Consider the following 236,809-nt stretch of genomic DNA (forward strand, 5'->3'; position numbering starts at 1 on the left):
AAGGGTTATCTAGTAAGGTTGGTTTATGCAGATTCATCTTGGTACCATCTCTAGTGATAATGGTGATTAAGAGTTATTCTACTCTTCCTGGTAGGGAGAGAAAGACACCCTTACAAATGAAACTTTACGTTCTGCTTTTAGGCAGAAACGGGAGGGGCAGTGATATGGTTTGGATGTGTGCCCCCTTCAAATCTCATGTTGAAGTGTGATCCCCAGTGTTGGAGGAGGGGCCTGGTGGGAGGTGTTGGGGTCATGGGGGCAGATTCCCCCATGAAGGGCTTGGTGCCGTCTCATGGTAATGAGTGAGCTCTTGTTCTGAGTTCAGGCAAGATCTGGTTGTGCAAAAGTGTGGCCCCTCCCCCGCCTTGCTTGTTCCCACCATGTGACATGCCTGCTCCCGCTTCACCTTGCACCATGAGTGGCAGCTCCCAGAGTCCTCACCAGAAGCTGAGCCCTGGCTCGTGCTATGCTTCTTGTACAGCCTGCAGAACCGTGAGCCAAACACACCTCTATTCTTTATAAATTCCCAGCTTCAGGTATTCCTGCAAACACAGTAACACGGGCAGAGAGTTCTTCCGGTGTCTGCTATTTCTTAATTGACTTTAGCTTAAAATAATTCTTGTGCCAATGTGGCATAGTTTGGGGTGGCATATTCTGATTCCCTTCAAGGAGGACAGTCTAAGAGTGAAGGGAAGAGAGAGGAAGCTGTTGTTCAGTCTCCCCCACTTTGCTGCATCAACTCCCACTACCCAAGCCTTAGACTAGCCCTTGGGCTTTCCTATCTCTGGCCTCCGAGCTGACACCTCGCATCACTGCTCTTCATCCAAGGCCCAGGCAGCCTCACCAGTACAGTCCCTGGTGCCAGGTCTCAGCCAGGCCCTGGGTCCAGTCCTGCCCTCCAACAGCTCTGACCACACCCTGGAGTCCCAGCCAGTGGCACCAAGCCAGGATACACAGTGAAGTTCCCTCAGTGTGAGCCACCAAAGCCAAGCCCCGGGGCAAGAAAAATGCAGAACCTCCAGGCCGCTTCAAGTAGGGCTTCCTGTGTCCACATTCTCTCTCATTGTCTTTGCGTGCTCCACCTTCAGAGCCTTCCTGGTTCTTCCCACACCTGTGACGTTCAGGAGAGTCTTTCTGGAGGTTTTGGAGCTGTTGTGTAAGCACTGGGATTTTATATTTACCAGGGTGATAGTGTGGGAGGAAGAAAGTCCAGATCTCTTACGTCGAAGAAGGATAACCCTGAGGTGTAATTGACACCCCACAGCTTCCCAAGGGACAAGGCTGAGACTGGAACTTCACATGAAATGCCACCCTAGCTCAGTTTTCTCCTTTTCCCTGACATGCATCCCTCATTCCCTTACTGTTTCCCCTGGAAGCGCCTCCTTCATAAGCTCTTGGACATGGATCCTCACTTGTACATGAATCCTCACTTCACTTCTTGTGCATGAATCCTCACTGTGCTGTTTGGCTTCTGTTTCTCAAGTCATCAGTCTCCACAAGGAAGTTGGAACTAGATCTTCAGGAAACTTCAAGTTCATGTTCTTATAGTCTCACGGCCAAAAAGGAAAAAAACACTCTCCTACCAGCTCCAGGTAGAAAACTGCTGGGGAGAGTTCTTCTTGGCTAACATGGATGATGTATCCGTCCCTGGAACCATCACCATGGACAGGGAAATAGGGTCCTGCAAACTCGCCAAGAACTACATGATTCAAAAGGGGCTGAGTATGGAGGCTCATGCTTGTTTGGAATCCCATCTACTCTGGAGGCTGAGGTGGGAGGATCACTTGAGGCCAGGAGTTCAACACTAGCCTGGACCACATAGTGAGGACCCATTTCTACAAAAAAATACAAAAATTAGCCAGGCATGGTGGTGTATGCCTGTAGTCCTGGCTACTTAGCCGGCTGAGGTGGGAGGATCACTTGAACCCAGGAGGTCAGGGCTGCAGTGAGCCATGATGGTGCCACTGCACTCTAGCCTGGGTGACAGAGTGAGACCCTATCTCCAACAAAAACTCAAAAAAGGCTGGGTCCGGTGGCTCACACCTATAATCCCAGCACTTTGGGAAGCTGAGGCAGGTGGATCACTTGAGGCCAGGCATTCAAGACCAGCTTGGCCAACATGGTGAAACCCTATCTCTACTAAAAATACAAAAATTAGTCGGGCGTGGTGGCAGCATGGTGGCACACACCTGTAATTGCAGCTACTGAGAGGCTGAGGCATGAGAATCACTTGAACCCAGGAGGCAGAGGTTGCAGTGAGCTGAGATCACACCACTGTACTCCAATCTGGGCAACAGAGTGAGACTCTGTCTCAAAACATGAAGAAGACATTTTTCTACTCTCTGTATATCTCTCCAAATGCACATATTAATGTCTATATTCACCTTGCTATATATATATCACTATAACTATAAATCTATGTACCTTTTTTTTTTTTTTTTTTGAGACGGAGTTTCGCTCTTGTTGCCCAGGCTGGTGTGTAATGGCACGATCTCGGCTCACTGCAACCTCAGCCTCCCAGGTTCAAGCGATTCTTCTGCCTCAGCCTCCCAAGTAGCTGGGATTACAGGCATGTGCCACCACGCCCAACTAAGTTTGTATTTTTACTAGAGATGGGTCTTCTCCATGTTGGTCAGGCTGGTCTCGAACTCCTGACCTCAGGTGATCTTCCTGCCTCGGCCTCCCAAAGTGCTGTGATTACAGGTATGAGCCACCATGCCTGGCCAAATCTATGTACCCTTACACGAATATTCATGCCCCCATCTTTCTCTGGCTTCCTGTCCCTACATGTCCATGCCCAGTTCCGCATATGTCTGTCTTTGTGTGCTCTTGATTGGCTCTGCCCTGCTTTAGGCCCCACATAGCCCAGTGATGCTGAGCTGAGGCATTCACTAATAACTAGAATCAAAGTTATCCCCACTCCCAAGCTTTACCATCATTTCTGGTGCATCTAAGGACATGGTCAGCTGACTTTTGAGTATTGAGTACCCCCCGGACAACGACTCCATTGCCATTCACGTGGAAATGGGGCATTGTTCGCTCCTAGAAAATAAGGAAAAACAAACAAACAAACAGAAGATTCTATACATCTTCTGAGAAGCCTATTTCTTTTATTCTGCCACATTTGTTTCAGAGCAACCAAAAAAAGAAAAAAAGTTAGTCAGGAGTGGTGTGGTGCTATTCCGGAGGCTGAGGTGAGAGGATCACTTGAGCCCAGTGGGTGGAGACTATAGTAAGCCTTAATCGCACCACTGTACTCCAGCCTGAGCAACAGTGAGACCTTGTCTCAAAAGGAGAATAAAGAACCAACCAACAAACAAAATCTGCCTGGTTATTTGCACAGGGTAAACAAAAATTCTTTTATGCAAATATTTGTTAGGTCTTCACCCTCTCAATAATTAAATACTGCTTTCCACTTATACATGAATTAGTGGAACCATGTAGTGAAAGGAGGCCACCTGTCACCTGTCACAGCTCTTAGCCCATCTGGATCAGGAATATGGCAGAGTAGGTAAGCTGGGCAGTGCTTTCTCACCAATAAGACTCCTGGGTGATCAAGACAACTTCCGGGTTCTCTTCCTGGCTTAGTCACTCTTCCGGTTCTCTATTTCTGCATTACAAATGGCCCCAACGCTTCATGACTGGACAGTTGAATTTTGTGTCTTATGGTTCTGCAAGTTCACTGGGCTCAGCTCAGCAGTTCTCATGTGGGATCTCTCAGGTGATTGTTGCCAGATATTGGTTAGTGCTACAGTTAGCACAGGACTCAATTGTATGCAAATACAAGATGGCTCCTTTACGTGGCTGGTGGGTGATGCTAATTGGCTGCTGAGAACTCAGCTGGGACAATCAACTGGAGAGTTTATGCATGGCCTTTCCAAGTGGCTCAGGAGTCCACTTAGCATGGGGGCTGGGGTCTGAGAAGGAGTATCTCGAGAGCAAAGTTCCAAGACAGCTAGATGAGACCTGCAAGGCTTCTTAACGCTGTGCCCTGGAAGACACAAGATGTCCCTTCCACTCTTTTTTTTTTTTTTTTTTTTGAGGCGGAGTCTCGCTCTGTCGCCCAGGCTGGAGTGCAGTGGCGCGATCTCGGCTCACTGCAAGCTCCGCCTCCCGGGTTCCCGCCATTCTCCTGCCTCAGCCTCCCGAGTAGCTGGGACTACAGGCGCCGCCACCACGCCCGGCTAATTTTTTTGTATTTTTAGTGGAGACGGGGTTTCATTGTGTTAGCCAGGATGGTCTCGATCTCCTGACCTCGTGATCCGCCCGTCTCGGCCTCCCAAAGTGCTGGGATTACAGGCTTGAGCCACCACGCCCGGCCGTCCCTTCCACTCTTAAGTCACTAAAGTCAGTCCCAATTCAAAGAAAAGGGAATTTGCTGGGCGCAGTGGCTCACACCTGTAATCTCAGCACTTTGGGAGGCCGAGGCAGGCAGATCACTTGAGGCCAGGAGTTCAAGACCAGCCTGGCCAACGTGGTGAAACCCTGTCTCTCCTAAAAATACAAACAGCCAGATGTGGTGGTGCATGCATGTAATGCCAGCCACCTGGGTGGCTGAGGCACAAGAATCGCTTGAATCCTGGAGGCGGAGTTTGCAGTGAGCCGAGATGGTGCCACTGCACTCCAGCCTGGGTTACAAAGGGAGACTGTCTCACAAAGAAAGGAAAGGAAAGGAAGGGGAGGGGAAGGGAGGGGAGGGGAGGGAAAAGGGAAAGGAAAGGAAGGAAAGGAAAAAGTGGAGAGGAAAGGAAAGGGACTTAGACTCAGGAAAGGAAAGGAAAGGTAAGGAAAGGAAAGGAAAGGAGAAAGGGAAAGGAAAGGAAGGAAAGGAAAAAGTGGAGAGGAGAGGAGAGGAAAGGAAAGGGACTTAGACTCTACCCCTTGAATTGCATTGCAGCATTCATCTATGGGGAGGGAAGGAAATGTTGGTGTCTGCCCTCTTCAGAGATAGTTTTACCTTGGTCATTTACTGAGTGACAGATCACAAACAACCATGCAATGAACAAGTACATCTTGAGCTCCTGCCTCACACAGGCCTCCAGGAAGTGTTGTGGAGCACCAAAATGCATAAAATGTGGTTTCTTGACAATTAGGAGTTTTTGAGGGTTGAAGAAGTGAGAATGGTGGAATTGAGAAGGGGTGTTTCTTTCTCAGAGTCTGGAAGCCACCTCACAGGAACAAAAGAAAGCTGACCACAAACACCTACCAGCATCCCATGGGTACATGATGGGAGGCATCAGTGGGAGGAGTCGCAAGGGAGGACTCAGTTCAAGGCTTCCAGAAAGAAGAGGAACGCAGGCGTCACCACCTGACTGAGGTTGGTGCCTCTAATTTGAGATAAGTATCTTAAGAGGGCTAAACTGAAAATGTCCTAGGAATAAGTACGTCAGCATGAAATGACTCTGATTGTAAAATGCAGCAGAGAGCTTCTCCTACTAAGAGCAGGATATGTGGAGGGAATGCTCTGTATGCCTAGAGGAGCAGGCCAAAGGAATTCCAGCTGCCCTCTACCCACTATGCAACTCCTCCTGTGAATGGTGAGAATGGTGCCGACCACTCCCCATGGCCCCACCTCTGTTCCTGAGGGTAGGAGGATTCCTGTCCCCTTCGTACCATCCTTGGTACTGAGAGCGATGCTGAAGAGACTGGGATGCTCATATTCTCACAAAGGGACTGCAGGGTGGTACAGATGGCTGGATGCCCAGTACTACATCCATTCTCCCCTTTTTCTTTAGTAATAGAACCACTGAACCTTAGCTGGATGAGTAATAAAACCACTGGATAATCTTGGCCTAACATGGTGATCTGATTTGGCTCTGTGTCCCCACCCAAATCTCACCTTGAATTGTAATCCCTGTAATTCCCATGTGTCAAGGGTGGGACCAGGTGGAGGTAATTGGATGATGGGCTGGTTTCCCCCATGCTGTTCTTGTGATAATGAGTGGCTCTCATGAGATCTGATGGTTTTATAAGCATCTGGCATTTTCCCTGCTTGCACTCACTCTCTCCTGGCATGCTGTAAAGAAAGTGCCTGCTTCTCCTTTGCCTTCCACCATGACTGTAAGTTTCCTGAGGCCTCCCTAGCAATGCAGAACTGTGAGTCAATTAAACCTCTTTTCTTTATAAATTATCCAATCTCAGATATTTCTTCATAGCAGTGTGAGAACAGACTAATACGCACAGCCATTAATAGAAAAACTACGTTTCCCGGCATGCCATCTAACTAGGTATGGTCATGTGACTAGGCTCTGGCCAATGGAACACAGGTGGAAGTTGTTGGCGAAAACGCCATAAAACGGGAACAGCTGCAATATCAGCTGCAGGATATTATTTTACCTTTCCACCTGCCTGGGACCTGGATGTGGAACTGCAGTGTGAACTTTGCAACCTTGAAGAGAACAACCTTGATAATGGATGGTGAAGCAAGAAAGAGGAGCCTGAGGCTGGGTGCAGTGGCTCACACCTGTAATCCCAGCACTTTGGGAGGTTAAGGCAGGCAGATTGCTTGAACCCAGGAGTTTGAGACCAGCCTGGATAACATAGTGAGACTCCATGTCTTGTCTCTACAAAAAATTTTAAAAAAAGCCAGGTCTGGTGGTGCATGCCTGTACTCCCAGCTACTACCAGGAGGTGGAGGTTGCAGTGAGTCATGATTGTGCCACGGCACTTCAGCCTGGGCAACAGAGTGAGACTCTGTGTCTTAAAAAAAAAAAAAAAAAAAAGGGGGGGTGGGTAGTGGGAGGCCAGGTGCGGTGGCTCGCGCCTTAATCCCAGCACTTTGGGAGGCCGAGGCCGGTGGATTATGAGGTCAAGAGTTCGAGACCAGCCTGGCCAACATAGTGAAACCCTGTCTCTACTAAAAATACAAAAATTAGCTGGGTGTGGTGGCACGCACCTGTAGTCCCAGCTACTCAGGAGGCTGAGGCAGGAGAATCGCTTGAACCCGGGAGGCAGAGGTTGCGGTGAGCCAAGACAGCACCATCGCACTCCAGCCTGGGTGACAGAGCAAGACCCTGTCTTAAAAAAAAAAAAAAAAAAAAGACAAGAGCCTAAGCACTGTTGACATTGTGGCATATTCATCTGCAGCATGGTGGGCGGTTCTAGGACACCTGACGTGTTCCCACTGCAGAAACCGCACGGGTTTCTCCAGCACCACTGAAGCTTGCTCAGCCCGTGTAGAGTAGCCTGGACATACTGGGGCTTTATTTTCCTGAGGACAACCCTCAACCAGTGAGTGCCAGGAATCCGTGGGTAACTGCCCACCTGTTTTCCCCCCTCTCACCAGATAATTCTGAAGCATCTTCTACCCAACTCTGCAGAGGGTCCCTGCAGGACTGAGCCTGGTACCCGCAGTAATATGCACTTCAGTGCACCTTTTCTTGGCTTTCCACCCTGCCCTTTCTCACTTCTCCACTACTTGGAATCCTTTCCAAACAAACTACCCATACCTGAAATCTACTTTTACATAAACCCAAGCTAAGATGGTGAAATATTGCTTCATTTTGAAGTCAGTGGGATCAATTAAAACCTTAAAGAGGGATTTAGATGTATGTGGATTGGCAGCTGAGGACCCCAGGGGTGGGGACCAGAGACTGGAAACAGATGAGTCGGGGGATGAACACCCTCATGTCTGTGAGGGATGATGAGCATTAACCCGGGTCAGGAAAGTTCTGTCTGACCCAAGGGACATTCAAGGTGTGACCTCGTGAATCACAGGTGTGAATAACCAGAAGGAAGATCCTTGGATATGTTTGGGGTTTTGACTTTTTTGTTTTTGAGACGGAGTCTCTCTCGCTCTATTGCCTAGGCTGGAATGCAGCGGCACGATCTCACTGCAACCTCTGCTCCCCGGGTTCAAGCTATTCTCCTGCCTTCAGCCTCCCGAGTAGCTGGGACTGCAGGCATACACCACCACACCCAACTAATTTGTTTTTGTATTTTTAGTACAAACGGGGTTTCACCATGTTGGCCAGGCTGGTCTCAAACTCCTGACTTCAGATGTTCCTCTCACCTCAGCCTTCCAAAGTGCTGGGATTACAGGCGTGAGCCACTGTGCCTGGCCAACATTTTTGTTTTTTAAAAAATGTTCTCTTTCCTCCACTCCCTAGTTTTGCCTTTTCTGGGATGCTCCAGAACTCTAGGAGGACAAACAAGTCCTTCATGTCCCACATTAGGGGAAGGCAGCATCCTCCAAAGAAGAGTGACTCACCCTGACCAGCTGGCAGAGAAGCCTAAGGCCAGGCCCTGGGACGTGGAGAGCCAGTCCCAGCCTGGTCCGGAAGGAGGCGTGCCAGGGTGGCAATGATGCATCACCCACGTGGTTTACTGGCCTTGACTAACCTGACCATGACTTAGCAAAGCTGTGAGGTTTCCCAGTCTGGACCAATATGGGTGTGTGGGTAGAATACAGCCAGCAAGGGGAGGCGAAGGCCTGAGCAGCATGTCAAAACCAGGAACTTGTGGCCTCTTTCCCCGTCACCACAGCCCCTCTCCACCCTTCCTCACATCTGTCCCTGCTTCCCCGGTCATCCCAGGGACGGGGGTCTCCAGTGCAGCCCACTCCTCATCATGGTATTAGTCCAGTACAGCTCCAATCTGACCTACAGTTGCGGTGTTTGGCATAGCAGGGGCATGATCCCTACTACCTACAACCAGTGAGTCACAGCCCTTTGGTCCAGTCTGTGCACTAGTCACTTCCTGTCCATCATGTGAGCTCCCACAGAACCCGGGTCCTGCCCCAGAGCCCAGGCATTAGACAGGCCTTGGCCTTAATCCGGTTGTCTCAGAGGCATCCCGTATGTGTCCAGGACACCTGGGAAGCTGGTGGTGGTGAGGAGTGAAGTGCAGTAGGGGGCCTCTGCTCTGGCCCCCTGGCCTCCTGCAAGCCAGGAAAACAGGCCCCACTCACAGCCACTTCTCCCCTGCTGGCTAGTCTCAAACAGATCACTAGAAGGACTTTGCTGCCCATAACAACAAGGGTCACTGGTGAAAACAAGTAGCTCAGGGAGGTGGATCATGGAAATCACAGAAGCAGAGATTTCTCTGTTCTCATCCCCTAAATCACCAGTGCCCCTGCTCCTGACAATTGGTCACCTCTCAGCCAACATCTGAGCCTGTGGTGTCCCTTCCTAGTGACAGAGTTCATGATACTCATGGATTATTTCAACGTGTTGGGAAGTTAGTCTTTTTTTTTTTTTTTTTCTTTTTAAAGAGATGGGATCTGGCCATGTTGCCTAGGCCCATCTCAAACTCAAGCTCCAGTGATCTTTCCCACCTCGGCCTCCCAAAGTACTGGGATCACAGGTGTGAGCCACCACACCTGGCTGAGGAAGTTAGTCTTTAGAATGAGACTAAACCTGCTTTCCTATATTTTTCATCTTTTCATGTGCTTATTGGATATTTGCATTTCATTCATGAAAAAAATGATATCTTTTCGGTTTTTGTTTTTTTAATAGAGATGAGGTCTCCATTTGTTGGCCCAGGCTGGCCTCAAAACTCCTAAGCTCAAGTGATCCTCCCACCTCAGCCTCCCAAAGTGCTGGGATTACAGGCATGAGCCACCACAACTGGCCGTTGGTATTTTTTAAATCTGTTCAAGTATCTGTACTTTGGTTTTCTTTCTTACTACAAATGCTATGTTTGTTCTCAATTCTTTTTTTTTCTTTGATCACCTTTTTCAAAAATGTCCATTTTATTATTTTTCCTTCATTGAATTAGCATTTGGTTTGATTGATAAAATTTATTATTGAGTTTTCACTTGATTTATTTTTGTTTTCATCTTTAATAATTTTTGCTTATACTTCCTTTGGACTTATTTTGCTATTACTTGTCAGCCTCCTAGGTAGAAAATTTAATTTACATAATGTCAGTCTTTTTTTTTTTTTTTTTTGAGATGGAGTTCGCTCTTGTTGCCCAGGCTGGAGTGCAATGGCGTGATCTCGGCTCACTGCAACCTCCGCCTCCCGGGTTCAAGCGATTCTCCTGCCTTAGCCTCCCAAGTAGCTGGGATTACACCTATGCCCCACCACACCCAGCTAATTTTGTATTTTTAGTAGAGACGGGGTTTCTCCATGTTGGTCAGGCTGGTCTCGAACTCTCGAACTCAGGTGATCCACCTGCCTCGGTTTCCTAAAGTGCTGGGATTACAGGCGTGAGCCACTGCGCCCGCCCTGATAATGTTTTTGTTTTTGTTGTTTTTGAGATGGAATCTTGCTCTGTTGCCCAGGCTGGAGTGTCGTGGTGCAATCTCAGCACACTGCAACCTCCACCTCCTAGGTTCAAGTGATTCTCCTGCCTCAGCTTCCCAAGTAGCTGGGACTACAGGTGTGCACAACCACACCTGGTTGATTTTTGTATTTTTAGTAGAGACAGGGTTTCACCATGTTGGCCAGGCTGGTCTCCAACCCCTGACCTTAGATGATCTACCTGCTTTCAGCCTCCCAAAATGCTGGGATTATAGATGTGCACCACCGCACCTGGCCAGTCTTTCTTGTTTCGTTATCTGTGAACCTGTGGGCATGCATTTTCCTAAGTACCACTTTGGCCACATTTTCCAGATTTTGTCATACAGCTCTCTAATCATGTTTTTTTCCTAGGTTGTAATTTGTGTTTTTATTTCCCCTTGGAACCAAGAATCATTTAGAAAGCTTTTATAAACATTTCCAAGTTAACAAATTTTGGGATAATTTTTTGGATTTTTTAATAAATTCTATTTCACTGTGGTCAGAGAATACACACGTATGTGTACACCTATATGTATATGCGGCTTGTATGACTTTTCACTTTTCTGTAACTTTAATCCACCTGTCTCAGGTCTGTTCTCTGATCCCCCTCAAAGAAAGCTTAGTTCCTTTTTCACAGGGTGTGCCATTAAATATTTCATAGCAGGCCGGGCACGATGGCTCACACCTGTAATCTCAGTACTCTGGGAGGCCGAGTTGGGTAGACCACTTGAGGTTAGGAGTTCGAAACCAGCCTGGCCAATATGGTGAAACCCCATCTCCACCAAAAAATACAAACATTAGCCAGGTGTGGTGGTGCACACCTATAATCCCAGCTACTCAGTAGGCTGAGGCAGGAGAATCACTTGAAACCGGGAGGCGGAGGTTGCAGTAAGCTGAGATCATGCCATTGTACTCCAGCCTGGGTGATAGAGTGAGACTTCGTCTCAAAAAAAAAAAAAAATTCATAGCAGCTACTTAGTGATTCCTGTTGAGGGGGGTGGAGGAGGATTATGCACTCCTTCCCTGGAGACTTTTGGTCCTCTGGGACCTTCTTAAGCACTCAGATCCACCAGCCTCCCTTCCTCCTCCCCATTTACTGTGTTGAGACAGGACAGGAAAAGTTGCTCTAAGTTAGACATTCACAGTAGGACAGCCGTGGTCAGCCTTCACTGTCCTGGGGTCCATCTCTGAAGACACTGGAGTCTTTCAGTATCCCTCCCTCATAACTTATGAAACCAATATGGTGCTCAGAATGCAGGGAGCAGAGCATCTCCTCTCTCTGTCGCTGGAGACTATACTTCTCTTTATATGCTTCAAAGCTAGTATTGTCTTTTTCATAGCTCAGTCCATAAACTAAAGTCCCAAGTCAGTGTTTCCCACATTGTGTTCCATAGAATACCAGCTCTGTAGACATCAATAGGTAATATACAGTTCCGTTTAGGGACTGCTGATTTTTTATTTATTTATTTATTTATTTTTGAGACAGGGTCTCACTCTGTTTCCCAGGCTGGAATGCAGTGGCACGATCAGGGCTCACTGCAGCCTTGAACTCCCGGGCTCAAGTGATCCTCTCACCTCAGCCTCCTGAGTAGCTGGGAGTACAAGCATGCACCACCACGCCCGGCTAATTTTTTGTATTTTTGTTTTTAGTAGAGACAGGGTTTCACCATGTTGCCTAGTCTAGTCTTGAACTCCTGGACTCAAGCAATCGGCCTGCCTTGGCCTTTCAAAGTGCTGGGATTACAGGTGTGAGTCACTGTGCTTGACCTAGGACTGCTGATTTAAACAAAGAGGAATTTACTCCTTTACCATGGGCATCCAGGTCGCTGTACTTTCTAGTGCATAAATTGACTTTTTTTTTTTTTTTTAATTGAGAGAGTCTCACTGTGTTGCCCAGGCTGGTCTTGAATTCCTGGGCTCAAGTGATTCTCCCACCTCCGCCTCCCAGTGTGCTGGGATTACAGGTGTGCACCTCCACACCCAGCCACATAAATGGCCTTTTTTTTTTCTTTTTTTTTGAGACAGAGTTTCACTCTTGTTGCCTAGGCTGGAGTGCAATGGTGTGATCTCGGCTCACTGTAACCTCCACCTCTCAGGCTCAAGCGATTCTCTCACCACAGCCTCCCAAGTAGCTGGGATTACAGGCACCCGCCATCATGCCTGGCTAATTTTTTTTTGTATTTTTATAAAGACGCGGTTTCACCATGTTGACCAGGCTGGTCTTGAACTCCTGACCTCAGGTGATCTGCCCGCCTCGGCCTCTCAAAGTGCTGGAATTACAGGTGTGAGCCACCATGCCTGGCCTATAAATGGACTTTCTAAAAAGAGGAAAAAGCATAGTGGTGCTTCCCAAACTAATCTGTGATAGAACCCTCTGTAGAACACCAGGTACATGTTCCAGAACAGATGCTATATGCTCCCTAAGGCCCTATTTTCAAGTATACTCCTGTGATGTATTTTGTTTTGGTTGACCTTTGTGTAGCCAATTGTTGGAGTCGGTCCTTTGCTTCATCCTCCCAGTGGGTTTGTATCTTGATTCCCCAATCCAGTGTTTCAGCTTTCCTCTGAGATTCTTACTATCAGTGAATCAGATCAGCCTGTGACCTATGTTCTCATACAATGCATAGATAAGCGCTTGGAAAAGGACAGGACCAAGGACAGAGCCATGTAGTGTGCCTCTGAAATAGGGAGACACACACATTCATCCCATAGAATGACTTTGATTGATTGATAAGGGCTGCCTGGGCTAGCACTTCCCAGCCTTCCCTGTGGTGAATCACGTGAGAATGCAGGATGTGACTCAGGGAATTTGGGGTGGGTCTGAGATTCTGCATTTCTCACAGACTCCCAGGTAATGCTGATGCTGCCAGTTCTGAAACTACATTTTGAGTAGCAAGGTACTAGAGCACTGCGTTGAAAAGGGATCTGAGGCTACATCTGCACTCATGTGATCAATTAGTAATGTCTGCCACAGGCAGAGAAATGAGCTGTGAATAATGTGCCATCTTTGCCCTACAAGTCTATGTTGAAAATGATGTGTTATTCAAGAAAGTGGAGGGGAAAAGTAAGGTATTTATACCATAATATGTTATACAAGCATGAAAATGAATGTCTTCATATTTTTGATAGCACAAATCCCAAGCCGTATTATGTTTCTTAAAAGGCAGATTTGGAAAATAAACTGTATACTACACTCCTATGTGTTTACAATAATCGATAATCATATACTCTGACAATGCCAAGATTTGATGAAGGTATAGAGAATGGGAACATTTTTACACTACTGGTGAGAACATGAACTGATATGGCTTTGGGAAACTCTCTGGTATTATCAGTACAACTGAAGACACATACACTCTATAACCCAGTAATCATTCTCATGTGTACCAAGACCCATGGATAGACGCACTGCATGTAATAACCCCAAGTTGAAAACTCAAATGTCCCTCAAAAGGAAGATTGATAAATTTTGGTATATTCATAATGAAATGCTACACAATAATGGATATGACAAAACTCTAGCTATGTGTGGATGAATCTGAGAAACAAAATGTTAACTGAAAAAGACAAGACACAAAAGACAATACAATGGGCCAGGCACAGTGGCTCACGCCTGTGATCCCAGCACTTTGGGAGGCTGAGGCAGGCAGATCACTTGAGCTCAGGAGTTCAAGACCAGCCTGGCTAACCAGGTGAAACCCTATCTCTACTGAAAATATAAAAATTAGCTGGGCATGGTGGTGTATTCCCATAATCCCAGCTACTCAGGAGGCTGACGCAGAAGAATTGCTTGAACCCGGGAGGTAGAGGTTGCAGTGAGCTGAGATTGTGCCACTGCACTCCAACCTGGGCGACAGAGCGAGACTCCATCTCAAAAAAAAAAAAAAAGAAAAAAGACAATACACTGTACATTGTATGATTCTAGTCCATACATTTCAAAAATAGAAAAACCTATATTATTTGGTGATGTGTACACAGGTGCTAAAACTATTCTTTTTTTAAAGGCAAGGAAACAAGGCTGGGTGCAGTGTCTCACACCTGTAATCCCAGCACTTTGGGAGGCCAAGGTGGGAGGATTGCTTGAGGCCAGAGTTCAAGACTAGCCTGAACAATATAGCAAGAAGTCATCACTACAGAAGATTTTAAAAATTAGCTGGCTGGGAGCAGTAACTCATGCCTGTAATCCCCAGCACTTTGGGAGGCCAAGGTGGGTGGATTACCTGAGGTCAGGAGTTTGAGACCAGTCTGGCCAACATGATGAAACCCCATCTTTACTAAAAATACAAAAATTAGCCAGGCATGGTAGTGGTTGCTGGTAATTCCAGCTGCTCAGGAGGCTGAGGCAGGAGAACTGCTTGAACCCGGGAGGTGGAGGTTGCAGTGAGCTAAGGTTGTGCCACTCTACTCCAGCCTGGGCGACAGAGCAAGACTCTGTCTCAAAGTCCTGGGCTCAAGTGATCTACCCACAGGCGTGGATTATAGGCATGGGCCACCTTGCCCAGCCTAAAACATGCATATATTTCTAATTCCATATAGCAAGTTGATTCTAACAGAATGTTTTCATTGATTTTTTTTTTTTTTTTTTTTTTTGAGACAGAGTTTCACTCTTGTCAACCAGGCTGGAGTGCAATAGCGTGATTGATTTTACTTGTTCCATCATTCTGGATCACAGAGATTGCCCTAAACCTTGGTCTTATCATCTCTCTCTCTGTTTTTTTAGAGGCAGTGTCTCACTATGTTGCCCAGGCTGGTCTTAAGCAATCCTCCTGCCTTGGCCCCTCAAAGTGCTGGGATTACAGGTGTGAGCCACCGTGCCCAGCCATTATTATCTCACATACTGATTGTTCCTTCAAGCTTAGAGTCATTTACAATTCGATAAACATTTCTTCCATTTTTTTCATTGATCATGCCACTGCACTCTAGCCTGGGTGACAGAGCAAGACCCTGTGTCAAAAAAAAAAGAAAACAATGTCGTAAGTCAGGCTCCCTAGAAGCAGAGCCTGAGGCAGGGATTCAGCTGCACATGATGTCTTCAGGGAGTGCTCCCGGGAGAAGGGAAGCCACATGCAGCAGAGGAAGAAGCTGAGCAAAGATGTCGTTTTCATCTAGAATCTAGCCTTAGCATAATCCCACAGAGAGCTCAGAAGTATGAACAGCATCACAGTGTTGGTCTCACTCTGGGGCAAGAGGACCAGCCTTTATGCAACAGAGTCACACAGCACTGGTTGCAGGCTGCTGGGGGTGGGTAACCTCCCAGGCAAGGCGACCCCAGTTGGCCAAAAATAACTCTCTGGAAAATGGGGCAGTTGTGAGTCATTATCAACCATCACCCCCTGCAGCTGGGGGAAAGATGCACCAGGCAGCCGTATGAGCTTAATTGTCCTCCAAAATGTCATATGTAGAAACCCTAACCTCCAGTGCCTCAGAATGTGACTCTGAGACAGGGCTTTTGAAGAGGTAATTAACTTAAAATGAGGCTGTTAGGTTGGCCCCTAATCCAATCTGACTGATATCCTCATAAGAAGAGGAATTAGGACGCACAGAGAGACACCAGGAATACATATGCACAGAAGAAAGAGCATTTGAGGACACAGAGAGACTATGGCCATTTGCAAGCCAAGGAGAGAGACTCAGAAGAAACCAATCCTGCACGTGCCTCGATCTTGGACTTCTAGCCTCCAGAGCTATGAGAAAACACATTTCTGTTGTCTAAGCCAAAGCTTGTGGTACTTTATGGTAGCTTGAGCTGACTGAGACAGCAGATAAACAGAGTCTGGATGGCACCAATGACATCCAGTACATCTTTTTTTTTTTTTTTTTTTTTTTTTTTTTTTTTGAGACGGAGTCTCACTCTATCATCCAGGCTGGAGTGCAATGGTGTGATCTTGGCTCACCACAATCCCCACCTCCCGGGTCCAAGTGATTATCCTGCCTCAGCTTCCTGAGTAGCTGAAATTACAGGTGTGAACCACCATGACCAGCTAATTTTTGTATTTTTAGCAGAGACAGGGTTTCACCATGATGGCCAGGCTGCCCCGATTTTTTTGTATTTTTAGTAGACACAAGGTTTCACCATGTTGGCCAGGCTAGTCTCAAACTCCTGACCTCAGGTGATCTGCCTGCCTTGGCCTCCCAAAGTGCTGGCATTACAGGCATGAGCCACCGCGTCCAGCCTCCACTACATCTTCATGTATGCTCTCCATCCAAATCATCTCTCCTTTCCTTCCCCACCTCCTCCCAAACACAGCTCATTTAAATCTGTCTGCCCTCTCTTCATGGGGAGCTACCGTGCCAATTACAGGAACCAGCTAATCTCCTGTATCAGCTGCCTGCCCCAGACAGGAGCCAACCAGTTTTCCCAGCCTCCTTTCAGCACTTTTGACCTCTCAATGAAAAGAGTGCCAATGGGCGAGGAATGGTCTTTTGGTTGAAATGAGCCATAAACCATCAGATAATTGCACAGGTTTCTGTATCTCCGCCTTTAATCCACCATTGAGACCCAGTTCTGACTTAGGGGCACTATGTGTCCTTGCCCAGTCTGCAAAGAGCTTAAGAATTGTTGCCATGATCCCCATGGAGGGGCAGAGTGTCACAAAGGGAAGGAGACAGAGTTGGCTAAACTTTCTGAGGTGAGATCTTTAGTTTATTAAATCATTAAGGTTAATTTTCTTTCCAATGTTGGATTTTTCTTGTTGAACACTAACTCTGTTGATCCAGTTTCCACCTAACAGTGGGAATTCTGCAGCCTTCCAGTTGGCTGAACAAGTAGTGGACACCAAGTTTGTTAAGTTTAGGGTTGGTAAGTTTGAGTAAGAACTTTGGCTTTTTATCTGGGTGAAATCGGGAGCCATTGGTGAATGTAATAGTTTGCTAGGGCTGTCATAACAAAGTACCCCAGACGGGGTGGCTTAAACAACTGAAACTAATTTTCTTGCCATTCTGGAGGCTTAAAGTCCAAGACCAAGATGTCAGCAGGGTTGGTTTCTCCTCAGCCCTCTTTCCTTGGCTTGTAGAGATGGCAGTGTTCTTCTATAACTTCACACGATCTTCCCTTTATGTGTGGCGTCCAATTTCCTTCTTTTTTTTTTTTTTTTTTTTTTTTTTGAGGTAGAGTCTCACTCTGGCTGGAGTGAAGTGGCATGATCTTGGTTTACTGCAACCTCTACCTCCTGGGTTCAAGCAATTCTCCTGCTTCAGCCTCCAGAGTAGCTGGGATTACAGGCGCCTACCACCACGCCCAGCTAGTTTTTGTATTTTTAGTAGACACGGGGGTTTCACCACGTTGCAGGCTGGTCTCGAACTCCTGACCTCAAGTGATCCACCTGCCTTGGCCTCCCAAAGTGCTGGGATTACGGGCGTGAGCCACTGTGCCTGGCCTCTTCTTTTTTTTCACTGTAGCCTCGACCTCCAGGGCTCAAGTGATTCCTCCACCTCAGCCTCCCAAATAGCTGGTGGGACTACAGGTGCGCACCACCACGCCTGGCTAATTTTGTTGTTGTTGTTGTTGTTGTTGTTGTTGTTGAAACGGAGTCTCGCTGTGTCTCCCAGGCTGGAGTGCAGTGGCGCGATCTCTGCTCACTGCAAGCTCCGCCTCCCGGGTTCACGCCATTCTCCCGCCTCAGCCTCCGAGTAGCTGGGACTATAGGCGCCCACCACCACGCCCGGCTAGTTTTTTGTATTTTTAGTAGAGACGGGGTTTCACCATGTTAGCCAGGATGGTCTCGATATCCTGACCTCGTGATCCACCCGCCTCGGCCTCCCAAAGTGCTGGGATTACAGGCTTGAGCCGCTGCGACCGGCCCTGGCTAATTTTTATATTTTTTTATAGAGTCGAGGTTTTGCTATGTTGCCCAGGCTGGTCTCAAACTGCTGGGTTCTAGCGATCTGCCCACCTTGGCCTCCCAAAGTGCTGGGATTACAGGCATGAGCCATTGCACCTGGCCTCAATTTTCCTCTTCTAATGAACGCGTAAGTCATAATGTGTTAAACCCCACCCTAATGACCTCATTTTAATGTAATTGCCTCTTTGAAGACTCTATCCCCAAATACAGTTACATTTTGAGGTACTGGGGCTTAGAACTTCAACATATGAACTGAATTGGAGGGGGACACAATTCAGCCCGTAACAGAGGGTTTTGGACAGAAGAAGGACTTTGTAATGTCTTATCTGACTTGTTTTGCTCTGTTGCCCGGGCTGGAGTGCAGTGGCATGATCACAGCTCATTGCAGCCTTGAAATCCTGGCTCAAGCAATCTTTCTGCCTCGACGTCCAAGAGCACTGGAATTACAGGTGCGAGTCACCATGCCTGGCTGTCATCTGACTTTTTTAAAGGACCACTTAGGTTGTTGGGTAAGAAGGCAAGAGTATCAGAGCAGGGCCCACCAGGAGATGACTGCAATAATCCAGAGGAGAGAAGAGGGTGTCTTGAGTAGGGAGATAGCAGTGATAATATGCAGATAATAAGGGGAATCAGATCCTAAAATATATATATAGATACATTTTTTTTTGGAGACTGATATATATATCCATTGAGGTCAGGAGTTCAAGACCAGTCTGGCCAACATGGTGAAACCATGTCTCTACTAAAAATACAAAAATTAGCCGGGCATGGTGGTGGCCACCTGTAATCTCAGCTACTTGGGAGGCTGAGGCAGGAGAATCACTTGAACCCAGGAGGCAGAGGTTGCAGTGAGCCAAGATCAGGTCACTGCACTCTGGGCTGGGGGACTGAGTGAGACTCCATCTCAAAATCCCAGCTACTTAGGAAGCTGAGGTGGAAGGATCACTTGAGCCCGGGAGGCCAAGACTGCAGGTGAACCGAGATTGCATCACTGCATTTCAGCCTGGGCGACAGGAGACTCTGTCTCAAAATAAAACACACACACACACACACAAATAAAGGCAATGCATTAATCTGGGTGGAAATGAGACGCATGTTATTTAGGAATGTGAGGTAGCCATCCAGTGGTGTTTAACAGATGTTTGTACAGCCAACTTTCCAGAAAAAATTTGCATATGTATTAATATATACATTTATTACAAATTTCTCTGATATAAGGGATATATGGTATACAATTTACAGATGATAAAATACATTTATTTCTCTTTTTTCCTTTTCCTTTTTTTTTTTTTTTTTTTTTTTTGAGACGGAGTCTGGCTCTGTCGCCCAGGCTGGAGTGCAGTGGCCGGATCTCAGCTCACTGCAAGCTCCGCCCCCCGGGTTCCCGCCATTCTCCTGACTCAGCCTCCCGAGTAGCTGGGACTACAGGGCCGCCACCACGCCCAGCTAGTTTTTTGTATTTTTTTTAGTAGAGACGGGGTTTCACCGTGTTCGCCAGGATGGTCTCGATCTCCTAACCTCGTGATCCGCCCGTCTCGGCCTCCCAAAGTGCTGGGATTACAGGCTTGAGCCACCGCGCCCGGCCTCCTTTTTTTTTTTTTTTTTTTGACATAACGTCTGTCGCCTAGGCTGAAACGCAGTGGCACAATCTCGGTTCACTGCAGTCTTTTTTTTTTTTTTTTTTTTTTGAGACGGAGTTTTACTCTTGTTGCCCAAGCTGGAGAGCAATGGTGCGATCTCGGCTCACCACAACCTCCGCCTCCCAGGTTCAAGCGATTCTCCTGCCTCAGCCTCCTAAGTAGCTGGGATTACAGGCATGCGCCACCACACCAGGCTAATTTTGTGTTTTTAGTAGAAATAGGGTTTCTCCGTGTTGATCATGGCTGGTCTCAAACTCCTGACCTCAGGTGATCCGCCCGCCTTGGCCTCCCAAAGTGCTGGGATTACAGGCGTGAGCCACCGCGCCCAGCCTGCAGTCTTGACTTCCTGGGCTCAAGTGATTCTCCCACCTCAGCCTCCTAGTAGCTGGGACTACAGGCACGCCACCACCACACCCAGCTAATTTTTTTTTTCTTTTTTTTTGGAGAGATGTGGTTTCACTGGTCTGGAACTCCTGGGCTCAAGTGATCTACCCACGGGCGTGGATTACAGGCATGAGCCACCTTGCCCAGCCTAAAACATACATATATTTCTAATTCCATATAGCAAGTTGATTCTAACAGAATGTTTTCATTGATTTTTTTTTTTTTTTTTTTTTTGAGACAGAGTTTCACTCTTGTCAACCAGGCTGGAGTGCAATAGCATAATCTTGGCTCACTGCAATCTCCGCCTCCCAGGTTCAAGCAATTCTCCTGCCTCAGCCTCCCAAATAGCTGGGATTAGCCGAGATCGCACCACTGCACTCCAGTCTGCGCAACCGGAAACACTGTCTCAAAAAAAAAAAAAAAAAAAACTAGTGAAAATGTTAATAAAAGTATGTCATATCTATAGCTGTAGCCTTTGCATTGGAATAGCATGAACAAACATTTGAGGAAATGTTCTTCCAGTGTTCATAATCTATTTTTTACAGCAAAGAAGTTCTCCTACCTCTGATTAACAAGTGAAGTTCTGAAATATATCTTTCTTGTTTTACTTTGTCTTCTTTGATAACATACATGAAAATATCAACCAACATTCATGTTAGATACCAGAGTTCAGCAAAAATCAGTGAAAGTGGCCAGGCGCAATGGCTCATGCCTGTAATCTCATCACTTTGGGAGGCCAAGGTGGGCAGATCACTTGAGGAGTTCAAGACCAGGCTAGCCAACATGGTTAAACCGCGTCTCTACTAAAAATACAAAAATTAGCCAGGAGTGTTGGTGTGCGCCTGTAATCCCAGCTACTTGGGAGGCTGAGGCAGGAGAATTGCTTGAACCCAGGAGGCAGAGGTTGCAGTGAGCCAAGATCATGCCACTGGACTCCAGACTGGGCAATAGAGCAAGACTCTGTCTCAGAAAAAAAAAAAAATAAATTAAATTAAATTAAATTAAAAAGCTGGGTGTAGTGGCTCATGTCTGTAATCCCAGCACTTTGGGAGGCCAAGGTGGGCAGATCATAAGATCAGGAATTTGAGAACAGCCTGGCCAATATGGTGAAACCCCGTCTCTACCAAAAATACAAAAATTAGCTGGGCGTGGTGGTGGGCGCCTGTAGTCCCAGCTACTTGGGAGGCTGAGGGAGGAGAATCGCTTGAACCTGGGAGGCAGAGTTTGCAGTAAGCCGAGATCGCACCACTGCACTCCAGCCTGGGCAACAAAGTGAGACTCCATCATAAATAAATAAATAAATATTTTTTAAAAAATGAGAATACAAAAATTAGCTGGGCTTAGTGGTGGGCACCTGTAATCCCAGCTCAGCAGTGAGCTGAGATCGCGCCACTGCACTCCAGCCTGGGTGACAGAGTGAGACTCCATCTCAAAAAAAAAAATAATAAAATAAATAAATATATATATATATATAAAACAAATAAATAAAAATAATAAATAATAAAAATACAAAAATAACTGGGCATGGTGGCGGGCACCTGTAATCCCAGCTCAGCAGTGAGCTGAGATCGCGCCACTGCACTCCAGCCTGGGTGACAGAGTGAGAGTCTGTCTCAAAAAAAATAAAAAGTAGGCCAGGCGCGATGGCTCAAGCCTGTAATCCCAGCACTTTGGGAGGCCGAGATGGGCGGATCACAAGGTCAGGAGATCGAGACCATCCTGGCTAACATGATGAAACCCCGTCTCTACTAAAAAATACAAAAAACTAGCTGGGCGAGGTGGCGGGCGCCTGCAGTCCCAGCTACTTGGGAGGCTGAGGCAGGAGAATGGCGTGAACCCGGGAGGTAGAGTTTGCAGTGAGCTGAGATCCGGCCACTGCACTCCAGCCTGGGCGACAGAGCGAGATTCCGTCTCAAAAATAAATAAATAAATAAATAAATATAAATTAAAATATTTCCCAAGCCCAGGGAGCTTATTCTTAGAGAAGGGGGAAGGATAATGGGGTGAGCAGGCATTCCAAAAAGTATTACAGCACCCTTGGAAGACAAGGAAAAACTCTGAGTCCTTTTAAACGCAAGCTGAATGTCACACATGGAGAGATGACTGAGATGAAAGGACGGCAGGATAAATTAGAGGAAAGTTGGATGATATCAAAAAGGATTGGAGGAAAACTAAAATTCAAGAATAGCGTTAAAATCCATTTTGGAGGATGACCTTTAAAAAAGTTTGCCTGGAATGCAATAAAAAAGAACAGAGTAATAGACAAAGAGGATCATAGCAGGCAGAGAACACAGAGCTGGGTCAGCGACACAGTGGAAATATCCCTTCTCTCTTTTCTTGACATTATTTTGGTTTTGTTGGAGGTGAGGCTGGTGTTAGAGAGGCCAAATTTTGATGATGATGAAAAAGCCAAGGGAATCAGGGGTTTAGGCTCCAACATCCTTATTCCACTGAACCACCCGCAACTGCTTATCCCTAGACATTTCATTATGTGAGCTAAATAAACACCTATTTTAAGCAACTGGTGTCTGAGGTTTCTGAAACATGAATTTCAGAAAATTCACGTTCCCTGAAACCCCTGATATGCTAGCATGCATATCATCAATGTTTCTCAGGCGAAATCAGAACAAAAAGGATTAGTCCTAATAATTGAAACTATAAGAGAATAAAATTATCCTGAGATAAAGAAATATGCAGATCAAAGAGCTTACTGTCTCCTGAATGAAATTAGAAGATCTACATTTAAACATGATTCACTGAGTTGGGCGGATCACTTGAGGTCAGGAGTCTGAGACCAGCCTGGCCACCATGGTGAAACCCCATCTCTACTAAAAATACAAAAATTAGCTGGGTGTGGTTGCACTCGCCTCTAGTGCCAGCTACTCCGGAGGCTGAGGCAGGAGAATTGCTTGAACCTGGGAGGCGGAGGTTGCTGAGATGGCATCACTACATTCCAGCTTGGGTGACAGAGCAAGACTCCGTCTCAAAAAAACAAGCAAACAAACATAAAGACCATTCAGCAAAGTATCTAAACTGTGAGGGAAAAATCATGAACTCCTGATAGGATCCATGTAGAAAAGATGGGAAAATCAAGAAAGAAATATATATAAGCCTGCCTTAATAGCAGCATGTACAAGAGTTTTATGGGGTAAAATATTGTGACTCAAGGATTTTATATCCAGTGTATATTTCATGTGTAAGGGCAAAAGAACATTCTCAGATATTCAAGGGCTAAAAAAAAAGTCTGTCATATCTAGCATGTAGTAAAATACTACACAGGACTGGCAGGCGGATCACTTGAGGTCAGGAGATCTTTACTAAAAATACAAAAATTAGCCAGGTGTGGTGGTGTGTGCCTATAATCCCAGCTACTCGGGAGGCTGAGACAGGAGAATTGCTTGAACTCAGGAGGTGGAGGTTGCAGTGAGCAGAGATTGCACCACTGCACTCCAGCCTGGGAGACAGAGTGACTCTGTCTCAAAGAAACAAACAAAAATTATGTACTTTTTTTTAAAACATGGAAATTTTTAAGGTAAAAATATGGAAAGATTCCCAAGATACATACTGTTACATGAGAAGAAGCAGAACAGTCTGTACATCATGCTACTTACTGTAAGAGTTAAAATCGGGGGGAAGCAAGAATCTGTATTAATATTAGCTTGTTTATTCATAAAGAAAGGAAGTGAAACATAAGATACTAAGAATTGTGGTTAATGGTTGTTGGAAAGATGGGAGACAAGGCTGGGAAGAAGGTTGACTAATTCTTCACATATTTTGGTGTGACTTTTGAAGCATGTAAAAGCATTACCCATTTGGGCCGGGTGCAGTGGCTCAGCCTGTAATCCCAACACTTTGGGAGGCCAAGCAAGGTGGATTACCTGAGGTCAGGAGATCAGCCTAACCAATATGGCAAAACCTCATCTCTACAAAAACTATAAAAAATGGCCGGGCGCGGTGGCTCAAGCCTGTAATCCCAGCACTTTGGGAGGCCGAGACGGGTGGATCACGAGGTCAGGAGATCGAGACCATCCTGGCTAACACGGTGAAACCCTGTCTCTACTAAAAAATACAAAAAAACTAGCCGGGCGAGGTGGTGGTCGCCTGTAGTCCCAACTACTTGGGAGGCTGAGGCAAGAGAATGGCGTAAACCCGGGAGGCGGAGCTTGCAGTGAGCCGAGATTGCGCCACTGCACTCCAGCCTGGGCGACAGAGCAAGACTCTGTCTCAAAAAAAAAAAAAAAAAAAAAAACTATAAAAAATTAGCTGGGCATGGTGGTGTGCGTCTGTAGTCCCAGCTACTCAGGAGGCTGAGGCATGAGAATTGCTTGAACCTGGGAGGCAGAGGTTGTAGGAGTGGAGTTTGCACCACTGCACACCAGCCTGGGCAACAGAGTGAGACTCTGTCTCAAAAAAACAAAAGTATTCCCCATTCAAAGATTAAACTCGAAATACTGTATATTTTTATTTTTAATTTATTTTTATTTTTGTTTTTTATTTGCATTACCCATTCAAAAATTAAACTTGAAATACTATTTTTTTTATTTATTTTTTATTTTTTAGAGACAGGATCTCACTGTGTTGCCCAGGCTGATGTGCAATGGCTTAAAATAAGTGTGAGTGTGTGTGTGTGTTTTGGAGACAGAGTCTTGCTCTGTCACTCACTCTGGTGTGCAGTGGTGTGATTCCAGCTCACTGCAACCTTGAACTCCTGAGCTTAAGGGATCCTTGCACTGCCTCAGCCTCCCATGTAGCTAGGACAAGCAGTCTTCCTGCCTCGGCCTCCCGAAGTACTGAAATTATACGGATAAGCTACCACACCCAGCAAATATATATATACACACATACACACATGCACACACTATTGGAATGCTGAGAGGTGGGAGGAACTCTTGACCCCAGAAGGTTGAGGCGACAGTGAGCCATGACTCAAAAATGTTTTAAAAATTATATTACTATAGTTGTATATTGTAGTTATATACATATAGTTATATCATTTATTTAACATCTGCCTGCAAAAAGTGGTGGCAGGCGTGGTGGCGGGCGCCTATAATCCCAGCTACTCGGGAGGCTGAGACAAGAGAATCGCTTGAACCCGTGAGGAGGAGGTTGCAGTGAGCCGAGATTGTGCCATTGCACCCCAGCCTGAGTGACTCCGTCTCAAAAAAAAAAAAAAAAAATTATCCGGGAGCGGTGGCACGTGTCTGTAGTCCCAGCTACTTGAGAGGTTGAGGCAGGAGAATCGCTTGATCGCTTGAACCTGGGAGGTGGAGGCTGCAGTCAGCTGAGATGTCACCACTGCACTCCAGCCTGGGGCACAGAGCAAGACTCCGCCTCAAAAAAAAAAAAAATATATATATATGTATATATATATGTGTGTATATATATATATATATATATATATATATATACACCAACTGGCTGAAAGAGGAAGCAAAATACGAATCTGAGAAATGGGGAAGTCAAGGTATAGAGTGGGTTGGAGCACACAGTCAAAGTCGAAAATCACAATTATTATAGAGCTGATTTCAATACTCAATGCCAACATAAAAAAATTCTTGAATGAATACTCCACATCACTTTCAGGGTGGATTTTTCTGTTTTCGCAAGAATGTCATTGGGATTTTTGATAAAGACTATGTGACATCTATAGATCACTTTGGGTAGTATTGACATCTTAACAATATGAAGTCTTTCAATCCATAAACATAGAGTTTCTTTCCATTTATTTTTGTCTTTTAAAATTGCTTTCAGCAATGTTTTGTAGTTTTCATTGCACAAGTCTTTCGATGAATATTTTATTCCTTTTTTTTTTTTTTCTTTTTGAGACAGAGTTTCGTTCTTGTCGCCCAGGCTGTAGTGCAATGACGCGATCTCAGCTTACCACAACCTCCACCTACTGGGTTGGAGTGATTCTCCTGCTTCAGCCTCCCAAGTATCTGGGATTACAGGCATGTGCCACCATGCCCGGTTAATTTTGTATTTTTAGTAGAGAAAGGGTTTCTCCATGTTGGTCAGGCTGGTCTCGAACTTCCAACCTCAGGTGATCCACCTGCCTCAGCCTCCCAAAGTGCTGGGATTACAGGTGTGAGACACCACGCCCAGCCATATTTTGTTCTTTTTATGCTGTTATAAATGGAATTATTTTCTTAATTTCATATATAGTAACACAACTGATGTTCATGTATTGCTTTTGTGTCCTGCTGCTTTGCCAAATTTGTTTAGTAGTTCCAAAGGTTTTTTTTGTGGAATCTTTAGGGTTTTCTATGTATCAGATCATATAATCTTTGAATAACAATTTTCCTTCTTTGTTTCCAATTTGGATACATTTTCTTTCTTTCTTTTTTCTTTTCTTTCTATTCCCTCCTTTTCCTTCTTTTCTTTCCTTTTCTTCCTTTTGCCTAATTGCTCTATCTAGAAATTCCAGGACTATGTGGTATAGAAGTGGTGAAAGTGGGCATTCTTATCTTGTTCCTGATCTTAGAGGAAAAAGTTTGTCTTGCATCATTGAGTATGATTTAACTATGGGGTTTTCATATATGGCTATGATATTGTGGTGGTTTTCTTCTATTTCTAGTTTGCTGCATTCTTTTTTAACCATGAAAGTGTGTTGAACTTTTTCACAAGCTTTTTCTGCATTGATTAAGATGATCATGTGGTTTTTGTTCGTCATTGTGTTACTGTTGTGCATTACACTTTCTGATTCTGCGGTTGATTTTTTTTTTTTTTTTTTTTTTGAGACGGAGTCTTGCTCTGTCACCCAGGCTGGAGTGCAGTGGCCGGATCTCAGCTCACTGCAAGCTCCGCCTCCCGGGTTTATGCCACTCTCCTGCCTCAGCCTCCCGAGTAGCTTGGACTACAGGCGCCCGCCACCTCGCCCGGCTATTTTTTTGTATTTTTTAGTAGAGACGGGGTTTCACCGTGTTAGCCGGGATCGTCTCTCGATCTCCTGACCTCGTGATCCGCCTGTCTCGGCCTCCCAAAGTGCTGGGATTACAGGCTTGAGCCACCGCGCCCGGCCTGGGGTTGATTTTAAAGCATTCATTCCTCCAAACACACTCCCAGGTTTAGGTCTCTTACCTCTGCATGTATTTAGGAAAAAGACATAATATGACCAACTTCCCAACTATTAGACCATGTTTGGGATAAACTGTATTTTGTTATGGTGCCTTATTTATTTATGAGACGGAGTCTTGCTGTGTCGCCCAGGCTGGAGTGCAGTGGCGTGATCTCGGCTCACTGCAACCTCTGCCTCCCAGGTTCAAGTGATTCTCCTGCCTCAGCCTCCTGAGTAGCTGGGATTACAGGTGTGCACCACCACATCTGGCTAATTTTTATATGTTTAGTAGAGATGGGGTTTCACCGTGTTGGCCAGGCTCGTCTCGAACTCCTGACCTCAGGTGATCTGCCCTCCTTGGCCTCCCAAAGTGCTGGGATTACAGGCATGAGCCACCAAGCCCGGCCTGGTGCCTTCTTTTAAATCCTTTTTTTTTTTTTTTGAGATGGAGTCTTGCTCTGTCGCCCAGGCTGGAATACAGTGGCGTGATCTCGGCTCACTGCAACCTCCACCTCCTGGTTTCAAGCAATTCTCTGCCTCAGCCTCCCGAGTAGCTGGGATTACAGGTGTCCACCACCACATCTGGCTAATTTTTGTATTTTTGGTAGAGAAGGGGTTTCACCATCTTGGCCAGACTTGTCTTGAACCCCTAACCTCGTGATCCACCCGCCTCGGCCTCCCAAAGTGCTGGGATTACAGGCGTGAGCCACCGCACCTGGACCTTTTAAATAATTTTATGTGGGATTGCATTGGGAGTTATACCTGATGTAAATGACGAGTTGATGGGTGCAGCACACCAACAAGGCACAAGTATACATATGTAACAAACCTGCACATTATGCACATGTACCCTACAACTTAAAGTATAATAATAATAAATAAATTTTAAAAAAAGTAAAATAAAATAAAATAAAAATAGCTATAATTATGACTATGAAAAACATAAATAAATAATAATTTTATGCTGCATACCATATTCAGCCTTTAGTATTTAGTAGTAGATGAATTCTTTTTTTTTTTTTTTTTTTTTTTTTTTTTGAGACAGAGTCTCGCTCTGTCACCCAGGCTGGAGTGCAGTGGCCGGATCTCAGCTCACTGCAAGCTCCGCCTCCCGGGTTCACGCCATTCTCCTGCCTCAGCCTCCCGAGTAGCTGGGACTACAGGCGCCCGCCACCTCGCCCGGCTAGTTTTTTGTATTTTTTAGTAGAGACGGGGTTTCACCGTGTTAACCAGGATGGTCTCGATCTCCTGACCTCGGCCTCCCAAAGTGCTGGGATTACAGGCTTGAGCCACCGCGCCCGGCCAGTAGATGAATTCTTACTTTGTTGTTGCGTGCCCTGGAGAGCATAGTTCCTTGGAGACTCCAAAGGAAGATCTTTCCAGGAAGGTCTTCTGGGAAGGGGCCTCCTCCAAGAAGGGAGTGAGGAAGGAGGTGGATTGAGTCAATGCGCTTTTCCTCTATCTGGTCAGAGTTCCTGAAGGTATCTTTTTTCTGAACTTGGGTGGGGTTTGCCACGGGGTAGGGGAAAAGAGAAATGATTCTGACAGGTACAAGAAAACGCTCCTTTGTGGGGCGCGGGGGCAGGAGCTGCTTCCAGAAGGACCCAACAAAGACTTGTAGGGAACGTTTAAATTTATCTGTGTGGGGCCGGACATGGTGGTTTATGCCTGTAATCCCGGCGCTTTGGGAGGCCAAAGTAGCTAGATCACCTGAGGTCAGGATTTTGAGAGCAGCCTGGACAACATGGTGAAACCCCGTCTCTACTAAAATTACAAAGTTAGCCCGGCGTGGTGGCACATGCCTGTAATCCCAGTTACTTGGGAGGCTCTGGCAGAAGAACCTCTTGAACCTGGGAGGGGGAGACTGCAGTGAGCCGAGATGCACCACTGTACTCCAGCCTGGACGACCAGAGCGAAACTCCGTCTCAAAATAAATAAATAAATAAATATCCGTGTGAACTAGCACTTGAGAGACTGCAGCAGCCTCAGGCAGTTTTCAGCCCTGTGCACACAATGAAATTACCTAAAGGGCTTAAAAAAAAAGATGGAAGCCTGGGTCCCACCCCAGAGGCTCTGAGGGAAGTGACCTGTAGTGCAGTTTTTTTTTTTTTTTTTTTTTTTTGAGACTGAGTCTGGCTCTGTCGCCCAGGCTGGAGTGCAGTGGCCGGATCTCAGCTCACTGCAAGCTCCGCCTCCCGGGTTCACGCCATTCTCCTGCCTCAGCCTCCCGAGTAGCTGGGACCACAGGCGCCTGCCACTTCGCCCGGCTAGTTTTTTGTATTTTTTAGTAGAGATGGGGTTTCACCGTGTTAGCCAGGATGGTCTCGATCTCCTGACCTCGTGATCCGCCCGTCTCGGCCTCCCAAAGTGCTGGGATTACAGGCTTGAGCCACCGCGCCCGGCCCTGTAGTGCAGTTTTTAACCATCCACAGGTGTTCGTAATGCAGCGCCAAGGTTGGGTAATGAAGAGCTGACGTTGATTGAGAGCTGACTCTGTGCCAAGCTCCATTCTCCAAGTTTTACTTCACAATAACCTTATGAGACAGGTCTACTGTTATCCTTCATAGAGAGCCATTGAGGCACAAAGAGGTTAAGTGCTGGCCAGGGACACCCAGTTCATAAGGGGTATTCTCTCCACTTGAACTTCAGAGCCCATGCCCCTTACCACAATGCTGTGCCAGCAAGGGTTGCATGCCAGGCCGTGCCATGATCCTGCCCCAATTACCCCTGGGGAAGAGAGATGAGCCAAAACCTAAAGGGCGGGAGCAGCTGGGCATGGTGGCTCACGCCTGTAACCCCAGCACTACGAGGGGCCGAAGCAGGAATATCACTTGAGCCCAGGAGTTCAAGACTAGCCTGGGCAACATAGCAAGACTCTATCTCTACAAAAAAAAAAAAAAAAAAAAAAGTTTTTAATTAGCCAGGTGTGGCAGAGTGTGCCTGTAGTCCTAGCTCCTCAGGAGGCTGAGATGGGAGGATCGCTTGAGCCCAGGAGGTCAAGGATGCAGTGAGCCGTGGTTGTGTCACTGCACTCCAGCCTGAACAACAGAGTGAAAACTTGTTTAAAAAAATTAGAAATAAAAGCAGGAACATCTCCATCTCTATCAAACTGGTCCAGGCACCGAGGACATTGCTGATGAGCACAAAAGGGAACACAGGAGTCTGTTTTAAGCTCCTGATGCCAATGCCTCCATGAGCAGCCCAGATGTGAACACTGTACCCTGAGTGAACTGCCTCCTAGAGATGTCTGGGTGACCCTAGATCCCTTGGCTCCTCTTCAGCCCCTCCTGATTCTCATCAATGTTTGTTGCCTCCCAATCCAAAGAGCACATGGAATTCATGACGTGTAGTTTCTTACACGGGCCTGCAGGGTAGGAGACATCAACAATGCCCCAGCAAATCGAATATGCAAGCCAGAGCCTGTGATCCTACAGAGAACTGAAGCAGTTATTTTTCCCAGTCTCCTGGGGAATGTGAGAGTCGTTCAGTGTCGTCCTCACCCCAGCTGAGGATTCCTGGGGAGCCAGAAGGAAGCTGGGAATATAAAACGCTGGTGGCCCACCCACTCCCCAGCCAATGTGAAAATAAGTCCTAAGAGAAAAAGGGAAGCCGGGTGCTGTGGCTCATGCCTGTAATCCCAGCACTTTGGGAGGCCAAGGCAGGAGGATAACTTGAGCTCAGGAGTTCGAGACCAGCCTGGGCAACACAGTGAGACCTCAACTCTACAGAAAATTAGAAAATTAGCTGGGCGTAGTGGTATGTGCCTGTAGTACCAGCTACTAGGGAGGCTGAGGTGGGAGCATCCCCTGAGCCCTGGAGATCAAGGCTGCAGTGAGCTCTGATCATGCCACCATACTCCAGCACTCCAGAGTGAGACCCTGTCTCAATAAATAAATAAATAAATAAATAAAATGGAAAGCATAGAAGGCAAGAGAAAAAGAAAATAAACAGAACAAGATTATAGCTCAAAGTCCCCCAATGTCAGATCAAGAGTTTAAAAGTGAGTAATCAGGCTGGGTGTGGTGACTCATGCCTGTAATCTCAGCACTTTGGGAGGCCAAGGCGAGTGGATCACCTGAGGTCGGGAGTTCGAGACCAGCCTCACCAACATGGAGAAACCCCGTCTCTACTAAAAATACAAAATTAGGCCGGGCACGGTGGCTCATCTGTAATCCCAGCACTTTGGGAGTCCGAGGCGGGCAGATCACGAGGTCAGGAGTTCGAGACCAGTCTGGCCAACATAGTGAAACCCCGTCTCTACTAAAAATACAAAAAAAAAATTAGCCGGGCATGGTGCCTTGTGCCTGTAATCCCAGCTACTCGGGAGGCTGAGGCAGGAGAATCACGTGAACACGGGAGGAGGCTGCAGTGAGTCGAGATAGCGCCATTGCACTCCAACCCAGGCGACGGTGTGAGACACTCAAAAAAAAAAAAATTAGCTGGGCATGATCGTGGGCACCTGTAATCCCAGCTACTCAGGAGGCTGAGGCAGGAGAATCGCTTGAACCCGTGAGGTGGAGATTGCAGTGAGCTGAGAGCGCGCCACTGCACTCCAGCCTGGGCAACAAGAGTGAAGCTCCGTCTCGAAAAAAAAAAAAAGAGTAATAAAGTGAGAAGCACAATGAACCAAGGGTTTACAAATGTTTAAAAGACTAAAACTGAAATGAAACATCTGTGATGAAAAGTTATGCATAACCAGCCTGGCCAACATGGTGAAACCCCGTCTCTACTAAAATACAAATATTAGCTAGGCCTGGTGGTGCGCGCCTGTAATCCCAGCTACTGGGGAGGCTGAGGCAGGAGATCTCTTGAACCTGGGAGGCAGAGGTTGCAGTGAGCCGAGATTGTACCACTGCACTCCAGCACCACTGCACTCCAGCACCACTGCACTCCAGCCTGGGAGAGCGAGACTCTGTCTCAAAAAAAAAAAAAAAAAAAAAAAAAAGTTACGCATTAAAAGATCATCACTGAGGAGGTTAAATAGGATAGAGAGTTTAAAAAAAAAAAATCCTGCTAGCAGCAGCTGGGGAGAGACTCTTGAAAGAGGGTTTCTAGGACACGCCAAGCTTCTAGCAAGTCCTAAAATAGGCAGGAAACCCGCAGGCACTGTCAGCATCTGCAGGCTCCAACACTGTGAACCTTCACGCAGGGTCCTCTGGGCTGGGGCCTTCACTTCCATCTCAGGAGCCCTGGGGCAGAATTTTCTGGAAGGCTGCTTCTTTAAGCGGGGCCCTGGAACCAGCTGCATCCCAACACAGAAGCTTGTGAGGCTTGTAGATTCTCCGGCCACACCCCAGGCCACTGAGTCAGCATCTGCATTTTAACAAGATCCCCAGGGGATTCATTGTACATGAAAGTTTGAGAAGTGCTGCTTTAGAAAAAATACCACATCGCCTTCCTTTATTTTTAATTTATGAAGTATTATAAATAGCCAAAGAAATAATGAGAATATTATGGCAAACACTTAGGAACCTACAACTCAGATACAGCAAAAGTTAGCATTTTGACAAACTGCCTTCAGATCTATTTTCTTTTTTTTTTTTTTTTTTTTTTTTTTTTGAGACGGAGTCTCGCTGTGTCGCCCAGGCTGGAGTGCAGTGGCCAGATCTCAGCTCACTGCAAGCTCTGCCTCCCGGGTTTTTACGCCATTCTCCTGCCTCAGCCTCCCGAGTAGCCGGGACTACAGGCGCCCGCCACCTCGCCCGGCTAGTTTTTTGTATTTTTTAGTAGAGACGGGGTTTCACCGTGTTAGCCAGGATGGTCTCGAACTCCTGACCTCGTGATCCGCCCGTCTCGGCCTCCCAAAGTGCTGGGATTACAGGCTTGAGCCACCGCGCCCGGCCCAGATCTATTTTCTTCTTCCTTTTGAGGCAGAGTCTCTCTCCGTCAACCAGGCTGGAGTGCCGTGGCGCAATCTCAGCTCACTGCAACCTCCACCTCCCAGGTTCAAGCGATTCTCATGCCTCAGCCTCCCAAGTAGCCGGGACCACAGGTGTGTGCCATCACGCCCGGTAAATCGTTTGTATTTTCAGTACAGATGGGGTTTCACCATGTTGGCCAGGCTGGTCATGAACTCCTGGCCTCGAGTGATCCGCCCATCTTGGCCTCCCAAAGTGCTGGGATTACAGGCAGGAGCCACTGGGCCTAGACTTTCTCTCCTTAATACAGCATTAGAGGTATAGTTTCTTCCTCTCATTGTCACCTTTCCTCACAGGTCTCTTTCCTTCCCTGGAGATTGCTGCTGCTATGATGTTAGTGTGTTTCTTCCCCAATTTGCACCTTTATTACAAATGCAAGAATCAATAAAGACAGTGTCACTCTGTGCATTTGATTTTACATAAATAGTCGCATACCCTATGTACCTTTCTGCAACTTTCCTCTTTAACTCAGCATTATGTCTTAAAGGTTTATGCATGTTGATAAGTTCACTCATTTTAATAGCTGCATAGTATTCCTTTGATTGTATACTGTGAGATGTATTTATTAGTTCTCTTATTGAGGGATAAATAGGCTATTTCCAGTTTTTTGCTATTGAAAAAAAAAAAAGGCCGGGCGCGGTGGCTCAAGCCTGTAATCCCAGCACTTTGGGAGGCCGAGATGGGCGGATCACGAGGTCAGGAGATCGAGACCATCCTGGCTAACACGGTGAAACCCCGTCTCTACTAAGAAATACAAAAAATAGCCGGGCGAGGTGGCAGCGCCTGTAGTCCCAGCTACTCGGGAGGCTGAGGCCGGAGAATGGCGTGAACCCGGGAGGCGGAGCTTGCAGTGAGCTGAGATCCGGCCACTGCACTCCAGCCTGGGCTATAGAGCGAGACTCCGTCTCAAAAAAAAAAAAAAAAAAAAAAAAAAAGAAAAAAAAAAAAGCTGAAATGAACATTTGCAGGTATCTTTGTGAACATGTATGAGAGCTTCCCAGCTGCAAATCTCTGGAAAAGCCTAATCTGGGTTGCCCACTATCTAGATAGTTATATTAACTAGTATTGGCAAATTGCTTTCCAAAGTGGTTGAGGCTATTTACACTCCTGCCAACCACGTATGAGCTTTTTTTTTTTTTTTAAATAGAGACAAGGTCTCCCTATGTTGTCCAAGCTGGTCTCAAATCCCTGGGCTCAAGGGATCCTCTTGTCTCAGCCTCCCAAAGAGTGCTAAGATTACAGGCCTGAGCCACCACACCCGGCCCGTCCTTTTTTTTTTTGAGAAAGGATCTCACTCTGTCACCCAGGCTGGAGCGCAATGGCATGATCATGGCTAACTGTAGCCTCAATCTCCCAGGCTCAAGCCATCCTCCCACCTCAGTAGCTAGGACCACAGTCACGTGCCACCACCAGCTAATTTTGTTTATTTTTTGTAGAGACAAGGTCTCACTATGTTGCCCAGGCTGCTCCCAAACTCGTAGACTTAAGTGATCCTCCTGCCTCAACCTCCCAAAGTACTAGGATTATAGGCATGAGCCACCACACCTTCTGAGCATTCTTCCATATCCAAATCCTCTACAATGCTTGATTTTGTTGGTGTGTTAGACACTGTAGGCTGGCTAACTCAACACCTGTCTAACTCTTTCTGCTTAGCCTACCTGTATTATACATATTCGAAAACGGAATACTCACATTCTCATCTCCCCTTCATCTGGGGTGGCCACATAATGCAGTCCTGGACACTGTATCTCTCGTGTTTTATTAAGGAAAAAAATTAGAAGCACAATTGGTAAAACATCAGTGTTTGTTCAGAATTAATCGTAGGTACACATGTGGGGGTTATATTATTTTCTGTTCTTTTCTGAATGTTTGAAATATTTTGTATAGCAAAAGTTGGCTAGAAGCCATTTAAAGCTTTTGCTTTTCTGACAAAGCACACTGATGCCTTTAGTCTTGCTCTTCTCTGATTGTGGCTTTAAAATAGGTGTGATGTCCGGGAGCACACCAGGTACCTTGACAGCATGTGGCTAAGCCATTGAACCGATGCCCACGTCACTTACCTCCAGACTTTCTTGTTTGTTTGTTTGTGTGTTTGAGATAGGGTCTCACTCTGTTGCCCAGGCTGGAGTGCAGTGGCACGATCACAGCTCACTGCAGCCAAAACCTCCCCGGGCTTAGGTGATTCTCCCACCCACCTCCTGAGTAGCTGGGACCACAGGCTCCCACTACCGTGCCCGGCTACAGACTTGTTATGTGAGAAAAAGAACTTCCTATTTGTCTGAGTCATTTAGTTAGATCTTCTACTGCTTGTAGCCTAATGCATTTCTTTTCTTTTCTTTTTTTTTTTTTTTTTTTTTTTGAGACAGGGTCTCTCTCTGCCCAGGCTGGAGTGCAGGGGTGTGATCTCGGCTCAGTACTGCGTCGATCTCCCAGGCTCAAGTAATCCTCCTGCCTCAGCTTCCTGAATACCTGGGACTATAGGTGCCCACCATCACACCCGGCTAATTTAAAAAAATTTTTATTTCCACCCAGCGCAGTGGCTCACACCTATAATCCCAGCACTTTGGGAGGCCGAGGCGGGTGAAGTGCTTGAGCTCAGGAGTTTGAGACCAGCCTGGGCAACACAGTGAAACCCTGTCTCTATTAAAATACAAAAAAATTGGCCAGGCATGGAGCGCATACCTGTAATCTCAGCTACCTCGGAGGCTGAGACAGGAGAATCGCCTGAATCCAGGAGGTGAAGGTTGCAGTGAGCTGAGATTGTGCCACTGCACTCCAGCCTGGGAGACAGAGAGGCTCTGCCTCAAAAAAAAAAAAAAAAAAAAAAAAAAAAATTTCTAGTAGAGACAAGGTTTTAATATGTTGTCCAGGCTGATCTCAAACTTCTGAGCTCAAGTAATCCTCCCCTCCCACCTTGGTCTCCCAAAGTGCTGGGATTATGGGCATGAGCCACCATGCCCAGCTGCCTAATGCATTTTTGATTAAATAGGCAGGCTTGCTAATATTTGCCGATCTGAAGAATGTAAGATGGTATCTCGGTGTGCTTTAATATACATTTCCCTAATTACTGCAGAGGTCGAGCTTCTTTTTGTCTGTTTATATGTTTTGTGTGTTTTTATTGGTCATAGAAATCATTCCTTTGTCATTTTCCTTTTGGATGGTTTGTCCTTTTTGCATTATTTGTAGGGTTTTTTTTTTAGGTGTGGTTCTGTTTTTTTGTTTTTTTTTTTTTAAGAAAGAGTCTCGCTCTGTTGCCCAGGCTGGAGTGCAGTGGCACAGTCTCAGCTCACTGCAACCTCTGCCTCCCGGGTTCAAGTGATTCTCCTGCTTCAGCTTCCCGAGTAGCTGGGATTACAGGCGCCCATCACCACGCCCGGCTAACTTTTGTATTTTTAGTAGAGACAGGGTTTCACCATATTGGCCAGGCTGGTCTGGAATTCCTGACCTCGAGTGATCTGCCTGCCTTAGCCTCCCAAAATGCTGGGATTAAAGGCCTGAGCCACCACGCCAGGCCTATTTGTAGGTTTTTAAAATATTTTGAAAAATAATAATAAAAAACAAAAAAAGAAAAGTTTTGGATATCAATTCTTTCTTAGTTATATACGTTACCAATGTCTCTTAATTTGTAGCTATTTTTCTCATATTATTTATAGTTTTCCATGAAAATGTACAAAAGGATTTACTTTTTTTTTTTTTTTTTTGGCTTTTTTTTCTTTGAGACGAAGCTTTGTTCTTGTTGCCCAGGCTGCAGTGCAATGGCGTGATCTCGGCTCACCGCAACCTCCGCCTCCCAGGTTGAAGCAATTCTCCTGCCTCAGCCTCCCAAATAGCTGGGATTACAGGCATGTGCCACCACACCCAGTTAATTTTGTATTTTTAGTAGAGATCAGGTTTCACCATGTTGGTCAGGCTGGTCTCAAACCCCTGACCTCAGGTGATCTGCCCACCTCAGCCTCCCAAAGTGCTGGGATTACAGGTATGAGCCACCTTGCCCGGCTTATTTTTTATTTTTTATTTTTCTTGAGACAGAGTCTTACTCTGTCGCCCAGGCTAGAGTGCAGTGAGGTGATCTTGGCTCACTTCCACCTCCGCCTCCTGAGTTCAAGAGATTCTCCTGCCTCAGCCTCCGAAATCGCTGGGATTGCAGGCCCAAAGCACTATGCCCAGCTATATTGCTACTTACTTTCTTTTCTCTTTTGAGACGGACTCTCACTCTGTTGTCCAGGCTGGGGTGCAGTGGCGCGATCTCAGCTCACTGCTGCAACCTCCTCCTCCAGAGTTTAAGCAGTTCTCTGCCTCAGCCTCCCAAATAGCTGGGATTACACTATATTGCTACTTTCTAATGGTAAAGTAACGGCCTTGCCTTCCTGGGATAAATACCAATTGGTAATGTTTGTTTTACGCATTGTTGTATTTGACTAGCTAATGTTTTATTCATAATTTTTACATCTGTGTAAGTGAAACTGAACTATTGGTTTCCTTTTCTTCTTACCCTTTTTTAATGTTTTTGGTTAGGTGTGAGATTTCCACTTACAGTAGCTAGTGACTAGATTCACATGGGTTATTGAATTTTGTTTCTTAGTTTGGGTAAGATGGAGGTTTTCTGTTCCTCAAAGTTATAGAGGTTGCCTGTGAGGACTCCTGGGCTTGGTGAAGTGTTTTGTGGTTATAATTTTCTATTCTTGCTAGAATTTTTTATTCAGGTTCAATTTTACTTATATGTAAGTCTGTTCCATTCCTTTGTCTCCCAGGTTCAAGCAATTCTCACACCTCAGCCTCCTGAGTATCTGGGATTACAGGCGCCCGCCTCCACATCCAGCTAATTTTTGTATTTTTAGTAGAGAAGGGTTTCACCATGTTGGACAGGCTGGTCTCGAACCCCTAACCTCGGGTGATCAACCACCTCAGCCTCCCAGTGCTGAGATTACAGGAGTGAGCCACCACAGCTGGCCTTCTATATTTCTCCTTGAACAATTTTGGTAATGATGTTTTTCCATGTAATTGTTCACTTTAATTTTTCACATGTAAAGTCTACCATACAGAGTCCAAAGCTTTAGAAGAAGTCCTTATTTCCCTTCTCTTGTAGGGACTGGCCCAACACGGACAGGTGGCAAAAAAAAAAAAAAAAAAAAAAAAAACTAAAAAAAGATGCTTTTATTTGTCTCTGATGAGTCATAACCTCAAAAAGACACGGGAAAGGAGCTGTTAATTTCCCAAATACTCCCACTTACATCCATTAAACACTATTGTTGGGCGCGGTGACTCACGCCTATAATCCCAGCACTTTGGGAGGTCGAGGTGGGTGGATCATGAGGTCAGATCAAGACCATCGTGGCCAACATGGTGAAACCCTGTCTCTACTAAAAATACAAAAATTATCTGGGTGTGGTGGCGTGCACCTGTAATCCCAGCTACTCGGGAGGCTGAGGCAGGAGAATCACTTGAACTCAGAAGTCGGAGGTTGCAGTGAGTGAGCTGAGATCGTGCCACTGCACTCTAGCCTGGCAACAGAGTGAAACTCCGTCTCAATAAAAAAAAAAAAAAAAAAATTAAATTTAAACGCTCTGTAACTTTAACTATCTTGGCTGGGTACAGTAGCTCAGCCTGTGTAATTCCAAAATTTTGGGAAGCTGAGGCAGGAGGATCACTTAAGGCCAGGAGTTTGAGACCAGCCTGGGCAACATGGAGAGAACCCCCCAACACTCCCACCATCTCTTTAAAAAGTAAAAAATAATCTGGCCGGGCGCGGTGGCTCAAGCCTGTAATCCCAGCACTTTGGGAGGCCGAGACGGGCGGATCACAAGGTCAGGAGATCGAGACCATCCTGGCTAACATGGTGAAACCCCGTCTCTACTAAAAATACAAAAAACTAGCCGGGCGAGGTGGCAGGCGCCTGTAGTCCCAGCTACTCGGGAGGCTGAGGCAAGAGAATGGTGTAAACCCGGGAGGCAGAGCTTGCAGTGAGCTGAGATCCGGCCACTGCACTCCAGCCTGGGCGACAGAGCGAGACTCCGTCTCAAAAAAAAAAAAAATAAAAAATAATAATAATAATAATAATAATCTGGAAGTGATGGTGCATGCCTGTGATCCTAGCTACTTGGGAGGCTGAGGCAGGAGGATTGCTTGAGCCCAGGAGGTCGAGGCTGCAGTGAACCATGATCTCACCACTGTGCTCCAGTCTGGGTAACAGGGAAACAAAACAAAACAAAATAAAAACCATTGAATATGGCCGGGCATGGCTCATGCCTGTAATCCCAGATCCCTGACAGGCTAAGGCAGGAGAATCACTTGAGGCCAAGAGTTCAAGACTAGCCTGGACAGTATAATGAGACCCCTGATTCTGCAAAAATACAAAAATTAGCCAAGTATGGTGGCGGATGCCATAGTCCTGACTGCTGGGGAGGCTGAGATGGGAGGACTGCTTGAACCCAAGAGTTCAAGTTTACAGTGAGCTATGATTGTGCCACTGCACTCCAGCCTGGGCAACAGAGTAATATCCTATCTCTAAATAAAATAAAAATTTTAAACCAGCTGGGCGAGGTGGCTCAGACCTGCAATCCCAGCACCTTGGGAGGCTGAGGCAGGTAGATCACCTGAGGTCAGGAGTTCCAGACCAGCCTGGAACCCCGTCTCCACCAAAAATATAAAAATTAGCTGGGTGTGGTGGCACATGCCTGTAATCCCAGCTCTTTGGGAGGCTGAGGCAGGAAAATCACTTGAGCCTGGGAGGCAGAGGTTGCAGTGAGCCAAGATAGTGCCACTGCACTCCAGCCTGGGCAACAGAATGAGACCCTGTCTCAAACAAAACAAAACAAAACAAAACCTCATTAAACAAGGACATTCTGAGCATATAGGAGATGGGGTGAACAAGGGCCCCCGTGGCCCCATGGCAGGCAGGAAAACAAGGGTGAATTCAGGTGAAGGTGAGCACCAACTTGGCAGGAAGGAGGCTTCCCTGGAACGGGCAGAGAGATAAGGTAAAAGCTTACCTGGCAGAGATTGTGACCACGAGATGCCGACCTGGAGACCAGGTGGTCAAGGAGGGAGAACTTTAGCCTGGAGTAACCTGGTCTTCAACCTTTTGCCAGTTGTATCCCGGAGTAACCTCATCTTCAGTGTTTTACCAAATGCACCATTTCGTGTCACTCCTCCGTTCCCTGTCCCCCACCTGTCACCTTGTCTAAGATAAATGCACCATTTTGGAGAGAATTGGAGGGCAGAAGAGGGGGAAGAGACACCAACTGCCTTTTCTTACTACTTATAAACCCTGTTTTGTTGTTTTTTGTGTATTTATTTTGAGACGGAGTCTTGCTCTGTCACCCAGGCAGGAGTGCAGTGGCACGATCATAGCTTACTACAGCCTCCTGCCTCAGCCTCCTGAATAGCTTTGACTACAGGCACACACCACCATGCTCAGGTAATCTTTTTCTTTTTCTTTTTCTTTTTTGAGACAGAGTCTCACTCTATCACCCAGGCTGGAGTGCAGTGGTATGATCTCATCTCATTGCAGCCTCCACCTTCCAGGCTCAAGTGATTCTCCTGCCTCAGCCTCCCGAGTAGCTGAGATTACAGGTATGCGCCACCGTGCCTGGCTAATTTTTCTATTTTTAGTGGAGATGGGGTTTCTCCAGGTTGACCAGGCTGGTCTCAAACTCCTGATCTCAGGTGATCCATGTGCCTTGGCCTCCCAACGTGTTGGGATTACAGGTGTGAACGACTGTGCTCGGCCCAATTTTTTTATTTTTTAAGAGACAGGGGTCTTGATTTGTTGCCCAAGCCGGTCTTGAACTCTTTCAGCCCCCAAAAGTGCTGGGATTGCAGGTGTGAGCCACAGAGCCTAAGCCTGTTTGAAAATACAGTTTTAACTGGCAGAGAGGTGTTTACTCTCAGGTGTGAATAAGGCAAGAAAAATCAGAAAGTGGGGGATCTGGGCTGGGCTTTGGTAGGAAATGCTGTGACTATAGCCTTAGGACAAAAATGCAAAGGGTTTGGGAAATCCAGGGTTTTGCAGCTGTGTAATCTTGAGCAAGTTACTTAACTCCGAAGGCCTTGGAATACGAGAATGAGATCTCTGATTTTTAGCTGAGTTCCACAGTTTCAAATTCCTGTGGTTTGGACACAGGGACCTGGGGATCAGGGAGTCGGCGGGTGGATTTCAGAGTGATATTTTCCAGGGCCTCCTCTTTGACTTCAGTTAGCACCTATTAGATCTGACTTGTACACTGTGCACAGGGATCCGAGCAGTAACACCGTTTGGGAAGCCAAAAGATCCTGTGGTTTAAAAACAACAAATAGTAAACAGTAACTGCCATGGATATTCAACAACCACTGGAATTCTATAAACATAATGTACTAGAAAAATAAATCCCAAGTGATGTGCAAAATGGATGGGGGAGGAAGGAGACTGACTCACCCTGCTCCTCAAGGTGTGGTCTGTAGACCAGCAACACCAGCATCACCTGGAAACTTGTGAGAAATGCAGAATCTCATGCCCCACCGAGATCTACTGAATCAGAATCTGGGTTTTGTTGTTGCTGATGTTGCTGTTGTTTTTAAGAGATAGGGTCACCCAGGTGTGGTGGTGCGTGCCTGTAATCCCAGCTACTTGGGAGGCTGAGGCAGGATAATCACTTGAACCTGGGAGGTGGAGGTTGCAGTGAGCCAAGATCGTGCCATTGCACTCCAGCCTGGGCAACAAGAGTGAAATTCCATCTCAAAAAAAAAAAAAAGATAGGGTCTTGCTCTGTGGCCCAGCCTGAAGTGCAGTGGTGCCACCATAGCTCACTGTAGCCTTGAACTTCTGGCCTCAAGTCATCCTCCTGCCTCAGCCTCCCAAAGTGCTGGAATTAGGATCTGCATTTTCGCTTTAGGTAATAGAACTACTTCAAGCTTGACTGGGCTTGTTGGCTCACACTTGTATTCCCAGCACTTTGGGAGGTCAAAGTGGGAGGATCACCTGAGGTCAGGAGTTCAAGACCATCCTGGCCAACATGGAGAAACCCTGCCTCTACTAAAAATACAAAAATTGGGTCAGGCACAGTGGCTCACGCCTGTAATCCGAGCACTTTGGGAGGCCGAGGCGGGCAGATTACTTAAGGTCAGGAGTTCAAGACCAGCCTGGCCAACATGGTGAAATCCCATCTCTACTAAAAATACAAAACAAAATCAGCCGGGTGTGGTGGCGAGCACCTGTAGTCCTAGCTACTCGGGAGGCTGAGGCACAAGAATCATTTGAACCCAGGAGGCGGAGGTTGCAGTGAGCCAAGATTGTGCTGCTGCATTCCAGTCTGGGTGACAGAGTGAGTCTCTGTCTCAAAAAAATAAAATAAAATAAAACAAAACACAAAAATTAGCCGGGCATGGTGACAGGTGCCTGTAGTCCCAGCTACTCGGGAGACTGAGACAGAAGAATTGCTTGAACCTGGCAGGCAGAGGCTGTAGTGAGCCAAGATCATGCCACTGCACTCCAGCCTGGGGGACAGAGTCTGTCTCAAATAAATAAATAAATAAATACTTCAAGTTTGCGTTAATAAGGACCTGAACCAGGCGTTTCACATCGAGTCACCTGCTGGGCCAGAGAGGTCCCATAAATAAGTGAGGAGGCCTGTTTGTGGGGAGTGGTGAATGGCTAAGAGATGCCCCCACCCCATGGGGCCAGGGGATCCTTAGCTCTGGCCCAGGGGATTGTGACTGTGGTCATGCCAGAACAGAGGCATTGCTGGGACTGATGATTTTTTTCTTTTTCTTTTCCTTTTTTTTTTTTTTTTGAGATGGAGTTTCACTCTTGTTGCCCAGGCTGAAGTGCAGTGGTGCAACCTCGGCTCACTGAAACCTCTGCCTCCTGGGTTCAAGTGATTCTCCTGCCTCAGCCTCCTGAATAGCTGGGATTATAGGTGCACGACACCACGCCCAGCTAATTTTTTGTATTTTTAGTAGAATTGGGATTTCACCATGTTGGTCAGGCTGGTCTCAAACTCCTGACTTCAGGTGATCCGACCTCAGCTGACCCGCCCACCTTGGCCTCCCAAAGTGCAGGGATTACAGGCATGAGCTAACGCACCCAGCCTGATTTTTTTTTCTTTTTTTTAATTGAGACTATCATGAAACAGCATTGATTTTTCAAGAGAAGCATAAAGTCCAGATTCCAATGTGAAATCTCCTAACTTTTAAATCCTGATAGCCAATGTTTAAAGTTATGTTTAACTTTGAGAAATTAAAAAACTGAAAAGAGAATACTCAAACTTTTGTTCTTCTAACCTGGGATCAGGGCAGGGGGCAGATAATAGGAAGGAAGGAGGGAGGGAAGGGAAAAAAGAGCAAAGGACAAGTAAACTGTAGGTAAGACAGACGCAACTGGGAATGCCAGTCTGTAGATGAGGTAATTTACAGACTACACGCAAGAGTATGGGAACGAGTTAGGCAAGCCTCCCAGATTTCGGGAAGAGGCGCCTGGGGAAATGATGAAAGTAGAAGAGGTGGAGGGAAAGCAGGCCGCCCTCTGCGGAAGGATGGCTGGTCTTGTGTTAGGTATGAAGAATGACTTGCAGGCCATCTGGTTCCAAAGCCCAGCTCTTACCCACATCCACGGAAGGGGATACTGTGCTGCCCTTAAAAAGAATGAGGCTTATGTCTGTAATCCCAGCACTTTGGGAGGCCAAGGCGGGTGGATCACTTGAGCTCAGGAGTTTGAGACCAGCCTGGGCAACTTGGAGAAACTCCATCTCGACAAAAAATAAAGAAAGTAGTTGGGCAAGGTGGCGTGCGTGTATGGTCCCAGCGACTCAGGAAGCTGAGGAAGGAGGATCGCTTGAACCTGGAAGGTTGAGGCTGCAGTGAGCCCTGATTGTGCAACTGCACTCTAGCCTGAGTGACAAAGTGAGACCCTGTCTCAAAAGAAAAAAAAAAAAAAACAGAATGAGGAAGCGTTGGTGTCGGGATAGGGGAGTATCTCCAGGTCATGTTAAATGAACCAAGCAACGTATAGAACAGTGCATACATGGGCTTCTCTTTGGGTTTCTCTCAAAGCAAACTCAGACAAGGATTCGAGTGCAAGTACTTAATTTGGGAAGTGAGCTGGCTAAACAGCAGGAAAGGAGTGGGGAAGTGAGACAGGGAAGGGAAGGCGGCCAACAACAGGTGGGTGATCCTACAAATAACTACTGAAAGCAACTGAAGGTGAATCCGGTGGAGAAGCGTTGGGCACTAGCGTAGAATTGGCTTCCCAGAGTTATTTCGCCAGAGGGGTGGGCAGGGGAGCAGGGGTGTTAAGATGCCACCACCTGAGAGCTTGGATGTAGGCACTCCAGGATGGGAGGGGAGTAATCTCAACCCCCACCCCCATGCACTGTCTGCCACAAGGCTGCTGAGGGTCTTCCTAGTTCCCATCAATCCCTCGGGTGCAGGGGCAGGTGCATACCTGCTGGCAGGAGAAAATCTGTAGGAGCACACTGCAAAGGTGACGGGAGAGCAGCCACAGCATGTGCTGCCCTATTGCTGTGTCAGGAAGTTCTTTTTCCTTGGCTATGCAACCGAATGTTTTTGTTTTGTTTTGTTTTTAGAGCTGGGGTCTCGCTCTGTCACTTAGGCTGGGGTGCAGTGGTGTGGACTCCTGCACTGCAGCCTTGAACCCCTGGGCTCAAGTGGTCCTCCCTCCTCAGCCTTCTAAGTTGCTGAAATTAATTATTGAACTGCATCCAGCTCAAGAATATATGTGTATAAATATATGTATTGAGAAGACAATACAAGAAAGCAGTAAGAATGGTTGTTGCTGGAGAGGGGAAAATGGGCAGGAGGGAGGCAGGGATGCTACAGAGACTTTCATCCTGGGCTTTTTTACCTTTGAATTTGGAACCAGGTGAATGTATTCCTTGTGTTTTTTGTTTGTTTGTTTGTTTGTTTTTGAGACGGAGTTTTGCTCTTGTTGCCCAGGCTGGAGTGTAATGGCGCAATCTCAGCTCACTGCAATCTCTACCTCCCAGGTTCAAGTGATTCTCCTGCCTCAGCCTCCAGAGTAGCTGGGATTACAGGTGCCTGCCACCATGTCCAGCTAATTTTGTATTTTTAGTAGAGACGGGATTTCGCCATGCTCGTCTGGCTGGTCTGGCTGGTCTCGAACTCCTGACCTCAGGTGATCTGCCCGCCTTGGCCTCCCAAAGTATTAGGATTACAGGTGTGAGCCATCGCACCCGGCCCCTCGTTTTTAATCAGTACAATTACAGCATATAGTTTTAAAAAGTGGTCTGCAGGGGAAAAAATAAAAAGAGATAAAAGTGACTCGCATGTAGCATCTGAATGCAGGAAAACGGAGGTAGGAGGTGGGTCAGGAGAGCAGAGAACAGAAACAAACAGAAGTGTTCAGATAAACTGAAGTTATGTGTGTGTACAGAGACCAGATATCTCAGATCTCTGATTCCATGCTATTTTGTAGGTTTGTTTTTTCTTCTCTCTCTCTTTTTTTTTTCTTCCGAGACAAAGTCTTGCTCTATTGCCCAGGCTGGAGTGCAGTGGTGTAATCTCGGCTCACTGCAACCTCCACCTCCCAGGTTCAAGCGATTCTCCTGCCTCAACCTCCCCAGTAGCTGGGATTACAGGCGAGTACCACCACGCCCGGCCACTTTTTGTATTTTTAGTAGAGATGGGGTTTTGCCATGTTGGCCAGGCTGGTCTCAAACTCCTGACCTCAAGTGGTCCGCCCACCTCAGCCTCCCAAGGTGCTGAGATTACAGGCGTGAACCATCGTACCTGGCCTATTTTGTATGTTTTAATAAGTTAAATATGTATAGCATACAACTATGTAATGTAATGCTTTTACCTTTATCAGACCATGCATTCTATTAATATTTCTTAGTACAGACAAGACAGTAGGGTCACCAGACCCATGAGATGGGCCAAACACAGCCACAACATTCTTCCTCAAGTATGTAAACGGTAACTGTTACAAATCATCCTTTCCTTGGTACCCCTAGGAGTTCTATTTAAAAAGTACCTGCATTCCTCAAATAGTCAAAACAACATTGAAAAAGAAGAGCAAAGTTGAAGGACTCATACCTCCTGATTTCACAACTTACTACAAAGCCACAGTAATGAAAGCAATGTGATACTGGCATAAGGACAGACATATAGACCAACAGAAGATAATGGAGAACCCAAAATAAACCCTTGTATTTATGATCAATTGATTTTCAACAAAGGAGCCACCTTTTAATGTAGAAAAGACAGTTTCTTCAACAAATAGTGCTGGGAAAACTGGATATCCACATGCAAAAGAAAGAAGTTGCATCCTTACCTAACACCATATATAAAAATATTACCCGGAATGGATCAAAGGCCTAAACATAACAGTTAAAACTATGAAACACTTAGAAAAAAATCTTTATGACATTAGATTTGGCAATAATTTCATAGATATGACTCTAAAAGTATAGGTAATGAAAGAAAAATAGATAAATTTGACCTCATGAAAATTAAAAAGTTTGTACATCAAAAAACACTATGAAGAGAGTGGAGCCAGAAGGCGCATGTTCTTAGGAATTCTTGAGGCTGTGCCTCAGAAAAAAAAAATAGAGAGTGAGGCTGGTCATGGTGGCTCACACTTGTAATCCCAGCACTTTGGGAGGCTGAGGTGGGAGGATCACTTGAGCCCAGGGGTTCCAGACCAGCCTAGTCAAACCCTCATCTCTACAAAAACTAAAAAATATTACACACATATATATATATATATGCGCCAGGCATGGTAGGACATGGCTGTAGTGCCAACTACTCCAGAAGGTAAAGCAGGAAGATTGCTTGAGCCCAGGAGGTCAAGGCTGCAGGGAGCCGTGATCATGCCATTGCACTTCAGCCTAGGTGACAGAGCAAGACTTCATGTAAAAAAAAAAAAAAAAAAAGAAAGAAAAGAAAAGAAAACAACTAGAGGTGGAAGGATCGCTTGAGCCCAGGAGTTCAGCAAGGCTGCAGTGAGCCATGATCACACACCACTGCACTCCAGCCTGGGCAACACAGTGAGATCCTGTCTCTAAAATTTTTTGTTTGTTTGTTTGTTTGAGACAAAGTCTGGCTCTGTCGCCCAGGTTGGAGTGCAGTGGCGCGATCTTGGCTCACTGCAACCTCTGCCTCCCGGGTTCACATCATTCTCCTGCCTCAGTTTCCCGAGTAGCTGGGACTATAAGCGCCCGCCACCATGCCAGGCTGATTTTTTGTATTTTTAGTAGAGATGGGGTTTCACTGTGTTAGCCGGGGTGGTCTCGATCTTCTGAACTTGTGATCCGCCCGCCTCGGCTTCCCAAAGTGCTGGGATTAGAGGCGTGAGCCACCGTGCCCAGCTTTTTTTTTTTTTTTTTTTTTTTTTTAATGAGATGGAGTCTCACTCTGTCACCTGAGCTGGAGTGCAGTGGCACGATCTCGGCTCACTGCAAGCTTCGCCTCCTGAGTTCAAGCAATTCTCCTGCTTCATCTTCCTGAGTAGCTGGGATTACAGGCGCCCACCACTACACCTAGCTAAGTTTTTGTATTTTTAGTAGAGACGAGGTTTCACCATGTTGTCCAGGCTGGTTTTGAACTCCTGACCTTGTGATTTGCACTCCTCGGCCTCCCAAAATTCTGGGATTACAGGTGTATCCCACTGTGCCCGGCCTAAAAAAATTTTTAAAACCACACAGTAAGAAACAAGACAGTGAAAAGACAATTCACAGAATGGAAGAAAATAGTTGTAAAACATGTATTTGATAAAATATTAATATCCAGTATATATAAAGAAATTCTATGATTCAACAACCAAACAAACAATCCAATTCAAAAGTAGACAAAGAAGCCAGGCATGGTGGTAAGCGCCTGTAGTCCCACCTACTTAGGAGGCTGAGGATTGCTTGCTTGAGCCCAGGAGTTCGAGGCCAGCCTGGGCAACACAACAAGGCCGGTCTCAAAAAAAAAAAAAAAAAAAGGCAAAGCCTTGAATAGATGTTTCTTTATTCTTTTTTTTTTTTTTTTTTTTTTTTTTTTCCGAGACAAGGTCTCACGCTGTCATCTAGACTGGAGTGCAGTGGTGTAATCACAGCCTGCTGCAGCCTCCATCTCCTGGGCTCAACCACTCCTCCCATCTCAGCTTCCCTAGTAGCTGGGACTACAGGTACACACTATACCCAGCTAATTTTTGTATTTTATATAGAGACGAAGTTTCACCATGTTACCCAGGATACTCTCGAACCTCCTGGGCTCAAGCAATCTGCCTGCCTCAGCCTCCCAAAGTGCTGGGATTACAGGTGTGAGGCACTGAGCCTGGCCAATGTTTCTTTAAAGAAGATATAAAAATGACTGGGCACGGTGGCTCACGCCTATAATCCCAACACTCTGGGAGGCCAAGGCGGGCAGATCACTTGAGATCAGGAGTTTGAAACCAGCCTGCTCAACATGGTGAAACCCTGACGGTTTGAAACCATCTCTACTAAAAATACAAAAATTACCTGGGCATGGTGGTGCGTGCCTGTAGTCCCAGCTACCAGGGAGGCTGAGGTGGGAGAATTGCTTGAACCGTGGAGGCGGAGGTTGCAGTGAGCCGAGATCAAACCACTACACTCCAGCCTGGGAGACAAAGCGAGACCCTGTCTCAAAAAAAAAAAAAAAAAAAAAAAGAAGATATAGAAATGGACAACAAATAAGAAGATGGTCATCGTTACTAATCATTAGGGAAATTCAAATCAAAACCACAATGAGATGCCACTTCACACACACTAGGCTAGCTATTATAGAAAATAGAAAAATAAGTGTTGGCAAGAATGGGGAGAAGTTGAACCCCTTGTGCATTGCTGATGGGAACATAAAATGGTGCAGCTGCTGCAGAAAATGGTATGGCAATTCCTCAAAAATCTAAATCTAGAACTGTCATATGAGTCAGCAATTCCACTTCTTTTTTTTTTTTTTTTTTTTTGTTTTTTGAGACGGAGTCTCGCTCTGTCGCCCAGCCCAGGCTGGAGTGCAGTGGCGCAATCTCGGCTCACTGCAAGCTCCGCCTCCCAGGTTCACGCCATTCTCCTGCCTCAGCCTCCCGAGTAGCTGGGACTACAGGCGCCCACAACCGCGCCCGGCTAATTTTTTGTATTTTTAGTAGAGACGGGGTTTCACCGTGGTCTCGATCTCCTGACCTTGTGATCCGCCCGCCTCGGCCTCCCAAAGTGCTGGGATTACAGGCGTGAGCCACCGCGCCCGGCAGCAATTCCACTTCTGGGTACATGCCCCAAAAAAGTGAAAACAAGGTCTTTCAGAGATATGCGTACACCCACATTCATAGCAGCATAGCCAAGGGGTGACAGCAACCCAAGTGTCCATCAATGGATACACTGATGAAATGTGATATATGCATACAGTGGAATATTATTCAGGCTTAAAAGGCAAGCAACATGCTCCAATACAGATGAAGCTTGAGGGCATTGTGCTAAGTGAAATAATCCAGTTACGAAAAGACAAATATTATATGATTCCACTTGTATAAGGTGCCTGGAGTCACCAAATTCATAGAGACAGTAGAAGGGGGTTGCCAGGGACTGGTGGAGAGAGAAAATGTGGAGTTAATGTGTAATGGGTAGAATTTCAGTTGGGGAAGATGATCATGTTCTGGAGATGGATGGTGGTGATGGTTGCATCACAATGTGAATGTTCTTAACACCACAGAACTGTACACTTAAAAATGGTTAAAATGGACCTGGCGTGGTGGATCCTGGCTATAGTCCCAGCACTTTGGGAGGCCGAGGCAGGTGGATCACCTGAGGCCAGGAGTTCGAGACCGGCCTGTACAACATGGAGAAATCTGGTCTCTACTAAAAATACAAAAAATTAGCTGGGCGTGGTGATGGGCGCCAGTGATCCCAGCTACTCGGAGGCTGAGGCAGGAGAATCGCTTGAATCTGGGAAGTGAAGGTTGCAGTGAGCCAAGATCACGTCACTGCACTCCAGCCTGGGCGACAGAGTAAGACTCTGTCTCAAAAAAAAAATAAAAATAAATAAATAAATAAATATATAAATAAGACAAAGAAACAAACAAACAACATACACATTGCAGTGAGTTGTGACTGTGCCACTGCACCCTAGCCTGAGTGACAGAGAGAGACCCTGTCTCTAAAATAATAACAACAATGAAACAAAACAACGATAATTTTTCCTGATATGATTCATTGGGAAGGATATGACATCACATCCTTGATTCCTGTCATAAATATTTAATCTAGATCATGATGAGTAAACATTAAAAAACCCAAATTGAAGGACATTCTGCAAAATAAGTTACCTGGAGTTTTCAGATACATCAACATCAAAAAGAGGTGGCCTGGCATGTTGGCTCATGCCTGTAACCCCAGCACTTCGAGAGGCCAAGGCAGGCTGACCTCATGAGTTCCAGACCAGCCTGGGCAATATGGCAAAACCTCATCGCTACAAAAAACACAAAATTACTAGGCATGGTGGCACGTGTGCTTGTGGTTCCAGCTACTTGGCAGGCTGAGGTAGGAGAATCACTTGAGCCAGGCAGAGGTGGCAGTGAGCCAAAATCACACCACTGAACTCCAACCGGGGCAACAGAGCAAGACCCTGTCTCAAAGAAGAAAAAAAAAAAAGAGGTAAGGTAACTGGCCAGATTAAAGATATTAAAGAGACATAGCAACTAAATGCAATAGGCGATCCTTGTTTGGACTCAGGACCAAAAAGAAAACAAATCGGCCGGGCGCAGTGAATCATACCTGTAATTCCAGCACTTTGGGAGGCCGAGGCGGGTGAATCACGAGGTCAGGAGATCGAGACCATCCTGGCTAACACGGTGAAACTCTGTCTCTACTAAAAATACAAAAAATTAGCTGGGCGTGGTGGCGGGCGCCTGTAGTCCCAGCTACTTGGGAGCCTGATGCAGGAGAATGGCATGAACCCAGGAGGTGGAGCTTGCAGTGAGCCGAGATCGCGCCACTGCACTCCAGCCTGGGCGACAAAGTGAGACTCCGTTTCAAAAAAAAAAGAAAATAAAAGAGAACAAAAGAAAACAAATCTACAAAGGACATTATTGGGACAATTGGAGAAATTTGAACGTAGACTGAATATTAGAGACCAGTGCTAATTTAACAATGATAAATTTCCTATGTGTGATACTACGGTTGCATAGGAGAATGTCTTTGTTCTTTTTTTAATTTAATTTTATTTTTTGAGACAGAATCTGGCTCTGTTGCTCAGGTTGGAGTGCAATGGCGTGATCTTGGCTCACTGCAACCTCCGCCTCCTGGTTCAAGAGGTTCTCGTGCCTTGCCCTCCTGAGTAGCTGGGACTAAAGGTGCATGCACCACCACATCCAGGTAATTTTTGTATTTTTTAGTAGAGACGGGGTTTCACCATGTTGGCCAGGATGGTCTCAATCTCCTGACCTCGTGATCCACCCACCTCGGCCTCCCAAAGTGTTGGGATTATAGGCGTGAGCCACCGCACCCGGCCCTGGTTAATGTTTGTATTTTTAGTAGAGACGGGGTTTCACCATGTTGGCCAGGCTCGTCTTGAACTCTTGACCTTGTGATCTGCCCACGGGTGACGGAGTGAGACTCTGTCTCAAAACAAACAAACAAATACAAAACTGGTGAAAAAGGTAAAAAAAAAAAAAATGACCACCTCTCAGGAAGGTACTAACTGGGAAGAGGCATGAGGAAAATTTCTCGAGTGATGGAAACGCTGTATGTTGAACACCGTAGTGGTCTCATGGGTGTATACAGGGATAGAAATTCATCCAGATGCACAAATTGAGCCTCAACAATAAAATGAAGTATTAATAGTATTGAAGACTGTTCTTGGGCTTTGATCCACTGGCCACAACTTCTTGTTGGCCTAAGGCCTTCATGCTTTATGTTTAAGTGTAGTAACACTCATGCTCTATGTTTGAGTATAGTAATACTCAAAAAAGGGTGGCTATTGCACCTTCGGAGCTGGGTTATGGCTGACCTCCCGGGCTCTGGGCAGCTACCGTGGTGCCCCACCTACAGGAAGAAGAGAGGAGCCAAGATTGAAAGGGAGTATTAACTCACGGAAAGGACAGGATTTACTAGCAGGAAAAGGAAAAGTTTTATGTAAAGCACATGGCACAGGGCTGGGAACCTTGCGCTTCCTCCTTAGGGCTTTCTGACTCACGCTTCCCTCTACTCCGTTTCAAGGTCTTTGCACACCTGCCTCTTCTTGGTCCCAGGGCCAAGGTGCCGCCTTAGAGAGGGCTTCCCTGATGCTTCACCAAACATGGCACCCACCTCTACTCACTGCCATCCTGCTCCATTTAATTCCTAAGTCACAATTTGCAATGATCTGTCTTTTGTATTTGTTGACTTGTCCCTGACTCTATTTTAATTGCAGCCCCCTAAAGAGCAAGGACTTCAGGTACCACTGGGCTTAGCACGGTCCCCAACTGGAAGTAAGCACTCTGCCAACATTGATGGCATCAGTAAATAGTATCTGTTAATAAACTGGGGAAATTATTGCTATGGTTGAATCAAAGGAGTAGAGGGTGGTTTTGTTTTTGTTTTTGTTTTTGTTTTTTCTTTCTCTCTCTCTTTTTTTTTTTTTATCCTGAGACGGAGTCTTGCTCTGTAGCCCAGGCTGGAGTGCAGTGGCGCAATCTTGGCTCACTGAAACCTTGGCCTCCCGGGCTCAAGCGATTCTCCTTCCTCAGTCTCCCAAGTAGCTGGGACTACAGCATGCGCCACCATGCCCTGCTAATTTTTGTATTTTTAGTAGAAACAGAGTTTCACCATATTGGCCAGGGTGGTCTTGAGCTCCTGACCTCAAGTGATCCACCTGCCTTGGCCTCCCAAAGTGCTGGGATTACAGGGGTGAGCCACAGTGCTGGCCTTAGAGGGTAGCTTTGAGAAAGAGCTTAGAGGAGACTGAGGAGTGGTAGAAGTCAGGGATTCATGGAGGGAAGCAGAGTGTGGAGGGGAGGGGAGTACAAGGGCGGCGAGAATGAGAACAAAGTCAGCAGGATTAGTGCGTGTTGATGGAGATTCAGGTTGATGGGAAATTTCAAAGCTTAGTGAAAATAGTTCCAGATCAACAAAGATGGGGGTCTTACTATAATTCCTATGGTGGTCTCAAACTCCGGGACTCAAGGGATCCTCCTGCCTTGGCCTCCCAAAGTGCAAGGATTATAGGTGTGAGCCGCTGCACCCAGCCAATAAGTATTATTTATGGCTGCCATTTAGTGTTTTCCACAATCTTTTGAGGAAAGGACTACCTGTGGGACCTCAAGCAAGTTGTTTATTGATTTCTTTATTTTGAGACAGGGTCTCACTCTGTCATCCAGGCTGGAGTGCAGTGTCTTGAACATGGCTCACTGCAGCCTCGACCTCCTGGGCTCAAGCAACCCTCATCCCCCGGAGTAGCTGGGACTACAAGCATTCACCACCACGCCCAGCTAATTTGTTTTGTAATTTTTGTAGAGATAGGGTCTTACTATGTTGCCCAGCCTGGTGTTGAACTCCTGGGCTCAAGTGATCTGCCTGCCTGGGTCTCCCAAAATGCTGGGATTACAGGCATGAGCCACTGCACCGAGGCAAATTATTAACCTCCCTGAGACTCACTGTCTCCCTTTGTCACATAGGGGCAATAAACGTGCCTACCTCATAGGTTGTTGCGAGGATTAAGCAAAAATAACAGTTGCAAAGTCTTTGGAACAGTCTGTAGCTGGATCACAGTAAAGTACTCAATAAATGTCACTACCACTATCATTTTTTTTTTTAATATTTTTTATTTTTTAAGACTGAGTCTCCCTCCATTACCCAGGCTGGAGTACAGTGGCGCGATCTTGGCTCACTGGAACCTCCCTGATTCAAGCGATTCTCCGGCCTCAGCCTTTCAAGAAGCTGGGATGGACTACTGGTGCATGCCACCACACCCAGCTAAGTTTTGTATTTTTAGTAGGGACAGGGTTTTGCCACGTTGGCCAGGCTGGTCTCGAACTCCTGATCTCAGGTGATCCACCCGCCTTGTCCTCTCAAACTGCTGGGATTACAGGCATGAGCCACCGCACTCGGCCTTACTATTATTTTTTCACTATTATTGTAATTGACCCATTTTACAGGTGAATAATTTGATGCCCAGAGAGGCTAAGTAACTTTTCCTAGCTCGTGTAGCTGGGTTTTTTTTTCCAGTCTGGCTCGTCCTGTCTGTCCCCACTGCCACAGAATTAATTCATCACTTCCCACCCATACTTTTGCTTAACCTTTTCAGGAGTCTTCTTTCTTTTTTTTTTTTTTTTTTTTTTTTTTTTGAGACGGAGTCTCGCTCTGTCGCCCAGGCTGGAGTGCAGTGGCAGGATCTCCGCTTACTGCAAGCTCCGCCTCCCGGGTTTACGCCATTCTCCCGCCTCAGCCTCCCCAGTAGCTGGGACTACAGGCGCCCGCCACCTTGCCCGGCTAGTTTTTTGTACTTCTTTTTAGTAGAGACGGGGTTTCACCGTGTTAGCCAGGATGGTCTCGATCTCCTGACCTCGTGATCCGCCCGTCTCGGCCTCCCAAAGTGCTGGGATTACAGGCGTGAGCCACCGTGCCCGGCCAGGAGTCTTCTTTCTATCTGTCTCTTCCCACACCTCTCCACCCTCCATAGTGCAATCTTGGCTCGCTGCAACCTCCACCTCTTGGGTTCGAGCAATTCTCTTGCCTCAGTCTTCTGAGTAGCTGGGATTATAGACATCCACTAGCATGCCTGGCTAATTTTTTTTTTGTATATATATATATATATATATATATATATATATATATATATTTTTTTTTTTTTTTTTTTTTTTTTTTTAGTAGAGACAGGGTTTTGCCATGTTAGCCAGGCTGGTCTCGAACTGCTGACCTCAGGTGATCCATCAGCCTCGGCCTCCCAAAGTACTGGGATTACAGGCATGAGCCACCGAGCCTGGCCCCTAAGAAACCTTTTAAATGCCTACATGGAGCATTAGTGGACACTCCAGGTGCACCCTCCACATGCCGAAAGGTCCCATGACGATTTCTGTGGATCACTGCCCTGGATTCTCTGAGCTTTTGTTTCCAAAGGCTTACATCTATATTCTCTTTGAAGAATCGTCCTCAGGCTACTTGAACTGCTCTGCCTAAAAACACAGAGAGGCTAGGAGCTGACTGTCTTACTGTCTTACTTGTCTTGTCTGACTAGTGCTGTGATATGAGGCCCAGCTCCCTTGCCTTGAGTAGGAACAAACTTGGAGATACAATTTGTTCTCCAGAACTCCATGCAGATCAGGCTAAGGCTGAGACCTTACCTAAAATTACCCATCTCTCTTTTTTTCTTTTTTAAGACAAGGTCTCACTGTGTCACTCGGACTGGAGTGCAGTGGTGCAATCATGGCTCACTGCAGCGTTGAACTCCTGGGCTCAAGTGATCCACTTGCCTTGGTCTCTCAATGTGTTGGGATCGCAGGTGTGACCCACCACACCCAGCCCATCACCCTCCTTTTAGCTCCTTCTCCTTTCCTATTCTACTTTCCTTACTGCTGAGAAATTCCCTTACCAGGGCAGGCGTGGCAGCATGCACCTGTAATCCTAGCACTCTGGGAGGCAGGAGGATCTCTTGAGTTCTGGAGTTCAAGACCATCCAAGGCAGCAAGAAAGACACTCCCTTACCAGTTTCTCTTGGGAGCCTTTTCTTTATATATCAGTCACAACAAACCTTTATCTCAGATCTGCTTCTGGGGAATTTTATTTTATTATTATTATTTTTTTGAGACGGAGTCTCGCTCTTGTTACCCAGGCTGGAGTGCAATGGTGCAATCTTGACTCACTGCAGCCTTTGCCTCCTGGGTTCAAGCAATTCTCCTGCCTCAGTCTCCGAGTATCTAGGATTACAGGCATGCAGCACCACACCCGGCTAATTTTGTATTTTTAGTAGAGACAGGGTTTCGCCCTGCTGGTCAGGCTGGTCTTGAACTCCCGACCTCAGGTGATCCACCTGTCTCAGCCTTCCAAAGTGCTGGGATTACAGACATGAGCCACAGCACCCAATCTTTTTTTTTTTTTTTTTTTTTTGAGGGGGACAGAGTCTCACTTTGTTTCCCAGGCTGGAATGCAGTCATGCGGTCTTGGCTCACTGCAACCTCTGCCTTCTGGGTTCAAGAGATTCTCCTGCCTCAGCTTCCCAAGTAGCTGGGATTACAGGCATATGCCACCACACCTGGCTGATTTTTGTATTTTTAGTAGAGACAGTGTCTCACCATGTTGACCAGCCTGGTCTTGAACTCGTGACCTCAAGTGATCCATCCGCTTCGGCCTTCCAAAGTGCTGAGATTACAGGCATGAGCCACTGCGCCTGGCCTAATTTTTAAATTTTTGTTGAGATGGGTTCTCCCTGGTTCTGCTGAGAGAGCAAAATACGGAACAAAATTAAAAAATAAAAAGAGCAAGATAAAACAAAACAATTTTTTTTTTTTTTTTTTTAAGAGAAGCAGACGGGGTCTTCCTATGTTGCCCAGACTAATCTCAAGGTTCTGGACTCAAGCAATCCTTCTGCCTCAGCCTCCCAAAGTGCTGAGAGGACAGGCGTGAGCTACCTTGCCCTGCCATGAACCCAGTTTTGCACCATCATTTTCCTCTTTACTCCCTTTATCTGGGTGAGTACTAATTTCTGTGGCATGTGTTATTGGTGAAGTGTCCCCGTCAATGATGAAGATGGTGTCCTCTAGCATCTGGTGTTCTCTCCACGCACTATTCTCTCTCCGCTTACTCCCAGTCTCCTTTGCTGAAGGAGTTCCCAGGCGCTCCTTCCTGAGCTTTTAGTGCTCTCCATCTGCACGCTCTCCCTAGATGATCCTTTTGAATCTCTTGGCTTTAAATATCACATACTGTTGATGACTCCCTTGTATATAACCATAACCCTAGCCCAGTCTCCTCCCTGTGCCTGTGTGAATGAATCTGGATGCAGATATTGAACTTCCTACCCAATGATCCCTCTGGGGTTGTCACACATGGAAGTCTTCTAGGCTGTCCCCCATCACAGCTGCATCTCCCTTCATGCCCCTGGTCTGTAAAATGGCCCCTCATCTACCTGGCCGCTCAACTCCAAACCATGAAGCTATCCTGATTCCTCTTTTTCTTTCATCTTCCACGTGTAGCCTATTAGCAAGCACTGTCAGTATTATCTTTTTTTATTTTTACTTTTCTTGAGACAGGGTCTCGGTCTGTCACCCAGGCTGGAGTGCAGTGGTGTGATGTCAACTCACTGCAACCGCTGCCTCCTGGGTTCAAGTGATTCACCCGCCTCAGCCTCCCGAATAGCTGGGACTATAGGCATGTGCCACCACGCCTGGCTAATTTTTGTATTTTTAGTAGAGACAGGGTTTCACTGTGCTGGCCAGACTGGTCTCGAACTCCTGACCTCAGGTGATCTGCCCACTTTGGCCTCCCAAAGTGCTGGGATTATAGGCATGAGCTACCACACCCGGCGTGTCTTTAAAGTATATCTTGAGGCTGGGCGTGGGGGCTCACGCCTGTAATCCCAGCACTTTGGGAGGCTGGGGCCGGTGGATCACCTGCGGTCAGGAGTTCAAGACCAGCCTGGCCAACACGGTGAAATCCCGTCTCGACTAAAAATAAAAAATTAGCCGGGTGTGGTGGCACGCACCTATAGTCCCAGCTACTTGGGAGGCTGAGGCAGGAGAACGGCGTGAACCCAGGAGGTGGAGCTTGCAGTGAGCTGAGATCACGCCACTGCACTCCAGCCTGGGCGACAGGGTGAGACTCCGTCTCAAAAAATAAAAATAAAATAAAAAAATAAAATAAAAATGGCCAGGCACGGTGGCTCACGCCTGTAATCCCAGCACTTTGGGACGCCAAGGCAGGCAGCTCGCAAGGTCAGGAGATCGAGACCATCCTGACTAACACGGGGAAACCCCATCTCTACTCAAAATACAAAAAATTAGCTGGGCATGGTGCCTGTAGTCCCAGCTACTCAGGAGGCTGAGGCAGGAGAATGGGTGAACCCGGGAGGCAGAGCTTGCAGTGGGCCGAGATCATGCTACTGCACTCCAGCCTGGGCGGCAGAGCAGGACTCAGTCTCAAAAAAAAAAAAAAGGTATATCTTGAATTTGTTGCTTATTTCCACCTCCACTGCTCTTACCCCAGGCCAAACCACTGTCTTCCACCTGAACTCCTGTAATTCCTGTTCTATTTGCTTTACACTTGTCCCCTTCAATCCATTCTCCCTCCCCAGCAAAAGAGATCTTCTCAAAACCTAAATAGGTCAGGCATGGTGGGTGGCTCACACCTATAATCTCAGCACAGCACTTTGGGAGGCCCAGGCAGGTAAATCACTTGAGTCCAAGAGTTTGAGACTAGCCTGGGCAACACAGGGAGATGCCATGTCCCTATATCTTTAAAAAAAAAAAAAAAAAGTTTTAATTTTTTGTTTTGTTTTACCTTGCTCTTTTTCTTTCTGTTTTTGTTGATTTTTTTGTTTGTTTGTTTGTTTGTTTTTGAGACAGAGTCTCACTCTGTCACCAGACTGGATTGCAGTGGTGCGATCTTGGCTCACTGCAACCTCCGCCTCCCAGGTTCAAGTGATTCTCCTACCTCAGCCTCCCAAGTAGCTGGGACTACAGGGGTGCACCACTACACCCAGCTAATTTTTGTATTTTTAGTGGAGACGGGGTTTCACCATGTTGGCCAGGATGGTCTCTATCTCTTGACCTCATGATCCGCCTGCCTCAGCCTCCCAAAGTCCTGAGATTACAGATGTGAGCCGCCATGCCTGGCCTCTTTCTTTCTATTTTGTTGTTGTTCTGTATTTTGCTTTCAGCAGAATCTGGGACACTTCATCTGGACAAAAATTAAAAATTAAGCCAGGTGTGGTGGCATGGACCTGTAGTCCCAACTACTAGGGAGGCTGAGGTGGGAGAATCGCTTGAGCCCAGGAGTTCGAGGCTGCGGCAAGCCGTGATCACACCACCGCACTGCAGAATGGGTAATAGAGTGAGACCCTGTAACAGGAATGACAGCAAAACATAAACCCCTGCTCACACCCTTTACCCACTCCCTATCATATTTAGGAGACTTGCTTTTCCTGGCCTTTTCATTACCTCTTCTGTAATCTCATCTCATCCCATTCTCGCTCCTGTCTTCCATGTTCCTATCACACTGACTGCTTTTCAATTCCTCGAACATGGCAAGTTCTTTCCTGCCTCAGGACCTTTGCTCTTGCTATTGTACTTCCTGAAATGTTCTTCTCCCAGGTCTTTGCATAATTGGCTTGGATGAGTCTCAGCAATAATCTCACCTTCTTCATCCTTTATCATCTTACCTAAGTTGCCTCCCAACTTTGATCAAAGCCTGTTCTTCTTGTTCTTTTTAAATTTATCACTAACATAGTAATAATAATTATTGTTTTTAGGTTTTCACTATTTATTTATGACAAATAGTCCACATTCAATATTCTCTCCAGTCAACAGTTATTTGAGGCCAGGCACAGTGGCTCACGCCTGTAATCCCAACATTTTGGGAGGCTGAGAGGAAGCATATAAGAGCCCAGATGCTGGTAGGTATGGGAAGACAGAAGATAACTCACTGCATAAGCAACACCTGGTGGGGCTCCTGGTACTCGGTGGACTTGTGTTCTAAGACATGAGATGGCAGCCAAGAAATAAACAAAAAATAATTATGTGCTTTCTCTGCTCATATGCGTTGTGGTGGCAACAGCTGTGGCCTCAACATGCAGAATAATGCTAGTGAGTTTGTGGACGTGTATGAAATGCTCCACCAGCAACTGCATCATCAGCATCAAAGACTAAGCCTCCATCCAGATAAATGTGGCTGAGGTTGATAAGGTCATGAGCAGGTTTAATGGCCAGTTTAAAACCTATGCTCTCGGTGGGGCCATTTGAAGGATGGGCAAGTGAGATGATCTATTCTCTGACTGTCCAATGCTGATGACATTGTCTCAAATAACTTTTTCGAGACACCTCGCCCAGTCCTTCTTCGGTCTTCCCATACCTACCAGCATGCAGGCTCACTGGGGGCAGACCTAGTAAGTCTGTGGTTTTTTTTTTTGAGATGGATTCTTGCTCTGTCGCCCAGGCTGGAGTGCAGTGGCGTGATCTCGGCTCACTACAACAACCACCTCCTAGGTTGAAGCAATTCTCCTGCCTCAGCCTCCCAAGTAGCTGGGACTACAGGCGCCCACCACTATGTCCGGCTAATTTTTGTATTTTTAGTAGAAACAGGGTTTTACCATGTTGACCAGGCTGGTCTCGAACTCCTGACCTCAAGTGATCTGCCTGCCTCAAGCCTCCCAAAGTGCTGATATTACAGGCGTGAGCCACTGTGCCTGGCCAATAAGTTTCTTTGTGTTCATTTGTTTGTTTCTTTTGTGACAGATTTTCCCTTTTGTTGCCCAGGCTGTAGTACAATGGTGCAATCTTGGCTCACTGCAACCTCCATCTCCTGAGTTCAAGCGATTCTCCTGCCTCAGCCTCCCGAGTAACTGGGATTACAGGCATGTGCCACCACGCCCGGCTAATTTTGTATTTTTAGTAGAGACAGGGTTTCTCCATGTTGATCAGACTGGTCTCAAACTCACGACCTCAGGTGATCCACCCGCCTCAGCTTTCCAAAGTGCTGGGATTACAGGTGTGAGCCACCGCGCCCTGCCCCGTAAGTTTCTTATCCATCATTTTGTCAGTGGTTCTAGCTCAGTGCCTGCCAGGTAGCACATGACCAATGAAGAGTGGCTGTACTAACTTATAGGAGGTGAGTGAGTGGTGCAGCCAACCATCTGGGCACAAAGGACCTAAATTCCAAGTGACCTTGCAAACTAGAGACCTTATCAAAAACAGAATGGAAAAATATCACCTAGGGAAAGACTGAATGTTTGATATTATGGCTCAAAAACCAATTGTGGGCTCAGTTATACAGCTAGATTAGGCTTCTTATATGGTGTTTGTAAAGGGCTATAAAAAAAAATCTGCAGGAAGCACATTCACATCAATTACCTCATTTAATCCTCATACCAACCTAGGCAGTATATAGGGTAGACGAAATTGTCTCAAGTTTACATACTAGGAAACCTATGTGTAGTTTGGTTATATGATTTCCCCAAGGTCACTGAGCAAGGCAAAGGCAGGGCAGGGACCCTGTGCCTTTTCTCTCCAAGGCTGCATGAGTTGTATAACCCATTTATTCTAGGATCAAAGAAATATTCAAATTTAAACCTTCACATCCTGCAGTCCAGACACATCCCTCTTTTCTAAAGCACACATTCCTGGAGACAACACCTGTGACCCATTCAAGTCCCTGAGCCTGTTCTTGTGCCCCAGGCCCCACCTCAGAGAGAGACCAAGCTGTTTGAAACGGGGAACAAGCCCAGCCGCAATGACTCACATCTATAATCCCAGCACTTTGGGAGGCCGAGATGGGCGGATCACCTGAGGTAAGGAGTTTGAGACCAGCCTGGCCAACATGGAGAAAACCCGTCCATGTGTGGGCACCTGTAATCCCAGCTACTAGGGAGGCTGAGGCAGGAGAAACGCTTGAACCTGGGAGGTGGAGGTTGCAGTGAGCCAAGACTGTGCCTTTGCACTCTAGCCTGGGCAACAAGAGGGAAACTCCATCTCAAAAAAAAAAAAAACAAAAACTTTTGTAGTATACATACAGAAAAACTTAAGTGTGCAGGTTAATGAAATCTCACAAATTGAATATGCCTGTGTGCCTAGCACCCATATCAAGACATCACACATGGCCAGCTCTTCAGAAGACCCTTGTGTCTCTGCTTAGTCACTATGCCCCTAGAGGGTGACAGCATCCCAAATTCCAGCAGGTTAGATTAGTTTGCCTCTTTTCTTCAAAAACAAAACAAAACAAAACAAATTTGCTGTTGTCCACTTCCTGTTTGAACTTCGTTTCTTTTTTCTTTTCATTTTACCTGCTGCTCCCATTCAACCTCTTTTCTATTTTACATAACTACTGATGGAGTTTTGTTCTTTTTCCTTATTTCCCCCTCAAAGGCTAAATGTGTCCATGAGGGTCAGGTTCAAATGATTCCCTTATTGAAAAAAGCCCGGTTTCTTTATTTATTTTTATTTTCATTTTTATTTTTATTTTTTTGAGACGGAGTCTCACTCTGTAGCCCAGGCTGGAGTGCAGTGGCCGGATCTCAGCTCACTGCAAGCTCCGCCTCCCGGGTTCACGCCATTCTCCGGCCTCAGCCTCCCAAGTAGCTGGGACTACAGGCGCCCGCCACCTCGCCCGGCTAGTTTTTTGTATTTCTTAGTAGAGACGGGGTTTCACCGTGTTAGCCAGGATGGTCTCGATCTCCTGACCTCATGATCCACCCGTCTCGGCCTCCCAAAGTGCTGAGATTACAGGCTTGAGCCACCGTGCCCGGCCGGTTTCTTTATTTTGAGACAAGGTCTTGTTCTGTCTCCCAACCTGCTAGGCTGACGCAATCTCGGCTCGCTGCAACCGCCACCTCCTGGGTTCAAATAATCCTCAGCCTCCCCAGTAGCTGAAACTACAGGGCTGCACCACCATGACTGGCTAATTTTTTTTTTTTTTTTTTGAGATGGAGTTTTGCTGTTGTTGCCCAGGATGGAGTACAATGGCACCATCTCGGTTCACTGAGACCTCCGCCTCCTGAGTTCAAGTGATTCTCCTGCCTCAGCCTCCTGAGTAGCTGGGATTTTTGTATTTTTAGTAGAGACGGGGTTTCACCATGTTGGTCAGGCTGGTCTTGAACTCCTGACCTCAGGTGATCTGCCCACTTTGGCCTCCCAAAGTGCTGGGATTACAGGTGTGAGCCACCGCACCCAGCTAATTTTGTATTTTATGTAGACACGGAGTTTCACCACGTTGCCCAGGCTGATCTTAGACTCCTGGGCTCAAGCCATCTGCCCACCTCAGCCTTCCAAAGTGCTGGATTATATGTCTGAGCCACAGTGCCCAGCCCAAAAGCCCCATTTCTGTACCCTTGGCATTGGAGCCTTCTTGTTTAGCCTGTAACCTATGTTTTCCACTTGGCTTATCTGATGGTTAATTATATGTATCAACCTGTCTGGGCTAAGAGATGCCCAGATAGCTGGTAAAACATTATTTCTGGGTCTGACTGGGACAGTGTTTGCAGAAGAGATAAGCATTTAAATCAGTAGACAGAAAAGTTCTGCCTTCACCCATGTGAGCAGGCATCATCCAATCCACTGTGGGTCCAGACAGAACAAAAAGGCAGGGTGAAGGCACATCTGCACCCTCTTCTGGAGCGGGGCCATCCATCTTCTCCTGCCCTTGGACATCAGAGCTCCAGGTACTCAGGTCTTCAGACTCAGGCTGAAGGACGCCACCAACTTCCCAGGTTCCCCAGCTTGCAGACGGCATACGGTGGGACTTCTTGGCCTTTAGAATCACGTGAGCTAATTCCTGCAATAAATCCCCTCTTCCATATCTCTCATATATGCCTCTGTATATCCTGTTGGTTCTGTTTCTCTGGAGAACTCTGGAGAACTAATTCAATTTCCAATCCTCCAGGACCCTGGGGGTTAATCTGAGTTCTTTCCCTTCACATTTCACCTCTCATCAGTGGGCAGCCCCTGTTGGTTTGGTGGAACAAGTGAAGTCATTGAGTACTAACTGAGTACTTCAGTACTAACCGAACTGAGTACTTACTGTGTGGTAGGCACCACATGAGGAGCTGGCATACAGAATTAAATAAACCAGGACCTCTGCTCTGGATGCACTGACAACTAGTGAGGGAGAGAAACAGAAAAACAACTCATTTGCATACATTTCGTTCTAAACGCCGTGATGCACGGAGGGAATGTACTTGCACCAGCCTAGGGACTCAGTGGGGGTTTCAGGAGAGGCCAAGTTGGGACTTTTTGAGCAAGAGTGATCCAGAGGACATTAAGGAGATCCAGGCAGTAGAAATGGTGTTGGCCTTGAAGAGCTTTTGCAGGGAAAACAGAAATGGGCATAGCCACACTCTCCTTGTCCCCAACACCTTTTTTGAAGGGAGCAAGAGGAAGAAGAATCTGAGAAGAAAGAAAAGAAATATAGTCAGAGAAGTAGAAGAACCAGTAGGAAATGCAGTCACAAAGTCAAAAGAAGAGAGATTATCCTGAGAGAACACAGCTGTGCCAAATGCCTCCAGAAAATTCAGTAAGATGCATATGGAAAAGATTCCCCGGATTGTGCAATTTCGAGGGCATGGCTAATTTACCTGGGCAGTTTCAGAGGAATACGGGAATGCAGCCCAGATTGCCTGGGGGTAAAGAGAGGAAGGAAGTCAGGAGGAGGAAACAAAGACTGCACGTGGCTTTTCTGAGAAGCTGAGCTGAGAATGGGAGATGATTGCACGAACTGGGAGGATGTAAACTTTCCAAAGACAAGGGTGGTAGGGCTGAGCATGATGACACATGTCTGTAATCCCAGCACTTTGGGAGGCTGAGGCGGGAGGGTCACTTGAGCCCAGGAGTTTGAGACCAGCCTGGGCAACATAGTGAGACTCCCATCTCTAAGGAAAAAAAAGAAAGGGAGGTCAGCATTGAAATATAGAGGACACCCACAGGAGGGGTCTTCAGTACTTAAGGCTAGGAAGAGGGGTCCCTCATGGGAAAGTGGGGTTGTGGATAAGGGGAGGTGGGGGATGAGGAAATGCCCCTCTCATGACCAGTTACCAAAAATCAGGAAGCAAGGTTATTTGCTGGGAGTAGGGGAGAATGGTTAGGTAAGGAATTTGGGGTCATTCGAGGGTAAGAGGTTACTTCCATTGGCTGGACTTCAGATCTGCTGGGGCTGCAGAGTGAACTGGGGTGGAGGAGGCAGAAGCAAACCATGCTTCTTTGAACCCCTTGTGCATAGATCCGTGCCCACCAGTGTGCCTTTGTGTCAGACAGATTCCAGAACTGATGTTCTGAGTTCAGGGTGTGTGCATTTAAATGCTCTCTTCTTTTCAAGGGGTGGGGGTTTGTGGGGGAGATAAGGTCTCACTCTGTTGCCCAGGCTGGAGTGGCACTTAATGCCACTGAGTTGTACACTTAAAAGTGGTTAAAAAGGTAAATTTTGGCCAGGCATGGTGGCTCACACCTGTAATCCCAGCACTTTGGGAGGCTAAAGCGGGTGGATCACCTGAGGTCAGGAGTTCGAGACCAGCCTGACCAACATGGTGAAACCCCGTCTCTACTAAAAATACAAAAATTAGCCGGGCATGGTGGCACATGCCTGTAATCCCAGCTACTCAGGAGGCTGAGGCGGGAGAACCGCCTGAACCCAGGAGGCAGAGGTTGCGGTGAGCCAAGATCATGCCATTGCACTCTAGCCTGGGCAACAAGAGCAAAACTCTGTCTCAAAAAAAAAAAAAAAGTAAATTTTATTATACATATATTTTATCACAATGAAAAAAGAAATGAAATATTGAAGCATGCTACAACGTAGTTGAAGCTTGAAAATGTGGTAAGTTAAAGAAGCCAGTCACAAAAGACCACATATTATTATATAATTCCATTTATACTAAATGTTCAGAATAGTCAAATCCATAGAAAGAGTGAAGATTAGTGGTTGCCGGAGGCTGGGGGAAGAGGAGAAATAGGAAATGACTGCTAATAGATACGGAGTTTCTTTTGGGAGTGATAAAAATGTTCTAAAATTAGTGGTAATGGTTGTACAGCTTTGTGAACATACTGGAAAACCACCGAATTGTATACTTTACAATTGTTTACTTTTTTTGTTTGTTTGTTTTTGACACTGAGTCTTGCTCTGTTGCCCAGGTTGGTGTGCAGTGGTGTGATTTCAGCTCACTGCAACTTCAGCCTCCCGAGTTCAAGCGATTCTCCTGCCTCAGCCTCCCAAGTAGCTGGGACTACACGTGTGTGTCACCAAGCCTGGCTAATTTTTGTAGTTTTAGTAGAGACGGGGTTTCACTATGTTGACCAAGCTGGTCTCCAACTCCTGACCTCAAGTGATTCACCTGCATCGGCCTCCCAGAGTGCTAGGATGATAGGTGTGAGCCACCAGGCCTGGCCACAATTGTTTACTTTAAAGGATATACTCTAAAATGTATACCTTAAAATGGAGTATTATGGTACATGAATTATATTTCAAAATAAATAAATAAATAAAAGCAAGCCTGGGGGCGAAGTGGGGAGAAGGCTACATGGTATACGTGCCTATCTCATAGATCATTCAGCTATTCCCTGATTGATGGATGTTTGGGTTGTTTTCAGGTTTTTTGTTTTTGTATTGCTACTTGAAACAATGCTTCAATGCACATCATTGAACACGCACACACACACACACACATGCACACACACGCACACACCCATGTCATTTCAGGCAGGTCTTGGTCCTGCCATGCAGCCCCAGATCTGTTATGTCTTAGTATGAGACAGATTTAGAAAGTGTGAATTCTGCTGAAATCAAGAGATGGTGCAGGCCAGGAGCGGTGGTTCACTCCTATAATCCCAGCACTTTGGGAGGCCAAGGCAGGTGGATCACTTGAGGCCAGGAGTTTGAGACCAGCCTGGCCAACATGGTGAAACTCTGTCTCTACTAAAAATACAAAAATTAGTGGGGGGTGGTGGCAAACATTTCTAATCCCAGCTATTTGGGAGGCTGAGGCAGGAGAATTGCTTGAGCCGAGATTGCACCACTGCACTCCAGCCTGGGCAACAGAGCAAGACTCCATCTCAAAATATATAAATAAATAAATAATAAATAAATAAATAAATAAAAATGGCTTTTACAGATGAACATTTGCCATCAATCTGATGACAAGAAAGACTAACTTTGAACCCCAATTAAGCAAAATCTTATTTTCCCCACCCCCCAAATTCTATTATTTTCATTAGTAGACCGGTATTATAAAACTATTATGCTCAATTATTATTATATTTTGAATTTCATCAATAAGAAATCTGTGGAAATTTGTTTTCTATCACTATGTAAGTACTGTCACTTTTCTTTTTTTTTTTTTTTTGAGACGGAGTCTCCCTCTGTTACCCAGGCTGGACTGCAGTGGCCGGATCTCAGCTCACTGCAACCTCCGCCTCCCGGGTTTACACCATTCTCCTGCCTCAGCCTCCCGAGTAGCTGGGACTACAGGCGCTCGCCACCTCGCCCGGCTAGATTTTTGTATTTTTTAGTAGAGACGGGGTTTCACCGTGTTAGCCAGGATGGTCTCGATCTCCTGACCTCGTGATCCGCCTGTCTCGGCCTCCCAAAGTGCTGGGATTACAGGCTTGAGCCACCGCGCCCAGCCACTTTTCTTTTTTTTTGAGACAGAGTTTCACTCTTGTTGTCCAGGCTGGAGTGCAATGGCCCGATCTCAGCTCACTGCAACCTCCTCCTTCCGGGTTCAACTGATTCTCCTGCCTCAGTCTCCCAAGTAGCTGGGACTACAGGCATTAACCACCATGCCCAGCTAATTTTGTATTTTTAGTACAGACGGGGTTCACCATGTTGGTCAGGCTAGTCTTTGTTTTTTTTTTTTTTTTTTTGAGACAGAGTCTCACTCTGTCGCCCAGGCTGGAGTGCAGTGGCCAGATCTCAGCTCACTGCAAGCTCTGCCTCCCGGGTTTACGCCATTCTCCTGCCTCAGCCTCCCTAGTAGCTGGGACTACAGGCGCCCACCACCTCGCCTGGCTAGTTTTTTTTTTTTTTTTTTTTTTTCAGTAGAGACGGGGTTTCACCATGTTAGCCAGGATGGTCTCGATCTCCTGACCTCGTGATCCGCCCGTCTCGGCCTCGCAAAGTGCTGGGATTACAGGCTTGAGCCACTGCGCCCAGCCCTGGTCAGGCTGGTCTTGAACTCCTGACCTCAAGTGATCCACCCACCTCGGCCTCCCAAAGTGCTGGGATTATAGGCGTGAGCCACCACGCCCGGCCCCTATCATTATATAAGTACCGTACCTATTTAATGTCATCAATTTTACCTCTTGGCCCACAAAACCGAAAACATTTATTATCTAGCTCTTTCCAGAAAAAGTTTGCCCCAGGTCTAGACTCCAGAGAGATGTTGAAAATAACATTGAAAAGTACTGTATGAAGATGGAATAGCCCCAAGCTACAATTACCTCTCAAAAATAACACAGCCTGGAAATGACTGAAATTTCAATCAAATTAACCAGGTCATGAAAGCTTCTTGATATATTCTGCTGATTTAGTTTAGAGAAGTTAAAGGAGGAGGAAAAAAACCTTGTTTGTATGAGCTGTAATAGAAAGGAAGATGAATGGAAAATAAAAGGAAAAGGAACTGAACAGGAAAATTTTGATGTATTTTTAAAATTGATAATGGTAAAAATAATTATATAAAAATAATGACATCGAACACCTACATATTCATGCACTGAATAAGCACTTATATACATTTAATCCTTGTAACATCTTGAAAGACAGAAGTCAGAGCTATCTGCTGATACCAAAGCCAGTTTGTCAGCAGTAAAATCTCCAAAAAAAAAAAAAAAAAAAAAAAGAAGAAAAAGAAGCCTGAGAATACAGATTAAGGGCCTTGAATGCTACACTGGGAAAGGTTTATTCTTTCTTTATTTAGCTATTAAACATTTATTTATTTATTTATTTATTCAGAGATGGGGTCTCCCCATGTTGCCTAGTGTGGTCTCAAACTCCTGGCAAAGGCAATCCTCTTGCCTTGGTCTCCCAAAATGCTGGGATTACAGGCTCGAACTACTGTGCCTGGTCTCCAATTATCCTTTTGACTGGGAGACCCTGAAGGATTTTCAGAAAGGGTGTGAGATTATCAGTTCTGTGCTCTGGGATGATAACAAGGATAGTTTCAGGAGATTCGTCTTGAGTCCAACAGGCCAGAGAGAAACTTTTTCGACGGTTAACAGTCCAAGAAAGAGCCAGTGAGGGTCAGTACCTGTGTTGGATGAGAAGAGAATTTCACAAATACTTCCCAGCTTGACCATAGGTGACGGAGTGGACATGTAGGCTGTGGGGGCAAGGACTCAAAGACCAGTTCGAAGTTTCTGGTAGCAAAATGAGAGAACTCAGATAAGAAACCAGTTTATCTGGAGAGAGAATAATGTGTCAATAGTGGAGATTATTTGCAATTCCTGGAGAATATTCAGGGCAGGTTGTTCGAGGGACAATTGGAAATGTGTTTACAAGTTCAGAAAGATGTCTGTCTTGTCTAGAGAGAGGTTTGGGAACCACGAGGAGATGGCTGACCTTCAGAGGCGGTGAGAGGAGAGGGCAGGGGAGAAAGAAGATATGAGGGAAAACTAACATTTCTAGACTGGAATCTGAGAAACTCACATCACTGAGAGGGAAGGGAGGGTGTATGGATAGTTAGCGAGAAACAGTGGTATTATCACAAGAATAGAGTTTCAAGTGAGAAGTCAATGGACTGTTACAGAGCCATCAAAGAAGAAAAGGACTGTAAACCTGTAATTGGTTTTGGCAATTAGAAGGTCACAGATGACAACTGATAAAACAGGGAGGGACAGTGCCTGAGGGGTGACGGCGGGGGAAGTTGGGGAGAGGAAGGGAAGCAGGACGGCTGGGGAGACTGGGACAATGGAAGGTTTTTCAGGATAGAGAAAAATGGTAAATGCCAAGAGAGGGAGAGGGAGACACTGAAGATTCCACAGTTCATGGAATAACAATGGGGAGGGGATAGACTTAAGAGCTCAGGGGGTCTTGACCCTGGAACTTCCCTTCCCTTCTAATCAGAAGACTCCACATTCCTTACTAAGCAGAACACATCATATTTAAAAAAAAAAAAAGGTTGGCTGGAGTACGCTGTATGCTGTCACTGGTGTAGAATGATGGTTACGGGGCAATGCGTGAGTTTTTCTCTGGGTGCTGGTCACAGCATCTTTGTTTTTTGTTTTTTTTTTTGAGAGAGTCTTGCTCTGTCGCCCAGGCTGGAGTGCAGTGGCGCGATCTCGGCTCACTGCAAGCTCCGTCTCCCGGGTTCACGCCATTCTCCTGCCTCAGCTTCCCGAGTAGCTGGGATTACAGGCGCCCGCCACCACGCCCGGCTAGTTTTTTTTTTTTTTGTATTTTTAGTAGAGACGGGGTTTCACTGCGTTAGCCAGGATAGTCTCGATCTCCTGACCTCATGATCCGCCTGCCTCGGCCTCCCAAAGTGCTGGGATTACAGGCTTGAGCCACCGTGCCCGGCCGCATCTTTGTTTTTTATTTTCTCCATCTTCCATGGGGATCAAAACATTCGACATTCCAGTGTATATCGAATTTTGCAATCCAACACTTTTTTTTCCTTACTTAGTGAATCCCAGTAGGAATTGTGAACTTCAAATATCTGAGACAGGTCTCAGTCGATTTAGAAAGTTCATTTTGCCAAGGTTAAGGATGCGCGCCTGTGACACAGCCTCAGGAGGTCCTGACGACATGTGTCCAAGGTGGTCGGGGCACAACTTGGTTTTATGCATTTTAGGGAGACATGAGACATCAATCAATATATGTAAAATGTACATTGTTTCCATCCAGAAAGGTGGGAAAGGTGGAGAGCGGGCTACTAGGTCATCGATAGACAAAGGACAAATGGTTGCATTCTTTTGAGTTTCTGATTAGCCTTCCATGGAATCAAAGAAAGCAATCAGATAAACATTTGTCTCACGTGAGCAGAGGGATGACTTTGAGTTCTGTCTGTCCTTTTTCCACAAGGAATCTCCTTGTGGACAGATTATAAGGGAGGTATGTAGCTTTTCTACCTTTGTAGCCATCTTATTTAGGAATAGAATGGAGGCTGGGTGCGGTGTCTCATGCCTGTAATCCCAGCACTTTGGGAGGCTGAGGCGGGTGGATCACCTGAGGTTGGGAGTTTGAGACCAGCCTGACCAACATGGAGAAGCCCGTCTCTACTAAATACACAAAATTAGCTGGGCGTGGTGGCGCATGCCTGTAATCCCAGCTACTCGGGAGGCTGAGTCAGGAGATTTAGGCTGAACCCAGGAGGCAGAGGTTGCGGTGAGCCAGGATCACGCCATTGCACTCCAGCCTGGGCAACAAGAGCGAAACTCTGTCTCAACAAACAAACAAACAAACAAACAAACAACCCAAAAGCCAGAATGGGAGGCAGGTTTGCCCTTCAGAATTCCCAGCTTGACTTTTCCCTTTGGCTTAGTGGTTTTGGGGTCCTGAGATTTATTTTTCCTTCACAGAATCAAGCCAACTCTTATATTAAAAAAAAAAAATATACTGTTATTAGGCCAGGCGCGGTGGCTCATGCCTGTAATCTCAACATTTTGGAAGGCTGAGGTGGCAGGATTGCCTGAGTCCAGGAGTCCAGGAGTTCGAGACCAGCCTGGGCAACATAGCAAGACCCCCTTCTCTACAAAAAATAAAAATTAGCCGGACCTGGTGGTGTGCTCCTGTCATCCCAGCTACTTAGGAGGCCAAGGTTGGGGGAATCCCTTGAACCTGGAAGGTTGATGCTGCAGCCTTGATTGTGCCATTGCACTCCAGCCTGGGTGACAGAGTGAGACTTTGTCTCTAAAAAATTAAATATAAGAAAATAAAGGCCGGGCGCGGTGGCTCAAGCCTGTAATCCCAGCACTTTGGGAGGCCGAGACGGGCGGATCACGAGTTCAGGAGATCGAGACCATCCTGGCTAACACGGTGAAACCCCGTCTCTACTAAAATACAAAAAAAATTAGCCGGGCGAGGTGGCGGGCGCCTGTACTCCCAGCTACTCGGGAGGCTGAAGCAGGAGAATGGCGTGAACCCCGGGAGGCGGAGCTTGCAGTGAGCTGAGATCCGGCCATTGCACTCCAGCCTGGGCAACAGAGCTAGAATCCGTCTCAAAAAAAAAAAAAAAAAAAAAAAAAAAAAAAAAGAAAATAAAAATGCAGTTATTAGATAAGATAAATAAATGGGAAGACACATTATTGTCAAGACACAGACCACACTTGCCTATTTCATAAAATTCCTTTAGTTGCTGCTTCCCCAACTGCATTGACATGTGTGATGTCAGTTTCCAAAACTGTGTAAAACACATAAATAATTCTGATTATAAAATCAATTTCTCTCCATATGAGGTCAGACACCGTCTACAATTCTGTTTCTCAAGAGCTGCCCGGCAACTGGTAAATTATAATTCAGTTAGTAAAGCAACCATGACAGTGGTTTCAAGATGGAAAGTGTTAAGAAAGTACAAATTATTAGAACTTAAAAAAAAATGTATTCAGATTTCAGCAGTGGCTCCATACATGTGGTCCTCAGACCAGCAGCAACAGCATCACCTGGGAACTTGCCAGAAATGCAGATTCTGGAGCCTCAGGCCAGACCTCCAGCCTCAGCAACTCTGGGGGTGGGGCCCAGCCATCTGCATTTTAATGAAGTCCTCAAAGTGAAGCTGCCCAGCTCTGAAGACCGAGGGCCAGGGATTTAGATTTGGCCTTTCTGCTTAGCGGTCCGAGAACCTCACCTGGGGGCATCACCTGGGGACAATTTATAAGTGCAGACTTTCGGGCTGCACCCTAGAGCCACTGAATGTGAACCTGCCCCTAGCCTAACACGACTCCCAGGGAATTCAAGTCTGAAAAGCCTTGGTTTGTATTACCATCTCTGCATGAGGTAAGGAGAACGTCTTCTCCAGTTAAGTTAAAATACCTGGCTACTTAAGTGGAAAAGCGGTGAAATTGTTTTAAAACATCCAACCCACTAAGCCGAATGCACCACAAACTGCCTGATTATCATGCTCGAGCAATGACAGGGCTCGGTGACAGGCGGTGTAAAAAGGGGGGACCTGGACCAGGACCCTCAGGGACCAGCGCTCTGCTTGCCACGTGGGTGCCCCCGGAGCAGGTGTGACTGATGGGAAGGGTCGCGAAGGGGGGCGTTGTTTCCGCGCAAGGGAGGGAAATGAAAGGAACGGGAAGGGGACGGCTGGGTGCGAGGCCCGAGATGTTCCGGGGAGCGCTGCCGGGTGCCAGGGGGCAGCCCCTCCCGGGGGGAAGGCCCGAGGCTAGGGGTCGGGGGCGGGGAGGGAGGTGGGCCCCAGACCGGCGCGGGGGCGGGCGGCTCCGCTGCTCCCCGCCCCCGACCCGCCCCTCCACGGCGCCATTTTGCAGGCGGCTGTCGCGGGGACCGGAGGCGGCGGCGGCAGCGGGCACTGCGGCGCCGAGGCGCGGCGGCAGGACGGGAACCACGCGAGCTGCAGCCAGGTGAGAGCCGGGCCGCCGCGCCCCCTGCCCGGCCCGCGGGCCGCACCTGCCGGCCGGGCCGCGAGGTGTCCGCCGCGCCCACGAGGCCGGACCCCGCGCGCTGTCACCCACCGGCCCCGCGGCGCGGCCTGCGCGCCCCCACCCCGACCCGTCTCCCGGGACCCCGCGCCCACCGGCCAGCCTGGACCCGGGGTCCAAGATGCCCGGCGGCCCTCAGTTCCTGCCGCCCCGCCGGCCGGGCCGGGCCCCCGGGGTACCCACCCCTGCCTGCCGCGGGAGCCACAGCGCGCTCGGGCCCTCAGGCCGCGCAGCGGGGAGGCAAATGGGGCGCCCCCAGAACCCCACTGGCTGCCGCCGCCTCTTCCCGGGCTCTGCGTCCGCGCGTCCTGGGGTCGCTTCCCTCGCCCCTCCCCAGGTGGTGCGCACGGGTATCGTCTCGCTCCCTGGAATTCAGGGGCATCAGGAGGGGCGGCAAGAGGGTGCCTTTTACATTCTTGCTTTCTTCCCTTCTACAAAGACTGCGCGAAGTAATTTTAGAAGCAGCTCCTCCGACCTCGGGGTCTTTCTGGCCTGTTCCCCGGGGGTCGCGAGTCCCCCTCCTTGCCACCTTTAGGGGGAAAAAAATGACATTTCAAGTGTGACTACTTTAAGGCGCAGGATTTTCTCCTTCGTCTGGTCCTAGATGCCTCCCCTTGGATGGGTGGCTGATAGGATGTCGGCCTGCAGGCTGGGGGTTTAAGCGTGACTGATGGGAAATTATGGATTGTCAGGGCAAAGGGTAAATGAGGGCAACTGCAGGTGGAAGAAAGTCACCCATAAGGGCTTTCTGGGTCTGCAGCGTTTGTGGTAGGTGCTACTTCTATTCTTGCAGAGCTGGGAGACGGGCGGGGGAAGATGCAGTCCCTGCTGACAATTGGGTCATCTGCGCGCAGAGAAGGCCCCGGGATGTGCGAGGACATGGGACCGGGAGTCCGGAGGCAGTCTGGTTTGAGCTGTCACTAATTGGCCATGTGACCTCCCTCAGCCGGCTTCCTCCTCTCTGAAGCAAAAGGCTGGAATCGGGGTGGCTGGAGCATTTTTATTTTATGTTTTTGTATTTGAATGCTGTTGGGTTTGGGCCTCACCATTTCTGGTTGTCTGCACCTGCCTTTTAACCGATGCAGGTCACGTTGCCTGCCTCTCCTGAAGGTGTTTGAACCTGATGAGATTTATAAAGGACCCTTTCAGCTAAAAAAATCAGAATTCTGTGCTGGGTTATGGTTGGCTCTATCAGGGTCACTTATGAATGTATTACTACTGTTCTCTTTTCATTCATTCCCCAATTTAATAGCTTTTGGGCACCGGTGGGTGTGCCCAGTGTAAGCTCTTATGGCACACCTGCTAGTTAAAGGGAGGCAGCGGGTGTGTCCAGCCTGTTCCATGTGACATGCTAAGCATGAGCTATCTGCTTTCTAGGCTATTTCTTTTGCCAAAATGGCAACCAGCTTCTTTCTTTTAATACCAAGGCATTTCTCTTTTGGTTTCTTTGCTTAGAGTGGAAGGTGATTTTTTTAAGAAAATAGGGATTTCAGGAACTTTTTATGTTGACAGTTTTTTAGATGGTTGCCTGGCAGTTGTATTCTCTGACTGTGGTACGGTCAATTAAGTCAATTACGTTTAAACATCTGTTGACATGTTTAAAAAATGCCTATTAAGGTACCTGGGCCGGGTGTTGTGGTTCACACCTGTAATCCCAGCACTTTGGGAGGCTGAGGTGGGAGGATTGTTTGAGGCCAGGAGTTCAAGACCAGCCTAGGCAACATAGCAAGACTCCTGTTTCTATATTAAAAAAAAAAAAAAAAAAAAAGCTGAGTGTGGTGGCCAGCTTAAAAAAAACCAGTACCTGGCTAGAAAAATGTAGATGGTTTCGCTAGGTTTCATGCCATACTATCTATCTCATTTATGGAGCAAAGTCTAGTCTATGTAGCATTGCAGAAATGAGTCATGTGTCCCAGGGGCAGGCAAGCACATGTAGCCACCCATTGAGTAGTCTGTCCATCTGTGTCTGCCCATCTATCCATCCACTTGGTGACCAGGTGCTGTTGAACAAATCGTTGTTGAATAAACTGTGTCTTTTGCCCTCACAGAGCCTAAGGTCTAGTTTGTGGGGTGTCTGAAATCCCTAATTGCCTACTGTTGTCATCTTCAGTGTCTCTAAAGACAAACCAGGGATCTGTTTGGAGACCTATTTTCTGGTACCACTGGTAGCTTGAGGAATTTTCCCATTTTGGTTAAGGTAATTAAAAGCAGTAGGCTGGGGCTGGGCGTGGTGGCTCATGCCTGGAGGCTCATGCCTGGAATCCCAGCACTTTGGGAGACTGAGGCGGGCAGATCGCTTGAGCTCAGGAGTTCGAGACCAGCCTGGCCACCATGGTGAAACCTCGTCTCTACTAAAAATACAAAAATTAGCCGGGCACGGTGGTGCATGCCTGTAATTCCTGCTGTACAGGAGGCTGAGGCAGGAGAATCGCTTGAACCTGGGAGGTGGAGTTTGCAGTTAGTCGAGATCGTGCCACTGCACTCCAGCCCAGGCGACAGAGTGAGACTGTCTCCTAAAAAAAAAAAAAAAAAAAAGGGGCCGGGCGCGGTGGCTCAAGCCTGTAATCCCAGCACTTTGGGAGGCCGAGACGGGCGGATCACGAGGTCAGGAGATCGAGACCATCCTGGCTAATATGGTGAAACCCCGTCTCTACTAAAAATACAAAAAACTAGCCGGGCGAGGTGGTGGGCGCCTGTAGTCCCAGCTACTCGGGAGGCTGAGGCAGGAGAATGGCGTAAACCCGGGAGGCGGAGCTTGCAGTGAGCTGAGATCCGGCCACTGCACTCCAGCCTGGGCGACAAAGCGAGACTCCGTCTCCAAAAAAAAAAAAAAAAAAAAAAGGTCAACAGTAATAATTTGAAATTATATGGTGTTTTGTACATGTACATTGAAGCTTTTTAAAAACGTATTTATATTTAATCCTCTTAGGCTTTTTAAATTTAAACATTTTACAGTCCTTCCTGACCTGTTTCCTGGCCTTGCCCATAAAACTCTCACACACCAGTCTATTGGTTCTGAGTGCCCAGTAACCTCATTAATTCATTTTCATGCCCTGCTGTTCCTCCAGTTGTTCTCTGGGCTTCCTTTTATTCTTTCGGTAGGGAACCATCCTCCTCCAGGTTAAGCTGTGCGTTGCAGCCTCTGGGTTGAAACGAGCCCTTTGTGTGCTATGCCGTTCTTCTCATTTTCTCTCTGGCTTTGCTATTTTGAACCTGTTATTTTGTCACAGGTTCTAGGTTGTTGGCTCTCCTGTAATTGAGGTCTGCTTTCAGCTTCACCTTTCATAGGCCTTTCATACATTTATTACATTGTTTGAGTGCCTAATCTGTGCTGGGTAATATTCTTGGTGCTTGGGATGCTGCAGGGAGATTCCCAGCCCACATGGAGCCCACACTGTAGGGAGCTGGACAGTGAGAGCTGGTGCTGTGAAGAGGAATCTGGCAAGGCTTGGGGGATTAAGTATGGGGATGGGAGTTGATATTTTGGGAAGGGTAGACAGAGAGGAAGGTATATTAGTCTGCTAACACTGCCACAACAAAAATAGCACAGTGTGGGTGGCTTAAACAACAGAAATTTATTTCTTACAATTCTGGAGTCTGGGAAGTCCAAGGTCAAGGTTCTGGCCTATTTAGTTTCTGGTGAGGGCTTTCTTCCTGGCTTGTAGGTGGCCGTCTTCTTGATGAGTCCTCACATGGCCTTTTCTTGGTGCCATTTATCTCTTTCTGTTCAAGCACTGTTGGTCACACCTGTAATCCCAGCACTTCGGGAGGCTGAGGCAGGAGGATCACTTGAGACCAGTCTAGGCAACATAGTGAGATTCTGTCTCTACAAAAAAAAAAAAAAAAAATTCGCTGGACGTGGTGGTGTGTGCCTGCAGTCCCAACTACTCAGGAGGCTAAGGTGGGAGGATTGTTTGAGCCCAGGAGGTTGAGGCTGCAGTGAGCCATGATTGCGCCACTGCACACCAGCCTGGGTGACAAAGCTAGACTTTGTTTAAAAAAATAAAGTTTTCCTATTGGATCAGGGCCCCATCCTTAAGAACTCATTTAAATTCGGTTACCTCCTAAAGCTTCTATCTCTAAATACAGCCACATTGTGGGGGTACGGCTTCAACATAATGAATTCTTTCAGTGGTGGTGGGGGATACAGTTGAGTTCATAGCAGAGGGCTTGAGTCATCTTTGACTAAAGATGTGAAGGGAGTGAGGCATGTGGAGATCTGGGAGAAAGATCATTCTGAGGGGAGGAAACAGCAGATGCAAAGGCCCTGAGAAGGGAGGAGGGGATAATTTGGTCTGGAGGTCAGAGAACCCATGGGGGTCAGATCACATAAGGCCATGCGGACCACTGTAAGCCCTGCAGATTTTACCTTGAGGGTGGTAGGAGCCATTGGAGGGTTTTGGAGTAAAGAAGGGAGGTGGACTGATCTAGTTTTTGGCAAGCACACTCTAGGCACTGCTGTGTGAGAGAGACTGAAGTCAGGACAGCAAGGAGACCAGCCAGATGGCCAGTGCAGGGCTGAGGGGAGACTAGTGAGATTTCAAGGTGAGGTTGAGATTTGCTAATGAACCAGAAAGAAAATTGAGGAGGCAGCCGAGGTTCTGGTCTTAGTACCTAGAAAGAAAGTGGCCATTAACTGAGATGCTGGAGGAGCCAGTTTAGGCCATGTTAAGTTGTAATGCCAACCCGACATACCCAAATGCAGCAGAAAAGCAAGGGTGGAGATTTTTGGGGGAGGTCATCTTCAATGGAAATCTAAATCTTGGGGGCTTCTCATTGTCCTTTGTCCCAGTTTTCAACTTTGACCTCAGGTGACCTCAGCTAAGTCCGTGACCTCAGATTTAGGTGTCTCTGAGGCCCTCTATGGAAATTCCATCCTTAAAGGAGAGTGGCTTTCTCTGGTGAGTGATCAGGAAAATCTTCACTCATGAGTTTTTTTTTTTTTTTTTGAGACAGAATCTTGCTCTGTTGCCCAGGCTGGAGTGCAGTGGTGCCATCTTGGCTCACCGCAACCTCCGCCTCATGGGTTCAAGTGATTCTCCTGCCTCAGCCTCCCAAGTAGCTGGGATTACGGGTGCATACCACCACACCCGGCTAATTTTTGTATTTTTAGTAGAGATGGAATTTCACCATGTTGGCCAGCTGGTCTCGAACTCCTGACCTTGTGATCCGCCCACCTCGACCTCCCAAAGCGCTGAGATTACAGGCGTGAGCCACCGCGCCTGGCCCACTCATGAGTTTTGCCCAAAGCAGCTGATGGCTCAGGCTTCCTTCCCAAAGGCATCATCTCACTGAGCACCTGGTGGAGATCATCCATGTCTGTGTGTAACTCTTACAGAGTTGAATCCTTCCATCTTCTAAGTTGAATGGAAGTGCAGTTTGATAAGGGTCACTTCTCTGTTGGACCTTCTCCAAGCAATAGAAGGGACCCTAGAAAGACAAGAGAGCCCCATGTGATAGGACCAAGGAAACAGTGATAGTGCCCATAGGTATCGATTATGTATTGGGCACTTGAAGTTATTATTGCTAGTCCTAGCAACTGGCAGGCACGGTGGCTTCTGGTCCTTCATTTATTGATGAAGGCTTGGGTACCTTCTGTAAGTTAATTCCTGAGTCTTGAATTCTGTTCCATGAAACTACTGTAGAACACTATTCCCAGCTCTCATCTGAAACTCAGGGTTTCTAAGTTCCTGTTAGTGTAGAAGAGGGCAGAGAAGCCAGTGTCAGTTGAGTGCCAGGGAGCTCTGCCCAGCACTCCTGTGTTCTCTCACGCGATCAGTCTCTGCAGCCCTGTGGGATGGGAATTAATCGCTTTTCATCCTTCAGCTGAGGATGCTGAGGTGTGGCAGGAGGGCAGCTCCTTACCTAGGGTCTTAGCGCTGCTAAGTAGAGTCAGGATTTGACCCTAGGCCGGTCAGTTGCCAAGCTCGAAGTTAGACTCAAATCATGCTGTGCTTCTGTGTTCCAGGATGACTTTTGGGGACTTGGGATAGAAAGTAGGGTTAGGCTAGAGAAGGTGGGAATGACATTCCAGATTGAGGGATCAGTGTGAGCGAAGGGCGAAACGGGAGAGGCATATGCCTGGGAGAGGGTAACTGAGTTAGGACAGTTGGAAGGATGTGATGGGGGTCAGGTGGAGAGGTCCTTTGATACTATATTACGGGGCTTGAATTCTTGTCTGGAAAGCCACGGGGAGATTCCCAGAAGGGGAGTGACTTGTTCAGATGTGCATTTTAGAAAATTTTGGGGTGGAGTAAAGGGTGCACTGGGAGGAGGCTGAGGCTGAGTTGGAACAGGATCATCTCCTCTCTCTCTCGCTCCTGCCTTGTTTGCCTGTGGTTCATTCCTGGCTACAGTGTTTGCCTTTATGTACCCTAGCTTGGATTCCTTCTGTCAATTCCCCTGTTTGTTCCTGTAGGAATCTTCTATCCACCACCTCAACGCTCACACATTTTCCCCCCACCACTGGCTTTGTTTTGTTCAAGTGAATGTATATACATACCCCCACCTCCATTTAATTAAATTTGAATAGGCTTTTTCATTCTGGACCATCATTTCATCTCAGAGTTCTTGGCTTTGTGACTGAGGGTCTTCTCCACCCTGCTTCAGACCAAAAGCACTGCTATGTCCTTGGTCTTCATGGAGGAAACACAATTTCTTTTTTTTATTTTTTTGAGATGGAGTTTTGCTCTTGTTGCCCAGGCTGGAGTGCAATGGTGTGATCACAGCTCACTGCAGGCTCCACCTCCTGGGTTCAAGTGATTCTCCTGCCTCAGCCTCCCAAGTAGTTGGGATTACAGTCACCTGCAACCACACCCGGCTAATTTTTGTATTTTTTTTTTTGAGACGGAGTCTCACTGTGTTGCCCTGGCTGGAGTGCAGTGGTGCGATCTCGGCTCACTGCAACCTCCGCCTCGCAGGTTCAAGCAGTTCTTCTGCCTCAGCCTCCTGAGTAGGTATGCCTGACTAATTTGCATATTTTTGGTAGAGATGGGGTTTCACTATATTGTCTAGGCTGGTCTCGAACTCCTGACCTTGTGTGATCCACCTGCCTCAGCCTCCCAAAGTGCTAAGATTACAGGCGTGAGCCAGCGTACCTGGCCAACACAATTTCTTATACATTCTCCTTTAGATGGGATTTCAGCCTCAAATTTGGTTTAGCTTTATTGACTCCTCTCCAGGGCTGGCTAAAAATCATTTGCTGTCTCCAAAGGCAAATCACCTAGCTGGGGGCTAACTACAACACCTTCGTCGCCAAACATGGATCTCATTCTGAAGATCTAGGGTGGGCCCCGAAAATGTGCATTTCTCACAAGTTCTCAGGTGACAGGGATGCTGCTGGTGGAGGAATCACCAGCATCTGGTTTTGTAAATAAGCTTTAATTGCAACACAGCCAAGCTCACTCAAGAGACGATGTAACTCTGGCCCTTTATAGACCCTTCACAGAAAACATTTGGTGATCGTTGCTTCACAGTAAGGTATATGTGATCAGTGCTGAGAATTTTCTATTGAATTCGTATATCTGTATCTATATATTTTTTGAGACAGGGTCTCACTCTGTCACGCAGGCTGGAGTGCAGTGGTGAGATCTCTGCTCACTGGCAGCTTCTGCTCCCTGGGCTCAGGAGATCCTCCCACTTCAGCCTCTTGAGTAGCTGGGACTACAGGCATGCACCACTACACCCAACTAATTGTATTTTTTCTAGAGACAGGGTTTCACCATGTTTTTAGAGGTGGGGGTCTCCTGTGTTGCCCAGGATGGTCTCGAACTCTTGAGTTCAAGCCTCCTAAAGTTCTGGGGTTACAGCCATGAGCCACTGTGCCTAGCCCAAGTTCATATATTTGTTATCAAGAGCTTCTTTGATATTTGTATTTATAGACATTGCTTCACAAATTTTTCCGCAGATGCATGATATGGGGGAATGTATGCGTATTTAAAAGTGTTTGGAATATAACAAGCATGACACTTCTTTTAAGTCTTTTCTGTTTTATCTAAAATTAATGTGAATTTCTCATTCTGTTTCAGAAACATCAGTGCTTGTTTTAATATAAAACATTTTTTTTTTTTTTTTTTTTTTTTTTTTTTTTTTTTTTTTTTTGAGGCGGAGTCTCGCTCTGTCGCCCAGGCTGGAGTGCAGTGGCGCGATCTCGGCTCACTGCAAGCTCCGCCTCCCGGGTTCCCGCCATTCTCCTGCCTCAGCCTCCCGAGTAGCTGGGACTACAGGCGCCGCCACCACGCCCGGCTAATTTTTTTGTATTTTTAGTGGAGACGGGGTTTCATTGTGTTAGCCAGGATGAGTCTCGATCTCCTGACCTCGTGATCCGCCCGTCTCGGCCTCCCAAAGTGCTGGGATTACAGGCTTGAGCCACCGCGCCCGGCCAAAACATTTTTCTTCCATATTCTTTGAGTAAAGTTGATGCTACTATTTATGTTGTTTTTGATCTTTACCTGCTTGAGAAACATGTACAGGTTGGGTATCCCTTCTCTGAAGTGCTTATGACTAGAAAGTGTTTTGGATTTGGGTTTTTTAATTTTTATTTTGGCATATTTGCATTATACTTACCAGTTGAGCATTCCTGATTTGTTAATCTGAAATTCAGAATGCTTCAGTGAGCATTTTCTTTTGAGTGTCTTGTTGGCACTCAGAAAGTACTGAATTTTGGAGCCTTTCAAATTTTGGACTTTTGAATTAGGAATACTCAACCTGTGTTAAGATTTGCTTTTTTTTTTTTTTTTTTTTTGAGACAGAGTCTCGCTCTGCCGCCCAGGCTGGAGTGCAGTGGCGTGATCTTGGCTCACTGCAAGCTCCGCCTCCCGGGTTCACGCCATTCTCCTGCCTCAGCCTCCCGAGTAGCTGGGACTACAGGCGCCCGCCACCTCACCCGGCTAGTTTTTTTGTATTTTTTAGTAGAGACGGGGTTTCACTGTGTCAGCCAGGATGGTCTCGATCTCCTGACCTCGTGATCCGCCCGTCTCGGCCTCCCAAAGTGCTGGGATTACAGGCTTGAGCCACCGCGCCCGGCCAAGATTTGCATTTTTTTGTTCTACTTTGCAAATATTTTTTTCTATGCCTTGAATTTAAGTCTGTCGGTCGTGTGCGGTGGCTCACTCCTGTGATCCCAGCAGCTTGGGAGGCCGAGGCGGGCGGATCACCTGAGGTCGGGAGTTTGAGACCAGACTGACCAACACGGAGAAACCCCATCTCTACTAAAAATAGAAAATTAGCCAGGCATGGTAGCGCATGCCTGTAATCCCAGCTACTTGGGAGGCTGAGGGAGGAGAATCACTTGAATCCGGGAGGCGGAGGTTGCGGTGAGCCAAGATTGCCTCATTGCACTCCAGCCTGGGCAACAAGAGCGAAACTCCGTCTCCAAAAAAAAAAAATAATAAATCTGTCAATCTTTTTTTATTTCCCATGGCTTCGTTATCTCAAGGTTTTATAGGTATTCACTCATATTTTCTCTTAGGTCTTTAAAAAAAATTGGCTATAATTAGTGTGATACTTGTTTTGGAGTATTTTATGAAGTGAGGATTATTTGTTCCCTCTAGTTTATATTTTTTAGGTACTATTTATTAATTCATCCTTATTAACTTAAAAAATAACACCTTAATCATATGCTGAATCTGTTGTTTTACTCAGTTTATCTGTTCTTTTGCCATGATCTTACTATTTTGCTCATTATAATCACTTTATAGTAGGCTTTGTTATCTCGTAGTGCCTATGCTCAGTTTTTACTCCAGTGTTTTTGAATTTAGGGTTTCAAAATACTCTCTCCACCTCGAGATGGAGTCTCACTCTGTCGCCCAGGCTGGAGTGCAGTGGTGCGATCTTGGCTCACTGCAACCTCTGCCTCCCAGCTTCAAGCGATTCTCCTGTCTCAGCCTCCCGAGTAGCTGGGATTACAGGCATGTACCACCATACCCAGCTAATTTTTGTATTCTTAGTAGAGACAGAGTTTCACGATGTTGGCCAGGCTGTCAAAATACTTTTAATGGGAAATTGCATTAAATGTATAAGTTAATTTGGGGAGACTTGTCATCTTTATAATATTGACTTATTTTGTGTATGAACAGAGCAAGTCAGTGTCTCTAGATTTTTCCTAATATATGGTCTATAGATTACTTATTATTATTTTTTTTTTTTGTGAGACAGAGTCTCTCTCTGTTGCCCAGGCTGGGGTGCAGTGGCATGATCTTAGCTCACTGCAACCTGCACCTCCCGGATTCAAACAATTCTCCTGCCTCAGCCTCCTGAGTAGCTGGGATTACAGGTGTGCACCACTACACCCAGCTAATTTTTGTATTTTTGGTAGAGATGGGGTTTCACCATATTGGTCAGGCTGGTCTTGAACTTCTGACCTTGTGATCCACCTGCCTTGGCCTCCCAAAGTGCTGGGATTACAGGCATGAGCCACCCTGCCCGACTGATTACTTATTCTATATTTTAAAGTATTTGCTGGACTGGACATGTGGCTTACACCTGTAATTCCAGTACTTTGCGAAGCTGACATGGGAAGATTGCTTGAGGTCAGGAGGTTAAGACCAGTTTGGGCGTCATAGTGAGACCCCATCTCTGCAAAAATTTTTACAGTAGCCTAGTGTGGTGGTGTGCATACCTGTGGTCCCACTGACTAGGGAGGCTGATGTGGGAAGAGAACTTGAGCCCAGGAGTTCAAGGCTGCAGGAGTTCAAGGTGCCACTGCACTCCAGCTTGGGCAACAAAGGGAGACACCCTACTCAAAAACAAAGAAAATATTTGGTATTTAGAATGTGATTATCTCCCCTCACGCCTCCTTCCCAACCGCTATTACTAACTGGTATAGAACAGGTATAAAGCAAGTATACTGCTTGCAGTTTGTATGTTGTGGGGTTTTTTTTTTTTTTTTTTCCGAGACAGAGTTTTGCTCTCGTTGCCCAGGCTGGAGTCAGTGGTGTGATCTCGGCTCACAGCAACCTCCATCTCCCAAGTGATTCTCTTGCCTTAGCCTCCCAAGTGGAATTATAGGCATGTGCCACCACACCTGGCCAATTTTGTGTTTTTAGTAGAGACAGGGTTTCACCATGTGGGTCAGGCTGGGCTTGAACTCTTGACCTCTGGTGATCCACCTGCCTTGGCTTCCCACAGTGCTGGAAATTACAGGCATGAGCCACTGTGCCCAGCCTTGTTTTTAACAAGATAAGAGATGGAGGCCAGGGGCAGTGGCTCACGCCTGTAATCCCAGCACTTTGGGAGGCTGAGGTGGGCGGATCACCTGAGGCCAGGAGTTCAAGACCAGCCTGGCCAACATGGGGAAAAACCCCCTGTCTACTAAGAAAAAAAAAAAAAAAATTAGCCGGGTGTGGTGGTGCATGCCTATAGTCCCTGCTACTCGGGAGACTGAGGCATGAGAATCAGTTGAACCCAGGAAATGGAGGTTGCAGTGGGTCCAGATCACGCCACTGCATTTCAGGCCAGGCCACTGAGTGAGACTCTGTCTCAAAAGAAATTAAATAAAAAATGAGATAGAGATGGAATCTTGCTGTGTTGCCCAGGCTGGGCTCCAGCTCCCAGTCTCAAGTGATCCTCTGCCTTGGCCTCCCAAAGCGCTGGGATTACAGGGATGAGCCACTGCACCTAGCCTGTCTGTATGTTTTATAACCGACCACCTGTATTAGTCAGGGTAGGTAATGCTAGTCAAAAACCGTGGCCTGACAAAGAAAACATTTATTTCTTGCCCACATTTATTTTAGATGGTTCTTTTTTAAGTGGTGACTTGGGGATCTAGGCTCCTTCCATTTTTGTCACAACTGGCAAGAAGATGTGACCTGTAAGTTTGCCATGTAATTTTGTGCGTGGAAGTTTTTTTCATGGGCCAAGCTTGGAAGTAGTATGATTTCTTCCGAGGTCTGTTGGCTCTATTTTAGGTGCAGGGGGGCTGGGAAGTGGAGTCCTTTGGTGTATCCGTGAGGAAAATGTAGTAGTACCGTGTCTGCTGTACTACTTAACCAAACTCCGTTGTTCTTATTTTTCAGTAGATTCTCTTGAGTTTCTTAGATAGGCAATCATAATACATGTTGAGCATTTCTAATCCCCAAGTCTAAAACTGGAAACTTTTGAGCACTGACAGGATGCCACAAGTGGAAAATTCCATACCTGACCTCATGTCATGGGTTGCAGTCAAAACTTTATTTCATATGCAATTTTTTTTTTTTTTTTTTTTAAGAGATCTTGCTCTGTCACTCAGGCTGTAGTGCAGTAGCAAGATCATGGCTCACTGCAGCCTTGATCTCCTAGGCTCAAGTAATCTTCCTGCTTTGGCCTTCCAAAGTGCCAGGATTACAGGTGTGAGCCATTGCACGTAGCCATTATACACAAAATTATTTAAAATATTGAGTAGAATTACCTTCAGGCTATGTGTATAAGGCGTATATTAAACATAAATGAATTTTGTGTTTAGACTTGGGTCCCGTTCTCAGGATATCTCAGTATATATATATGCACATATTCCAAAATCAGAAAAGATACAAAATTTGAAACACTTCTGGTCCCAAGCACTTTATACAAGGAATACTTAACTTGTGGTTGCAAATGATCATTTTGTCTTTTTTTCCCCCTTCCGATAGTTAGCTATTTGTTTTTCTTTTCTTTTCTTTTTTGAGACGGAGTCTCGCTCTGTTGCCCAAGCTGGAGTGCAGTGGCATGATTTCCATTCACTGCAACCTCCGCATCCCAGGTTCAAGTGATTCTCCTGCCTCAGCCTCCTGAGTAGCTGGGACTACAGGCACCCGCCACCACGCCCAGCTAATTTTTGTATTTTTAGTAGAGACGGGGTTTCACCACATTGGCCAGGCTGGTGTCGAACTCCTGACCTTGTGATCCGCACACCTTGGCCTCCCAAAGTGCTGGGATTACAGACATGTGCCACCACGTCCAGCCAATTTTTAAATTTTTAATAGAGACCGCGTTTCACCATATTGGCCAGGCTGATCTCGAACTCCTGACCTCAGGTGATTGGCCCCCTCTGTTTCCCAAAGTGCTGGGATTTACAGGCGTGAGCCACCACGCACAGCCAGCTACTTTTTGTTTTGTTTGTTTGTTTGTTTGTTTTTGAGATGGAGTTTTGCTCTTGTTGCCCAAGCTGGAGTGCAATGGTGTGATCTTGGCTAACTGCAACCTCCACCTCCGGGGTTCAAGCGATTCTCCTGCCTCAGCCTCCTGAGTAGCTGGGATTACAGGCGCCCACCACGGCGCTCGGCTAATTTTTGTATTTTTAGTGGAGACAGGGTTTCGCCATGTTGGCCAGGCTTGTTTTGAACTCCTGACCTTAAGTGATCCATCTGCCTTGGCCTCCCAAAGTGCTGGGATTACAGGCATGAGCCATCACGCAAGGCCAACTGTTTTTTTTTTTTTTTTTTTTTTTTAATGCGTTGTAGAGTACTTGCAGAATAGGTTTAACTGTCATAGTTCTTATTTTCACTTTTGACTCAAATGCAATATTGTAAATAGTCTTTAGTGGTATTCAAGAAGTGTCCTAATTACAGTCTCATACATAGTGTTTTTTTGTTTTTTGTTTTGTTTTGTTTTTTTGTGTTTTTTTGAGATGGAATCTCACTCTGTTGCCTAGGCTGGAGTGCAGTGGTGCGATCTTGGCTCACTGCAAGCTCCGCCTCCCGGGTTCATGCCATTCTCCGGCCTCAGCCTCCTGAGTAGCTGGGACTACAGGCGCCCACTACCACGCCCGGCTAAGTTTTTGTATTTTTAGTAGAGATGGGGTTTCACCGTGTTAGCCAGGATGGTCTCGATCTCCTGACCTCGTGATCCGCCCGCCTCGGCTTCCCAAAGTGCTGGGATTATAGGCGTGAGCTACGTAGTGTTGGGATTATAGGCGTGAGCTACGTAGTGTTTTGTTTTTTAGCAAACAAAGCTCAGCATCTTGACATTGACCCTGGAATCCTCACAGATATTCTTGGTAGTCTCTCCCTGATAGTGATAATTCTCTACATTTTTGTTTCCCTGCTGATTTGAAGATGACCTCAGATTTCTTGACGCGTGGAGTTTCGCGAGTGATCTTTCTTCAGGTTTGTCCCCAGGGCTTCTGCTTTAGCCCAGGCTGTTGGATTGTACAGCTGCTCGCATCTTCTGTGTCAGAGATCCTGACCTGCAGTCTTTGAAAATGTTGTCTCCCTCTGAGAAGTTTGATGGGTTCTTGTTCCTCTTCCTTTATTCTTTCATCCACTCAAAGATAAACTGAATAAGTTAGCAATATCGATTTTGTTCCTTCTCCTTTCTTTCCTCCAGTTGACGCTTGGCTTCTGTTTGAGTTCTTTTTGTGCTTGCTTCTGGACCCCTAGTGTGAGTTTGGGGCCTGCATGTCCAGGCTGCCCACCTGCAGCCCTGCAGTCCCCATTTCCAGTGATGGTGCACCCTTCCCTGTGGAGCTCCCCACATGATCTGCAGTAGACTTCACCAGAAGGGGCCTGAATTTAGTGGAAGTAGGAAGCTCCTCTGAGCCCTGAGAGGTGGACGGAGGAGGGAAGCGTATTACTTGACTTACCAAAGTAGATACCAGGGTCAGCTTTACTTTTTCTGCTATTTAGTTCCATGCTTACAATGATGCTTTAAAGTGACTTCAGCTTTTTTTCAATTTCTCTTTTTGACTCTGAGATCTCACACTTACTGTTTTATTTCTTGAATATCGTCAACTGCTAAAATGTATTTTCCAGACTTTTTGTTTTGACTGACCCACTTCTCTCTATTTATATTCATCTGTGTGTGTGTGTGTGTGTGTGTGTGTGTGTGTGTGTGTGTGTGTGTGTGTGTATGTATCTCAGACAAAAGTTTCGAGGCCAGGCGCGGTGACTCATGCCTGTAATCCCAGCACTTTGGGAGGCTGAGGTGGATTGAACCAGACGAGATTCTGTGGGCATGGCAGGAGAGGGACTCCCTATATCCAGGAGTTCGAGAGCAGTTTGGCCAAAATGGTAAAACCCCATCTTTACTAAAAATACAAACATTAGTTAGACGTGGTGGCAGGCAGCTGTAATCCCAGCTACTCAGGGGGCTGAGGCAGGAGAATTGCTTGAACCCAGGAGGTGGAGGCTGTAGTGAGCTGAGATTGCACCACTGCACTCCAGCCTGGGCAACAGAGGGAGACTCCATCTCAAAAAAAGAAAAAGTTTCATGGCCGGGCATGGTGGCTCACACCTGTAATCCTAACACTTTGGGAGGCCGAGGTGGGTGGATTGCCTGAGCCCAGGAGTTCGAGACCAACCTGGGCAACATGATGAAACCTTGTCTCTACTAAAAATACAAAAAATTAGCTGGGGATTTTGGTGCACTCCTGTAATTCCAGCTACTTGGGAGGCTGAGGCATGAGAATCACTTGAACCCGGGAGGCGGAGGTTGCAATGAGCCGAGATTGTGCCGGTGCACTCCAGCTTGGGCAAAAAAAAAAAAGGTTTCACACCACATCACATAACCTTTGTTTTTTTTTGTTTTTTGTTTTTTTTTTTTGCGGCAAAAGGGGTCTCTCTGTGTTGCCTAGGCTAGTCTGGAACTCCTGAGCTCAAACCATCCTGCCCCTGCCCCTGCCTTTGCTAGGATTATAGGCATGAGCCACTCCATCCAGCCAGATAAACCTTTTAGGCCGTGTCGTCTGAAATTTTCTATGCTGATTTCATGATGAAAATTTTGGTTATGATGTCCTAAATTGATATGGTCCTTTAAGTAGAAAGGTTAATTCTTCATACTATCCTATGGAAAAGGAACCAGACGAGATTCTGTGGGCATGGCAGGAGAGGGACTCCCTATATCCAGAATAACACGTAAGAAAGCGTCATTGAGATAATTTACATAAAATTCACTTATTTAAAGGATAGGCTTCAGTAGTTGGTAGCATGTTCACTGAGTTTCATAACCGCTACCATCTGGCTGTCATTTGTGGTTACTCTCCCTTCTCCCCTTTTCACCCAGCCCCTAGCGACACTAATCCACAGTCTATTTCTATAGCTGTGCTCTTCTGGACATATAAATGGTATCATACAATATGTGGTTTGCCAGGCACGGTGGCTCACGCCTGTAATCCCAGCACTTTGGGAAGCCAAGGTGGGCAGATCACCTGAGCTCAGGAGTTGAAGTCCAGCCTGACCAACATCGTGAAACCCCGTATCTACTAAGAATACAAAAATTAGCTGGGCATGGTGGCGCGTGCCTGTAGTCCCAGCTACTAGGCACACTGAGGTGGGGGTATCGCTTGAACCCGAGTGGCGGAGGTTGCAGTGAGCGAGACTGTGCTATTGCACTCCAGCCTGGGCAACAGAGCGAGACCCTGTCTCAAAAAAAAAAAAAGTATTTTTTTGTGATAGACTTTTTCACTTAGCTTAATGTTTTCAAGGTTTATCCATGTTACAGTGTGTGTCAGCACTTTCACTTTATTGCTGAATAATATTCTATTGCATGGATGTATACCACATTTTGTTTATCCATTAATTAGTTGATGGAGATTTGGGTTATTTTCACATTTGGCTGTTATAAATAATGCTGTTATGAACATCTGAATACAAGTTTTTGTGTGATCATCTTTTTACTTTTCTTGGTAGATACATAGAAGTGGAATTACTGGATCATATGGTAATTCTATGTTTAACATTTTGAGGAGCTGCCAAACGGTTTTCCAAAGTAGGTTCTTCAGAATTACATGAGGGTTCCAATTTCTCCGTGTCCTTGCTGACAATTGTTATTGCTGCTCGTTTTGATTATAGCCATCCTAATGGGTGTGCAGTGGTTTTGGTTTGCATTTCCCTAGTGACTAATGATGTTGAACACCTTTTCATGTGTTTATTGGCCATTTGTATGCTACCTTTGCAGAGATGTCTATTCAAATTCTTGGCCCGTTTTTTTGTTTGTCTTTTTGTTTGTGTTTGAGGCCAGGTCTTGCTATGTTGCCCAGTCTGAAGTGCAGTGGCTTGTTAATAAGATCATAGCTCACTGTAGCTTCAGATTCCAAGAGGTCCTCCTGCCTCAGGCTCCGGAGTAGCTGGACTAGAGGTATGTGCCGGGTCATCCAGCTTTCTTTGCCCATTTTATTAGGTTACTTGTCTTTATATTGTTGAGTTGTAAGCGTTCTTAATATATTCTTCACGACTCCTTTATCTGGTATGTAATTTGCAAATATTTTTTCCCCATTCTGTAAGATTCTTTTTCACTTCCTTGCTGTGTCTTTTTTTTTTTTTAATGTGAGACGCAGTTTCACTCTTGTTGCCCAGGCTGGAGTGCAATGGCGCGATCTCGGCTCACTGCACTCTCCGCCTCCTGAGTTCAAGCGATTCTCCTGCTTTAGCCTCCTGAATAGCTGGAATCACAGGCATGCACCACCATGCCTGGCTAATTTGTGTTTTTAGTAGAGATAGGGTTTCTCCTTGTTGGTCAGTCTGGTCTCGAACTCCTGACCTCAGGTGATCTGCCCACTTTGGCTTCCCAAAGTGCTGGTATTACAGGCGTGAGCCACCGCACCCAGCCTTGCTTGTTTCTTTTGCAGTTAAAAAAGTTTTAAATTTTGTTAAAGTCTCTATGTATCTGTTTTTCTTTTCTTGCTTGTGATTTTGGTGTCATATCTTAGAAACCACTGTCTAACCCAAGGTCATAAAGATTTACCCCCTCTCCGTTTTCTTTTAAGAATTTTACAGTTTTAGCTCTTAAAGTTGGATCTCTGATCCATTTTAAGTTAATTTTTGTATATGTTTGAGTTAGGGGTCCACCTTCATTCTTTTACATGTGGAGTTTTTCTTTTTTTTTGAGACTGAGTTTTACTCTTGCTGCCCAGGCTGGAGTGCAGTGGCGTGATTTTGACTCACTACAACTTCTGCCTCCTGGGTTCAAGCGATTCTCCTGCCTCAGCCTCCTGAGTAGCTGGGATTATAGGTATGTGCTACCATGCCTGGATAATTTTGTATTTTTAGTAGAGACAGGATTTCTCCATGCTGATCGGGCTGGTCTCGAATTCTCGACCTCAGGTGATCTGCCTGCCTCAGCCTCCCAAAGTATTGGGATTATAGGCATGAGCCACCGTGCCCGGCCACACATTTGAACTTTCAGTTGTCTCATCACCATTTGTTTAAAGGATGACTCTACCTCCCATTACATTGTCCTGATACCCTTTTTTGAAAATCACATTTAGGTTTATTTGTGAATCCTCAATTGTATTCTCTTAATCTACATGGCTACCCTTATCCTAGTATCTTTGTATGTACTTATACCCCACTGTCTTAATTAATATAGCTTCATATTACTTTTGAAATGGGGTAGTGGGAGTCCTCCAATTTTGTTGTTTCTCAAGATTGTTTTGACTATTCTGGGTCCTGTGTATTTCCATAAGAATTTTAGGATCGGCTTGTCAATTTTTGCCAAAAAGACAGATGGGATTTTGAGAGTGATTGCATTGAATCTGAAGATCAGTTTGGGTAGTATTGCCAAGAATTACATATTTTTAACTGAAAAATTTCTTGAGACAATATTTATCTGCATGAGGAGCAGTACATTATGATAATTTCTTCCAGCCTAGTCTAGTCTACTTCATTCCATTTTTTCAAATTCAGAAATTGCCATCGGTCAGGCACGGTGGCTCATGCCTGTAATCCCAGCACTTTGGGAGGCCGAGGTGGGCAGATCATGAGGTCAGGAGTTGGAGACCAGCCTGGCCAACAAGGTGAAACCCCGTCTCTACTAAAAATACAAAAATTAGCTGGGCGTGGTGATGTGCGCCTGTAATCCCAGCTACTGGGGAGACTGAGGCAAGAGAATGGCTTGAACCCAGGAGGTGGAGGCTGCAGTGAGCTGAGATTATGCCACTGCACTCCAGCCTGGGTGACAGAGCAAGACTGCGTCTCAAAAAAGAAAGAGGCCGGGTGCAGTGGCTCATGCCTGTAATCCCAGCACTTTGGGAGGCTGAGGTGAGGTCAGGAGATTGAGACCATCCTGGCTATCACGGTGAAACCCTGTCTCTACTAAAAATACAAAAAAATAGCCAGACATGGTGGCATGCGCCTCTGGTCCCAGCTACTCAGGAGGCTGAGACAGGAGAATTGCTTGAATCCGGGAGGTGGAGATTGCGGTGAGCCCAGATCTCGCCACTGCACTCCAGCCTGGGCAACAGAGCGAGATTCCATCTGAAAGAAAAAGAAAGAGAGAAAAGGAAGGAAGGAGAAGGAAATGGAAGGAAGGAAGGAGAAAGAAATGGAAAGAAGGAAGGAGAAGGAAATGGAGGGAAGGAAGGAGAAGGAAATGGAAGGAAGGAAGGAGAAGGAAATGGAAGGACATGGAAGGAAAGAAGAAGGAAAGAAGGAAAGAAATTGCCAACCCCAGGCACTGATTTGAGTACTCTCTCTCATGGACCATTCATTTTCTATTGTTTGAAAAATATGCTTCATGTCAGTGGTCCTCAACCTTGACAGCAAATTGCAATCACCTGGGAAACTTTAAAAAACTACGGATGCTGGACACATCCATGAGACCGGGATGCCGTTGATGAGAAATTCAGCCCGAGCACTTCCAGGTGATTCCAGGGTACAGCCAGAGCTGAGCACCATTGCTATAAGTAAACTAAAATTCAGATATTTATACTGCTTTTAAAGCCTTTTCATAGTCGACTGAATGGGATGGAAATGTGCATGTTGCTAACTTACAGGTCCTTATTTTTTTATTTTTTATTTTTTTTACTTACAGGTCCTTATGTGTCAATTTGATGACAAATGTATTAGGTCTGTTTGTGCACTTTCGCTTAATGTAATACGACCTGTGATGCAGTTCTCTTGAGAAATTGAATGATTATGTTGTTGACTTGCCTGTGGGTGTGTAGGGTTGTCCCTGGTCTATGTAGAGAGCAAAGACAGAGCTGAATGTTTGGAGATCATCTGTCATTTCTCAGGAATTTTCGTGTCTGCCTTTTTGCAGTAGGAAATGGATTGAGAAGAATATGTGGGAAATTCACAGCTATTTTAGGAATTGTCATATAGAGACCACTAAATCTATTGGTTAGAATTACTGTTGATGTATATGAAGCTATTGGTCAGAATTAAGGTCAGAATTAGTGGAAAAATATCTGGACTGGTGTCCTGTCCTAGAGAGATTAAGGAATATTAGGATTGTGGTGGAATGCTTATATATAAAGTAGCTTATTTTACTCATTGAATATTCTTTTATCTGGTTATATTTGAAAGTAAAATGTGGCTGGACGCAGTGGCTCACACTTGTAATCCCAGCACTTTGGCAGGCTGAGGTGGGCGGTTCACCTGAGGTTGGGAGTTCGAGACCAGCCTGGCCAACATGGTGAAACCCCATCTCTACTAAAAATACAAAAATTAACTGGGCGTGGTGGCAGCTACCTGTAATCCCAGCTATTTGGGAAACTCAGACAGGAGAATCACTTGAACCGGGTGGCGGACGTTGCAGTGAGCCAGGATTGCGCCATTGCACTCTAGCCTGGGCCACAGAGTAAGACCCTATCTCAAAAAAAGAAAAAAAGAAAGTAAAATGTGCAGATATACAATATATATAACTATTTTTTTTCAAAGTAGAGATTATACGGAGGGTATTTAAGCCTGTTTTTTACTAAGCAATGTATCTTAGACATGTAACTAAATAGTCCTTTAAAACATGGTTATTCACAGCTCATTTGTGCTGAATACATCATGTTTTATTTGACACATCCTTCTATTAGGTATTTAGCTTATGAGCCATTTTCTGCTGTGGTAGACATAATACAGTGGTGAAAAGCATTGTACCTAAATCTGTGTGCATTTTCCTGAGTATTTCTTTAGACTAAGTTGTCGGAAGGGATATCGTTTGCATTTCTAAGGCTTTAACACATAAGTAACATATATGCCAGAGACCTCCTGCATTCAGGTTAACACACTGGGAAGTATTGCCATAATAAAACATTTTTTCTTTTTTATGCCAATTTGAGTGAAGAATGGAATCACCATGTTTATTTTGCTTTTCTTTGATGCCTAGTGAGTTTGAGCACTTTTTAATGATTCTTTTGGTCATTTATATTTTGTTTGGCTTCCTGTATTTTTTGTCAGTTTTTCCAGTCTTGTATCTATCTCTCTTTTCTGGTGATTTATAGCAGTTCTTTTTATATCAAGGACATGAACACTTTGATAAATATTATACATATTTTCCCCATTTGCCTGGTAATTTTGTGATGTATTGGAGAACTAAGTCTAATTTGCAGATCTTTTTCTTGATTTAATTTTCAAATTAGAAGTCTCATTTTTCAAACTTTAAAGTTTCAAAGGAAACATTTTTCTTAAAGATGAATAAAAAATCTGTCAGAACATGATTTTGTTTAAAGTATTTTATAGATTTCTTATTTGCTTGTCTACTAAAATAACGCTTGGAACAATCAGCTGCCACCTTTGAATTTAAAAGAGAAGTAAAATTTGGAATTGAAGATTTTCCAATATTATTGTCTCTATATTTTAATTTTTTTTCATATATTTAGACATCTTTTTTGTAGAGGCAGGGTCTTTCTATGTTGTCTAGGCTGGTCTTGAACTCTTGGTCTAAAGTCATCCTCCTGCCAGGGCTTCCCAAAGTTTTGGGATTATAGGTATGAGCCACCATGCTGGCCCCATTGTCCCAGTAAATGTGAACCTTAAGTTTGGGCGCTTTTGGTGTTTAGACCCTTTGGGTACACATAATGTCCTTTGGGTTGATGGTGCTCTTTTGTGTTAATTTCTTTTTTTTTTTTTTTTTTTGAGTTGGAGTCTCGCTCTGTTGCCCAGGCTGGAGTGCAGTGGTGTGATCTCGGTTCACCGTAACCTCCGCCTCTCGGGTTCAAGCGATTCTCCTGCCTCAGCCTCCTGAGTAGCTGGGATTACAGGTACACGCCACCAAGCTCAGCTAATTTTTGTGTTTTTAGTAGAGACAGGATTTTGCCATGTTGGCCAGGCTGGTCTCAAACTCCTGACCTCGTGATCCGCCCGTCTCAGCCTCCCAAAGTACTGAGATTATAGATGTGAGCCCCCGCGCCCAGCCCTTTGCAGTAATTTCTTAGTTTTGCTCCAGTAGTATTAAATTGGAGACTTTTGCATTATACTTAGATAATAGCCTTAAATAACTCTTTCTAATTTTATCCTGTAGGCTTCTTGTTTAAAAATCGGCATCTGTTTGTATTCCAGCTCTCGGGAAGCACTCGTCCTAGCTAGGTTTTAGGGGCTTGCTAGTCTTGTTGGCTCCTTGAGGTTGTGGAGGGGGGCTTAATGTGTGTAGCTTCATAGCATCTGGCTCAGCACAGCTCAGAATAGGTACTACACATGCCCTGTGTGCATATCCTGGCATTTTCCCTTTAACCATCCCTAGGAGAAATGAGACCAGTATGGGTTCTGGTTCTGGGGCTGCCTCCAACTGGGTGTAAGACTCTGTTTCCCCTCTGTGCCTTCCATTGCCAGTGGTGAGCCGGGTTGCAGGATTTCTAAGCACCTTGTATTCATTCTTTCCACCCCCATCATTGAGCACTGTCTTTCGGCAGGGTGCTGGGGAGAAGCAGCCTGCCCAGGCTTAGCCATTTCTAGGTCGTCCTCGTTTTGAGTTCACAATTCTGACCTCTGGTTACTTTAATCTGGTTATTATCTAATCGTGATCACTCCTAGACATTTTGCAGAGGTTTAGAAAGTTTTGGGGCTGACAGACATAAAATAGGCTTTTCAGCTTAGTTGAAGGTCAACAATGCTTGTTCACACGCAAAGGCACAGTTTATGAAGGGAAAAATAGAACCATTTATGTTAACCGAGCTTGACTTATTAGCACCGATAGTTGCCATGGGAGTGTTTTTTTAAGTTTGTCTTTTTGCCAGGAATGTAAATTGGGGCATTACTCCTTAGATCTTCATGTAATTAGGAGGATGGACAAAGCCTCTATTTTTCTTGAATCAGAAGTTTATTATCCCATTTATAATATGGGAGTAAGTAAGGAAAGGTGTCTTTAATTTTTTTGTTTGTTTTTGTAGAGACCCTTGTTATGTTGCCCAGGCTGGTCTTGAACTTCTTGGCTCAAGCGATCCTCTTGCCTCAGCCTCCTGAAGTACTGAGATTATACAGTGTGAGCCACTGCCAGTATCTTTAATTTTTTGATGATAAGTACAACTTAGGCATCGAGCAAAACTATTTTTAGTGACTTGTCTTGCGTATATATTTATGAATTTTGAGCTTTTAAAAAATCACAAATAGGCCAGGTGTGGTAGCTCACACCTGTAATCCTAGCACTTAGGGAAGCTGAGGCAGGAGGATCACATGAGCTCAGGAGTTCGAGACCAGCCTGGGCAGCATGATGAGATCTCGTCTCGCTCTCTCTTTTTTTGAGACAGAGACTCGCTCTCTCCCCAGGCTGGAGTGCAGTGGTGCAGTCTCAGCTCACTGCAGCCTCTGTCTCCCCATTTCTTTTTTTTTTTTTTTTTTTTTTGAGACGGAGTCTCGCTCTGTCGCCCAGGCTGGAGTGCAGTGGCACGATCTCGGCTCACTGCAAGCTCCACCTCCCGGGTTCACGCCATTCTCCCGCCTCAGCCTCCGAGTAGCTGGGACTACAGGCGCCCGCCACCACGCCCGGCTAGTTTTTTGTATTTTTAGTAGAGACGGGGTTTCACCATGTTAGCCAGGATGGTCTCGATCTCCTGACCTCGTGATCCACCCGCCTCGGCCTCCCAAAGTGCTGGGATTACAGGCTTGAGCCACCGCGCCCGGCATCTGTCTCCCCATTTCAAGTGATTCTCCTGCCTCAGCCTTCCCAGTAGCTGGGACTACAGGTGCATGCCACCATGCCCAGCTAATTTTTGTAGTTTTTTAGTAGGGTCGGGGGTGGGAGGGTTTCACCTTGTTGGCCAGGCTGGTGTTGAACTCCTAACCTCATGATCCACCCACCTCAACCTCCCAAAGTGCTGGGATTACAAGCGTGAGCCACTGCACCCAGCCTGAGATCTTGTCTTTATTAAGAAAATAAATAAAAATATAATACGTGTTCATTAATAATGGGTAAAGTAGAAAAGCAAAAAGAAATAGGACACCACCTGCATCTGAAACCCTGGGAGGATCCAGTTAATATTGTAGTAAGTGTCCCAGAATGCCTGTCTTGCTGAAGAAGTCATGTTCATAAAGAGAGAGATGTTCTGCCTTTTTTCACCCCACTTTGTAATAGATCATAACTATTTCCGTGTGTCATGATAGAGTACTGCAGAATGGCCCAGTAGTATTTTATCATACAGTGTTTTACTATCATAATTTATTCATGTAGTCCTTACATAGTGGATTCTACTTGTCCTACAATTGAAGTGTATACAATTATATTCATCTAGTTACTTTTCTAGAACAATGATTTTACTGGATATGCATTTTTGTTATTTTTTTTGAGATGCAGCTTTGCTAAGCCGCCCAGGCTGAAGTGCAGTGGTGTGATCTCGGCTCACTGCAGCCTCCTCCCCCCACCCCCCGGTTCAAGCGATTCTCCTGCCTCAGCCTCCCAAGTAGCTGGGACTACAGGCAGGCATGCGCCACCCCGCCTGGCTACTTTTTGTATTTTTAGTAGAGACAGGGTTTCACCATGTTGGCCAGGATAGTCTCGATCTCTTGACCTCATGATCCACCTGCCTTGGCCTCCTAAAGTGCTGGGATTACAGGCATGAGCCACCACACCCAGCCTGGATATACATTTTATTTTATTTTATTTTATTTTATTTTATTTATTTTTTTTTTTTGAGATGGAGTCTGGCTCTGTCGCCCGGGCTGGAGTGCAGTGGCCGGATCTCAGCTCACTGCAAGCTCCGCCCCCTGGGTTTACGCCATTCTCCTGCCTCAGCCTCCCGAGTAGCTGGGACTACAGGCGCCCGCCGCCTCGCCCGGCTAGTTTTTTGTATTTTTTAGTAGAGACGGGGTTTCACCGTGTTAGCCAGGATGGTCTCGATCTCCTGACCTCGTGATCCGCCCGTCTCGGCCTCCCAAAGTGCTGGGATTACAGGCTTGAGCCACCGTGCCCGGCCCTGGATATACATTTTAAAGGAGGTGGATATTAAACATTTTTAAATTATTTTGACCAAAAACATCTAGCTGAAAATGGTGGTGAATATTTCTCTGATTTTGGAATGGGGAGGGACTTTCTTTTCTTTTTGGGATGAAGTCTTGCTCTTGTCCCCCAGGCTGGAGTGCAATGGCGTGATCTCGGCTCACTGCAACCTCTGCCTCCTGAGTTCAAGCGATTCTCTTGCCTCAGCCTCCTGAGTAGCTGGGATTACAGGTGCCTGCCACCATGCTCTATTACTTTTGTGCTAGAAAGTCCCTCCCTGGCCGGGCACGGTGGTTCACGCCTGTAATCCCAGCATTTTGGAAGGCCAACATGGTCAGATCACCTGAGGTCAGGAGTTCGAGATCAGCCTGGCCAACATGGTGAAGCCTTGTCACTACTAAAAATACAAACATTAGTCGGTATGGTGGTGTATGCACGTAATCCCAGCTACTTGGGAGACTGAGACAGGAGATTGGCTTGAGCCTGGGAGGTGGAGTTTGCAGTGAGCCGAGATGGCACCACTGCATTCCAGCCTGGGCAACAGAGTGAAATTGTCTCAAAAAAAAAAAAAAAAAAATCTAGGAATGGCAAGTGAGGTTACCATCGTATTCTTTCATTTTCTTTTTTTCTTACCACTGCACCAATGAAGAAATACATAGTTTTCTTCCCTTGTGCTTTGTCAGTCGGTCTGCTTTCCCAGAAAGAATTGGGAAGCTTTTTCATTTCCCATTTCTTACGAGGAAGGCTGGGAAATAACTAAGAATTTGTCTGGGCCTAGCACCTTTTGGAGAAGAGTAATTTGCTTTTGTAATTTTCTCCATTTATTGTTACTTGTTTAGGTTTTCTTTTTTTTTTCTTTCTTTTTTTTTGAGACGGAGTCTGGCTCTGTCGCCCAGGCTGGAGTGCAGTGGCCGGATCTTAGCTCACTGCAAGCTCTGTCTCCCGGGTTCACACCATTCTCCTGCCTCAGCCTCCCGAGTAGCTGGGACTACAGGCGCCCGCCACCTCGCCCGGCTAGTTTTTTGTATTTTTTAGTAGAGATGGGGTTTCACCGTGTTAGGCAGGGTGGTCTCGATCTCCTGACCTCGTGATCCGCCCGCCTTGGCCTCCCAAAGTGCTGGGATTACAGCCGTGAGCCACTGCGCCCGGCCCACTTGTTTAGGTTTTCAAAAAAATAGTTTTTGGCCAGGCATGGTGGCTCACACCTGTAATCCAGCACTTTGGGAGACTGAGGCAGGTGGATCACTTGAGGTCAGGAGTTGGAGACTAGCCTGGTCAGCATGATGAAACCACATCTTTACTAAAAATACAAAAATTAGCCAGGTGTGGTGGTGGGCACCTGTAATCCCAGCTACTTGGGAGAGCCCTGGAGGCAGAGGTTGCAGTGAGCTGAGATCACGCCACTGCACTCCAGCCTGGGCGACAGAGTGAGACTCCATCTCAAAAACAAAAACACTGAAAAAATAGTTTTCCCCCTAAAATTGCCTGTTTCATCAAGATTTTCAAGTGCATACATGTGCTGCTTTTGTAAGTCCTTGAAAAAAATACAAACATTGGGAATGATAGTATAAGGAGTTAAAAATAAACTTAAAAAACAAAATGTGTTTTGAATTTGCCCTTGTTTTCAGAAGATATTTGTCATATTCAGGAAGTATCTTTTAATTTGCATTGAAGATATTTGGTTTTTGCTTTTTAAATCAGGAGGAAGTGTTTTGTCAGCCTTTTTGGCATCTACTGAATTGATATAATGATTTGGCTGCTCAAAGGTTCTGGCCTGTTATGATACTGGCCCTGGCATTCTCTCCTTCCTGCTTTTGAAGAGTTAACATCCCTTTTTAAGGAAATGATGGTGAGTCAGTGGTAGATGTTAAATAACATAGTAAGATACACAGATGGCAATTCTGTATTATTTCCTCCCCAGTTTTTTGTTGAATGTTTTCTATATGAAGTCAGTGTCTGGAAACCACAGCATGTAGTATGTACTTTTGCACATCCTCATTAAGAAGCAACAGAAGCACCGTGAACAGATTCTTGAGAGTTCAGCGGGCCTTGATGGGGGAAAGTCATGTGGCCGTCAATGTGTCCCAAGTGATGTTTCCTCTGACCTGCCACAGCACTTGGGCTTTGATCTCAGCCCTGTAGCCTTGCATGCAAAGAACAGAGTGTGGTGGAGCCTGCGAATGGGAGGTGCTTTCAGCGGAGAGCTCTGCCAGAAGTTCAAGGATGCTCACTGATAGCTCAGTCTTGTTTTTGTTTGTATTGTGATTCCTTCTGCTTAGCTCCTTCCTCAGAGATTCCTTTCTCAAAAATCTATTTACATGTTCCCAGTATTAGAACCTCTGACCCAGTTCTGTGGTTTGGTCTCAATACTTGCTCTGTGCAGTAGTAAGTCAAGTCCTTCCAGCCATCTTGCCACTCAGCTTAGAAAAATACTCTCCAAAAACATGTCTTTAAGGAGTCATAGTACTTTCGCTTCTCCATTCAGAATTTTCCAATGATTTGTAGCTAAAAATGACATTCTGTTAATTTGCACTTTGCCCTCATGGAGCCGTTTTTAATTAATAGTTTTTAAAAAGATTTGCAAAAGAAGCATACACATGTTGAAAAATAAGTGTAGCTTGTCAGACTCGTATTTAGTAAATTGAGAAAGTCACACGATCTTTTCTTATGTCCACCCCACCACTTCAAAGCAGTTTGATCTGTATCCTTGCCAGCCCTGTTCTGTGTACACAAATGCATACTATGTAATTATCTTTTCAATAAAAGTGAAATCATAACCACACATTGTACAACCTGTATTTTTCAAGGAACTGTATTTGTTATTACAGTTTAACTGAAAGTAAGCCATTCTTTTAAAGTATCTTTTTTTTTTTTTTCATGTTTTTTCATTATTCCTCTTGACTAGACATTGATGGATGTCACCTTTGTGCCTCCCTTCTGACATTGCAAATTTCTGGTAAACATAGCTTAAGGCTTGGCATAGTGGCTCGTGCCTGTAATCCCAGCACTTTGGGAGGCCGAGGTGGGTGGATCACCTGAGTTGGGTTCAAGACCAGCCTGGCCAACATGGTGAAACCGTGTCTCTACTAAAAATACAAAAAATTAGCCAGGCGTGGTGGCGGGTACCTGTAATCCCAGCTATTCTGGAGGCTGAGGCAAGAGAATCTCTTGAACCCGAGAGTGGAGGTTGCAGTGAGCCAAGATTGCGCCCCTGCCCTCCAGCCTAGGTGATAGATCGAGACTCTGTCTCATTTAAAACAGCAACAACAACCCCCAAAAAACCCCGCAAAAAACCCCACATAGCTTAAGATAGATTTATGGAATGGAGATTTTATTTTGAGAAATAAATTACTTTTTGTTTTCCTTGCATGCAAAATGTTTTAGAAAGGGAAAGACATCAGTTTCTTCATTCACATTCTAATAATTTAAAGTGAGTATTTTTTCCTAAACAGCAAAAGACCAGTGTTTAGTTTCCAAATTAAAAAAAAAAGTAAAAGAAATAGGCTCATTAGTGGTTCATTGAAGACTGGACTGGGACCAGTTCGATAGCATTTGTGTGCTATTTAACTTCGGGCCATTGGCGATTGTTGATGCTAACTTGTCCAAGAACAAATGGTGAAAGTTGATGTCTCAACATAAGGATTTTCAAGTGAAAATCTGGCTAAACTGTTGGTTGCCTTTTTCTTCACAAGGGAGGACCAGGCTCATGGCTGGGGCTGTGATGACTGTTCCCAAGACAGCCACTGAGTCAGGCTCTGGGTTCCCTTTATTGCAGAACATTGCACAGATGCAAGAGTGGATAAAGCATAGCCATTTAATAAATGGTAAAAGGAACATCTGTGTACCTGCTAATACCCCGTTTAAGAAATAGAATGTGACCGGCTTTTTGAGAAGCACCCTCCCCATGTGCTAATCCATTTTTAAGAGGCTTTAAAAGAAGGTGACTTAATTTTTTTTGTTGTTAAATCAAAGGCCCTGTGCTGGGGAATATGGAGTTTAAAAATTATCAATGAAGAAATCCCAACTGATAGCAAATCAGTTTTTTTGCTTTTGTTTTGAGATGGGGTGTTGCTCTGTTACCCAAGTAGGACTGCAGTGGCACAGTCACAGCTCACTGCAGCCTTGACCTTCTGGGCTCAAGGAATCCTCCTGCCTCAGCCTCCTGAGTAGCTGCAACTACAGGTGTGTGCCACCGCGACGAGATTTTTTTTGTTTGTTTGTTTTTTGTTTTAGAGATGAGGTTTCACTATGTTGCCCAGGCTGGTCTTGAACTCCTGGCCTCAAGTGATCCTCCCATCCCAGCCTCCCTATAGTTGTGAACAACCGTGCCTGGCCCCAAATTGCTATTTATTTATTTGTTTATTTATTTGAGACAGAGTCTCACTCTGTCAGCCAAGCTGGAGTGCAGTTGCACAATCACAGCTCACTGCAACCTCAACCTCCTGGGCTCAGGTGATCCTCCACCTTTCACTCTCCTGAGTAGCTGGGATTACAGGTGCATGACACCATACCTGGCTAATATGTGTGTGTGTGTGTGTGTGTGTGTGTGTGTGTGTTTTGTAGAGACCACCCTATTGCTCAGGCTGGTCTTGAACGCCTGGGCTTAAGCGACCTGCCTGCCTTGGCCTACCAAAGTGCTGGGGTTACAGGTGTGAGCCACTGTACCTGGCTGAAAATTGTTTTTTTATGGGTGTTCTAAAATACTATCTTTCAAAATACTTTGTAGAAATGGAGAGTGGATTTTTTTTTTTTTTTTAGACAGAGTCTTGCTCTGTCGCCCAGGCTGGAGTGCAGTGGCACCATCTTGGCTCACTGCAAGCTCTGCCTCTGGGGTTCACGCCATTCTCCTGTCTCAGCCTCCCGCGTAGCTGGTACTATAGGCACCTGCCACCACGCCCGGCTAATTTTTTGTATTTTTAGTAGAGACGGGGTTTCACTGTGTTAGCCAGGATGGTCTCGATCTCCTGACCTCGTGATCCACCTGCCTCGGCCTCCCAAAGTGCTGAGAGTACAGGCGTGAGCCACCGCGCTCGGCTGGAGAGTGGATTTTTAAAGAACTGAAGGTGCAGTTTGTGACCCTGCCTAGGGACAGGCTGGGGTCTTGGAGGCAGTCCATAAAAATGAAGAAGTAGTAATAGAGCAAATTCTAAGCTTGAACATGACTGGGTGAAAAATAGACTCCATTCATGCACAGTGCCTCCTGCTAGGTTTGTTATTACTTTAAGTTTACCATTTGCTTTTCTCCAGCTAGGTCTTGACTCCACTAACGGGGACTTCTCATACGGCTTTGAACTTGGACCTTGGCGCATAAGCAAATGTAACTCAGCGACTTGTAATGGAAAGCATATGGACAGGTCTACGCCACATCACTTAGGTGCGTGTAAAACACAATCTCCGGTTGTGTTTCCTTTTCTTTTCTTACTTTTTCTGAAACAGGGTCTTGCTGTGTCACCCAGGCTGGAGTGCAGTGGCACGATCGCGGCTCGTGGCATCCTTGGCCTGCTGGGCTTATGTGATCCTTCTACCTCAGCTTCCCAAGTAGCTGGGACTACAGACGTGAGCCACAGTGCCTGGCTAATTTAAATTTTTTTTTTTTTTGTAGAGATGGGGTCTTACTTTGTTATCTAGGCTGGTTTCTAACTCCTGGGCTCAAGTGATCCTCCTGCCTCTGCCCCTCAAAAGTGCTGGGGATATAGGCGTGAGCCACCATGCCTGGCTAGTTATGCTTCATGGTAGAATTGGGCTGGCAGCTCTGTAGCATTAGAACCCTTTTGTACTTGACCTTACCTTTGTACGTTTTTTACCTGTCGAGAACAGTCTAAATGCACAGCCTTTGGAATAATGAATTGTTATGTTAATGTTAATGATAAGGTAATGGACTTCTTTAGGCCAAATTCCACGTAAGTAGATTAAACTAGAAAATAAACAGGCACAGTCTTGCCACTTATATTAATTACAAAGTAGGAGGTAAATATTTTCAGTTTTCTTTCATGCTTTTGACTTTATTAACAGCAAAAATTTGTTGAGTACCTCCTGCTCTTGGGGCCCTCCATGAGATTTATACATGAGGACCCTGGAGTAGAAAGAGATTTAAGAATTGTTTCCTCGCCCCTTTTCAAGCATTCTCTGCAGTTTAATTAATGAGACTAACCACATGTACATTACTAAGGTGCATTCTTTTTTTCCTCCTCCTGCTGTTTCCCTTATCCTCAAAGCTTGATGAACATTTTGATTATTTCTAATTTTTTGCTATTATAAGCAATACTGCAATCAGATTTCTTCTTGGGGAAAACATCTTAGCAGTAATAGTGATGGGCACAGTTCATGACCTGTTAAAAATTTGATATATATTGATAAATTATCCTGCAGAAAAGCCGCAAGTATTTCACATCTGCTGACACATTCTCTCAGATACTCTGCTTCTGGGTGTGGTGGTGCCCGCCCATAGTCCCAGCTACTCTGGAGACTGAAACAGGAGGATCACTTGAGCCCAGGAGTTCAAGGATTTAATGAGCTCTGATTGTGCCAGCGCATTCTAGCCGGGGTGGCAGAGTGAGACCCTGCCTCAAGAAAAAAAAAAGGATGCTGTCAGATACATTGACTTGTTAAAACTAAATTTATTCAGTATGGTGGATGTAAAATGTTATGTCAGTGTTGTTTTAAAAAGTTTTATGTGCAGTAAAATTTACTTTCTGTGTACACTTATAAGACCTTTTACAAATACTTAGAGGGGATCACTCCTTTTAAAAAAATTTTTAAGACTTCTAATAAAGGCTGGGCGTGGTGGCTCACATCTGTAATCCCAGCACTTTGGGAAGCTGAGGTGGGCAGATCACCTGAGGTCCGGAGTTCGAGACCAGCCTGTACAACACGGAGAAACCCTGTCTAAAGTACAAAAAATTAGCTGGGCGTGGTGGCGCATTCCTGTAATCCCAGTTACTTGGGAGGCTGAGGTAGGAGAATTACTTGAACCTGGGAGGCGAGAGGTTGCAGTGAGCTGAGATTGTGCCATTGTACTCCAGCCTGGGTAACAAGAGGGAAACTCTGTCTCAAAACAAAACAACAACAAGAAAACAAAAAAACACTTCTAATAAAGAAGTCTCTACTTACTACTAAAAACAAAACAAAGCTGGGCGTGGTGGTTCACACCTGTAATCCCAGCACTTTGGGAGGCCAAGGTGGGCAGATCATGAGGTCAGGAGTTCAAGACCAGCCTGGCCAACATGGCTGGTGAAACCCCATCTCTACTAAAAATACAAAAATTAGCCAGGCATGGTGGCGCACACCTGTATTGCCAGCTACTCTGGAGGCTGAGACAGGAGAATTGCACGAACTCGGGAGGCAGAGGTTGCAGTGAGCCGAGATCGTGCCACTACACTCCAGCCTGGATGACAGAGCTGGACTCAGTCTCAAAAAATAAAACAAAAAAAAAGAAAAGAAAAGAAAAATATACATCCCGAGATTTTTAATGATTTACCTTGTCAAGCCTTGTCAAATATTTACTTATTTCTGAAGGAAGAGGACACCTGGCTCTTTTCTTAGAGGTCACCTTTAATTCCAGGTCTTTCTTTGAAATCACTCCCTTAGTTCATCCTTTTTTCTCATTGGCACTTTACTGTCACAGTTGCCAAGGTCCTTTTCCTTGGATTAACACAGAAGCTTATTGATCTCCATTTTGATCCCCATTATCCTGTGGTGGACGACTGCTCTCCTTGCCTGCCCAGAAACTCATGTTGCATGAAGCCGTTCTGTGTTGATGTTCGTCTTTCAAGGCTACTTTGACTCCACAAAGGTTTTTCTTCCTTTGCTTCCCTGCCCTCTGACCTCCAGGTGCTGGGGTTAGGCTGTTGTGTTCAGCGCCCAAAAGCCCATCATTTGCCACCTACCTCTGGACCTCCCTGGTGGCATCCGTCTTGGGATTCCTGCCATCTTTCAAGACTGACCCTAATCTCACTTTGTAAAAGTCATTTCTGACAACTCAGCCTGGAGTTCCAGTGTCCCTGAGCTCTCCTGCCCAGTTTGATGGTTGTATGTGTTTTCTTTTATTTGCTAGGTGTCCGGGCTGTACCATCAGGTGGGAAAGAGCCTCAGCATAATGTGTCTCCATCTCCTTGCCCCAGCCCACCAAGGCAGTCAGGGATCTAGTTGGATGGTTGGTGTCATTCCATTTGCCTTGAGATGATCAGTACAGATGCTGAAATGTTACGCTCTTACTAAACTGAGAAAAGAGGAGGTTTGCTCATACCTTTCATTTTCGTCGTTAATATCATACAGATGACCGTTTAGTGCCTGGCTTTTATAGCTGAGAACACCCACTTTGCTTGGTGCCTGAAGCCTGCAGACTGGGTACCTGGTTCTGGTCGAAGGGTATTTTAGCATTTGCTAGAACCACCACAGATGTTGCAGGACTCAGATATAAACTGGATCAAAAGTTTTGAGCAGTGAAGAGAATTTTCTATTTTATTGGTGCCTGATTTCCAAGAAGCCTTGTATCGGGAAATCCTGGTGTTTTTGGTTTAGAGTCTTTGTGCTGTTGACGTCAGTGTCTCACTTTCTCATTACCAGACATGTTGTATAAAAATGCTGCGTTGCTTATGGTTTGATCAGTAGCAACAAGATAATTAAATATTTACTGGAGAAATTGGGTGGTTTCACAAACCTATGTAAACACTGATGGTGATTACAGAGCTTACATAAGAAGGTAAGGAAGGAAGATGGAACAGTTGTGTAACAGTTACTATGAAAGAGATTCCAAGCAAATTAGAACAAGTCTGGCCTTTTCAACTGGTTATTTTGAAAAATCAACATGTTAGTGTTGGATTAAGACCAGCTGTTTATAAATTGTCTAAGTTGTTTGCTGATTTTTCTGTATGGTATTAAAAAAATCAATAAATTTGTCTCGTGACTTCTAACGATAATCCTTTTTAAATACACATATTGTTTTGTTTTAGGTTTGCCGTAAACTGGAACTTTCAGATCAATAGCAATAAAGCCTTTCTGGATTTGAGTAGTGTTTACCTTTGGATGGGCCCTGTGTTTTATTTAGATTTCTCGTACTGGTTCTGGGCTTCCCTCGAAGAGCCCCTGCCTCCAGCCCTTCTGACCTTTTGTCTTGCGCTTCTCGTTAGCACAAGATTTCTGCTTCTGGATTTCTGCTTTGGTCTCTTTTATATCTGCCTCCTTCCCTCGTCTCAGTTCTGTGTGGAAAATTAGGTTATGGCACCTGCTCCCCATCATGTTATCTACCCAGCTGACTGTGTAGGATATTAATGATAGGGTTGGCTTTGATGTTTGGATAAAGATGGCCATGTCTCTGTGTGTGTTTATATGTGTGTGTGTGTGTGTGTGTGTGTAAAATCAAACTATCAAAAGTTTACACATTCATAGGATGTGGTCTTATCATGATTACCCTGGTTGTGTGCTCTGAAATAGCATTTTCTCTTTCCCTGATATCCACATTTTTTAGACTAGCAGTACCTAATACCATTATAATGGAAGTCACATATGTAATTTTGAGGTAGCTACGTTAAAGGAAAACAAGAACAATTAATTTTAGTAATATATTTTACAAGCTGATATATTAAAAATAATTCAACACAATCAATATAAAATTATTAATGAGATAGTTACATTCTTTATTTTCATGGTAACCCTTTAAAGTCTATTGTATATGTTACATTCATAGCACACACCAGTTGGACCAACACGTTTGAGGTGCTCAGTAGCCACCTGGGGCTGGTGGCTCGCACATTGGATAGCACAGTTACCACATTGCTTTATTTACCACTGAGCAATATGTTTTCAACTTCCAAGCTCTTGGAGTTTTCAGTATTTCATAATGTAAGCCCCCTCTATTTCAGGGACTATGTAGTAATACATACTCACACTTGAACGGTGCTACTAAAGCTTCCCCTTCCTCACCTTTTTCCTTTCTAATTTAGATTTTCAGTTGCCTGGAAAATGCATATGAACCAGTTCAACAAGTAAATTGATCTCCCCTGCCGCCCCCTACCTCAGTCTATAGGTATATTTTTCTTTTTTACCCAAGAATCACAAATATGTTCTATAGCTTATAATTCTTTTTTTAATTTTCTTTTTGAGACAGGGTCTCTCTCCCTCTGTTATCCAGGCTGGAGTGTGGTGGTATGATTATAGCTCATTAAGATGGAGTCTCACTTGGTCACCCAGGGTGTAGTGCAGTGGCAGTCTTGGGTCATTTTAACCTCTGCCTCCCGGGTTCAAGCAATTCTCCTGCCCCAGCCTCCTGAGTAGCTGGAATTACAGGCGCATGCCACCACGCCCAGCTAATTTTTGTATTCTTAGTAGAGACCGTGTTTTTCTATGTTGGCCACACTGGTCTGCAACTCCTGACCTCAAGTGATCTGCCTGCCTTGGCCTCCCAAAGTGCTGGGATTACAGGCCTGAGCCACTGCCCCCAGCCGAGGGTGATGCTCCCTCTTCAGCTTCCCTGGTAGCTGGGACTACAAGCACACACCACCACACCTGGCTAATTTTTTGTAGAGACGGGGTTTTGCTCTGTTGCCCAGGCTGATCTCGAACTTCTGGGCTCAAGTGATATGCCTGCCTTGGCCTCCCAAAGTACTGGGATTACAAATGTGAGCCACTGGGTCCAGCCAGTTTGTAATTTTGACAAATTAAAGTTTGGTTGCAATGAATGAGTCTCATTTCTTTTTCAAATAAAGAAGATCTAGGAAATGTGAAGAAGTGTGATAACTAATATTAGATAAAAATAGCCCTTGGAATAGTTGAGATCCAAGAATAAAAAGGATTTAAGGAAAATCAGGAATCCCTGAACACGGTAGGTTTACCGAATGTGAAGACTGCTTACCTTTTGACCACACCTTTGGTTTTCTAAGTTACTCAGGTGCCATCAGCACACCCTTAGGAATGAGAAATTTAGCCTCCTGGTTACCAGGAAACTCTGACCCTCCCAGCACTCTCTCCAGGAGTACACTGACTATATCAATAGGGTGTTTTTTCTCAGCACTGCTGTTGACTGCCAGAATTTCTCTTCTAGTTTGTCTTACCTGTATATTTATTTCAGTGTTGTCCTTAGATAATGGCTCAAGCTTTTAAGAATTATGAAAGTGACATATGTACACTGTAGAAAAATAAGGGGAAAAAACCACATACAATCCCATCATCTGGAGATAATCATTTACTATTTTGGTATCTTCCTTTCTTTTTTTTCTCTTCTTTTCCCTTCTCTTCTAGTCTTCTCTTCCTTCCTTTTTTTCTTGTCGTCGTCGTCGTCTTTTTTTTTTTTTTGAGACAGAATCTTGCTCTCGTCACCCAGGCTGGGGTGCAGTGGTGTGATCTCGGCTCACTGCACCTCTACCTCCCTGGTGCAGGGGATCCTCCTGCCTCAGCCTCCTGAGTAGCTGGGACTACAGGAATGTGCTACCACACCTGGCTAATTTTTTGGTGTCCCTTTGTTTTCTGCATGTGTGCACACACTGAAATGGGATTATCAGGTTTGTTTTGTAAACCTGCCTTTTTCTCAGTTTGATAATGCACTCCGTACATTGCTATGTCAGTCACCCATGTTTTAATCTCTGAAATATGCTCATGTAAGAATGTGCCCACAGTTGTACCAACCAGTCCTTTATTTTCGGCATTAATATTTTCCCGTCTGGTTTTGGATTACTCTAAGCATTATTTTAATGAACACTCACAAAATGAAAAATTTAAGCCTGTTTTAATTATTTTGCTAGGATAAATTTCTTCAGAGTGGAATTGTTAGGTCAAAGGCTATGTGTATTTTTAGAGCCTTTGGTGATGTTAAATTACCGTCTAAAAATGTTATGGCTGGGTGAAATGACTCACGCCTATAATCCCAGCACTTTGGGAAGCTGATGTGGTCGAATTGCTTGAGCCCAGGAGTTCCAAAACCAGCCAGGGTAACATGGCGAGACCCCATCTCTACAAAAAGTAGAAAAATTAGCGCGTGCCTGCAATCCCAGCTACTTGGGAGGCTGAGGCGAGAGGATCACCTGAGCCCAGGGAGGTCAAGGCTGCAGTGAGTCATGATCGTACCACTGCACTCCAGCTTGAGCGACAGAGTGAGACCTATCTCAAAAAAAGTAAAAAAGTTAGGGCAATTATTACTCCACTAGCAGTATATCCAAAGTGCTTGCATGCTAAAGGAAGGTTAAAAATTATTTAGTAAATTTATAATTTGTTGTGTAAATTACAAATGGTACATTTTATTTTTGCCTTTTTGATTTTTTGCTTTTTTTTTGAGACAGAGTCTTACTGTGTCACCCAGGCTGCAGTGCAGTGGCACTATCTCGGCTCACTGCAACCTCCGCCTCTTGGGTTCAAGTGATTCTGGTGCCTTAGCCTCAGGAGTAGCTGGGGCTACAGGTATGTGCCATCATGCCTGGCTAATTTTTGTATTTTTAGTAGAGATGGGATTTCACCATGTTGGCCAGGTTGGTCTTGAACTCCTGGCCTCAAGTGATCCACCTACCTTGGCCTCCCAAAGTGCTGGAATTATATAGGTGTGAGCCACTGCACCTGGCCAGATTTTTTTACATTTTTTAATAAGAAAGCTTACATATGGTCCTATTCCTGCTGGCAACAGAGAATCATAGTAAAGGAGTTATGGCAGCCTTAGGAATTCTTAGAGCCACGCAGACTACTTTTAAGTGTGTGTGGCTGTGACTAAGGGGTCCTGAAGCCAGCGTGCCAGAGCACCTGTTTTCCTGACCTGGTGGCTTGCTGGATACATTGTTAGGTATATGCCCTCCACTTATCTTCTGCTGATCACCATTTAGGAACTGGATAGACCCAGAAAACGTGGATCCCTGGCTTCATGAACCTGAGAAAAGCATAGCTTTGGATAACGAAGAACATTTGGCATGAATTGTGCTCCTTGCTTTGGGAGAATAGCAAAGAGTGCAGTGAGTGGTTTGGATTTTGAGGGGTGTGGAAAGGATTTGCTGAGGAATTGGTATTTAGATTCTCCAGGTGTTGCAGTATTTCCAGGTAGAGGGAATAGCAAGCAGGCTGTGTCCTCCAGCCTTAATTCAACTACTTTTGTTAGTTTTGAAGGCTTTTTCCTCTTTGCCATCATCTGGCAACTTTTTTTGAGACGGAGTCTTGCTCTGTCACCCAGGCTGGAGTGCAGGGGTGTGATCTCAGCTCACTTGCAACCTCCGCCTCCCTGGTTCTAAGCGATTCTCCTGCCTCAGCGCCCACCGAGTAGCTGGGATTACAGGTGCGTGCCACCACACCTGACTAATTTTGTATTTTTAGTAGAGATGGGATTTCACCATGTTGGCCAGGCTGATCTTGAACTCCTGACCTCAGATAATCCACCTGCCTTGTCCTCCCAAAGTGCTGGGATTACAGGTGTGAACCACTGCGCCAGGCCATCTAGCAACTTCTTGACCTTTCTTTATGCCCCTTGAATGTTGGCTTCTGGCCTGCCACATTTTTTTCCACTGTGTCTTCTAGCATCATCTCTCAGTCGTTGACTCATCCGGTCATGAGATCTCACTGTCCCTTTACCTTTTGCAGGGAGTTTTATTTCCAGTTTATATTAGCTCTCCCGGGCCCAGTCATCTCCCAGACAGCACTTTGGGATCCTGAGCTGGGAGTGTGTCTATACACCCTGTCCTACCTAGCTCTCATTTTTCCCCTTCACTGGTCCTGTGCTCCAGCTCTGTGGTGCTCTCTAGCTTCCTCTCGCCTCCCCAGTCCTTTTTACCTGCTGTGGACGCCACAGGAAATCACGTGGCTGCCATCTTACTAAATGGTCTCCTCCCTCTCTGAGCTGCCTCCAGAACGTGTCAAGCTCTCTCAGGCCCTGGTCCTACTATTCTGTTTTGTTTTGCGCTGGTTGAACTCTGCTGGAGAGAAACCAGACAACAAGGTGACTTTCTCTATTTCACATTATGAGTTCTGGGCTCAGCTGGACTTTGATTTTTTTTTTTTTAAATAATATAATTTTTCTCGTCATTTTTCTTCTTCCATAGCCACTTCTGTCCAATCAGATACCCAGCATTTCTACTCTCAGCCATGACCTCTGCTTCTTAGTTCATTAAGAAAACAAGTGATCAGATAAGCACTCCCCCAACTTCCTGCCCTCCTCTCACCTCATGCTGCCTTGCGTAAGGGCAACTGTCTGCATACATCTCTACCCACAGAGGCTATGAGGCAATCACTGGAGATGGTCTGTGTGGAACTGTCCGAACAAATTCTACAAGTTTTCCTATCAAGGTTACATGAGAACTGCTTTTCGCTCCCTGTGGCGTAGAGAATCTCTGGCTGAGGGGGATATGTTTGTGTTTTCATAAAAGACAGTATTTTAGAAGTGATATGACACTTGGAGGGGGTCAAATCATCCCCAAAATTAAATCCCCTCCCAAGATGATAGAACTCATCAATGGCACAGTCAGGGCTGGAATCTCAATTGTGTCCTCAGTGGCCTGTCCTTATGTGAAATAAAAATACTTTAGATCAAAGGTGTCCAATCTTTTGGCTTCCCTGGGCCACACATAAAATACACTATCACTAATGATAGCTGATGAGCTTAAAAAAATCGCAAAAAATCTCAAATGTTTTAAGAAAGTTATGAATTTGTGTTGGTCTGCATTCACAGCTGTCCTAGGCCAAGGACTGGACAAGCTTGCTTTAAAGAGGCCCCACTCTGGGGGCTGGAGGTAAAGAGGGCGTCAAACTTATTTGTAATTAAAAAAATATATAGATCAAGTGTGGTGGCTCACACCTGTAATCCCAGCACTTTGAGAGGCCAAGACGGGCAGATCACGAGGTCAGGAGATCGAGACCATCCTGGCTCACAAGGTGAAACTCTATCTCTACTAAAAATATAAAAAATTAGCCAAGAGCGGTGACACGCACTTGTAGGGAGAATTGCTTGAACCTGGGAGGTGGAGGTTGCAGTGAGTCGAGATCTTGCCACCTCACTCCAGCCTGGGGGACAAAGCGAGACTCTGTCTCAAAAAAGAAAGGATGCATAATCAGAGAATAAGCCTTCTTCCTGTCTGGTCCTGGTCCCATTTCCATCTCTGGAGGCAGCCACTTTTACCAGTTTTTGTGTGTTCAGATTGTGTATTCTTTTAAAGATAGTCTTTGGTTAAACGTTTGTTTTTAATTGTGACATTTCAAATATAAAGAAAATAAAAGAATGAAACTTACCTGCTGGATACCGAGACCTAATAAATCTAAACATGTTATCATTTTTGCCTCAGGTATTTTGTTTTTGCTTTTTAAGGAAATTGAAACATTTCCGATACCTGGTTTGTCCTCTCCGCTAGCCTCATCTCCCTCTTCCTCTTCTTCTCAGAGGTACCTTTACAGTCCATATCTTTACTTTTGTGTTACACGCTTATATATTCACAAACCAACATATAATAATGCTTGCGTGATTTAAAACCTTAAATAGTAGATCTCGTGTGTGTGCATGTGTGTGTACTACCACCTACTTAATCACTCTGGAAAATGTTCCCAAATGTTGGTACAAGTAGCTAGAGTTCATTTATTTTAACTACAGTATTTTATTTCATTGATTAAATGTAGCATAACTTACTTAAATATTCTCCTCTTGAAATAGCATAATGAACAGAATGACTGTCCTCACCTGGGTGGGTTTCTCAAGGGTAGAGTATGCTAACTGGCCTTGCTGGATCATAGTGCATACACGTTTTCAACCAACTAAATATTACCAGTGGTTCTCCCAAGTATTTGAACCAACTTTCTTCTCTGGCAGCATGATAGAGGAATTCCTGTTTATTCACAGTCTTGCCAATACTTCATATTACTAAACTCTTATTCTAGACTTATCTGATGAATGTGAAATGATAATTGTGTTTTAATAGAGATATGCTATGTGGTTTGTGGATATTCACTAGTTGATGTTTACTAGTTCAAGGTGAATGTTGTTTCCAGGTTTTGGCTAGTATAAATAAAGTCACTAGAGGTCAGGTATGGTAGCTCACAGTTATAATCCCAGCACTTTGGGAGGCTGAGGTGGGAGGATCACTTGAGCTCAGGAGTTTGAGACCAGCCTGGGTAACATAGCAAGACCTCATCTCTACAAAAACAATGACAATAAAAAAAAATTAGCTGAGTATGGCAGTACACATCTGTAGTTCTCTCTACTTAGGAGGCTGAGGCGGGTGGATTGCTTGAGGTCAGGAGTTTGACGCTGCAATGAGCTATGAGCCTGTCACTGTAATCCTGCCTATGTGACAGAGTGAGACCCTGTGTCTAAAAATAAAAATAGCTGATATAGTGGCTCATGCCTGTAATCCCAGTGAGCCAGAGGCCAAGGTGGGAGGTTCACTTGAGCCCAGGCAACAGCCTGAGCAACATGATGAAACCTCGTCTCTACAAAAATTGCAAAAATTAGCCAGGTGTGGTAGCGCACACCTGTAGTCCCACCTACTTGGGAGGCTGAGGTGGGAGGAATCACTTGAGCCCGAGAGGTTGAGGCTGTAGTGAGCCATGATTGTACTCAGTGAGAGTGATGGCACTCCAGCCTGGGTAGCAGAGTGAGACATTGTCTCAAAATAAATAAAAATAAAAAATAAAACCATTATTAACATTTATGTACATGTTCTTGTCTGAACATAATGTTTCATTCAGCCATAGATACCCAGGAGTAGTATTGCTGGATCTTATGGAAATATATGTTTAACTTGATAAGAAATGACCGAATGGTTTTCCAAAGTAGTTGTACCATTTTGCATACCCACTCAAGAGTATGAGGGTTCCAGTAACTTGTCTTTTTTTGTTCTAACCATTTTAATAGGTATGTCATACACCATGTTTTTGTTTTTGTTTTTGTTTTTGTTTTGAGACAGAGTTTCGCTCTTGTTGCCCAGGCTAGAGTGCAATGGCACAATCTTGGCTCACCGCAACCTCTGCCTCCTGGGTTCAGGTGATTCTTCTGCCTCAGCCTCCTGAGTAGCTGGGATTACAGGAATGTGCTATTTTTTTTTTTTTTTTTTGTATTTTTAGTAGAGATGGGGTTTCTCCATGTTGGTCAGGCTGGTCTTGAACTCCTGATCTCAGGTGATCTGCCGGCCTTGGCCTCCCAAAGTGCTCAAAGTGTGAGCCATCACGCCTGGCCCTTTCATACAGCTTTTTAATCCAAAGAATGAAATTTAAAAATCAGATTATATTTTAAAGTTATTTAAAGTAATTGAATTTTGCCCTTCTTGCTCTTGGATGATCTTTTTTTCTTTCTCTTTAATTCAGAATCAGAGCATTGTGTTAGGGTAACCAAATAGTGAAGAGATGGTATAGTACAGCATAACATTTGCAACCACTCGGCCAGGCATGGTGGCTCACACTTATAATCCCAGCAATATGGGAGGCTAACGCAGGTGGATTTCTTGAGCCCAGGAGTTTGAGACCAGCCTTGGCATCATGGTGAAACCTTGTCTCTACCAAAAATACCAAAATTAGCCAGTCTCATAACCCAGTTTCCAAAAAAAAAAAAAAAAGTAAATATTTGCAGCTACTGCTAGAAAATTAGATAAATGTATTTTCTTGCTGAGAAATACATGGAATTTTTCATTTACTAGTTGGACTATTTTATTTCTGGAAAATGTGTATTAAAACTTTATAGTGAAGAATGTTAAACCTCCATTTTAATGTTAAATGAACATTCTTCATTTATAGTGAAGAATGTTAAACCTCCATTTTAATGTTAAACCTCCATTTTAATCCACCTACTGGTGTGATTTCTCCCTCTCCCCTCCAGGCTTTGAATAAGAGTTAGTTTGAGGATACTCGTTCCACTACTAAAAACAAAAGTGCAGAAACTACGGGAGTAGGGCAGCAATCTTATTTTACAGAGGCATTTTCGGCTCACTGGTTAATGACTTTCCTACACATACAGCACCATGCATGGTGTCCAGTGAGGGGTACAGATGCCAGTGCAGTGATGCTTCACCACTAACCCTTCTACTGCAGCCTGCTAACTAGGATACATTGTAATGTGAGTCTTGAGCTGGAATCGTGCAGGCAGTCTTCACAGTGGATTTGCTTTGAGAGTTGGATGAAGTGTTTTTGCTTCATTGCTGGAATTGTGGTATGTGCTTGTCAGCATACATTCTGAATCATGCCTTGAGATTATGGTTGAGTGGCCAGGCTTTAAGTGTCTGCCAGAGAAGCCCATAATAAGTTTTCGATAGTCAAGGTGAACAATGAATTTATTCATTTCACCCGGATGCTTAGCTTTTACCATGAACCTGCTATTTGGTTCGTCTGAAGAAAAATAACTTCAACCCTCTATTCCCCCACCATACTCCCCAGGTTAAGAATATGTACTGATCTTGTATTTCTTTTGAAAAATTTGGAAACTAGGGTTGTTCCAAATGTGATGTCTTACTAGTGCACTTTGCAGATTTTGTGTTGTTTTTTTTTTTAATGTCCGAATTCTTATTCTTAGAATGGACATAGTATACAATTTTTTTTTTTCTTGAATGTCAGGTTTCTTTTTTTTTTTGTTTGAGATGGAGTCTCACTCTGTTGCTCAGGCTGGAGTGCAATGGCCTGATATTGGCTCACTGCAACCTCTGCCTCCCAGGTTCAAGAGATTCTCCTGCCTCAGCCTCCCTAGTAGCTGAGATTACAGGCACACGCCACCATGCCCAGCTAATTTTTGTATTTTTCAGTAGAGATGGGGTTTCACCCTGCTGGAGGCTGGTCTGGAACTCCTGACGTCAAGTGATCCGTCCGCTATGGCCTTCCAAAGTTCTGGGATTACAGGCCTGAGCCACCGCACCCGGCCTGAATGTCAGGTTTCTTTCTTTTTTTTTTTTTATTGAGACAGAGTCTCTTTCTGCCACCCAGGCTGGAGTGCAGTGGCACGATCTCAGCTGGCTGCAACCTCTGCCTCCTGGGTTCCAGCGATTATCGTGCCTTAGTCTCCCAAGTAGCTGAGATTACAGGTGTACATCACCACGCTTGGCTAATGTTTGTATTTTTAGTGGAGAGGTGGTTTCACTGTGTTGCCCATGCTGGTCTTGAACTTCTGGCTTCAAGTGGTCTACCCGTCTCAGCCTCCCCAAGTGCTGGGATTAAGGGCATGAGCCACTGTGCGCAGCCTGAATGTCAGGTTTCTTTTTTTTTTTTGAGATAGTGTCTCGCTCTGTTGCCTAGGCTGGAGTGCAATGGCATGATCTCGGCTCACTGCAACTTCTGCCTTCTGGTTTCAAGGGATTCTCCTGCCTCAGCCTCCCGAGTAGCTGCGACTACAGGCGCCCACCACCATGCTTGGCTAATTTTTGTATTTTTAGTAGAAACGGGGTTTCACCATGTTGGCCAGGCTGGTCTTGAACTCCTGACCTCAGGTGATCTGCCCGCCTTGGCCTCCCGAAGTGCTGGGATTACAGGCGTGAGCCACTGCACCAGGCCTGTTGGGTTTTTTTTTGGTGGGGGGTTATAGTTTTAGCTGCTGTAACATGCTGGGATGATACAATCAAAGTGTTTTCCTCACATAATCTATCCCCTGCTTTAAAATTTCTAGAGTATTGATTTTTATTTTTAAAATTAACTTTTAGAGATAGTGTCTTGCTCTGTCATCCAGGCTTGAGTGCAGTGTCGTGATCATAGTTCACTGAACGTTGAAATCCTAGGTTCAAGCCATCCTCCTGCCTCACCCTACTGAGTAGCTGGGATAACAGGCACACCTCACCATGCCCAGGTAATTAAACAAAAAAAAAAAATTTTTTTTTTTTTTTTTTTTTTGCACAGATGGGGGTCTTGCTATATTGTCCAGGATGGTTTCAAACTCCTATCCTCAAGTGATCCTCCTGACTCAAGCCCCCCAAAACACTGGGAATATAGGCATAAGCCACCATGCTTGGCTTCTTAGAGTGTTGATTCTTTTACATAGTCCAAGGTGGTTCCTGCAGCCAGTAAGAAGAGGGAAGGGAGAGGAGAGGTCATGCTTACTTTCACCCATATCCGTTGGCTAAGGTTGGCTGCATCTAGCTGCAAGGGAGGCTGGGAAATGTTGCCTTAATTAATTCAGTTGGTTGTGTGCCCCAACTTAAAACCAAGGATTTTATTAGTTGAATTACTAATCCAATGGCAGAGAAGGGCCCATGGAGACACTTGGTTGCCTCTGATACCTCTTAATGAAATATAAAGTTGCTACAATAATAAGAACAGTCAGCAATTGGAAACAAATTGAATATGAAATGAAAATGTGTTTTCATTTTGTCTACTTTTCTGTATGTTTGAAATTTTCCAAAAGAGGTTTTAAAAAATACTACATTTAGATTTCCTACTTCTACCAAGTGCCAGTTAGATTTTATAACACTAGAGGGTGCTGTTAATGCATTTGCTTTTAGCATTTCTAGCATCTGCCCCCTTGTCTTATTACAGAATCAAAGTGGGTTTTGTCCAGCTGATAATCTTGAATCTCTTTTGTTGTTTTACTCAGTTTTACAACAGCAGGGGCATGGAAATGTCAATATCTAACATTATCTGGAAAGACAAAAATGATGATTACCAAATGTGGAATTAAAAGAAAAACGTTTTAGATTTTATTCATAAAAGGAAAACAAATCAGAGATTATGTTAATCAGATTAGATATTTTCAAATGCAAAATTATTTCTGAAGACTCAGAAGTTTTTTTCTTGTATTTGTCCATGTTTAGCATTTTAGTTGTTTTGCCCTATTTTCTGTTCTGAGTTTACTAACCATACATACATACTAAGAATTGAACTATTGCTAATTTTTCCTCCTAATATAAGGAGAGGGGCATTACTAAAATTTTAAGAATGTAGATAAACACAACAAGAAATACCTGTAACCCCTATATTCTAGAGATTACCACCATAAACTGCTTGGTGCATAGCCTTTTTTTTTTTTTTTTTTTTTAAAGCACAATTGCACATGTATATATACAGTACTTTTTTTAAGAAAATTATTTTTGAGACAGAGTCTCACATTGTTACCCAGGCTGGAGTGCAGTGGCACCATCTCCGCTCACTACAGCCTTGACATCCAATTGGAGCTCAAGCAATCTTCCCACCTCAACCCTTCAAGAAGCTGGGACTAAAGGCACACCCCACCATAACCGGTTAATTTTTTTGTATTTTTTGTAGAGACGGGGCTTTAGTATGTTTCTCAGGCTGGTCTCGAGCCCCTGAACTCAAGTGTTACTCCTACCTTGGCCTCCCAAGGATTACAGGCATGAGCCATCGCACACAACCTATACAGTACTTTAAAGAGAGGGGAATCAGGAGTTGGTGCTCATGTATGGGAATTTTTTGTATATTCATTTTATAACTTACTATCTTTCTGAAGTATCTTATTCTAGGGTGGGTGTGTGTGTGTGTGTGTGTGTGTGTGTTTACTCATTTTCTGGGTAGACAGACACATTACCTATAAATAATTCTTTTGCTTTCCCTTCTCCATTATTTGAATGTTCAAAAATTTTTTTCTTCATTTTAGAAATAGGGTCTTAGTCTGTTGCCCAGGCTGGATTGCAGAGATGCAGTCATTGTTCACTGCAGCCTCAAACTCCTGCAGTCAAGCCAGTCCTCCTACCTCAGCCTTCTTAGTAGCTGGGACCACAGGCGTGCACCACCATGTCCAGCTAATTAAAAAAAAAATTTTTTTTTTAATAGAGACTAGGTCTTGTTATGTTGCCCTGGCTGGTCTTGAACTGGCCTGAAGTGATCCTTCTGGCCTCCCAAAACAATGAGATTACAGACCCGAGCCACTGTGCCCAAACAAAATCTTTTTCTTTTTTCTTTTTTTTTTTTGAGACAGAATATCCCTCTGTCGCCCAGGTTGGAGTGCATTCTTCTGCCTCAGCCTTCCGAGTAGCTGGGACTACAGGCACGCACCACCACACCCACCTAACTTTTGTATTTTTGGTGGAGACAGGGTTTCACCATATTGGCCAGGCTGGTCTCGAACTCCTGACCTTGTGATCCGCCCTTCTCGGCCTCCCAAAGTGCTGGGATTACAGGCGTGAGCCACCGTGCCCAGCCCAAAATCTTTTTCTTATCGTCCTGGTTAGAACTTCTAGAACAGTCTTCTATAATGCCACCCACCAGACTCCTATTTTTGTCTTTAAAGGGGCACCCTTCAGGGTGTTGTTTGAGTTATGTATCTCATTGCCTTTGGTATGAGATTGGGGTTCTTTTCGAGGACTTTTTTCTTCTATGTCTAATGTGCTAAGAGTTTTATTCAAAAATTGACATTGAGTTTTATGCCTTTTTGGTTTATTTCTGTTTTTTTCTTTTTTAAGACGGAGGATTGCTCTGTCACCCAGGCTGGAGTGCAGTGGCGCAATCTTGGCTCAACTGCAACCTCCACCTTCTAGGTTCAAGCAATTCTCCTACCTCAGCCTCCTGAGTAGTTGGGAATTACAGGCGTGCGCCACCAGGCCCAGCTAACTTTTTTTTGTATTTTTAGTAGAGACGGGGTTTCACCATGTTGGCCAGGCTGGTGTCAAACTCCTGACCTCAGGTGATCCACCCACCTCAGCCTCCCAAAGTGCTGGGATTATAGGCGTGAGCCACTGCACCTGGCCTGCCTTTTTGGTTTCTTTTGACCTTACAGTTCTTCTTCCTATCTGTTGATGTGAGTTATAAAAATACTAACTTTTCTCTTTTCCTTGTGCTTTGTCAACTTTTGGATCAGGGTTATACTGGATTTTGATAAGCTTCTCATCTTTTTCCAGTGCTTTGCAGCTCTCCGAGTAGCATGCAGTGTGACTATGCCTTGATATTGTGGATATTGATGCCGTGGAAATATTTGCCTGCAAAACCACCTAGGCCTGGTGCCTGTTTAAGGGGAAGGTCTTTGCTCTCTTCGGCCTCTGGAGGCTTAAGAACACTTTTGGATGTGTTTATCAAATTTATCAGTTTTGTTGCTTATTTTCTAGCTAATTTCCCTTTCTTCTCTTTAATTTCTTTTTTCCTTCTTAGTACATTTTGTTGCTTATTTTTTCTTCTTTAATGTAGAGATATTTTTATAGTTTTCAATGTCTCCTTTGACTCAATGGTTATTTAGGAAAAAGATTTAAAGTGGAAGTTGTTAGAAACTTTCTTGATTATTTTTATTTCTTTCTGGCATTGTGATCAGGCAATGAGAAATAGGAATAGGAACGTTCCTTTTTTTTTTTTTTTGGAGACCGAGTCTAACTCTGTCGCCTAGGCAGGAGTGCAGTGGCATCATCTCAACTCACTACAACCTCCGCCTCCCAGGTTCAAGTAAGTCTCCTGCCTCAGCTTCCCGAGTATCTGGGATTACAGGTGCCCGCCACCACGCCTGACTAATTGTTTGTATTTTTAGTAGAGATGGGGTTTCACCGTGTTGGCCAGGCTAGTCTCAAACTCCTGACCTCAGGTGATCCACCTGCCTTGGCCTCCTAAAGTGCTGGGATTACAGGCATGAGCCATTGCGCCCAGCTGAAATGTTCCTTTTTTTTGTGGGGTTTGAAATTTTGCTTGTGGCATGATAGATGGTCACTTTTCGTAAATGCTCTTTAGCCATTGAAAAGGAAGCTATTTCCTGTGGGGTGCAAAGTTTGATATCTATTATATTAGCCTTATTCATTTTATTGGTCAGATTCTGTAATCAATACAAAATAAAATTAATATGGACATGGGGCCTATGCTTGTATATCCTCCCTACCCCTATCTTCTTGGAGAGAGATATGTTTATGAAGTGTTGGTCATTTCTTCTCTATTTCTAGCCATTATGGGCTTTATTTCAGTGAAAGAATGTTCAGAATGTAAAGACTGACATCACATTCTTCTTGTGAATTTTATCCTTTAGCAGTGTAAAATGACCTCCTTTTTCCTGCTTAATACTTTTTGGCATGAATTCCACTGTGTCTGATATTTAAAAAATAATAAGGCAGCATTAGTGTTACTTTTTTTCACTTTAAGGTCTAACTTGGCATTTATTTTATTTTTATTTATTATTTTTTTGAGACAGAGTCTCTGTCTGTCGCCCAGGCTGGAGTGCAGTGGCATAATCTCAGCTCACTGCAACCTCCACCCCTTGGGTTTAAGCGAGTCTCCTGTCTCAGCCTCCCAAGTAGCTAAGACTACAGGTGTGCGCCACCACACCCAGCTAATTTTTGTATTTTTAGTAGAGATGGGGTTTCTTCATGTTGGCCGGGCTAGTCTTGAACTCCTGACCCCAAGTGATCTGCCCACCTCAGCCTCCCAAAGTACTAGGATTACAGGCATGAGCCACTGCATCCGGCTGGCATTTATTTTTTGATGGAATCTGAGTATTTTTAATTAAATGGGTTTAACTCATTTATAGGTCTAGCTGTGTTTTAGTCTGTGTTCTGTTTCAAATTCTAATACTGGTTTTAAGTGAAAAACAAAAAAAACCTCATTTCTCTAATTGTCATAGTTAAGGCCTATCTATGGTTCTTTCTCTTTGGGAGAAGGGCTTTAGCATCTTCTTACTGTCTGTTTTCAGTCTTTATTAATATAATCTTTTCTGTCTGCTTTATTTAAATTATATTTCTTTTTTTATTTAATTTAATTTTATTGTTATTATTTTTGAGATGGAGTCTCTGTTGCCAGGCTGGAGTGCAGTGGCACTATCTCGGCTCACTGCAACCTCCACTTCCTGGGTTCAAGTGATTCTCCTGCCTCAGCCTCCCGAGTTGCTGAGATTCCAGGCGTGTACCACCACTCCCAGCTAATTTTTGTATTTTTAGTAGAGATGGGGTTTCACCATGTTGGCTAGGGTGGTCTTGATCTCTTGACCTTGTGATTCGCCCGCCTTGGCCTCCCAAAGTGCTGGGATTACAGGCATGAGCCTCCACACCTGACTTTTTTTTTTTTTTGAGTCTCGTTCTGTCACCCAGGTTAGAGTGCAGGGGTGCAATCTCGGCTCACTGCAACCTTTGCCTCCCAGGTTCAAGTGATTGTCCTGCCTCAGCCTCCTGAGTAGCTGGGATTACAGGTACATGCCACCACTCCCAGCTAATTTTTGTATTTTTAGTAGAGATTGGGTTTTGCCATGTTAATCAGGCTGGTCTCGATCTCCTGACCTTGTGATCCGCCCGCCTTGGCCTCCCAAAGTGCTGGGATTACAGGCTTGAACCACTGCACCCGGCCTATTTAATTACACTTCTTATATAGCATATATTTAGAGAGCAATTTGGCTTATGCATTAAGTTTTATAACCAGATTTACACTCATTATTTAGCTTTGTCCCTACCTTGATGGTTTTAGCGTCCGTGCTTAGCAGCCTTGTATACTAGTTAGTGGCCTCTGTGAATTTCACTTCTATATTCCAACCTGGTTGGATACAGCTTCAGGCTTTCTTTCCCTCCTTTTCCTTTGAGCTCATGCACATCTAAAACTGTCTTGTTTGGCTTTCACACATGAAGGGCACCTTATCTGGGTGTAAAATTCCTTGGTAAGACCTTTCCCTCAGTTTGTGTTTGTGTTACTGTCTTCTGACATTTAATACTGCTATGGACAACCCAGGAGCTAAGCTTAATTCAAGCTAACATTTAAGCAAACCAAACATTTTCTCCTTCTCCCTGGATGTGTCTACGATTCTTTCATCCTGTGGTTAAATTATTTTGCTAGGATGTGTCCAAGTATATGATTATTGCATGAACCTAGAATGCCCTTGTAGTCCCTTTGCTCAGATTTTTCTTAATCTCAGAGTAATTTTTTAGTCTGTATTTTTTATATTAGGTTCTTTAAGTATGCTCCATTTGTTCTTTTTTTTTTTTTTGAATCAGAGTTCTGCTCTGTCACCCAGGCTGGAGTGCGGTGGCGCAATCTTTGCTCACTGCAACCTCTGCCTCCCAGGTTCAAGTGATTTTCCTGCCCTCAGCCTCTCAAGTAGCTGGGATTACAGGCACGTGCCATCACACCCAGCTAATTTTTGTATTTTTAGTAGAGATGGGGTTTCACTGTGTTGGTCAGGTTGGTCTCAAACTCCTGACCTTAGGTGATCACGCCTGCCTCAGCCTCCCAAAGTGCTGGGATTACAGGTGTGAGCCACCATACCCAACCTCATTTGTTTTTTTTTTTAAAGTTTTATTGAGGTATATTACACACCATGATAGTCATCATCTTAAAATATACAATTCAGTGGTTTTTAGTATACAGTTATTCACAAAGCTGTACAGCCATCACCACAATACAATTTTAGCACTTTTTTTCATCCTGCAAAAAATCCTAAAACCCATGAATAGTCACTCCCATTCCCACCCTAGCCCCAGGCAACCATTGATGAACTTTCTGTCTCTGTGGATTTGCTTACTCTGGACATTTTGTGTAAATGGAATCGTACAGCACAACTGGCTTCATTACCCCTTTTGTTTCTAAGTCTGCTTGAAAGACACTGATGAGTCACAGTTTGGCCTTGCTCTTTGCTTTTTCCTGCCCAGCTCTGTCTCGGAATAGCCTTAGCCTTTCTGTACTTTTCCTTGTCTCTCAGAGTTTCTCAGGTCTGTCACCCACCTCCCGTTTCAGTCTTTTGTGACGCCATTTCTCTCGCTTGCTTTTGAGTTAATGCTGACTCTTCATTTCCCTACAGTTCTTCCCTACCTCAGCTTCTTGTTCTTGATTCATTTTCTCCATATAATTGTCGATCTTGTTTCCTTTTTAAAAAAAATACTAACTTAAAAAATGTTTTTCCTCCTTTAATCCAACTGTGGGTTTTTTTGTGTGTGTTTTTGTTTTAGTTTCCTTTTGGCTCCTGCAACAAATCTTCTCTGATGTTAGTCTTCACAGCATGTCCTGAATACAGTTCTCGGCTCCTCTAGACGTGTTGAGCTGATGGGCTGGATGTGTCATGTGCCGACCTTGTTCTGGGCATTTGTGGTGGTGGGTCTCCTGCCCTAAGCAGTTGAAGCGCCTTGCTCCCAACCTTCTCCCCAGTTTCTACTAAGGCATCACTTCTGGTTAGGTGGTGTTATCCTCTTACCCCACGCTGAGCTCCTCAAAGTTTCCGTGAATGAGGAATACTTACAGCTGCTTTTCTCCAGGAATTGTCCTGGTTCTTTTTCTGTCTTTATCTCAGGCACTCCCATTTCTAAGATGTCCCTTGCTGATGGTCGATGCCCCTTCTGCCTGGCTGTTTGTCATCTGAGCCTCGAGTTCCCTTTCTGGATTTGGGAAGGGCAGTCTGGTGTTAGGGAGTTGGAGGCAGGTATTTGCATATTCCACAGGGCAGAGGGTGCCCACTGCCCAGGTTCCTGGCAGGCCCTGGCCTGGAGTCAGGACGGGGAAGGGCAAAGTCTGGCCACAGGTGTGATTTCTTTCCTAGTCCTGATGTTAGACTGTCAGTGTGCCTTCGCCACTTTTGTCTGCATGGGTACGTCCACTGTTTGGTAGGAATCAGTGGGGACCTGCATGCCGAATGCCATGTTGAACTGGACCCCAGCAGTCAGCTCTCCAATGTGACAGTTATTTGTTGGCTTTTCCTTTAATGATGAGCTCCTACCTTGAGATCTGAATTTTTTTGAGCTCTGAAAACAATTGTCTTTGGACCCTGATTGGGGAAATGGAAACTTACCAGGGAGTAAAATTAACCCCCCTTTTCACTGAGCTGGAAGCAGCCTGGGTGGACTTACTCATCTGAACTGCAGGGTTTATAAAGATAGGTTTTAATTTTCCTTGTTAGTGCAGGTTTGAGACATATATTCTCAGCAGCTGCTTGGTTTCTACAATAGACTCTCCAGCCTGCCATGGAGAAACTGGCTGTACAGATTGATGTTAAGGAGACCGTAACAGAGGCATGCAGTAACGTTTGTAACCGGGTGGTGGCTGTTGTGTAACACAAATAGCATTTCTGATGAGGTGGTGCGGTTATACAATTTTGGCCAGCCTGTGTGGGTTATAAAAGCTGAAATTCCTTCAGCACCTGAGAGCATCTCATGCTGAGTACCAGGACAGTCGCAGGGTTGTCCAGACACCAGCACAGAAGTGGTGGGTGAGGCACTGATTAGAGGCCATTTCTGTGGAAGGGTGGAGTTTCACTTTGACGGTAAGGCCATTTGGCGGTTCTGCTTTGGGGAATGAGTTGTGAGGATACACAGATTGATTAATACCTGTTTGTGTCTGCGTGCATTCGGGTCTGCGTGTATCTGTTTCCGTGTGAGTATCTGAGTGTATCTCTGGTGATGTTTCTGATTTTCTGCATGTATGTCTGTTTCTGTGTGTGTGTGTGTGTGTGTGTACTACCTGTGCCTGTGTAGGTGGATGAGAAGTCCCCAATTTTGCACAGCTGCATTACTAGAAAATCTCCAAAGGGTTTCTTAGTGCTGTCAGACATAATTTAAATATAAAAAACGGAACATTAACATTTATGCAATTCTTAGAAGGCAGTGCCTTTACTTAGGTATGTGAGAGAGAATAACAATAAAAACTTACCTGCAGCAAGTAAAATTTCTGTGTTTTTCAGGTACTTATTTACCTTTCAGAGCAAATAAAATAAAAACTATATAAGTAAATTATTTATTTTCAGGGTCCAATCCAGTGCCAGGATTGCCAAAGCTCTGCTGTGTGTTCTTTTATGTTTTCGTTTCTTTTCTTTTTTTTTTTTTTTTTTTTGAGACCGAGTCTTGCTCTGTCACCCAGGCCAGAGTGCAATGGCACGATCTTGGCTCACTGCAATCTCCGCCTCCCAGGTTCAAGCAACTCTCCCACCTCAGCCTCCCAAATAGCTGGGATTACAGGTGTCTGCCACCATGACTACTTTTTTTGTATTTTTAGTAGAAATGGGGTTTCGCCATGTTGGCCAGGGTGGTCTCGAACTCCTGACCTCAGGTAATCCATCTGCCTTGGCCTTCCAAAGTACAGGGATTACAGGTGTGAGCCACTGTGCCCAGCCTATATTTTCCTTCTATATGGAGTTTCAGGCGTTTGATGAAAAGTAAGTATACAACCAAAAAAGAATATAAGTGAAACAAACTTCATGGAGAGCTAGAATCTCTTATAGCTGAGTGCAGATAATATTTTTAATTTTTTAAAGGTCTTTGGGTTATTAAAAAATGTCAGGTTCAGACACCAGAAAAAAGCAAGACATCTGTAGCATACAATTTTAAGTGATTGCAGTCTCTGTATTTACTGGATGTATTTTTAATGAATTGCTTAGGAAGAACACACTCCTTTGCAGGAAAAAGAATGTATAGCATATAGGCATGGAATGTTTAAAGCCTCCCATTTATTAAAGATCAGGGAAAAGCTTTGCAATAATTTTGATCACCATGTATGTGGTGTTATCCTGGGGAAGAATTAGTGTTCCAGCCCCAGATAATTGCAGTGCAGTTTAGGCAAACCCACTCTTCAGCCATTAGGTAATCCATCAGAGCAGGTGAATCCATCAGAGCTCCCTTTTCCTTATCTTGGGAGAGTCTCCAGGGAAGAGGAACTCTTGGTATACTGGACTAGGGGGGAGCAGGGGTGGAGTGTGGTGGGGAGAAACGATATGCAAAAGAGACTTGCAAATGGAATGTCTTCCAGATGAGACCAGGAAAGCTGGTGGTGTTGAGAGGACTGAATAGATGGGCCAACGTTCAGCAAAACTGAGCAGGCGTAATTGGGTAGTTAGGAAATAGAGGCAAAGTGGAACTGGACCTTTCTCTTCAGGTGGAAGAAGGAAATTTGGCTTTGGTCCTTGGGGAATCATGTGGTCTGAAGAGCAGATCAGAGAGAGGTCTGGTGAGTCCGTTGAGTTATTTGAGATGCTTCTCCCAGCACCCGAGCCTGCCTTCTCCCAGCAGGGGCAGCTCTGGCAACAGTAGCTGGAGGTGACCAAGTGTCCTGCTGAGGCTTCCTCTTTAGGGGCTGTGCTGGAAAGAGGATGGAGCAGGGATCCCAGACACAGTGGGACTGAATCAGCAGGGCAGAGCCATCTCCTTGAAGATACCCAAGCCCCCAAGGTTTTTGTATTGGGCAAGCCGGGGAGGGGGGGGGAGCATCAAATGAGAAAAGGCATCTGGAGACCTGGAAGAGAAGAAAGCATTTTTTCTATTCCCTGAAAGTAACTCACAAGTTTTGCTCGGCTTCCTTCAGAATGACCTTTAGATATTACCTTCTCAGGCCTATTCTGGTCTTTGGGCGTTTTCTTCAGAGCCTTGTTCTCTTAGCGTGGAAGGTAACACAAGCAATGTTTGTCTTCTCAGAATGGTTGTTGGACCCACAACATTGGCCCTGAGCTTTTGTGCAGAGGTAAATCAGCCTCTCTGTGCCCCAGTTTCTCATCTGTGAAATGGAGAGAATAACAACCCCTTCCAGAATTTTTGTAAGGGCTAAGTGAAACCACGTTTGTGTCTGGGACTTGATAGTTCATTATGCATATGTTTTTATCTTGTTGTAAAAATTCCATATAAAATTAGCTTTTCAGTGGCTCCTGTGATGATTGATGATTAATACATTTTAAATAGTGTTTAAATAAAAAGCACCATGTGTGCAAAAAGTGATGTGTTAAATCACGTAGTGGAAATAAATGCAATAAAACTCATCTTTGTTCTGCTTTAGTTTGCTAAAATGTACATTCATATTTTATTTTTGTCATGCAGGCTGCACTTTTTGCTATACTGCCCCTCCCTTTCCCCTTTCGTGTCCCAGCCACAAGATTTCCCTGAACGAGTCAGGGATTCTCCAAGTATTTGAATGCCTTTTATGCATTGGACACTGTGTCCCTGCTGCCATCTCATTCTGGTGGGGAGTGTACAGGAAGCTGGGAACCATGGAAACACAGGACAGCTGACCCAGGAGTGCTCCTTGGAGGAGGAGGCATCTTGAGCCCAGACCTGGGAACTCTGGAGGTCAGTGTGGGCAGCACCTGGCACCCAGGAGAAATGGCCGGGATGACGAGGCTTAAGATGGTCTTGTTATAATTGTATTTAAATAAAGTTTTGGAAAGAAAACTGCTGCTGGAAGATAGCAGGCACAGCAGGCCCTGTAGCATCTGTTTGCTATCGCATTAGGTTAGAAAAAGAAGGATTGCGGATGACTTTGTATCATAAACCCTCAAATAAACAAAGCATCCACCACTCTGACATTTTACTTTCTCAGACTCCATCGCTCTTCTGAACAGGCAGTCAAGTGAGTGTCACCTAGATACCATGGTGTCACCTAGATACCATGACCGTCATCTCTCATGGCTCATGCATAATTCCATGTCAGCAAAATGATGTGTCTCAGGTTGGATTCAGGAGCTTTTTTAGGATTTAGCATTGCATTTGGGACTAGAGCTTGTCTATACCAGTGCTTCTGCGACCAAGTCTTTGGGCCAGACTGAAGGGATCTTCTGCAGGCAGAGCCCATTCTTTAACATCTTGTTTCATTCTGTCAGTTGTGCATTTTACTTTATGCACCATGAACTATTTGCTGTCAGTTAGGAATGACCTCCCCACCTAACTCACCCCATGGATGTTTCAGGAAAATTTCCCACGTTTATCCAGTGGCATTGCATCCTCTCTGGCCCACTGGTGAGGACCTGAGAACCCATTTTTAGATTATTCCTAACTAGTACAGTGTTTGCCCAGGGACTCTTTTTTTTCCTACCGTCGGAGCAGGGTTGCTGCTGTCAGGGCCCCTCTTGGGACGCTGGGAGTGGCCTCTAAGGGATCATTACTCCTGGTGCTTGCTACAGATGGAAACTGGTTTCTGAGGTGGAACTTGGCAGTGGTACCTAGGTTCCCTCTCAGAAATCCAGGTTTTATCTGACTTCCTTTAAAACATTTCCAACTCTTAAAAGAATTAAGTCCACAAACCGAGACAGTGACAGAAGGCTGAGATGGCACATTAGGGTGCAAAGGAGATTCCTTCCATTGCAGTCATTGGAGGTAGTTTGGTTTAGGGCTCTGGTAGATGATCGTAATTAATTATAAGGCCACCCTCCGGCTGCGATTCTGGGTATTCTCTCCATCACTGTGGCGGGGGAATATGATGATATGTTGTCGTCAGTGCCATCATCTTGCACCGCTTTCTCACTTTGGCACAATATTTCTATGGGCATGTTAGTTTAAGGTCAGTAAATAATCTGATGTAAGTTGGGCACTTGGAACATGCCTTTCATGTCAGCGTGCAGAGCTTTTACATCAGTGACTTCCAGACTCTTTTCCCCTGACCCACAGCATGAAGCATTTTGCCTTGACACTCTCGGTTACCCCTGTCTTTTGAGATTTGCTCTGAAGTTTTTTGTTCTGTCAAATGCCATTGTTTTAAGAATTCTGGTCAAGATGCACTAATTTAATTTCATGACCCACTAGTAGGTACTGACTTGCAGTTTGAAAAATGAGCGCTGGCTTGGCATGGTGGCTCATGCCTGTGATTCCAGCACTTTGGGAGGCTGAGGCGGGTGGATTGCTTGAGCTCAGGAGTTCGAGACTAGCCTGGGCAACAAGTAAACCCTGTCTCTACAAAAAATACAAACATTAGCTGGGCATGGTGGTGCATGCCTGTGGTCACAGCTACTCAGGAGGCTGAGGTGTGGCAGGTTTCAGTGAGCTGTGATTGCTTGACTGCACTCCAACCTGAGTGCCAGAGCCAGACTCTGTCTCAAAAAAAAAATAAAGAGAGATCAAGAGTTCCTGCAGTGTTTTGGAGAAGACTGCAGGATGATTTTTTTTTTTTTAATTCAGTCACACGCTGTGAGCATAGTTGTCATCACAAGATCAAATAATTACCACTGTTTACAAGTTCCTTTGTTGCTGCTTAGAGCTTTAAATGGAATAATTATAGCTAGGATCAGCATCAGAATTGCAAACTCCCTGAAGTTGGACTCTGTGTATTAGGTAACCAGTTAAGTCATTTCATTCAAAGGAAGTTGATCATATACAAGTTGAAGTTTTTTTTGTTTTGTTTTTTTGTTTGTTTTTTTTTTTGAGAATTCAGAGCGTTTCATTCAAAACCAGCCCTCACCACACCTACAAGTTGAGGGTATATGTTCCAACAATCTTTTTTGACTTGAATTAAAAGCATTTAGGTCAAATGTTAGCATTTAACAGAACTTAATGGGGCAGCCACAGTTTGACTATAATCCCCTTATGGGATTTAAGCTGAGAGCCATGGATTGGCTTTTGAAATGTGCTTCATCATTGAACCTAGCCGACCCTGAAAGCTCTTGCGTCTTGGTGAGAACCAAAGTAGCACTTGGCAGGTTGAGGTTTTGAGTGTCCTTATCCCAGAGGGCACTCCTTCTTAGTCATATTCTTCCCCTGTCTGGATCGGTTTAAAGAAGTGGTGACAATAGCTCTCTCCCAGCCGAAATTGCCTATCCCAAGGTGTGGGTGATCTGAGGACCTCTAGCATGAGAATATTTGTGCATTTGTTAAAAATATAGGTTCCTGGCCGGGCGCGGTGGCTCACGCCTGTAATCCCAGCACTTTGGGAGGCCGAGGCGGGTGGATCACGAGGTCAGGAATTAAAGACCAGTCTGGCCAAGATGGTGAAACCCTGTCTGTACTAAAAATACAAAAATTAGCTGGGTGTGGTGGTGCATGTATGTAATCCCAGCTGCTTGGGAGGCTGAGGCAGAGAATTGTTTGAACCCGGGAGGTGGAGGTTGCAGTGAGCTGACATTGCGCCACTGCACTCCAGCCTGGGCGATGGAGCGAGACTCCATCCCAACAAACAAAAATACAGGTTCACAAGCCCCCAAGGTAGGTCTACAGGATTAGAATTTGAGAAGGGGACATTTTTAAAATTGGCGGGATTACAGGGGTTTTTGATTAGTCTTCTAAAGTCAATTTTATTGCGATAATGTTTACATAGAGTAAGTGGATATACATCCAAATGGAGCCACCAGAATCAGTCAAAACAGCAGATTTCTATCACTCCAAAGGTTCCATCCTTTCCCTGGGGAGCCCCTTCCTCCGTTCCTGCCCTAGGTAACCACTCTCTGCTTCCTGTAGAATGGTTTTGTCTTTTGAGAATCAGACTGCATGTCTTGTGTCTGGCTGCTTTAACGAAACATCTGTGCGACTCCCCTGTGCTGTCAGGCACGTCAGCAGACGCTCTCCGGTTTGTTGCTGACTAGTATGCCTTTTGATGGACCCACCATGGTTTGCTTACCCGTCCACCTCTTGATGGCTCTTTGGATGTTTCCAGTTTGGGACTGTTATAAATAAAACAGTGTCGAGGATTTTTGTCTTATGTGCATTTGTGTCAAATAAATCTGTCGTGTTTTTTTTTTTGGATACAGAATCTTGCTCTGTTGCCTGGGCTGGAGTGCAGTCATGCAGTCTCAGCTCACTGCAACCTCTACATCCTGGACTCAAGCCATCCTCCCACCTCAGTCTTCTAAATAGCTGGGACTACAGGCAGATACCACCATGCCTGGCTAATTTTTCTATTTTTTTGATAGAAATGGGGTTTTGTCAGGTTGCCCAGGCTGGTCTTGAACTCCTGGGCTTAAGTGATCCGCCTGCCTCAGCCTCCCAAAGTGCTAGGATTGCAGGTGTGATTCGCTGTGCCTGGCCCAGATGTCTGCATTTTAAATAAGCTTCCCAAGTGAGTCTTAAGCACACGAGCCAGTGATTCTTATTCTGGCTATTCCTCTCTCTCATATCCTTTTGGGGAACTGTAGGTTTTTATGTCTAGAGCAAATGATGGATTTGCCATGGATTTATATTTCTGATGTAGTATTTATTCAGTGCCGTTTACGTGGAGTAAATGTAAATTTCATTAGCATTTATGGAGCATCTGTCTTCTCCCCGCGCCGCCCCCACCCCCCCACCCCGCCGTACTTCCTTGTAAAGAGCATCTGCCTATTCTGTGCTAAGAGCTGGGAATATAAAGATGAATTTTATTTTTTATTTTTTGTAGAGTCAGAGTCTCACCGTGTTGCTCAGGCTGGTCCCGAACTCTTGGCCTCAAGCAGTCCTCCCAGCTAGGCCTGCCAAAGTGTTGGGTTTATAGGCATGAGTCACTGTGCTCAACCTTAAAGATGAATTTTACATAGGGGGTTTCTGCTCTTTGGGAAGACTCTTAGTGATGAACTCATTCAGCCATTGGAGGCTTTGTATGTTACCTGCTGACTCTGCTAGATACTGATGATGAAAGGACAGGTTTTTCTTAGGGTTTGGTGGTTCTTTCGAGAAACACAGAAGGTTTTGGTATTTAACTCCAGGAATAGCTCAGCCCTGAAAACTTCTGGACAGTGCCATCACATTTCTCCTTCAGGTGGCCCTGCTAAGTCACAGTGAGAGGGGTGACTGTTTCCTCGACAGGGAGAAATGGTCAGATAAAATGAAGCTCAAAAGAAATCGTTACAGGCTGAATAGCTGATGAAACAAGTACTGATTAAAAGCTGCTGTTATTCTGCATTTGTGCATGATTGTTGGTGGCTGGAGAGTTAGTGATTCAGTCCTTAGGGAATTGAAAGATTTATTACACATCTAAATATTTTATTTTACTTTTCTACTTTCTCGTAACAGAATTTTCCAGATTGGTGATTTTTTTTCTCTGTCAGGTGTACATTTATTTCCAGGTGCCTTTTTTTTTTTTTTTTTTTTTTTTTTAAGACTGTAGTGATCTCCTTCCTCTAAGGTAGTGATTTTTAACTTTGGCTACAGGGAGCTTTCAAAAAATCTAGATGCCAAGTATAATTTGTAGAACCTTGGCTTTTCTCCACTCTCTTCTGAAACCCAGTTATTTTAGAACTTTAAACATGAGGACATTATTCCACACTGCTGGATCCTGAGCTCACAACAGAAAGGACTGAATTGATTTGCTTGCATTACATTGTAAAGGAGGTAGATGCCGTAAGGGGAACCAGCCTTTCCCCTGGACTTGATTCTGAGGAGTAAGGAGGAACTGGTGCTAATGTGGACACCATGAGGCTCTTAGGGGAGAAATTTGGGCCCATCTTTTGTTGTCAAGTTAGTTTAGAAAATATAGAGGACTAAAAAGAGGAAAATATGTCATTTGTGTTTCTATCACTCAACATTTTGGTTAACATTTTGGTGTGTGTATACATGGCCACATACTTTACACATGCACAGTGGGTTAATGCTGTACATAGCGTCTGTTTCATTATATATATTGCCTTTAATTCTTTTCACTTACAAAAGGACTTTTTTCACTCAAAACTAGTATCTTCTACCATTCTTTTTATTTTTTTATTTTTATTGTGATAAGAACATTTAACACGAGATCTACCTTATTAACAACCTTTTTTTTTTTTTTTTTGGAGACAGAGTCTCGCCCTGTCACCCAGACTGGAGTGCAGTGGTGCGATCTTGGCTCACTGCAACCTCTGCCTCCTGGGTTCAAGTGTGTCTCCTCCCTCAGCCTCCTGAGTAGCTGGGATTACAGGCATACTCCACCACGCCTGGCTATTTTTTATATTTTTAGTAGAGATGGAGTTTTACCATGTTGGCCAGGCTGGTCTCGAACTCCTGACCTCAGGTGATCTGCCCACCTCGGCTTCCCAAAGTGCTAGGATTACAGGCATGAGCTTCCACGCCCAGCCAACAACTTTTTAAGTGCACAATATGATATTTTTTTTGTTTTCTGGCTAATTTAAATAATTTCATTTTTTAAGAGATGGAATCTTACTATGTTACCCAGATCTTGAACTCTTGGCCTCCAGCAATCCTCCCACTCTTAGCCTCCCAAAGTACTAAGATTATAGGTGTGCGTGAGCCACCGTGCCTGACCAAAGTATTGTTAATTATAGGCACGGTGTGGTCCAGCAGATCTCTACAATTTGCTCATGTTGTGTAACTGAAACTTTTTGGTATTTTTTTTGAGACAGAGTCTTGCTCTGTCGCCCAGGCTGGAGTGTAGTGGTGCGATCTTGGCTTACTGCAGCCTCCACCTCCTGGGTTCAAGTGATTCTTGTGCCTCAGCCTCCTAAGTAGTTGGGCTTACAGGTGTGCACCACCATACTGAGCTAGTTTTTGTATTTTTGGTAGAGAAGGGTTTTCACCATGTTGGTCAAGCTGGTCTTGAACCGTCGACCTCAGGTGATCTTCCTGCCTTGGCCTCCCAAAGTGCTGGGATTACAGGCGTGAGCCACCGTGCCCAGCAACCTAAAACTTTTAACCTGTTGAATGTCAGTTCTCCATTGACCCCTCCCCCAAGTCCCTGGCATCCACCATCCTACTCTGCTTCTGCATTTGACTATTTTAGACGCCTCACGTAAGTGGAATCATGCAGTATTTGTCCTTCTGTGACTGGCTTGTTTCACTTCATGGAAAGATGTTCACCCTGTGTTGTGTAAAAAGGCAAGTTAAAAAATAGCACATATATAACAGGGTGAACCTCTTCCCATGTCAATAAATATTTCTGTGCTTTCTTAACAAGGTTAAAATGTAGACCTTAGGTCTTACTTTTTCTGGATTTTACTATTTGTTAGTAACCAATTGTCTTGGCATGTATATTGAAAAATCCGTAGTTTGTTTTATGATTTGAAGTGCTGCCGTATCATATGTTCATCAGTTTTGTTTTTTTTTGTTTTGATGACTGATAGTTACTTTGTTTTCATACTTGTTGAACTTCTGTTTATTACAGCTTTACATTAGGGCTCTTATCTCACTGACCACACTTGTCCTGTTTTTCAAATACTTGTGGCCATCCTTGCTTCTTATTATTGTTACTATTTTGAGATGGGGTCTCACTCTGCCGCCCAGGCTGTAGTGCAGAGGCATGATCTCGGCTCACTGCAAACTCTGCCTCCCAGGCGCAAGTGATCCACCTCAGCCTCCAAGTAGCGGAGACCACAGGTGCACGCCACCATACCTGGCTAATTTTTTTGTATTTTTGGTAGAGACAGGATTTTGCCAGGTTACCCAGGCTGGCCTCAAACTCCAGAGCTCAGATGATCCACCTGCCTCCACCTCCCAAAACTGTTGGGATTAGAGGCATGAGCCACCATGCCTGGCCCTTGCTTATTCTTCTAGAGGAATTTTTAGCAAGCTCCTCTGACTCGTTGGGGGGGGTATTAATGGATTTTTATTAAATCTGTATAGATTATGTTAATTGGAAAATGAATATTCTTACAGTACCTTTCCTATCGAAGAGTATCCTCTGTTTCTTTGGTTATTCAAATCCTTTTTATGTCCCTCGGTAGTTTTATCATTTTCTTCATAAAGGTCACACATAGTTTTATAAACTTATTCTTAAGTATTTAACGTTATTTTTGCCATGGTGAGGAGGATTCTTTTATCCTGTTGTTGTCTGGCATGGGCAAACCTTTCTATAACTGTCTTTGGTCTTAGGGGCCAGGTGATCTCAGTCACATGTTCTTCTTTGCTGTTGTTCACAATCCTTTAAACATGTAAAAACCATTTTTAGCAGGGACCTTAACAGAAACAGGCCAGGTGGTGGCTAGCCAGCTTCTGATACAGATGCTTGTCGCTGGCCTTTGGGAAATGTTTGATTCAATCACATTGAAAGAGGCTTGCTCATGGGTTTTGTAACTCGCTATTTAATTGTAGATTCTCTGAGATTTTTCGTATCTTTTGATATAGTTATAATTTGGACTTTTCTAATACTTCCCTCATCTGTCTTGGTCGGTGTCCGTCGATGGTGGTGACGTTGACACCCCCGATTTGTTCTGACGTCTGTTGTGTCACAGATAGGTTTGATGTAGTAAGATTATTAAACAAAACCACTGTGACATTATAGCACATGCCTTAAAAAAATCATTTATCAATCCACAAACTTTGGAGAACCTTTAATATAGACGCCAAGTTCAGCACCAGGGGTGGAGGTAAGATGGTGAGGCTGTGATACTGTTCCTTTCTGTTTCCCACAGCTGTCTGGCTAGGCAGACAGACAGACATGATCTTGCTTTGTTACAATCATCTTTTTAAATTTTACCTTAATTTTTTTTTGTACAGATGGAGTCTTGCTCTCTTGCCCAGGTTGGTCTCAAAGTCCTGGCCTCAAGCAGTCCTTCTGCCTGGGTCTCCCAAAGTGTTGAGATTACAGATGTGAGCCATCACACTCGGCCCTCCACATGGTCCTCCGACACCATGATGAGGTGGTGATCGGAGGAGGGATTGATGGGAGTCACCCCAGTGAGAAGGGGTGAGATGAAGGGGGCTTATTTTGGAGGGATGGCATGAGCAGGGTCCTGAGAGATAGGAGAGGTCTGTGAGTAATCACAATAGGGTCCATGAGGGACTGAGAAAGGGGACCTGGATAGGCCCCATAGTCACCTCTTGTGAAGGAATTTGGGTGTCACTCTAAATTAGGAAGCCATCAAAGAGCATGATAATTTTCTGTTGAAGCATCATGCTGCTTACCATTTGGACAAGTGTTTAGAACCATCAAGATGGAATGAGGGGCCGAGTGTGGTGGCTCACACCTGTAATCCCAGCACTTTGAGAGGCCAAGGCGGGTGGATCACCTGAGGTCAGAAGTTCGAGACCAGCCTGACTGGCCAACATCTACTATACAAAATTAGCCAGGCATGGTAGCGCATGCCTGTAATCCTAGCTACTTGAGAGGCTGAGGCAGGAGAATTGCTTGAACCCGGGAGGCAGAGGTTGCAGTGAGCCGAGATCACGCCATTGCACTTGAGACTGGGGAACAAGAGCGAAACTCCGTCTTAAAAAAAAAAAAAAAAAAAAAAAAAAAAGATGGGATGAGGGCCAGGTGCAGTGGCTCATGCCTGTAATCCCTCCACTTTGGGAGGCTGAGGTAGGAGATTGCTTGAGCTCAGATGCTCAAGACCACCCTAGGCAACATTGTGAAACCTCATCTCTACAAAAACTAGCCAGGTGTGGTGGCACATGCCTGTAGTCCTAGCTACTCAGGAGGCTGAGGTGAGAGGATCACCTGAGCCTGGGAAATCACAGCCGCAGTGAACTGTGATTGCGCCACTGCACTCCAGCTTGGGCAACAGAGTGAGATCCTATCTCAAAAAAAATTTTTTTTAATTAAATTTATTCTTAAGTATTTAATGTTATTTTTGCCATGGTGAGCAGGATTCCTTTATCCTATTGTTGTCAGGCATGGGCAAACCTTTCTGTAAATGTCTTTCGTCTTAGGGGCCAGGTGATCTCAGTCACATGTTCTTCTTTGCTGCTGTTCACAACAGCAATGAGAACACAAGTTAAGTGGCTGTTGTGATGTTGATGAGAGACCATGGTGGTGTGTGCTAGGGAGCAGATGTGCAGGTGAATAGAAGTGCGTATGTTAGAGAGTTCCTAGTCCGAGGAGGGTGGGTATCAACCCTGGAAAAGGAGCTTGAAGGTGATTCCTGCGCCCCAATGCCCCCTCAGAAATCACAAGGAGGGTAAAATCACCAGCAAGTCCCACAGAGGCAGTGTGTATAGGCCAGCTGGCCTGGACTGTGTTTGTCCAGGGAGAACAGCTGTAAGCTGAGCATTTAAAGGACAGTTTTATGTCTTGCTTGTATAAACAGTGTAATGGCAGGTTCAAATTACTGATTCAAGTTTGAATCCTGTTCTACTGCTTATAGTAGTGTATCCTTTGGCAAGTTATTTTACTTCTCTGAAGCTCAATTTCTACTTTTGTAGAGTTTGTGCGGAAACCAAGTAATATTATGCTTACTGGCCAGAAATAACTGTCATTTATTTAGTAAGAGGTCAGAGACGTGCCTGGCACACACGGACACTTAGCAACTGGAAAACTGCAATTATTACTGCCATTGTCGCCATCATGATCTTCCATCGCTCCACTCCTCCTTCCCCACTGTCGTGTATTAAGGCCAAGACAGTGAGTGGATTTGCTCATTCTCTTTCTCTCTTTTGCAAGGGGTAGGAAAAGGGGCAGTGAGGGACCATGGGTTGGCACAGTTTCCCCCGTGTCAGATTCCTGGGGAGATTTTGCTTCTTGTTTTAATACAGACGTTAAACTCCACTCTTCCCTCACCTCTCCCCTTTTATCTGTTGCATTTTGCCGCTGGACCTTGGCATTTATGCACACCATGCTCATCCTGTGTGAATAAACCCTCTGATCTCGGGTTGTCGCATACTTTCTGACCTTGAGAGTGTCTGCATCATCCTTGTGCACTGGGGTGTGGAATACTCTGTCCTTTTGGGCTTTTTATGGCAGTGTCCAAGGACACATTTCTTTGTTCAGCATTCACCCCTTCTTCCTTCTTCCTCCTTGTACTGCTCCTGATGAAAGGTGCTCCCCTCTTCCTGAACCCTGCAGTCCTCTTCCCTGACGCCTTTCTCAGAACATCACTGCTCTGCGCTTTCTGAGCCTCATCCTCTCCTGTGCTCTTTCAGGTCTAAGGCTTCAGGATACTCCAGGCACTACTCTGGAAGGGGTGGGTGAAGAGCATTGGTGGTTCCCCCACTGTAGCTTGTGAGGTTCAATTAAATGCGTGGTGGAGTAAATGGAGCACAGAGTTACTTGCTGGAAGGTATTCTTCCTGGGATGGAACTGTCTCTGTTTGTCCCTAGTGCTGGGGATGGTGGTGAGGGGTTTGCTGCTGCAATGGATGTTCATGTCTGGAACACCAAGATGAACTTAACCTAGGAGAGTAAATTTATTCTGCTTTAAATAATCACATCAGTTTCCTTAGCCAGGCATGGTGGCTTGCACCTGTAGTCCCAGCTATGTGGGAGGCTGAGGCAGGATGATCACTTGAGGCCAGGATTTTGAGACCAACCTGGGCAACGTAATGAGACCCCATCTCTTTAAGAAAAAAAGTCCCATCATTTTCCCTAAAGTTGATATAGATAAGGGTGATTTGAAAGCTCTGCTGACTTGCTAGATGTGGGACAAAGAGCTTATTGGTCCCTTGAAATATGACTATATGGCATGTGGCCGGGTAAAAATCTATCAGTATTTCACTATCCTCTTTTATCTTCTGAAAAAATAAACTTCTGGTGGTCTCAAGGTAGAGGTCCACTGTGGCTCCTTCAGGCAGATTTTATTTGTAGGTGTGTTTATTTCCACTCTGGGTTTTTTGCAGATTTTGGGAAGATGATGGGTGGCAGTGGCTAAATCACAGTGTAAAAGGCTGATGGATTTGGCTACACAAACATGATGACAACTCTGGCAGCTCAAAAGGTCATCCCCCAAATTCAGAAACAAAAAGTGGGGATAAAATGTTTGCATCAAATACAACAGAGATTTAAAGGATTAATATCCTTAAAATAAAGACCTGTAAACGTTATAGAAAATAGGCAAAAGACATAAGGGGATAAACCACAAAAGAGGCTCTGTGGTTGCCAGCAGACATGAAAAACTCATGAATCAATGCATAGCAACATATCTGAAAAATTATCCACTTGCACAGATTTTATATATGTATATATTTATATATAAAAATACATATATTTATATATAAATATGTCTATATATGTTTATATATATTTATATATAAATATGTCTATATATGTTTATATATATTTATTTATATATAAATATATATATATTTTTGAGACAGAGTCTCACCCTGTCACCCAGGCTGGAGTGCAGTGGCACAATCTTGGCTCACTGCAAGCTCCGCTTCCCGGGTTCACACCATTCTCCTGCATCAGCCTCCCCAGTAGCTGGGACTACAGGCGCCCGCCACCATACCCGGCTAATTTTTTGTGTTTTTAGTAGAGACGGGGTTTCACCATGTTAGACAGGATGGTCTCAATCTCCTGACCTCGTGATCTGCCTACCTCGGCCTCCCAAAGTGCTGGGATTACAGTCATGAGCCACCACGCCTGGCCTGCACAGATTTTATGTATTAAGGACTATCAAACTTTGTAGTGTCGTAGTGATCCCTGCAGTAGAGTTTCATATCCTTATTAAACAGCAGAGTTGTGATGGATGAGTTAGGACCTGTATGTGGTGGGGGCTGTGGCAGAGTGGTGGGACCCCTGAGGTGGTCCGGATGTGGCATTTTAGGCTTTTCATTCATTTCTCTCTGGATGCTTCATCACTTTTTCCTCCAGTTTTTACTGTTAATGATAAGAAGTCTGATGTTAATACTATCTTTCCTTTGTCAATAAGCTGCTTGTATTTGTATGTTTTTGGTTTTTTTATGACAAGAAGTTTCAAGATTTTTTTTTTTTTTAAACGGAGTCTCGCTGTGTTTTCTAGGCTGGAGTGTAATGGCACAAGCTCGGCTCACTGCAACCTCTGCCTCCCAGGTTCAAGCGATACTCCTGCCTCATTTTGCTGAGTAGCTGGGCTTACAGGCACCCGCCACCATGCCCGGCCAATTTTTATATTTTTAGTAGAGGCAGAGTTTCACCATGCTGGCCAGGCTTGTTTTGAACTTCCGACCTCAGGCGATCCGCCCACCTTGACCTCCCAAAGTGCTGGAATTACAGGCGCGAGCCACCACACCTGGCCAGAAAATTCTTTTTATAATGACCAAGCTGGAGTAAGTCCCACAGATGTGCTTCTGTGTGGGCTTCGCTATATGCATGTTCCTGCTCCTCTGACTGCCAAGTGTATCCCTTGGAGGACCTGATCTTGTCCTTAGAATCAACATGGCACATCTGGGATGCCATCCTCGGGAGAAGGGAAGTGTCTTTAAACGAAGATTTCACAATCTCAGCCCTCCTGAAATCTTGGTGTGGGATCTGTCCTGTGCATTGTAGGATGTTCAGCAGCACCCCTGGCTTCTACGTACTAGATGTTAATAGCTCTCCCCCAGTTGTGATGGCCGAAGACATCCCCAGACATTGCCAGATGGCCCCTGCAGGACAAAATTACTTTGGATTGAGAACCACTGCTTTAAATGAATGTGGATAGCATGTGAATGAAAATGCAAAATGTGCATGAATATGCAAACGAGAACAACCACCCCGGAAGAATTTGATGTGTGTTCCTAGCTCTCTATATTTCACTTATGGAACTTCATGTTCTGGCAGTGGTTTCTTTTGTTTTCCTTTTTGGCCTTCTGATTGCTGAACTCTAAAATTTGTGTAATTCTTTCTCTTTTTTATTTCTTTACATTTCATTTTTCCCCTGGCTCATCCAAAGTATTTATTGAACGAAGTATCCTATGAAGAGTTCCTTGAACAGCAAGTTCTGTACTTGTATTTCCAAACTACTTGCAGGCCTGTCCTCACATTTGCAGGACAGCTTGGTTGAATTCTTTATTCCTTGTGGGAGGATAATTGGTGGTAAGATCTGATGTCACCCTAATTGGAGTACCAGAGGATGCGCTCTGCCCTTCCCACCCCTACCTGTTTGCATTATTTTTTTCTTTATAAAAATTCAGGTATAGGCCGGGCGCGGTGGCTCAAGCCTGTAATCCCAACACTTTGGGAGGCCGAGACGGGCGGATCGCGAGGTCAGGAGATCGAGACCATCCTGGTTAACACGGTGAAACCCCGTCTCTACTAAAAAAATACACACACAAAAAACTAGCCGGGCAAGGTGGCGGGTGCCTGTAGTCCCAGCTACTCAGGAGGCTGAGGCAGGAGAATGGCGTAAACCCGGGAGGCGGAGCTTGCAGTGAGCTGAGATCCGGTCACTGCACTCCAGCTTGGGTGACTGAGCGAGACTCCGTCTCAAAAAAAAACAAAACAAAACAAAACAAAACTTCAGGTATAGCTAGGCATGTTTCCTTGTATGTTTGCCATTCCTTGGAGGGATCCTCTGTGCCCTCTCCTTTTTTTTTCCTTTTGAGACTGATTCTCACTTACTGTGTCGCCCAGGCTGGAGTGCAGTGGTGCGATCTCAGCTCACTGCAACTTCCACCTCCCAGGTTCAAGTGATTCTTCTGCCTCAGCCTCTCGTAGCTGGGATTACAGGCATGCACCACCACTCCCGGCTAATTTTTTTTTTTTTTAGTAGAGCCACAGACTACAAGTAGCTATCTTAAATTTCAATTAAAATTAGATACAATTAAAATTCACTTACTCATTTGCACTAAGCACATTTCAGGTTCTCAGTAGCCACATGACTGTTGGACAGGACAGATATATAACATCTCCCTCATTGCAGAAAGTTCTATTAGGTAATGCTGGGTTATAAGATATAAACCATATGCATATCAAAGAAGTACCTTAGCTATTTTTTTTCTCCCTAGTATTGTGATATTTTTGATAATTTGGTTTAGTGGTCCCCGTCTCTAGTGGGCAATTCAGAATCAGTGGGTGACTAAATGAAGAAGGGATGGGTACCTGAAAACTGTATTTAGGTAAAGTATTTTTTGGATGCTTGTGGATAATGTGTAGTATGACTTTTTTTCTGTGCAAGAAACTCAGTGACGGCATGGCCTGTGTTGTTTTCATGCTTTGGGGTGATTTGGCTGTGCTCTTCTTTTCTAGGTGCTAAGAGATGCCGTTTGCGGGCCTCATCTCTGCCTGAGAATCGGGGGCTCCAGGCACTAGAAGACCCGGCTGATCCTGGGCTTCTTGCTTAAATAAGCCTTCACTTCCAGCTGCTCTCCAACGGCTGTGCAAACTACTCGCTTCTCTTAATGATGGGTATTGGTAAGAATACCACATCCAAATCAATGGAGGCTGGAAGTTCAACAGAAGGCAAATACGAAGACGAGGCAAAGCACCCTGCTTTCTTCACTCTTCCGGTAATCATATTCTCTGTCTTTCTTAAATCTCTTGAAAGTAGTTTCCATATGGAATCGACATAGGATTGGCTTTAATGCTTATGTTTTCAGTGAAGGTTAAGGCATTTGCAAACCAAATACTTTATATGTGAGATAGTCTTTGGGCTAACTCTTGGGTTTTAGCTGTGCTGTCAGCCTGGAGTCATCTGCTGGGATTAACTCCAGGAAGGAAGCATGCATTGCTGTTAACATTTTAAATCTAGCCCATTGCTACCTGTGTCCTGGAGGATGTTGAAGGCTTAATTTTATCTTCAAAAATGTACTCTTAGGAAATAATGTGCAACCCAACATCACACTCATATTGCAAGCTGGGAGGATGAATGACTTACTGCTTGGAACCCCACTGTCCATATGTATTACAGTAGCAGTGTCCAGCATGGAGATGGTTTTATCCGAATAAGTGATAGCAGTCAGATAAGGCGGACTATACACATTCATTTATATTCAGTAAGAACATTTTTTCCCAGATATAGGATGATGATTTGTATAAAGTTAACTATAATGTGTTGTTTTAAAAACAGAAAAATGCTCTTTAGAGTGATCTTGCCTCAAGATGTTTTCCTCTTAATATTGGAGATGTGGTTAATGGCAAGAATAGTATTCTAGGATTTTTTTCTTTTTTTTTTGTTTTCTCTTTTGAGGCAAGGTCTCGCTCTGTTGCCCAGGCTGGAGTGCAGTGGCGCCCTTAAAGCTCACTGCAGCCTTGACTTCCCAGGCTTAAACTATCTTCCCATCTCAGTCTCCCAAGTAGCTGGGACTATAGGTGTGTGCAGCCTGTAGTCTACTACAGCTGGCTAATTTTTTATACTTTTTGTGGAGATGGGGTCTCGCTGTGTTGCGTAGGCTGGTCTTGAACTTCTGGGCTCAAGTGATCCTCTTGCCTCAGCCTCCTAAAGCACTGGGATTATAAGCATGAGCCACCACGCCTGGTTTCAAGATTAGTTATTGTTATCAATGTTGTGTCTGAAGCTATTGGCATGCCCCATGGCCTAATGATAAAAGGAATCAACAGTAAGACATTTGAGGGAAGATGGATCTACAGAGGTGTCAGGATTATTTTTTAAGACTGGATCTCACTGTGTTGCCCAGGTTGGAGTGCAGTGGCACAATTAAGGCTCAGGCCTCCTGGGCTCAGGCAGTCCTCCCACCACAGCCTCCCAAGTAGCTGGGACCACAGATGCCTGCCACCATGCTCAGCTAATATTTTTTATTACTTCTGTAGAGACAGGGTTGTTGCCCAGACTGGTCTTGAACTTAAGAGCTTGAGCTCAAGCAATCCTCCTGCCTTGGAGATTGAGTCTCACTCTTGCCTACACTGGAGGGCAGTGGTGCAATCATAATGCAGCTTTGAATTCCAGGGCTCAAGCCATCTCACTCAGACTGTCGAGTAGCTGGGATTATGGATGCATGCTACCAACCCTGGCTTGAACATGGTATCTTTTTTTTTTTGGAGACAAAGTCTTGTTCTGTCATCCAGGCTGGAGTGCAGTGGCACCATCTCAGTTCACTGCAGCCTCCACCTCCCGGGTTCAAGTGATTCTCCTGCCTCAGCCTCCCAAGTGGGACTACAGGCTGGGACTCCCAACTGGGACTACAGGCACGTGCCACCACGCCTGGCTAATGTTTGTATTTTTAGTAGAGATGGGGTTTTGCCACGTTGGCCAGGCTGGTCTCGAACTCCTGATCTCAGATGATCCACCTGCCTCGGCCTCCCAAAGTGCTAGGATTATAGGCGTGAGCCACCATGCCTGGCTGAACATGGCATCTTTAAGTACATTGATTGACTACTTTCATCCACACTGTATTTATTTGTTTATTTCTTTTAATTGTATTCTCAGAGAGGTGTTTAATTTTACAGCTGGCATTACTATTTTCTTTTTTCCTATAATGAAAAATTTTGAAACTGGATTTTCTTCGCTGTTGAAGGCTTAGGGTTGACACAGGTTTTCTAGGGGAAGAGGCATCAGTCAGTTGTTCAAGATTAAATTACATCTACTTGAAGAGTGAATGGGAAGGTCTCATGCATGAGGGTTGCCTCATCTCTTTTGTGGCTTTATTTTGTCTTACAGCCCAGGAGATGATTCACTCTCACTTCCCTTCACTTTGGGGACAAGAACTTGAGCATCTCTCAACTACCTGCCTTGTCATTATTCCAGAATTTAAGATTTACTTATTCTAGGTTAAGCTTGTAGTATTTTATCGTTAGCAGTTGAATTCGTCATTGTATGTGGTCAGCTTCCTCATTCCTTGTTGTTTCTTGTGTTCTTTTTCTTCCCTTTTAGTTTGCTTTTCATTTAAGATACACCGATAGTCTGGTCACCATCTTAGTCTTTGTACATCTGGAAATAATTGTAGTTTGCCCTCCACTATTATACGGACTTCTGTGAATGATACACACCAACCTTCCAGCCTGTCCTCATTTCTTTTTAGCTGCTTTCACTAATGATTTAGGTATCCTCTTCCAGCACTGCCTTCTGGATGAATCCTTCAGTATTTTCCAGTTTACTTATTTTTTTGTATACAGTCATGTATTTGTGTTGAATTTTTATTGCAATATTATACTTCTAAAATTTTTATTCAGTTAACTTCTGCCTATTTTTGGCCCTTAATTTCTTGTACGTATGCGTTTCTTTTAACTGTGACTTCATTTAAATCATTGGGAACCCTCATATACTTATGAAGTCCCTCCCTAGTTCTCTTTCCATCTGGAATCTTCTGGGAATTTCATCTCTTTCTCTGTGCTCCTGTGGGGTTTGTGTCTTCTCATTATGGATCCAGTCCAGAGGCAAACCCTAGGGTGGAGCCCTCATTGTCTTCCCCAGGGTTGCCAACCATGGCATGGAAGAGTGGGGGAAGCCTGCCTGTCCTGGTTCAGCCCCCACCTTGTTCCCCTGCTGGAGCCGAGGCTGCCTGGCTTAGGGCTTCCAGGCTCAGCCCAGCAGGTCCCACTGTCAGCCCCATTTTTTTCCATAAGTGTTTTTTTCTCTTTTTCTTTCTTTTTCTTTTTCTTTTCACACAGGGTCTCATTCTGTTGCCCAGGCTGGAGTGCAGTGTAGCGATCACAGCTCACTGCAGTCTTGACCTCCTTGGCTCAGGTGATCCTCCCACCTCAGCCTCCTGAGTAGTTAGGACTGCAGGTGTGTGCTACTGGGCCTGGCTAATTTTTTTTTTTTTTTTTTGGTAGAGATGGCATTTCTGCATGTTGCCAGACTAGTCTGGAACTCCTGAGGTCAAGTGACGCACCTGCCTCAGCCTCCCAAAGTGTTGGGATTACAGGCGTGAGCCACCGTGCCTAGCCCATACATGTTTCTTGTGTATGGAAATGTTTTTCTTTTTAAGCTTGCCTATTTTGAGGTTTTTCCCTCTATCCCTGTACATTTTTTAGGGCAGGGTTGGGAAGGAATACTGCTCAAAGCATTAATTTCCAGATCCAACCTAAGTAGGAGTCCTTGTGAGAACATGGGAGCTGGGAATGTGGACGTAAGCCATAGTTGGGTGTAAATATGATGTTAATTATAAAGTTGATTTAACAGTAGAGCCATTTAATTAAGGATGTTATGGAATTTTTATCCCAGTCTAGGGCTATAAAAGGAAGCCTTAAAAGGGGGACGAAAATAGTTTTAAAGTTATGCTAAATTGAACTACAAAGAGTAGGAACAGAGTTGGAATCATGGGATGGAGCTGCTGGGAGGAGAGAGATGCCAAGGATAGAGGTGGCAGAGTCCAAACTTGAGCTCCCAGGATGATTTGGCTTCAGGGATGCCAAGGTGGGCCTTAGTCTGAATTCCTAAAGCTCAAGATGAAGTCGATTACATAAAAGAAGGAAAACACGGAAACAAAACTTCATCAAAGAATGTTCACAAAGGAATAGTTCGTGGGATGGAGTTTTGGGTTGTGGATAGTTTTGTTAGAAAATATGTTATAGGCTGGGTGTGGATGCTCAGGCCTGTAGTCTCAGCACTCTAGGAGGCCAAGGTGTGAGGATCACTTGTGGCCAGGAGTTCCAGACCAGCCGTGGCAACATAGCGAGACCCTCATTCATACAAAAAATTTAAAGATTAGCTGGACGCGGTGGTGCGTGCCTATAGTCCTACCTACTTGGAAGACTGAGGTGGGAGGATTGCTTGAGCCCAGAGGTTCGAGGCTGCAGTGAGTCAGCAGTTGTATCATTGCATGCCATCCTTGGTGACAGAGCAAGACTCTGTCCCCAAAATATATCTAAAATAAGAACAGGAACACAGTACTGCCCGTATTGAATCACTAGTGAAATTGCTACCGTAGGTCAGCTTTTAAAGTAGAAGAGCATTTTGAATGATTTGCCCATTGACAGGAGAAAAGTGAGGGGCTCAGTTACAGTGGGTGGCTTCCCACTGCCTGATGGATGGGATTAGTGTGGGGGCAGCTGGTTGGAGGCAGGGGCAGTGGAGTAGGACAGGAAGAATTGGTGGGTCTAGGAGATACCAAAGGCGTGGGAATAGTAAGAACAGAGGTGAGGCTGATAGAAGAGATGATAGGAGGTTTTGAGGGCCAAAGATGGAGATGTTTCGGATTCCCATCAAAATTCTATACATAAGAACCCTATTGGGTGTATGGTGGCTTTGGAGAAAATATGAAGTCTAGGGAAAACTCTTAAGTTTGGAGGTTGGGGAAGATGGAAGATGATGGGTTTTACTTGAGAAGTTGTGGATTTGAACTGTGGTGCTCCTAGAGCCTGCGGGCACTGGGGGTGTGGGACTTGGTGCACACAGAGATCAGGAGAGCTGTAAAGACTCACTGTGACGGCTCATGTGGGTGGTGACTGATCCGTGGGAGAGGGTGCTGCTGCCGGGCAAAGCTGGCGGAGGAAGATAGGGTTGAGGGTCTCACTGTTGGAGATACCCACAGATGAGTGACTGGGAGGATCATGCCAGGACATTGCTGCCTGCTAGTGCCTTGTTTCATCCTGGCCTTTGCAAAGGTAAATATTGAAGAATAGCCAGCATGACAGCTTTGGGTTTTATCTTTTTGTCTGGATCTGTGCTGTCCAACATCATGGCTGCTAGTCACACGTGACTGTTTACATTTAAATTAAATACTGTTAAATGAAACCTGAAATTCACTTTGTTGGTTGCACTCATCAAGCACTCCATAGCCACACGTGGCTAGTGGTTAGCCCATCTCTGCTTGCTGGTTAGGGCATTGCGAGGCTGAAACGTTGGCTCTTTTGCCTTAGAATCCAAAGCTGGGCTTTAGGCTGTCAGCTGTTAAGGCATCTAGAGAAAGGTGTGCTGGAGTGCAGCGAGGTTGAGCACCAGTAACCAAATCTGGCTGTTCCTGAGAACCAGGCTTGTAGGGTGTCTCCTGGAAAGGGAGGCCGGGGTGTGTGGCTGATAAGGATCTCATCTTTAGAGATTCTCTTAGGCATCCTGTGTTGGATGAGTGGAGTGCTTCCCATATCTCTTTTTTTTTTTTTTGAGACGGAGTCTCGCTCTGTCGCCCAGGCTGAAGTGCAGTGGCGCGATCTTGGCTCACTCCAAGTTCTGCCTCCCAGGTTCATGCCATTCTCCTGCTTCAGCTTCCCGAGTAGCTGGGACTACAGGCACCCGCCACCACGCCCGGCTAATTTTTTTGTATTTTTAGTAGAGATGGGGTTTCACCGTGTTAGCCAGGATGGTCTCAATCTCCTGACCTCGTGATCCGCCCACCTCGGCCTCCCAAAGTGCTGGGATTACAGGCGTGAGCCACCGCGCCTGGGCGCTTCCCAGATCTTTAAACAAAATAAAACAAAACACCCACACAAACATTTTACAAAGAAAAAGAACAAATCCATACTTAGAAGTAGAATGTCCTCCAGGTCAAAGTAAGAACAAGAGACATGCCAAGCCCCAGGACCCATGGAAATTAGGTCATGTGGTCAGAGTTGATATCAAATAGGGGGAACATAGCAAAAGATCTTCTTCTTATCCCACAGGACTCTAGTTAGGCAAATTCTTGTGTTTTAAAGTCAGCTAGGAAATGCTTAAATAGAGGTGAATGCCCATGGCAAGAAATAGGAACCAGAAAAAAAAAAGTCCTGATGAACGATCATACCCTGGGGACATTGATCCCAAAGTACAGACAGGAAGCACGGCCAGAAAAAGGCTGTGTGTTTGCTCAGCAGTTCTTGGACCACCTAAACCTGGAAGCCCAGTTAACAGCCCAAGCTTCCTGTTAGCACAGGCACGGCTGTGACACACACAGCCTGTTGTTTCAGCGCGTCGTCATTCAGAGTCAGGGAAAGCGTTTAAGCTTCCTTAAGCTTCTTTAACAGCCTTTGTGAGAATATTTGGATATCAAGAGTAGATTATTCTGTCTGGAGATATTAGCGGCATGGACTGAGGAGTAACTTTATGAGGTTCAGTCTTAACAGAGAATGGGAGAAATACTCGTGGGTGTTCATAAGAACCGACCACTTCTCATCTTCCCTGGATGTGTGTTCTTCAGAACATGTGATGGGAAGAGCCCACAGCCTCATGTTCCTCCATTGATTTAACGTGTCTGGTAACCAGCTGCTTACAGCCCAGTGGGGGACATATGGCAAGACAGCCAGCATACCATCAGTGTTAGGGTTTGAATTCCACATGGGTGCTGTGATAGTGTCCATGTGAGACCCTTGCCCAGCTGTACTGTGGGGTAGGCCTTGCCGGTCAGATGAAGGTTCCCAGGGGAGATAACATGGAACTCCTAAAAAACGTCTAGGTATAGCAGGTCAAGAGGAGGGAGACTGAGGGCCTCTCAGCTTAGGGTGGGCATGGCAATGACTTGCTTGGGGCGCATGTTTAGTGCAGAGTACAGTGGAGGTGGAGATGAGCGGTGGTGATGCTGAGGAGAGGTCATCGTAAATTCGCTTGTTTTGGGGTAGGAAGTTCCTGCGTTGGGTGCTGGGGCAGGAAGGGTCTGGAGATAGGAAGGCAAGTTAGGGTGCTTATGCAGTCCAGGTGTGAGCCGATAGTGACCTGACCTGGAAAGTGCGGAGGAAAGGAATTCTTCCATTCAGCAGATGATTATTGGGCACCTGCTTCGTGTGAGGCTCTGTCCTGGAATTGGCCTCCTAGTGATGGTGGGAGGAGAAAAACAGTAAAGAAACAAGTAAATACATCAGTCTTGTGGCAACCGGCCACTAATTCTGTGAAGAAAAATAAATCAGGGAGGGAAATACTGATAAATAGAATGTGAGGCCAGACAGTGATCATACATAACCTGCAAACCATTCATTAATTTGTCCTATTAAAAGTAGGAACTGGGTGCCACTCACAGGTCTGGCTCTAGAGAACAGCAATGAATAGACAGACAACAATCCCTGAGTTTCCATCTTTTTTTTTTTTTTTTTAAGGCAGGGTCTTGCTCTATCACCCAGGCTGAAGTGCAGTGGCATCATCATGGCTCACTGCAGCCTCAGCCTCCTGGGTTTAAGCCTTCCTCCTACCTCAGCCTCCTGAGTGGCTGGAATATGGCACATGCCACTGTGCTCAGCTGATTTTTATTTTATTTTATTTTTTTTTGTAGAGACAGGGTCTTACTCTGTTGCTGATTTCAAACTCCTGAACTCAAGCAATCCTTCTGCTTCAGCCTCCCAAAGTGCTGGGATTACAGGCAGGAACCACTTTGCCCAGCCACAGGGCTTCCATTCTGGTGTGGGAAACAGGCAAGCCACAATAGAAATAAGTCAAATGTATAGATGTTCGATATTGACAAACACTGGGGAAAAAAAGTAAGGGAGCGGTATGGATGCTGAAAATTCAGGAAGCCAGGAAAGGCTGTACCAAGAAGGCGGCCTTTGAGTAAAGTCCTGGAGGAGTTATGGGAAATCTCTGTGTGGGCTTCAAGGGCAAAGGCCCCATGGCAGGGGGGTGCTGGTGTTGCTCCACCAGGGTGAGCATTGACCAGAGATTCTATAGGCCTTGTGGGCCTGACCAGGATGTTGGCCTGAGAAAAACCTTTGGAGGCCTTTGAGCAGAGATGTGACATGCTCTGCCTAGTGGGGAGTAGGCTAAAGAGGAAAAGCAGGAGGCCAGGCAGGAGCTGGTGGCCCTAGGACAGGTGTGCTGACAGCAGCTGTGTCCTCGGTGCTTGCCCTGTGGAGGTGGGAGAAGCCCTCAGGCTCTGGAGCAGACCTGGTCTCTGTGCTTTTGGGCTGGATGAGGGTGGGAGCAAGTCCCTTCAGAAACAAACACCCGTTCCAGGCGTTGAAAAGTATGTCAGGAGAAATTCTGACTCTGGAGGGAGGGCAGGGAGGAGCCACAGTGGAGGAAGGGTTGGCTGGAGGTGTGGCCCAGAGCTTTGAAAAGAAGGGGCGAGGTGCTGTCCTGGAAGAGACTCCTGGAAGGAGCTTCAGGAGGAGACCTGGGGCCTGTGGGGCTGTGTCCTGATGGGTGTGCCTAGCAGGCAGGAGGTGAGCAGGACAGAGTGGTGGTGCGGCTCAGAGTTGCCCTGTGCAAGGATGGGGGGATGCGAGGATGCCCCGGAGCAGGGGGGAGGAAGGCAGCCACCAGCACCAGGGACCCATGCTCCTTTATTTCCTTTCCTGTTTCCCTTCCCTCCCTTCTTCCTTCCCGTCCCTTCTTTTAAGACAAGTGACCTTGGCAGAAAGATGTAGGGAGGTACAGTGAAGAAACCATTTAATGGCTGCTTCGGTTCCTCTAAACCCCTGACTATATGATGACAGATTTGAATATGCCCATTTTCATCAGTGAAAAGAAAGCAAAAGGTTTTTTGGTGCAAATACTTTTATTCTAAAAACCAAGCAAGGAAGCCCAGAACATGTCCTTGTTCTTGTGACTTTAGTACCGGGTTCTGTGAAGTTCCTTTTTGTACATCCCTAAATAGAGAATTTGGAGTACTTAGCTCTTAAAATGAAAAGTCTCAGTTGGATGGTAATAATAGTTGTCTGGGAAAATGTTCTTTCTGTAAGAATAATAGATTTTGGGATTGACTATGATTCCGAGAAGGGCCTAAGGATGAAGAGAGACTGTTTCCTGGAGTCGGCCCAGGGAATTGGTTTAATTCTCCTGTTTCTGTAAGATGAGAGTTTTAATATACTGCATAATGGCCATGATTTAGGCGGGGGATGCCCTTAACAGCTTGAAGTGGAACAACCAAGATGAGCACCCTTTTCTCTTTTAAAATTTGTAAGTTGCGGGGAAAAAGTGTTAGAAAAGGAATATGCCAATGTATGCTTTGAAATGAAAACATCAAAACGATGGGATGCAAGTGAAGATTTTTGTGCATGGTAAGATATTCTTTTCCTTATCCACCCGCCCTCCCTCCCTCTCTGCCTCCTTCCCTTCAAGATGGGGTCTTGCTATTCCTGCCTGTGCCTTTTGCATTTCTAGGACTACTTCAGATTTCCTTTCTTCTAGGTGAATCCCCACCCCCACTAACTTTTATTTGCCTAAGCTAGGTAGGCAGGCTTCTTGGTTTTAATGATTAGAGATAAAATATTTCAGATTGATTTCTTTACCATAATCTAAGCCCATAATTCTATTGGAAAAAAAGTTCATTCCTGCTAGGATTTGATAAAGTACTTGAGGAGGAAGGTATGATATTGGAGGTTTCGAGGCAGTAATCACTCAGTTGTCACATTCCCCACCCCCTTAAATTGCCCTTAAAATGGATGTTTTTAAGCATCCATAGTTCTCCCTAGGTTTTATGGGTCAAAATACATTGTTGGGGTGAAATGGAAGAAGCAAGAATGCTGGTATGTTCTTCTACTGCCTCTTTTTTTATAGTTCTCATATGTTCATTTTCTGTCCCTTTTTCATTATTTGTGTAACTTTCTTCATTTACAAGAGAAATAAGTTCACTGCAGAAAATACAGAATGGTAAAATGAGGAAAACAAATAATTTAAAATCTCACTAGCCAGAAAAACGACACTTTTCTCTTATTTTGCTAGTAACAGAAAATATTTTGCTGATATTTTGGTGTATTTCTTTTATTTTGTTTTTTAGTTATGATTGTTGTTTGAGATAGGGTCTCACTCTGTCACCCAGGCTGGAGTGCAGTGGCATGATCGTAGCTTGCTGCAGTCTTGACCACCTGGGCTCAAGTGATCCTCCCATGTCAGCCTCTTGGGTAGCTGGGACTACAGGCATGTACCACCACACTCGCTAGTTGTTGTTATTGTTGTTGTTTTTAGTAGAAATGGGGTTTTGCCATGTTGCCTAGGCTGGTGTCGAATTCCTGAGCTCAAGTGATGGTCTCCCAAAGTGCTGAGATTACAGGCGTGAGCCACTGTGCCCAGCCTTGATGTATTTCTTTCCAGAGATTTAAAACAAGTGTTTGAGTGTTCTTTTATAAAATTCTCATCAACACATAATCTGCTTTATAAAGCCTTTAACTTTATATGATATCATGGCATCTCAATATTATTAGAAACCGAACTTGTAATTGTGACATATAGCAAATCATGGATCTAACTTTTTTACTTTCATTGGGACTTTGGATTGTTTCTAACGCTTTGCTCTAATAAATGACAGCCTAGTTTATATTGACCTTAATGTATCTGATTGCTCTAATTTTGACTTTCAGTGAAGCCAAACACTTCTGCCAGCATTCCTTGGCCATTTATATTCTTTCATTGTGTCTATTCTTCTCTCTAGCCCCTTTATTCCTGCAGAGCAATACTGGTGATCAAAGATACTGCATCATACAGAACAATTGCAGAGAAGATCCCTGGATCCGATAGCAATTTGAGGGAATAGAAGGAGAACCAGCTGCACCACCAGCCAGATCTGTGCCTGTCATTACTGGTAGCCCTAGGATAGGGAGATGTTTCCTCTGTCTCTGTTTAGGGGGAGCAGCTTTTGTTGTAGAAAGAAGTGTCTGTATCTACAGATCTGTGTCCGTAGCTCCGTTCTTGCTCGTTTCACTTTCTGATATACAGATGATGTTCTGTGTACCTGTGTCAGTGTATAAGGACTATCTTCATTGTTTTTTATAACTGCAAAGTGATCCATGGTATGGATATACCATAATTTATTTAATTATTGCAGATAGACCTCTAGACTGTTTCTAATATTTTGCTATTACAAATAGCATTGCGCTGAATAACCTTGCACATAAGTTGTTTCACTCAGGTGTAATTGCAGGATAGATTTCCAAGAGTGAGATTTTTGAGTCAGAGGGGATGTGCGTAAGCTGAGGGGGCTACTCACCAAATTGCCCTCTGTTCAGGAATTTCATCAGCAATGTGTGAATGCCTGTTTTTTTGCATGCTTGGCAGCAGAACATATGGTCAGACTGGGCTTTTGCCCGATTAGCAGGTAGAAAGAGTTTTCTCATAGTTTGGTGGAGTCTCGTTCTACTGCCCCGGCTGGAGTGCAGTGTCATATTCTCGGCTCACTGCAACCTCCACCTCCCAGGTTCAAGCAATTCTGCCTCACCCTCCCAAGTAGCTAGCATTACAGGCGCGAGCCTCCATGCCCAGCTAACTTTTATATTTTTAGTGGAGATGGGGTTTCACCATGTTGGCCAGGCTGGTCTCGAACTCCTGACCTCAAGTGATCCACCCATCTTGGCCTCCCAAAGTGCTGGGATTACAGGTGTGAGCCACCGCACCTGGCCTCTCATCACAGTTTTAATGTATATCTTATTATGAGTAAGGTTGAGCATCTTTTCAGTGTTCAGGAAGCATGTTTATTTCCTTAGTCATTTTCCTATTGGGATGTTAGCCCTTTTCTTGTTGGATTTGTGTCCCTTCCATATTCTTTACATTGTAGAGACATGGGTTTGTTATCTGTAATGTGTTAGCAGCTGGAAAGAATGGGAGAGGGCGGTCCGCTTCGAGTGGAGTGCTGTCATGTGCTGCGTGGCCTCCGGAGCTGTTCTTGAATCCATCTGGGGACGGAATCCCCAGGGACATCTCTTAGAAACCTCACCTAGCAGGAAGATGTTTGAAGTGCCCAGCCTAGTGCCAGGCATGAGTATGTGCCAGGCAGACAGTAGCAGCCACCAGCACCACCTGCCTGGGGTGTGGGAGGAACAGACACTGCAGAGTATTTCAGCGTGGGCCCTGGCAGACGCATCACCCGCCCGAGCTCTGCTGTGGGCCGGCACGGGGAGAGGTAAGGCTCCTTCTGCCTCCTCTTGTCGCCCTGCTGGGGGACAGGTGAGATGCAGCTGGAACCCCCAGGGTGCTTCTGGCTGCCACAGCCTTAGCCTTCTGGAGAAGGCGGCCCTAGGAAGACCAGGCTGGGTCAGGCAAGTGGTGGAGGCCGAGCCATCCAGCAGCATCACCTGCACTGGGGAGTTACAGGAGCCATCCTGTTGGAAGAGGCAGTGAAAACAAAATTAGAGGCTTTGCTGTACGAGCCAGATGCAAGGTCGCTAGTGTCATGTTAGATCTATCTGCTGCCGCATCTTTTAGAGATGATGTAATCTAAGATTGACAAGCTTTGGATGTTTAGAATATGTTGTACTATACTCACTTGAACTTATTTTTTATAGTGGTTAATTTTGAAATTTCTAATAATATTGGAAGTAGGTGGGAAGTCTTCATGTTCATAGTAAAGGAGCTTGGAGTAAAGGCTGGGAAACACTAATCTATTATCTTTATTCTGTATTCAAAACACATTTTAATTGTGGAGTAGATTTGGATACAAGAGGAAATAATGGTGTGTGCATGCCTTGAGGAGAGGTATTGATAACAGTGTGTGTTACCTTTCTGTTAAAAGAATAGAAAGCAGAAATTTGGGGAACGATTACTATTCTGAAAGTGATTGGCTTAGTATAAAGGGGTTTTCTTAGTGGCCAGACATGTTACAGTGTGGATGAATTATGACCACATCCTGAATAAGTGAGAAATTGAGTTCTGAACACTCTCATAGGAGGTGTGGGGTTTCGCAGGTGCCAGTGCCCTCCGCTTGACAGGTGTCAGTAAGCAGCACATGCACTGTCACTTCTGCTTGAGAAATGTGGGCACATACAACTGTCAGTTTCACCTGGTGCTGCTGTGATACTGAAACCCCTAGGCAATGACTTCTTTCACTCCTGCTTCCTATACCTCTGACCATCTCAGGAGAACTGTTTAGAAATAAATACTTTAATACCATTATCTTAGTTTAGTAGAAATAAAACACAAGCAAAAAAGACATTGTATTTATTAAGCAATGGTTACATTTCCACACTCAAAGTCAAAGTGTAAGACTTGACTTTGAGTGTGGAAATGTGTCCATTGTTCAATAAGTACAATGCAAATACAATTGCATATTGGAGACAAACAAAATCATCTGGTTAGGCAGAGACAACCTCCTTTCATAGCTAATTGAGTGATTGTACAATATTAGTTTAGGAGACAAAACTTAAGGCCATGAGTTTAGTTTAAGACAGTTTTGGAGAAGAAAGGACATCTTGTTCCCAAAAGGGTTATACTAATCTGCTGGTATTTTTATAAAAACTTGATCAATTTCCTGAGGTGAATGATGCCAAGATTCTTCTGTTATCTATTAGTTACCCAAAAGAAAACCAGACTTCATTAAGTTTAGAAACCTTCCCAAGACATGTTTTATTTCCTAGTTAAAATAATATTTACAAGTTCCAAAATTGGAAGATTTGATACTATCATCAACATTTTAATCCTTTTCCCATAAAAAAATTCAGTCCTCAAGAACTGATTTTTACCGTTTGATTTTTAAAATTAAATTTTGCATTAAAAGTAGACCATTAGAATATCTATTTTAATAAGCCAAAGGAAAAAATATTAGTAAAATAGACTAGTACTTCCAGTAGAACTCTTCATCTGTAAGAACCATTTAGGCAGGAATCATTTAGGCAGCCCCCTGCACGCAAGCAGATGAGAGACCAGCCAGTAAGAGAAGAGCATTTCCAGCTAGTGTCCCCGTCTAATTACAGGTTTCCTTAGAGGACAGGGGTAGCATGGAGAGAAGAGCTATGTCTCAGCTGTGCAACAGGAGGGTAGCAGGGGGAGGCTGGGCTCTGAGGTCCCCAGGGACAGCTGGACCTGTGCAAACCATAGGTTATCTAGGTCAGTAGTATTTACAGTTAAATAAACTTCCTGGACTAGCCTGGCAAAGTAAAGCTTCCTTTTTCAGATGATTCCTGTGGGTCAAACACATTTTGAATGGGCTTACAAACACTCCACCCCTACCTCCACCAGTCTCTTTGGGACTGGCACCTCCGTCCACCCCGCTTCCCAGCTGAGAAACCTAGACAGGAGCCTGGATACTTTATCCCCATGCCCCCTGCTGTGCTGTGATGGTATCTCTCTACTGTACTCACCACAGAGCTCCCATCCAGACAATCTTCGGGGGGCATTAAGTCCACATCTTTGCTCTCTCCTGAAGCTGACCGTCTTTCCCAGACCGCCGTTAACACCTTGGCCCTGCTACTGTCTCCTCGTGTGCCAAAGAGTCATTCCTTTACCCCACCCTTCCACTCTCCTGCCGCACTGAGTGGCTGTCCAGTGCAAGCATCTGATTGTGGCACTCCTGTTCTTGGCATTTCATTGTGACTACTGACTGCCTCCTGTGTAACAGCAGAATTCCTTGGCGGGGCACTCAGTCTGGACTGAGCTCCTGCAGGGAGGCAGGACTGCATTCTCACTGCCTGGGATACAACCACAACTTGTTGAATGAATGAATATGTGAGCTTTTTTTCTAGGTTTCGGAGTGTCTGCATTTTATAATACAGATGTTCCTTGACTTACGACAGAATTACACTCCTAAAATGCATTTAATACACCTAACCTACTGGCATTTCATAGCTTAACCTCACCTACCTCACATGTGCTCAGAACCCTTATATTAGCCTGTAGTTAGGCAAAAGCATCTAACACAAAGCCTATTTTATTGTAAAGTGTTAAATATCTCTTGCAGTTTCTTGAATACTGAAGTGAAAAGCAGAGTGGTTGTATGGGTACTTGACAGTTTCTACTGAATACGCACCACTTTTGCACCACTGTAAAGTCAAAAAATCCTAAGTTTAACAATTGCAAGTTGGGGATCATCTGTACTTTATTTGTGTGTGTATAAGTAGGGAGTGGAATGTGTCAGGGGAGCAGTAGGAATTGCTGACTCATTCCAAAATCTGTATAATTGGTGCCATGTATACAGATGATTTTTTTTCATGTATCGAGGTGAAGTTTGCATAACATGAAATTAAAGTGAACAATTCGGTGATATTTTAACATACTCACAGTGTTGTATAGCCTCCTCCATTTTGTTCCAAAACATTTTCATCTCCCACAAAGGAAACCCCGTACTGGTAAAGTTGCTGTTCCCTGCAGCAACCCGAGATAAATGCAGTTGAAGGTTAGTTTGGCTAGAGTAGGACTTTCAGTCATATCTGGGTTTTTCTGATGATTTAGTAACTAATCCGTGTTTTAAGAGAGTTCATCCTGAGAGCGTGTTGCTCTTGGCTTCTCAGTGGGTTGAGCACTGCTGCGATGTGACTTGGAGCACAGTTCTCTCTTAAGAGTTTCATCTCGTGGACCTGAACTTGGCCAGGAATGTGTATCCTCCCAGCAGCTAGTTTTTGTAGGCAAACCAGCTCCACAAACTCAGTTGGCTTGTGTAAAAAACTGTAACATATTTGAGAAATAATTTTAAAAGCAGGTCTTTATTTGAAGTAATGTAAAAGAATTCTGCTCTGTATGAGTATGTACTAATTAATTGAGATCTTTGGCGTATTTTTTATTTTTATTTTATTTTATTTTTTATTTTTCAAGATGGAGTCTCGCTCTGTTGACCCGGCTGGAGTGCAGTGGCACAATCTCGGCTCATTGCAAACTCCACCTCCTGGGTTTAAGCGATTCTCCTGCCTCATCCTCTCGAGTAGCTGAGATTACAGGCGCCCATCACCACGCCCAGCTAATTTTTGTATTTTTAGTACAGATGGGGTTTTGCCATGCTGGCTAGGCTGGTCTCGAACTCCTGATCTCGGGTGATCTGCCTGCCACGGCCTCCCAAAGTGCTGGGATTACAGGCATGAGCCACTGTGCCCAGCCTCTCTGGCATACTTAAAAACCCACTTCAGACCTGGGTTATAATCTGTATGACCTTGAATGAGAAATCTAATTTTTCACTGCCCTAATTTCCTTGACTACAAAAACACATGAAGTGGGAATCTTTCTGGACCTCCTCAATCCAAGCTGTGCTGCTAGGATTTTAGTCTTAAATTTCTTCCCTGTTATCAAAATAAATTGTACTTATTCATTTTAGGAAATTACCAAAATATAAAAAGGGGAAAAAGTTGGCAAAAATGGCCCTACCAATTAAGGACAACCACTGTTAGCATTTTGGAGTGTGTCTTTTTTTTTTAATTATCCGCTTTAAAAAAGCAGTATACAAATAACACAAATACATCCTGATCCCAAACACTTACAAAAGTTTGGGAGTAAAAAAATGAAAGGTGTCTGCTATTGCTGTTCTTGTCCCTAAGGCAGCACCCTTCCTACTGGTTGTGATTTTCCGGTATCCTTTTCTGTCCTTTTTAGACAAGTGGTAAGGTCATTACAATTTTCTTTTTTAGCTCAGTTGGGATAATTCTAGGCTTATTGTTTTATGACTTTTTAAAAACAGTATTTCTTGGAGTTCTTTTTTTTTTTTTAATTAGTACATCAGCTATTTATTTATTTATTTATTTATTTATTTATTTAGAGTTGATGTTTTGCTCTGTCACCGAGGCTAGAGTGCAATGGCGCGATCTGGGCTCACTGCAACCCCCGCCTTACATGTTCCAGCAGTTCTCCTGCCTCAGCCTCCTGAGTAGCTGGGACTACAGATGTGCAACACCATGCCTGGCTTATTTTTGTATTTTTAGTAGAGACGGGGTTTCACTGTGTTGGCCAGCTGGTCTCGAACTCCTGACCTCAGGTGATCCACCTGCCTCAGCCTTCCAAAGTGCCAGGATTACAGACCTGAGCCACCGTGTCCGGTGCTGTATTATTTTTAATGGCTGAATATCTCCTCTAAATGAGTGTATAATAGTGTAACCGTGTCTTTTTGATGAACATTTGTGTTGTCCCCAAGTATTCAATATTTCATAAATTATAGCAGTGATCATCCTTGAACCTACATATTACCTGCATGGGTATTTCTAGAGGATAAGCTTCTATCAGTATAATTGCTGGATCCACAGAAATACCTGTTTTAAATCCCATTGCCAAATTATCCCTCCATGAAGGCCATTCCACCAAGAGCAGATTCTCTCCAAGGACACAGGAGAGTAACTCTCCCCATACCTTGGTCAACACCTGATTCCGTTTTTTAAGTTTCTCTCTAAATTTGTTTTTCTAAAAATAAAATTTTAATCATTATTTCCATAATTTAAAATGATATAGAACAGCTTTTCATGTGTTTTATTGTATATATGTTTTTCTTCTATGAATGATATATTCCTAGCCCTTGCCCATTTCATCTCCATCTTTTTTCCTTAGACCTCTCAGGGATGAATTGGATTGTTTGGTTTTATTATTGGTTTGAGGTGTTCTTTATGAATATTGATACTGACCCTTTTTGTATCTGCTGCAGTGTATTTTCTCCTAGGCCATCACTTGTCTTCTGCTTGCTTTTAGTGTATTTCACAATGCTGGAATTTGAACTTTTTGTATACTTTTTTAATCTGTAGTTTTTAAATGTAGTTGCACTGTCAACCATATATGCAGTTACCTTAATATTTATTACATGTGCGTTTTCCTTGATGTTACCCTGTGTAAAAATCTTTTTCCTTGTAGTATTCTGGGTGTCAGTGGCCTGTAACTAGTTATTTGGGACATGTGCGGTGGCTCATGCCTGTAATCCCAGCACTTTGGGAGGCTGAGGTGGGTGGATCACCTGAGGTCAGGAGTTCAGACCAGCCCAACCAACATGGTGAAACCCTGTCTCTACTAATAATATCAAAATTAGCTAGGTGTCATGGCGGGCGCCTGTAATTCCAGTTACTCAGGAGGCTGAGGCAGGAGAATTTCTTGAACCTGGGAGGCGGAGGTTGCAGTGAGCCGAGACTGCGACACTGCACTTCACCCTGGGTGACAGAGCGAGACATCGTCTCAAAAACAAAACAAAACAACAACAACGACAACAAAACCTAAAAAACAAAAACTAGTTATTTGTTATTACAAACAGTGATTACTTTCTTTGGGTTAAAGCTTTTGTTCTCAATATTGTTCTCCAGGATAGATTCCTAGAAGTGGAACCATTTGGCTAAAAAGTAAAAACATTTTATGGCTCTTGCTACTGTCTGGCAGAACCCGGGATGGTGGTGTAGCCCCTTAGTGAGGAGTGCTCTCCCGGGGGCTGGTTTACTTCGGTGAACAGCAGAGTTTGAGTTCCTCCAGCTAGAACATTTCCCCTTCTAGGGGCAGGAAGTCGGCCTCAGGTGGTTATGTGGGCAGGGATCTTAACTGAGACAGCTCGGGGTACTCTTACCTGTTCAGCCAGGGCCTTGTCCACAAACAGCATGGGCCTCTGAGCCAAACTTCCCTTGCCCTGGAGGATGTGGGGGTGCCCCTGCTGAGGTTGTCCTGGGGTTTTATTTCTGTTTTCCCCGGCTGAGCCTTCTGCTCAGGCAGCCTCCCCATCTGGTACATGGAGTATGTTTCTCCATCAAAACCATGACTGGTCATGCACTCACCAGGAGAATTACAAAAGGCTTTTGGGGGGGAAAATGTGGTTCACGCTGAAACAGCCTCTAAGTGGATTGTCTCTGCAGGTGGTGATAAATGGAGGCGCCACCTCCAGTGGTGAGCAGGACAATGAGGACACCGAGCTCATGGCGATCTACACTACGGAAAACGGCATTGCAGAAAAGGTACCCCTTCCCTCACCCCGTGTCCCCACTCCCACCGCCATCCCCTCCCACAAGTGCTGCCCTGGATCCGGATCCCTTGCGGGCACCTGCGTGTCCTTCATTTGGGGCTTGGTCTCTGATCCCCAAGGGGGTGTGTTCTCTTCATCAGGTAAGCAGGAGGAGCCATAGGGAATAGAAATTTAAAAAGGCCTCGGCCAAGACGCCAGAGGGAAGTGGTTAAGAGCTCGAGGTCTGACATCAGGTCTGAGTGCAAATATGAGTCAGAATGAGGAAATTATAGAAGTTCTGTGGGCCTCAGTTCCCTGTCTCTAAAATGGGAATAATATCAACATCTATCTTAGGGTTGTTGTGAGGATTGAATCAAATAATATGTATGTGAAGTTATTAGCATCGTGCCTGTTACATATACATGTGCAGTAAATAAGAGAATAAGGGAAATCAGCAAGTGGTTTATGCAGCCTATGAAAATGACTTTGAGCTTTGACCTTAGCACTTTTGGCACCTTGTGTACCAATGGAGATGGCACACTAAGGTGGGGAGAATGGTGTTTGTGGTTTTTTTTGTTTATTTTTGTTTTGCTCTGTGCCTCATTCCATCTCCTTGAATGGTCAGACTTTGTGACCATAGAGGTCAGGAAAGAGTTGCCCAAAGTGGCTCCAATCTGTGCACAGTGGCTCACATGTATAGTCCCAACACTTTGGGAGGCTGAGGCGGGAAGATTGCTTGAGACCAGGAGTTTGAGACCAGCCTGGGCAACATAGCAAGATCCTGTCTCTACAAAAAAATAAAAAAGAAAGAAAGGAAGGAAGGGAGGGAGGGAGGAAAGGAAAGGAAAGGAAGAAAAGGAAGGAAAGGAAGGAAGGAAAGGGAAGGAAAGGAAGGAAAGAAAGGAAAGGAAGGAAAGAAGGAAGGAAGGAAGGAAAGAAGGAAACAGAAGGAAAGAGAAAGAGAAAGAAGGAAAGAGAGAAAGAGAAAGAAAGGAAGGAAGAAGGAAGGAAGGAAGAAAGAAAGAAAGAAGGAAATAATTATCCAGATGTGATGATGTGTGCCTAGAGTGGCAGCTACTCAGGGAGCAGGAGGTTTGTTTGAGCCTAAGAGTTTGAGGCTACAGTGAGCTTTGATCATGCCTCTGCACTCTACCTGGGAAGACAGAGTAAGACCCTGTCTCTAAAAAAACAAAATAAATAAATTCATAAATAAAAATAAAACAAAGTAGGTCCAGATATCCCGGTTTCTTTTTTCCTTGTATCTGCCATGGTGTCTAACACATGAAAAGTTAAATAATCTGATATTTCCAAATTGTAACACAGCTCTAAGACTTTCATTTGAGTTTTACTTGTAGATTTTAAACACAGGTTTTATTTATACTATGAAAATTTACTAATTTTCAACTTACATAATAAGAAACTAAACAATTTATGTAATGAGAAATTCTATTCTGGAACCACTGTATTATACTGTAGACAGTGTATACTGTGTATTCTAATGACAGACCACCCAGAAGTTGACACATACAAATATAGTACCTGACTTGGGTATTAGCATGGTGAGTTCACAGTGTAATCACTAAAGTGATTAAGAACAAATACATTGTATTGAAAGTCTAGAATAACCAAATTTTATGCCCTTTTAAACAAAATTCCGGTCTGGGATATGGAAATTTCTTTTTTGCCTCTCAACTCATATTGTTACTATTTTCCTACTGCTTGGAGCTATTATAAATTTTATGGAGGTTAATTAAAGTAGATTCATGCAGAGATATTGAAATTCCAGAAGTGCGGGGTTCCAAGCTGCTCCCCAGAGGTTAGTGCAGTGGTGTTTGGCATGTGTATCAGTGCTTGCGGTCTGCAGCTGAGGCATGTCCCACACCGCCGGGCCGCAGCTTTCACACGGCCTATGTTGTAACAAAGGGCTTCTTCACAGACTTGGTGGGGCCACATATAATCCCGTATGCCATGATTCCAGGCTGTCGTGTTTTCAGAATTCCTCCTTCTCTGTCTGGAGACCGTCTTTAGAAATAAATAGTAACGAGCATTAACACTTTGGGGCTTAGCTTTACTTTGTACTGATGGGAGGGATCCAGTTGTAGGGAAAATGTCTCTAGCACATTTATGCTAAATGTTTATTTTCCGGTTTGGATGAACATTTTTTCATTGTCTAAACATTGACACATTTGCATTTCCTTGAATACCGATCAAATGGAGTACCTTCATATTTTCCTGGCCATTTTTCTTACTTTATGAAATGAAGAGGACAGTGAGAAGAGCTGCCACATATTAAATAGTGCTAGTTGGGCTGGGCGTGGTGGCTCACACCTGCAATCACAGCACTTTGGGAGGCTGAGATGGGTGAATTACTTGAGGTCAGGAGTTCAAGACCGGTCTGGCCAACATGACAAAACCCTGTCTCTACTAAAAATACAAAAATTAGCCGGGAGTGGTGTCGCACGCCTGTGGTTGCAGCTACTTGGGAAGCTGAGGCAGGAGAATCACCTGAACCCAGGAGGGAGAGGTTGCAGTGAGCCGAGATGGCGCCACTACCCTCCAGCCCAGGTGACAGAGTGAGACTCTGACTCGAAATAAATAAATAAAATAAAATAAAATGCTAATCATTAGGCCAGACCCTCAGCTGACTGGTTTTTTTTTGTTTGTTTGTTTTTGTTTTGTTTTTTCCTTGAAACAGAGTCTCACTCTGTCACCCAGGCTGGAATGCAGTGGCCCAGTCTCAGCTCACTGCAATCTCTGCCTCCCCAGTTCAAGCGATTCTCCTACCTCAGCCTCCTGAGTAGCTGGGACCAGAGGCACACACCATCACACCAGGCTAATTTTTTTGTATTTTTAGTAAAGTTGGGGATTTACCGTGTTGGCCAGGCTGGTCTCAAACTCCTGACCTCAGGTGATTCATCCACCTTGGCCTCCCAAAGGGCTGAGATTACAGGCGTGAGCCACCATACCCGGCCAAAAATTGCGGAAGGCTCTCAGGAAGCAGGATTACTTTGTAGAATGTCCCTCAGCTTAGGTTTGTCACTGTAGTTTCATCCTGATTTTTCATTAGTGAGGCTGCATCTCTTTACACATGCTCAAGAGCCACGTGTATATCCTTTTCTGGGCCAGTTTTTCCTGACACTTTCAATGTTTAGCTTCGGGGCTGCTGTTATCTCAGGAATTGTATCTTTAAATATTAATTCCAGTCTATTCTTTTGGTTTCTGATTTGGGAGCTGCAGTTATGCATGTTTTGTTTGTTCTTTGCCTGCCTCCTCCAGCTATCAGTTCTCTTTAACCTTTTCTTTTTCCTCTTAGCACCGAGTTTTTTCATTCCAGTCTCTGACCCTTACTCTGTTTCTCAGCTTATCAGTTCTTCCTTGTGCTTCTCATACTTTCACATTTTTTGTATTTTTCTTCCTTTCCATCTGGCCAAATTATGTAAACTCATGTTTATTTCCAGTTTTCCTTAAATGTCTGTTTGAATTTTAAGGTCTTCCTTAGTAAGAATGATTGTTTTATTGTGTTTTCAAAATGCATTTTTTCATTAATCTATTGAATACTGTAGTATCCTTCTAATTTGTTAACATGTCCTTTGTTTCTTAAATTTTTCTTATTTCTTTTTTTTTTTTTGAGACGGAGTCTCACTCTGTTGCCCAGGCCAGAGTGCAGTGGCCGGATCTCAGCTCACTGCAAGCTCCGCCTCCCGGGTTTACGCCATTCTCCTGCCTCAGCCTCCCGAGTAGCTGGGACTACAGGCGCCCGCCACCTCGCCCGGCTAGTTTTTTTTTGTGTGTGTTTTTTTAGTAGAGACGGGGTTTCACCGTGTTAGCCAGGATGGTCTCGATCTCCTGACCTCGTGATCCGCCCGTCTCGGCCTCCCAAAGTGCTGGGATTACAGGCTTGAGCCACCGTGCCCGGCCTATTTTTCTTATTTCTTTGGTTAATTTCTTTATTCTTTTTTCCTTGTTCTGACATTTAACACTTACTCTTATTTATATTTGTCTTTTTTTTATTTTTGAGAGCTACCTTTGACTTCCAACCCTTCTGTTGAGTTTTAAAAAACTATCCTGTGCTTAATTTCTGAGACCTCTTTTATTGTTTTTTGGTTTTGTTTATTGGCTAAAGTATTTAAAAAGCATTCTTTGTCTCCCACAATTGAAGTAACTTTATTTTTCTGAAGATAGTCTTTATTTTAAGCTTTTTAAAAAATACTACATTGATTATATTTTGTTTCTTTGCCTTCATTTTTTTAGTCTTTCTTCACGGTCCCAGGATAGGAGGCAGTAAAAGATAGGATCGTGAGGTCTTTATGTGTGATGAAGTTTATCTAATTGTGGGCCTGCCCTTGAGTGACCAGGTGGAACGCCGTGTTGTCTCTGCGGGATGTATAGATGTCACTGTCTTGTCTTTGGGGCTGATCAGCTTTCTCTAGAAAGGAATCGTGTAGTCTCCTGTGGGTATAAGTCTGGTTTCTGTGACCTGGGTTCTGGCATTCTGGAAGCAGATGAGTATCCTGCTGCTGATGTTTTCCTTGATCGCTGTGTGGTATTCCTCAGCTGGAGGGCTTTCCAGTTCATATTTTTCAGACCATACATGTTTGTTTCTTGAAGGAGGAGGACAGCAGTAGTTAACACACTGTCTGACCAGTTTGCAGGGTTAAGACCTGTCCTCTCCCCATTGCTACCCTGTCTAGTGCTTGCAAGCATAGCACTTTCTGGGGTTCTGCTGGTCAGCCAGCCCACCTCTTCATAGCATCCTTCTATTAGTACCCAGCTTGTGCATTCCTTCCCTTTCCCAAATTGGTCACATAGCATCCAAACACTTTCCATATTAAAAAAAAAAAAAATTGTTAATCTCATTTTCTTGATCTCCTCTTTGCTTTGTCCTTGTAGATGTGTATCATATTTATTCCTTCTGTGTTTTTAGGACTTAGAAGAAAAGATACATATGGTCAATCTACCATGTTTAACTAGAACTCAAAAGCTGGCTTGTTGAAAAGAATAATGAAATTGATATTTTTGGGTTTTTTGGTTTTTGTTTTTGAGACAGAGTATCACTCTGTCACCCAGGCTGGAGTGCAGTGGCTCGATCTCGGCTCACTGCAGCCTCTGCCTCCTGGGTTGAAGCGATTCTCCTGCCTCAGTCTCCTGAGTAGCTGGGACTACAGGTGTGCGCCACCACGCCCAGCTAATTTTTGTATTTTCAGTAGAGACAGGGTTTCAGGGTTTCGCCATGTTGGCCAGGCTGACCTCAAGTGATTGGCCTGCCTCAGCCTCCCAAAGTGCTGGGATTACAGACGTGAGTCACCAGCCTGTTTTGTTTTTTTGAGACAAGATCTCTGTTGCCTAGACTGGAGTGCAGTGGCATGATCACAGCTCACTGCAGCCTCAACCTCTCAGGCTCAAGTGATGCTCCTACCTCAGACTCCTGAGCAGCTGACCACTGGCATGTGCCACCACACTCAGCTAATTTTTGTTTGTTTTTGGAGACAGGGTCTCTGTTTGTTGCCCAGGCTGGTCTCAAACTTCTGAGCTCAAGTAGTCTGCTGACCTCAGTTTCCCAAAGTGCTGGAATTATAGACATGAGCCACCATGCCTGGCCAAAATTGATCTTTTGTGGCCCCGATTAAGAGAAAAAAGTAGAAAGCACAAATATACATTAATATAGTAAAAAAGAGAAATGTATAAGAGAATAGTACATGCTACTTTATGATAATCAGTTTGAAATGCTACAGCAGGGATTGGCAAGCCAAATTTGGTTTAATATCTGTTCTTCTCAGTAGACTTTTGTTGGAACACAGCCATATTTCTTTGTTTACATGTTGCCTAAGGTTGCATCCATGCTACAGTGACAGAACTATGTGGCTCCCAAAGCTTGAAATATTTACTGTATGGCCCTTTATAAAAAATATTTTCTTAATCCAGTCTGTCACTGATGGACATTTGGGTTGATTCCAAGTCTTTGCTATTGTGAATAGTGCCGCAGTAAACATACGTGTGCATGTGTCTTTATAGCAGCATGAATTATAATCCTTTGGGTATATACCCGGTAATGGGATGGCTGGGTCATATGGTACATCTAGTTCTAGATCCTTGAGGAATCACCATACTGTTTTCCATAATGGTTGAACTAGTTTACAATCCCACCAACAGTGTAAAAGTGTTCCTATTTCTCCACATCCTCTCCAGCACCTGTTGTTTCCTGACTTTTTAAGAAAATGTGGCACATATACACCATGGAATACTATGCAGCCATAAAAAAGGAAGAGTTTGTGTCCTTTGTAGGGACATGGATGCAGCTGGAAACCATCATTCTTAGCAAACTGTCACAAGAACAGAAAACCAAACACCGCATATTCTCACTCATAGGTGGAAACTGAACAATGAGATCACTTGGACTCGGGAAGGGGAACATCACACACCGGGACCTATCATGGGGAGGGGGGAGGGGAGAGGGGGGAGGGATTGCATTGGGAGTTATACCTGATGTAAATGACGAGTTGATGGGTGCTGACAAGTTGATGGGTGCAGCACAGCAACATGGCACAAGTATACATATGTAACAAACCTACACATTATGCACATGTACCCTAGAACTTAAAGTATTAAAAAAAAAAAAAAGTGCTGACTCTGCTGTAGAGGGAATGATTTCCTAGAGAAAGAGACTACAGTCGACCCCAAAGGTGCTAGATTAGATAAAGAACCGCGGAGGAGATAGCAAAGGTAGTTAAAAGTGTTAAGAAGGCTCCAGGCAGAGAACAGCATTCTGAGTTCACTCTAGTCTTTGAAGCACAGGTAATTTTTTGTTCTTTACATTATTTCAGATCATAGAATAAGATGGAAAGTCTTTTTAAAGTGACATAGTTATTTATGTAGTCATCGTTTGCAGAAACCTTGTTAGAGGTTTTTGGTTTTGCAGTATTTGAAATAGCTCATGGTTTACACAGTGATCACTGAGTGTGGCACCACAGTGTGCAGAGTGCACAATGGCCAGACCGGTCCTTCTGTCATCAGGCGGGGCTGCACAGCATCTGCCTCACAGTGTTGTCTGGTCCCCTTGACCACACAACCCCCCCGTCCTGTATCATTTTAATACCAGCTGTGGACCTTTACACTAGTTTTGTTTCTGAGTTGTAGGGCTACCCTCACTACTAAGAAAAGTCTGCATGTGTGCATATGCATACATGTGCCTGTGTGTACATCTTAACCTCTGCCTGGATGTGAAAAGTCTTGTCTTTTTGTGTGTGTGTGTGTGACGGAATCTCGCTCTGTTGCCCAGGCTAGAGTGCAGTGGTGTGATCTCGGCTCACTGCAACCTCCATCTCCTGGGTTCAAGCAATTCTTCTGCCTTAGCCTCCGGAATAGCTGGGATTACAGGCGTGCGCCACCACACCCAGCTAATTTTTGTATTTTTAGTAGAGACAGGGTTTCACCATGTTGGCTAGGCTAGTCTTGAGCTCCTGACCTCAGGTGATCTACCTGGCTGGGCAGGTGCTGGAATTACAGATGTCAGCCACTGCACCTGGCCAAAAAGTCTTTTCATCTGCCTTATAATTAACAATCGTGGTTTTGGAATTGTTAGAAAATGTTGCTTACATGATTGTGTGACAGGTTGTACTAGTCTATGATAGTGTTATGTATTCTGTCTTCAGACATTTCTCTTTGTTATGAAATACTTTGTCATGTTACTTTGTGAGCAGCAGCACTGCCTGTGTGGCTGCAGCTAATGCGGTGCTGCTGAGCTGACCTTTGTGTCTTGAGCCCCAGCTCTGTAATTCCACCGTGTTAGCAAAATGATGACCTCAGTTCAGAAGGTCCCAAATCAGGTTCTGAGATTTATGAGGAAGACTCAGAGAATTCAGCAGAGCTGTTTTACTCACAGTTAAGGGTTTTTTTTGTTTTTCGTTTGTTTGTTTGTTTTTCAGAGAAAGGATACAGATTAAAATAAAAAATGGAAAAAGGCACAGAGTCAGGGTCTAGGAGACACCAGGCACAGGCTTGCAGCCATCCTCGCCCAGTGGAGTCATGGAGGCAGTGTTCAGTTTTCCCAGCAGTGATATGTGGTAACACTCATTCAACCAGGGAAGCTCACCCAAGCCTTGGTGCCTAGGGTTTTTAAGTGGGGATCTGTTGTATAGGTATGGCTGACTGCCTGTGTGGCTAACTTTAGTTACTCACCAGCCCCTCCAGAGGTCAAGCTGACACTGTGTGGCTAAGTTTCAGGTAAAAAAAATATGTATAAACTGGAGAAGGGGCCTCATTATGTTGCCCAGGCTGTTCTTGAACCCTGGCCTCAAGTGATCCTCACACCTTAGCATCCCAGAGTGCTGGGACCACAGGTGTGAGCCACTGCACTGGGCCTAAAAAGACACATTTAAGAGGCAGAAACCCCAAGAGCTCAGGTTATCCCCCACATACCAGGCAAGAGTCAACCCTTCCTTTGAAATGTACAGGGTTTGAACAACCCAGACCTGCTGAGTTAATCTTTATTGTACATCACTGTATGCCACACCCCTCAGACACATATGTACTTTTTCTACCATTTCTTCCAACAAGTTGTTAAAGACATCCATAATCCATCGTAACGAATTCAACACAATGTAAATTTGCCAGTATCCCTTGTGAGGACGGAAGAGAAAGTTTTACCCAAAAGGTCATATTCAGTTACATTTGTTTTAGATCAGATATCAGCTTCCATCAGACGTTTACTTCCGGCTGTGGAAGGTGAGGGTGAACTGTGTCCCTTCTTTTGTTTAAGGGTATTGGACCCCAAACTCCAAACCCCAAACCCCTGTTACCTCCATGTGGAACACATGGAATCAGCATTTTCCCCATGTGGGATATCTTTTCATTTTATTTCTGTTAAGCACTTTGTTTGCTAGATTATAAAAAATTTTTTCAAATGAGGTACATGTCTTGGATTCCAAGAAATGACTGTAGAAATTCCAAGAAAAGATTCTTTGTGTGGTGTTTGAAACCAGAGCAGTTTTGAGGTTCTCTTGGGGAACTCAAGGCTACCTTGAGTTTTCTGTTTGGCTCAGATACTGCCTGAGTTCAGAACTGATGCTGGGGGTGATTGGAAGAGGCTGGACTCTAACCTAAAGTGACTGGTCTTTATGATGATTTTGGCTTGAAAACCATGCTACACTTAATGTTTTAAAATAGTTTTTTTACTAGTGTTAGGGGAAAAAGAAGAAAAAAACCTGTCACCTAAACTATCAATACATTTTTAATGTTTTGTTTTTTAAACAGAATTCAAATCACTGTGTTTATATACTTCTGAATTTTCCTCTTTTCACCTAAGAGCAATAGTGTTTGGATAGAAAGGTGTAGAACTTCACAGTACAAAGATCCTGCAGGGATGAAGTAGGCTGGGAGGGGCAGATCAGTGTGCTGTCTCTTCGAAAGTGCTTAAAGTTTTCTAAGATTTCTTCATCTGGGGCCTCACGCAAGGACTGCTCATGCCAAGGTATCGTTTTGTGGTCTCAACCTGGGAACATCTCTGTCCATGCAGGAGGATCCCCAGGCCTGGGGAGAAGCTCTGAGCAAGTTTGGTGTTCTCGGGGATGAGTTGTTGACAAAGGACACTGACCCCCCAAATTCTGAGGATTGACCATCCCAGTGGGCGAGTGTACTTGAGCCCAAGGGTGTACTTGGCTTCAACGACAGCCAAGGCTCAAAACTGCAGGAAAATGGCAGCCACTTGATAAAGTTGTTTTTCTGTAATGGTGGCCTGCACGTGGCCAAGCTAACATTGGTGTTCAGGTTTAACGAGTACCCTCCTTTCTCCTTCTCGCTCACAGAGCTCTCTCGCCGAGACCCTCGATAGCACTGGCAGTCTGGACCCCCAGCGATCGGACATGATTTATACCATAGAAGATGTTCCTCCCTGGTACCTGTGTATATTTTTGGGGCTGCAGGTAAGATGGTTCCTGTAGGATATGTAACTACCAGCAGGTGTTTGCGTTGTCTGCCATCTGGAATTGTTTACAAGTTCAAGTTTGATTTTTGTTTATTGAAGACTTTTATAAATTCCTCTTTTTAAGAGTGATGAGTAGGGACAGCATGGTGGCTGATGCCTGTAATCCTAGCAGTTTTGGAGGCTGAGGTGGGCAGATCACTTGAGCCTAGGAGCTCAAGACCAGCCTGGGTAACATGGCAAAAGGCCACCTCTACAAAAATACAAAAATTAGCCACGTGTGGTGGTGTGTGCCTATAGTCCCAGCCACTCAAGAGGCTGAGGCAGGGGGATCGCTTGAGGTTGAAGTTGCAGTGAGCTGTGATTGCACCACTCCACTTCAGCCTGCTTGACATAGTGAGACCCTGTCTCAAAAAAAAAAAAAAAGGCGGGGGGGGATGAATGGGAATTGTTGACATCATAGCAGGAGGAGGAAAAGAACAGGTAGAATGGATTACCAGGGAAAAGAAAGACGATGTTCAGGGGCACGCAAGAGCAGTGACATAAAGGAAGGCAAAGGAGATAGAGTTATAGAAAGAAGGAAGAATAGAGAAAAGAGAAAAGTTGAAGAGTAGAGAAAAGAGGAATTTATTTTCATCTCCCATCCCTGGCCTAGTTAACCCACCCAAAATCATGGTATCCTCTGCCATGAAACATGAGTTACCCTGAAAAGTGCCATGTCGGCCAGGATCTAAATGGTGGATTTTCAATCTTAGTTTTTAAAGGAAGGGAAACTTGCCACAGTAGCGGCAGCTTTGTCTGCTGTAGCTTCCAGTGGGAGGGGAGGGCAACCAGGCTCAGGGACAAGGTGGGTGGTGACATAGCTGATGCAGGCCTCCAGCGTCTTTGATACCTCCCTCCTCTGTCTTCAGCACCCTTTTCCCTTTCATAGGATTAACGCAGGACGTTTTGGAGAAAGGGGACAATGTGGGGAAGGTCTTTTCTTAGATGTACACCCCTGGGCTGTATTTGCTTTGGTTTTAAGTTGGACTCTGTTCTGAGGTCTGGTTTACTATTTTTCCCTTCTCAAGTGTGTGGTCCATTCAACTTAAGGTATCTCAGGTGCTGAGAAAATCCATCTCATTGTCCAGAGAGGTTTATTCACCCTGGGATGGGGCTGTGCCTGCCAACAGCTGGGTACTTTGGTCGAATTTCCAGTTGCCCCACCCTTCCCACCCCCGCTTTCAGGTATCAAAGCACATGGTAACCCCAACTGGCAGGTGTCTGTTTAGTAGGGGAGGAGTCAGAGCCAAAGGAGCTGAGTGGCCTTGGCAAATAATCTACCTTGGGCCGAGCATTCTGAACCAGATTCAGGAAACACACTTTTTGGAATGTTTATCCTATAAATGTTTCTAGCAGTCTTCCCTGGTCAGGTAGGAGTGGGAAACCCTGCCTGCATCATGCCCTTCCTGACGGTTCAGAGAACATAAACTTGTGAGCAGCCCTGAGGCATCCTGAAAAGGAATGTTTCACCTCAGGAAACTCCTTTACTGTTGGGCTTCTTGGGCTGCATGTGGCGTGTTTGGCGAATGTGGGCAGGAATGGGAAGCTGCTGGAAGAAAAGTAGGAAGTTTGCAGAACAGAAATAAGAACTGGTCAACGGGGGAAGGGAGGGAAGTGAGTCGTGAGTGCTGGGACTATCCTACCAGGGCTACAGGTGTGGCGTTGGGCGGGCATGGGGGGGTCCCAAAGGAAGGTGGGATGGGGTTCTTTCTGGAAGATTCCCATGGCTACCATATGCCCTTAATCCTGCCCTGACTGGAACAGATGAATTCTTTGTTTTCAAAAACAATGCCAGCTCACAGAAAAAGACAGAAAACACTCCATGCGTATGTAACTTATGACGCTTATGTAACTTTAATCCCCAGACATGAAAGAACTTTTTTAAAGAAGTAGACTAATTAACTTAGAAATGTAGATGCAGAATTCTATATAAAATATTAACAGATCAAATTGCAGAAGAAAAATACAGCATGACTGACTAGGGTTTGTTTCATGCATGCAAGAATAGTTCAGCACATCACAATTCATGATAACAGATTAGAGGAGAAAGGCCTTATGGTTTTAGCAATTTATGCCAGAAAAGCATTTTGGGGAAAAAGCCCCAAATATTTCTAATAAGAATTACGTAATTAAAATATCACCAGGGCTGATATTGACTGTTTCCTTTGTGAGGTATGGATTCATCCAAGTAATAAGTAATAATGACAGTGTGTAGTAAGACAAGAAAATGTAATAAAAAGGAGAAATGCAGCTGGGCGCAGTGGCTCACGCCTGTAATCCCAGCACTTTGGGGAGGGAGAGGCAGGCAGATCTCTTGAGCCCAGGTGTGTGATACCAGCCTGGCCAACACGGTGAAAACCCATCACTACAAAAAATACAAAAATTAGCTGGGCGTGGTGGTGCGTGCTTGTAATCCCAGCTACTTGGGAGGTTGAAGCAGGAGAATTGCTTGAGCCTGGGAGGTGGAGGTCACAGTGAGCCAAGATCGCACCATTGCACTCCGTCCAGGGCAGTGGGAATGAAACTGTCTCAACAACAAAGGAGAAATGCTGAAAAAGAAGGAAAAAAAAATGGCTTGCTCTAACAAACCAAGGAGATTCTTTATGGGGGCTATTTTTTAATGACAATAAAAGAGAAGAATTAGGATGATCTCAAGAATAAATGAGGAAGGGTTTACTGTTTCTCCTCTGACCCTTTTCCTGCCCACAGCACTACCTGACATGCTTCAGCGGCACGATCGCAGTGCCCTTCCTGTTGGCCGATGCCATGTGTGTGGGGTATGACCAGTGGGCCACCAGCCAGCTCATTGGGACCATTTTCTTCTGTGTGGGAATCACTACTTTGCTACAGACAACATTTGGATGCAGGTGAGATTGGGGTACTAATGGGGGATGCCAAAGTCCCCAGAAGGCGTTGAGCTGGGCCGTTTGCCTAGGGCTGTTTGCAAGGACAGAATGGAGGCAGGGGAATGTCCTAGTGGCCATTGGTCCCCACCCCCGCAGTGTTCCTCCCAATCATTTCCTCTCTTGGTGAACGGTCCAAGCTGGAAACTCAGTCTCACCCTCCTTCCCCTGTCCCCTTGGCAAGTCATGCTCTCTCCCTAGCACCCCTCTGTGCCCCCATTCCTTGAGTTCAGATCGGAGTGTCCCACCAGGCTCCCTGTTGACTTCCCTGCCTCCAGGGCACTGCTCTTGGACTCAATTTGTGCCCCACACCCAGTGCCATCTTTCTACTTCCACAACCTCCTCAGGGTGGAGGTTGAGCCACATTGCAGCTCTCCTCCCTTTTTACACACCAGGCTGCACCCAGCATTTAGGCTTGCCCTTGCTCTCTGCCCCACCTACATTTCCAGCCATGCCTCTGAGCCCTGTCTCCTGCCTTCCCTGGCCTCACTCCCGAGGGCCCACTGTCTATCTTCCTGTGTGTCTTCTCCCCACCCGCCTGGCACACACCAGCTCATCCTCCAGACCCAGCTTGTCCTGCCTCCCGACTCTGTGGAGCCCTTCGTTGTTCTCTGAATTCCCACCTTGTTTTCATCCTTCCAGTGTGGCCCCTATTCCAGTTTGTCCTTTTTGTTTCTATGTCTTTTTCCCACGGTGCTTCCTCCTTGATGCCAGGGCTTTGGCTTGTTCACTTTTGCATTTCCAGCCACCAACTTAAATGGTCATGAAGCTGGCACAGGAAGAAGAAACATCCTTATCTACCTTCCTACCTCCTCCTGCAAGCTTGCCTTTTCCTCTCCTTTCCTGCTCTGCTACCCTGTTCTCAGTGCAGCCTCTTACTTTACCCCAGGGCACTGCTCAGGAAGTGAAGCCTGCTGTGGCAGGACTGTCCTAAGTTCACCGCCAGCTGTCTCTTGCTCCGTCAGAGACAGGCTGAGTAAGGCCTGGCCCTTCCTGCTGTGGGAGGTGGGTGTGAGCTGAAGTCAGGGACTGCATTCTGATGAGTTAGAATCCTTTGGGACCTCGGGGTTGCCCTAACACGGCACGGGGATAGGGAAGCCTTGGAGGGCTGTGAGCCATGTGCAGGTGTTCTGGTTGCCAGGGTGGGCCACACCCTGGGAGGGCAGGCCGCAGGTCTGCTGATGGAAAGAAGCTATGTGGACTAAAGGCTTCGGGGCTGGCAAGCTCTTAGGGTTCCCAGATCCCAGCCCTTGCTAGTCTGCCCACAACCACCAAGCTGGGCTGACGGGAAGAGGGTCTCCTCAAGCCCCCCAGGGGGCAGGGCAGGGATATCACTGACCAACTAGGGGGAGAAGATGTGGTCTGGGCCTTCCAAGAAGGGCTCAATCTGACTAGCACCCTCTTTCATTCTTTGGACACAGTGTTCAGGGCTCTGTGCTTCAAGGCCAGAGTGCCCGGCAAAGCTTTTGTTGGCTGGCTCGGGATCCTTACCTTGCCCATGGAGCACTGGCTCTCTGGAGAGATGTTCTTTTTCTAAACAGCTGACTTATCCATGGATTTGTAGGCACAATCCCTCTGTGAATTTGGTCAGTGTCTCTAGTTGAGCATTATTGGTTGACCTGAATAGGGAATGAAAGCTGTCTTTATTGCAGTGAAGTGTGCACCGTGTGCAGCTCTGCCCCAGCTCATGCCAAAGAGGCCAGGCCTGGCCAGCAGCTGAGCCTGATGGGCATAGTTGCTAATGGGACACAGAAGGGAGGGCCTGGGGGAACTTGGGGTAAATACTTTTGGTCACGGAGGGCATCATCTTGCCCACTGTTGGGGCACAAGACCTAAATCAAACTACCCAGGTCAGCGTGGTTCACCTCCCTGCTGGCATGGGAAGCAGTTTGAGCTGAGTAAGAACAGGAGAGGGCATTTGACACCCTACTGAGATGGCTCAGGGACCCAAAATGCAGAGCTGTGGCCTGGAGGAGGGTGTGTGTCCGTGTGCCCCATGTCCACGAGGCTGGGTGAAAGCAGCCTTTCTTGCCGTGTTTGTGAGGAGTCAGAGTGAGTCCCCCATGACCTCTGGCTGTGCAAAGAATGGCAGCCCCACCCCTGCTTCCATCCCCCCCGCAGTGTGGCCATTTGCTTAGTCATAAATCAGGTGGTGCTGACTCTAATCACATCAGCAGCTGTGTGCTGCTGGGCAGGTGAGGGTGTGCTGGGGACTTTGGTGGGGTGTTGGGCTTGTGATAGGGGTTTTCTGTGGTTGTCAGGGTGTGGGTGGTACTCGTCCTCTTAACCTGGACAAAGCGAAAGAGTACTGGCTCAGCCCTGCAGATGTTCAGTGACTGGTCTATGTAGCAGGTGTGGGGCCTGGCTGTCGTGGGGAGCAACGGTGACATCGAAGCACATGGCCTGCAGCACGAATGGCAGCACCATCAGGGAGATGCAGTGCATCCTCTAGGGGACTTGGTGGGAATCCTGGAGGAGGTGGGGTTTGAGACAGAGCCTGCAGGCTCCAAGAGCTCTGCCCGGGAAGGCTGAGGGAGCAGCTTCCATCCCAGCAGGGGCAAAGGCAGGAAGTCACAGCCTGGCATGATCCCCCTGACCAGGCACACAGAGGCTGGGGCTTGGGACTTATCAACAGGCACAGGGAGCATTCAATGGCTTTGTTAGCAGGGGACACACCCTCTGGGGCTGTGCTTTGAAGGATGTTACTTAACCAAGTATAGGGGGTGAGGACCATCCCAGGGGATCAGTGACATCCATGAGAAAGGTGACGGGGCCCAGGCAAGCGTCAGGGGTGTGGGGTAGGAAGGTGACTGTGCTGGGGCTGAACTCATCCCCCAGTCTCACTCTTTCTCGTTCTGGGGGTCCCTTCCTGCTTTGAATCCTTAGCTGGAAAGAGAAGCAGCACGGAATGGAATGTGCTTCATGTGTCCTGATTAAAGAATCTTTCTAGCAGAGTGGCTTAGAGAGAGCCTTTGGGATGGGGGAGGGGAGCGTCCCTGCTGGCACCTTGCGGCTCGGGCCCTCCAGGCTGAGGGGGGCTCTTGCTGTGAATCTTCTGAGCCTTCTATGTGTTGCCTGCACCCCTTGCTTCCTCTCCGACCAGCAGGTGGGCTCAGGTGGGAGCTCCTGCTCTGCACGGCCTCAGACCATGTTTGCAGACCTTCTGTGTGGGTCCTCAGCACACTTGGGGGCTTGCTATGCAGGGGGCTGCGTGTCTGAGACAGCAAAGGGGCACTGAGGCAATGAGACAAGCTGCTATTTCCCCCCTTGACTGGCCAGTCACCATGGGGGGCATGTTTGCTGCACCCCATGTTTGTGTGTCTCTTCTTTTCTCCACCCCATGTCTCTCCACCCTCCATCCCTTCCTGCTGGAACCCAGACTCCTCCACCCGTCCTCTTCCCATCTTTGCACTAGGCCAGAAGAGGCTGGGCTACCTTGTCAGCTGCACCGCCTCTCACAGCCTTGCCTCAGGTTTCCTGTGGGGTTAGTGAGGGAAGAGCAGAAATCCCCAAATGGCCAACTACTCCTTGAGCATATGCCCTGTTCCCATCCAGCAGAGCAAGGTTGGCAGCCAGACCTCAGTAGGGTGAGGCCCCCTCTGGTACTTGGACACCCAGATCTCACTCAGGACAGCATCTGTTCTAGGGGTGCTCACCAAGATCAGTGCTGCCAGAGCTGGACGCATGGCCATTGCAAGTGAAAGTCAGATTTTGGGATACTTTTATGGAATTCTAACCCCTTGGGTATCAAACCTACACTTCTGAGGATAGAGAGATGTTTACAGCATGTGGCGTTATGACCTTGGACAAGTGACCCCTCCAGCCCTGTTTCCTTTGTGAAAATGAAAGGAGGCTCCTCCCTCAGGTGTCCTGGGAATGATATATTTTGCCCTATTTTAATGAATCTATTGTGTTGTTATAGATTATTTTGTTTCTTAAAATAGTTTTTGGGAGTTTCTGCATACGAAAATGTGAACTCATATTTTAGACTTTTAGTTCTGCTAGTTGCTTAGATAGATCCATCATAGGCTGTGAATTATCATTTCTTTTAGACTTCTGTGCTTATTTTCTGTTCAAAAAAGGATGGAAGAAATAGCTAGAGCAGTTGGGGTAGAGAGGCTGTGAGCAGGGAGCGAGGTGGAGAGGAAAGGCAGACGCAGCTGGGAGTGTGGGCCTGCCTCCCAGCAGCACCGCTGGAAGGATGGCAGATGGCCTCTGTGGGCTTTTGTGCGTTGTGTTTTTGTTTTTGGAGAAGCTCACCACTCATTTCCTTAGGCTTAGAGCAGAAGGAAAAATTTTTCATGTCCAGCTTTTGTGATTTCTAAGACACAGTCTCAGACTTCTCCAGCTCCGGTCGTTCCCCTGTTGTGTTTCAGTTCTGTATCCAGCTTTGTGCATTTGACTGCCTCTTGCTGAGTACCCGGTATTTCTGTCGCGCTGGATGTTGTGGGTGAAGGAAGCCTGAGGACAAATCATGGCCTGTGCCCTTCAGGGGCGGGCCCTCTATTCTGCACAAGCGTCTAGAGTACAGGAAGGAATGAGGTGCTGTGGTCAAGTCATCCCCCTCGTTTCACATGGGCTCTTGATCTGTGTGGAATGCTATCCTGGAAACCTGTTTCATTCTATAAAAATGACCAGAGTTGATGGGAAACCCGTGAAGGTGAAACAGATGTGTGTCTTTGCAGACCTTACCCAAGCACAGAAGGCCAACTGTAGATGCCACAGCATGGGGGCACATTTCCCAAGGCTGACTGACTGAGACCACATGAAGCATGTCTGAGTTGTGCGGGCTGCAGACCCTTCTTCCTTCACTGCACATCTCCCCTGGCATGAAAGTTTTCCTTTTCCTCCAGGGGCCGTTGTCTTTTTGCACTGGAGGTTGTGGGCCTTAGCCCCGGTTGTCGAGGCCTTTAGGAGGCTTTGGTGCTTTCCAAGCCTTTGCTTAGGGAAAGGCGGCTTCCTTGTGGCCCTTGCTCATGGCATTCCCTCTCCCTCTCCCTCTCCCTCTCCCTCTTCCTCCCTAGCTTTTCCTCCTCCCTCCTCTTCTTTGACCTTGATCCCTTGAGCTTTGCATCAATGAGGTCTTCATTACCGAGTTCACCTGAGCGAGGATTCAACAGTTCTCATTTTGGTTGGTCTGTGATGTCAATTCCAGTTAACCTTTGTTCTGGGAATTAGTACAAAGCCTTTAAAATCCAGAGAAATGAGGGCAGCATTTCGAAAGTCCCCTAACCAGCCTGCAGCTGTCATTCTTTTGTGGCACCTCCGAGCTTCCCAGAGTTCCCACCCCTGACCTTTGGTGTCTCTAGGGCCCTCCAAGACCCTGCCCCGCTGTCACCACACTGACTTGCCCACAGGCTGGTGGAAGGAGTCTTACGGTGTCTGAGGGGCCACCCTCAGCCTTTCACTCCAGGCCCTTCTTAGAGGCATCACTCTGGCCTCTCCAGCAAAATGAAGGATAGGATGTCCCTCTCAGAGGACCCCCTCCTGGCCACTCTAGGCCTGCTATAGGCACACAGCACATTCATGTGCTGAGAAACAGTAGGGTTTGGCCAAGAGAGTCATTGTAGCTGGTTTAGGAACCTGGCCTCTAACCAGATTGCCCTAAGGAGAGAGAGTTCCTCTGTCTTCCGTCCTGTCAGGTTCCTGGGTCCCGTAATGGAACCTTGTCCATGATATGTGCTCACTGAGTACAAGGGGTGGCTCCAGGAGACTTTAAGGTCTTAAATCTGGGGGCTTCGAACTCATGATTGTTTATGAAACTTAGAAGCACGGAGGGATGCGGTGATTAGATTGGGGCAGGGGAGACCCCGCTTCTTTTTCTGTATATGTATGTTGGGGTACAAGTGTAATTTTTTTTTTTATTTTTGAGCCACTTGAAAGTAAAGTTGCAGGCTGGGCAAGACGGTTCAGGGCTGTAATCCCAGCACTTTGGGAGTTTGAGGCGGGAGGATTGCTGGAGCCCAGGAGTTTGAGACCAGCCTGGTGGACAACATAGTGAGACTTTGTCTCTACAAATAAGAAAAATAATTAGCTGGGTGTGATGGCGTGCACCTATGGTCCCAGCTACTCAAGAGCCTGAGGTGGGAGGGTCACTTGAGCCCAGGAGATGAGGCTTCACTGAGCCACGATCAAGCCATTGCATTCCAGCCTGGGAGACAGAGCGAGATCCTGTCTAAAAAAAAAAAAAGAAGTAAAGTTGCAGACAGCATGATGGCTCACCCCTACATACTCTCCTAGCAATGCGGGTGTCTCTTGTGTATCGCAGGAGACCATTTGTCACACCTAACAACATTAACAATCATTCTGTTTCATCATCTCATATGCACTTCGTATTGAACTTCCCAGTTGTTCGTAAAATACCTTTCCCCGTTATTCCCTCTCTAAACCAGTCACCTTCGTGTGGTGCCTTTGTTTGTTGTGTCTCTTTGCTGTCTCCACCTTTTTCCTCCCCACATCATCATCTTTTTTAAAAGATTCCAGACCTGGTGTCTCGTGAGTGTCTGATTTTGTCTTGATTGTGTCCCTGTCACATTGTTTGATTTGTCCCACAATCCCTTTCATTTGTTGTCAACCAGAAGATGGGGCTGGAGGCATGATTGATTTAGGGTAAACATTGTTGCCAAAATTACTGTGTAGGTGATCTCAAATCCTTTGTATTCTGTCATGTCAAGCAGGCAGGCACATAATGGCACATTATAGGGTTTTGTGCCCAAATAAAAAATTTTTACCATTCATTTAACTAAAAAAGAATTTAAAATTGTACATTAATATGGGAGACCGGACTGGGTGCGGTGGCTCATGCCTGTAATCCCAGCACTTTGGGAGGCTGAGGCGGGTGGATCACCTGAGGTCGGGAGTTTGAGACCAGCCTGGCCAACATGGTGAAACTCCGTCTCTACTAAAAATACAGAAATTAGCTGGGCATGGTAGCAGGTGCCTATATCCCAGATACTCGGGAGGCTGAGGCAAGAACAATTGCTTGAACCCAAGAGGCAGAGGTTGCAGTGAGCCGAGATAAGGTAGACCAGTGAGAATGCAGAGGTGATGACCTTGGTTGAGGGTCTCTGCCCTGTCTTCCCTGCCAGCTGCACTGAGTCCTTGGACGCAGAGGCAGCTGGGCTCCCTTTCCATCATTCAGTACTCACGCAACTTTGGACAAGCTCTCCCTAGATAAGTCTCTCCAAGCCCTGTTTCCTCAATGGTAAACTAACCATAAGATTGTTAGTGAGCTGGACACCGTGGCTCGTGCCTGCAATCCCAGCACTTTGGGAGGCCGAGGTGGGAGGATCATTTGAGCCCTGAAGTTCAAGACCAACCTGGGCAACATAAGGAGACCTTTGTCTCTACAAAAACATTAAAAAATTTAGCCAGGTGTGGTGGTGCACACCTGTGGTCCCAGCTACTCGGGAGGCTGAGGTGGGAGGATTGCTTAAGCCCAGGAGGTCAAGGCTGCAGTGAGCCGTAATTTGCGCCACTACACTCCAGCCTGCGTGACAGAGCGATACCCTGTCTCAAAAGGAAGATTGTTAGCGAGCATCAAGTGAGATGATGCCTGGTACCTGTCCACACTCAGTGGCTGACTCTATTTATCTTAGTTTTCTCCACTGGGAGGGAAGGAGGCAGGTACTGTAGTGGGTGTGCAGCGAACAAGGGCTGGGCAGCCTCTTGGAGCAACGCGGACCTGATGAGTGCAGCAGGGCTTGGGGTTGGCCACACTGCCAGTGTCCCCTGCCAGGGTGGGCCCCACTGACCCTGGAATCTGTGTCAGAGGCCATCAGAAAACTGTAAGGGCATTTGATCCAGCCCCTCCTGAGGCTGGAGACCGTCTTGCCTCAGCCGAGCTTGTTCTCTAGGGCGGGTCTACTTGCTTTTGTCCCTGCAACTCTAGCTTTTCTGGGTGGTCTCCCTTCAGTTACTCCCCCCTTGCTCTGTTAGCTGGTATTTGTGATGTTTCAAGGGCCTAGGAATCTGATTGAGTCCTCTTGTTACATGTAAGTTTAATGAATTTGGTTCTCTACAACTTTTCTTCTTCGACTGGCAGGTCCTTCTTGTCCCAAACATTTCCCCAGGCTCTGAATTGTTCATCCTCCTCCTCATGGCCTTTTGCTTCCACCACCTCCCCTCCCCTAACCCCCATTCTTCCTTTTTAGGCAGGTGACTGCCCTGGCAAAAGCAGCTCTACACAGGAGTGAACAGTACTTATCACCAAATAAGGATGGAAGCTCTTTTCCTGTTTTAAATTTGGGGAGTTTTTTCAATATTTGGCATGACTCTGGTGTTTTAAGGAATATGTCGTCATCTCCTTGCCTCTGCTGCCCCCACCCCCCTAAGTCCCACCCCCTGAAAACACTTGATAGACTGATAGAGTTTTTTAAAATGTCGCCTCTATTGAGGGGCAATAGATACGCAGTAGAATTCACCCTTAAGCTGTACAGTTAGATGAGCTTATACCGATGTGTGCAATCACATCACCATCACCATGAACAGATAGGACAGTGCAGGCTACTTTCCAGCAGTTCAGCCGGTCAGTGGATGGATGGATGGATGGATGGATGGATGGATGGATACAGTAAATGATAGAACATGTCATCAATTAAGAAAAAGTTTTCTTTAACACATTGTGTCTTTCTTTTCTTTTTGAGATGGAGTCTCGCTCTGTTGCCCAGGCTGGAGTGCAGTGGCGTGTTCTAGGCTCACTGCAACCTCCACCTTCCATGTTTAAGCGATTCTTCTGCCTCAGCCTCCCAAGTGGCTGGGATATAGGTACCTGCCACCACGCCTGGCTGATTTTTATGTTTTTAGTAGAGATGGGGTTTCTCTATGTTGGCCAGTCTGGTCTCGAACTCCTGACCTCAGGTGATCCTCCTGCCTTGGCCTCCCAAAGTGCTGGGATTACAGGCATGAGCCACCATGCCTGGCCTTGCTTTTCTTTAAGAGTACTTTTTACACACACTCCTAGTGGTAGATTCAATAATGAACTTATAGGTCCTCAAAGCCAAACCTGTTACATCTCTTAGGGATTATTTTTCAAAAAATTTTCCTGCAGTTTAGACTCTTGAGTGTTCCTTTGACAATGCAAGGTTTTGTACCAACTTTGGTGGTTGTCTTGTAGATTAAGAAGCCAGGCACAGAGTATATATGCTCTGCGTTGGTGAATTTTGTTTTTGTTTTATTCAGTTTCATTAACAGTTTAGTTCTGGCAGATACATTTTGTACCTTCATGGTGCTTCCCATAGGAACCATTGGCTTTTAAGCTTTCTCTGATGGCACCATAGGAGGACTGCAAGCTGCCTGGCGACTGGAGGCTTATCTGGGTGAATCATGAAAACCCATGCACATTTCATCCCCAGCTCTGAGCGCTTTTAATCTAATCACCACTCTTCCAAATTTGCAGTCAAAATCAACTTGCCAGAAAGACTTAACCTCTTATTTTTAGCTTAATAGAATTCCTTTCTGAGAATATTTGTAAATAGCCCCTTCATTTCATTAAGTATTCATTGGTGCTGAGGATACATGGTGGGTCAAGACGGTGGGTGAAGCCAATCCACTTCCTGCTATCGGGATGCCTACCTCAAAGTTGAGGTGGGCAGGACAGCTCATGGGAAGTGCACCAGCACAGACAGCAGCAGCCCGAGGAAGGGAGCAGATAGAGGCTGGGCGCATGTGGAGATCTGATTCAGGCTGGCTCGTCATTCGAGCGGATGCCAAAGGGAATTAAAAAGCAAAGACGACACACAGAGCCATGCCACAGCCTGTTGGGATGTCCTCGGTGGCTTGGTTCCTTCAAGACTGAGAATAGCTTCAGGGTTAAGGTCACCTCTCCCAGTTCTCCTACAGTAGTCCTTTCAGAGCAGGTCCTTCACTCGTTTTCCTCTTGCTGCAGGAAGAACACAGGGCATCTGTCATTTGGTCCCCACTGACCTTCACCATATGAGCTCCCTGTGCTTTCGCCCAAGTGGAGAATCTGCAGTCCTCTGAGGGTTCCTGGGTCCGTCCTGTGGCTCTTGTTTTGCACCTCCCCTCTCTCTGCCCGGAATACCTGAAACCCTCACACACATGGCGAAGCACTTCTCATGCTTTAAGGCTCGCTCAAGCGACTGCACCTGCAGAGCCCCACAGCATTTCACACCATCACATCACCGCCCCTCATATGTGACCGTGGTTAGTGTCTTCTTCACGCAGCAGAAACAGAAGGGCTCAGGAAGTGTTTTCCATCGTCGTATCTGCTTGTAATTGTGCTGGTGTGAAGCAGATAGCCAAGAATCGTTTATAAAGTGACAAAATGATAAATCCCTTTACCTGGCACAGGGGTTGTCAGTCTCAGCCACCCCTAGAAGGCATTGTTGAAAATGCAGATTTGGTGCCACCCACCCCTGAATCTGGCTAACCAGGACAAGACGCAGAAATCTCCACCTTTAACCAGCACTCCCAGAGAACCCTGAAGCAGCTTCCTGGTAACTTGGGAGGTGACTTGCAAAAATCTTGACAAAAAGCCCTAAGTTGTAGGGGAACACATTACAGATTCAAAGGAGATCCTGGAATATTTACTGGAGGAGGTGATATTTTCTCTGTGCCTTAAATGACAAATGAAAACTGAACTCGTATGAAGGAGCTGGTGAGAGATACCAGGCTGGGAGTGGGGTTCAGGTTACCTGGGCACCAAGCTGGACATGGCGGGGCTCTGGCAGGGTTTCAAATAACGTAAGGACTGTGGGGGAGTTGCTTAGGTTCTCTTGCTGTCCTGAGGCTGGAGCCTGACATGGGATCTCATCATGTCACAGTTGCTGGATTTTGTTTTTTAAACTAATGTCTAGTGGCCACTATTAACTGTGAGAATTTCCAGCTGCAGAAACCCACTGCCTCTTCACATATTTAAGATATATTTTCCCTGTAGACAGGTCAGAAAAACTTCTTTTGTAGAAGGCCAACAATAAATAGCCTAGGCCTTGCGTGCCTCTGTTAATGCGCTGAGCTCCACCGTGACTGCGTGAAAGCGGCCGTTGACCATGAGTAAATAAATGGCTGTCCTCTATTCTAGTACAGCTTTACTTACAAAACAGGTAGCACCCTAGATTTGACCCACTAGCTGGTTTGGCAGCCCCTGGTGTAAAGAAAAGCACAGTTTAATGTATTTCCTTTCCAGTCTTTAGTACAAAATAAAAGAGCAGGCAGTCTTCTTGGCCTGGGGAGACCCACCTGGGCGCCTGAGGTTTACGTGGTCATAGGGGCCGTACTCTGGGTGCGGAGAGAAGAGCTGAGAATTGACCAGCTTCACACTGGGCAAAGCACCTAAAAAAGTCACTGTTATCACCTTCAGTCGTTTTCTTGGAAAATTGGCTTTGTTAATTGTGATCTAGGGAAGCTCTCGTTTGTTTAACGTGTTCATATGCTCTTGTTGCAACTTTCCCCGAGAATGTTTCAGTCAAGCCAGTGACAGAGCCCACACTTAGTGCTGGCGTCTTAACAGCTTGTGTCAGGCGATGTTGCCTGGCTAGATGTGAACACGTAATGCTGGCATGAGCAGCCCTTTCCAGATTGTCTCGGGAGACTTTTTCTATTGTCATCTATTTCAGGGGGGTCCCAGCAGCTCGCAAATGAGCGAGTGTCTTTGCAGCAGCGCTCTCGAGACCTTTAGTCCTAGTTAAGCCATCAAATGCTCACCCCGAAAGGTGGCCAGGTCAGATGCCAAGGTCAGGTTCAGGCTGAGGTCTGACTAAAGAGTGGAAGCCAGATCCAGTCTTTCCTTTTGCCATTTCCAGTGAATCACCAATGCAGTGTGATGTGTGATGGCCACATTCCTAAGGATAAAATCTCTAAACGCAGTTCACCATTTGTATTCCACTGCCCTAGGATGCATTGGTTGAAGTCGGAAACCATAGTAAACCAAATGGCATTTGGACCATTCCGTACAGCATCCATCCCTAATTATATGTTGTCCTTTCAGTACAGTTCTGAAAATTTGTGCTTATGGAATACTTAGAAGTCAAACAGTGTTTTCCCTTTGACATACATTCCCACTTCAGGTGTCCTTCACTTCTGCTATCCTCTGGGCCCCTCTGGCAGGTAATTATAACTGGATGGTTATTGAAGGGCATGCCTATGGGAGTGGCCATCAGCAATGCATCTGGTTTGTGTGGTGTAGCCTGCCTCTGTGCCTTAAAGCCAGCACCCTGCATACTCTGGATTGATGTCATTGCATGATTAAACAGCCAGGAGAGCATCTGTAACAAGGACGTCTTGACCTCCCTGGCTCAGAATGGTGTGTGCTGGGCTCTGGACTTGCAGCGAGACTGCTTGTTCTTTAGCCAGAGCCAGTTGGATTTCTCAGTCCAGTTCCTGTTTCACTGTGGGTAGGACTTGCTGCCAGACCGCTCAAAGGGAAGGATGCTGGGTCCCTGTGTCGCTGGCAAGGCCACTGACTAGGCTCCCTGGGGCCTTTCAGGATTTGGATGTGTGAGAGTTCCCAGCCCTGCAAACAGGAGGAGCCAGTTTAATATTTTACCCTCAAAATTATATTTAAAATAGTGATTAAGTTCTGATGCTAACCCATAAAGCCACTTTAATGTGACTTAGCTGAAATGCTGTACATTTTCATTAAAAAATGGTAGTCTTTTTGAATAGCTTAAGTGTTCGTGAAGTCAATGTGAAATATCTAAAATATAATCAAATGTCATTTGAGGATCTCTGCATTTAGTTTGAGGATGTGGGCAGCAAATTTAATGGAGATTCTGCAAGTTTTCTGGGCCCTTTAAAATATGTTCGAATACCTTTAAGTATTTTTATGATTAAGCAGAATATTTATTATGTCTGCTATCACGTTGTAACTTACAGCTCTGTAGATCTAGATCACTATTATGATTTATCTGTAATCGGTGATTAGGGCAATTTTTGATTCACAAAATGAAACAACGGAGGGAAATTTTTTCCTATGATAACCAATAATAATTTTAAAGGGAGGAGGAGGGAAGTAAAAAAGCAGAAATACACTGATGTTTAAAAAGGAGTTTATAAGCTCAGCAGGGAAGAGGGAACCTCAAATGCCCGCAGTCCCCCACCTGCAAGAGGAAAGGTGGTGATGGCAGGGGCCGGTGTTGGGGTGTTGGCACTGACCACGGGGCCCACCCTGGAGCTGCCTGGGTGGGAGGAGAGTGGCAATGGGGAGGATGAAGAAGCCACTGGCTGTGGCTGCATGGCACAGGAGACCTTTGCAGACTGGGGCTTTTTCTTCTAGGTGTGCCTGCATTTACTCATGTGCTGTATGTCTATGGAAAAGACTGTTAAGCTGTCAAATAGTGAACTACCTCGGTAGTTCCCGATGCCGTGATCATGGTTTTGGTCTCGTTTCTTTTAGGTTACCCCTGTTTCAGGCCAGTGCTTTTGCATTTTTGGCCCCTGCTCGAGCCATCCTGTCTTTAGATAAATGGAAATGTAACACCACAGGTAATTGCAGTTATTTCCACATATGTCATTGGGGTCCCTTAATGCAGATGTAAAGGGAGGCCTGGACATGCTGTCCTCAGCAGCGCTAAATCCTTTCTGGAATTAGGGACAAAGCACACAAACCCACAAACAGCTTAGAATGCTCCATCTGTGGACCGTGTCTGTCTCTCTCTTTCTATCCACTTGTTCATCCCTAACCCTAGAGCAAGAAAGGATCAGAATTGACCTCATTTCTCTGTTAATGAAATTGACAAATATGGGAATGGAATAGAAAAATATTTGTGCTATTTTTCTGCCTCTCTCTTTCAGTGGATTTTATGACCCACCAGTAATCACTCTCTTTGCTGCGTCAGCATCCCTTCTCTGAAACGTCTTTGCTTTTTAAGGATCTGGCTACTGTGGTTTGCTGCAAATGACTTTCATTCCCCTTCCTTAGTGATTGCAAAGATCCTTAAGGAACCCGATAAGGTCAGGAAAAGATAGGGAATTTGAGAAAATCAGAGTCAGACCTGTACTCTCAAAAATACAATTACATTTTGACCTTCTAGGAGCAAAGTTTTCCAGCCTTCATTTCCTTCCTTGCTCCTAGGAGTTACTTTGTGACCACTGATTTGATCTGGGAACTGGAAAAGGCCCTCTGTTTTATCTAAGTTTTTCAAACCTCAGTCCAGCAACCTTGCTGTCGGGCATTTCAGTGAGCTGTGTGCAAAGGTTGGTTTTTTTTGTGTGAGGCTGGTACTAGTAACGTGTATCACCACTTCAGTTAGCTTTTGACAATTTGGGGAGCTCTCAGTCGATGAATTCATTTGGTTAAATTAGCATTTGAGGATCCACCTTTCAGTAAGATAAGCTGTACTGTTAGAGGTTGAATTTTAGGGATGGGGATTGACACAGATACAGTAAAAACAGGCAGAAAATTCTTCTTAAAAGGTAAAATGAGTATGTCATGTGAGACATCAGTGTCACTCCAAGAAAAACTTTGTTTTTGTTTTCAAGATGTTTCAGTTGCCAATGGAACGGCAGAGCTGTTGCACACAGAACACATCTGGTATCCCCGGATCCGAGAGGTAAAAGACAAGCGTCGTCTGCTTTTGGCTTCTTCATGTTTCTTCTCAGCTTCAATGTTGGTTGACCCAGGAAATAGCAGTTACTTTTACTGAGCCCTTCTTTTCTTTTTCAATTACTGATACGTTTATTTCTCTCGTTAAAGTAAATGTAGTTAAGCAACACTCTAGAATAAAGCATATGGAAATGTTTTGGGCAACCAGAAGGAATGGTTTCCTCCCTCCTGCACACCCACAGACCTGTGCACTCACACCCGCCAGCACAACTAGCTGAGGTTGGTAGCTCCCTGGACAGAGCTACAGAGGCTCATCATCGACAGATAGAATTGTTCACCCTGGCCTCAGCATCTGCCTGTGTTCATTGAAAGAGCTAAAGATATTTGTCTGCCAAAGTGCAATTGAACAGAAGCAGACATGAAGTACAGCTGACAGTGTATTAATGTTTTCCAAAACCTGTGAGATAATTCACCATCAGTTCAGAATGAGCACAGATGTGGCCATTCTGCACACTAAAAACATCCCTTTAGAATTTCTGTCAACAACACTGTCTTGTCGACGTCCTGGGGGCTCACTCTTTAAAGCTGAGAGTCTTTATGCTGCAGTGTTCCTCTAAGGCTGGTCTTTAAATGTTGTGTTTCTTAAATGGGAATTACAAATTTTTGCCTGCATCATTTAGCAGTGGAAAAGGCATGTGGGCCGTGTGTCCAGGACCCATTTCTGTAATACACCTGCCTCAGGAATGCAGGCCCCAGTTAGCGCCCACTGAAGTTTCTTGTCAGGTCCTGGGGAGTTTTCCAGCTGTCTCTCCCAAGGTAGATGATGTAATAACTTACTGCCTTGCAGAATTATCAGTCGTGGTTGTAGGTGACATTCTGAGCGTGCAATGTACAAGCAGCTCACTCTCATGTCTGTGCCATCTCTTGTTGCAGATCCAGGGGGCCATCATCATGTCCTCACTGATAGAAGTAGTCATCGGCCTCCTAGGCCTGCCTGGGGCTCTGCTGAAGTACATCGGTCCCTTGACCATTACACCTACGGTGGCCCTCATCGGCCTCTCTGGTTTCCAGGCAGCAGGGGAGAGAGCCGGGAAGCACTGGGGCATTGCCATGCTGTAAGTGGAAACATCTCTCCTCGTCCCACCACTGCGGGGCAGCCTTTAGGAACATTCACATAGACTTCAGGAGATAATGTTTTTCAATAATAAGAATGGTCTGACAGTTTCAACTTTATTTATTTCAAGCTAGGGAATAGTCAAAGGGTTTTTGACCCAGAGTTTGGGAAGTGACATACAGTTGAGGTATTATAGAGACACACTTAGCAGCCGTATGAAGAGTGTGGGTTGTAAGGTTTTAAGCTTTGGTAATGGGGTAAGGTGGTGGCACCATTTGTTTTTGACTTTTGAGGTCTTGCCAAGTCTCATGTGCATGGTGACATACTGAGAAGCCAATTTTTTAATTTTTTTTTTGAGACCGAGTCTTCCTCTGTCACCCAAACTGGAGTGCAGTGGCACAATCTCAGCTCACTGCAACCTCCACCTCCTGGGTTCAAGCGATTCTTCTGTCTCGCCCTCCCGAGTAGCTGAGACTACAGGCACATACCACAACACCCGGCTGATTTTTTTTTTTTTTTTTTTTTTTTTAAGTAGAGACGAGGTTTCACCATGTTAGCCAGGATGGTCTCGATCTCCTGACCTCGTGATCCGCCCGCCTCGGCCTCCCAAAGTGCTGGGATTACAGGCGTGAGCCACTGCTCCCAGCCGAGAAGCCAAATTTTTATATCATGAGACTCAAAAATATTCAGAGTGGCAGGAGTCTGGAGTATTTCCAGAGAAGTTGCGGGAAAGGTCTGTTGGCATTGATGATGTGGCTCTTCTCCCCACGCCACACTGGGCTCTGCACTCCTGGCGGGTGGGTGGTTGGGGGAGGGACATGGTTTCTGCCGGGGTCCTGCTAGTCAGTGCCTGTCCTTTTGTATAGAATGTCACATCCATTAAAGATGTCCCTTGCCCTTTAAGTAAAGTTAACATTTTGTGTTAATGAAGTCACAGGGGAGTTTGATAATATTACTGATGATTAGAGCCACAGAACTCTTTGTAACACGGAGCCCACATTCTCTGTGTGTCTGCAGAGCATGTTTAAGAATTGATTATGTGTGGTTATATGGTTCCATTACTCTGGAATTTAACCAGCCAGTAAAATTCCTAAAACAAAATAAGTCATCACATAAGAGGATTTTCATTTGTTTTGTTTTGTGAAATATTCTGCAGTTATTTAATAACAGGTGGTATTTATTGATCTTTTACTACGCATCAGTCCTTTATATAACACTTGTATATAGTATCAGATAAGGTACATCCTAGTGTAATCCCGTTTAATAGCAGAGGACACTGAGCACCACAATGTAATGTTATTTGCCCAGAGTCATACAGTGAGTTAAGTGGCCAACGTGGGTTTCAAAACCCAAGTGTTGGAAATGGGCCTGAACCCATCCTACTCAATCCTGTTCTGTGTATTAGAAGATGACGTACAAATAAAAGTGAACCATAGCAGAATTGTTTTCTACACTTTACAAATTAAGGTGTGTGAAAATACCAAGTTTTTTTCTTTAAACAAGGTTTGAAGGAGGCACATCTCACACATAAGCATGAATATTCATCATCATGCTTTCCCAAAACTGTTCCTTTTTTGAGATGGAGTCTTGCTCCGATGCCCAGGCTGGAGTACAATGGCGCTATCTTGGCTCACTGCAATCTCTGCCTCCCGAGTTTAAACAATTCTCCTGCCTCAGCCTCCCAAGTAGCTGGGATTACAAGCACCCACCACCACGCCCAGCTAGTTTTTGTATTTTTAGTAGACACGGGGTTTCACCATGTTGGCCAGGCTGGTCTCAAACTCCTGACCTCATGTGATCTGCCCACCTGGGCCTCCCAAAGTGCTGGTATTACAGGCGTGAGCCACTGTGCCCAGCCCAAAATTGTTCTTAATATTCTAATTTCTCCAAATGTTGGTCAAAACATTCTTCACACCAGCAGAGGTGGGAAGATGGCATGTAAGAATATTCTTTCAGCAAAATATAATTAATGCCAAAACGGAAAAATAGTAGGTATAGTACAGTAAAATTTGAAACCAGTAACAAAAGAATGAACAAAACCCACAAAGCACTTAGAAGCTTAAAAAAAAAGTGTTAAATATCTCTCTCAGAGGGGAAATTGAAAATTTGCAATTAATTACTGATAGTTTAGGAAATGATGGCAAGAACAGCACCAGTCACACTTAGTAGCCAGAGGTGTTCTCAAGAAAATTCACAGCCTTTAAAGCAGATACAGCACATGAAGAATTTCACTAGCTAAGAAAACAGTACAAAAAAATGAACCTAGTAAAAGCAGGGGGAATGAATTAATAAAGATACAGAAAATGTGAAACAGATAGAAGTGGTAAATCTGAAAGCTGGTCTCTTGAGGGGAAAAAAAACCCAACGTAGACAAACTTCTGGCAAAGCTAAGCAGGATAAGAGGATGCCTGTGCAGGTAGATCTGCCACAGATCCCGTCAGAGGGAGCTAAACTGTTACCTCCCCCCAAATTAAAACAAAAAGTAAGAAAATAGTGGTTTTCAGAAAAGCCTAAGTAACCAAAATTGATTCCTCCTCACTGTAAGTATGGGGGTGCCTCCAAACTTGATCCTGGCCCTTCTCTCCATGCACTTCCCCCAAGGAGATCGCATTTCTTTGAAGGTGAATATTTCTGCGGAAACCTGTAGTTCAGTCAGACCTGTGAACTCCAGATTTACAGAGCCAGCCCCCAGCTTGTCCTCTCCACTTGCTGTTACACAAGACATCTTCAACTGTAAATGAAAAAAGCCCCAGACTTTTGACTCCTTTCCAATCCCCGAAACCAGTTTCTTCTGCCTTCCTCCTTTCGGTAAATGGCACAACCGTGCTCTCAGTTGCTTCAGCCAGAAATGTCTATCTGCTCTTGAGTCTTCGTTTCCCCTCATCCCTCACACAGCCCGTCCTGCCCTTCCTCCTCCAGAACAAGTTCTAAACCTGCTCTCTTTTCCAGGCCTTCACTGCCACCACCGTCTGCGAGCCTCGCCCTCGGCCGTTGATTCCTCACTGTCCCCAACTTCTCCCTCATGTCTCCCAAGGGTCCTCCTCTGTCCCCTCCTTTTGACACATCAGTTAGACACAAGCTAGAATTCTGGAAGCTTTGGGGTCTTCTTACTGTTCCAATGTGTGGAGCCTCACGTGCTGCCCTTGGTGGGTGTGTGTGCATCTCTTGGCCTGGATACCTGGAGCCCCTTTGCTCTGGGCACCCAGGCATGCAGAGGTGGGACATGATCTTGAATTATTTAGATGCCTTCCTCCACTCCACCCTTACTTGTCTCTTTCTGTAACCTCTTCTTGAAGCCTCCTGGACTCTTCCTCTTTCTTCTCCTGTTTTCTATCTCTTTGTCTTTCTTCTCTATTTGTGAGAACTATCTTTTGCTTTATCTCTTATTCCTTCTGCCAAGACTGTCATTTATGCCCTGGTGTTTTTTCAGTTTCTAAGAGCTCTTCTGTGTCCTTGGGCTGTCAGCTCTGTGAGGGCAGGGCCTATGTGCTGGGCGGGTCACTTCGGCACCCCCAGCACCTGCCCCTCCCATGGCTGAGCTGGCGCTCAGTGAGCAGGTTGTGAACTAATGAAGAAAGGCTCAGGAAGCCCCGTAAACCCATGACCACAAGAGCAACCAAAATAGTTATTGAAGGACTCTGATTCCTAAAAGAAGCCCTGGGTCCAGATGGTTAGACAACAAGTTCTTTCAGTCTTCAAGGAGGAGAGAATATATGCACCGTTTAAACTGTTCCAGAGCTCTGTGAAAGGAGGGAAACTCCCCAGCCAATCTTAGCAGCAAATTCTGACTGAACTAATACAAAAGGAGAGCCATGGACCATCGTTTTCTTTCCTGGGGTTGTGTTAAAAACAAACAGATCCTGAGCTGATGGATGTATTGTGGCACATTCTAAGCAACGAGCCCTGAGTTCAAATGTCTTCAGGTAGCATGCTCAAGTTCTGCATCATTCTCTACTGTAAGGCTCCTTCCAATCTTTAACAATGCAAATGTGCAAAAGACTCTATTCACCTTCAGAAAAGGGCCTTAGTGTCCAGCCCTGTCCACCCTTCATTTGTTTTTTAAATGCCACACATCTATAAGCATATCTTGGTAGACTATTCCTTAGAGCATGTTTGGGAAGATGCTGCTACGGATAACACAATGAAAGAACAAGGCATAATGTGTCATTTCAAGAATTCACAGATGGTCAGATATTAAAGTGTGTTGAAATCGATCGTGGCTGCATGGTAGGTTTTATTTTATTTTTTTTAGTTTTGAGACAGGGTCTCACTTCATCACCCAGGCTGGAGTGCAGTGTCACGATCTCAGCTCACTGCGGCCTCTGACTCCTGAGTTCAGGCGATTCTTATTCGTCAGCCTCCCAAGAGTACCTGGGACTACAGGGTAGATTTTACTAATAAGCTCTTATTGATAAAAACTATGGTAATAGTCCCCTCCCCTAAATTTTATTTGTAAAATTCAACCTACGTCCTTGCTGCAAACTTAGCAATGTGAGAACAGAAGGAATTTTTTTTTTTTGAGACAGCGTTTCAGTCTTGTTGCCCAGGCTGGAGTGCAATAGGGCAATCTCGGCTTACCGCAACCTCCACTTCCAAGGTTCCAGCAATGCTCCTGCCTCAGCCTCCCAAGTCGCTGGGATTACAGACATCTGCCACCACTCCCAGCTAATTTTTTGTATTTTTAGTAGAGACAGGGTTTCACCATGTTGGCCAGGCTGGTCTCAAACTCCTGACCTCAGGTGATCCACCCACCTCAGCCTCCCAAAGTGCTGGGATTACAGGTGTGAGCCACCGCACCCGGCTGTACAGAAGGATCTTTATGTATAAGATAAAAATGCCTCATACTTGAATGATGAAATATTCAAATCAGGAACTTAAATAAGCTTGTTTATTATCACTGGTATCATTTAAAGTTATTCTAGATGTGCTAATCAATGTATAAAACAAGAAAGTAAAATAATGTGGATCCATACCAAAAAGATCAGAGAGGAGAGGGGATGGTGACTTGCCTGTAGAGGAATTAAATACATTCCACAGCTTCGTAAATAATATGGTGGTCCTGGGACAGGGATAGACATCGGTAGAGCAGAGTAAGAAGAACAGAATCAAAGAAAAATAAGTATTTAGTATAGATGACAGTCATATTTGAAACCAGTAGGGAATGGACAAATTGTGTAGGAAAAACTAACTTTTTGGGAAAAAGTTAGACTCCTAATTTATATCAAATTATATTTCAGTTGAACTAAGACTTAAATATATAAAATAACCACGAAAGTGCTAGAAGAAAACCTAAATAAGTATTTAATCCTAAGGGAGGGAAGATCTTTCTTAAAGCAGATATTGAAGAGAGAGAGAAAGAAAGATTTTACTACTGACACATTTAAAACATCAAAAAGCACTGAATTAAAAACAAATCTGGTATGGTGGCTCACACCTGTAATCCCAGCACTTTGGGAGGCTGAGGTGGGCAGATCACTTAGCTCAGGAGTTCTCAACCAGCCTGGCCAACATGGTGAAACTCCGTCTCTACTAAAAATACAAAATGAGCCAGGTGTAGTGGCAGGCGCCTGTAATCTCAGCTACTCCGGAAGCTGAGGCACATGAATCACTTGAATCCAGGAGGTGGAGGTTGCAGTGAGCCGAGATTGCACTTGAACCCAGGAGGGGAAGGTTGCAGTGAGCTGAGATTGCGCCACTGCACTCCAGCCTGGGCGACAGAATGAGACTCTGTCTCAAAAAAAAGCTGGGAAAATACTCATAAAAATGTCACAAGAAAGGCTAATATCCCTAACTTGTAAAGAGTTCTACTAGTTAAAAGTGAGAGAGGCCGGGTGCAGTGGCTCCAGCGTGTAATCCCAGCACTTTGGGAGGCCAAGACGGGCAGATCATGAGGTCAGGAGATCGAGACCATCCTGGCTAACACGGTGAAACCCCATCTCAACTAAAAAAAAACAAAAAACTAGCCGGGGACATGGCGGGCGCCTATAGACCCAGCTACTCAGGAGACTGAGGCAGGAGAATGGCATGAACCCAGGAGGCAGAGCGTGCAGTGAGCTGAGATCCGACCACTGCACTCCAGCCTGGGCGACAGAGCGAGACTCTGTCTCAAAAAAAAAAAGTGAGAGAATCCCAGTGGAGTAATGGATGAGGAGTGTGATAGGAGTAGCCATTTAGCAAAAAAGGAACTACACCTAGCTCATTAATGTGTGAAAAAGGTTTATGCTCCCAATTTATTAAAATGTGTATTACCTACATGATTCTGTTGGAATTGAGAGTGAATGAGTGGTACAAACCAAGTCATTCCAATACAGATGGGGTTTAGAGACAGAGTCTCAGGGAGGTTAGTGCGGCCGGTCAGTGACTGCTCTTTCTGGCACAGTGCGTGTGTCCTTGGTAGGACCTGCATTTTAAAACCTTTTTTTTTAAATTGACTTTTCTTATGGAAAATTTCAAACCTATCCAGAAGTGAAGACAATAGTTTAATGAACCGCCATGTGTCAATCCCAGGCACTCCAAAACAGTATACTTTTATCTATAGCCCACTGTTTTTCATCCCCCTCCAATTCAGTTACATTCTAGGTATTTGAAATTTAACAGTGATTGAGCACAGAAATCTAAAGTAAAATAGTCACCTCCTACTCTATGTCTCAAAAAAAACCTCATGATTGTTAACTAGCAAAAAAGTTTGTTTTTATCCTTACATATTTTTATATTTTTATGCAAATAAGCACAAACTAGCATATATACAGCTTCAACATAATTTTATTTGCTTTTACCCCAGTAATTTGTTGGGTTTACTGCTCCTAGACAGCATGTTTACACTGATCTCTTTCTTTCTAAATCTGCACAGTGTTTAATATAGTCTATAATTTATTCAACCATTTCTCAATTGATACTCATGCATGTAGCTTAAATTTTTGCTGCTACAAAAAAAATTGTTGAAATATATACCTCAATGTGTAAAGACTGAGTATTAGAAGCAATGATGATACAGTTTTTCAATTAAAGCTGTTTATGTTGCTTCCGATGTCATACAGTATGGGAATTGTTAAACAAGCTGTGGTGTGTCCATAAAACAGAATACTAAAGCAGTTACTGAGGTGCTAATGCAAATCTCTGTCTGATGAGGTGGAAAAGCAAATAGGTGAGGCAGGTCAGGAAGCTGCTTAAAACTTGATGCCAGTTTGGCTTAGATGATAACCTGTTCATGTCTGGGGACAAGGAAGATGACAATGTGTCTTCCTCCAGCACCCAGCAAATATCCAGGGAATGAAGGCCATTCAGAACAGATAGACCACAATATTATATGGTTTTATCACTCAAGGGGGATTATGGATGATCTTCAGGGTTTTATTTTTTCTTTCTGCTTACCTGTCTTTTAAATTTTTTCTACAATTTAGTGTGCATTACTTGCATGACATTTTAAAGTAAAAGTTAGCAAAGGTAAACATGAGGTGAAAAGCATGCAGTGGAGTAGACAGCAGCCCATCCTGAGAGCTGAGGCTGAAACGCTTCATCCCTTTGCTCAGTTAAGATGTGTGGACATGGGCAGGTCTGCATCTCTAAGCTGCTGCCTCTCTGTCCCAGGGTGCCCGCCCCCAGGTGTATTTGAGACTAAAAATAAACTCAAAGTAGACAGGTTTTAGAGCAGAAAGAAATAGTCATGTTCATCCGCTGCCTAATCTGCTTTCTAAATTTGAGTTGCCGATTTGGGCCTGAGATCTGAGTGTCCCTCCTCAAATTCTGTGTGGTCTCAGTCGCCTCTTAAATGTGCAGGTGTGTTGCCTGAAATAATGATGACGAAAATAGCAGACTTGGGGCATCTTCGGATCTCCTAATATTCACTCTGAAACAAATAGGTAGCATTTTTTTTTTCCCAACATGAAAATTATATGTAGGTCTAAGTTTAAAATATTCCAGTTTTAGTATCCCTTGTTACCATATTGTTTTGTGTTAAACTTCACTATCCCGGAGGAATTGAAATAACATGGGCACTGTGTGCGTTTTCAACCTTGAACTGGTACTGGCGGAGACCCCCGATGGATCACCAGTTCACTGAAGTGCCTGAGTAGGCGGGGAGACCCGTGGAGCAACACACGCCTGTTCTCCAGCCGGGATGCCATCCACACCTCATGAGGAATGTGACAGTGGAGTCACACTTGACCGGCTGTCGATGGAGCTAATGATGCCATCTCAGCAGTTGGAACTGTGCCCAGGAACAATTAAGCTTAGCTTTGACTGAGAACCTACTCTTGCTGCCAGCTCTACTTCAGGTCTTAAGTGAAGGAGCGAGACCACGTGGAGGCTTAGACGCATTGTTGGGCACCAGTTTTGTTTTGGTGATGAGTAAATCCACCTGGGGAATGGGAAGTGGCCCCACATCTGCCAGCTCCATGGGACACCAGACCGATGTCACGGACTGGTGTGTCAGGAAGTGCCGTGGTCCTGCTGTGGAGGAGTCGGCGCCTGTCGCTGCCTCCCATAGCACTTAGTGCAGTTCAGTCAGGACCGTGAGGCTCAAGGAGAGGGACTTCTCGCAGCCCAGCCTCCCTGCCCTGTGACCAGGGTGCCAGAAGGAAAGAGTTCAGTTCAAGCCACAGAGCTAGATTCCTGGCCTCGCAATGCTGCAACCCTAGCCGTGTGATCTTGACCTCTGGCTTTGTCTCTGTGAAAAGGAGACGATCATAGAAGCCACCCCATAAGGTTGAGATGATGCACAGGAAGACATTAGTGTAGTGTCTGGCACACAGAAGCCTCTCAGGAATGTTATTAATACTGAATTCTACTGTATGTAGTTTTCTTAAACAGTGAAGCTTCACTTTTTGCTCTTTTAAAAGTAATTTATGCGTGCTGTAAGTAAATTGGAAAATACAGAAAAGTGGGAAAACTAGTTGCAAATCATGTAACTACTCAAAGCGAATCCCTGGGAGAATTTTGGATCATGTCCTTCTTACCTGTTTGTGTGTACATGCAGTAGTTTCTTGGTTTGCTTTGTAGTTAATTCGTAGTTCGAATCTTACAGTTTATGTTGTATCTGGCATCCTTTCCCCTTCCATAGTGTAAGCTTTTCCCATCAATGTATACATTCTTTGGGTTTTCTTATTCTAGTTAGGAAGAGCTGTCCTAAGGCATTTACCTCAGAATTTCATTTCGGTATCAAGAAATGCTAGGCAAGTTAGTTGTAACATCTTCCCCTAAAGTAGTGTTTCAAAAAGATGTACGTTCCAATAGATGTACTGTTTCTCAAATAGTAGTTCAGAGGACTAGCAGCTTTCTAGGTAAATAAATTGAACACTATGTCAGTTTTGCCATAGAAGCTTCGAGTGTTATTTTACAACAGAGACATAACAGCTTTTGACCTAGTTTGTTTTCTTTCTCTCCTCAGGACAATATTCCTAGTATTACTGTTTTCTCAATATGCCAGAAATGTTAAATTTCCTCTCCCGATTTATAAATCTAAGAAAGGATGGACTGCGTACAAGTTACAGCTGTTCAAAATGTTCCCCGTGAGTAGCTGGCTTCTTCCCCTGCTGATATTTTTGCCTTTGGATAATACGTAAGATGATTAAGGGAAGGGAGGGTTTTAAGCAGGCGCCCCTTGGGGGATCACGTCTGTGCGGTGATATCAGGGTACTAATGACCACTCAAATCATCATAGACTTAAAGGTTCTGATTGTGAAATGAGAGCACATCCTTTTAGCAGTGCCACAGGAAGGGGACACTGTCGTTGGGACTGAGTGAGATTCGACTCCACGTGGCCTCTGCAGGCACAATGTCCATGCTTGTTTTACTAGCCAGACTTTGGAATGGGTAAGATAAATTCACCTGAATGAAACTGCTCTCTCAGTGAGATTCCATTCAAGGAAGAATACGTCTGCAGAGTGCTGACTGTGGTGGGCTCTGGGGTGTGATGTTCAGACCGCGGGAAGGAGTGTTTTTTGCCAATACCTGTGAGCCCTGCTGGCCTGACAGAGCTTCCCCTTGACCACTCCAGATCATCCTGGCCATCCTGGTATCCTGGCTGCTCTGCTTCATCTTCACGGTGACAGACGTCTTCCCTCCCGACAGCACGAAGTATGGCTTCTACGCTCGCACGGATGCCAGGCAGGGCGTGCTGCTGGTAGCCCCGTGGTTTAAGGTTCCGTACCCATGTAAGTATTCTGATGGCCAGAGGGGTCAGGAGCCCAGGAGGGCCCAACCGAGAGGGGTTGGAAGTTGGCAGAACAGCCTTCTTTGTCCCAGAATGTGTCCTGAGGGTCTTGCCATTCTGGTCAGGAGAGGATTAGACAGCAAGTAAGAGAGGCCCTGTCCCCAGAGAGCAGAAGCCAACACACAGAGACTGACTGGCTCCCTTCTCAGATTAGCTAGCTGTCTCTTTTGGATCTGCTAGGATGAAATCCGGGACAAGGTGTCTCTTGCCAGGTTGAGGCTTTGGTGGCCAGGATTTGAGGGCAGCTGTTTAGATAGGCAAGTATAGAGCTGCTTGGTCCCAGAGCTGCCAAAGTGGAAAGACGTGAGTGGGAACAGCCTGGGGATTAGCAAGCAACCTGCTCAAGCATGATGGAATTTATATAATCTCTTAATGGGCAGCCATAATCTTTTAAATTTGGCCACAGCTGTAGAGGTAAGTTGATAGTCACTAGTGGCCAAAAGCTGCATCTTAATTTGAGTGTTGTGTAACTCTTGGGGGTGTGAATGCATTCCCTAGCTGGGGTGTCACCTGGACTGGTAGCTAGCCCTGTCTAGGTGATCCCAGTGGTTGTTACCCACTTGGTTCCATTGTGAAGACTCTAGTCCCAGCGTTTGGGTTTTTATTAGAATTGGGGCCTGAGCTTAGTCAGGTTCAGCCCACTTCTTTCCCTGTTTAACCATCTTACTTTCATTTTTTATAATGGCAAGGAGAAAAAGAGAGAAGCCAAGAATTTTAAGGTTGGGTTAAAGAGGACTGCTCTGAGCATGTTGAATGATGAGTGTTGGCTGTTCTTTTTGTTCTTAATACACTTGGGAAAGCTTTAAAAAGTTTCGTCTTTCAGGCGGGACACGGTGGCTCATGCCTGTAACACCAGCACTTTGGGAGGCCGAGGCGGGAGGATCACCTGAGGTCAGGAGTTCAAGACCAGCCTGGCCAACATGGTGAAACCCCATCTCTACAAAAATACAAAAATCAGCCAGGCATGATGGCGGGTGCCCGTAATTCCAGCTACTTGGGAGGCTGAGGCGGGAGAATCGCTTGAATCTGGGAGGTGGAGGTTGTAGTGAGTCGAGATCGCACCACTGCACTTCACCCTGGGAGATAGAGCAAGACTGTCTCAAAAAAAAAAAAAAAAAAATATTATCTTTCTAAAATAACTTTCTATCAGATGGTATGGTTTAAGTATGCACTTATACAGACCTGTTCTTTCTCCAAGAAAGAATGTGCATGGCTCATAAACATACCTATAGTCTGAGATAAAATGAAATTACAATTAGTTGATGAGGCAGTCAGGGCAAGGAGTGGGGGGAGGCGGGGGTGGCGGGTGGGTAGAAGCACCCACAGCACTTACACGGTGGTCTTCTGCTTGTGTGGGCAACTCCCAAGGTGGGTGCCAGTGGGAACACAAGCTGGGCTGTCCAGGAAGGGCAGCTGTACAGGTGCTGGGGCCAAAGGGAGTTCACTAGGACCCAAGGGGCCCTGCACAGGAAGGCAAAACTTAGAGCATCTGAGGTTGTGCTGGCCATGAGCGAGCACGTAGGGCTCCTGGCCTGCCGAGGGCTGATGCGGTACCAGAGCTCCACTAGCTAGAAGGCCACCCCCAGGGATATAGTCGTACTACTCTGTACATATGTAGTGCTCTCCAGTGCTTTGTCTCAGTCCGGAGAGAGGCTTTCGAATACCTGAGCCGTACTTTTCAGTGTTTAGTACACTAGGCATAATCTGGACTCATAATCTGTAATATAGATACCTGGAGCAAAATGTCAACAGTGCTGAGGTTGAGAAGCCCTGCTGTCAAGTAACAAACTAAATGGAAGTTTCTTGGTAAAAGGAGATATGAAATAACAGATTCAAGATAGAAGGCTGGAAGTCAACAGGGTCTTTAAGAAAAAAAAATATATATAGATATAGATCCAAAGGAAAAAGGATCAAAATAAGAATCCCCCCTCAAAATCAAGACACTAAACTGAAACCAGAATGCTACAACAATAACATAACAGTACAAAAGATAATTTAGAAAAAGCAAAATGTTGCTTGGTATCGAAGGCCTCTGAACAAGGAAAATCCATTCCAAATTAACCTGGAGCTGATATGTTGAGCAGGCCTCTTGCTGGTGGCATAGGGTGTGTCGAGCCCCGTCCATCAACCTGTGTACTTTGTACCCCTGACCAAGGGCCGCCTCTGCATCCCCTGGCTGCTCCCACAGAGTGAACCAGCCCGAGGCAGGAGCAGTTCTGCCCTTAACCACACTCCAGGCTTATTCTGCACGTCTGACTTTGTATCCTTTCTCTTCCCAATCCAGTGGTTGCTCTAGGCTACCTACAACACAGGCCAAACCCCTGAGATGGCTTAGATGGCTTTTGGAACCCTTCCCGAACTTGCCTCCTGTCCCATGCTCTGCATGAGAGCTTTGCATCCACCAGAACACCTTCTTTCAAACCCCACCCCCCCGACCCTCCCCATCCCTGGAGGGGCACCTCCATTCCCACCTCCTCCTCAGATCCTTCGCTGGCCAGGGCCTCACTTTGCCTTTTCCTGACCTCCTCACTGGTGCTCCTTGTGACCCAGCTCGGCTTGCATCCACTTTTGAAGTTGAGCCATGGCCCTCTCCCCGGATCTTTTGGAGTGTCGTGTGCCCCCAGCTACATTGTTGGCTCCTGCGTGAGAGACCATGTTTTAGCCATCGTTCTTTTTCCACTGTGCTTTCTCCTCAGTGGGTGTATTATAACTAATGCTTCAAGTAAAGAAGGGCTACTCCTTTATCAAAGGAATCTATTCATTCTCACACTGAAAGAGACCCATGCTGTTTTTATTAAATAAGATCTATGGCTTTCAAGTCCAAATAAATATACTTGTAAAGAAAAACATATCTAATGAGGGATTAAGTAAATGCCTCACTTTGCTTTCTGAAACTATTTAATTTCATAACTTGGTTTATGATTTAAAAATAAGGTTCTGGTATTATAGTAGAGAAGGACTATCCATACATTATGGATGTTTTACTGTTGGGATTTAAATTTAGCTGGTGATTTCTCACTGCTTTTTCACTTGATGCCCTCCCCTGGGGAAGGCCACTGCTGCTTTGTACCCTGCTCTGTGCAGCAGGGTTGTAAATCCCTCATGCAAACTTCCCAACACGGCAGGCCACTTTCAGTTGTTATTTAGTAGACGCCGAGTGTGGCTTGGAAGCAGGAAAGAGAAGTTACAGCCTCTTCCAGCCCAGCGTTCTTCCTGTTTTTGTTTTTGTTTTTTTTTTTTTTGAGATGGAGTCTTGCTCTATCACCTAGGCTGGAGTGCAGTGGCGTAGTGTTGGCTCACTGCAACCTCTGCCTCCTGGGTTCAAGTGATTCTCCTGCCTCAGCCTCCCTAATAGTTGGGATTACAGGCACGCGCCACCTCACCTGGCTAATTTTTGTATTTTTAGTAGAAATGGGGTTTCACCATGTTGGCCAGGCTGATCTCGAACTCCTGACCTCGTGATCTGCCTGCCTTGGCCTCCCAGAGTGCTGGGATTACAGGCATGAGCCACCGCGCCCAGTCACGATGTCTTCTTTTAATTAAAGACACAGTGTGGATCAGTCTTCATTATGGCCCTCTTCATCTAACTTAGCAACTGTCCCAGGCCTCTGGTGCTTAAGATTTTAAAATGAACAGTTTCCACCAGCTCGAGAATCTGAGTGGATCTTGTAGAGTCTTGCAGCGTTCAGAAGGACTTTGGTTAACTGGTCCTGGTCACTTTGGCCTGCTTCTCTAGGAGCATTCATGGTTGTTTTCCTCCCACAGTTCAGTGGGGACTGCCCACCGTGTCTGCGGCTGGTGTCATTGGCATGCTCAGCGCGGTGGTCGCCAGCATCATCGAGTCTATTGGTGACTACTACGCCTGTGCACGGCTGTCCTGTGCCCCTCCACCCCCCATCCACGCAATAAACAGGTATGTTCCTGAGAAGGCGAGTTCCTGATTGGTCCCAGCACCTTGTTTCTTTGTTGTTAGGTTCAGATTACCTTGAAGACAAAACCAAGAGTTTCAGCACAGCCCAGCCAAGCAGCAGGACTCTCATGACTGTTTGACACATCATTGCCCTTGTTCACTTTCATCTTCCTCGTCCATGACGTGGAACAGAATTCCTACCCTTCCTTAACTGCAGTGACATCAAATAACACACTCTCTGCGAAACCACTGTAAGCCTTAAATTCAAAAACCACACGCCAAGCACCATACTTGTTCTTTGCTCTGTGTGTGTGTGTGTGTCATTTGGAGAGACAGATAGGTAAAATCAGTGTAGCTCTATGTGTGTATATATATGTGTGTGTGTGTGTGTGTATATATACACACACACACACACACACACACACAGAGAGAGAGCGAGTGCTACTTTGAGTTTCTGTTATCTTGCTTTTCCAACTGTTCTTTTTTTTTTTTTTTTTTTTTTTTACACAAACTGAAATTTTTCTTGCGAGCAAAACAAGCTCTTCACTGTTTACAGGTTTTTTTTTGTTTGTTTCTTTTTGTTTTTAATTAAAAAAGACCCAGGGTCTCACTCTGTTGCCCAGGCTGCAGTGCAGTGGCTGTTCACAGGCACAGTCATAATGCACCACATGCTCGAACTCCTGGACTCAAGCAATCCTCCCCCATCAGCACCCTGAGTAGCTGAGACTGCAGGTGTGCACCACCATATTTGGCTATACAGCACTATTTCTACGTTGCAAAAATTACCTGTTTTTTTCCCCTGTGTTTCCCCACCCAATCTTGGCTGCCACAGTCAGACAGACAGAAAGCAAAAGGATATCATTTTCTCTCCCCTGTAGTGGAAACCTTAGCAGCAGGCAGTAGTAACTGCTCCAAGTCTGTCAATTAGATACATTCCAACTGTCCCCAAGGGTAAGCACTGTGTAATCTATGCTTGGTTACAGTTTATATAAACAGGGACAGGGATAGCAGAAATGAATGAAATCTGGGGGATCTAGGGTTTATGAACTATGGGGTTTATGATCTCAAAACATTTGGTCTTTAGCTTTTGGAAGTTGTTAGATAATTGCCCCTGAGGAGTCTGCAGAGAAAAGAAAACAGCCCAAATCCTCTTCTGTTCTCCAGCCAGCTCTGCCACCCCAGAAGGGACTGTGTGTGATGAGATCAATGGACTGGGCCTTGGCTCTGTTAGAGGGTTTTCAGTCCTAATATCCACATCTTTCTCTAGTGGAGCTGCTGCATATGATTAAATACCTGTATATCAATATGTTTAAAAGTGTCAGTACTTGTGAAATTATAAACCATTTCCTTCCTGATGAGACTGGATTTTAACAGTAAAGGATCACATCAATGTTTTATTTCCATAGACGGCCCATGTTTGTCTTGATGGCTTTATTTTCTGGCTAAAATCCTTTGCTTTCATTTGCAGTGATTTTAAAAACACTCGAATCTAACGTGTGATTTAGAGGGATACTTCTCAAAATGGAATGAGCTTTGGGGGTTCTATTAAAATGCAAATTCTGGCCGGGCGCGGTGGCTCACGCCTGTAATCCCAACATTTTGGGAGGCTGAGGCAGGCGGATCACCCTGAGGTCAGGAATTCCAGACCAGCCTGGCCAACATGGTGAAACCCCGTCTCTACTAAAAATACAAAAATTAGCTAGGCATGGTGGTGCAAACCTGTAATCCCAGCTACTTGGGAGGCAGGAGAATCTCTTGAACCCAGGAGGTGGAGATTGTAGTGAGCCGAGGTTGCGTCACTGCATTCCAGCCTAGGTGACAGAGATACTCTTAAAAAAAAAAAAAAAAATGGAGATTCTTTTTTGCTTCAGCAGGTCTGGGGTGGGGTCTGAGATTGTATTTTTAATCCCCCTCCCAGGAGATGTGGAAGCTGCAGGCTCTGGACCACATTTTTGGATTGCAGATGTGTAGAGGCTATTTCAGAATGAATGCATTATCCCATTGAATGAATGTTTTTCTTTCCTCCATTTCTTTACATTTTAGGGGAATTTTCGTGGAAGGCCTCTCCTGTGTTCTTGATGGCATATTTGGTACTGGGAATGGCTCTACTTCATCCAGTCCCAACATTGGAGTTTTGGGAATTACAAAGGTACACAGATTTTTCTAATTAAATGATTGGGCTTCTAAACATTCATCCATTTCATTGATCGGTCTGGCCACTGCAAGTTCCAAATGAGTGGGCCTCTGATTCTAAAAAATTATTTCTCTCCATCTCCTTTTTTTTTTTTTAAGTGTTTATAATGCCTGTTTGGAAGTCTCTCCTCTCTTGCTGGTCCAGGTAGGGAGGCACTCCGTGCTGTCACTCCATCACGCAGTGTAGATATTTATAAAGCACCGACTCTGCCAGGCCACTGTTCGAGGCACTTGGGATACATCAGTGAATTAAAAAGTGGAGTTTACATTCTAGCAAGGGAAGACAGACAACCAACAGTCAGCATACTAAGTCCATAAATGATGCAGTATGTCAGCCAGTGACAAGCACCGGGGGAAACATGGGACAGGAAGCTTGGGGAGAGGGGGATTAGGTGTTAAATAGGGTGATCAGGTGACCTGAACACAGACCTGAAGGGTGGAGGGAGGGAGCCTGCAGATAACCTGGGGAAGAGCCTTCCAGGCCGGGGTGTGGCCAGGGCAGAGCCCTATCCTGGGAGTAGAAGGTCAGCAAGGAGGCCAGTGCGGGTCAGGGAGTCAGAGCAGGTGGGGTCTGCCAGGTAATTGAGGACCAGGTTACACAGGCAGGCAGGTAGGTAGGCAGTCACAGACTGCCTAAGTGGAAGGGGGTGCTGCAGGGAGCAGCTTGGTCTGATTTTTTTTTTTTTTTTTTTTAAGGATGACTTTGACTGCAGTGATGAGAATAGACCATGGGGGGCTGGGCAAAAGGAGAAATGGGATCTCAACTGGGAGGTGTCACTAGTTTTAAATTAAGAGATGACCCACCATTGGCCATTGTACGTTGTGAAACTAAGACCATGAAAATTGGTTCACTGTCCTCGATGGCCTCCGTCTCGCAGGTCTCCCTCACCGAGGACTTGGGGTGAGCCCAGAAACCTTCTAGAACTGGTTGACCTCTGTCAAACTGGGAGGAGGGAGTGGATTTCGAAAGAACTCTCGCTTGCCATGTAAGATTCTATAATCAGATAAAGAGAATCAGATACTAAGTTTGATTAATCTTGATTGCAAATCCAGGTGACAGGGAGCCGCCGGGCATGCATGCACATGCCTGGTTTGTTTGTTGGTTTCCCCAAGTTGGCAGGACCCTGCCAGAGCTCAGCCTCAGGTGTGCCAATGGCCCCATCTGCCTGTTGCTCCTGGTATGGGGGATGCGAGGAAAGGCTGTCTGAGGGGCACTTGCTCCAGCATCGTCCTGGGAGTCCTATTGCTGCCCATGGTGAGACGCCAGTGCTGAGCACGGGGAGATGAGGGAATGATCTCATGAGCACAGAATGGGGCCTAAGCCATGCCACTCTTTAGCCAGTTTGCTGCCATGAGCTTGCAGGCATATAACTAATCCCAAATAAGATAGCCAACCCTCTGTATCTGTGGGTTCAACCAACTTCAAGTCAAAAATATTGCTTTTGAACTAATATTGTTTGTTTCTGTACTGTTCTGCATGAGCATGTACAGACTTTTTGTTGTCATTATTCTCTGAACAATGCAATCTGACAACGATTTACAGAACAATTACATTGTATTAAGGATTGTAAGTAATGTCGAGATGATTTAAAGTATATGGGAGGATGTTGGCTGGGTGCAGTGGCTCACACCTGTAATCGCAGCACTTTGGGAGACCAAGGTGGGCAGATCACCTGAAGTCAGGAGTTTGAGACCAGCCTGGCCAACATATAGAACCCCTGTCTCCACTAAAAACACAAAAATTAGCCAGGCATGGTGCCTGGTGCCTGTAAGCCCAGCCACTTGGGAAGCTGAGGCAGGAGAATCACTTGAACCCAGAAGACAGAGGTTGCAGTGAGCCGAGATTGTGCCATTGCGCTCCACCCTGGGTGACAGAGTGAAACTCTGACTCAAAAAAATAAAAAATGAAAAAATAAAGTATATGGGAGGATGTATGTAGACTACATGCAAATACTACACCATTTTATATCAGGGAGTTGAGCATCTGTGGTTGTAGGTATCTGAGGCGGGGAGAGTGGCGGTCCTGGAACTAATTCAAGGATCCCTAGGGACAACTGTGGGAGTAAAATTGTTGTAGATGAAGGCACTCTTAGGGGAAGATGGTTTAACAAGCCTCCTCTTTCTGCACCCCTTTAAAACACATCATCATATAATGTGACCACCAAGGTAGTTTGGGAAATCATTCTTTTTATTAAAATTTGAAGGGTGCTAGCTTACTCTGACAAGTTACCTTGCCAACACTTTTTAATGAGCTGATGTATCCCAAGTGCCTAGAACAGTAGCCTGGCAGAGTGGGTGCTTCATAAATATCTATATTGCATGAAGGAATGATGGTACCTGAGGGCCTCCCTACCTGGACCAGCAAAGTCCATCATTATCATTAATTTTCATTATCGCTATTTAGCCCTTAGTTTATTTCTAGGAACAGAGCAAGTAGTATCTCACTGACTGTCATCTCTTTGGTGGTGTCCAGAGGAAGGTCATTTCTCCTTGCTGCATTTTGCACCACCGTTGAAGACCAGAAACCCAGGATCTATTTTTCCAAGGTCCTAGAGGCAGAGCCACAGTTCAGGAGGGAGGTGCCAAGGAGATTCCAGGGAATGGACCCTGTGAGAGGGGACACAAAGGTCCTGGGGAAGTACCAGGAGGGCTGGGATTTTAGAGCTCTATCTCTGGTAGTTAGAATAAAACATAATAGGTACTTGGTCAGTATTCACTAAACAGAAGAATGGCTTAGTTGCTGCATATATTTTTGACAGCGTCAAAGGCAGATCAGTCTTCCAGATGTCACTTTCGTGTCAGACTTAGTTTCAGGTATCCCTGGGGCCAGTTTGGCCCCTTATACCTAACAGGCCTGCCTGGCCCTGCCGGGAGTCTTTGCATAGGCTCTTTCCTCTGCCTGGATGCTCTTCCACTAGCGAACTCTTACTCACCCCTCAGGACCATCTCCAGCAACCCTCCCCTACTCTTCAGATGTTCTCTTCCCTGTTGCTGGGCTCCCCCAACAGCAGGAACAGCACAGCAGTGAGATTATTTGATCAAGCTTGTGACTTACTCATCTTTGCATTCACCTGCCCCAGTCTAACAAGTCACAAGCTTGATCAAATAATTACATAGTTACTCAAAAATGTTTGCTGAAGTTGGGGCCGTTAGTAAATGAAAGCCTTCCTTATTACATAGTAACAGGCAAGCACAAGTCACTTTTGCTTGATTTGTCAGTTTGAGTGATCTTTTCCATTGCTTCCCTGCCTTCTGTGGTGTGGGGAGTCTCACGTTGGGATAATGGGACAGTGACTGAGTCCAGCTGGGCGGCTGTCTCTCATGTGCACAGCCTCAGATCAGGCTCTGATCAGGCTTAACCGGCTGACCCTGGTCCTTTGAGAGTTCTGTGCAGTGGTCACCATGTCACACACAGCTGCACCAGCCACGTGTGCCTGGTGGGCACTTTAGATGTGGCCAGTGTGCGTGAGGAATTGCATTTAAAATTTCGTCTTATTTTATTTAATTAAAATGTAAGCAACCCCCTTCTCCTCACTGGGGTCATACATAAATCCTGTGGACACTCCCCCAAACACTCTAGAACCTGCTTTACCCAGTTTTACATTCTTAGGATGTTTTCCTGGAAAAGGAAGCACAGAATAGGGACCCACAGTGCAGGATTCTTGAGCCCGATGCCAGCACCACCTCCCACTGTCCGGGTGATAGCAGGCTAGACAGAAGCTGCTTCGAGGCAGAGATCAGGAGTAGCAGATAGGCCCTACGTGGTGCTGTGGGAGCCTGTAATGGGAGAATAGTCCTGGAGTCAGGATGCTTTTCAGAGGAGCATTTGGGTGATGTTTAAAACGATGCGTCTGGGATCTGGCTAGGAGGGGGCCACAGGGAAGGGTGTCCAGGTAGACAGGCCAAGGCCTGCCTGGCTTGCTTGGAAAGAGCCTCAGAAGTGGGCTTTATTTCATGAGTACCAGAGGATGCAGGCAGAGGACCAACCTCCCCAATTCCATGTGTTAGAAAGGTCACCCCGTGGCAGCATGGAGTGGGTGCAGGAAAGGCCAGAGGCAGCAGGCCCATGTGGGCGGCTCTCAGGTGGCATTGCGTGCCAGCTACCATTCAGGCAGTTTTATGCAGGTCCTGTTTAATCCTCAAAACAAAACCACGAGGCTTGTGCATGACTGAGATGAAGATCCTGAGACTCTAGAGGATATGGGACTGCCCGACCATACAGTTAAACGCGGGCTGGGAGAAGAGCCCGCAGTCAGGCTCCAGATGTCCTCACCTGTAGCCCCTTCTCTTTTCCACCTCTCACAGGAAGGGCGCCATGAGGAGAGGAGGTTCCAGACATGTCTGGGGGTTTGGTCTGATTTCCGGTGTGGGGAAGTTGGCATTGAGGCTGAAGCGCTTCAGGGAAAGTTGCCTTGGTGACGTGTGGTGCCGGGAACCCAGGGGATAGGCAGGGAAAACTGTGGCCTTTGCATTTGAGACACAGAGGGCCATCCCAACCCATGACTGTGCCAGGGCGGTAGACCCCAGGGGCTTGAGTGCAGGGAGTGTCACCAAGGCGTGGAGATGCAGAGGGCGACCCTCAGGGTCCCCATAGTGGAGGTGAGAAGAGTGGGCTGAGGAGGAGGGGAAGGTAGCGAGCCAGGCCATGGGTATCTCCGGTCTGTGTTCTTTAGTAACTCCTGGTGATTTTGCATGGAGATCAGTCCCTGTTTCCCGGTCTCCCGTGTGTCCTGCAGGTCGGCAGCCGCCGCGTGATACAGTGTGGAGCAGCCCTCATGCTCGCCCTGGGCATGATCGGGAAGTTCAGTGCCCTCTTTGCGTCCCTTCCAGATCCTGTGCTGGGAGCCCTGTTCTGCACGCTCTTTGGTAAGACTCCCCTCTCTGGCTTTTTGCTTTACTTTTCCAAATTTTTAATAGGGATCATGGTGTTTTTGCTGACTCCCTTCAGTAAGAAGGTAATGATAAATTTCTGTTTTAAAATACAAAGGATATGCCTTCAAAAAATGAAAAATTTTATCACTCTCTGAGTTGAAGTTATATTAAAGATGGAACCAACAGTAAGATGTAATTGTGCTATGAACATTTAGATTAAATTTAATCTCTTTAGTATTTCTGGCCAGTTTAACTCAAATACCATCCCTCTGAATGGGCCACTTAAAACTGACCATTTTTACAGTGGGACTCTGGATTTGATCTCTGCGCCATTTCGCTGTAATAACCAGAGACATGCACCAGATATCTGGGTAGGTCTCCTTGTTTAATCACAATGTGTGTGTAGAGAGGGAACCAATGTCCTTAGTTTTCTATTTGACAAACAAAATGCCATGTGGTGTTTATGCTCCTATATAAGCCTAAATAGTGCTTAGGCTGAGGGTCATTTTGCTCAGAGCCTGGGGTGGCCACAGTCTGACCCCACACATCCCCCTTCCTGTCCCTGCACTGGTCTCATTGGTTTTTGCTGGACAGAGAAGGGGTGCCAGGGAGCCTGCCCTCACCTGCCCTGAGCAGTGGGCTATCTGCGCTGCAGTGGTGCTAGAGCTTGTGGTCTGGTTTGTTTTTCTCCAGGAATGATCACAGCTGTTGGCCTCTCTAACCTGCAGTTCATTGATTTAAATTCTTCCCGGAACCTCTTTGTGCTTGGATTTTCTATCTTCTTTGGGCTCGTCCTTCCAAGTTACCTAAGACAGAACCCTCTGGTCACAGGTAAGGAAATGGGCTTTACATCTTGGAGTGGGAGCTGGAACCACAGCCACCAGTCCACACGCAGCTCTTTGCCCATTGGAGAGGACTTTGGGCCTCCAGGAACTGTGGTGCAGATGCGTCTGTGGATCTCTCTTGAATCTCACTTTTCGGCAGTTACCTGGAAGCCCTGTGGGCTTCCCACTGGTGTGTACACGTGACAGTCATGGATTCTGAGGTCTCTTTTTCACTGGGACCCTCTCCTTTGAGACAACACCTCTCTCTAAATCCTTTTGATTTCATTAGTCTATCTTAATAGACTAATGCTCCATTAAGATATTTTTTTTGAAACTCAACTTCATAGACTTTGAACACGTTATTCTACAATTTTATATCCATCCTATTAAATCCTCAGAGCAAAATCACGTGGCTTGTGCATTCAAGATTAACCTTTTTAACTCCTCCTTTTGTTTTAATACTGCAATGTCGTGAAGAATGTAGAAAGAAGGAACCATCTCAAGACACAGCCATTGCTACTGGTAATATCTTAGCCAGTGCAGAATTGAGGAACATTTGTTTATACAGATATTTTTTGTGGGTGAAATTCACATAGCAAAATTAACCACTTCAAGCAGTTCAGTGGCATCTAGTACAGTGTTGTATAGCCATCACCTCTGTCCAGTTTCCAAAACATTTCATCACCCCAAAATAAAACCTCAAACTCATTAAGCAGTAAATCCCCATCACCCCCTGCTCCCATCCCCCGGCAGCCACCATTATGCTTTCTCTTTCTATGGATTCACAGTCTATTCTAGGTATAGTCATAATATGGGGCTTTTTATGTCTGGCTTCCTTCACTTAGCATGTTTTCCAGATTCATCCATGTAGCATGTAGCAGTACTTCATTCCTTTTTTTGAGATGGAGTCTCACTTTGTTGCTCAGGCTGGAGTGCAGGCCTGGGCGTGATCTCAGCTCACTGCAACCTCCACCTCCTGGGTTCAAGCGATTCTCATGCCTCAGCCTCCCAAGCAGCTGGGATAATAGGCACCCACCACCACACCCAGGCAATTTTTGTATTTTTAGTAGAGATGGGGTTTCACCATGTTGGCCAGGCTAGTCTCGAGCTCCTGACCTCAAGTGATCCACCTGCCTCGGCCTCCCAAAGTGTTGGGATTACAGGCGTGAGCCACTGTGCATGGCCTCATTCCTTTTTTATGACTAGATAATATTCTACCATGTGTATATACCACAATTTGTTTATCCATTCACCCACTGATGGACATTTGGGTTGTCTCTGGCCTTTGGCTATTGTGAATATTGATGTGCAAGTACAGTCAGTTATCATTATTCATGAAGTTATGTTCCGTAGAGTTGCCACAGGCAGTATTAGCAAATGTTGAACCATTGCTGGGGAAACACAGCCAGCGATGCCACAGCTCCTGTCTGGATGGATCTTCTGTAACATACACCACAGCCACCTAATGTGTAGGAACATCAGGGAGCACTTCACACCACTTGGTGGACATTTTAAACAGTGAGATCACCAACGGAAAGCACACGGTATGACAGACATGGCACTACATAGTCCGCAAAAAGGACTCTTGTTTACGGGATGAGACCAGAACAAGGCAGAGCGTCACCTTGTTTGACATCAGCCAGGAATGTGTGTGGCGTGGCTCAGATTTTTCACGGCTCTGTATACCCATGAAGGCACCAAGGGTATTCATTTTGGGTTTACAAATAAATTTTAGTGTATAGGCAATTTCACAAACACGTAATTCACAAATAATCAGTGTGGGCCATATTTGAGTATTTGTTTTCATTTTTCCTGGGTATATACCTAAGAGTGGAATAATTGTTGGGTCATGTGGTAATTCTATTTTTAACCTTTTGAGGAACCACCAAACATTTTCATGGTGGCTGCACCATTTTACTCTCCTATTAGCCATGTAGGAGGGTTCCTGTTTCTCCACATCCTCACCAGTGCCTATGATTTTCTGTTGAGGATCATTCTGTCTTCAATGTGGAAACTGTGTGGATAAATGAGATTCTTGCTGCTTTTTACATTTAATATGTCATACTCGGGGCCAGGCACGGTGGCTCACGCCTGTAATCCCAGCACTTTGGGAGGCCGAGGCGGGCAGATCACGAGGTCAGGAGATCGAGACCATCGTGGCTAACATGGTGAAACCCTGTCTCTACTAAAAATAAAAAAAAAATTAGCCGGGCACAGTGGTGCGCACCTGTAGTCCCAGCTACTGGGGAGGCTGAGGCAGGAGAATGGCGTGAACCCGGGAGGTGGAGCTTGCAGTGAGCCGAGACAGCGCCACTGCACTCCGGCCTGGGCGACAGAGCGAGACTCCATCTCGAAAAAAAAAAAAATCATATTCATGGGAGGACATCTTTTTTTTTTTGAGACGGAGTCTCGCTCTATCCCCCAGGCTGGAGTGCAGTGGCCGGATCTCAGCTCACTGCAAGCTCCGCCTCCCAGGTTCATGCCATTCTCCTGCCTCAGCCTCCTGAGTAGCTGGGACTACAGGCGCCCGCCACCTCGCCTGGCTAGTTTTTTTTTTTTTTTTTTTTGGCCGGGCGCGGTGGCTCAAGCCTATAATCCCAGCACTTTGGGAGGCCGAGACGGGCGGATCACAAGGTCAGGAGATCAAGATCGTCCTGGCTAAAACGGGGAGCACATCTTTATAAATCCAGTTGCTCCTGATTAAAAGCAGCTGAGCACTAACGGGTAACCCAGGATACTGAAAAGTCTTGTATGATTGTACGTACCAGAAATATTTTTGTCATCTTATTATTCACTTTGTAATTTTTTTCTCAGCCTTATGACTACCATTTTCTTTTTATTTTGAATTTTTTTAATCCACCGACTACACCCCTGTGGCTTCACAGTTGGTTGTAGGGTGAACGCCACTTTTAGATTCACCTTCTATGCACCACTGTTGGGAATTCTTCTTATGAAGATACCTTTGGATTGTTGTTGAAAGTGTTCATCGTAGTTTAAAACATTACCAGCAAAAATTCATCTACACGTGCACAACTAAGAAATTTACACTTTCCTTTACTGCTTTGATTGGCGGAGTTCTTCCCACATCATTGCCCCTTCCCAAGTCAAGGGCAGGCTCACCGCTGCCATGGCACTGACCTCTATGGCTGTGTTCTCTTTCTAGGGATAACAGGAATCGATCAAGTCTTGAACGTCCTTCTCACAACTGCTATGTTTGTAGGGGGCTGTGTGGCTTTTATCCTGGATAACACCATCCCAGGTATGTGGTATATATCAAACACACTTTTTTTTTTTTTAAACATATATGTTACTTTTTTGCCAAATAGAAATGGAAAACGGGAAGAGTCAGTGAGTTCAAAGCCATCACTAATTATAACTGTTTTCTACAACAGTTGCGATGGCACTCCCAGCCTCTGCGTATGGATCAGTTTTTTGCTAAATAAACTGATTAATTTTGTTTCTCCTGAAGGACTTTTGGGAGACAGCAGGTGAGTTTGCTGCGTGTGGTGAGATGGCAGTGGGATGGGTACAGGCCAGGTTCCTGCCCCCCTGCACAGCCTGTGCCAGAGGCCCTGCAGTGTGGCTTTCGTCTGATCTGAGAGAGGTGGGCACAGCCTGCAGCACTTCTACCTGGGGAGACTGTCCTTTAAATGAGTTGTTACTAAGGTGGGCTTCCAACCAACTAAAACCAAAAGGCAGTAGAAGACCAGGGGCAAAGGCTGAGATCAGGGGTCTAAGATCATTGACAAGAGATGCCTGGAAGCAGCTGCCTCTCCAGTACCCATGATCCCTGTTTATGGATACATCTGTGCTGAGCTTGGGGTGGCAGACGAGGATGTTATGTGGGTCCTGCCTTGGAGGTGGCTGCTGTGGACCACTGTAAAGTGCTGCCATGGACATACTGGCAGATTTCCCTGCCTTCAAGGAAGGGTGATACTTATTCTTAGGCTTGAAGGTTTTGTTGACATTTTCCCCTTGAAACAACAAATAAAAATAAAAATCTCCAAAAAATAACTTCAATCAAGAGATTGCTGGGGAAACCAAGGCAGAAGGAATCACACACATGAATAGATGGAAGGCACTGGATTTAAGAGAGTCCATAACGACTACCCTCTTTCTGTCCTAAGCCAGAGGGAATTGAGAGAGGGGTGCAACAGTCAGGCTGATGGAAATTAAAGTCAGCTTTATTTCTGAAATACTAATGAGAGAGCAGAGCTTAGATATAAAAAAAATCATGAGCTTCCTTGCTGAGCCCTGTGTGCTCAGAGCTTTCTCCCTGACCCATCTGTCAGGGTGCAGAGTGGCCAGGAGTGTCCAACTGGTGGATATTCATCCCCATGGAAGCACGACAGATACATGACCTGTGTGTCCCCCACAGCACCAGACACACTAAAATGGAGCAAAGCAGCATGAAGTGTGGGTCTGTCTGGATGGGGGGTGAGTGTGCAGTGACTGGTTGATGAAGGCATAGTGTGATACAATAAAGACTTAGCCCTGTTTTGCAAACTCAGATTTGCATTTTAAAGAAGGTTTTTTTTTTTTAACTCAGATTTACATTTTAGAGAGTTTTTTTTGTGTGTTTTGTTGTTGTTTGTTTTGTTTTGTTTTTAAGACAGAGTCTTGCTCTGTTGTTCAGGCTAGAGTGCAATGGCATGATCTCAGCTCACTGCAATCTCTGCCTCTCAGGTTCAAGCGATTCTCCTGTCTCAGCCTCCTGAGTAGTTAAGATTACAGGCGTGCACCACCACGCCCAGCTAATTTTTGTATTTTGAGTAGGGACGGGGTTTCACCATGTTGGCTAGGCTGGTCCAAACTCCTGGCCTCATGTGATCCTCTCACCTCAGCCTCCCAAAGTGCTTGGATTACAGGTGTGAGCCACCACCCCTGGCCTAGAGAGGTAGTTTTTGAACAGACTTAGGGCAGGAGGTGCTGAGCCGGAAGACTAGGTAACCAGTTGGGAGACCAATAGAATGAACCAGGAAAGCAATAACATGGTCTGGGCTGGACCCTAAGAGTGATAATTGAGAATATGGGTCACACAGAAGAATAGGGAGGTCGGAAGACCATTAGGTGATTGCTTGAATGAGGGACATGGAGGGGTTAGTGCTTCTTAGACTTCTGGTTTGGGCACTGGATAGCTGAGCACCTTGAACTCCGCAGGTGTTCTTTGCTGTCACCTGGGCAGGTTTGATCTGTAGGACCGTGTGTGTGTGTGTGTGTGTGTGTGTGTGTGTAACGACAGTTTCATTCTCAGTAGAGCTGCTAAACGAAGCATTCCTTTGTTTTATCTTGGGATGTGTGTGACAGGTACTCCAGAGGAAAGAGGAATCCGGAAATGGAAGAAGGGCGTGGGCAAAGGGAACAAATCACTCGACGGCATGGAGTCATACAATTTGCCATTTGGCATGAACATTATAAAAAAATACAGATGCTTCAGCTACTTACCCATCAGTCCAACCTTCGTGGGCTACACGTGGAAAGGCCTCAGGAAGAGCGACAACAGCCGGAGTTCAGATGAAGACTCCCAGGCCACGGGATAGCCTTTGCTGTGCCCTGTGGCCCGGCCGCAGTGAGGCATGTATCTGTAGTTCCTTGCTGGGTAACAAGAAGTAAAATACATGTTTGTATATCTACATTTACATTCTGCGCCCCAGAGCTAAGACAGACTGCGAATCACTTTTCTTCTGCGGGGGTGATAGTGCCTAATACGGTGTCTCGCCTATCTCCTTATTTAAGCCCTTGACCCCTTGCCCTTTGAGTGTCCATTGCTGGCCGTGGTCACTAAGTTTGAAGTTCCACTCCTCCCTTGGGAGTGGGCATTTAAAATCTGCAGCAATTCCTTGCTTCAGTTCCCTTCCACTGCCCGGGGCTGGCTTTCCTGTAAGCCACCTCCAGGGTCCAGTCCAAGGGCTTTCTCTCTCTCTCTCCGAAGCCCCTGGACCTGCTTCCTTGTCATTTGACCCTCGTTTGTGCCCGCAGAGACCTCCTCTGACCAAGGGGCACCAGTATCCTCGCGCTGTCATGACTGACTGGCCCAGCATGATTCTGTTGTCGCTGATCTCCTGGAGGAGGAGGCTGCTGACCTGAAAACAGTGGCGTGGCTGCCCTGTGCCCAGGTCAGGCCATGGGTAAGCCCTGCACAGATGTTGAATGAACATCTGTTTGGGGCATTGGAGGGAAAAGGAAAGGACCCTGAAGCCAATATCTGATTCTTGGCTGCGCCTTCTCTTGGCCACCCTGGCCCTGACCAGGCCAGCACGTGCACACTGGCCTCTTTTCACTTCACCAGTGGCCGAGACACCCTCTCTGGCATTTATCACTATTGGCCGGTGTGATGAGTGTAGAGTGCCACCCAAGGCACCAGTCACACAAGCTGATGGGCGTCTTGGCTCTGCCGTCATGTGGATGTTATTGTCGCGCGCGTCTATAATTACAAGGTTTTATTCCTATTTAATGTTATTGACTATAGCAGATTTTGGAAATCAGTGTTTTCCATGTGACCCTTTTTCCTTGCATCTCTATTCCTTGTCCCCCACCCCACTCTTCCCTCCATCAAGAAAAGAACCAGCATTTGTAAAGCTGTGGATGCCATCAGGGAAGCTTGTTGTAACGGCTTTTGAAGGCCAGTAACCATTGTTGTGGTTGTGTTTTGTATTGCTTGATACCATGAAAGTGTAAATACTGTAATGCCTAATCTATTTATCAGAACTGACTACTGGACCAGAGCCCAGAAACCATGGGTCAAGTTACACGTGAATTTGTTTTGTGAAGAAGGGAAGCTGGGGCAGGTAACATGCAGAGCCGCCACGTGGAACGGTCTGTCGGCCAGGTGGTCCCACTTTCCAGGGCTTCTGTTGAAAGTCGCTTTTGGCAATCGTGGCTTAAGGAGACTTCCTGTGGGTTGCCATGTTGCACGTCCATTAGATCTTGATTTTACAGGTGAAAGTCATGGCCAAAGGTGATGATAAAAGCAGCCAACAGGCTCCATCTCACTTAAGAGAGTTCTAATTAATAACACTAAATCCTTCCTGAGAAATGACTCCTATTGGTTTGGTTTGAAGTTTTTCAGAGAAGGAAAAAGCCTGAGATATGAAGCAGTGCCCCCGCTTCATGAGGTGGCCGCATCTTCAGTGGCCGTTGGCCTGGTCGAGCTTTGGTCAGCTGCGTGGGTGCCTGTCTCCTGTCTCCAGCGGCAGAGCATGGTTCTTGGCAGCCTGGTGTCCACACGGTGCATTCCTGTCCCCCTCGGCCACAGGCTGGCTCAGCTCTCCAGTGCGGCGGCGCTGTCTTCGCGGCATTGCCATGTCACTGTAGCCCCCTTCACTCCTGGAAGTTTGGGGCTTCAAGGTTTATTCTGGCAAGAACACCTTGGAGCCACTGCATTATTTTGCCAAAACCTTGCTGCAGATTAAGTAAAGAACTTAGATGCTAAATTACATCTAATTTTGTACGTTTTTTTAAATGTGTCTTTGATGCATACATTAGAAGCACACTGGCTCATGGTTTCCATCCCTCTTGCCTTGGGACGCCCTTGAGGCTGGCAGCCCTCCTGCACTGGGTTGCTCTCAGTTCCTTCTGTTTGGATTTTGCTCAACATCTCCAGTTTCTCTGCTCCGAAAAGTGGGGTAAACTGCTAAACATCCCAGAGATTTGCAATCTTCTAGCTCTCCAGGTGAGCAGAAAGACCAAATATCCAAATAAAAGCCTGAAAGCCATTGGTGATCCAGGGGCAGCTTCTCTTCAGCTTGACTGGGCGTCTTCCACTGTATAACACTCAAGGTGTGTGCTCTAGCCATCCAGAAACCCACTCCCTTCTGAAGCCCCTCCTTGGGCCGGGTTTTATCAGGAGGCTTCAACTCTGCTAACGTGTGGGGTGCCCTCTGTGGGCCTTCACACGGGGAAGGAAGCCCTACACTTTCAACTCCTGTTGGAATGAGAGTTTCCTGTTCTTCTTATTCCCCTGTCCGAGGAGGGTTAAGGGGATAGGAGGTAGGGAGCAAAGAGGGCAGCCTGACTAGATACCCCTGCTGAATCTGGTACTTTGTGCACAGCCTTGAGTGATTGGAGTCCCCTAATGACTAATAAACTTGAACATGTAACACACACACACACACACACACACACACCATTTTAGGAAGTGGTTCTCCTGCTGGAAAATATGCTACAGAATGAAAGTTTGTAATTGAAAGAAAAAGAACGTATTCATCTGCTTCTTGGGTTTAAGCACACACCTGAAGGGGAGATATCGGGGGACACGATGGCCATCCGCAGTCTGCGTCATGACACTTCCCATTCACATCATTGGCCTGCATTGCTGGGGCTTTGAACCACCACCCCATACTTTGTTTTGCCTGTAGAGTGTTCTAAAATATTTTGGACGTGAATGTTCTTGCAGGCCAGTTAGTCTCCAGTTTCCACAGAGACCACCTCCTCACCACCTTCCCAGGTCACCTGCCTGGTCCCTAAAAGAAAGCATTTGTGTGGGTGATCCCAACGTGAAACGTAGACAGTGTGAATACGGACAGGAGGTGATGCCATATTCACAGTGGGGGATGGGGAACCCCCACCCCTGCTTCACAGAATAATGGGAAGTGACTCTAGTCTTTGTAAGCAATTTTCATTCTCATTAGGGAGTTAAATGTAGATTCACTGATACATTTACTTTCAGAATCTGTAAGAGGATTTCAAGTGCTAACTTTTAGTTTCTTGGGATTGATCAAGGCAAGCCAGAATGAAGCATCATAGGTCCTGATGGTTTCCCGTTTTCATGGTAACAAATTCACACACAGGTTTTGCTTTATACTGTAGAATACTGACTTTCATGATGACAACTTGGTTTATGCATGAATATTGCAGTATTTCCATATAGCAAAATAACATTTCTACCCAGGATAATAGTCACAGTTTTCCAGGGAGGGAATGATATAATTTTCATGACAATGTCATGTGATGATAGAATTTCTCCATTGATGAATCTCTAGTATGTGTGTATACTTTATTTCCCATACGTATATTTTATGACCATGAGCTAAGTTGTTATTTCTTTCATTCATGTCCCTGCTGAAATACTGGTACTAGCAACTTAAAGTTGGCAAGTCTCATCTTCAGTAATACGGATGCCATGGGAGCGGCCAGGCCAGACTGAAGGTGAATATGGAGCGATAGCAGAAGCCTCATTCCAGAACCCATCTGGCCAGAGAAGAAGTAGCATCCTGGGGGTGGCCATGCATGGGGTGTACACTCGCTACAGGCACAGGCCTGGCATGGCTGTCGCTGGACGCCAGCTGTGCACACCCAGCCACACCTGCTGCACGCCGCGTTTGTGTGCGGCTCCGGGCCTGAGCATTCACAAAGCTCGCTTCTCCAGGGAGCCTCCCCTTGGCTTTAGAAAAGAACCCAGGGACTTACGTGCTGCCTGTTGTACTCTGTCCCCTCATTACTTTTTTAGACACAGGGACTAGGACATCGACCACCCTCTGCCCCTCCTGCAGTCAAAACCTGAGTAGTGCAAGAAGGGCCACCTGATTTTGCCAGCGTTGGGGGTCTCTTTTCAGCAGCCTCACAGACATTCCCATCCTTTCTGGTTGGTGTTGACTGTGTTTCAGCGTCACTCTACCCTCCCACGTCCTTAGCATTGCTGTGCGTGTTTCCAGGCAGTTAGGACACCCTTCCCCATGTTGCCATCTTACTGACAGTTCAAATGACCCTCCTTTTCTGTTCGTTAGTAACAGTCTTCATTTGACACCTTAATACATTTCTGACTGTTCTTAAAACAGTGGGGATGCCTATATTTTCCTTGAGTTTTTGTGACTGACTTTGGCTATGTATACCTTTCTGGGGTTTTGTTTTTTTTATTTTTATTTTGCATATCGAGGGTATTTGGGGTGGGGTTGTTTTTTGAGATGTGTAATTCTTTTATGGAGTTTTTAAAAAGAATTTTCATATTGTTTTTCTAACATGGCTTCATTAAACGTTTAAGTATTTTAAAAATATGTAATATTTGGACCAGATGTTGTGAATAATAGTAGAGATAAAGCTATTTTATTCTGTATTTTTAAAACTGTTCCGTACAAATAAAAGCTCTCCTGGACACAGTTTTGCTCTTCACGTGCCTCCTTCTTGGGCTACTCTTTAAGAATAAAGGGTCGTCCCTCAGAATCTGTGGGGGATTGGTTCTGGGACTTCCTCAGATACCAAAATCCGAGGCTACTCAAGTCCCTGATATCAAATGGCATAGTAAGTCAGGCACGGGGGCTCACCCCTGTAATCTCAGCACTTTGAAAGGCCAAGGCGGGAGAATCGCTTGAGCCCAGGAATTCGAGACCAGCCTTGGCAACATAGTGAGACCCCCCCCCCCGTCTCTAAAAATGCTTAGGCACACATGGTGGTGCACACTTGTGGTCCCAGCTACTTGGGAGGCTGAGGTGGGAGGGTTGCTTGAGCCCAGGAGCTCGAGGCTGCAGTGAGCCATGGTCGTACCACTGTACCCCAGGCTGGATGACAGAGTGAGACTGTCTCAAAAAAATAAAATGGTATAGTGTTTGGGTATAACCTATGCATATCTTCCTGTATTCTTTAAATCATCTCTAGATGACTTACAATATCAAATACAATATAGAGGCTATGTAATAGTTGTTATACTGTATTGTTTCTATATTTACATTTTTATTGTGTTATTTTTTATTGCTTTTTATTTTCAATCCTCGGTTGAATCCAAGGATACAGAAGCCTCAGGTACAGAAAGCCGATGGTAATTAATTAAAAGTCATCACCTAGGGGAGGAAATCAACTGATAAGAAATTCAATTCAACAAGTTCATGAGCGTTATTCATTGTCAGGTGCCTGGCAGACTGATCAATGAAAGCTACAGGAAAGGGACAATCAGTCCTCGTTCCCAGAGAACCAGAGATGTGGGCAGGACTCTTGCGAGGATGTGGAAGGAGGAAGTAAAGTCTCAGAGACCTCAAAAAGAGAGTGCGCCCATTTTGGACTTTGGGGGCGAAATTCTGAGTCTGTTATTACAGTAACACATCTGGAGGTGGAAGACATTTTGGGAGTGGTGACCAGAGAGAGGGTCTCACCAGCCATGCCCACTTTGAGGCTGAGTATTCAGACTAGGTCAGGAAATGCTGAGTTTTGGGGGACTGAGAGCAGCTCCATTCCATACACAGGCTCGCTCCCTGGTGGGGTATAATGATGGGTCCAGAGGTGATTAGATGTGTTTTTTCACTTAGAGCAAGCTTGTCCAACCCACAGGCCGCAGGCCACATGCTGCCCAGGATGGCTTTGAAAGCTGCCCAACACAAATTTGTAAACTTTCTTAAAACACTGAGATTTTTTGCGATTCTTTTTTTTTTTTTTTTTTTTTTGAGACGAAGTTTTGCTCTTGCTGCCCAGGCTGGAGTGCAATGGCACAATGTTGTCTCACTGCAACCTCTGTCTCCCGGGTTCAAGCGATTCTCCTGCCTCAACCTCCCAAGTAGCTGGGATTACAGGCATGCACCACCACACCTGGCTAATTTTTTATATTTAGTAGAGATGGGGTTTCACCATGTTGGTCAGGCTGGTCTCAAACTCCTGACCTCAGGTGATCCACCCGCCTCAGCCTCCCAAGGTGCTGGCATTACAGGTGTGAGCTACCATGCCTGGCCGATTTTTTTTTTGGCTCATCAGCTGATGTTAGTGTATTTCATGTGAGGCCCAAGACAGTTATTCCAGTGTGGCCTAGGGAAGCCAAAAGATTGGACACCTCTGGTTTAGGGCAAACCTAGAACTACCCCATTCCCATCTCCACCTGTGGTTCTTCTCTGGCGCCTTGAGCTATGACTGACCACTGCAGCCACTCCTGCAAGACCTGCAGCCAGCGCCACCATTCCCAATATCCTGACCTATGAACCGCTGCGGGCGAGTCCATCACGAGGGGGATTATTTTACCTGAAGTTAAGTACACGCAAAAGATTTTGTAAGGTATTTAAAAAATAAGGAGTACCCACGTTTCCACCCCCGGCTCTGACCACAGCATATTAACAGAGCTTCAGACACCCTGCCCCCCTGAACCCTTCTCCTACTGCATCTTCATTCTCATCAAGAGCTGCTACCCCTAAATTTTGAATGTATCCTTTCCTTTCCTTCACAATTTTGTCACATAACAGTACCCCCAAGTAATCTATTAAGCTTTGCATGGTTTTGAACATGATGTAAAAGGAATAAGATACGTGTTGTCATGCTTTGTTCATGAGATACGTTTATGTTGATACATCTCTTTAATGTAGTTCATTTCATTTTCATTACTGGGTAGTAAAATTTAAGATGAACAAAGACAACATTCTGAAAGCTTCCAGAGAGAATGAACAGAATCAAAACCTCAAGAGCTCTGATCCAATCAACATCGGATTTTTCAGCAACATTTTTTTTTTTGAGACGGAGTCTCGCTCTGTCGCCCAGGCTGGAGTGCAGTGGCCAGATCTCAGCTCACTGCAAGCTCCGCCTCCCGGTTTCCCGCCATTCTCCTGCCTCAGCCTCCCGAGTAGCTGGGACCACAGGCGACGCCACCTCGCCCGGCTAATTTTTTGTGTTTTTAGTAGAGACGGGGTTTCGCCGTGTTAGCCAGGATGGTCTCGATCTCCTGACCTCGTGATCCGCCCGTCTCGGCCTCCCAAAGTGCTGGGATTACAGGCTTGAGCCACCGCGCCCGGCCAACATTTTTTAAGAACTGAAGGAAAAGAACTTTGAACTTAGAATTTTATGTCTAGCTACTTGAATGCCCACATTTTAATATTTTGTGGTAAAATACTTAAAGAGAAACAAACCTAGGAAGTGCTGTAGGAGATAACTGAAGGGAAGGTAAGCAATAAATATCTTGGTAAGCCTGATCACTGGAAATTAGCCAGGACCACAGGAAAGAAAAAAGAAATATCCATAATATCACAATGTAATTGGAGGCCCAGTCACTATGGTGTTGGAAAGAGGACATATAGATGTGAGATCTAGAAACAGGCCCAAATGTACCAATAACTATAAATGAATCAAACTCATTAGTTAAATGATTGTCAGATTAAATGTCAAACCAAAATCCTGATATGTCCTGTTTATGACACTGGTGTTCCAAAGTGTGGTCTGGGATTGTTAAAGATTGCCACAAGATATGTTCAGAAATGGAGTCTTAGCAACTTCATAAAAGTTTCTAAGCAAGTTCACAGTCATTTTATGCGTGCTGACTGTAATACTAAAATACCTGGGCTTATTTTTTGCTTTTTTTTTTTTTTTTTGAGATAGGTTCTTACTCCATTGCCTAGGCTAGAGTGCAGTGGCACAGTCTCAGCTCACTGCAGCCTTGACCTGGGCTCTGGTGATCCTCTCACCTCAGTCTCCCTGGTAGCTGGGACTACAGGCACATGCCACCATGCCTGGCTTTTTTTTTTTTTTTTTTTGGTAGAGATAGGGTTTCTCTATGTTGCACAGGCTGGTCTTGAACTCCTTAGCCCAAGTGATCTGCCCACTTCAGCCTCCCAAAGTGCTGAGATTACAGACATGAGCAACCATGCCCAACGTTATCTTTAACTCCATAGTTTGTTTTTAAAAATATTTTACAGGCCGGGCGCGGTGGCTCAAGCCTGTAATCCCAGCACTTTGGGAGGCCGAGACAGGCGGATCACGAGGTCAGGAGATCGAGACCATCCTGGTGAACACGGTGAAACCCCGTCTCTACTAAAAAATACAAAAAACTAGTCGGGCGAGGTGGCGGGCGCCTGTAGTCCCAGCTACTCGGGAGGCTGAGGCAGGAGAATGGCGTAAACCCGGGAGGCGGAGCTTGCAGTGAGCTGAGATCCGGCCACTGCACTCCAGCCTGGGCGACAGAGCCAGACTCCATCTCAAAAAAAAGAAAAAAGAAAAAAAAAATTTTTTACAAAAGTCTGTGATATGTGAGGAAAAGCAAAAAACAACTGATCTCTACAAAAAATTGAAAAATTATCTGGGCATGGTGGTGCATGCCTGTGGTCCCAGCTATTCGGGAGGCTGAGGTGGGAGGATCACCTGAGTCTGGGAGGTTGAGGCTGCAGTGAGCCAAGATCCCGCCACTACAGTCCTGCCTGGGTGGCAAAGCAAGACCCTGTCTTAAAAAAAAAATTAAATAGAAACATACTTCCCATTGTGTTACAATTGCCTACTGCAGCAGTCCCCAGCCGTTTTGGCAACAGGGACCAGTTTCGTGGAAGACAATTTTTTCCGTGGATTTGGGGGGTGAGGGAATGGATGGTTTCAGGATGAAACTGCTCCACTTCAGATCATCAGACATTAGTTAGATCCTCATAAGGAGCCACAGCCTAGATCCCTCGCATGCGCAGTTCACAATAGGGTTCACGCTCCTATGAGAATCTAATGTACTGCTGATCTGACAGGGGGCGGAGCTCAGGCAGTAACGCTCCCTCGCCTGCCACTCACCTCCTGTTATGTGGCCTAGTCCTAACAGGCCGTGGGCTGGTACCAGTCTGCGGCCCAGGGGTTGAGGACCCCTGGCCTGCAGTATTCAATACAGTAACATGTTGTGTAGGTCTGTAGCCTAGGTGTGTAATAGGCTATACTATCTAAGTTTGTGTAAGAACACTCTATGATGTTCACTCAACAAAACCACCTAACAACACATTTCTCAAAACATATCCCTGTTGTTAGTCAACACATGCCCGTATTTGCTGATACAGGTTGAGTATCCCTAATCCAAAAATTCAAAACCTGAAATGCTCCAAAGTCTGAAACATTTTGAGCGCTGACGACATGCTCAAAGCATGAGCATGAGAGACCATTGAGACCAAGCATATCAGATTTGGGATTTCAGATTTTCAGATTAGGGATGCTCAACCAGTAAGTACGATGCAAATATTCCAAAATCTGAAAAAAATCCAAAATCTAAAACATTTCTGGTCCCACACATTTTAAATAGAGGACCCTCAATCTGTATCACAAGAAATGGGAAATCCTCTGTACTTCTCTGAAACCGATATGAAAACTTGTACTTCCTCAGATTGTGCTTGACATTAAAATAACATTTGCAGCCAAATATATCTCAGTATAAATATGAGAGTGTTGAAGCCACCTCATATATATTGCTACCTTTTGTCCAGGATGGGAAAGGTTTTGCCTAACAAATGACATGGCTTAGTAGACAAAGTCTTCCAGAACCTTCCATCCTTGGGGGAAAAAACAGACTTGGAACCACAAGTTCAGACTGGAGGAATGACTCAGATGGTGGGATTTACCCATCTGCCTCTGAGCTGTACCCAGAAGTCTACAATGACCACCCCCACACCTCCCCCAACCTACACACACACCAGGGCAGCCCTTGCGTTAACTGGACCAATGTTGTCTCCAGACACGTCCCCCAGCAAAACGACAAGAAGACTTCCTCCATTGCCGCTCCAACCTTCCAACCCCTTTGAGGCACTGTGAGCCTCAAAATCCCAATTTGTATCACTTATACATAGAAGCATACTACACTGCCACTTGCTTTTTTCACTTGACAATATAGTGTGGGCATTTCTACCAATGGGAAGATACAGATCTAATATTTTATGCATCAAGATACAATTTAACATAGCCAAGATCTTATGCACATGGATTCCTTTTTAGTACAGCCTTTTTTTCATCTCTTCTGTTTGCTTCTCCTCTGCCATCCCGCTCTCCTTCTGCCCATCCTCCTGCCTTGCTCCATGTGAGCAATAGGCTTGGTATCATTCACACATTTCTCCATGATCATCGCCTTGTCAACATCCAGCTAGCTAGCTATTCTACATGTACGCACACATATACACCACACACATATATATTCCTTCATGTTTTGTCATTGTTTGCTCTCATACACACTTTTCTGCATCTTGCATTGTTTACTGAGCAATATCTTGTGGAAATCCCTACAATTTAGCTGGTATCACTCTAATTAATTTTCCTGATAATTTCACAATATTCTTTGCTGTGGATTCACCATAGCTTATTCAAAGTTGAGAGATATTCATATTCCTAGTTTTTAACCATCATATATAGCTATAACAAACATTGTTTTATCCAGGTTTAAACAAATGATAAAATACATTCCCAGGAGTAGTATTGCTGGGCTAAATAGTATGGGTATTTTTAATTTTTTTTTTTTGATGGAATCTTGCTCTGTCACCCAGGCTGGAGTACAATGGCGTAATCTCGGCTCACTGAAACCTCCGTCTCCCAGGCTCAAGTGATTCTCCTGCCTCAGCCTCCCAAGTAGCTGGGATTACAGGTACAAGCCACCATGCTCAGCTAATTTTTGTATTTTTAATAGAGACGGGGTTTCACCATATTGGCCAGGCTGGTCTTGAACTCCTGACCTCAGGTGATCCACCCACCTTGGCCTCCCAAAGTGCTGGGATTATAGGCGTGAGCCACCACGCCGGGCTGGGTATTTTAAATTTTAAGGGATGTTGTCACCAGATTGCTTTCCAAAAGACTATAATAATTTACATTTCCACCAGAAAGTACGAAAGTACCTTACCTGATTCCTCACTCCTTCATCTCTGTCAATAATGCTGTTATCTTTTAAATTTTGTCAGTCTAATAAATATAACATATTTCATGGTACCTTAAGTGGTATCTCCTTGAAGCTGTGTTTCCTTGATCGCTAATGTGTTCAAGTAGTTCTTTTCTATTTCTCAGCCATTTCAATTTGCCCTTCTATGGATTTTCTATTCATATTCTTTACCATTTTTCTTTTTCTTTTTCTTTTTTTTCAACTTTGATTTTAAGTTCATGGGTGCATGTGCAGGATGTGCAGATTTGTTACATAGGTAACAATGTGCCATGGTGGTTTGCTGCACAAGTCATCTGCCATTTGTCTTTTAGGTTATCTTTTATTTTGTAAGAGTTATTTGTGTATTATGGGCGTTTAACTCTTAATCTGTATTGCAAATATTTATTTCCCAAATTTATTTGTCTATTGCTATTTCTTGGCAAGAAATAATTAAAGAAAAGTCAACACAAATAAATTTGGGAAAAAATATTTGCAATACAGATACAGATTTGAATATCCATAATACATAAAACACTTTTATAAATGCTTAGTTAACTATCTGGATCCGCAGAGCAAGTGGGTTTCCTGTTTTGGTTTAGATAATTTCTCCATCCCTAGGTTTTATGTGTAGTCCGATACTTCATTCTTGATCTTTATCATTTAATATTTTACATTTAAGTGTTTTATGCTTCTGGAATTTATATTCATGATTGGTTGTTCCACTAATCTATCTATCTGTCTCTGTTACAATAAGGCAAATCCATACTGAATCTTGGCAAAGAGTCCTCAGCCTCCCAGGCTCAGGTGATCCTCCCACTTCAGCATCCCTGTTACTGGGCTGACAGGCGTGCACCACCACATCCGGCTAATTTTTGCATCTTTTGTAAAGATGGGGTTTCACCATATTGCCCAGGCTGGTCTCCAACTCCTGGGCTCAAGCAATCCGCCTGCCTTGACCTCCCAAAGTGCTAGGATTACAGGCGTGAGCCATCATGGGTGGCATAACTCCTAAATTTTGCAGAGATAAGGTAATACTCTTCATTTGAGCTGATTATTTGAATTTCTCTCGTATTCTGTCTTCTATCTATAAATTCTTACTGTGTGCTTATACTATGCAATTTTATACAGAGTATTATTCTGTTAGATTTCACTGTGTGTTTTGAAAGGTCCATTGCTCACCACTGTTTCCTCTTTTCTTTACTCTGTCTCAACTTGATATCTCTGTTTTGAGTCTTTTGGGTATTTTCCCCTTCCCCTCCCCCCTCTCCCCTCCCTTCCCCTCCCCCTCCCCCTCCCCTTCTCCCCTCCTCTCCCCCTCCCCTCCCCCCTCCTCTCCCCCTCCCCTCCCCCTCCTCTCCCCCTCCCCTTCCCCCTCCTCTCCCCCTCCCCTCCCCCCCTCCCTCCCTCCCTCCCTCCCTCCCTTCCTTCCTTCCTTCCTTCCTTCCTTCCTTCCTTCCTTCCTTCCTTCCTTCCTTCCTTCCTTTCTTCCTTCCTTCCTTTTCTTGAGACAGGTCTTGCTCTGTCACCCAGGCTGGAGTGCAGTTGCATTATCACAGCTCACTGCAGTCTTGAACTCCCAGGTTCAAGGGATCCTCTTACCTTAGCCTCCCAAATGGCTGGGACCACTGGCATATACCACCACACCCAGCTAATTTTCATATTAATATGTTGTATAGAGACAAGGTTTTGCCATGCTCCCCAGGCTGGTCTTGAAGTCCTGTTCTTAGGCAATCCACCCGCCTTTGCATCCCAAAGTGCTGGGATTATAGGCATGAGCCACCATGTCCAGCCTGAGTCATTTGTTTTTAGACAGAGTTCTTTTCTGAGATATTTCATTCTAAGGTGCAGTACATTTTGATGTTTCTCATGTCCATAACTTTTTTTACTCTGACATGTCAGTGATATCTTAGTCTAGTAGAAAAGATTCTTAGTTTGCTGTTTATTTATTTATTTATTTTTAAAAATCAGTACTTGTTATTCCACTGTCTGTTAGCTTCCTGTGTTGGCCATCCTTTCCTTTAATTCATCAACCAAATATTTTAATTTAAAAGTTATATTTATATGCGGGATCCTGTGCCATAAAAAAATTACATTTTGATAATTGTGCTTAAAGAATTCTCTTTAAAAGGCTGGGCACAGGCCGGGCGCAGTGGCTCACGCCTGTAATCCCAGCACTTTGGGAGGCGGAAGTGGGTGGATCACGAGGTCAGGAGATGGAGACCATCCTGGCTAACATGGTGAAACCCTGTCTCTACTAAAAATACATAAAATTAGCCGGGCGTGGTGGCGGGCGCCTGTAGTCCCAGCTACTCAGGAGGCTGAGGCAGGAGAATGGCATGAATCTGGGAGGCGGAGCTTGCAGTGAGCCGAGATCTTGCCACTGCTGGCAACAGAGCGAGACTCCCTCTCCGAAAAAAAAAAAAAGGCTGGGCACAGTGGCTCATGCCTGTAATCCCAGCACTTTGGGAGGCCGAGGCGGGCAGATCACTTGAGGTCAGGAGTTCAAGACTAGCTTGGCCAACATGGCGAAACCCTGTCTCTACTAAAAATACAAAAATTAGCCAGGCGTGGTAATCCCAGCTACTTGGGAGCCTGAGGCAGGATAATTGCTTGAACCTGGGAGGTGGAAGTTGCAGTGAGCCGAGATCATGCCATTGCACTCTAGCCTGGGTGACAGAGGCAGACTCGGTCTCAAAAAAAAGGTAGATAGATAAAGCATGTGTCAAACTGTAGTTAGAGGAGAGCACATGCATATTTTTAAGAGACATTGAAATATGTCTGCATTGAAATATGTAGGGGTGATATGACATGGTGTCCGAAATGTGCTTTAAAATACATAGTTGAACGAAGCTACAGTAATCAACAGTGTGGTGCTGTCATAGAGACAGATAGACCAATGTTATAGAATAGAGAGCCCAGAAATAAACCCTCACACATATGGTCAAATGGTTGTTTTTGTTTTTCCCGAGATGGAGTCTCGCTCTGTCGCCCAGGCTGGAGTGCAGTGGCATGATCTTGACTCACTGCAACCTCTGCCTCCCAGGTTCAAGCTATTCTCCTGCCTCAGCCTCCCAAGTAGCTGGGATTACAGGCACCCACCACCACGCCCAGCTAATTTTTGTATTTTTAGTAGAGACGGGGTTTCACCATGTTGGCCAGGCTGGTCTCGAACTCTTGACCTCAAGGTGATCAACCCGCCTCAGTCTCCCAAAGTGCTGGGATTACAGGCATGAATCACCATGCCAGGCCAGTCAAATGGTTTTTATTTTGACCATTTATTAGGAGAAAAGACCGTCTTTTCATCAAATGATGCTGAAAAACTAGATATCCATATGCAAAATAATAAGCTGAACCCTTAGCAAACACCATATACAAAAATTAATTCATTATGGACCAAAGAACTACATGTAAGATCTGAAACTATAAAACTTGTAAAAGAAAGCATAGGGCCAAATCTTCATGACAAAATTGGGCTATATAAAAAATTTTTAAATTGTGCATCAAAAGATAATATCATCAGAGTAAACAGCCAACCCACACAATGGGAGAAAATATTTGCAAATCATATATCTGATAAGGGATTACTATCCAGATCATTTAGAAAACCCCTAATAACTCAACAACAACAAAAACAACGCAATTCAAATATGAGCAAAGGACTTGAATAGACATTTCTTCAAAGAATACAATACAATATACAATTGACCAATAAACAATGAAAAGATGTCCAACCCCAGTAATCATTGGGGAACTACAAATCAAAACAATAATGAGATGTCATTTTATGTGCATTAGGATGGCTACCGGCAGAAAAATGGAAAATATTAATAATAAATGTTGGCGAGGATGTGGAGACATTGGAATCCTTGTGCTCGGTTGGTGAGAATATAAAATGGTATATCACTATGAAAAACAGTATGGTGGTTCCTCAAAACAATAGTGATAGAATTACCATATGATTTGGGAAGCTGAGGCAGGTGAATCACAAGGTCAGGAGTTCGAGACCAGCCTGGCCAACATGGTGAAACCGCGTCTCTACTAAAAATACAAAAATTAGCTGGGCGTGGTGGCGGGCACCTGTAATCCCAACTACTCAGGAGGCTGAGCAGCAGTATCGCTTGAACCTGGGAGGCGGGGGTTGCAGTGAGCTGAGATCGCACCACTGCACTCCAGCCCGGGTGACAGAGCAAGACTGTCTCAAAAAAAAAAAAAAAAAAAATTATATGATTCAGCAATCCCATTTCTGGGTACATACCCAAAAGAGCTGAAAGCAGGGTCCCAAATATATTTGTGCACTGATGTTTACAACAGCATTATTCACAAGTTAAAAAAAATGGAAGCAACCTAAGTGTTCATGGGTTGAATGAATAAGCAAATCCATTCAACCTGTGGATGAATGGATAAGCGAATTGTTGTATAAATATACAATGGATAACCACTCAACCTTAAAAAGAGAGGAAATTCTGACCTATAGTACATTTATCTGCGTTGTACCTTGAGGACATTATGCTAAGTGAAACACGCCAGTCGCAAAAAGACAAATATTATATAATTCCAATTATATGAGGTACTTAGAGTAGTCAAAATCATAGAAAGTAGAATAGCGGTTGCTAGGGGATGGGAGCAAGGGGGAGATGGAGAGTTATTTTTTTTTGTTGTTGTTGTTATTTTTGTTTTGTTTTGTTTTGTTTTTTGAGATGGAGTCTTGCTCTGTCTCCCAGGCTGGAGTGCGGTGGTGCGATCTCGGCTCACTGCAACCTCCGCCTCCCAGGTTCAAGTGATTCTCCTGCCTCAGCCTCCCAAGTAGCTGGGATTACAGGCACCTGCCAGCACATCCAGCTAATTTTTGTATTTTTAGTAGAGACAGGGTTTCACTGTGTTGGCCAGGCTAGTCTCAAACTCTTGACCTTGTGATCTGCCCACCTTGACCTCCCAAAGTGCTGGGATTACAAGCGGGAGCCACCGCGCCCCGCCGAGAGTTATTGTTTAATGGGGACAGAGTTTCAGTTTTACAATATGAAAGAGTTCTAGAAATGGATAGTGATGACAGCATTATGAATGTATTTCATACCACTGAACTATCAACTTAAAAATGGTTAAGATGGAAAATTTATGTGCATTTTATCACAGTTTTAAACATTAATGGGAAAGAATACTTAGAGAAGACAAGAAGTTGATGAAGCATGTGTGGCAAAATCTTTATGGCTGTTAAATCTGGCTGATGGCATATGGAGGTCTATTATGTTTTACTGTGTGTATGTAAATATTCATGATAAAACTAAATTTTTTAGTTCCAGAAATTTTTTTGGGTGCTGTTCTCAACTCTTTCTAGAAACTCTTCTAATTTTTTGCTCATGCTGGGGTCTGACAGCTGACTGAGCAAAGTCAAGGAAGCATAAAACAGCAGAGCTGGTGCAGGGAGCATCAAATGCTTCAGCCTTGTTGGTGCATACAGTGTGAACCAGAGAGAAGTAAGTAATGGAAATGGAGCCTCCAGCAAGGGCTGGCTAATGGGCTGCCTTGTAGGCCACAGCAGATGATGTTCTCTCCCTGTTCTCTATACCTCTGGCCCTGCATTCCCCTGTAGCTGCAAAGGAGGGCAGTTTCCAGCACACTGACAGCTTCCTGCCTCAAGCATCTGTACATCTTGCTTTTCCTCTGCTTAAGATTTGGGTATCATGGGAATTTCCTCAACTGACGGCAGGTATATCCTGGAAGTGAGGGAGGCAGGAACTTAATCTCAACAATGCAAGGCGGGACTTAGTGGGAAAATGCCCCAGCCTTCTACCCTCTGACAGGATGATTCAGAGGAATGTTCCACGCAGTATCTCAGAAGACCTACAGGATTGGGCTGCAGTTACCCACAGGGGGATCCTGCTCATTATCGTACCACTGATGGGCCTTCCTCCCTCCACTGTTTCACTTCCCCACTCCCTTATTGGTGCTTCCTAGGACTACCTCCCAAATAAAGTATCTGCACCCAGATTCTTGTCTCAAGGTGTGATGATTTCAAAATATATTCATAAATTCTTTGACAATCCTCCCTTCAATAGATGGAGCTAATTTCCCTCCCCTTGAGTATGGGCAGATTTAGTGACTGCTTCTAAGGAATAGCCGTGATGTGTGTCTTCCAAGGCTGGGTCATAAAAGACTTTACAAATCTCCACCTTGTTTCTTTGAGTCATGCCATGCATACATGCAAGCATGCCTATCAAGGGACAGAACCACGGCCCTCTGACAACAGCCACGTGCCTGAGCCATCTTAGAAGTGGATTCACCGGCCCCAGTCAAGCCTTCAGATGATTACAGCTCCAGTTGACATCCTGATGACAACCCAGTGAGACCCCTTGAGCCTGAACCACTCAGCTGAGCTGCTCCCAAATCCATAACCCACAATAACTGTATGAGTGTTTATTATTGTTTTAAGCTGCAAACTTTTGCAGTAATTTGTTCTGTAGCAATAGATAATATGCAGGGGCTGCTGTTGGGTGAAGCCAAATTAAGACATTAGCTGTGATGAACTTTCAGGACATAATCCTACAGGTGGGGGAAGTTACAAAAGGTTTTAAAGGGAAGCTCCCACCCCCAACTAGCAGACCCTACCTCGGGTCTTTTTCCCGTTCAGGCTGCCCACTCTCCCCATGGCCATGGTTCGTATTCTCATCCAAGGTAGCAGAAGCACAAATTTAATGTTTCAAAAATGAAACATTTGTTTTATGATTGTTCTCTTGATGTTGAGAATTCATTAGAATTTTCCGTTGGTGTTCTCCAGCACAGGCATTTTGGTAGGGGGCTTCCAGTCCCACTCAGGATCTGTTGGGTACAGTTCCACTGCCACACCCCACCCACTAATTTCCTCCCCCTCACTCTAGGCACACCAGCCCCATAGAGCATGGGGCCATGGTATGGTGTCTGGGGGCAGGGTGTTCCATGACCCTGTCTGACTGTGCATTCAGATTCCTGTTCTCTATCCCCCTGGCCCACCTGCATTCCCCTGTAACTGCAGAGGACAGTTTCCAACACTGACAAGTATCTGTACATCTTACTTTTCCTCTGCTTAAGGCTTGGGCATCGTGGGAGTTTGCTCAACCGAAGGCAGGTGTACCCCAGAAGTGGGAGAGGCAGGAACACACACATCAGTAATTGTGTGGCTACTGATGTCCAGGTGACCTTTTCTCTCACCTCAGGGCCACTTAGGCTGCCTCTCTCATCTGGAAGAGCCAAAGAACCTGCATTCTTGAGT

The 236,809-nt window shown here is 45.3% G+C and overlaps 1 protein-coding gene across 9 annotated transcripts; it reads left to right on the top strand.

The window, feature by feature from the left end:
• The first annotated feature begins 73,081 nt into the window (after window positions 1-73,081).
• Window positions 73,082-223,129, top strand: SLC23A2 (solute carrier family 23 member 2). 9 transcript variants are annotated; one of them, XM_045362547.3, is made up of 18 exons: window positions 73,082-73,186; window positions 103,541-103,667; window positions 117,931-117,998; window positions 143,479-143,738; window positions 162,463-162,561; window positions 172,349-172,465; window positions 175,216-175,373; window positions 188,764-188,852; window positions 189,849-189,919; window positions 190,846-191,027; window positions 200,412-200,532; window positions 201,021-201,177; window positions 205,002-205,149; window positions 207,190-207,295; window positions 212,076-212,205; window positions 212,905-213,042; window positions 216,199-216,294; window positions 218,343-223,129. In XM_045362547.3, the coding sequence occupies exons 4-18, from the start codon at window positions 143,631-143,633 to the stop codon at window positions 218,573-218,575; spliced, it is 1,953 nt and encodes a 650-aa protein (XP_045218482.1). In that variant the 5' UTR covers window positions 73,082-73,186; window positions 103,541-103,667; window positions 117,931-117,998; window positions 143,479-143,630; the 3' UTR covers window positions 218,576-223,129. The 9 variants fall into 9 exon arrangements, with proteins under 9 accessions (XP_045218482.1, XP_073860924.1, XP_045218478.1 ...); XM_074004823.1 differs by having other exon boundaries at window positions 103,545-103,667; XM_045362543.3 differs by lacking the exon at window positions 117,931-117,998.
• The last annotated feature ends 13,680 nt before the right edge of the window (window positions 223,130-236,809 follow it).

Source organism: Macaca fascicularis, chromosome 10, assembly GCF_037993035.2.
Source record: "Macaca fascicularis isolate 582-1 chromosome 10, T2T-MFA8v1.1".
NCBI lineage: Eukaryota > Metazoa > Chordata > Mammalia > Primates > Cercopithecidae > Macaca > Macaca fascicularis.

Excerpts from the sequence above, each read along its gene's own strand:
- SLC23A2 (XM_045362547.3), top strand. The coding sequence starts at position 143,631 with ATGATGGGTATTGGTAAGAATACCACATCCAAATCAATGGAGGCTGGA. Across the intron at positions 175,374-188,763 it reads CAGACAACATTTGGATGCAG|GTTACCCCTGTTTCAGGCCA; the intron begins GTGAGATTGGGG and ends CGTTTCTTTTAG. Across the intron at positions 212,206-212,904 it reads CCTGTTCTGCACGCTCTTTG|GAATGATCACAGCTGTTGGC; the intron begins GTAAGACTCCCC and ends GTTTTTCTCCAG.